Below are 288,358 nucleotides of genomic sequence, written 5' to 3' on the forward strand. Positions count from 1 at the left end.
ATTAGACCACCAAGGCGGGGAGGTGATTGGGACCGTCTCATTTTACAAAAAGAGACACAATGGATATATAGATTGGACACAGTATCCCCTAAGGGACTCAATGAACAAATGGATTTTTCCTGTTTCATTTGAAAACATGGTGGGTTTTTTTTGATTGTTACTTACCTGTACAATTGTCCATTTTTTCCATTTTTCGGTTGTAATATCTCTAAATGATTGCCCCTGTTCTTCTTTGTAGCCTTCATCATTGATCTCTCGATACATTTGCTTGTGTTTTGTAAACTAGATGTCACACATATGGATACATTAAGTATATACTTTTTCGTCCGTTCCGTGCTGCGATACACTTTTTGATACTTAGTAATGTTGTATTGTAAGCATACAAATACCTGGTGAATATATCCCTTGTCTTGCGGATTAGTCAGTATACATGTATAGCCCCCGATTGTATGATTCACCAAGTCTCGTTCATATGCCCCCATGACAAGTATTAGGAATGGTGGCAGGCTTTGATGTAATACCTCCGCTACTACAAGTCGGCTTACCTAATGGTTCCGTAATAAAGTCCCGCGCATGCGTGTGAAGTCATCTGTGATACAATCCTTGTTATTTGGAGTTGTATTTCTGATATATCTGGACTAAGTTTTTGCGCATGCGTGTGATGTCATCTCCTGTGTAAACATGTTGATGTGTAGTCCTCTATCAACACACATTGAGTGAATCACGATAATATCTGCATTATTATATGTGCACTGAATAAAGTATGATCACTCAAGAGCAGGACAATTGATACCAGATAACTGTCGGACAATTGATTACGGACAATGCCGCTGTGTAATATGGCAAGAGAAAAGTAGGGAGGTACCTGTCAATACGTAACCATTCATGGAGGGGGTGTATGCTCTATTAACATACGGAGTTACTGGTGTGTCATCATAGGCTGCGCCAGATTGGCTGAGCAGGATATCGGGGGGGCGTGGTTACTGACTTAAAAGACCGGCAGTAACAGGGCACTTCACCGCTGTCTGTGGAGCGGTCCTGCCAGCGGTCAGTGCATCGTACCGCCAGACACTTGCACTATCGTGTGGCTTATGCCACTTGTTTGCAACTATTTGACACACTATATACCCCTGAGGAGTCTCGCATGAGACGAAACGCGTAGGGTGTAGTTGCAGTAGTTATATGTATGTCTGGGAGTTTTGAACTGAATCCTCCATACCCAGTGGTGTAGTTTTTCCGCTATCCCTCCTTGTTGGTGTGGCGTTAGGCCAGTATCCTCAGGGAGGAAGTGGATACTCCCACTTTTTGCAGAATGAAATTGGGTTTTGGAGGCTGACACTATTTTGAATTCAGTTCCAATATACTCCGGACATACTTTGCATATTATAGGGAGGTAGGATTTCTTAGTAAAAGGGCTGAATAGGTGAATTAAAACTACATTTACTCGCCCATATCGGTCCTACCCCCCTAGGGGATGTGGCACAAAGGCTAGTGCACACCCATTAAGCATCTGGCGTTTCCACTGCCTGGTTTGCCGGAGATTTGTTTTTACCTTTTTTGTTGTTTTTTATCTGCAAAAAATAAAGGTGAAGTTTTATATTTATTTTTGGTACTTGTTTTTGGGATCACTCTCCCTTCAGTGAATTTTGTATAAAGAAAAGTACTTGATATTGAGAAGTCAGTGAATTTCCAACTGCTACCTGCTCTCACCCTCCCTTCTTTTGAAATACACTCTGTCCACATGTATTCACCATTCAACTGGCTATCAAATACTGACCGCTAGGACCTACCACAGTCTTCATCAACCACTTCAACACCTACCGAATACACTCCCTCTTCACCCATGATTCCACTATCATAATGGGTGAATTCAACATCCCCATTGACTCAAACTCCTTCCTCACCACTTCCTTTGTTCTCTCTGTGGTCCTCCTCTGCCACTCACATAGGGACACACACAATGGAACTCGTCTTCACCTGCTTTTGTTCCCTATCTAACTTCTCTCTCTTACATCGTGCTCTCTGGCCACAGCTACTAACATTCTCATCCCTCTCTTTTTTAACAGCACTTCAATCTGGAAACTAACTCCTACAGGAACCTTAACTGACGTCTGTGCACACTCTGACTCTCTTCCGCTCTCTTCGCTCCAGGACACAGATGTCAGCTCTCTATTCATTGGCCCCCTTCACACACATCAGAGCTCTACCGCTCAATAGGCAACCCTGTGTCAGAGACAAATACTCCCACAGTTCTTGTGCACATGATAACCACTTAACAGTTTTTTGAGTGTATGACTCACAAGTTGAGTGTAACATATCGGGCATTGAAATGGCATATCTCTGGAAAAATTGCTATTTACACCTTTTACTATCAGCTGAAGATTCATTTCTGGAAAATATATTAATATAACACTTAAGGGTTAACTATGCACCACTTTATAAATTCCTTCAGGTGTAGCTTTTAGAACGCAGATTTAGATTATTTGCGGTTTGGATACCATGGCACGTTTGCAGAGACCCTAAAATTGCCTCTACAGAATAAAATAATTTCTTGAGGAATTCCAATTTATTGGTACCTCTAGGGACCTGCAAAAAAATATAATGTCCAGAAAGTCCCTATAAATCAGTGATTCGCAAAGTGGTCCAGTTGGACCCCCAGGGGTCCACGGAAGACTTGATGGAACCATCATTAGATCTTATCTTCACATTTTTTTATGACGAGTTTTGGGAATATGGTAGAAATGTAGCAGCAGGTGGTCCATCGAAACCAGTAAAATTTTGAAAGTGTCTACAAGAAAAAAATGTTTGGGAACCTCTGCTCTAAATCTATACTACAGCCAAAAATTGCAGTGCTCCATCACTTCTGAGCCCTGCTGTGTGCCAAGAAAGCAGTTTATGCCCATGTATACAACTTTTTTCGTACCTGAGATATTCCACTTAAAACTCCCTGAGTGTGTGTCTCTGTATATTGTATAGATTTCACCCCCATGTTATTTTAATTCCTTAGAAATGCTGAAAGAGTTAAGAAAATTCCTAACAAGCTGTTATGAATTCTTTGAGCAGTGTACTTTTAAAAATGGGGTGATTTATGGGGTTTCTATTACAGAGGCCTTTCAAAGTTCCTTTTGAACTGAATTGGTCTCTTGAAAAATGGGTTTTGGAAATGTTCTTGAAAATTTGGAAAACTACTGTTTGAGTTGTAAGCCTTATAATATCTGAAAAAAAATTAGAGAGTGATTAAAGTTTGATGCCGTCCAGTAGCATAACTAAAGTCTTGTGGACCCCCGTGCAACCTTTTGTCCGGCGCTCCCTACCTCATCCCTATAACAAGTTCTTCATAGTGATGGTTACAGGTGCTAAGGAGTTAAATATACCTTAAAGTGTTTAGGATAATCTGTGGGTCTCTTTGGCTTATGGGCTAGATCGAAGCTGCAATCTCAATACTGATGTCAGTGCTTATGGGCCCCCTTCAGGCTCCTGGGCCCCAATGCGACCGCACCCTCTCAAGTTATGCCCCTGATGCCATAATAAAGTAGAGATACGGTAGATTATATTTATGAAATAATCTGGGTAGTTTGACTATCTATATGAAAGACATGCAATTTTCATCAAATTTCCTATTTTTTCATAATTAAACGCAAAACATATCAACCAAATTTACCACAGGATAAGTCATCAGTAGGTAATCTTTTGGGATCCAACACCTAGACTCCACACAGATCAGCTGTTCTGGCAGCTTCCAGGCACCAGAAGCTGGTACAGTGGATGGGAAACATTCATAGGCTGCTCGTATTCAAGTAATAAAAGTGGCACTGCAATTCCCTGGATTCACCATTATGTAGTACATGGAGCTACAGCATTTTTCCTATTACTTCAATAGCAGGAGCAGCCTACACACTCTCCCTGTCCACTACATCAACTTCCAGAGCCTGGAAACTGCTGGGGCAGGTTATTTGTTCAAAGTCCAGGTTTCAGACCCCAACAGATCACATACTGATGACCTATCCTGTGTTTCTACATAACTGCCTCTAAATCTGCACCAGTTTAATATACATGTGTAAACCCCTCGCAGGAGTTACTAATGGTTATTTGGCCATAAAAGTGCCTTACATGTTATGATTGTTAGTATATGTTGTCTATGTTCATACTGTATTCAGTTGTGAAATGTTTTCAAGCTATTGTTCTCTGGCATCACTTATCCTGGTGAGTTGAGGTCCCTATGATATTGAATTTAGCACCACATAGTATAGTGGGCAAATCTGTAGCTGGAACAGGAAATAGTCTGAGAGGAAGTAGTATTCTGAGAGAGGAAGTAACATTCTGTAAGCAGCCAGTCAGGGAAGAAGAAGTAAGTAGTAGTGTGGCAGTAGCCATTTTGTAATTTAGATGCCATGTGCTGTGAGGAAGTGTCACAGTAGCTGCAGGAAAGAAGAAGCAAGTAGTACTGTCCCTGTATATGTATGTCTTATTCCCATATGTACTCTGAAATTCCTGTGCAACAATGCCTATAACCTAAATCCTACATACAGTTGTGCTAGAAAGTTTACATACACCAGCAGATTTATTTTTTTTTTTGGGGGGGGGGGCTTTCAAAGAATATGAATTATAACACAAAAACTTTTCCCCACTAATGGTTAGTGGTTGGTTGAAGACATTTATTGTCAAACTTCTGTTTTCTCTTTTTAAATCATAATGACAACCAAAAACATCAAAATGACCCTGTTCAAAAGTTCACATACCCAGTTCTACCATACATTGCCCCCTCTAACATCAATGACAGCTTGAAGTCTTTTGTGGTACTTGTGGATGAGGCTCTTTATTTTCTCAGATGGTAAAGCTGCCCATTCTTCTTGGCAAAAAGTCTCCAGTTCCTGTAAATTCCTGGGCTGTCTTGCATGTCCTGCACGCTTGAGATCTCCCCAGAGTGGATCAATGATATTGAGGTCAGGAAACTGAGATGGCCACTCCAGAACCTTCACTTTCTTCTGCTGTAGCCAATGAATTGTTGACTTGGCCTTGTGTTTTGGATCATTGTCATGTTGGAACGTCCAAGTACATCCTTTACCTTGATCCAGAACTTTTGAGGCTTGGTTCTGTGCTGTTTGGCTTAAAGGTGAGATTCTTTGTGGTATTTGCACAGTAATGACTTTCTTCTGGCAACTCGACTGTGGAGCCCATTTTTCTTCAAGTGCAGCTTTATTATGCATCTTGCAACCACCACACCGATAGTTTTCAGAGAGTCCTGTATTTCAGCTGATGTTGTGTGGGGTTTTCTTTGCATCCCAAACAATTTTCCGGACAGTTGTGGCCGAAATTTTGGTTGGTCTACCTGACCGTGGTTTGGTTTTTACAGCGCCCCTGAGTTTCCATTTGTTAATCACAGTTTGAACACTGCTGACTGGCATTATCAATTCCTTGGATATCTTTTTGTATCCCTTTCCTGTTTTATACAGTTCAACTACTTTTTCCCAAGATCTGTGGAAAAATTCCTTTGCTTTCCCCATGTATCAAAATACAGAAACTTTTTAGCACAACTGTATTATGAATCATTTACAATTTTGAAATCTTCTGATGTGACTGAGGACATTTTGATGTACTTGAGGTGCCAAGGCCTAGGAAGTAGAGCTGAGTACTATTCGATACGGTAGTTTCGAATAGCGCGCTCCCATAGGAATGAATGGACACAGCTGGGGACGGCGTCCTGCTGCTTAACCCCCTGCATGCCGGCTGCTCCCATTCTCCTCCTATTCCTGTCATTTGAGAAGTTATTCCAAATGGGAAGACTATAGTAAGCCAGATAGAAGGGTACTAATGAGGAGGGTTTCTTGGGTGGGAACATATTAAGGTGTGGTCTTTCATTATACAACTTTGCAGATAATATACATAAAATAGTATCTCCTATATTTTCCATTTAATGAAAGAAAAGATAAAGTATATGACTTCCTAGAATTTATTTTTGTATAGACCATGCTGTTGAAGGAATATGATGTGCATGAATGTCAGGTACTCAAACTATGTAAAGAGTATACGACACTCTAGATGTCTTTAGGGCAGATGTGAATGTTGCAATTTCATTGGGAGCTTCCACATCCTGTTATAGATCTCATTTCACTTTATAAACTCTTATCAAATACCTGTAATGGCTCAATAAGGACATATATGTCAGCCTAAAACCCAGTTACTATGCATTTATTACCTGATATAGATCAAATTTAGAAGCTTTTAGGGCTGTTGTCTTCTTGGGAATTATGTGTTCAGTCTTCTCATTCACCATGGAAGTAAACAATGTTTTCAAATGCATCTGTAATATTAGATGGGGAGAACTGCATTGTAAACAATACTATGAGCGGCATATCTTTATTCTCCTTAGCTCATTACTTACCTATAATACCCTATAGACATTATACAACGTGTCAGTAACCTAATAGATAACATTGAGCGCACAGTTAATATCATTACACATCACTTGTACAATGTTTGCATCTTTGACCCTTTCTAGTAAGTGAGTCACTCTGAATCATTGTTTTTGTTAGAATTTTAGTCTGAAGACTGTCTCTGTAGTCTGTACGCTGTAGGAGTGTGCGTGCCGATTAAACAATAGATTTTTACAGAAATGGGTTACATTATTAAATAGTCGGGGTCCTGAACTGTAAAAACAGATATAAAAATCAGTTGTCTGTGCAGATCGTGGAGGGTAATGCCACACAACATGCTATGTTTTGGTTTTAACATCACCTTAAATAAGGAGCCTATATGTTTTTTTAGTGATGCAAATTTCTTAAGGTTCCTGGCTGGTGACGAATAGAGTAACATCTGGAATAAATGACTTGAATATTTATTAGTCATTCAGCACAGAAACACGTATGGCTTGACCAGAAACTATACAGAGTAATCTTTTTGGAAATCTAAATGGAGAAAAGTCTCACAAATCTTATACTTATCAGAATAACAAAGAAAAAATTGTCCAAGACAACTCATTAAACTCATGGGATGTGAGTGAGTGCATGACCCCATGTATTCTTGTATGTTTAAGTAATGAATACTGTGTGTATGGAAAATCGGTGTTGAAAACAAGAGTCATACATATGTAACAAGGGTATTTATATATGGTGGTATTATTTAAATTATTTTTCCATCAGAACTCATTTTTATCAATTTATTTAATGAAAACTAAAGAAAATGGATCACATTAGGTGGAGTTTCTGTGTTGGAAAGAAGAAAGAAATTTCATGGCTAGAACCTGAATCTCATATACTACTGAGCAAAACATGTATATCAAATTTGAAAAGTTCTAGATTAACAGAAAATGTTCAGAACAATGAAAAAACTTTATTAACAGCATCAAAATATTTAATATATATAGAAAACACAATTGGAATTATTGCAAGGTAAATATTAAAAAGTGTACTTCTATAAAAAATAAAAATGGAAATAGAAAAGACACCTAGACAAGAACTAACTTTTAAGGTCTTGTGCACACAACTCTAACTTTTATCCGCAATTGCAGATCTGCCATCACAGATAAGTTTGGACCCCTAATTTTCTATGGACCCATACACATGACTGCATTTTTTGCGGCTGTGTGTCCGTGCCGTATTCAAGGTTCCCAAATTATGAAGCATGTCCTCTGCTTGTCCGCATTTCCAGAACAGACAAGTACAGGAGATCAAGGATGAGATACTGACATGTTTTTTGCTGTGTGCATGTAGCCTAAGGGGTTCCTTTTTCTGCTTGCTTGGATATCTTTATGATCAAGGAATAGATTAGCAGTATCCTGACTGACACTCAGCCAATCTTCTATAGGCTAAAGCCTCACGTTGCAGAAACACAGCATTTTTTTGTTGCAAATTTTGGTGCATTTTTTTGGTCTTTTTGCTAGGGCTTATGGCCAACAGAACTTTTAAATAACCTAATAGGATCTCCCTGAGGCTTGACGTGGGAACTAGCTGGATGCTTCTAGTGTTTTTTTGTTTGTTTGTTTGTTTTTTAACTATTATGGGCTGTCCTGATCATTGTCATATATATCACAGGCAAGTCTGGTTCATTCATACGATATCCTAAACCAAACTTGTTGTGTTGGTGTTTTTTTAACATGGCACTCTTTTGAGCACATATATGTAATACCTGGGAAAGACCTAGAGCTCTTCTTGCAATAGTCTCTTGGCACTATATAGGGGATCCCTAAACAAGAGAACAAGAACAAGGGGCACAGCATGTTTTATATGCTTAGCTTAGATTGAACCATTTCTGTCTCTATCAAAGTTATATATTTGTTTAGTGTTATTTTACTTGCAATATAAATTTTCATTCAGAATTATTATATTCAGTATTTCTTAACATTGACTGTAAACTCATTACCTTTCATTATACTGTAGTTGGGATCACTGGAGAAGAATTTGCTTTTATACATTGTTTTTCTGATTGATTAAATTCAGCCCCAAAAATTTCAAAAGTCAAACATGTTGGTAGCAAGAGAATGTAGTCCACATGAAAAAGTCCATTCATTCCTTGGATTGTAGCGATTTTGCTCGATTTATCATGGATGTTGGTTAGTTTAAGACAAATGTTTCCATACGGTTCATTTAAAAGTTTGCTTGTAAAAAAGTGTAGAAGTATTTCACTTGCTATACTTCTTCTTTTCTCAGAGGGACAATAAAAATTGGGTTCTTTCTATCTCAGATATCAAGTCTATGCTAACTCTTTCCAGTGTTGCTAAGAGTTAAGAGCTCAGTTCTGTTTTCAAATCTCTTTTACACTTTAAGCTCTGTTCACAAGTCATTCAGGAGTTCTTAAATGTTTGTCGTAGGCCTGATGGACCTGATTACAAGGCAATGAGTTCTGTCAGGATTCACTGGAATGTGTTAAAAAAACACAATTACATAATTTTAGAAAAAAAGCTATGATGCTAATGTTAAGAGTAGATGAAAACAACAGTCCCGATTGAACTGGATTTCACTTGCTTGTATCTAAGCTTCATAACATTAAAGCACCCCACATGACCCCAGGATGCAGGACCAGGAGGCCGAAAGAGATGTTGAAGAGCCATTAACTGTTTATTATGTTGCTTGAGCTTGCACTAAAAATAATAACCTTAATCATCATAGAAATATTATTTAACAGTTTAAATAAACTAAATAAACCAAACATTACACAATATTTCTTCTTAACAATGAGTAATAGCAACTATAGCAAGCTTCTGTTTACAATACACAAAGAGCATTAAAGTACTTTTCTGGCTCTTAAAAGGGATTTCTAGAATAGGTCATCAATTAAAAATTGTTAGAGATTTAACACCCGGTCCTCCTACCGATCAGCTGTTTGAAGAGATTGTTCAGTGCATATCAAAGCACAGTACAGTATATTTGTACAGTAGTATACAGTAGTACCGCTGCTCAGCCCATTCGCTTAATGGGACGGAGATGTGACCAGTCATGTAACCAATGAATGTGGCATCACATGGCTTGAGAAATGAAAGCAGTTTTCAACCAGCTGATCCACAGGAGTCCCAGATATTGGACCCCACAAATCTTCAAATTATTTTGGAAGTCCCAGAAAACTCCTTTAAACATTTATTGCCACCAGCAGGGTAGACAATACACTTTTAATATGTTGAGGTCCCACCAATGGCTTAACCATATAGACAGTTCATCCTATTCAGTCCTGTTCAAGTGCCATGCCAAGCTTTCTCTTCCACAAGTAATTAACTTATTATTAGATTGAAACATATAAAGATGTCTACTGCTATGAAGTGCATTTTATATTTTTAACCATGTTCTATTTAAAGAATTGATTTTAACAAAAAAAGAATTCTGGAATCTCCCTAACTTACTCGCTAACACTACATGCTATATAAAGCTGCCGAAATGGTCAAGGTCAGATCTCAACTGATCAAACACTGATAGTCTAATGTTAATTTAAACCATATATGCTTAAGGTTAGGTTCACATATGAGTTAGAGTCTCCATCACAGTGTGCATTCAATATCGTCGGACGAAAACAAATGCTGCAGATCTGACGTTTTCATCCAACTGTTTCAGTTTCAAAAACAGACATTTGACGAATCCCATTATAGTCAATATAGTCTGTCCTCCTACTGACCAGAACGATGGACACATGGGCGCAGATGTGAACATAGCATAAGTTCAGAAAAAAATGAAACCCTTATCAAATTTTGACAGAAACAAATGTTTGTTTCAAATAACAAATAAGTTATAGTAAGTTATATTTTTTCTTTTTAATTTTTGTTTTGGACACTGGAAAGTTTACGTAAGTAACATTTAGGATTTCTTTTTCATTTTATTTCTTTTGCTACTAAACAGTAATTTTGATAACTTTGATCCTAAAACTATTGAATTAATTGGTATTCAAAGAAGACAATGATAGAAATAGTAATAATAATGAGATAATCTCACTCTATGAATATATTGGGCATATAGTTTGAGACTTAATACACTATCAGGCAGTTGAAAATGGAAAAGTAGGTAAGTCACTGAACAATTCCAAGGACATGAAGGGAGTAAGGAGGACATCCCATCAAACTTGATGTAATCACACAGGAGACCTGGAGGCCAGGGTCCAGCTCGATTGGAAACATACTTCCTGGTTTTGAATAAACAAATATTAACAAGCCTGGAACAAAAAGAAGTTAAAGATTGGAAAAAAAATAAAAACCTTCACACAGTAAACGTGTGTATTCTGGAGCAATATGAAATATCCTACCCTGGCTAGTGGCAGTTGAAATATGAGTTTTTCTTGAACCCCTTGGTTCTTGCCCACCGAAGTGTTTACTTACTTTCCAACTGATTTTCACTAATATTCCTAAGGTAGACAAAAAATCGGTGTGTCATCAAACCTTGCCCATACAATGTGTACTAAACACAATACACTGTATGGAGCGTTGATTTGATTTAGGATCCAACCCAATAGTTGCTGGAGTCAAGTCCTGGTTGAATGCAGAGATTAGACTGTAGTGTTGGGAAGACTTGAAGTGAGGCAGATGTATAGTTAGGCTATATGGTCCAGAAAATATGGTCTGTATACTGACAATATTTCCCAGACTGCACTCTGCCTGGAGACCCAGGTTCACTGTATCATAGTTATCTATGATGCTATGAGTTACTTACTGACTGCAAAATGATTGTCCCGTATAGTAATCATGATGGAACTGTAGTCACATGGTGAGGCAGAACTATAATACTGTGAGTCAGACTCTCCAGGCAAAGTGCAGTCTGGGAAATATGGTCAATATACGGATCATATTTTCCAGATTGTAATTACTAAATACATCTGGCTTAATGGTTTTGCATTTTGCCTAAAATAACCTTTAATTTATTTTCCAAACAAAACTGTGACCACTGACTTGCTAAGGTTCACAACCTACAAATTGGAGCAGATGTACTAATATATCTAAAAGTAAGTGAGTGCAAAGTTATACTAGAAAGTCTTAAAACTGAACTAGTTTTATCAAAGTGTCTAATGATGAATAGTGATAGAAAGGTGAAAAGATAAGAGGACATTGCAGGAAACACCTGACACCCATTTTCAGGTCATACACTTGGCCTTCTTGTTCAGCCTATATAGTCGGTGCCTGCAAGCTCTTCCTCCACATATTAAATACAGTACATATTGTCCATCTTTAAGGGATTCAAATCTATACATTTAGACACTAAATTTAGAATTGAAATTTCAATCTACTCTTAGAAATATGGCATACAATTTGGGCCCACTGGGACCAATGTATCCATTCTTATTTTTCCTTTGAATAGATCTGTCCAGATATGCGTGTCACAAAATGACAAGTGTTCTAAAACAACAAGATTTTGTAAGACTCCGTTGTACAGTAGAATTTGCTAGCATCTTGCAATATAACATTGAAAAGGTTTCATGAGATATTTAAAAGGAGTCTACCACCACAAAAATCTCTCTAAGGTTAAGTTCAGACAGAGATTTTTGGTCAGGATTTTGAGGCCATATCCGCCTCAAAACCCTGAACGAAAAGACAGCTCCCATTGAAATCAATGGGAGCCGCTTAGGAGTTTTTTTATGGGAGTCGTTTCTTTCGGCTCCTGGAAAAAAGAAGTGAGATGCTAATTCTTTCAGGCCATTTCACCTTGCGATTCAGCCTGAAGACACACCCTCCTCCGGACTAAGCCCATTCATTGGGCCTAATCCGGAGCTGGATGCCGGTGCAGTGGCTTTCTGTCGCGGCTACCTGGCTTTTGGACCGGAACCTGAGACGCACCCCTCTGACGGTTTTGGAAATGGCAGCATTTTCGCTGTGAATATTTTTCCACAATGTGTGGATGGGACTGTAAACAGCAGCGGCAACCAAACTGGCATTTACGCCACGTGTGGCTTCAGCCTTAAACCTCTTATATTTTGTTGCGGGGGCAGTTACTGACATAATGAACACATCTTCCTATATCAAAGGGCAGTCTCACCAGGACAACGTTACAATTCTATGCAAATGATGTATCTAAGGTGTGGTCAAGTTAAAGTAAGTGTGAACAAAGCTGTATCTCTTACACCTGTGCCAATGCATTCATTTTGTACTTGTTATATTTCTTTTTATAATGCTGACATATTTTAGTAGTAAAACATAAAATATATAGTACCATATCTGTAATGTAAGTGCAATAGCTAAACTTTGTCAAAATAAACTTTTTATGGATTTGTTTTTTTTTACAGCAAGTAAACTGTAAATTTAGCATAAATTAAAAAATGAATTATTACCATGTAACATTCCCTCTGTCATTTAAATCTTCCTAAGAGACTCATAAGCCACCATAAACTTTTTTTTTACAAGAACGCACAGCAGTGAAGCTATTTTATTGCCTGGCTTACAGAAAATATTAACTTCGAAATGAGGCTTCCTTTACGTATTGTATGTTCTAATATACAGTACTATTCAGTCTGTGGAGATTACGCTTTATGGTGATTTTATTGGTTCACCCTTAGAATGGCATCTGTGTCTCAAAGATATATGATCACATATGCTGAAAAGATCACACATAATTTATTAATGAATGATGGTTTATCGTGACATTTTCTTAACAAGGAGAGCTGAACGCTTTAGCACAAAATTAGAAACAACTGAGAAGCGAATAAAACATAATTCAAGTATTAAATTTCACATTTAAAGAAATAATTAATTTATATAATCTCTCAGTTGTTTTGTTATTAAAATAATACTAACATATGTATACTCTTTATTCATTACACATATTATTACATTGGTTTTGTAAATATTGTATACAAACTGCTTGTACTTATGATGCATGCATTCTTGATGCATGCATCAATGGTGCAGACCCAACCAGTCAGAGACAGGGACACAAAACTGTAGCAAAATAAATTTATTAGGAAAAAACAGCAACATAAATACACCTTCACATCAGGCACAAAATGAGCAAATAAATACAGCTTAACTTCAGGCAAAAGGAGTGAAAAAAAACCCCTGCTCATCTGAGCACTAACTGAACGAATAAGTACTAACTGTATGTGTGGCTTACTACCAGATATATATAAATCCACAAAAAGAGCACAGTATAGTTATTCCAGACTCACAGTGCCAGGACAGACCCAGGAACTTCCTCTCGCTCCCAGGATCTGCCTTGAAGTGCAGACTCTGCAGCCTTTTATGGCCCAGTAACAAGCCTCAGGACTCATACCTGGGGCTGAAACCTACTCCAGACCTGCCCTGGACCACAAACCTGGGGGAGATATATATGTTCAGAGGAAGTGTAAATGATTATGTAAAATTGATGTGTAATGCTATTGAAATATCCCCCTGGGATAAGTTATATAAGGATAAATATGTATTTTTATTTATGACTAAGGCCACACATAGTGGGCCATAGCGAATAAAAGTGATGGCGGTAATCTCGCTTTTCCCACAGTGCTTTTAACAGAAAGTTTAGAGAGGTTTCCTCTCTGGATTTTCTGCTTCCGTTATACCTTTTATACCTCATCATAGCGTATTTTATCACAATGTGTGAGTTTCGCTAGAATCCCATCCACTTAGCATAGACTTTTTTTCCCTCCACGTTTACACCACATGGGGCCCCGCATAAAGGTAATTTTTTTTTTTTTTTTTTTTTAGCATACATAGAATATCTCAACAAGCTTGAAAAACCCTTGACAGACTACAATCCCCAACAAAACCAGTGGATAGCCACTGAAAAATGTTAGAGAAAAAATGTTTTTTTTTTATTGTATTAAAAATGGCCCTGATTCATACAAACACTAAAATAATTTCAAAGTAGAAAGTTTATTTTAAACAAAGACAATGGTAAATGTTTCTAGAATATTACAGACATATCTGCAATAGTATAGAAAATAAATCAGGGTCTTCATTTGTCTGAGATATTTTTAGAGACAAATTGCTAACAGACGTGGAAAGGATCAGGACTGGTTGTAAACAGAAGAGGACAATGAGGACAAGGAGGATACAATTACCACATGACAAAGACCAGATCATGTACTAAGAGCTGATGGTAAATCTATCTTTCTCTAACTTCTTAACACTGAAATATGTTATAGAAACTGCTTCTTCACCAAAGCAAATATTATGTTCAGAAAATGAGCATGCAATGATATACCTACATTTCATATCTAAAAAGCCATTTTTGGCTACTGTAATACAAGTAAAATATGTTCACCCAGCTGCTGGAATGCTTGTGATCGGCATGTATGTTTCTCTTGCTCAAGTAGAGGAAAATCCTTTTTGTAAACATGTCCAATGAAAAGACATAGAATGGCCATTTCACATTAATACCTCCCCCATTGAATGCGGCAGATAAATGAGAGGCCATTGTACTGTTTAATGTGGAATTCTATGGCCTTCTTTTCAGGCTAGAATCCCAAGACTTTAATTATGTCATGTTTGCTGAAATGCCGACAGCAGAAATAAGACCAAACTTTATCTTGTATGTAGAACAAACAGAATTGATAGCTCAAATGTTCAGAATTTTATTAGTGCTAAAATTTTAGTTAAATAGAAGAGTTTTGCAGCAGTGGAATTATTGCTTGAGCAAAAATTCATATTTTCTTTATCTCTTGCTTAGATTTAGTGTTTTTTTTCCCCCCAGAATATGGACTGAAAAAAATACTCATATTTTGGCTTTCTAGTCTATTCCAATGACTATGCTGATTAGTACGGTCAGTGTACAGAAGGTAGTCAGGAAGTTTCTAGTGAGCGCTCCAAGGTGGAATTATCTTTCTTTAGCAGGCCAGGAAAAACCTAAGTTTGGACTATCTCATCCAGCAGAATTTCACAGATGTGCTATCTCAATTCTCAAACAGTATCACCGACATGAAAGGATTTAGACAACCATCTTGGTCGCAACAATAAAAAATATAAAAAATATTCTTTACTAATTTATTTAAAATAACAGTGTCCAGACACAAATTATTTAGCAAGAGTTCTGCAATGTTGTGTCACTGAGCCTACTGATATAAAACACTCAGAGTGATATTTTCCATGTTTGCATCTGGGCTGCCTCAGTCATAACTAGACAATTACTATTGTTGGTGTTAAATCAGTTTTATTTAAGTCACCAGTGTTTGATAGATCACAACTTTTAATTTGGATTGTTATAATATAATATTGATGGCAGTGTGTTTGCAACACTCCACCCAAGGCAGGCTGGACAGCATAAAGGTTCAATAGTCCATTCAATTATCTCTATCCTTATGCTGGCCACTACTAGGACCTGGACTACTCAGTGGTAGCCCTCTCAGTATTCAGGTATGCAGATCTGCTGCCCTGTAACAAGACACCCTATATATGGGCATACATGGAGGGAAAAAATATGTCTAATCCCCCTCAAAGATCCTCTAAGTTCCCTCAATGCATTTCCAATTCAGTTAAGGTTCATTAGGAGAGTAATGACAGATAAACAAGTAAAGCCTATAGATGCAGTTCCTGACACCTGGATGGGTAGGCGTTGGTACTTCAGGTGAGGATGCTAAGCCTCTCTTAGCTGCTCCTTATAGAATACTGATTATATCCGGGTTCTATCATGGTGGGTCTCCACACAGTATAATGTGCCTTCCACTCAGTAATGCCCTATGGTGTCTCCTCACAGAATAAAGTCCCATAGTGGCTGTCACTAAAGTCCAATGGCAGCCCCCACACAGTATAATGTCCCATACACTCCCTTCTAACTCCTTTTCCATTTGCTTTATGCAGTGTCATACAGGCTTCAGGCCAATTCCGGACTTTGGCCTGCGCTATCAAGGCCTAGCTCATGATGACTTGAACCATTGATTGTGCTCACTCATAGGCTTCAAGTCTAAAGTAACCTGTAGCTTATGAGGGAAATGGCAGGACAGGAGGAAGTAATAGACTCCCTTCATGACAATGATCTGTGCATATTAATGCTGATATAGTTGATTATAACGGTTGGATTATAGTATAAGCAATTATATTTTGCTTACAGTAACCTAGGCAATAATCCAAACTGCCCTTGACCACAACATCTAAGTGGTTAGCATGCACTATTACTGCTGTCATAAATTGCAGCCATTACTGGTAGCATCCACTTTATAATACATCTGACACCTGCACAGAGATGGGTGAGTATTTGAGCCCTGTCCCTTACCCAACAATAAAGATTAACTTGACACTTAATATAATAATAATAATAATTAAATATCAGGCTGATGTTAAATTTAATTTGTAATTATATGTCAAATATTGGGGAGGGGTTTATGACTTTATGCTATTATCTTTAGTGTAGTGGGTAAATGAAGAACATAATAAATTAACCTACTTTTTTGTACATTTTTTGTCATGTTTTACATATTATGGTTTAATACAAGACATAACAGAACAAAAAGTTTACATTAGTCTGTGCATATGGCAAGTACCTTACATTGATAATAAGCCACAATGGCTCTAAACGATACGCGGTCCCTGAAATAATTGTATTACTAGATTACTATTCATGTGGTTTTTCTCTTATTCTTTCTCTTTTGAGATTAATTGACCCTTGAGATATAATTGACTTGCTTGTTACACTTTCCTTTAGTAGAAATCTGTGGTTGATTTTTTTTAAAGGCATTTTCAGCCAAAGACTTCAAACTTAACTGGTCTATTGTCAATAAAGAATAGTCACTTGTCCTTGAAAATTTTCTATAGCGTTCTTCTGTAATGATTTCTTGACTGCTGTTAAAGAAATGATAATATCAGGATTATTTTTAAACCGACACATGCCATCTATTAGTACATCCAATATATTATGTTCTGTTTCTGGACATATGAAGAACTGTCTAAATAAATATTTTAATCTGATTTTATATTTTAGATCAAGAAACAAGATTTGATTTATTCAGGCTTGCATTTTTACTGAATGAGCCAATTTCTATACCTTGCCTTAAATCCAATGCCAATTTTAAATATCCTTTTCCAACAGGGATTTGACTCTAGTGCGTATGTAATGTGGTATGACCCAAACTTCACCACAGATGTCTTGCTGCTCTGGTAGTGAGTTCATAAAATAATGGCCAGGAATTTTAAGTCCAACTGACATTTCATTATTATAATAATTGCCTTTTCTTCATAAGGACTGAGCTTCTTATTTTACATAACCCTATGTGATGATTGACAGGGAGTATTCTGGGTGTGACCATCTTACCAAAGTTAAATGTTTTCACTCGTTTCTGCAACTTTTTTTTTTTTTTTTTTAACGTTTGAGACTAAAACAAAAAGCAGAAAATGACTCTTGCTTTTTTTGCTATTTTCAAATATTAATTCAGATTTTCATCCCTCAAAGGAGCACACACAAAAAAACACTGTGTAATTAAATATTTTTTTGTTATTCTATGTTCTGGTTTGGTTGTGTCAATGATGAGCAAGAAGAACAGTTCTACTTGGGACACTGTGCTTGTTTTAAGGTCGCAAGGAAATATCTATAAAATGGAAAATGTTCTGTAAATACAGGAAAAATCAATTTTCATTCCTTTGTCATGGATTTCACCTAACATTATACAGTCTTTTAATGTGTATCTAGTGTTTTATTAATTTATTTGACATCAGAATAGGTCCAAAAGTCTATGTTCATTGTGATTCATGATCAATTGGATAGCTGAGACCACTGCAATGGTGGTGGGATGTCACTGCTGCAGACCCATAAAAAAGAACATCTCAATGGTGAGAACCTCATTTGGAGCTGGAATCAGCAGCAGGGTGACACATAATTGTAGGTTTAAAAGGGTTGTCCCATCTCAAGGATCCTATCTATACTGCTAGCTTATGTGGATTTAAGACTTTTCCTAAATACACTGCTTCAGCAAAACTGCTTTGTTTGGCTACTATCTGAGATTATTCACTTCATTGTTTACACTACGTCTCCATAACCACAGACCTGGGGATGATCTTATCTCTCCGCCCAGGACAAGTGACATAGCTCACTGCTCTCAGGAGGGGAGGGGGAGCTGAGTGCTAGGAGCAAGCTTGTATTTCTGAGCTGTTTATCTCCAGTTATCAGGTCAGCTAATTGAATTTTGCTGATAAGGGTTGAGACAGAGTCTATTATCTCTGTATTGTAAACACAGACCTAAAACTGAGTTTATTGAAAGCTGACACTTGGTCCTGTAGCATGTAAATTTGGGATTCTCATCACCTATCAAATCCAGCTCTGCTACATCAGCTTCATATTGTGCATCTTCCAGTGTTACTGTGCTAATTTATTTACAACCATCCCTCATTACTGACTGCAAACACGTACTGCTATGAAGAGAGCTAGCAGATCTGGCTTTGTCTGGGAGACAGCAAGTGAAACCCCACCCACCAATTTACCGAGAAAACCAGGAAGTGCACACAGCCTGCTAATTGGTGAACAGACGAGTTAGGAATACCCTGCTTATTTTACATCATTTCTTGCACTTGGTCTTGTTTTAATAAAGGAAATGCTTTAAGATTAAGGCCCCAAGTCGCGGAAATGCAGTTTCTTTTATTGCAGATTTTGCTGTGGTTTTCGAGCCAAACCTAGGAGTGGCTACAAAAGGAATGGGAAATATATAAGAAGCTCTTATATTTGTATCATCTGCTCAATCCACTCCTGATTTTGGTTAAAAAAAAAAAACGCAACAAAATATGCAACAAAAAAAGCTGTGTTTCTGCAACGTGAGGCTTCAGCCTAAATGATAAAATTCTGTATACCTGTAGCTATTACTAGATGGAGCTCAGGCACTTACTGAAGGTGAATGTATTATTGGAGTGTACAAAGGGTAAGGTATTACCATCAATTTAGATTTGAACAGCTTGGGTAACGCTGAACAAACAAGTAATAAAACATAACTTTTATTATATCTCCCTATATTATAAAAATGAATTTCTGTCTGTCTGTCTGTCTGTCTGTCTGTCTGTCTGTCTGTCTGTGCTCTAATGCGAACCAAACGACTGGACCGATCTTCACCAAATTTGGTACAGAGATACTTCAGATATCCGGGAAGGTTTAAGACGAGACTCCAACTCGCTCGGACGTACCGTTGCTGAGATACAGCATTTCAAACACAGTGCCCCCCCTTAGCCAATACAAACCTGCAAGACTTTCACTCATATTCCAATTGCAATACACATGGTCACTCCACATGCACAATACAACACTGATATCCAAACTGAGATACACGCATCAGAGGATTAGATACACAGATCAGCACACAGTATCACACACCAGAGGATTAGATACACGGGTCTGCACACAGTCCCACAAATCAGAGAATTAAATACGCACTTCTGCACACAGTTCCACACACTGAAGGATTTGATACGTACATCTGCACACGGTTCCACATACCGAAGGATTAGATACAGGCGTCTACACACAGTTCCACACTCCAGAGAATTAGATACGCGCGACTGCACACATTTGTACACGCCATAGGATTAGATACACGCATCTGCACAGAGTACCACATGCCTTAGGATTAGATACACGTGTCTACACACAGTTCCACACTCCAGAGGATTAGATACGCGTGTCTGCACACAGTTGTACACGCCATAGGATTAGATACACGCGTCTTCACACAGTACCACATGCAGTAGGATTAGATACGTGCGTCTACACACAGTTCCACACGCCGAAGGATTAGATACGCGCCTCTTCACACAATACCACACAGGGAAAGATTAGATACGTGTGTGTGCACACAGTACCACACTTTGGAGGATTAGATACATGCCTCTGCACACAGTACCACAAGCCAGAGAATTAAATACGCGTCTCAGCACACAGTACCACATGGGGGAGGATTAGATATGCGCGTCTACACACAGTACCACATGCCATAGGATTATATACGCGTGTCTGCACACAGTACCACATGCTGGGGGATTGGATACATGCGTCTACACACAGTTCCACACACTGTAGGATTAGATACGCAGCGCTTCACACAATACCACACAGGGGAGGATTAGATACACGTGTCTTCACACAGTACCACATGGGGGAGGATTAGATACACGCGTCTACACACAGTTCCACACTCCAGAGGATTAGATACGCGCGTCTGCACACAGTTGTACATGCCATAGAATTAGATACACGCGTCTGCACACAGTACCACATGCAGTAGGATTAGATACGCGACTGTTCACACAGTACCACACAGGGGAGGATTAGATACATGTGTGCACACAGTATCACACTTTGGAGGATTAGATACATGCCTCTGCACACAGTACCACAAGCCAGAGCATTAGATACGCGTCTCAGCACACAGTATCACACGGGGGAGGATTAGATACGCGCCTCTTCACACAATACCACACAGGGGAGGATTAGATACGTGCATCTGAACACAGTACCACACGGGAGGATTAGATACAGGCCTCTGCATACAGTACCACATGCCAGAGAATTAGATACGCGTCTCAGCACACAGTTCCACATGGGGGAGGATTAGATACGCGCGTCTACACACAGTACCACATGCCATAGGATTATATACGCACGTCTGCACACAGTACCACATGCCGGGGGATTGGATACATGCTTCTACACACAGTTCCACACACTGTAGGATTAGATACGCACCTCTTCACACAATACCACACAGGGGAGGATTAGATACACGTGTCTTCACACAGTTGTACACGCCATAGGATTAGATACACGCGTCTGCACACAGTACCACATGCCGTAGGATTAGATACGCGCGTCTACACACAGTACCACATGGGGGAGGATTAGATACGCGCGTCTGCACACAGTACCACATGCCGTAGAATTAGATACGCGCGTCTACACACAGTTCCACACTCCAGAGGATTAGATACGCGCGTCTGCACACAGTTGTACACGCCATAGGATTAGATACACACGTCTGCACAGAGTACCACATGCCGTAGGATTAGATACACACATCTACACACAGTTCCACACTCCAGAGGATTAGATACACGCGTCTGCACACAGTTGTACACGCCATAGAATTAGATACACGCGTCTGCACACAGTACCACATGCAGTAGGATTAGATATGCGACTGTTCACACAGTACCACACAGGGGAGGATTAGATACGTGTGTGCACACAGTATCACACTTTGGAGGATTAGATACATGCCTCTGCACACAGTACCACAAGCCAGAGAATTAGATATGCGTCTCAGCACACAGTATCACACGGGGGAGGATTAGATACGCGCCTCTTCACACAATACCACACAGGGGAGGATTAGATACGTGCATCTGAACACAGTACCACACGGGAGGATTAGATACAGGCCTCTGCATACAGTACCACATGCCAGAGAATTAGATACGCGTCTCAGCACACAGTTCCACATGGGGGAGGATTAGATATGCGCATCTGCACATAGTACCACACGCCAGAGTCATTAGATACGCGCGTCTGCACACAGTTTCACTTACTGGAGGATTAGATACGCGCCTCTTCACACAATACCACATGGGGAGGATTAGATATGTGCATCTGCACAAAGTACCACACCAACAAGAATTAGACACTTGCATCTAAACACAGTACTACACGGGGAAGGATTAGATACAGCTTTACTCCAGGTATCCATAACAACTGATCACAGGTTTTTCACTGACATCCAAAATGAGATACACATAATCACAAGACGCTTATGGACATACACACAAACCACATACAAAATACACCAGTGCAAAATAGGACAATTCTTATAGGGCCAGTACACAAACATAAATTGTAATATACCCGTGCGAAGCCGGGTCCTCCCTCTAGTAAAAAATAAAAAACATGGGACTTGTCCATAAGGTGAATAAAAACTTAACATTCGGACAAAGATTCACTTGATACAGGATACCCGATCTTTCTCCTGTATTATTCTATGCAGGTATATAGTCACCCACCCCTAACCCTTTCTATTCCCAATTCAGGTATTCATGGGCTTATGCATAGACGGATTACGAAGGGTTAATTAGACTTTCACTGGGTTAACTCTTCCTGCTGATAGCCAAAGTTTCCTCCCTGTTAGTCTTAGAGGGCAGTGGTCCTTGACCTAATTAAATTGCACCCATTCACAGTGTATATTGAAGGGGTATAAGGGCTAGGGTAATAAATTCTGCTACACTGACTCCTCTGTGTCGTATAGTAGTCAGCTCATGATTCAGTGTCCCTGGGTCAGACTGTTTGAGATCCCCAGTCCCTGGTCAGTTACCCCTCCCCCCCGGCAGATGCAATGGTGTGCTTAGGTCAGGTCATGAACAGAGCCCTATAGTTTCATGGATGTTCAAATTCTCAACGCACATTTCGCTAACTGAATTAGCTCATCAGGAGAGATTATAGGTTGGGAGATAAATAGCACAATAAATAAAGATGTGCGGTTAAAACCGCATTTCCTGTGATCTTAGTGGTAGATCCCAGTACTCCAGCATGTCCGACCATGCATGCATCAATGGTGCAGACCCAACCAGTCAGAGACAGGGACACAAAACTGTAGCAAAATAGATTTATTATGAAAAAACAGCAAAATAAATAAACCTTCACATCAGGCACAAAATGAGCAAAATAAAACACAGCTTACCGTAACTTCAGGCAAAAGGAGTGAAAGAAAAAAAAACAACCCTGCTTGTCTGAGCACTAACTGAAAAAATAAGTACTAACTGTATGTGTTACTTACTACCAGACATATATAAAGCCACAAAAAGAGCACACTTATAGTCATTCCAGACTCACAGTGCCAGGACAGACCCAGGAACTTCCTCTCGCTCCCAGGATCTGCCCTGAAGTGCAGACTCTGCAGCCTTTTATGGCCCAGTAACAAGCCTCAGGACTCACACCTGGGGCTGAAACCTACTCCAGACCCGCCCTGGACCACACATAGGTCAGAAACGTTTCTGCAACGTGAGGCTTCAGCCTAAATGATAAAATTCTGTCTACCTGTAGCTATTATTAGATGGAGCTCAGGCACTTACTGAAGGTGAATGTATTATTGCAGTGGCGGATCCAGGGTTTGCGGGGCCCTGGGCAATTGACTTTGGCGGGGCCCTACTTACTGGGGGTCTCACACTTCTAACCTGTACTTCCCAACTGTTGAAGACTAGAAAGAGGGAGCGCACAGCGCGCCGCAGCAAATTAGGCCCCGCCTACTTTTATGTTGACTCCACCCATTCTCATTCAATTTTCATGTGATTCCACCCAGTATAATCCTCCTACAGTCACCCGTAAATTATATCTCCCCCCATTTTCATATACACCCTTTATCTGCCCACAGTTTCATTTCCCCCCGTCTCTGCCCCAGTGTCATGCCGTTCTCCCCCCTTCATCTGCCCGTGTCATGCCATTCCCCCCCTTCATCTGCCCCAGTGTCATGCCGTTCTCTCACTCCCTTCATTTGCCCCAGTGTCATGCCGTTCTCCCCCCTTCATCTGCCCCAGTGTCATGCCATTCTCCCCCCTTCATCTGCCCCAGTGTCATGCTGTTCTCTCCCCCTTCATTTGCCCCAGTGTCATGCTGTTCTCCCCCTCTTCATCTGCCCCAGTGTCATGCCATTCTCCCCCCTCCATCTGCCCCAGTGTCATGCTGTTCTCTCCCCCTCTATCTGTCCCAGTGCCATGCCGTTCTCCCACTCCATCTGCCCCAGTGTCATGCTGTTCTCTCCCCCTCTATCTGTCCCAGTGCCATGCCGTTCTCCCACTCCATCTGCCCCAGTGTCATGCTGTTCTCCCCCCCTTCATCTGCCCCAGTGTCATGCCATTCTCCCCCCTTCATCTGCCCCGGTGTCATGCCATTCTCCCCCTTCATCTGCCCCAGTGTCATGCTGTTCTCTCCCCCTCTATCTGTCCCAGTGCCATGCCGTTCTCCCACTCCATCTGCCCCAGTGTCATGCTGTTCTCTCCCCCTCTATCTGTCCCAGTGCCATGCCGTTCTCCCACTCCATCTGCCCCAGTGTCATGCTGTTCTCCCCCCCTCCATCTGCCCCAGTGTCATGCCGTTCTCCCCACTCCATCTGCCCCAGTGTCATGCTGTTCTCTCCCCCTCTTCATCTGCCCCAGTGTCATGCTGTTCTCCCCCTCCATCTGCCCCAGTGTCATGCTGTTCTTTCCCCCCTCCATCTACCCCAGTGTCATGCTGTTCTCTCCCCCTCTTCATCTGCCCCAGTGTCATGCCGTTCTCCCCCTCCATCTGCCCCAGTGTCATGCTGTTCTCGCCCCCTTCATCTGCCCCAGTGCCATGCCGTTCTCCCCCCTCCATCTGCCCCAGTGTCATGCTGTTCTCACACACACACACACACACACACACACACACTCACCATTCCTCATTCCCCCGCAGCTCTCTCCCTCATACACATATTTAGCCGCGATGTGATGACATCATCACATCGCGGCTACAAATGCCGGAGCTCAGCGTTAAAGCAGGAGCTGAGCTGTGACAGCTCCTGCTTTAAACGCCTATGTATTCAGCTCATCGGCGTCCTACCGCCGATGAGCCGAATACATAGGCGTTTAAAGCAGGAGCTGTCAGCTCCTGCTTTAACGCTGAGCTCAGTTGGAATCGGGACATGCCGACCGGGACCATTTTGTTAGGTCCCGGCCGCGCCGCGGGGCCCCGCTAAGCGCGGGGCCCCGGGCGGTTGCCCGGCTCGCCCGACCCTGGATCCACCCCTGTATTATTGCCTTTAATAGCTGCTGAATACATTTGTTTTAAGTAATTCTCCTTAGTAGTGAGCATTTTATGCCTCTCCATTTTTTACCTCTCCAGTTTTTATTTCAACCAAATGGAACATAAAGACTTGCTTAAAAAAAGTGATGATTTGGGGGCAAGATACTGTTGATTGTTGACTGATGAGTGTATATAATTCTTCTGTAAGATTACTTCTCTCTCCAGAGAATCCTGAAGAATATACAACTTCAGACCAAGATCTGATCACATGAAAGTGATCCAAAATGCATAAGCAAGTTCACATCCAAATTCATGAGAAAAAAGGTGTTAGGCTAAGGCCCCACATAGCGAGCAGCATTGCGTTTTTTGCTCAGCGCTTTTCTGTCCCTATATGGAAAATATAAACATTTCCGTAGGTATAATTGACATGCTGTGATTTACAAAAATGCAACGGTTTTAGAAATCACAACATTTTCATTGCACATATTTCTTCTGTAATCTGTGAATGGGATTGGCCAGAATCCCATCTTTTTTGCAGGTACTGTAAATTCTGCTGCTAAATTGCAGATTTTTTGCAACATGAGGTCCCAGCATTAGACGTATCTATTCTTGTATTTATGTCTGTATGCACAATAACTGTGTGCACTTGAAATTCTGAGGTGGCATAAGCTGGTGGACAATGACCGTGTTGGTTTGTAGCAATATTTTTTTTTCTTGTCTGCCAACTAAGGGCCCCTTCACACGGCGTAAGCGCGTTGCTCATTTAGACACATATACACGTGTCCGAGCGCGGCACTTCAAAACAGAGCCCATTGATTTCATATCGGCATATCGGCATATACGCGCGCTTCCCATTGATATCAATGGGCTCTGTTTTGAAGCGCCGCGCTCGGACACATGTATATGTGTCTAAATGAGCGGCGCGCTTACGCCGTGTGAAGCGGCCCTAAAATGAGAAAGTGTCAACATTGTTACCTGAAAATGTGAGTGCATTGTGTTATATAATACTTGTAGGAGAGGTAGGAAGCAGTGGATATAAGGGGGTAGTTTGGTGCCATGGGGCTTTTATAGGTCTATATATATGCATTTCATTTATTAAATCCTCATCATGTCTACATATAGAAACTATTATTAAAAGGTTACAATACATTTCTCAGATCCTCATTAGAACCAGTGCTTTACATATATCCTTTTAATGTGAACAAAATTGTGAAGCCAGAAACCCCAGACCCAGGCAGTCCAATGGTCATCAATACTTTCATGATGTATTGTACACTCACATTATGAGTGACCTCTTTAACAATCTCAGCAGTATGTTTGCTTCTCCATTCCTTATTTAGGAAGGTTGGAGCTATGCACACCATAGATATCCAATTCCAGTTTTGATGCCTTAATTAGTTTCTATGGGACATTGTATCATCATGTATCTTGTACTTCAAAGATCTTTGGAAATTTGTTTTATTTAGTGGTCTTCCGCTTTTTTGTCAGTAGATTGTGTATTCTATTTTTATATGCTTAAAAAGGGATTATTACATAAATAGTTTTTATCCTCTGTCTATAGGACAGAGGACAAATAGCTGATCAGTGGGAGTCTCATCTTTAAGATGGCCATCAATCCTGGGAATGGTCTCCCCTCCTTGTGAATTCAGCCTGATTGCAGCCAGACTGAAGGTGTGCCCATGCTGAACAGGACACATGTGGGCTACCATTCATATCAATGGGAGCTCTGACAGATGAGTCCCGTCCAACATGGTTACTACTACATTCAGCATGGCTGAAGTGAGGATGAATTCATTACAGGGGAAAACACCCCTCATTTTCATGGGGGTCTGAGCTGTCAGACACCCACCAATCAGCTATTTATCCTTTATACCACGGGTCCCAAATGACTATGAATAGCTTGGTACAGGAAATACCCAGTAAATGGGGACCTCTGTAGGCTACTAGGTGTCAACTGATGCTCCTATGTTGCGTGTTATATGCAGCAATATGCCCAGCATATGAGCATCGGCCAACACCTGGTAAGTGTCCATAGGACCCATTTTTGAGAGTGATCTGCTGGTGTAGGCTGTATTTGAAATGACCTGGTTACTAATGGAGTTCCTGGGACCTGTTCTTGCACACAGGATGTGTGCATTTTCCATTCATTCTGTTTCCAGACCTATGCTATGGTGCCACTGGGACTGGGCAGCAGAATAGAAGATGCATACATCCTGTGTGCAAGACCAGGTTCTGGGTGCTGCATTGGTAACTAAGTAAGTGTAATGTTATTGTAATTATATTAACAGTATGTGGGGGTTAGGGGGGACTATTAGTCCACCCTCACATTACATTATATTACCTGTGAGTGTGGGGGGCATTAACTCCAGGTCTCCACTGTACATTACAGCAGAGACCTGGTACAGTAGCTATGGCAGTCGGTTTGCAGCAGAGCAGCCACCATCTTAGAGGACCCAGCATCTACAATCACATGGCACATGGCAGGAAGGGGTTAAACTAACTAAGGAACCCATTGAAGTCAATGGGAGGCTTTTTTTTTCAGCGCTGAAATTCCACACCAAATTCCTCACCATTTTCCTCTGTGTGAATGGACCCTTTATTTTCCATCCCTTCAGCTCCCATGGCAGCTTTCACTTGTTGACCAGTCCCAGATGATTGGGGCAGATCTGCTGAATATCAGAATCTGACACTTATTTTTTAGCAAATACATTGAACACAACAGAAAGCAGATTCAGGGCAAAATTTGGCCCTGATTTTTTTGGCAGAATCTACCTCAAGATCAACGCCAAATTCCTGAGTGTGAACATACCTAAGGTATTATGTAGTCTTTTGTATACCTCTGTAGTACTAAGATTTGCTTCATCTTATTATCCTCTGTGTATGCTCAAAGTAAAATAACATACTGTAGCTTTGACCACACAAAAACATGGCTATACAAATGAGTCAATCACATTCTGGAATGTGCTAAAGCAGCCCAAAGTAGCCCATATTCTGTCTAGACTGCAGCAAAGTGGCATGCAAAAACAAAACAAAAAAAAAAACTGGAATGTTTCTAGGAACCAAATCAAGCAGTTAATATATAAAGCAACATGGTCATAAAGTTAAATAATATGACCATTGGAGAAACAGCCATGCTATAAGACTCCTCACGTTCCGAACATTCGAGACTGTCACGAACAACAGTCTAACTAAAAATATACAATTCTGCAAAAGCCTTCAAGCAAGACACCTGTTTCCAGGATCACATAAATGCCCACTCATGTGATCAGTATTATGATAGTGAATTTATCACTAGTGATTGTCTGAAAGTGTTGATATATGACAGATTGCTATGAAATATGCTGTTGTGTTATGTCAGGTAATATGGAACAGTAACAAATATAGGTTCTGCAAAAAAGTAAAGCAGAAGGAAACTAAATATATATAGTATGTCTACAATGTATAAAACAGTAAGATAGTAAGATTCATTTGCAAGCTTCAATCTATGGTGTACTAGTTTTTCCAGTGCTGCTAGAACAAAAGGAAAGGAAGGCAACATTAAGTATAGACTGTGGACAATGAAGGTTTTTTCTAGAGGGACTTAAAAATTAAATATAAATATTCCAGTCTTTTCCGCAGTGCTTTTAGGCTGCATCCCTCTACGTGGGGCCTTAGCTTTAGTGGTGCGGGAAAAACTGCGGCAAGAACGCATCGCGGTTCTTCCCACAGCACTTTAAACAAAGATTTCCTTCACAGACTTTCTGTAACAATTATATCTATGGGAAAGCCACCGGCGCTGGTTTTGGAAATCGCAGTGTGTCTGTGCTGAGGTTTTTACCACAAAGTGGGAATGGGATTCGCAAGAATCCCATCCACTTTGCAGTTACTGTATAATCCTGCAATTTTTCCCGCAGCGTTTCTGCCTTAGTCAAATCGTGGCGTTTCCAGCCTGTGGGGCCCAGGCCTAAAGGTATTTTCCATTAATCAATACTACACAATAATGTGAACAGGAAATAATGTACAAGCAAAAAAGGCACCATAAAGGTGAGTTCAAAATGCAAAAGAATCACTGTGTCAAAAGACAGAACCACCAAATAATAATAAAAATATGAAAATGTTTATTAGAGAATCATATATTAAAAACAACATACAATTCACGACCTATAACAGGGGAACCAATGCTTCCAAATAAAAAAAAAGGCATATGAAAGGTCCGGTACCAATGGCAATAAATACACAGAAAGGTGGGAGTATATATAACCATAATAAATAAGGCTGTTTCAGTGGCGTAACTACCGCTGTAGCAGCAGAGGCAGCTGCCACAGGGCCCGGGACATTAGGGGGCCCGGCGACAGCCACTACCGCTGCGCTTTTTTTTTTTTTTTAATAGGCTGTTACCGGCTGGAGTTACTCCAGCTGGTAACGGGCCCTATTTACTTACCAATCCTGGCAGGGCCGAGATCGGTAAGTGACACCGCGGGCCCACAAAAACTTTCATTATACTCGGGGGGTCTTTTCAGACCCCCGAGTATAATGATCGGAGGCCTGGGAGAGGTGAGAAACATAAAAACACTGTTACTTACCTCTCTACGATTCGGGCAGGCTTCAGGCCTAGTCGTCTGACGTCTCTGACAGCGGAGGACTGCAGCAGAGCCGGGAGATAGGTGAGTAACAGTGGGTTTTTATCCCACTGGGTCTCCGATTATTATACTCTGGGGTCTGAAAAGACCCCAGAGTATAATAATTGTTTATGGGTGTCCACAGTGGGGCATAATACTGTATGTAGGGGCCACTGAGGGACATAATACTGTGTGTAGGAGCCACTATGGCGGATAATAATGTGTGCAGGGGCCACTAAGGGACATAATACTGTTTGCAAGGGCCACTATGGGGGATAATACTGCGTGTAGGGGCCACTGAGAGACATAATACTGTGTGTAGGGGCAACTAAGGGACATAATACTGTGTGCAGGGGCCACTGAGGGATATAATACTGTGTGCAGGGGCCACTAAGGGATATAATACTGTGTGCAGGGGCCACTAAGGGATATAATACTGTGTGCAGGGGCCAGTAAGGGATATAATACTGTGTGCAGGGGCCACTATGGGGTATAATACTGTGTGCAGGGGCCACTATGGGGCATAATAGAGTGCACAGGAATGCGGAGGAGGCGGTCGGTTGAGGTCTTCGGTATTGGTCGGGGGGCCATGTCAAAAGTTTGCCACGGGGCCCCGCCATTCCTATTTACGCCACTGGGCTGTTTATTAATAATAATGGATCTCAAGTATAACCATAATAGTTAAAGCAGTTGTTAACAATAATAGAACTCAGATGCCATAAAGGAATCCACAATGATCAGCCATATGTAAATAAGTAGTTACAACCAACCCCTATTGATCAAAAAGATAATATATAGAAAATATGAAAAAAGAGGACCTACCAAATGCAAGCACATTACTTTTTACACAATTTATCATTAATTAGTCTCAAAACAGAAAAAAAAATCTAAAAAAAGGTATTACTAGATAATTAGAGATATTAAATATCTCCTACATGACAAAGAGTTGCGGACATTTCAGGATCTCACAAGTACATACTGCCTATCGCATAAAGAGTTTTACAAATATCTACAAGTATGAGATATTTTCAGACTCTCTCTTCTCTCAGACCATTTTTTCCCCTACCTTGGCTTACTCTCATTTTACTGCTGAGGTAGGGAAATCCAAAGGGATCTCATCATTTTACTCTGCATTGATCTGCATTAATGTTAAACCAGGGTATATCCTCGATGGGAAACTGATGTACAATGTAAATTTCAATTATTTGACTGGTATGCAGGGCACTCATTTGTTTCCAGAATTTCTAAAAGTGCTACTTATTGGGAAGCCGCACAAAAGATATTGCTGCAACTGTATAATATCATCTCTTAGTACTCCACTCTATGGCGGGAATGTGGCAAAACAGGCTGATATTTTCACATGTGGTGGGAGTGTCCTGTGGTACACATATTCTGTACGGCGGTATTTCTTTTTTTTTTTTTTTATCTCTGATATCATTTAAACCACATTAGTGTTAACAACCCACTTGGCTTTGCGTTTTGTAGGCCTGGAGGCTATTTAATTACCTTAGGGTAAGTTCAGACTGAGTTTTTTGGTCAGGATTTTGAGGCCGCCTCAAAATCCTGACTGTTTCTTCCGGCTCCCGGAAAAAAAAGCGAGATGCTCATTCTTCAGGCTGTTTCACCTCGCAATTCGACCTGAAGACACACCCTCCTCCTGGGCATAATCTGGAGCAGAGTGCAGTGCACCGTCTTTCAGTCGCAACTACTTGGCTTTTGGTCTGGAACCTGAGGTGGCCTCCACTTCAGGTTCTGGACCAAAAAATTCCATCTGAACTTACCCTAACAGAGGACTGGTAGTCAGTGTTGTACTGATTAGACTCGATTGCAAGATCCTGGAGAAGTACAAACCTTGTAACAATTAAAGGGGTTGTCCCATCTCAAAGATCCTATCTAACTGGTAGCTCGTGTAAACTGAAGAATTTTCATATAAATATATGAAATATATTGCTTTTGCAATGCTGCTTTATTTTCCTGCTATGTGAAATTATTCCATTTGTTCCAATTTATTTAAATTATTCCATTGTTTACACATTGTTTCCATAACGCTGGACCTGTGTGATTGGACAATTGACGTCACTCATGGCTCTCACTGTTACCTACAGCAGGACAATCAGTTCAGCTGCTTCTGTTATCTCTATATGTAAACACACAGATAACACTAAGTCATTCTCTAGAAGCAAGTTCATATTATCTGATCTACATTTATATTAGATTTCTAGTAATCATAAGTATTGTGATACTTTATAGTATCCTGTTCAGCAAACTGAGAGGGAATACAGCAAGTGAGAAGATGAGAAAGCAGGCAAAGTTGTTGAAACAAGGGGTTGGGAAAACCCCTTTAAAGAGGACCTTTCATCAGATTGGGCACAGGCAGTTCTATATACTGCTGGAAAGGTGACAGTGTGCTGAATTCAGCACACTGTCGGCTTTCCCTATCTGTGCCCCGGGTAAAGCGCTATCGGTCCCGGTACTGTAGTGCTTTAGAGTCAGAAGGGCGTTTCTGACACTTAGCCAAGGACGCCCTTCTGTCCAGCAGTGCCTATTGCGATGTACTGTGGAGCGGGGAGGAACGCCCCCTCCCTCTGCTCACACAGCTTGCCCATAGACGAGTATTATCAGGAGAGGGAGGGGGGGGGGAGTTCCTCGCCACTCCACAGTACAGCGCGATAGGCGCTGCTGGGCAGAAGGGCGTCCCTGGCTAAGTGTCAGAAATTATCTTCTGACTGTAAAGCGCTACGGTACCACAAAATAGCCCATCATGTGATCCATGCATGAGTGCTATCACAGAAATAGCATGCCCAGTGTGAACATTCCCCTACATCACATCAGATGATTCATGCGCCAAATGCCGTTCAAACACTCTGCATCTGAACATAACAGGCTGAGACCGCAAAGACCGGGTCATAACAATTACTGTCTGAACAGTATGGCATTTCAGTGTTTGTTCCTTTTTCCTTTGTTATACTAATTGTTGCAATACATGTGTTGTTACTTGAAAACTTTAATAAAAATTTAAATAAAAAAATAAAACGGGTATTTATAAATAGCCCAATGTGTTGCATAAAATGTCACAAATTGTTTTTTTGATAGTGAAACATCAAAGATATTTGGTCATTAAAGGGGTTGTCCAGGTTAAACTGAAAATTAACCCTTAACCTAAACTCACTCCCTTCACCTAACATCCCATTTACTTCAATTAAAAAAAATGATTATTGACCATATCCTGGGAGCGGTCATGTGAGAGACGGGGGGAGGGCTGGAGGGGCTAATAATGGGCGGGATCGCTAGGCTAAAGAGAGACAGGGGAGGGTGGGAGCGTCTAGGCTTAGTGAGACAAGAGGGTTGGGAGGGGCTAGACTTAGTGAGACAGGTCAGGGTTTTATAACAGAGTGAAAGAGGAGGACGAGGAGGTGGGGGCTGAGCGAGAGGGAGTTAGTGTAGCACTTACACAGGATGCAGCACAGCAGGAAGCTCACACCTATAAACAAATACAGAGGCTGCTACCAGCTGCCAGAGACACCCAGAAATCACTCCAAACACTGCTAAAGGTATGTGGGTGGACTTATTAACCTATCACTAGCACTAACAGACCTTTCTTAAAAAAAAAAAAAAAAAAGATTTTCTTCCTGGAAAACCCCTTTAGGTTAAGGCCCCACATGACAACGGGATGACCCGCATCTATAAAACGCTGCGGGAATAACTGTGGGGGGCGATGCATCGAGGTTCTTCCTACAGCGCTTTAAACAGAAAGTTTGCAGATTTTTCATCAGTGGACTTTCCGTTACAATTATATCTATGGAGAAACTGCCGGCGTTTCTGTAGATATAAGTGACATGCTACGATTTCCAAAATCGTGCCGGTTTTGGAAATGGCAGCCTGTTCGTGCTGAGGTTTTTACCGCATAGTGGGCACGGAATTCACTAGTATCCCATCCACTTTGCAGTTACTGTTTTACAATGTTTTTTTCCCGCGGTGTTTCCGCCACGGACAAATCGCAGCGTTTCTGACTAGTGGGGCCCTGGCATTAAGGCCCTTTCAGACATGGTTTTTAATGGTGACCAAAGACAATAGTCTAAGGGTTATGACACATGATGTACTGGATGCAACTTTAGCCACATCCAGTCCTTGGGCCGTCGATGCTTTCACTTCTTCACAAGTAAAACACTGATTCATTTCAGCTGGATATAGTAACTAGCCGCTCCGTTTTGCTGTTACCACATGGTCAGTAGCAATATAAAGCCGAAAGAGAACTGAAATCATTAGTGACAGAGGGACTGAATGCAGCTATAGCCACCTCCAAGTACATTGAGAGGCACAAACTTAAAATTGATGAAAACAGATGATTTTAATCAAAACAATTGTGGCTATTTGTGACTGATTTGTGACTAATTGTGACTGGTCAGGCAGAGGCCGCCTCAGGTTCCGATCCAAAAACCTGGTAGCCGCAATTGAAAGCCGGTGCACTGCACCGGCATCCAGCCGTGCACTTTGCTCCGGATTAGGCCCAATGAATGAGCCTAGTCTGGAGGAGGAAGTGTCTTCAGGCGGATGTCGAGAGGCGACTCGGCCTGAAGAATGAACATTTTGCTTCTTTTTCCGGGAGCCAGAAGACACGGCTCCCGGAAAAAAGACTTGAGACTTGATTTCAATGGGAGCCATCTTTTTGGTCAGGGCTTTGAGGCGGATATGGCCTCAAAACCCTGACCAAAAAACTCAGTGTGAACCTACCCTCACCTATACAGAAACTGAATAAGTTTAACATTTTTGCCTGATAGTTGGCAGCCCATTATTGATCTTTCTGCAAAGCAACATTCCCAAAATTATCCCAGAGAGAATGTATTTCCTTAAAATGTCACTGAATATGTGTGACCTGTTGGAACAAATATAATGGCTATTAAGGACTGAAATGTGTATGGATGTGTCAATGCAACAATCATTTACTGTGTGATCACTTGTTTCTTACTTGTCCAGTCATCAAACCTTTTCTGTCTAATGTGTATGGCAGGTTTGGTGAAGAAACTTCTTCCTTATTTTGCAATTAGAATAAATCTAATTGAGGACTCAAGGAACTAACAAGGAACAATATGTTTATAAAAAAAAAATGTTCAGTTATATAGTCTCTGTACACTTGGAATCACTAAAAAGTTTTATTCTTTCACTGCCCATACGTTACTGTTGGGTATTTTCTTATTATTATGTCTTTGTTTTTTTTACTATAATATCATAACTTTACACAGTCGCACAGGCAAAGGATTATTCATTTCCACATAATGACTTAAGGCTTGTGTCATTGAGTGTTTGATGCTGGGAGAGCGCTTGCCTCCTCTACAATGGGTGGGGACAGGCTGAAAAATCTTATCTGAATGAAAGTCTTCTGAAGTGAAGTCTAAATGATCAGATTTCAGATAAGATTGCTCTGCCTCTTCCTCTGGGATCCATAAAGCCCTGCAGTACCACAGCTGCCTTTAGGGGATGCTACTACTAAGCAAATATCCAATATATCTGTTACATGCAAATCCCTGGAACAACTGACATTGTAACCTACAAGCAACTGAGAACTTTTACCAGTGCTCAGCAAAGAAACCATTCTTATTATTGCAAAGGGAAAGGAGAGGAGGAGTCACCCAGCTCCAGCCAGAGTACTAAGAGGAGCTGCTGAGAGCACATCTTTTTACTGAATGGTGCTTTGCAGTCAGTCAACATCCCTGTGACATCTGCCAGGATCAACATGTGGGCAGCAAAACTCCTACTTCTTTCTCTACTCATCTTATATGCAGGTGAGTGCAGCTGTTTTATATTACTACTATGCTGAAAGCATTAGGTATCTTAACATGCTTTCTAATGTACTTAGAAATTGCACTATGTTTATGCCTTTTTTACATTATTTATGATATATATTGTTAATTTTAATAAATAGAAAAAAGAAATACAGATTTCCTCCCTTATAAACGGTTTTAATATTTATTGTGAGGTTTAAAACTGTATTTTGTATTTATACCCTCAGTGAAATATATGCCACCTATGTTCTTTTGCAATTATTATATGTCTGTTTTAGTAGTTTATTTGCACTTATTGTTGACAAGAAGGAGGCATTGCTACAATTTACATATATTTAGCATTTTATTTAAATATTTAATTATTTGGTCCAGATTCGAAAGCCATTTGAATATGCATTTCATTAAAAATCTAACCCCCGGATACAAAACATCTGGCTTGTTTGCCTATTCCATTTTATGCTCCTGTATACTGGCAATTTATAGTTGTATATACTACGCCAAACGAAACTTGGAGAAAAGTTGCATGAAATTAATCAGACCGAAAATTTGCCTCTGGCAAGAATATTTTTCCAATAATAAATCTGATGTTCACTTTATCATGGTGGTAGATCAAGGGAAGATTGATACCCTACTGACCTGTAGTAAATAGGGGTCATTTGCTAACTGGGTGAACTAGTGCAAATGAACTGTATTAGATTTATATCTCTGAATTCTTCCAATGCTATCGGTAGAATGATTCTTTTTAATAAATGTTGGACTCTTCGCTGTAAATAGTTCCAGTGTTGCAACTAAAGAAAAATGTGTCATATTACTAAGCCTTATGCATGTTTGAAATACCTATCTGGAGGCTATTTTCAAATCACTAGTGTGTATGGGATGACTATTAAGGCAGTACATGTAGGCTGCTCCCTATACATTAGCTGGGCTATGGAAATCAGATAGCATTTAATTGGCTGATAATGATGAAAAAGCTTTGGGAACAGAGGGGTTAAAAGTGTGAGCGCTTGTGGAACAGAAGCATTCTTAAGCTCAGCATTAACCACTTAATTTCCATCTTGAGTCTTCAGTATGATTTTTGACACGATCTGTATTTTTACAGTCTGTGGTTTTGAAAGGAGAATATTCCCGATATTGTATCTGAGGATCAGGAAGTGAATTGCAAATAGCAAATGCAAAATCATGTCATTTTCCTTCAATTGTTGTACCTAAATGAGAAACTAGTGCGAGGAAGATCTGAGGGTTGTTGCTTCGATTTAACTATGGATTTGCATTACAAAATATTTGCAGGCATTGTGTATTACAGTATTTTCAGTATATGCCACAGAATTTGCATGGCTGCAAACAGATGTAGCTAGTAGTTTAGTAGTGTATTGTATACTATTACAAACCATCATATACTTTTTATAGGCCTATATGACCTATATAATATGTGATATGTATATATCACATGTATATATAATCTCAATGTCTATAGAGTATTAGTGTAACACTAAAAGGTTTTCCAGGTAGGAACAATTTTCACATATGGCTCAGAAAAGATCAGTAGTGCTTTCTTTACCGAACACCCGCTGCTGCCATTCTGCCTTTCACTAGTTTAAGTCACCGAGGGAGCCAATGATTGGCTGAAGAAGCATTTACTGGGTGTCGAGAAGGACCAGGAAGAAGAGATCAGCAAGGGACCTGAGCAACATGGGAATGGCTTCTTAACCCTTTGTGATCCATACATATAAAATGTATCCCACTTGAATGTCCTTTTAATATCCATATCATATATGGCTTTAGTATTCATGATCATGACCAAAGTGAACTGGAATATGTAACTTTTTTTCATGCCTTAAAAGACAAATAGTAATATTTATTTAGTGTTATTACAGATATTAATCAGAGGTTCAAAAGATCTGATTGATATATATATATATATATATATATATATATATATATATATATATGTATATATATCAGGCTTACCTCATCACTCCCCTACAAGTCCTAAGTTCTGAATCCTAGTTATGATGTGTCCTAGGTCCGCAGTTTCCCTCTTTGCCACCTGGTCCCTCTTGATACACAAGGAATGACTGCTCAGGCAATGACGGTCTGCAGTGTTGACTAAGATGAAGAATCAGTGCTAGAAAGTAAGGACCAGACTGGTGGGCGAACTGAGAGAACTTTTTTTTAATAAAATTTTAAGTTTCATTTCATTTATTTATACCTATCCCAGACAACTTTTTTAATTACGTTATCTAATATCTGGTCATCTTGTCTCTGACCCATATGTACTGTGTCAATAGCCATAAGGATGCCTGGTGGTGTAACAAGTTGCCAAACCAGATGTTAACACAAGCAAGACAAAAATTATGACTCATAATTTTTGGAACATAATAAATGCCTGTAATGTTTTGTGGGATGTAATAATTGTCATCCGTCTAGAGGACATAAATTTCATATGCACATTTTCTTTGTTCCATTTTGAAATATCTGATGAAATGACAAAGGTATATTTTGTAAAATATGTAAGTGACTAATTTGGCTTTTACGTTTTAGCAGCTGGTTTTGACATTTAATGCAAATATCAGTAGTGGGGAGAAGATATAGAGGGGGTCACAGACTTTACCAAAAAAATCCAAGTCTCTAAAGTCTAATCTTTGTGACTACTGACTATGTGTAACTGTAATTCAATGTCATTAAAGGATAATTTGAGCAAGAGTGTTTATGTATACAGATAGCTTAGTCATGTCTATGAGTAACAGTCCGTGACATGTGAAATGGATTGCACCCTTGTAAATATAACAGGCTGAAAATGTCCTAACTGATCATCTCCATGGACTTCATTTCTTGAGGACTTTCAGGCTTACACTAGCAGATATGAATGTGTTTAAAGCCATATGCAGTGAATATGCATCGTACTTCTGAACATCAGACGTCCTGAGAGCTCCTTGTGAGTTTCACACAGTGTAGCTGAGGTTGGCACAGGACCAATGTGGCCTAGGCTTAGTGCAGTTGTATGTTGTTATCTGCGGAACATATGAATGTCAGTAATGCTATTTATAACATTTTGAGGTTTCAGAAATATGGCTTGAAGCTTGAAGAACAGAACATTCCCTAAAGAATTAGATCACTTGCTAATTCAATTAAATAATGAGAGAGCATATTTATTCATGTATAGGCATTCTGCCAATATGCAGCTATACATAGCAAAGATTTCTGCATGTTTGCTACTGCAGAAATATAATATACTCATCATCATAATCATCATTATTAGCACCGTTATTTAGTATTGTTAAAGGTGAACAGGCAACACTATAGTTTTTCAACTTATCTAATCTTATCAATATGAGAGACCCTGGAACATGGGGATTTCATGAAGATATACTGAGGGTTTTGTCCCATAAAATTGCCTTCTGTTGTTGGGAAGGATGACAAATTCCTAATCTGAATTTCAATATTTATTCTGATCTAGTTGTAGCTTGCAAAGATGACTATATGAGCAGTATGAGCATATTAAATTATCATGTTTAGGTCACTTTATTAACAGTATGAGCATATGTGCTAACAGGGTAAAGCGATCATAGGAAATTCTTAATGCTGGCTGTAGAAATATAATATAAAATAAATCTCCATCATTACTGCTAAATAATGCCAGAGTTTCAAATATTTGCCTTTCAGAACCCCAGGAAAGCCAAGTAGTTTAGTATTAGTATTATACTAATAGGACTACTGAATGCTAAATATAAGTCTCACTGCTTGCTCCTAAGTAACATAACAAATAATGCTGTAATAGGTACTGATGAGTACTAAATATACCTAAATAACTTTCACTCATAGATTTTTATTTGCTCAATAACATGCCAGATGTGCCTTTCAGGGTCCCATGAAAGTTTAGTAACATGCCATTGTAAGCTGTAATATAGACCACAAGTAAAATATACCTAAAAAAACCATCCCTGAATGCTTTATATTTTTGTCTTTCATGGTCCCAGGATAATTCTACAAAGCAATTCTGCAATGAGGTCTGCTGAGTATACAAAATAACTAAATAGAGACCCCTCCCCCCCACCAGCTCCATAATTGTTCTATAGTTTACCAGATATCATACAAGTTAGTGCTATCACACAGGCAGTCAAATCAAAATCTATCTCCACAAACCTTTCTAAGGTATAGCATAGCTAGATAGTTTTGCCTTTCAGCAATCTGGAAAAACTGTGTTTTTCAAAAATATGAAGAAAGTAAGAAACATTTAATTTCTGGTGTACATCATGCCTAGGAACTGCACTGTCCCATTACAATCCATAACACTCCATTATACAAACATAGTTAATGGGAACTAAATCCTCACCTCTATGCAATAAGACTTGCCTCTAGCCCCTTCATGTGATGTCCTGCTCATGCTGCTAGCCATTTTGTAGCCACTAATGGTGCAGCAGGGAGTCCGTATGTTGGGTTTTTAAAGCAATCCGCAGGTGTCCATTTGCAGCTTCTCTGCTGTGAAACCACAGACCCCCCTTAAACATTTAGAGTTGGAAAGTGCTAATGGTGGATGGGTTCTCACACATAGAGCTGTGCCACTCCTGTCTCAGGCACCTTGCCATTGCAACTACATTCCATTTCAGCCAAGTGTAACGGTTGGCTCCCACTGGTGATCGGAGGCAGCCACAATATAATTATGCCAGTGGGACTACTCAATCTCTGTGTGAGAAACCAGCACTACCAGTAGACGGTCCTTATTGTTGTGGAGAACTCTCTCACTAGTGCCATCTTGAACAGATAGCTCCCTGAGGCTGAGGCCCTATCGTGGAAACGCAGGTTTTTTCGTTGCAGATTTTGCTGCGGTTTTTTTGAGTCAAAGCCAAGAATTGTTCCAAAAGAAATGGGGAATATATATGAAGGTCTTATATTTCTACCTTCTGCTCATTCCACTCTTGGCTTTGGCTCAAAAAACCGCAGCAAAATCTCCCACAAATAAAGCTCTGTTTCCACAATGTGGGGCCTTAGCCTTAAAGGGGTTGTCCCATCTCAAGGATCCTATCTATACTGATAGCTTATGTGGATTTAAGACACTTCCTAAATACATTGCTTCAGCAAAACTGCTTTGTTTGGCTACTATCTGAGATTATTCACTTCATTGTTTACACAGCATTTCCATAACCACAGTCCTGGGATGATCTTATCTCTGTGGCTCCCTGCTCTCAGGGAAGGGATGGGGAGCTGAGTGCTCTCTGCTTGTATTTCTGTGCTTTTTATCTCTCCGCCCAGGACAAGTGACATAGCTCCCTGCTCTCATGAAGGGAGGGAGGGGGAGCTGAGTGCTCGGAGCAGCTTGTATTTCTGAGCTGTATATCTCCCAGTTATCAGGTTGGCTATTTGAATTTTGCTGATAAAAGCTGAGATAGGGAGTTAAGGCTTATTTTCGGAGTAGGTCTTATTTTCGGAGAAACATGGTATGAATAGTGGACAAAACATAAACTGTTGTAAAACTAATGATTCTTTATACTCAAAAAGGCTGCCCAGTTCAATCAAATGAATATTATTGTTTGTATAATGAAAAGTTCTACAAGTTTTCAATATACTTTCTACATCAATTTCTCATGGTTTTCTAGATCTCTGTTTGGTGTCATTCTTTGTTTATTTCAAGTGGATAAAAACCAGTCCATGGTCATGTGATGAGCAAACAGGTGCACGGCTCGGTACAGTTACAGCACAGTAATCAGACATCTGTCTTGTAGCATACTGTGCACCTGTGTGTCCAACACATGACAATGGACTGATTTTTTTAAAACCTTTTTTCCCTTTTTTTTTTTATTATTAGAATAGTAAATAGTTTCCTCCTTGGCATTTCTGCTTCCATTATACCTATAGAGAAACCACCAGCGTTTCAGTAGGTATAATTGGCATGCTGCAATTTCCAAAACTGCAATGGTTTTGGAAAAAACAGCGCATCCGCAGCACTTATTCTTCTGCAATGTGCAGATGAGATTCACTTTAAAGGGACTGTAAAATGTAGCTGTTTTTACCGCAGCATTTCCATCACGGTCAAACTATAGTGTTTATGCCACGTGTATTGAATGTATGACTTAAAGGGGTATTCCCATGACGCTTGTTCACTAACCTGCAGGCTGTTGTGCTCTCTTCACTTCCTGCTTCTCTCAGCACATAGGTGGGCGGGGTTTCATTTGCACGGGATTGGTTGTAAATGAATTACCACAGTGTGAAGCTGATGTGGCAGAGCTGGATTTGAGTCAGTTTGCATTACATACAGAGGTAACAGACTCCCTATCTCAGCCCTTATCAGCCAAATTCAATTAAACCGACTGATAAGAGCTCAGAAATCCCAGAGCTCAGAATCCCAGAACAACTCAGAGCTGCTTCCAGCCTCTCCCTCCCCCATGAGAGCAGGCAGCTACATCACTTGACAAATGAGCAGATAATCCCAAAGGCCATAGAAACGGAGTGTAAACAATGAAGTGAATAAATTAAGATAGCGGCCAAACAAAGCAGTTTTGCTGAAGCAATGTATTTAGGAAAAGTCTTAAATCCACATAAACTAGCAGAACAGATAGGTTCCTTGTGATGGGACAACCCCTTTAATTCTAACATAGGTGTTACAATTCCCTTTGTGATAGGGGTGTTTCCCTAAGCTATCTGCTACTGGCTGCATTGAATGGATAGTATGAGAAAGTATAGGTACACCTGCCCTATTGGTAATACTCATCAATTTAAACATAAAATTCGAGATGGGATAACAGAAAAATGACAATGCAATAATTCTAAAATAGATACTCTAGAAAAGTTATTTTGTAAAGGAACTGAATTATTAAAATAGATGCAAGTATTTACTACTAGATGTGTCAAGAGGGGTGACAGGTCCTCTTTTATTTAGCATATCTATGGTCTATGCTTTTACAGCTTTCTTTTATGGCTTCTTTATATACAGTGGTCATGTGACGCTGTAAGCACACCTCATATCTTTACATGTTACCATAGTGTCAAGCTATTTTCCCCTTCAAGCAATCTGTCATATGGAATCTGTCAGAGCACCCACATGGATGCACAGTATGGCCCCATCATTTAGGGAGCTTTGAAAAGGTCACATTCACGGGCCCTTATTTTGACATTTAACAAGTTTTTTCATGGCTGGAAAGACTTGTAAGGTTTGATGACAATAGACTGAAGTGCCACAAGTGAGCAATGTTTACACCTTTTTATCAGTTGAGTAATATTAACGAACCATTTAAAAGCAACATATTCGAGGAGAACAAAACCCACAACAGTCTGAACAAAATAGTTTGAAGAAAGTCTGCATAATGTCAGCATGCCCTAAATGTGTGTGATACTAACTTCTACAAGGTCTTAGAAAAACTTCTATTCTTTAAATAAATGAGATGCTCACTAAGTAATCATTCTAGAAATGTCTGTGTTTACAGCTCCAGTCTTAAAAGTTTAAAGCAGATTAAGGCTAAGGCCCCACATTGCAGAAATGCAGCTTTTTTGTTGCAGATTTTGTTGCATTTTTTTGAGCCAAAGTCAAGAATGACTACAAAAGAAATGAGAAATATATAGGAAGTTCTTATACTTCTACCTTTTTCTCAATCTACTCCTGGCTTTGGCTCAAAAAAACGCAGCAAAATCTGCAACAAAAAAAGCTGTGTTTCCGCAACGGTGGGCTTTAGCCTAAAAAAAAAAAGTTAACACACACACACATATGTGAACCTGTATAGCTACAAATGTGCGGCTACAAGTATAAAATGTAAATAAAGGCCTCAACTCTAGTGGTGTTTTTATTTTTCATATAGTAATACATCTTACAAAAATGTCATGTCATGCTCCTTAGTATGCCATAGATTGTTCTCTAAAAGCGCCTTTTATATTTCTATTCTGTCCAGGAAAGATATTTTTATTACATTAGTGGGGGTAAAAGATAAGAACACAGCTAGAAGTTTGTAAAGTAACACTAGTACAAAAAGTGGTGCATATAAGAATGAATTCCCCCCCTTTAACATTTGTCCAAATGTTTTATGATAGTGGTTACTGTTAAATATGAATTGGATATACAACCCTTTTATAAAGCAGGTGTAAAGATGTAAGATTTTTACTTATTTTGTAATTTTTATTGACTGACAAATTCTACTTCCTAATTCACTGTTTATTATTTTGTACAAGATTTATTATGGATTTCTCACAACTATACTACATTTATATATAATAGCTATGTTTTAATACATTTAAAGGGATTCTGTCCCCAGGGTGAAGCATAGTAAATCAGCAACACAGTTAACTTACATTCAGATGACCAGTGGTGAAAAGGTGCCATTTTCCCGAATCCCTCCTTCATTGCACTATATGGAGGTATCTTGGAAAACATACAAAAATAGAACATGACCTATATTTTGACTGTCTGTGAATATCACAGTCATGTGGATAGCTCTCATTAATGCGGCTGTGTGATGGCTGCTAAAAAAAAAAAAAAACGTTCATCACATGACCAATATTCACTCATGTAAAAGTGGATCATGCCATGTTTTTTGTTTCTTTTTTTAAAGTATTTTTTTTTTTATAAAAGCTGTGTGTCCACAGCATTGTTTCTGCATTGTGTGGACAAGATTAAGTGAATTTCATTTACTTTGTGGGTACTGTGTTTTTTCCTACTGCATTTCCACTACAGCCAATAACACTGCATTTCCACAACATGTAACCTCAGGCGCAAGCATTTTTCTGTACGGCACAATAAATCACTGCAGTCTTATTTCTTTGTATGCTGTGGTTATTCTACATTATGTCTTTACAACATTTCAGCCTTAGATGTAACTAGGAATGCTATAATTTATTGACAGAATTTTTGTTCAAAAAGGAATAACACAAGTCATATTAGACAGTGGTAAAGGTTGATATTTATTGATATAAATACCTGAAACCACTTGTCTGCACAAAAAGGATAGTTTTTCACTGGTATCGGTGTCTGTGCTTCATCAATGTATATTCTGCATATCTTATTTCTGTATGTCATTTGTTTTTCTCTTCTGTACTTCCTGGTTTCACTTTTTTGTTCAGTGTATCTTAGCAATGGTTCCTTTTTTTACCCTCTCATAGGCCCGGTTCACAGCTGTGTTCGGGTTTCCATTTGGGGGGTTTGCTTGGGGACTCCCTGAGTGGAAACCTAATCCGCTTAAAAAAACGGTTACCCGCAGAAACCTGTGAACCCCATGGACTACAATGGAGTCTGTGTGGTTTCTGCTCGGTTTCTGCCTGAACTAGGGCGAAAAATGCAGCAGTTTTCTCTCCGCCTTTTTCATGTGGAGAGGGGAATGGAATCCTCGAACATAGTACAAGTGCTGGTGTGAACCCAGTGTTAGGCTAGTTGCAGAGGACTGTGTGTATTTTGCGGTCAGCAAACTAGTAATTAGTCTTCAGTTTTTGCATACAGAGTGTCTTCAGTGTGTGTTCAGTGTTTCTTCAGCATCAGTGAAATAGGTCTGCAAAAATAGACAGAGTAGGATCCTAGTTTATATACCAAAAATATGTAAAATCCAGCACTATAAACACATTTGTATAAAACTTAACTTTTAATAGTCCATAATAGAAACCCAGCAATGCTGGTCCATCCAATAAGTAGCAAGGAGCAGAAAAAAAATCTTTTAAAATCTTTTGAAAACAAAAATACAAAAAATACGAAAAACGTTAGCGCTACATTCAGACAGGTGGATCCACCATACAAAACCACAGGAGATTTCTAATGATGTCCCTAGCTTGTCTGTGAAAATGGACGTCACACTGATGACATAGTGAGTACACCAGTGTGCCGTCCTAGGTTTTTAGTCTCCCATAGGCTTCTATGGGCGAGTCTGTTTCACAAAAACTGAACAGAATAGGACCTTTTCTATATCATACAGTACAATCTCACAGCTCGCACACTAAGGGTGCATTCACACTACGTATACTGAAGCTTATTCTGAACGTAAAACACGGCGTATAAAGCAGCTCCATTCATTTCTATGGGAGCCGGCATACGAGCGCTCCCCATAGAAATGAATGGGCTGCAACTTTCACGACAAGCAGTCCCATTGAAGTGAATGGGAAGTGCCGGCGTGTACGGCTCGGCATGAGCAGAGCTTGCCGTATACGCCGGCACTCCCCATTCACTTCAATGGGACTGCTCGTAGTGGAAGAAGCAGCCCATTCATTTCTATGGGGAGCGCTCATATGCCGACTCCCATAGAAATGAATGGAACTGCTTTATACGCCGCTTATTCTGAACGTGTTTTACGTTCAGAATAAGCTTCAGTATACTTAGTGTGAATGCACCCTAACATGGTTGCATATATGTGCCAATATAAATGAATGGGTCAGTGTGCTATTTGCGAAAACTCGGATAGCACACGGAACTCACCCACAGTCGTCTTCAAGAGGCCTTACACTTATATAAGTGAATCTGGAAAATGAACCAGAATTGGACAATGCACTTTGTTTTTTTGTTATGAGCATACAGTTAAAGTGCATGTGGGGCAAATTTATTAAGATTAACATATCATATGCCAGTCTTAATTAACAACAACACTGGCGCAGGGAGCAAGAGGTTTATGAAGAGGCTGTGGTCTCTTCATAAATCAGAGGTCTTGGTGCTAGAATGGAAATCTATGTAAGGCTAAGGCCCCACGGCGGTTCTTTCCGCAGCGCTTTCAACAGAAAGTTCGCTGAGTTTTCCTCCGCGAACTTTGTTACAATTATATCTATGGGAAAGCTACTGACGTTTCCGTAGATATAATTGACATGCTGCGATTTTCAAAACCGCAACGGTTTTGAAAATCGCAGCGTGTTCGCAGTGGGTATTTTTTCGCAAAGTGGGCATGGGATTCGTATGAATCCCATCCCTTTTGCTTGCACTGTAAAATGCTGCGATTTTTCCCACAGCATCTCCACTGCGAGCAAATCGCGGTCTTTACGTCCCGTGGGGCCCCGGCCTAAGGTAGAAACTGAAATTGATTTCTAACTCATGCAGGAAACTAATTAATTTTAGTAAATATGTTGCATAGTCAGTATTTACTGCACAGTAAATATGCCCCAAATTTACAGAAGATGGCACAGATCTTGGCTCGAGGCGCACAGTTGGCACAAGAAAGGACTTTGTGCCAAATGTGCACCTTGATATAATTCCTCCATGTCAGTTTTCCCAACATAGACAGTTTTCCCTGCACTGTACAATGCCGCGATTTTTCCCGCAGTGTCAATCGCTGCGTTTCCGGTCTGTGGGGCCCCAGCCTAAAGGTTTTTTATATGTCAATTTACAGTAGTATCATTTCATGGGCACCATTTTCCAGGTGAATAGAAATAAGAAAATAATGATAGATTTTCCCGACCTGTACTTACTTTGACAAAACATTGGCAAGAGTCAAATAACACAAATTTTGTCACATTACAAGATAGGAAAGGATGATTTTCAGTATTATGTGGTCACATCAAATAAAAAGTAAAGTATAATAATTAGAGATGAGCGAACACTAAAATGTTCGAGGTTCGAAATTCGATTCGAACAGCCGCTCAATGTTCGTGTGTTCGAACGGGTTTCGAACCCCATTATAGTCTATGGGGAACAGATACTCGTTAAGGGGGAAACCCAAATCCGTGTCTGGAGGGTCACCAAGTCCACTATGACACCCCAGGAAATGATGCCAACACCTCTGGAATGACACTGGGACAGCAGGGGAAGCATGTCTGGGGGCATCTAACACACCAAAGACCCTCTATTACCCCAACATCACAGCCTAACAACTACACACTTTACACACTCAATACCACCTCTCTGACAGTAGGAAAACACCTTGAAACATGTGTATTTGGCACTTGCAGTGAGGAGAGCTTGTCACCAGCAGTGAATTTGGCCCTTGTAGTAAGTTGAGGTTGGCACCAACATTTGTTTTGAAAATCAGGGTGGATTGAGCCTCTAACCAGCAGAGTTTGGGCAAATTCATGGTGGAGGGAGCCTCTAAAAACCCCAGTTTGGACCAATTCATGGTGGAGGGAGCCTCTAACCAGCCCAGTTTGGGCAAATTCATGGTGGAGGGAGCCTCTAAAAAACCCAGTTTGGACCAATTCATGGTGGAGGGAGCCTCTAACCAGCCCAGTTTGGGCAAATTCATGGTGGAGGGAGCCTCTAACCAGCCCAGTTTGGACCAATTAATGGTGGAGGGAGCCTCTAACCAGCCCAGTTTGGACCAATTAATGGTGGAGGGAGCCTCTAAAAAACCCAGTTTGGACCAATTCATGGTGGAGGGAGCCTCTAAACAGCCCAGTTTGGGCAAATTCATGGTGGAGGGAGCCTCTAAAAAACCCAGTTTGGACCAATTCATGGTGGAGGGAGCCTCTAACCAGCCCAGTTTGGACCAATTAATGGTGGAGGGAGCCTCTAAACAGCCAAGTTTGGACCAATTCATGGTGGAGGGAGCCTCTAAAAAACCCAGTTTGGACCAATTCATGGTGGAGGGAGCCTCTAAACAGCCCAGTTTGGGCAAATTCATGGTGGAGGGAGCCTCTAAAAAACCCAGTTTGGACCAATTCATGGTGGAGGGAGCCTCTAACCAGCCCAGTTGAGACCAATTAATGGTGGAGGGAGCCTCTAAACAGCCAAGTTTGGACCAATTCATGGTGGAGGGAGCCTCTAAAAACCCCAGTTTGGACCAATTCATGGTGGAGGGAGCCTCTAACCAGCCCAGTTTGGACCAATTAATGGTGGAGGGAGCCTCTAACCACCCCAGTTTGGACCAATTCATGGTGGAGGGAGCCTCTAACCAGCCCAGTTTGGGCAAATTCATGGTGGAGGGAGCCTCTAAACAGCCCAGTTTGGGCAAATTCATGGTGGAGGGAGCCTCTAACCAGCCCAGTTTGGACCAATTAATGGTGGAGGGAGCCTCTAACCAGCCCAGTTTGGACCAATTAATGGTGGAGGGAGCCTCTAACCACCCCAGTTTGGACCAATTCATGGTGGAGGGAGCCTCTAAACAGCCAAGTTTGGACCAATTCATGGTGGAGGGAGCCTCTAAAAACCCCAGTTTGGACCAATTCATGGTGGAGGGAGCCTCTAACCAGCCCAGTTTGGGCAAATTCATGGTGGAGGGAGCCTCTAAACAGCCCAGTTTGGGCAAATTCATGGTGGAGGGAGCCTCTAACCAGCCCAGTTTGGACCAATTAATGGTGGAGGGAGCCTCTAACCAGCCCAGTTTGGACCAATTAATGGTGGAGGGAGCCTCTAACCACCCCAGTTTGGACCAATTCATGGTGGAGGGAGCCTCTAAAAACCCCAGTTTGGACCAATTCATGGTGGAGGGAGCCTCTAACCAGCCCAGTTTGGGCAAATTCATGGTGGAGGGAGCCTCTAAACAGCCCAGTTTGGGCAAATTCATGGTGGAGGGAGCCTCTAACCAGCCCAGTTTGGACCAATTAATGGTGGAGGGAGCCTCTAACCAGCCCAGTTTGGACCAATTAATGGTGGAGGGAGCCTCTAACCACCCCAGTTTGGACCAATTCATGGTGGAGGGAGCCTCTAAACAGCCAAGTTTGGACCAATTCATGGTGGAGGGAGCCTCTAAAAACCCCAGTTTGGACCAATTCATGGTGGAGGGAGCCTCTAACCAGCCCAGTTTGGGCAAATTCATGGTGGAGGGAGCCTCTAAACAGCCCAGTTTGGGCAAATTCATGGTGGAGGGAGCCTCTAACCAGCCCAGTTTGGACCAATTAATGGTGGAGGGAGCCTCTAACCAGCCCAGTTTGGACCAATTAATGGTGGAGGGAGCCTCTAACCACCCCAGTTTGGACCAATTCATGGTGGAGGGAGCCTCTAAAAACCCCAGTTTGGACCAATTCATGGTGGAGGGAGCCTCTAACCAGCCCAGTTTGGGCAAATTCATGGTGGAGGGAGCCTCTAAACAGCCCAGTTTGGGCAAATTCATGGTGGAGGGAGCCTCTAACCAGCCCAGTTTGGACCAATTAATGGTGGAGGGAGCCTCTAACCAGCCCAGTTTGGACCAATTAATGGTGGAGGGAGCCTCTAACCACCCCAGTTTGGACCAATTCATGGTGGAGGGAGCCTCTAAACAGCCAAGTTTGGACCAATTCATGGTGGAGGGAGCCTCTAAAAACCCCAGTTTGGACCAATTCATGGTGGAGGGAGCCTCTAACCAGCCCAGTTTGGGCAAATTCATGGTGGAGGGAGCCTCTAAACAGCCCAGTTTGGGCAAATTCATGGTGGAGGGAGCCTCTAACCAGCCCAGTTTGGACCAATTAATGGTGGAGGGAGCCTCTAACCAGCCCAGTTTGGACCAATTAATGGTGGAGGGAGCCTCTAACCAGCCCAGTTTGGACCAATTCATGGTGGAGGGAGCCTCTAACCAGCCCAGTTTGGGCAAATTCATGGTGGAGGGAGCCTCTAAAAAACCCAGTTTGGACCAATTCATGGTGGAGGGAGCCTCTAACCAGCCCAGTTTGGGCAAATTCATGGTGGAGGGAGCCTCTAACCAGCCCAGTTTGGACCAATTAATGGTGGAGGGAGCCTCTAACCAGCCCAGTTTGGACCAATTAATGGTGGAGGGAGCCTCTAAAAAACCCAGTTTGGACCAATTCATGGTGGAGGGAGCCTCTAAACAGCCCAGTTTGGGCAAATTCATGGTGGAGGGAGCCTCTAAAAAACCCAGTTTGGACCAATTCATGGTGGAGGGAGCCTCTAACCAGCCCAGTTTGGACCAATTAATGGTGGAGGGAGCCTCTAAACAGCCAAGTTTGGACCAATTCATGGTGGAGGGAGCCTCTAAAAAACCCAGTTTGGACCAATTCATGGTGGAGGGAGCCTCTAAACAGCCCAGTTTGGGCAAATTCATGGTGGAGGGAGCCTCTAAAAAACCCAGTTTGGACCAATTCATGGTGGAGGGAGCCTCTAACCAGCCCAGTTTGGACCAATTAATGGTGGAGGGAGCCTCTAAACAGCCAAGTTTGGACCAATTCATGGTGGAGGGAGCCTCTAAAAACCCCAGTTTGGACCAATTCATGGTGGAGGGAGCCTCTAACCAGCCCAGTTTGGACCAATTAATGGTGGAGGGAGCCTCTAACCACCCCAGTTTGGACCAATTCATGGTGGAGGGAGCCTCTAACCAGCCCAGTTTGGGCAAATTCATGGTGGAGGGAGCCTCTAAACAGCCCAGTTTGGGCAAATTCATGGTGGAGGGAGCCTCTAACCAGCCCAGTTTGGACCAATTAATGGTGGAGGGAGCCTCTAACCAGCCCAGTTTGGACCAATTAATGGTGGAGGGAGCCTCTAACCACCCCAGTTTGGACCAATTCATGGTGGAGGGAGCCTCTAAACAGCCAAGTTTGGACCAATTCATGGTGGAGGGAGCCTCTAAAAACCCCAGTTTGGACCAATTCATGGTGGAGGGAGCCTCTAACCAGCCCAGTTTGGGCAAATTCATGGTGGAGGGAGCCTCTAAACAGCCCAGTTTGGGCAAATTCATGGTGGAGGGAGCCTCTAACCAGCCCAGTTTGGACCAATTAATGGTGGAGGGAGCCTCTAACCAGCCCAGTTTGGACCAATTAATGGTGGAGGGAGCCTCTAACCACCCCAGTTTGGACCAATTCATGGTGGAGGGAGCCTCTAAAAACCCCAGTTTGGACCAATTCATGGTGGAGGGAGCCTCTAACCAGCCCAGTTTGGGCAAATTCATGGTGGAGGGAGCCTCTAAACAGCCCAGTTTGGGCAAATTCATGGTGGAGGGAGCCTCTAACCAGCCCAGTTTGGACCAATTAATGGTGGAGGGAGCCTCTAACCAGCCCAGTTTGGACCAATTAATGGTGGAGGGAGCCTCTAACCACCCCAGTTTGGACCAATTCATGGTGGAGGGAGCCTCTAAAAACCCCAGTTTGGACCAATTCATGGTGGAGGGAGCCTCTAACCAGCCCAGTTTGGGCAAATTCATGGTGGAGGGAGCCTCTAAACAGCCCAGTTTGGGCAAATTCATGGTGGAGGGAGCCTCTAACCAGCCCAGTTTGGACCAATTAATGGTGGAGGGAGCCTCTAACCAGCCCAGTTTGGACCAATTAATGGTGGAGGGAGCCTCTAACCACCCCAGTTTGGACCAATTCATGGTGGAGGGAGCCTCTAAACAGCCAAGTTTGGACCAATTCATGGTGGAGGGAGCCTCTAAAAACCCCAGTTTGGACCAATTCATGGTGGAGGGAGCCTCTAACCAGCCCAGTTTGGGCAAATTCATGGTGGAGGGAGCCTCTAAACAGCCCAGTTTGGGCAAATTCATGGTGGAGGGAGCCTCTAACCAGCCCAGTTTGGACCAATTAATGGTGGAGGGAGCCTCTAACCAGCCCAGTTTGGACCAATTAATGGTGGAGGGAGCCTCTAACCACCCCAGTTTGGACCAATTCATGGTGGAGGGAGCCTCTAAAAACCCCAGTTTGGACCAATTCATGGTGGAGGGAGCCTCTAACCAGCCCAGTTTGGGCAAATTCATGGTGGAGGGAGCCTCTAAACAGCCCAGTTTGGGCAAATTCATGGTGGAGGGAGCCTCTAACCAGCCCAGTTTGGACCAATTAATGGTGGAGGGAGCCTCTAACCAGCCCAGTTTGGACCAATTAATGGTGGAGGGAGCCTCTAAAAACCCCAGTTTGGACCAATTCATGGTGGAGGGAGCCTCTAACCAGCCCAGTTTGGGCAAATTCATGGTGGAGGGAGCCTCTAAACAGCCCAGTTTGGGCAAATTCATGGTGGAGGGAGCCTCTAACCAGCCCAGTTTGGACCAATTAATGGTGGAGGGAGCCTCTAACCAGCCCAGTTTGGACCAATTAATGGTGGAGGGAGCCTCTAACCAGCCCAGTTTGGACCAATTAATGGTGGAGGGAGCCTCTAACCACCCCAGTTTGGACAAATTCATGGTGGAGGGAGCCTCTAAAAAACCCAGTTTGGACCAATTCATGGTGGAGGGAGCCTCTAAACAGCCCAGTTTGGGCAAATTCATGGTGGAGGGAGCCTCTAAACAGCCCAGTTTGGGCAAATTCATGGTGGAGGGAGCCTCTAACCAGCCCAGTTTGGACCAATTAATGGTGGAGGGAGCCTCTAACCAGCCCAGTTTGGACCAATTCATGGTGGAGGGAGCCTCTAAACAGCCCAGTTTGGGCAAATTCATGGTGGAAGGAGCCTCTAACCAGCAGAGTTGTGGGAAAGCAGGGTGGAGGGAGCCTCTAACCAGCAGAGTTGGTGGAAATCAGGGTGGAGGGAGCCTCTAACCAGCAGAGTTGGGGGAAATCATGTTGGAGGGAGCCTAGTATTAGCAGAATTGTGCAACGCTTATGGTGGATGAGTATGAGGATGCAGAGGAATTGGAGAGGTTGAGTACAGACATGGAGTTTCATGTTGGGGTGCTTTACACAGGTGGGCACAAAAATGAAGGCTCTATCCAGTGGTGGTTCATTTTTATCAAAGTGAGCCGGTCGGCACTCTCAGCTGACAGACGGGTGCGCTTGTCAGTGATGATGCCACCGGCTGCACTGAACACCCTCTCAGATAGGACGCTGGCGGCAGGACAGGACAGCACCTCCAAGGCATATAGGGCAAGTTCAAGCCACAGGTCCAACTTCGACACCCAATACGTGTAGGGCGCAGAGGGGTCGGAGAGGACAGGGCTGTGGTCGGAAAGGTATTCCCGCAACATGCGCCTATACTTCTCACGCCTGGTGACACTAGGACCCTCCGTGGCGGCACTTTGGCGAGGGGGTGCCATCAAGGTGTCCCAGACCTTAGACAGTGTGCCCCTCGTTTGTGTGGACCGGTGAGAACTTGGTTGCCTACTGGAGGAACTGCCCTCCCTGCCGCCACTGTCACATGCTGGAAACATCTCCATCATATTCTGCACCAATTGCCTGTGGCAAGCATTGATGCGATTGGCCCTCCCCTCTACCGGAATAAAAGACGAGATGTTGTTTTTATACCGGGGGTCAAGGATAGCAAAGATCCAGTACTGGTTGTCCTCCATGATTTTGACAATACGCTTGTCGGTTGTAAAGCACCCCAACATGAACTCAGCCATGTCTGCCACAGTGTTAGTTGGCATGACTCCTCTGGCCCCACCGGAAAGTTCAATCTCCATTTCCTCCTCATCCTCCATGTCTACCCATCCGCGCTGCAACAATGGGACGATTCGAAGTTGCCCGGAAGCCTCCTGTATCACCATCACATCATCGGACAACTCTTCTTCCTCCTCCTCCTCCTCCTCCTCCTCCTCCATTAAACGCAGTGAAGCGGACAGATGTGTGGACCTACTCTCCAGCTGTGACGGATTGGATGCTATCCCTAACTCCTCTGTGTGATCTGAGTTATCCCTGATGTCAATCAGGGATTCTCTCAGAACACACAAGAGCGGGATTGTAAGGCTCACCATCGCATCCTCAGAGCTCACCCTCCTTGTGGACTCCTCAAAGACCCGTAGGATGTCACAAAGGTCTCTCATCCATGGCCACTCATGGATGTGAAACTGAGGCAGCTGACTTTGTGGCACCCTAGGGTTTTGTAGCTGGTATTCCATCAAAGGTCTCTGCTGCTCAACCACTCTATTCAACATCTGAAACGTTGAGTTCCAGCGTGTGGGGACGTCGCACAAAAGCCGGTGTTGTGGCACATGCAGGCGTTGCTGGAGAGATTTTAAGCTAGCAGCGGCTACTGTCGACTTGCGAAAGTGGGCGCACATGCGCCGCACTTTCACCAGTAGCTCTGGAACATTGGGGTAGCTCTTTAGGAAACGTTGCACCACTAGGTTGAAGACGTGGGCCAGGCATGGAACATGTTGGAGTCCGGCAAGCTCCAGAGCTGCTACCAGGTTCCGGCCGTTATCACAAACGACCATGCCTGGGCCCAGGTGCAGCGGCTCAAACCATATTGCCGTCTCATCGAGGAGGGCATCCCTCACCTCGGAGGCAGTGTGCTGTCTGTCCCCCAAGCTGATCAGCTTCAGCACAGCCTGCTGACGTCTACCAACGCCAGTGCTGCAACGTTTCCAACTCGTAGCTGGGGTCAATCTAACAGCGGAGGAGGAGGCGGTGGCGGAGGAGGAGGCGGTGGCGGAGGAGGAGGCGGTAGAGGAGGAGGAGGAGGGGGGTGTTCTTCTCGTGTCCCTGCCAGGAATGTTAGGCGGGGAGACGAGGTACACCGGGCCAGTTTGGGAAGCAGTCCCAGCCTCAACTACATTCACCCAGTGTGCCGTCAGTGAAATGTAGCGTCCCTGTCCGCATGCACTTGTCCACGCGTCGGTGGTCAAGTGGACCTTTGTGCAAAGCGCGGAACTAAGGGCCCGCCTGATGTTGAGTGACACGTGCTGGTGCAAGGCGGGGACGGCACACCGGGAGAAGTAGTGACGGCTAGGGACGGCATAGCGAGGTGCCGCAGTTGCCATCAGGTCCAGGAAGGCGGGAGTTTCAACAAGCCGGAACGCCAACATCTCCTGGGCCAGCAGTTTAGCGATGTTGGCGTTCAAGGCTTGCGCGTGTGGGTGGTTAGCAGTGTATTTCTGCCGCCGCTCCAATGTCTGAGAGATGGTGGGTTGTTGTAAAGAAACGCCTGATGGTGCCTTTGATGGTGCAGGAGAAGGAGATAAGACAGGACCAGGGGAGGATGAGGTAGAAGTCAACAAAGTGGCGGAGGCAGATGAAGTGGTGTCCTGGCTCGTCCTCTGGAGTGCATCGCCAGCACAGTCAGCAGTGGCAGTGGCAGAGGCAGAGGCAGAGGCAGTGGCAGTGGCGTGAACGGCAGGCGGCCTTTGTCCTGCCGTTGCTGCCTGCCACTGATTCCAGTGCTTGGATTCCAAATGACGGCGCATTGAAGTGGTGGACAGGTTGCTCTTCTCAGAGCCCCTAATCAATTTCGAGAGGCAAATTGTGCAGACAACACTATATCTGTCCTCGGCGCATTCCTTGAAAAAACTCCACACCTTCGAGAAACGTGCCCTCGAGGTGGGAGTTTTTCGGGGCTGGGTACGAACTGGAACATCTTGGGAGATTCCGGGTGTGGCCTGGCTTCGCCTAAGCTGCTGACCTCTGCCTCTGCCTCTAGCTACCCTTTTTGGTGCTGCACCTGCCTCAACATCCACACTACTTTCCCCGCTTGACATCCCCCCTGTCCAGGTCGGGTCAGTGTCCTCATCATCCACCACTTCCTCTTCCAACTCCTGTCTCATCTCCTCCTCCCGCACAATGCGCCAGTCAACTGGATGCCCTGACGGCAACTGCGTCACATCATCGTCGATGAGGGTGGGTTGCTGGTCATCCACCACCAAATCGAACGGAGATGGAGGAGACTCTAGTGTTTGAGCATCTGGACACAGATGCTCCTCTGTTAGGTTCGTGGAATCGTGACGTGGAGAGGCAGGTTGAGGGACAATGAAAGGAGCGGAGAACAGCTCTGGGGAGCAGGGACAGTTTGGGTTATTGTTCTGTAAAGCTTCGGAATTTTGGGAGGAAGGAAGACAAGACTGTTGGGTAATAGGAGGAGAGGAGGCAGAGTCTGACTGGCTGCTGGACAATGTGCTGTAAGCGTTCTCTGACAGCCATTGCAAGACCTGTTCCTGGTTCTCGGGCCTACTAAGGTTTGTACCCTGCAGTTTAGTTAATGTGGCAAGCAACCCTGGCACTGTGGAGTGGCGCAATGCTTGCTGCCCCACAGGAGTAGGCACGGGACGCCCTGTGGCTTCACTGCTACCTTGCTCCCCAGAACCATTCCCCCGACCTCGCCCACGGCCTCGTCCACGTCCCTTTCCGGGAGCCTTGCGCATTTTGAATTCCTAGTTAGAAATTGGCACTGTATACCAGTAGTAAAAATTGTGGGTGCACGTAACCCCAATATATTCTTTGAATTCCCAGTCAGACACTGGCACTATATGGCAGTAGCAAGAAATGAGGGTATTTGTATTCCCAATATACTCTTTGAATTCCCAGTCAGACAATGGCACTGTATACCAGTAGTAAAAATTGTGGGTGCACGTAACCCCAATATATTCTTTGAATTCCCAGTCAGAAACTGGCACTATATGGCAGTAGCAAGAAATGAGGGTATTTGTATTCCCAATATATTCTTTGAATTCCCAGTCAGACAATGGCACTGTATACCAGTAGTAAAAATTGTGGGTGCACGTAACCCCAATATATTCTTTGAATTACCAGTCAGAAACTGGCACTATATGGCAGTAGCAAGAAATGAGGGTATTTATAACCCCAATATATTCTTTGAATTCCCAGTCAGACAATGGCACTGTATACCAGTAGTAAAAATTGTGGGTGCACGTAACCCCAATATATTCTTTGAATTCCCAGTCAGACACTGGCACTATATGGCAGTAGCAAGAAATGAGGGTATTTGTATTCCCAATATATTCTTTGAATTCCCAGTCAGACAATGGCACTGTATACCAGTAGTAAAAATTGTGGGTGCACGTAACCCCAATATATTCTTTGAATTCCCAGTCAGAAACTGGCACTATATGGCAGTAGCAAGAAATGAGGGTATTTGTATTCCCAATATATTCTTTGAATTCCCAGTCAGACAATGGCACTGTATACCAGTAGTAAAAATTGTGGGTGCACGTAACCCCAATATATTCTTTGAATTACCAGTCAGAAACTGGCACTATATGGCAGTAGCAAGAAATGAGGGTATTTATAACCCCAATATATTCTTTGAATTCCCAGTCAGACAATGGCACTGTATACCAGTAGTAAAAATTGTGGGTGCACGTAACCCCAATATATTCTTTGAATTACCAGTCAGAAACTGGCACTATATGGCAGTAGCAAGAAATGAGGGTATTTGTATTCCCAATATACTCTTTGAATTCCCAGTCAGACAATGGCACTGTATACCAGTAGTAAAAATTGTGGGTGCACGTAACCCCAATATATTCTTTGAATTCCAAGTCAGAAACTGGCACTATATGGCAGTAGCAAGAAATGAGGGTATTTGTATTCCCAATATATTCTTTGAATTCCCAGTCAGACAATGGCACTGTATACCAGTAGTAAAAATTGTGGGTGCACGTAACCCCAATATATTCTTTGAATTCCCAGTCAGACACTGGCACTATATGGCAGTAGCAAGAAATGAGGGTATTTGTATTCCCAATATATTCTTTGAATTCCCAGTCAGACAATGGCACTGTATACCAGTAGTAAAAATTGTGGGTGCACGTAACCCCAATATATTCTTTGAATTACCAGTCAGAAACTGGCACTATATGGCAGTAGCAAGAAATGAGGGTATTTATAACCCCAATATATTCTTTGAATTCCCAGTCAGACAATGGCACTGTATACCAGTAGTAAAAATTGTGGGTGCACGTAACCCCAATATATTCTTTGAATTCCCAGTCAGACACTGGCACTATATGGCAGTAGCAAGAAATGAGGGTATTTGTATTCCCAATATACTCTTTGAATTCCCAGTCAGACAATGGCACTGTATACCAGTAGTAAAAATTGTGGGTGCACGTAACCCCAATATATTCTTTGAATTACCAGTCAGAAACTGGCACTATATGGCAGTAGCAAGAAATGAGGGTATTTATAACCCCAATATATTCTTTGAATTCCCAGTCAGACAATGGCACTGTATACCAGTAGTAAAAATTGTGGGTGCACGTAACCCCAATATATTCTTTGAATTCCCAGTCAGACACTGGCACTATATGGCAGTAGCAAGAAATGAGGGTATTTGTATTCCCAATATACTCTTTGAATTCCCAGTCAGACAATGGCACTGTATACCAGTAGTAAAAATTGTGGGTGCACGTAACCCCAATATATTCTTTGAATTACCAGTCAGAAACTGGCACTATATGGCAGTAGCAAGAAATGAGGGTATTTATAACCCCAATATATTCTTTGAATTCCCAGTCAGACAATGGCACTGTATACCAGTAGTAAAAATTGTGGGTGCACGTAACCCCAATATATTCTTTGAATTCCCAGTCAGACACTGGCACTATATGGCAGTAGCAAGAAATGAGGGTATTTGTATTCCCAATATACTCTTTGAATTCCCAGTCAGACAATGGCACTGTATACCAGTAGTAAAAATTGTGGGTGCACGTAACCCCAATATATTCTTTGAATTACCAGTCAGAAACTGGCACTATATGGCAGTAGCAAGAAATGAGGGTATTTATAACCCCAATATATTCTTTGAATTCCCAGTCAGACAATGGCACTGTATACCAGTAGTAAAAATTGTGGGTGCACGTAACCCCAATATATTCTTTGAATTACCAGTCAGAAACTGGCACTATATGGCAGTAGCAAGAAATGAGGGTATTTATAACCCCAATATATTCTTTGAATTCCCAGTCAGACAATGGCACTGTATACCAGTAGTAAAAATTGTGGGTGCACGTAACCCCAATATATTCTTTGAATTACCAGTCAGAAACTGGCACTATATGGCAGTAGCAAGAAATGAGGGTATTTGTATTCCCAATATACTCTTTGAATTCCCAGTCAGACAATGGCACTGTATACCAGTAGTAAAAATTGTGGGTGCACGTAACCCCAATATATTCTTTGAATTCCCAGTCAGAAACTGGCACTATATGGCAGTAGCAAGAAATGAGGGTATTTGTATTCCCAATATATTCTTTGAATTCCCAGTCAGACAATGGCACTGTATACCAGTAGTAAAAATTGTGGGTGCACGTAACCCCAATATATTCTTTGAATTACCAGTCAGAAACTGGCACTGTATGGCAGTAGCAAGAAATGAGGGTATTTATAACCCCAATATATTCTTTGAATTCCCAGTCAGACAATGGCACTGTATACCAGTAGTAAAAATTGTGGGTGCACGTAACCCCAATATATTCTTTGAATTCCCAGTCAGACACTGGCACTATATGGCAGTAGCAAGAAATGAGGGTATTTGTATTCCCAATATATTCTTTGAATTCCCAGTCAGACAATGGCACTGTATACCAGTAGTAAAAATTGTGGGTGCACGTAACCCCAATATATTCTTTGAATTCCCAGTCAGAAACTGGCACTATATGGCAGTAGCAAGAAATGAGGGTATTTGTATTCCCAATATATTCTTTGAATTCCCAGTCAGACAATGGCACTGTATACCAGTAGTAAAAATTGTGGGTGCACGTAACCCCAATATATTCTTTGAATTACCAGTCAGAAACTGGCACTATATGGCAGTAGCAAGAAATGAGGGTATTTATAACCCCAATATATTCTTTGAATTCCCAGTCAGACAATGGCACTGTATACCAGTAGTAAAAATTGTGGGTGCACGTAACCCCAATATATTCTTTGAATTACCAGTCAGAAACTGGCACTATATGGCAGTAGCAAGAAATGAGGGTATTTGTATTCCCAATATACTCTTTGAATTCCCAGTCAGACAATGGCACTGTATACCAGTAGTAAAAATTGTGGGTGCACGTAACCCCAATATATTCTTTGAATTCCCAGTCAGAAACTGGCACTATATGGCAGTAGCAAGAAATGAGGGTATTTGTATTCCCAATATATTCTTTGAATTCCCAGTCAGACAATGGCACTGTATACCAGTAGTAAAAATTGTGGGTGCACGTAACCCCAATATATTCTTTGAATTACCAGTCAGAAACTGGCACTATATGGCAGTAGCAAGAAATGAGGGTATTTATAACCCCAATATATTCTTTGAATTCCCAGTCAGACAATGGCACTGTATACCAGTAGTAAAAATTGTGGGTGCACGTAACCCCAATATATTCTTTGAATTACCAGTCAGAAACTGGCACTATATGGCAGTAGCAAGAAATGAGGGTATTTGTATTCCCAATATACTCTTTGAATTCCCAGTCAGACAATGGCACTGTATACCAGTAGTAAAAATTGTGGGTGCACGTAACCCCAATATATTCTTTGAATTCCAAGTCAGAAACTGGCACTATATGGCAGTAGCAAGAAATGAGGGTATTTGTATTCCCAATATATTCTTTGAATTCCCAGTCAGACAATGGCACTGTATACCAGTAGTAAAAATTGTGGGTGCACGTAACCCCAATATATTCTTTGAATTACCAGTCAGACACTGGCACTATATGGCAGTAGCAAGAAATGAGGGTATTTGTATTCCCAATATATTCTTTGAATTCCCAGTCAGACAATGGCACTGTATACCAGTAGTAAAAATTGTGGGTGCACGTAACCCCAATATATTCTTTGAATTACCAGTCAGAAACTGGCACTATATGGCAGTAGCAAGAAATGAGGGTATTTGTATTCCCAATATATTCTTTGAATTCCCAGTCAGACAATGGCACTGTATACCAGTAGTAAAAATTGTGGGTGTATATAGCCCCAATTCTATTGCTAGGGGACTTGCAGGGTATTTCTGGGGTGAAGGTGGGGGGGCACACCGTTGGAACGGGTATCGGGGTATATATCGGGTATACGGGAATACACTGACAGTGTATTCCATTCAGGATCCTGGGAAAGCTGGGTTGCGGCGATTGAGCCCGTCAGTGCCACGTTACACTGACAAGCTTCTCCCTGGAATTTAGCTCTTACAAGAGCTGTTGGTTGTCTTCTCCTTCCTATCCTAGCCTGTCCCTGCCTACCCAGAATCTAAGCCCTAGCTAGCTGGACGGAAACCTCCGTCCTCGGTGAATTGCAAGCTCAGAATGACGCGAAGCTGGGCGTCGCTGTTCTTTTAAATTAGAGGTCACATGTTTTCGGCAGCCAATGGGTTTTGCCTACTTTTTTCAACGTCACCGGTGTCGTAGTTCCTGTCCCACCTACCCTGCGCTGTTATTGGAGCAAAAAAGGCGCCAGGGAAGGTGGGAGGGGAATCGAGTAATGGCGCACTTTACCACGCGGTGTTCGATTCGATTCGAACATGCCGAACAGCCTAATATCCGATCGAACATGAGTTCGATAGAACACTGTTCGCTCATCTCTAATAATAATGTGTCTGCAGGTCTCAGTGTTACAAAATAAATACAGGAAATTGACCAAAGCAGCAGTTCTGTGCGGAGCATGCATCATCCCGGACATAAAGATCATGGAGCAGTGAACTCAGAGCTGTTACTTAAGACTACTTGCTGATTGCTTCTGCTTTTAAATAAATAATTGTATTTGCCAAGCAGAGGAAATCATTTTGGCCTTGCCAGCAAGGAGCATGTAATAGTAATTGATTCGTAATACATTTCTGGAAAATAAATGTCAAGTCATTGCGGTAGCAAGAAGAAGTTCACTGGAAAAGACGATAATGAATGAATCATTTAGGTTAGTTTATTGACTTGTTTGCATTGTTGTTTGGTCACGATTGCAATGTTTCTGTTATTTTTTTTTTTATTATTGTTAATCTCTTCCTTCTGGAACTTTAGCTTTTTTGTCATGTTGGTTCCTGCATCCACCAGCTTACAAATCAAACTGAGTAAAAGAACTTGCCTAGAACATCCTATTTCTGGGATGTGGAGCATTACTCAACTTTTAGCAAAAATTCAAAAGTAAGGGTGACCAGCAAAAAGTCTACATCATCAATACTTCTTTAGAATAAGGCCCTTCTTAGCAAGCCACAGTCAAAAAAGCGTTGCAGAAAAAAAATGCAGCGGAATTGCATCACTTTTTTCTGCAACATTTTCACAAGAAAAGTCTGTGGACTTTCTGTTCCTATTAGACCTGTATGGAAAATGCCTGTATTTCCATAGGTATAATTGACAAGCTAGAATCCCGTCCAGGTAATGTAAAAAACAGCGTTTTTTGCTGCCGCGTTTACAACACACCAAAATGGTGCATTTGGGCTGCGGCCTTAAAGGAGATTTTCAGGTTAAAAGTATTGAAGCTATTGGTCCTATACTAAGGACCAGTGCTTTAGATTTAACTGCTAATTCTATAACCTTTATATTTTTTGCTTACTTGTATAGCGCCAACATATTGTGTGGTGCTTTACAGCTATGTCCTTAATTGTACAGCAAAAACTGTAAACTGAGCATTTGATCAGAGTTGCAGATCTTTACTTACAACCAAAGTGACACTTACCTGAATGGTCCCATTCTGGAGATTCTCTGCAGTGGTCATTGCTGTTGCCTTAGGGCCCCTTCACACGGAGGATACGCTGGCTGATTTTGAACGTGTAAACGTTCCGAATCAGCAGCGTTTAAAACAGGTCCCATTGCTTTCTATGGGAGCCGGCATACGTGTGCTCAACATAGAAATGAATGGACTGCTTTTTCCCATTCATTTCTATGGGGAGCGCGCGCTTATGCCGGCTCCCATAGAAAGCAATGGGACCTGTTTTAAACGCCGCTGTTTCGTAACGTTTACACGTTCAAAATCAGCCAGCGTGATATGCATGTATCACATTGAAAGCAATAGGTAAAAAAGCCTCCCATTGATTTCAATGGGTAGCGCGCGTATGCCGACGCCCATAGAAATCAATGGGATCTGTTTTAACGCCGCTCATTCTGAACGAGTTTACGTTCAGAATGAGCAGTGTGTTTACTCCTTGTGAAGGCTCCCTTTAAACTGCGCTTTTACTGCACTGCACTGTGAATGCATTGCCTCTTCTGACAATGGCTCCTGTCATGGGGTGGGGTATATATACAAAATATGAGCAGTCCATTCTTGAAGTTGACATGTTGGAAGTAGGTTACCATAAAGATCTCAATGATGACAAGGGCCAGATTGTGATGGATAGATGACTGTGTCAGAGCTTTTCCAGTTCATTCTTCTGAATACAATTGTTAGTACATACCAAAAGTTTCCATAGGAAAATAACCAGTGAACTGGCAATAGTTCAAGGCTAATTGATGCACATTATGCACATTATGCCAACAAGGAATTGTGATGGTCTGGATAATTGACAATAAGTCTTGGGTCCTGGCATTCATGTGGACTTCACACGGAGTAAATGCACGCTCATTTTGGCAAAATACATGTGTAAAGAATACACGTGTAAAAATAAGATTCCCATTGACTTCAATGACATTTTACACGTGTATTTTGACATTTTTTTTTTACACATTTTACACAAAATGTCATTGAAGTCAATGTGAGTTATTTTTACACGTGTATTTTTTACACGTGTATTTTGCCAAAATGAGTGCGTTTACTCCGTGTGAATGGATTCTTAGGCTGATCAGCTTATAAACTGTTTAGTATGCGGTTGTCTATTCAGCTCTTGAATGTTGTATCTGGTTGGCACATTGATTAGAACAGGGAACTTTGTTGCAGTAAGTTTATAGTGTGTCTTAAGTTACTAGTATTGTTCATAAAACTGTAACTCAGCCTAAATCTTTGTAACTCTGTCTCTATAAATGTTAATATGACCCGGGGCTGAGGACATGTTTGTATGTATCTGTTTGTTAGTACACACCTATATACAGTATATAAGCATTATATATAAGCATAACAAGCTGTAACTATAATTTATATTAATGGAAAAGTCCAGATATCATTTCACTAAAATAAGCCTTTCCATAAGAAAATCTGGAAAAAATGTCCAGTATTTTGTTTTATCATTAAATACCATGAAATAAAATATAGTAAATAAGTAAAGATACTGAGAAAAAAGCAAGTTCAATACAGTCAAGCAAGTTTGTTGTTTACATAGTAAATCTCAAATTTGTCAGATTTACTTTATTTACATAACAGAATCTATTCATTTATGCTAAGTATTCTTTACTATGTAAACCTTGGTAATCAATACAGTCACCCCAGCAAGTAAAATGCTGACCACAGACTAACTGGAATTCGAGAGATTACTTTCTGCTGAGTGTTTTTGTTTTTTGGTTATTTTAAACATTTCAAGGAAACTGAAAAGACAATAATGAATTTTGGAAAATGTTTTGATAGGTGATCTCTGAACTACAAAAAAAATCTGTAATGGTTCTTCTGGTAAGTGCAAATGATATTAAATATCAGTACATATCCCCATCACTTGCCATATCTGTCCTGCAACATGAAATATTACAGCTGTGCAGCAAGTTCCCATGTACTCTTGACTAAAAGCAGGATAAAACTGAAAGAAAAATATACATACTATACAACTGTCAGTGAAAAAATAACATGTAATAATATTCTTGTGGGCTGTGTCCAGTTGTGTCATTTTTATTACTTACTGTAAGGGAACATTATTGTTTAAATCCAGGAAAATACATTTAATTCTTTCTGAAGTTTTTGGGTGTATAAAATAAATTTCTATTTTTGTATAGGGTCAGGGGATAATCATACACATTAGGGAGAGCATGTGCCTACATAGGCGTCCGGAAACTTACAAGTCATTCCTGCTCCGCTAGGGATTCTGGGAAAAAAATATGCAAATCTATTTTCCAGGATGTAATTAGGAGAACAGTGCCCCTGTATGCTGCCCTCTAGGGGAAGCCCCCTTAACATCATGCATGAGTCAGTTAATAAGCCTACTGACATGATGAGGGGTTTATTGCCAAACTAGTATTTCTATTCCAAAAGGAACAAATTCCCAGCTATGGACAGCGCTGTTTAGGTCTTTTGGACCTCCTCAGCATAGCGCAAGGATACTAGTTTAGCAGAGTGAGAGACTATAGACCAGGGTCAGGGAATAATCATACACATTAGGGAGAGTGCATGCCTACAGAGATGGATCCCCTAGAATCCCATCTACTTTGCTATGATTGCGTTCTTTTCCGTGATGTTTATGTCATGTGGGGCCCTGGCCTAACAGTTTTTAATGACAAAGTCAGTCCAGTTTGAGAAAAATCTTTTCTTAGGTGATTTTTTTAGGCAAAAGCTTACTTTTTTTGTTAAATACATACAAACTACTGTTCTTACAGCAAAACAATGATTGCATCTGTGCTAATCTGAAAAGGTTTCTTTTATGCTCAACCAATAAACTGTGATACATCCCGCTAATCGGAAAAAAAAAAATGTGTATTAGGCTAAGGCCCTGCGTAGCGGGCGCAGCTCAAAAACTCTGCGGGAAAAAACACAGGAAACGCATCGTAGTTTTCCCCACAACTCTTTTAACAGAAATTCCACAGGGTTTCTACTTCCATTATACCTATAGGGAAACAACCAGTGTTTCAGTAGGTATAATCAACATTTTGCAATTCTGACAATGTCATATAGCATTTCCCCTGTGCAATGGATAGGTTTCACTAGAATCCCATCCGCTTTGCAGTGATTGTAAAGCGCAACAGTATTTGATGCAGTATTTACGCCATGGCCAAACCGTGGCGTTTACACCACGTGGTGACCTGGCCTTAAGCGTTCTTTTTGTTGCTCACAAAATAAATAGAAAAACTGCCATGTGTTTTTTTTTTTTAAAAAAAAAACAACAAAATGGTAGTTTTGGACTTTTTTCAAAGTAAAATACAAAAAGCAAGTGGCAGCGCAGTGTATGGTTAAACTTGGAGTTTGTATCCTCTTCTTACCATCTGTTTATCCATAGGCATACTTGTCAGTTTTACTTTGACATAACTTCTGTTGTGTTTGCCTTAGAGAACTAGAAATCGGATAGATAGGTTGCTAAGAACCCAGACAGTGTTATAAACTGTTTTAAGCTAATTTAAGCTGTGGCTTGATCTGAACTTGTTTGACCCGAAACGAATCTTGGTTTCCAAACCAACCGAAACAAAACTAACTTTTAGGTTTCACCTATCTCGACTGGTGACTTTTCATGCAACAGTAAGTCTTAAACAAGCTGAGCATCCTAAAAGCATTTGTGAAACTTTTTGTGACTTGCTGTCTCCTAACTATTTTAAAGCTATTTTAAATTTGCTGGTAAATTTTATTCACTGACATGTCACATACATGTGAGTCACAAATTGCTTGCAAAGTTACATGTGACCTACAACCTGGGACTAAAAATTCAGTAGTATTGAAATTTTTCTGACTGTCATCTAATTGTGGCGGGTCAACAACGTGACCCCATTGACAGTCATTCAATACTGAGCAGCATGACATGTCTCCAGGACGCCCTGGCTAATGCAGAATTGCTACATTATGTTTGCAAAGTTTAGAATGTTAAATATGAACCATGAAAAAAGACTTTCATCGCTGTTTCAAACATCACTATTTAAAACATGTAAAACTACGTCCTAATCCCAGTATATGAGTGAAATCCAGATATGACATTGGTGCACGCTCATAAGGGCACACATATGACAGTAATATATTGATGCTGAAGCCTGTCTCTCTAATGTTTGTTTTTACCTCCTACCTAAAGTACCTCCTTTGGAAGTCCCAGTCCTCCACACGACCAATCACAGATCTGCTTAGAATTTAGGGGGAGATAAAACATTTTTTTTTAGCAGTATTAATAAAAGCAAAGTTTGATTTCTTTATTTGTTTTCTTTATTTATTTATCCTTGACCCTATCATTTTTCTCTGCTCCTTGTATGAACCCTGATAGAGGCATAGACAGGAGTTGACCCCCTGTAACCTATCTACTCTACATTACTGTTTAGAATTTAGAGGGACAGATGTTGATTCAAATGTGTTGGATTTTAATAAGTAGTGAAAATTTTCCATATCAAACTCATCCAGCGTATCTGAATAGCAAACAACATGTTGTAGTACACAATGCAGTCCTCAGGGACTTGTGCCAGTTAGTTAACATATAAATAGTGTCAATTAATTTACAGTTTTGGGAGGTTTCCATTTCCACACATGCCCCTTGCAACTTTATTTACATGGCTGTCAGACACAGCATATGGAAGCTACACTTCCCAACTCTATTACATGAAGCCTAGAATGGAAGTATATGCTCAGCTGGTGAGTCTGACTGGTCTCTGAGGCCACACCAACACAATGGAGGATACAGGGAGCCTAAGAAGTACTCATATAGCTGATATATAGCAGACATTATCATCTGCCTACAATGAGGGTGAATGGTGGTTTTATCTCTTAGATATCAAAGATACTAACCACCACTGAGGACAAAACTGTTGAATAGAGACACACGATTGTGACTACCAGTTTTTTGACTTTCCAGATAAGCTGGAGATGACTATCCTCATTCAATCCAATCCATTCAATCCATGTAATGTAACATCCCTCCCACTGTATCCTAGGCAGATTTGTTATTGCAAGTGTAGAGGACTGGGACTTCCAGGAAATATAAATATATGAGAAAGACAGGGTTCAGCATGGTATTACAAGGGCCATCATACTTTTTGTACCCTGATGATATAGTATACATCTACAGAAACACATTGGGATGATACATTAGGGACAGTTAGCAACAACCACCCTCATGAGGGCACATCAGTTTTACAAGTTCTGTTAGGATTGACTTCAGGAATCTATACAATAGGTGCTCAAAGGTTTTTATTGGGGACTGAGAAAATGTGACTAAAGATAGGAAATGCTTCTTAAATAATAATAAAAAATAATAAACTTTATTTATATAGCGTCAACATATTCTGCAGCGCTGTACAATTTGTAGGGTTCAAATACAGACAGAAAGATGCATTACAAAGAAAGTTATTTCACACAATGGGACTGAGGGCCCTGCTCGCAAGAGCTTACAATCTATGAGGTAGAGGGGGTGACACAAGAGGTAGCAGGGGTGGCATTGCTTATGCAGAGGTCAGACACTTTTGAAATAGAGGTTACTGTCATTACAAACATAAAACTTTATGAGCCATCACTAGTCGTGTCCTTTAACATGTGGATGGAGCTTGGACCTATAAAGTTAGCCTGAAATGGCATCGTATCATGTGGGGAAATGTAGGAGCAGGGACAGAGGAGGGTTAAATTTTGGGGATTCTAATTATAGTACGGAAGGGTTTACATTAGAAATTGTGATAGGCCTGTCTGAAAAGATGTGTTTTTATTTTGTGTTTGAAGCTGTAGAAATTGGGAGTTAATCTGATTGTCCGGGGTAGAGCATTCCAGAGAAGTGGTGCAACTCTGGAGAAGTCCTGTATACAAGCGTGGGAGGTTCTGATAATAGAGGATGTAAGTATTAGATCATTGAGTGAACAGAGAGTACGGGTTGGGCGGTAGACAGAGATGAGGGAGGAAATGTATGGAGGTGCAGCATTATGGAGAGCCTTGCGGATGAGAGTGATAACTTTATATTTTATTCTATAATGAATAGGCAGCCAATGTAGTGACTGGCACAGACCAGAGGCATCGCTGTAGCGTCTAGCCTGATAGATGAGCCTGGCCGCTGCATTCAGAATAGATTGTAGAGGGGAGAATTTAGTGAGGGGAACACCGATTAGTAAGGAGTTACAGTTGTCAAGGCGAGAATGAATCAGAGAGACAATAAGTGTCTTTAATGTATCTCTGGTAAGGAAAGGACATATTCTGGAGATGTTTTTGAGGTGGAGGTGACATGAACGTGTGAGTGATTCAATATGAGGGGTGAAGGAAAGGTCTGCATCAAACATGACTCCGAGGCAGCGGGCCTGCTGCCTAGGAGTTATAGTAAGGCCTGAGACTACAATGGATATATCAGGGACAGATCTATTAGATGGTGGAAACAGTAGTAATTCAGTCTTAAAGAGATTTAGTTTCAGATAGAGGATATGATATTAGAGACAGCAGAGAGACAGTCACTGGTGTTCTGTATGAGTACAGGGGTGATGTCACGGGAAGATGTGTATAATTGTGTGATGTGTATAATTTGTGGTTGAAACATTTTTACCATTCCTCATATTTTAAACTCCCATTTTTTTAGTGTCGGATATTATTTGGTGACAATTTTTGTAATATACCTTATTACCCTATCTAAATTCCTTTTTATTATAAAGCATACTGTAACAGCCTCTTTAGCAACCCTATAACTGAGCTGTTAGAGAAAGTCTATACACAGTTACATTGTAGATGTGCAGAGCTGAAGTATTTACCAAAGTGTGGACAGTCACTTCAAATGGCTGTTTATTCAGTTTTATACTACCTAGATAAATGGTTCTGATATATAATATAAAAGTGCAAGTATATAGTGAGGTAATTATCAGTAAAGAGGTTTTCTGGGCAAAAGATTTTTTTTTTTTTTTTAAAAAATGGGTTAATAAGTGCACCCATTTACCTTTAGTGTGTTTTGAGTGATTTCTGGGTGTATCTGGTATCTCTCCTGATATCTTTTGCATTTGTTTACATGCTCAGTTTCCTGCTGCGTAACTTCCTCATTAACCCCTCTCATCTTATTCCTCCTCCGCCTCCTTCCTTACTCCCCTGTTCTTCCTCTCTCCCTCCTCTTTCTTTCCCTCCGTCCCATACACCTCCTCTTTATCTCTCTAGCTATTCCGGCCTTCCCTACATACTCAGCCTAACCCCCGACCCATATTATATACTTACCCTCCACACTTCTTTCTGTGCGATGGCCCCTCCTCCTCCTGTACTGATTGTCTTCTCCTGCAACGATGATCCACCTCTACTGTGTATGCCTACTGATCACTGGCATTAAAGGGGTATTCCCATGAACGTAACTATTTCCAAATTTGTAGATAATTAAAAGTTAAACATTTTTGCAAATATAAGTAATTAAACATTTTGCAGGGTTTTAAAGATTTTCTCTAAATATGTTGTGGTCATATTCTTGTGGTCTTGATCAGTTACCAGTGGATATGACCATGAATGCAGGAAATTTCTAAGGTCAGAAAATCCGCCATGATTTCCTTATTGTGGCCGGGATATAATCTCATACAAGTAGTGTTCCTGTCTCATAACCCAGCTACAATAAGAAAATCATAGCTGGGTTCCTGACAAGTCTCAAACCATAGAAAGTTTCTGCATTTGTGGTCGTATCCATTGGCAACTGATCAAGACAACAGACTGTCGCCACTAATATAATTAGAAAAAATCTTTAAAACTATGCAGAATTTTTAACTACTTATATTTGTAAAAATGTTTAACTTTTAATTATCTACAAATACACATGTGATTATGTACATGGGAATACCCCTTTAAGGCCCTCGGTCAAAGGTAACTGAGGCACCATTTTCTCGGTGGTGCATGAGCGCCGACACTTGGTGAAGAATCACCTGAAACAAGATCTGGGGCTGCCAATTTGTTGCCATGATAGCCAGGAGCATATTGAAGGCTCCCAGACTTGTCTGGCATTATTTTCTATCGCAGGCTGCTCTATGCGGGAAGAAGAATCAAAAGTGGAGAGCCTCCTTTTTTTCCCATTTTGCCTCTGATAGAAATTTTAATAAAAAGTGATCAAAACAATAGACATTCCTCAAAATGATATAACTAAAAAGTAACTTGCAAAAAAAGATGCTAGAATCCCATCCACTTTGCAGGGAATGTAAAACACTTTTTTTTCTGCGTGATTCTCTGTGCGCTTTGCCCGCATTGTTTACGCCAAGTGTGGCCCCTGGCCTAAAGTGTTTTTTCTCAGAATCTGCAAAGCAATATATTTAATAAAGATATCCCTGTAATGTGTAAAGTGGCGGCAGCTGAATATGCTTGGGAGGTGGTAGATTCCCATTAACTAAACTTTATGAATCAACTTCTATTTCTTTTAAGTAAATAGCATCTCATCTCCTCAACACTTCTAAAGCATGTATCTTGTGAATATTTTAGTGAAAATAAGGAAGTCATTAAAAATAGAAGCAAATGAGAAAAAAAGCCAATGCCTGGAACGTTTTCTTCTCTGTTGCTTCCTGCAGTGTCACACAATTATATGATTGCGGTCACTCTTCACACTGTATGTTCAGCATGATATACAAACCACATACTATTTTCTTTATCATATGTTTTTTCTAAAGCATTCTTGTCACTTTACACTAATAATTTTTCCTTATAATATTTATCGTACTAATATTCTGAAAGTTTGGATGTTTCGATGTTTATTTGGTTGTTTGTTCCTCAATCACGCAAAAAATGCTGAATGGATTTGAATGAAATTGGGCACGTAGATAGATTGTCACCTTGATTAACACATAGGCTACTTTTTATCCCAGTAAATTACATGGCTTCACGACTGTTATAAATTTATGTTCACATACTATATTACACTGCTCTTGCCAGGAGCTTATCTCAAGCTTCTGATAAAGTCAGGTCTGTTATCTCTCTATGTAAACACTCAGCTAACCCTCAGTCCATTCTGTACATGCTTTGCATATTATCTGATCTGCTCCAGGCAACATGTTGACACATGGGATGGGAAAACACCTTTAATCCAAATTGGCAGTTTACTACTTTTAAACATGCCGCAAAAAAGAATATCTAATTTGTTGCAAAATTCTAACACAATGACAGCTATGAATGTAGCCAGAAGTCAGAGAGTTCTCCTCATGCGGAGCTGAGGGGGATCATTGGAACCAACAACACGTTCATTGTATGGCATCCCAGCAAGCTGCTGAGATGCCGTAACAATCATGGGCACTGCATAAGGAATGAGTTTAGTGGCAGGTCAGCTTAACAGCTGCCAAAACGCCGGAGCATGCAGAGCATCAACACCAACAACATGCTAATTATATGGTGTCGCAGCGAGCTGCTGAGATGCTGGAACAATGACGGGCATAGTGAAAGGAATGAGTTTAGTGGCAGGGCAGCTTGATAGCTGCTGAAATGCTGGAGCAGGCGGATTATCGACGCCAACAACACAACACAACATTATATGGCGTCCCAGTGAGATGCTGAGATGCCAGAACAATCACAGGCAAGACATGAGTAACAAGTTCAGCAGCAGGACAGCTTAAGAGCTGCCAAAATGCTGGAGCAGGCGAACAATCGATGGCAGCAATTTGCTGAATATAGGCGGATTGTCAACGCCAACAATACGCAAACGAAATCGCGGGCAGAGACACACACACAAATGATATACAAAATACATGAGTGCAAAACTGGGCAATTCTTATAGGGCCACTACATAAATAAAAAATTAAATATACCCGTGCGAAGACAGATCCTCCTGCTAGTTAACTATAGTTCTTCTAATTTTGTTTCTGAATGGAATATAGTTATTAATGGAATTTTGATGTTTCAATACATGACCTATTCTAAATATTTATATTAAGGTCTTATTCACATGAAAAACAACAAAAGTGAATGAGTCCTTTTTTTTGACAGACAGAAAAAGCAATTTATTAAAAACAAATATGTTCTATATTTATTCATTTTGATGGCAGTTCCCATTGAAGTCAATAGGCCTGTTTTTAATGGCTGTCAAAATGGCTTTGCAACCTAGAGACAAGTGGGCTAAAAAAAATAAAAGACCAATGAAATTCATATTTTTTTATATGCTCCGTTAAAATGGATGCAAAACAGATGACAAATCAGCTGTCAAAAGTGGACTGATTTGCCTAGTTCTAATGACCAAGAAACAGACACGGTCAGGTAAATAAAGACTAAAACAATTGTCCACTTTGGCCAATATTTTTAGTAGAAGGGCCACCCCAAATAAAAAACCAAAACCTTTGTCAGAAAACCACACCGGAAAAAGAGGCTTTACATCATCAATACATAGGCAAGCTGCCCCCTCCAGGTTAAGAGAAGCTCATTGTCATCGCTACCTTCTCTAGCCAATACAATAAAGGTACTAGAGTGTCATTTTGGTTTGCACCTGTTTGTTACACATACATCAGTATGGAGAAGAGTAGTAGACTACATTATTTCATTCAGTGGTATATAGGAAAATTGTATATTCTTTTTGCAATGGGACCCTATCAGTAATGGGATCTGTCACAAGAAGACGTATGCAAATTAATTCTGCATTAATCGTATTCATTATTAACTTCTCCAAGGTTTCATATTTAGGTGAATCGAAAATTTGGGGGATTTGGCCAACACAAATTGCTCAAAATTCCATTTTCCAGATCAGAGGAATAGAGAGAACTTGGATCACCTTGATTTCAGGTGATAAAATGACAGGCTTTCCCATAATGCCTTGCAGGCAATTTTGGGAAATTTGCTTATCTCTAGTCACAGGCTTAAGGTGAACATATATCTCCCAGTTTGTACAGTGTGTTAAACAGGGGCCATAAACTTGATGTCATGAGAAGCCTTATTCTGCTAGTCTTCTTGTTATAATGCAATAATAATCTGTTGCAGTTATGTGTATGGTTAGTACATATTTGGAATGAGAATAGAAATAATCATTAACACCATATCTTCTAACTTATAAATACAATTTATAGTAAAAGTAATGATGTTCACATCTATATATTCTATATGAATGAATTGTTTAAATCAAGCTTTGTGATGAATAAAGGACAAGGACAATTAATGTATATTCTCCTACACTTGTGGCCATATTTCCACAGAGAGCAAGATAAGAAAGCGCAACAACCTGCATGATTATACAAAGACTTCTGACACCACTTTAATAAGAATCAACAAGGAGCTTAAGATGAAAACAAAAGTTTTCAACACCACAGAGAATTGTGCCAAAAGATGTAGTCGGAATAAAGGACTTGCCTTTACTTGCAAGTAAGTAGACAACTTATATTAATACAACTGCTATTTGATATTGATATTATATCGCACACTACTTTGTGTGGGAAATTCACAGAACTTCAAAGTATTACTCAGGAGATGCCAATTTTGTTGTATTCTTTTTCTGTTCATCTGCTAAACATATGTAGGCTTGGCTACAAACACACCAAGCTTGACTTTCATCAGTTGTCTGTTAAATGTAAAAAGTATGTGCAGTGTTCAGTAATGGTCCAACATTAATTCATAAAATTCCGTGCGTATTAATATACTGTAAATGGATATGCCGATGTCTCCACTCCACTGTCTGCAGTCATTTTCCTATCTATCTATCTATCTATCTATCTATCTATCTATCTATCTATCTGTCTATCTATCAGTCCGTCTATCTATCTAAAAATAGAAAGGTAGCAGCATGATATGAAACTCAGTCATCACCTGTACCAAAAATAGTGACATGCAGTTTCACACACACCGCGCTTCTACGGGTTTATGACGCAACAGAGTCCTGGCACCTCCCACAATGTGTGTGAAATGGCCCGTCGCTGTTTTTGGTACCAGTGATGCCTGTTTTAACTTTCTCACTCTATTGAGTGTTGTTGTTAAGGAGCGGTGCCAGCTATTTTCTTCTTTTTATATTCAATATGAAGACCAGTTGCTATCAGTCCTATCCTCAGGACCAGTGCATTTCTATACGTCTATCTACAGAAAATACAAAAAATAGGCAGTACTCCAAGCTTTAGAAAGGCTGAAGTTCTTCTACATACCGTACTTGATGAAATAGTAAGAAGCCCACCTGCCCCATTTTTATATATGCTGGCTATTTTTTGATAATGTGAATAGGCTTAGTGAAAAATCCTGTACTGGCGACCATAGTAATTGCACGTGGTTTAGATTATTCATAGTAGTAAGCCTAATTTACTCTTTAAAACTTTTTATAAACAACAACTCAATGGATCATGGCAGATGAGTAACCTGAAGCTCCTGGGCTTGTTGTTCTCATGTCTTCTTATATTGTAGCGAGGTCTTTGGGTCCCCCTTCTATCCAGGGCCTGGTAGTGATTTCTGCCCCTATATCAACACCACTGACTCATTATATTTTTAATAGTGAATTTTTTTTATGTTTTATAGTATTTATTGTGTGATAGTGATTATTTCCCTGTTCACATAATACTTTGTGATGACCCAGTAAACAATTTGCCTTTGTTACAATGTGTGCCTGAAGATCAATACAGTGAACAAAATAATATTTAAAATATCAGGTTCCATATTATCTATGTAAGACTTTGAACTGCTGTCAAAGTTTCAGAACTTTGGAATTTCTGTAGTGTGAAAGATTACTTTTAAGTAAAATTAGGATAGAAACCTAAGAACATAATGACCCAGACATACTGTATTTACTCTTGATTCCCATGGCTTACTGTATGGTGCATGTCATGACATTACTGTACTATATGTAGAAGCATGCATGTAGTTTCACTAAATTTGGCCCACTCAATATGATTGTATTGTGAAGTGTGTACTACTATATTGTACTGTATAATTATGCTGAATACTGGTGCATCAAACACAATCAAAGTCTTTGATAAACCAATGTGCCCTATACAGTTAACAATATAATGAGTCGGTCTACATTCTTTCATTATTGCCAACCTATTTGATTGAAGCACAAAAGACCGTGGTTTGCTAAAGTGGTATTAAAAGAAATCTATGTTTAATACTAATAAATGCATTATTCTCTCCAGGGCGTTTGCTTTTGATAAAACCATAAAGAGATGCCACTGGTTCTCTTTCAATAGCTTGTCAACAGGAATAAAGAAGAAACTAGATCATGCATTTGATCTTTTTGAAAAGAAAGGTAACTTTTATTCTTATGAAATACTTTATACATAAGAAATACTTAAAGAACTGCTGTTTATTGTTGTATGTGTGTGATTACTTACATTTATGGTGTCTGATTTTGGCTGATTTCAATATTTTAATATTGGTATTGAAAGTAGAATTGCACATTAAAGAAGCTTATGAAGTTTATTTAAATTATTACTTGATATTCATACTAAAATACCATGATAAAGTGGTAATATATTCATAGATTCACTATGCAGAATGCATTTGAGAAATATTTCCATATTTAATTGTTACATTATAATTCATAAAAATGCTTATATGTCTTGGATGTTAAATTATGAGGTTTCAGATCATGTGAAATGGAAATTAGTTTTTTTGAGCAGTAAATGCCCTAATTCTGTAAGAAACAATGGCATGCATACCATAAAGATGGACTGTGCTGCGGTTATGGCGCTCTTGAGAAAAAAGATGCCCCACCTTGGTTGCGTAATCCCTTTTGTTTATGGTGTGATAAAATACATCCCAAATTTATTGCCAAATGAAGTGCATGGAGAGGAGAACACATGACAAGCAACAGTATTCTGGCTTTGGTAATCCTAGCCAGTCCCAACTTTTCTGTGAATATCACGGCCTAGCTATATAGTCTTTTTTTGTGAATTCTTTGGGGATTATTGACTCCTATTTCACATGGTAGACTACTGTCTCTGTAGAAAATGAATGGGGTGTGGACACATATTTAATTTCTGGATGAAAAATGGATTACCAAATCCACATCTATTAACTTTATTTTCTGCAAAAAACCCTCTAAACAGATTATGTCCGTGACTGTATTATTGGAAAAGGCAGTAATTACAAGGGTTTACGGAATACAACAAAGAGCGGCTTTGCATGCCAGTCATGGAACTCAATGATTCCTCATGAACACAGGTAGGAATGAAATCACAACATATGTTTTACACTATTATGCTTAAAACTGATGCAAGTCCATTGTACTACTAAAACATCTGTAAAATATATGTCACTGAGGGGTAATTATCAGTCTGTCTTGAAGATTTCTGCCCCTACGAAACGTAATCGATGGTGTATCTTGTAATAAATCTACAATATCCGTATCTAGTTTCAATACATTCCAATAAGAGTGGAGTATGGATCTCACTTCTCTGTTTAGGTGGTCAAATGTCCCAATAATTCTAATTTGATTATTCACATTGTCCCTAGGGCGAGGATTAAGTAGGTCAGTTCGATTTTGTGTACGTGCATAATTGTAGGATTCAGTCAAAACCGATTCTGGGTAACCACGTGCTTTTAGTCGACTGGAAAGATCCCTTGAGGCATGTTGGAAGGAAGAAAATGAGGAACAATTACGTCTCATTCTCAAAAATTGTCCCTTAGGGATACCCCTCCGTAAAGGAAGGGGATGGTGACTATCCCACGAGAGGATGTTATGTGGGGGTCCACATGCCCAGCACAGTCAATTTGTGCTGGATCTTCTGCAGTTTATCTTGAAGCGTAATTATTTTACGTATGACGGCCGCTCCTTCCTCCAGACCGTCGGGACTGCGATGGGCAGTCCCGCTGCACCGACTTTTGCAAATTTATATCTGGGGTGGTGGGAGGAGCGGTACGTCTTTTCAGAGGAGATGGAAATGTGGACGTCAATGGTCCATATGTGGCTTAGATATATTGACGACATATTGATTTTTTGGTCGGGAACTGAGATACAGTTCAGGGAATTCGTCAATATGTTAAATAAAAATGATCTCAATCTCAAATTCACCGCTGATGTGAATAAACGCCAACTCACCTTTTTAGATCTGAAAATCACTATTGATGAGATGGGTGATGTGTCTACCGAAGTATATCGGAAAGAGACGGCCACTAATAACATCCTCTCGTGGGATAGTCACCATCCCCTTCCTTTACGGAGGGGTATCCCTAAGGGACAATTTTTGAGAATGAGACGTAATTGTTCCTCATTTTCTTCCTTCCAACATGCCTCAAGGGATCTTTCCAGTCGACTAAAAGCACGTGGTTACCCAGAATCGGTTTTGACTGAATCCTACAATTATGCACGTACACAAAATCGAACTGACCTACTTAATCCTCGCCCTAGGGACAATGTGAATAATCAAATTAGAATTATTGGGACATTTGACCACCTAAACAGAGAAGTGAGATCCATACTCCACTCTTATTGGAATGTATTGAAACTAGATACGGATATTGTAGATTTATTACAAGATACACCATCGATTACGTTTCGTAGGGGCAGAAATCTTCAAGACAGACTGATACATAGCCACATGACCCCATTACCTACAACTACTTGGCTCAACAAAAATGTGCCTAACGGGATGTTCAAATGTGGAAAATGTAAGGCGTGTGAATTTATTAAAATGGGCCCCAAATTCTCATGCGTATCCACCGGGAAAACATATGACATCCGCAGTTTTATCAACTGTTCCAGTGAGGGAGTGGTATATGTAGCAACATGTAGTTGCCCCAAGAATTATGTTGGTATGACATCACGACAACTACGTCGCCGTATTTTAGATCATATTGGCAATATTAGGCGTAACGAAGATAGACCGTTAAGCCGACATATTTGGGATCATCATGATGGTGATACTAAAGCTATTCACTTCCAAGGTATAGAAATTGTCAGACCAAATCCTAGAGGCGGTGATCTACACCAAAGGATATTACAAAAAGAGGCAACTTGGATATACAGGATGCAATCATTGAGCCCCAAGGGGTTAAATGAAAATATTGGGTACACTTGCTTTATATAGAGGAGTTGGGTTTGTGTAGCCCCTAAGGGTTAATGTTTTCCAGGCCCTTTTGTATAATTATCTTAGCAAATGGTAACTTTCTGACTATATGGCTATGGTATTGTAGGCTTTATATAATTTCCGTTTGGTAATGGCCTATGAATAGAATTCAGTTAGGGTGCTTATAGTATCCTTGCACCCTTTGCAGTTTTCCAGATTTCACAATATATATATAGCCATTGGTATGTCACACCTATACTTACCTGTACAATTGGGAGCAGTTCACACTGGTGTTCCCTGTTGCGAACCCTTAACACATTATATAATGTCATCTTTAGCAGCAAATTATGAGGGTTAAGCACTCATACAATGTAGCGATCTGTATATATCAATGTAGCGATCTGTGTATATCCTTGTGATAATACATCATTGCAAATATTGTCTTTACTTACCTTATGGTCAGTTTTACTCTACAGGATGCGGTTCTTTTTGGAATGTCATATGCATCAATGTACCATAGTAATGGTGAGACATTAAATGTCTGTCTATTAGATACAGCAGACAGCATTATACTTCATTTACCAGCGATGTTTAATTATGCCGGTGATCTATTTATGATCATGGCATTAGGGTTAATAGTATTCATGTATCGGACCCATGCATTCAGCCCCGGGCTCAGTATATGGGCGCGACCAATCACGGTGCGCCACGTCATGAGAGGCGTGACTGCATGGGCGGAGTTTTGGATTCATAATCCCGAGAGACGCCGCGGCCGGCGGCATACACCAGTACTCCGTCCTACCATACGGGACGGGGGAACTGCGGTTCTTACCGCACTACGATTAGTAGTATCGAGTACTTCACTCCCTCCTGATGATTTGACCCGTAATAGGGCTAATGAAACGCGTTGAGGGGAATATGCTGAGAGCAGGATATCAATTTTACTGCTAAACATTTTTCTGGCTAGGAGGCTAGGAATAGCCCAGCCGTATTTGTAAATAGGTCAGGGTGAACACTTTAGCCACTGACCATGCAAACTTAACCCCTGCTTTCATTTTGGGGTAGTTAGTGGTGACTCAGGGCTAGTGGAGGCATGTATCTTAAAGTGTGTCCTATAATGTATGGGCATACCTCTAATCTTTCTATCCCTGAGCACCATTAGTTAGTGTATTGGTGGATGATTTTAGAATCTTTTTTATACATCACCATTAAAAGCTATGTTTTAATTTTATTACTCCTTCAGTGACTGTAAAACATCTGTAAAAGTATTACATTGCATGTGTGGGAAAGGATATGAAATTTATATTTAGAACTATTTGATATAAAATATTTTAGATGAGCCCAAAACGTTTTGATATATTTTATAACCCAAGGCCAAATTCCTCTTTCAGCTAGTTCTGTTTACTTTGATACACTTGGTCGATAGACATCATGTAAACCAACTACTTTAAGAATAGCTTTAATTCTTCTACCTTTCATGTTTCACACGTCAGGTCTTGTCATTTCCCATGTCTTAAAAAAAAATAGCTCTGATTGAAAGGTCCTTTGTCTACATATAGATAGGCATACTGCTGATAAATTAGCTAACAACAATTACTTGGTGCTAATAAATGATGGTCATTGCATTAGAAAGTGCAAAGGTTCCATTAGTCCTACATGGGATATGACCTAAAGGTACTATCCTTCACAATAATTGTTAGTGCTACCCCCTCTGGAAATCACCTGCACAAAGTAAAACAAGAATGACTAGACTGTCAGGAGTATTGACAGTAAATTCTTTATGATGTGAAAGAGGATTATAGGAAAAAAAAAAAAAACAGCCTCCTGTCTAATTTTGTGTTGCTCCCCCTTGTGCTCTCAAAACAGCTCTAACCCCATTGAGACATAGACTTCAAAAGTCTTCTATAGATGTCCCATGGTATCTGGATCTAAAACTATAGCAGCAAAAGCATAAAGCCTTGTAAGTTGGGAGGTGGGACCTTGGACCAGACTTGTTTTTCCAGTGCATACCACCAATATTTAATTGGATTGAGATTTGAAGAATTTAAAGGCCATGGTACACATGGTATACATTGCCATGGTATATTTTATTTGCAGCACACTTTGATAGGGTCAGATGTGTCCTTCCTAACATTTTTTGGTGCGTGTCATTGTATTTAGATAATAAAAGATATTCCTTTGACTTGGTTTTAATGTCATGGTTGACCGTTGCACATATGATAGGCACATAGAGTATCTATATAAAAAGAGACATCATTTTTTATGGTTTGTTATAATCAGTGGTTAGAGAGTTGTACTGAATTATTGATGGCTATAGATATTTTAAAGAAAGGTCTATGTTGTTGACCTGACAATTAGCTTTCAATGTGCATTAGCAGATACAGCATGATGCCAGTCTAAGACGCTGTCCACATAGAGCTAATGCATGCTGCTTTGATTATTACTACTTACCCATCATGCTGTATAGACAGAGCTTCCAAAGGTCATCTTACAAATGAGGTAGCCGCACGCTATTTGGTTTATTAACCCCAAGAAGAAATATCATGATGTCATTAGTAAGACTTCATGTGCGGAGCAATTCTAAAAAGAAAGAATTAAACACTTGAACATTTGCTGCTTGTTAATGTGTGGGCTGAAATTCACAGAACTTCATCGCAACATCTGTTTTTAGGAAGGTGGTTTCCATGTTTATGTCAAGGAATGCATTGTGTAGTAATTTTGGGCTATTTTCTGCATTTTTTTTTACAAGCAAGGATTGTAGTAATGTTCTGTTTTATGTCATTTCCGATCTTGAGAATTGAGAAACGTAAACTTGAGTCAGCCCCTTTCTTTTAATGACTTATTTCCTCTTCATTCCTATTAATGTGTATAAGTAATTTTTAAAGAAACATTAAATATTTCGGCAACAATTATATTTTGCACCAGTACAATATGTTGCAGAACAAAGATCAAGGTTATTTGTTTTTTTTTTATAAGAACTGTAGCATATAGGGTATCTATTCTCATTGCTGGGATGCCTCAAAAATTGTAAGTTGTTATGGCATTGTAATATATTACTGCTCCAGATGGAAGAAACCCATCTCTTCCATATCACATATTATCACATATAGATAGCTATCCTGCTTATATTAAGCAAACATGATGTTGAATGCACTGTGTAACATGATGCAACAAACTTAAAATTTTAACACATTACATAAAAGTTTGCTGCGTGATGATATATAAAATGTTAAATACCAAGTTAAAGTTTGCTTCATTTGTAAAGTGTATGTCAATGTTCACTTCCATGACCCCTTTCTGGCAATTTCAGATACATACAGTATGGTATCCTAAGGTAGATACAGTAGATACAGTAGTAGTAGTAGTAGCAGTAATAGAAGAGTGCCTGTCAATCATTGTAACGGATAGGAGGGCAGTGTGATTCTTAGCATTGACAGTCAAAGGGAGACAACTCACAACTGACCCTCAGGTCTATGTAAAGCTGTTACCTGATAGAGAATACAATGACAATGACAAACATTTGTTAAGTGCTTTTCTCACTGAGACTCAGAGTTCAGGGATCATTGTGGAGTTAGTGGCTGCCATACAGGCGCTCATGCCCAATACCCACAAGGGTCAGTTTTTTGTAAGGGGAGTCAATTTACCTATCAGTACATAGGTACTACATTTTATAGCATACTGTTTGTTTGTTTTTTGAACTGTTATATAAATGTGTGACTTTATATATCTGCATAAAATCAATGCACTGTATAATGTACAGTATGTATAGATTATACAGTATGTTATACTTTATATATGGTTAAAAGATCTGCAACTTATCCCTAAAAAAACACAAGGAATCAAAGAGTAAAGTAGTTATAATAATAAATAAAACTTTATGTGTAATGGAATATGAGAGGCAAAAACAGAAAAACTGTGGCAGTCCATAACATGAAAATAAGCTTAGGTTAAAGAACATTGAAAGATAACTCAGCAAAATGAGAGATACAGAACTGTACAAGCAAACAGTCAATGCAAGGTATATAAACATGGCCACACAGCAAGGTTAATATCCTGCACAACACAGGCATCCATCCATAGACAGCGCTGTTTTGAAATTGTTACCTCATGTTTAATGGGTTAATACTTACATAATGTATCATTTAACCAGTTATAGTACGTGCTGAAGGGAGTGTCCTCTTCCAACCTTTTAAAAGGTATTTTTCATAGAACAGTGGGTAAACTACTGTTATTATAATACAGTAAGTTATCATGGTGCACAAAAAGAAGCAGATCTTTAAGAGGAATACATTTATTATAGTATTATGTTTTAGGAAAAAGGGAAAGATTGATCTTCTTAATATAAAAAAATATACCGCATCCAGAACTGTGGAAGTATTGTTCAGCTTTAAATTAAGCCAAATATAGTTGACAACGTTCATAAAGGGTTATATGACAAAAGACCAGTATACTGTATGCTTCATACATTTATCCCTGTATGTATTTAAGTGTATGTGTATTATTATATACAAGTACTAATCATTTACATACTTCCATTAAATACTACCACTACTACTCTTATTTCCTATATGCTAAACATTGCATTCTTATACTAATTTACTAGGTTTATGGCTGTTTGTTTACAAATTATTTACAAATTGTTTAGTGTCGAATTCCACTACAGAACTTTCCAATGTATACCATTAGCTTTTACCTATCAGAAGCATCTCATCTAATAATATACATTCAGCTGTCACAAGCCGGTGGGTAATTAGTGGTGTTTACAGTGTCAGCTGCTAATTAATATTGCTAATTTTGGGAGCAGTGATATGGCTAACGTTACCACTGGCATGGATGGTACATGTAGGGCACGGTATTACATGAAAAAAGGACATACTAAAATATCTTTACCATAGAAGTGCATGTTATAGTTTCTTACTAACGTTATAACACCACTTACTACAACGTCTGCTATAATGTCATTTTAAAACTAGCTTTTTGCATTCGAGCTATCAAAGTAAAGACCTCAATGAAAACTATTGTCGAAATCCTAAAGGAGAAGAAGGAGGACCTTGGTGTTTTACAAGAAATCCAAAAGTTCGTCATGAAGTCTGCAATATACCATCGTGTTCAGAAGGTAATATTTTAATAAATATTTGATATGTTGTACTGTTACGTATGTTCAAAGCCAAGTTAATAGGTTGCTTCTATATAAGAAGAGAGATCATACCCATAACCTTATTGAAGTTTACATGCCAAAATTTTCTGTACTAATTTTAGAAAATTACAGCTATAGATTATTTCATAGGGTTGGAAAAAAAGATTAGAAAATAATCTGTAATTTGATCTTATAAATTCTGTTAATAAAACATTTTAGTTATTGCTGTTTGTATAGTCACATATGTATTTATTTTTTCATCAGCTCTGCTGTATACACTATACGGATAAACATATTCATAGAACTACACATTATACCTACAGGAAGTTTAATGACATCCCATTCTAAATCCATAGGCATTAATATAGAGATGGTCTATACTTTGCAGCCAAAATGGTTTCTGCTCTTCTAGGAAGGCTTCCTAAAAGATTTTTGGAATGTGTCTGGCTTTTGCCCAGTTATCCAGAAGATTATTTGTGAGGTCAGATACACTTGTTGGGTGAGAGGTCCTGGATTGCAAACGCCATTCAAATTAATTTTAAAGGTGTTTGATGAGGTTGAGGTCATGACTCTGTGTGGGCCAGTCAACTTCTTTCACACCAACCTTGCTCAACGATGACTTTATGGACCGGACTTTATGATACAATTATGGTGGAATAAAAAACAGTCTTTCCCCAAAAATTAAAACAAAGATGAAGGCATACAATTTCCCAGATTGCCTTAGTATGCTGAGGCATGAAAATATCCTTTCATTGGAAATAAGGAGCACAAGCTGACCCTTGAAAAACATATAATGCAATCAGGAAGGTAATGTTCTCCTGGCATTCACCAGACCAAGACTCATCCATCACACTGCTAAATAGCGAAATGTGGCTCACCCGCTCCACAGAACAGTCGACTGCTCCAGAGTCAAGTCACCGCCTGTTTTACACCACTCTGTCCATCTCAGCATTTTGTTTGATGATGTAAGGCTTGCACACAGTTGCCTGGACATGGAAACCCTTTCCATGTAGCTCCTGGCACAGTTACTGACTCTTTTGGTGAATTTTGTGCTCTATGTGTCTCAGCACTTGACCTTACTGATTTAAGTTTTAGTCAAGACTACTTGTAAAGTTGCATTTTTATTTTTAGCTGCATTGATGTAATAAAATTCATTGCAAACGTGGATATACTGCTTAACAGCTCGGAAAACTTGAGGTACCAAAAACAGACAAAATAAGACCCATTAGTACTGCAAGTACTCAAAAGCAACTGTTTGAGAAACACAGCACAGTGTTTGTTTTATGGGAATTAAATGTCATGGTTTGGCTGTATTATTCTGTAAATCCAAACCAGGTGGCACAATGAAAACACAAAGGTTAAAGACATATGCTTTTTATGCCTTACAATATCAAAATAAAAATGTGATAAAAATTGATGTAATAGATTTAATGGCCGCATTTTCTGAAAGTAATCACGCTCGCAGTCTAAAGAGTTGTTTTTTCTATTTATATCATCATTTTATCTTTAGAACTGAGGTCTGTTAGGGAAATTGTTGGAAGATTTTCTGATATTTTTCCCTGCATTAAAATATAGCCCTTCCATTACAGGGCTTGCTGGATGCGGATTCACTGCTTTATGAGAGGCATTAACTTAAAGGCCACTTTATTTTCATAAAAGAATTTCTTTCTATTACTCCCAGAAATATTTATATAGGTTTCCACTAACCTGTTAAATAAAAAATGTTTTTGAAACTGTCATAATTTTCTTTAAGATTAACCAAGAATTGTTCCATAATATGTTAATCCAAAAATTCATAAAACCTTTTGTTATGTACTTCATGTATGTCAAAAGCAGGAACAATAGCCAACATTCATCTGCTTTCTATTGGAATATATGTTGCAAAAATGTACTGCTTTAGATTGTCAGAAACACTTGTTTTCTACCCCACAGAGGGGCAGTTTTTGTGAATTACCCAAATTGAGTCAGAATTAAGGAGAAGAAATATAATTTATCAGACTTATGCCGTGGTCTGTTTTTGTTGTTATTATTTCTGCAGTGTTATTATCCATTTCACATATTTTCAAGCAAACTTAATGATAATTGGCTAGTATTAAATACAAAAAGATCAAGATCATTATCGCTGAAAAGGTTTATTGCGCCATTGTAAATGGACAGTTGCAAAATTGGAAGTATACCGTAGATGTCACTCAAAGATTAATGTGCAGCTCCCCTGTGATCTGTTTCGAGGCAGCAATGGTTTTTTCAATATAGTTGTGTTATAGTTCTGTGTGTATATATAAAAATAATTATTAACACAAACAGAACCGCTAAACTGCAGAACACTGCAGCAAGGTCCACAAGCCCAGATGGGCAGCCGTATGCCTGAATATGAACCACCAGTTAAACTGCACTGGCAGTGATGTTGTGCGGCACCAATGTGAACAGGCTGCAAGAGACTCTCTCCAGTTAACTTCACTGGGAAAGCGTGCCTGTGTATAGCAGTTTGAGTGAAGCCTTGCAAGAAGCACCTGCTAATTACAGCAGAGGAACCAGGCCCTAGCATATGCTTCACTCTGCTACACAATCAAGACTTCCAGGGGTTAACTTTACTCCTGGTCAGTAACACAAATAACTTCTTAACCTGCTAGGAGCTGCAATGCAATTAGACAGTGAATAGGCTTTACTGATTCCCACTGGCGGAACCAAGGAATCCTAACTTGGTCCCTAGACAGCTCCTACCATTAACAGGAACCTAGCCCTAACCTCCTGTCTCAAGGTATTTCCAGTCAAAGTGTGAGCACCGGGTGGGCGTCGGCTCACACTATATAAAGGCTAGTCCCCGCCCACAGGAGCGGTGGCATGACGTCACAGATCATGCTCAGTATGGCCAAAATGGGACTTAGCCTCTGAACGGCCCCAAAATGTCTGAGCATACTCAGTGGGCCAGAAGCTGGACTTAGACTCCAGACACCTCACTGCACAATGCCGAGGGCGAGGTTTGTATTGGCCCACAGGTGGCGCTATGCGCTGGACGGGAAGCCTGCGGGACCCCATCCTAACAAGTTGCACCAGTGAAATAGACATCATTATTGGTGGAACAATCAGAAAAGGTAAATTCAACTAAACATTATTCACTTTTTACTCCAGGCCTTGCAGCCTTCCTTGCATTTCTAAGAGGAGCTACTAACAGGCAACAATACTGATACCTAACTACGGGGAACATTTTCCTAGCCATCAAGCTCAGTAGATCACTGCTTGTCAATTATGGCAGTGACCCCTGGTAAAGATATTGATTTTCCAATCATTTTTACTGTGGTGTGATAAATCTTAATGTGATAAAAAGCCATAAGAAGACGATGACCCCGCACATACATAGTTTGACTCAGACATCCCAAAATCCAGAAAAGTTTTCAATATTAGAATTTAGTTTAATTACGTTTAATTAAGTTCATGATCTACTTTCCTGTCCACATGACTCGTGCGGAGACTGTGTGAAAAGCACACAGACCCCATTATAGTCTATGGGGTCAGTGTGCTTCCACTGCACACCGCTTCTCAATGCGTTCAGTAATCTGTTCGTGGGGTCCGCATGCGGACCACCCGAATGGATTACCAACGCAGATGTGAACCAGGCCTGAGAGAGTATAAGTATATAGTCAGGAAGGCTGAGCTCTGATCTAATTATCAGCAATACCTGGAATAGAAGTTTGTAAAAAGCCTGTGTGGAACAGCCCATGATACAAGAAGTTTTGATATGTTCTAGAGTCGCTTTAACTAGCAAACTGTCTTTGGAAACATCATCTAAGATAGTAAGGAAGTGTGTTTATATATTGCACACCTTTGTACTAAATATCCCAAAACTGTAAAGCTGGGCTTGCCGCTCATAGCAGCCAATTACAGTACAGCTTTAATGTATTACCGGAGACGTTTATGGAATCTGAGCCGTGATTAGTTGCTATAAAAAGAGACCCCTTTTCTGTTTGATAAATGACTGACTCTTTTCAAGGGGTTTCCTCATGAATATGATGCATTTTGCTCTAATAACATATAGTCAAACATCTCTGCAGGGACATGAAAGATTACAATCCAAATGAATGGCTCCCCATGTAATGCATAGGCAAGCTGTGTCCACCAATTTCTACTTAGCACAGTAGCTCTCTGTTTTAGCTCATAGAGGAAGCGCCAAGAGTTTTCATTGTTTGAAAAACCCTTTTAAGTGTAAAGTTTTTTTGGTTGACACGGCAACTATGGTATATTGTACTTAGTAATAAATCATTGTTATATTGTTCTAAGCTTGTAAGTGCCCAAACTACACAAAAATAGCTTAGAAAATATATGCATAACCATGTGCTGCCAATTATCTCGAAGAAAAGAGTAAAAAGCAAATTCTTGAAATAGGATATTATTAACAAAACAAAGATGGATACTTTAGAGCCATTAAACTTGTTGTGCTTTTCCGTGTCTAATTCAACCCATGGAAATTAAATAAAGTCGTTTGACATTCTAAATACAAACCATAATACTGTATGATGCAAGTGCAATTCCTAATGGAGCATTTGCCGTTTCATTGCATTTAGAACCTTTTTTTCCTGATGAATTTAAAAAAGATTTTTTTTATTGTGTGGTAGAACTTTGCGCCCCTTGACAAGTTAAAGGGGTATTCCCATGACGCTTGTTCACTAACCTACATGCTGTTCACTTCCTGCTTTTCTTGGCATATAGGTGGGCGGGGTTTCACTTGCAAGGGATTGGTTGTAAATGAATTACCACAGTGTGAAGCTGATGTAGCAGAGCTGGATTTACAGTCCTATGAAAAAGTTTGGGCACCCCTATTAACCCCTTAAGGACCCGGCCATTTTTTGGTTTCGCATTTTCGTTTTTCCCTCCTCACATTTCAAGAGCCATAACTTTTTCATTTTTCAGTTCACAGAGTCACATGATGGCTTATTGTTTGCGGGAAAAATTGTACTTTGTAATGGCATCATTCAATATGCTGTGCAATGTACTGGGAAGCTGGAAAAAAATTCAGAATGAGGTGCAATTGGAGAAAAAATGCATTTGCGCCATTTTCTTATGGGTTTAATTTTTACAGCGTTCACTGTTTGGTACAAATGACATGTTACCTGTGTTCTACGTGTCAGTACGAACGCGGTGATACCAAATTTATATAGTATTTGAAATGTTTTGATACTTTTAAAAAAAATGATAAACTTTGCAAAATAGAAAAAAAAAATTGTGTCATCATGTTCTAACACCTGTAACTTTTTCATATTTTCATGTATGGAGCTGGTTGTGGTGTCTTTTTATGCGGGACAAGATGACGTTTCTATTGATACCATTTGGGGAAAGATCTGATGGTTTGATCACTTTTTATTCAATTTTTTATAGGAGGCAAAGTGTTGAAAAAAACGCTTTTTGGCGGTTTTTATTTTTTTTGCCGCTACGTCGTTCGCAGTACGGGATAAATGTTTTAATATTCTAATAGTTCAGGCATTTTGGAGCGCAGGGATACCTAATATGTTTATGTTTAATGTTCTTTAATTACTTTTATAGCTAATCTAGGGAAAGGGGGGTGATTTGAACTTTTATATTTTTTTTATTTTTTTAATACTTTTAAAAACTTTTTTTTTTCTTCTGTTACATTTATGATCAGACCCCTTAGGTACCTTGAAACCTAGGGAGTCTGATCGCTCATACTATTCACTGCAATACTACAGTACTGCAGTGAATAGCAGAATCCCAGCACTTCTATTAGACGATGCCTCTGGCATCGTCTAATAGATCTCATGCAGAGACAAGCCTGGAAGCCTTCAATAGGCTTCCGGCTGTCATAGCAACCGATCACCGCCCTCATGTGACGTTCAGGAGGGCGGCGATCGGCGAAACATGGCGGCGCCCATGCCGCCGGCGCCGTTTACACACTGCGGTCACGTTTGACCGCAGTGTGTAAAGGGTTAACAGCAGCGATCGGCTCGGGCACCGACCGCTGCTGTTATTGGCAGGTCCTGGCTGTATGATACAGCCGGCATCTGCCGTGTATGGAGCAAGCTCAGCGTGTGAGCTCGCTCCATACATCCCCATGCGACCCATGACGTACAGTTACGTCAAGGGTCGCTAAGGGGTTAATCTTAATCATTTTTAGTTCTAAATATTTTGGTATTTGCAACAGCCATTTCAGTTTGATATATCTAATAACTGATGGACACAGTAATATTTCAGGATTGAAATGAGGTTTATTGTACTAACAGAAAATGCGCAATATGCATTAAACCAAAATTTGACCGGTGCAAAAGTATGGGCACCTCAACAGAAAAGTGACATTAATATTTAGTAGATCCTCCTTTTGCAAAGATAACAGCCTCTAGTCGTTTCCTGTAGCTTTTAATCAGTTCCTGGATCCTGGATAAAGGTATTTTGGACAAACAATTCAAGTTCAGTTAAGTAAGATGGTCGCCGAGCATGGACAGCCCGCTTCAAATCATCCCACAGATGTTCAATGATATTCAGGTCTGGGGACTGGGATGGCCATTCCAGAACATTGTAATTGTTCCTCTGCATGAATGCCTGAGGATTTGGAGCGGTGTTTTGGATCATTGTCTTGCTGAAATATCCATCCCCGGCATAACTTCAACTTCGTCACTTATTCTTGAACATTATTCTCAAGAATCTGCTGATACTGAGTGGAATCCATGCGACTCTCAACTTTAACAAGATTCCCGATGCCGGCATTGGCCACACAGCCCCAAAGCATGATGGAACCTCCACCAAATTTTACAGTGGGTAGCATGTGTTTTTCTTGGAATGCTGTTTCTTTTTGGACGCCATGCATAACGCCTTTTTTTTTATAACCAAACAACTCAATTTTTGTTTCCAAAATGAAGCTGCCTTGTCCAAATGTGCTTTTTCATACCTCAGGCAACTCTATTTGTGGCGTACGTGCAGAAACGGCTTCTTTCTCATCACTCTCCCATACAGCTTCTATTTCTGCAAAGTGCGCTGTATAGTTGACCGATGCACAGTGACACCATCTGCAGCAAGATGATGCTGCAGCTCTTTGGAGGTGGTCTGTGGATTGTCCTTGACTGTTCTCACCATTCTTCTTCTCTGCCTTTCTGATATTTTTCTTGGCCTGCCACTTCTGGGCTTAACAAGAACTGTCCCTGTGGTCTTCCATTTCCTTACTATGTTCCTCACAGTGGAAACTGACAGGTTAAATCTCTGAGACAACTTTTTGTATCCTTCCCCTGAACAACTATGTTGAACAATCTTTGTTTTCAGATCATTTGAGAGTTGTTTTGAGTAGCCCATGATGCCACTCTTCAGAGGAGATTCAAATAGGAGATCAACTTGCAATTGGCCACCTTAAATACCTTTTCTTATGATTGGATACATCTGGCTATGAAGTTCAAAGCTCACTGAGGTTACAAAACCAATTTTGTGCTTCAGTAAGTCAGTAAAAAGTAGTTAGGGGAATTCAAATCAATAAAATGATAAGGGTGCCCATACTTTTGCACCGGTCAAATTTTGGTTTAATGCATATTGCACATTTTCTGTTAGTACAATAAACCTCATTTCAATCCTGAAATATTACTGTGTCCATCAGTTATTAGATATATCAAACTGAAATGGCTGTTGCAAACACCAAAATATTTAGAACAAAAAATGATTAAGATTAATAGGGGTGCCCAAACTTTTTCATAGGACTGTAAATCAGTTTGCATTACATACAGAGGCAACAGACTCCCTATCTCAGCTCTTATCAGCCAAATTCAATTAAACCGACTGATAAGAGCTCTGAGAAGCTATGCTACTTAAAAGACACAAACAGCTCAGAGCTTCTCCCAACCCCTCCCTCCTCCATGAGAGCAGGCAGTTACATCACTTGACAAATGAGCAGATAATCCCAAGGGCCATAGAAATGGAGTCTAAACAATGAAGTGAATAAATTAAGATGGCAGCCAAACAAAGCAGTTTTGAAAAAGCAATGCATTTAGGAAAAGTCTTAAATCCACATAAACTAGCAGTATAGATAGGATCCTTGTGATGGGACAACCCCTTTAAAGGCATTTATGCACCTATGTCCTTCTTTGTGATGTATTCAGGTAATTTTCTAATGTTATTTCACATGTTCTATGTTTTAGCATTAGTAACATTATAGTTTCTCAAATAATTCATGCAAATTTACTGTATTTATTAATATTTACTGACACTATTCATATATTATATCACCATTTCAGTGGAATGTGTGACCTGTAACGGTGAACACTACAGAGGGCCAATGGATTTTACAGAGACAGGAAAAGAATGTCAACGATGGGATTTGCAAAGGCCACATAAACACAAGTTTCGCCCTGAACGGTAAGGATTGCAGAGGAAATATTCAGTGTTGTGAAAATGCTTCTGCTTGTTGAATGATTTAGAAATGAAAGAAACATAGCTGTGTGTGAATCCATCAGCCTAAAGGTGCGAATGATCGGCATGGGCAGCGCACAGGGACACATGAATGTTATCAATGTGCCAGCCGTGCTTCTGTGGCCCCTTTCACTCAGTGAATAAGAACTGTGGAAGCTGGGCCTTAAAATTGGAAAGGATAGAACCTGTTCCATATTTTGTGGCCTAGAGTATCAGCCCGCACAAGTGACTGTATAATTCATGGTCATGCGTACGGGCCCATAGAAATGAACCAGACAGTGTGCTATCTGGGAAAAACCCAGCAAAACATAAAGCATGACATAGAATTATGGTAAATTAAAATGTTACCCATAGGTGCCACCCGGAGCTACCATTTGGTTCACGCTAAACCCATATCTCAATGGATATGACAAATATAAGAGTAACTGTCGTTTCACATTTTTTTGAATAATTCTGGTGAATAGAAGGAACTCTGAAACATATCTTATTAGAGGAAAATCTCCTCTTATCAGATCCCCTCTTGCCTGCTAAAATGCTCAATCCACTGCGAGAGAGAAGCAGAGAGACATAGATGTCCTGAAGTACATAACAGTAAGATAAACATCTCACCAGAGCTTAATTCACATCTATACTTTTCAGCACTGCTAAAACCTGCTGGAAAACTTCTAGAAATCTGATAAATATGCACTGTTACCTGTAGCTGTATGCAGTGGCATAATTAAAGTCTTGTAGGCCTTGGTGCAATCTTTTGTCGGGGCCCCCTACCTCATTCATACAGCAAATTCTTGATAGTGTTGGTTACGGATGCTAAAGAGTTAATCATCCTTAGTATGGTTAGGGTAATCTGTGGATCTCCTTGGCTTATGGGGCAGATGGAAGCTGCAATTTCAATTCTGATGCTAGTGCTCATGGGCGCCCCTAACTGCACCTTCTGCACCCCCTCAAGTTATGCCCCTCGCAGTATGCCTTAGTTCTCTCTCACTTGACTCCTCTTCCTCTTTTTCTCTCCACAAAATTCTGCATAGCCTTATTTGTCTTCATTTTGTATTCAGTGATGACAGATCTGGCAGCGAATTGATCAGTTTAGCAGGCAGGAGAGAGCTGATTGAAAGCCATGCAAAAGATTGAGTAAAAGTAATTAGCATCTCTTACTTAACCTGTTAAAAGTCATATTTAGCTTGGCTAAGTCTTTATTACAAAGTTTTTTTATTCACCAAACTTTTATTAAACTTTTATATTATGAAAAGCAAATGTAAATCACAATTACTTTTTAGACTCTACAAGACTGATCATTCTTGTCAAGCAAAGATATTGTCATCATTCATCTATTTTCTGTTATCTTGGACTGAATGTACAATGGTCTTAGCAATTTTGAGTGAACTAACAAAGATAGATCTTTGTTATTCAAGAACATTTGGGTCAAGGTATTGAATGCAGTCTAGTGTAGGTTTGATTTATAAAGGACTTTTATGTATTTAGCATTTTGTTTATATTATTAGATTTAGATATGTCAAAGTGAATCATGTGTATCTTATTTTAAATGTTGTAGCTCTTATTTTTTTGTTTTGAAATAAAATGTCTGTACAGGAGACCATATTGAAGGCTAACATGTTCTTACTCCATTGCCTTTATGGATAGTACAGCAAAGTTTTTCTGCTTTTTCCACTACATCTCTGGAAGACAGCTTTTTTTTCTCCTTTCCATTTAACTACACCATCTTAAAACAATAACTGTTTAACCAAAGATTACAATTTTGTGGTTGGACAATAAATTTTCATTTGCATGAAAATAGCTTTTTGAGTGCCTAGATTTTATTGCTTTATTGAGAGACAGGATACATTCTTAGGTTGGCCACCCTCATTAGATAGCTGCTTCATGAATACTTAATCCATTGATAGTTATCTCTTCCAAACCCCATGGTACCTGCATGCTCAACTTGGCCAAGTATGCTTCTATTCTTAATAGGAAACAAGTATTAAGCACAAATACATCGGGAAGCTTATATCCCAAAGAAAAAAAATGAGGCAGTTTTAATCCAATAGCTCAAATCTCGGCAGAAATTTGCTTTTGGGGAGGAGGTGTCGGGAAGTTCCCAGACACATTAAATCATTATTAATATGGCCACATATATATATATATATATATAGAGAGAGAGAGAGAGAGAGAGAGAGAGAGAGAGAGAGTGTCTAGGTTTCCAACATTTTTTGTGTGTCCTCTAGTGGTAATTGTGGATAACCAATACTATTGTACATTTATGAGTTTACTAGCTATGGTTATATTTAATTTTGATTAAAAATTGCAGAATGTAATTTGTAATTCTTTAGCTACGTATAAGATAGTTTTCCTGAGGCACTGGAGTTCTTCTAGTAAACAATATTCTAGTTTCCAGTCATAGTTATACCCTTCCTTAACAGCATAATCTAAAATGACTGCGACTAAACAGAAATGTCACTTTCTCTTCAATCAAGTGTCCATCATAGCACCTTGCGGATTGAATTTCATATCAATGTTAAATTCAATATCTACTTTAAACCATTTGTAGAATCCGACCAGGAAATATATCCATATTACAGAATCAATGTAGTTACTTTGAAGTGACAACAAGATTGATGTGTTATTGCTTGTGTCTAATGTTTATCAAAATCCATACACAGTATGTACAAACAACACAAACCTTGAAATGACTTGGCATTCGTCGAATGGGAGTTGAATACATTTATAAAATATCCAACTAGAAATAGAGGGAGTATTCAACATATGCTTTGAATTATGTAGATACATTAATTTTTGTGATAAATGACTTTTAGGCTGTTAAACTGTGAGTTATGTACAATAGATGGAAGCTAAGCATGATTTTAATTGTGGAAAGTTTTCAGACAGAAAACAGAAACTAATGTTTAAAAATACGTTGTAGAAACGTGATATTACTAAGACATAGACAATCAAATCAGTTCAAGCTACTGTAAGACAGTAATTCTGATGTCGTATTCTATAAGGTGATTGTAGGGAAAGTGACCATATTGAAGATATAGAGGAGAGAAGGCCAAACAGCAAAAAAACAAAACAAAACATACATTGGGGGTACACAGCAAAAGTGGTGTTGGTTGATGGTAATAAATGAGAATAACATGTAGTTTCTATAACAGTTCATTATTGTGAGGTCATCACTGGGCAGGCTTACACTGCCTTTGAATACTTGGTATGGGGTTAATGGAAGGTGGGACCATCTCCGCGTATATTTCTTACTATTTCAACAAGTGGATAACTTTCTGGTATCCATGTTTTTAATTTAAAGACATTTTTAGGTGGTACAGGGTGTTTGGATGGTCAACTCCTACTTCAAGTTTGCATGCACCTTTGGGTACTGTGGTCTCCTACCATAGTCCATGTGTAAATTTACTGATAGCTAAGGTGATTGGTTATAGTGTGTGTGACTATGCATGTCTTCGGTAAGAAAATTAGATTGTAAGCTTGAGTAGGAACAGGAACCAATTTAATTCATGATGAGCTCTGTACAGTACTCTGGAATATATAGGTACCATATAGGCAACAATAGATACATAATACATACATAAACATTTACTTGGGATTTCTGTCGCTTGACCTACCTAATCTCCATGACAAATGAATTATGAAGTTGTCATACGTGCGTAAAATGTTGCATTGTTTCTTTGAGGCGAACAATGCAATGGGCATAAATATATATGACAGTGAATTCGCCTTATTTTCTATTCATCCATAAAACTTTAATTTCCAAATGTTTTATTGGAGCCAGATGCAAACTTTTTGGTGAGTTAACACATACAAACTTACGAACACTATCCTCATCCATTTTATCCTTAATCCAACTTTGAGGGCATGACCAAGTACATAAAGGAGTGTCTAAGGGCAACTGGGATAATTTGTTAGAATAAAATAAAGCAGTACTGTAAAGGAAGCCTGGATATTTAATCATGTGCAGTAATAGCCAAGGGGACTGCATTGTGAGGCATTTCCCAGATGAATCATTTCTGCTTCATGGTTTCCTTTTAGATTTGATCATTATTCAAAGGGACAGATACATTTTTATAATCTATGAGCACTCGTAAGTCTCTTTTGCAGACTCCCTTTCAACAAAGAATTTAGCAATATAGTTATATCTGCTAAAAGATTAAAAGCTAAAGAATCTCACGTTGGATTTTGAAGCATAAACCTGACATCTGATATTAAACAGTGAACACTTACGCACAAGACATGGATCATCTTACCATGACTGAACCTGTTGTTGCTCTACACTGAACACAGAGATAATTGTCATTCGGACTGCTACAGACATATCTTGCTTAACCTGCTCACTTTACAACATACACCGGAGAAAAGAAGTGTTAGTAAGAGTTTGGCGTGCTCAGTATGGCCAGGAGCTACAGAATTTCCCAATCTTTTTACTGGGTGCTATGTAAAATCTATTTTTCCTGCGGCTGTGTGTGATTGTTTACATCTTTAGCTGATATTCAGCGTTTGGACCTATTATATTGGACCTATATATTATTATTATTATTTTATTTTTATCTATTTATTTTAACGTAAATCAGTTATTTAGTGCAGGATTACATTGTAATTTTAGCCTTCATTTAAGTTTATTGCAATTCATAGTTTTGTGTTATCACAGTTGTATAAAGCATCTGTGCATTTTGGGGGTTGTGCTCGATACACATTTCGGAAAACTTACAGCTGCATAGATTTTTATAGTTTTTCCAATCATTTAAAATAATGTTGTACAATAACAAGAAGCCAAAGCCTGGGGATCCACCTTGTAATAACAGGCTTGTTTTTATAAAGAAATTACATACTGCAAAACATTAATTTTCTAACTTGTAAGGTCTATGCAGCTGCAGGATTATAAGATTCTTTCTGCCATGATCAATTATACGAGTAGGAGGGATAGAAAAGCATTTGCTCTTTATTCACCTTATTCAGGGTTAAAAAATATCCAGTGGAATGAAGGACAAGAAGAAAAACATGAAATAAACTGATTTACAAAAATATTTTTTAAAATCGCATGTTATTATAGAAAGTCATTGCCATTTGTAAGAGATTTACTGTTGGGCTTTGAGTTCAGTAGTTCTTTCAACACCAGGAAGCATCTTAGTAGAGGTCCTGCCTTCTTTAAACATAAATGATCATGAAACACAAAGCCCCATTAGTTACCTCCTGTAGTTAGATTTCCTTTTTGTACCTTTAAGCTTCTGTCTGACAACTCAGACTCATCTGGAAATTATCAAACTGTGCAACTGGAATTAGTTCTTGTATCTCTAGAATACCTTTTTCATAGGATTTTTTGTTGTTGTTTTTACACAGCTTGTAAATTTTACCTGCGGAAAAACACTTTTTCCTTATAGATTTAGTAAGGAAGAAAACCACAGCAAAGATGCAATGAAAGACGCTATGGAAAATAAACATGATACGATTCCACTGTGTTTTTTCTACAATGTATGTTTTAGTTGAATTTCACATTGTGTGTCCTTAATAATAATAATAATAATAATAATAATACATTTTATTTATATAGCGCCAACATATTCCGCAGCACTGTACAATTTATAGGGTTCAGATACAGACATACATAACAAAGAACGTCATTTCACACAATGGGACTGAGGGCCCTGCTCAAAAGAGCTTACAATCCCTAGCCCTCTGCCTCTAGCCCTTAGCCATCTACATTGGTAATCCGTTCAGGGGAGTCCGCATGGGACCCCCCCCCCCCCCCTGAACAGGCTACCGAACACATTGGCAAGTAAAAGCACGCAGACCCCATAGACTATAATGGGGGTCTTGTGCTTTCTGCACTGTCTCCACATGGAACATGCATCCAGGAAAGTAGTTCACGATCTCCTTTCCTGTCTGCATGACTCGTGCAGACACCGTGCAGAAAGCACACAGACCCCAGTATAGTCTGTGGGGTCCATGTGCTTTTACTGCACACCGCTTGCCAATGCATTCGGTAGTTTGTTCAGGGGGGAAGTCCCCATGCAGACTTCCCCGAACGGATTACCAATGGAGATGTGAACAAGGCCTTAGCCTTAATCAAGGCTTCTCATATAGTAACACAATGCAGTTATGAAATGCCTTCTTTTTCTGATGAGTTCCTTCTTTAAAAAAAAAAAAAAAGCGTGAAAGATCAACTATACTTCAGTACATGAACAATGTGAGAAAAAGAAAGCAAAATATTGCTGATAAATTACATAATTGACAGCATTGAAATCACAATTAGCATGAAATGATTTGTGCACAATATGTATATTATAATTGCATCTTTTTACTAAATTAGGTACATGTCAGTAAATTATGACAAGGTATAAAAAAGCATACATAATAAATGACCGCCAAAGTCTTTAGAACTAGCTTTTATAAATGCTTCACATTGTGTTCTTGCTGATATATAATGTATACAGTGAGTATTGATATGTTGTGTAGCTTTGAATAGATATAGTAGAAATGGTCCAGAGGCCATCAATATGCATTTAGTTATTAATGATTACACCCATTAATCGATTAGCCAATTAACCAGATATTGAAATAAAGTTCTATTAGACAAAACGTAGAAGGGTAGTTTGTTTTCTATGTAGTTTTTCCTAATTATACTGAAATAACAATTAATACATGAGTTCCTCATCCATATACTTCAATATGATACTTTGAGTATTTATTGTCACAGTATGATTTCTAAACTTTCACTGGTGACTGCATGATACATTTCATCCTTATATTCTTCATTCAACTAATACTAATCTAGTATTTCAAATATGCCGTAAAATAATCTATCATGTGACATAAAAGTAACAATAAGGAATTCATACATTTCCCCTCTCTCATTATTAGAACATACTACAGTATTATCAGTCCAAGTCTTAGTACACAGTAGTAATACAATAAACAACATCTAGACAATAACAGCCAATGCAACCATTATATTCGGTATTAAAGATTGCTTATGTTCTGCTCTTGTCCACATTCCTTCCATGACAGTATTACACATACTGGAAAATGGCTTTTACACTGCATGCATGACCAGGTTCTTCAGAAGTTAGCTTTATGGATCTAATAATTCACTTTGGGCATTTATGAGTTAAGGAAAACTAGATAGCTTTGAAGTCCAGCTGGATTTCATTAAAGAGGAATTTAATACCTTAAGCAGTCTATCTATCTATCTATCTATCTATCTATCTATCTATCTATCTATCTATCTTTTATCTATCAATCATCTATCTATCTATCTATCTATCTATCTATCTATCTATCTATCATCTATCATCTATCTATCTATCTATCTATCTATCTATCTATCTATTATTTATCTATCAATCATCTATCTATCTATCTATCTATCTATCTATCTATCTATCTGCTATCTATTTATCTATCTATATATCTAATATTTATTTACTATCTATCTCCTATCTATCTATCTATCTATCTATCTATCTATCTATCTATCTATCTACTATCTATATATCTAATATTTACTATCTATCTATCTCATATCTATCTATCTATCTATCTATCTATCTATCTATCTATCTATCTATCATCTATCTATCTATCATCTATCTATCTATCTATCTAATATTTATTATCTACACTATGTGATCAAAAGTATCCGGACACCTGGCTGAAAATGACTTACAAGTTCGTGGCGCCCTCCATCGGTAATGCTGGAATTCAATATGGTGTTGGCCCACCCTTAGCCTTGATGACAGCTTCCACTCTCGCAGGCATACATTCAATCAGATGCTAGAAGGTTTCTTGGGGAATGGCAGCCCATTCTTCACGGAGTGCTGCACTGAGGAGAGGTATCGATGTAGGTCAAAAAAGGAATTAAGTATTTTCAGCTCACCCCTCTCAATGTCCTTAAGTCCTGTGTCGGTGTGCACGGAAGCTGGTGGACTCATCCGGCTGTAAGATATCCAAATATAGAAAGAAAATCCAGCACTTCCCGACGTCTTAAAAACTTCCAATCTTTATTTTCAATACATTAAAATTGAAACATGGCAACCATCATAGGGTGAAAAAAATATATGGCTACGCGTTTCGGGACACAACTGGTCCCTTCCTCATGGCATACTACAATAATATTCAAACTTCCCTTATAAAGACACCCAACCTTAGAAACTCCTCCCATAAGAACAATTAACCCTTAAATATATATACACATTCCTCTTGTAAACATTACATATAATATATATATTCCATTACAATATCATACACCATACAAATATATTATAATGATCAGCCATATTTCAACCATACTAGTGATTGACCATATGTTTTATATCCTTCCACTAAAGTCCTATACACATTATGCGATTCCTATCTCTTCTAGACATACCGTCATAGAACTCATCACTCAGAATTACATGAACGTAAATATCGTTAGTACTCCTCACATAATCACAATCAATCCAAAAATTCCATGAACTGTAAAACCCATTAGAATTTTTAATAAATGTTATTACCTTCATTATCCATATTGATATTCCCTCCGATCATGTGACCTCCCATAATACCTCATTCCGGGATCACCTGACTTCCCAAATTCCATCGCTTCTACTCACATATACAGCCCAACACCACTAGGTATGTATACCAGAAGTTCTTATAATCACCTGTTATATGGTCACATGACCGGACCAATATATTACATGACCGGACCAATACATCACACATTCCAATTCATCCCATTAACATGTCAAAGACTTCCATTCAATAATATTTCGTTTATATAACACTATTAATGTAAACCCTTTATATTTTTAAGACCATATAAACCAACCTATTCACGGGTAATTATTTTATTTACCTAATAAATATATGACAAATCCGAACGGACGTTTAGTCCCAGTGGAGATCTAGTACCAAGTGTCAAAATCCAAAAAGCTTCCCTTACTAATAATTTTTTCCTTCTATTACCACCTCGAATTAATTTGGGTATTTGTTCGATAGCATAAAATTTCAATGTGCTGGTATTTCCATTATGTTCCATTAAAAAGTGTCTAGATAAATTGGATATATTGTCTTCATTTTTTGTACTGTCTGTTATGTGTTCAGATATACGGGTTTTTATGTTCCTAATTGTACACCCCACATATGAGAGTCTGCAACTGGTACATTCCACCACATACACCACAAATTGACTATTACAATTCAGATGTTTTTTAATCCAATATGTTTTCTTTTGGTCTACACTTTTAAAACTATCCGTTTTTCTAACATATCTGCACATGTTACAGCGTTTCATACCGCAACAAAAAAATCCCCTTACATTAAGCCAAGTATTAGACGTTATCTCATTCTGAACATACAAACTAGGTGATAGTCTGTTACCCATAGAATTCCCCCTTCTAGCTACTACCTGGATCCCCTTATTGATAATCTCATTCGTTACTGGATCTTGTTGTAGAATCGGGAGATTTTTATAAAAAATTCTCTTAATTGCGGAAAACTGATTACTGTATGGAATTGAAAAAATTAATTTACCCTCACACTCCTTCCTCTCTTTTGTCCGTTTTTCCTGCAAAAGTGATTCACGTGTTTTTCCATTCACAATTTTGACTGCTCTTTGTAAGCTCCATTCAGGGTATTTTCTGCTACGCAGTCTATCCAAAGTCATTTCCAACTGAACCTTATATTCTGCATCAGAGGAACAAGCCCTTCTGGTACGTATCACCTCACCCACTGGGACTGATTTTATTGTATGGCTCGGGTGATGGCTGTCTGCCCTTAAAAGTGTATTACCCATTGTACTCTTTCTGAATAGACTGGTTTCTATTCTACTTGTATCCTTATTGCCTATTAGACATACGTCCAAAAATGAAATTTTATTAGAATCTTGTGAAAAAATAAATTTCAAATCCTATAGGTTTGAAATTTATTTTTTCACAAGATTCTAATAAAATTTCATTTTTGGACGTATGTCTAATAGGCAATAAGGATACAAGTAGAATAGAAACCAGTCTATTCAGAAAGAGTACAATGGGTAATACACTTTTAAGGGCAGACAGCCATCACCCGAGCCATACAATAAAATCAGTCCCAGTGGGTGAGGTGATACGTACCAGAAGGGCTTGTTCCTCTGATGCAGAATATAAGGTTCAGTTGGAAATGACTTTGGATAGACTGCGTAGCAGAAAATACCCTGAATGGAGCTTACAAAGAGCAGTCAAAATTGTGAATGGAAAAACACGTGAATCACTTTTGCAGGAAAAACGGACAAAAGAGAGGAAGGAGTGTGAGGGTAAATTAATTTTTTCAATTCCATACAGTAATCAGTTTTCCGCAATTAAGAGAATTTTTTATAAAAATCTCCCGATTCTACAACAAGATCCAGTAACGAATGAGATTATCAATAAGGGGATCCAGGTAGTAGCTAGAAGGGGGAATTCTATGGGTAACAGACTATCACCTAGTTTGTATGTTCAGAATGAGATGACGTCTAATACTTGGCTTAATGTAAGGGGATTTTTTTGTTGCGGTATGAAACGCTGTAACATGTGCAGATATGTTAGAAAAACGGATAGTTTTAAAAGTGTAGACCAAAAGAAAACATATTGGATTAAAAAACATCTGAATTGTAATAGTCAATTTGTGGTGTATGTGGTGGAATGTACCAGTTGCAGACTCTCATATGTGGGGTGTACAATTAGGAACATAAAAACCCGTATATCTGAACACATAACAGACAGTACAAAAAATGAAGACAATATATCCAATTTATCTAGACACTTTTTAATGGAACATAATGGAAATACCAGCACATTGAAATTTTATGCTATCGAACAAATACCCAAATTAATTCGAGGTGGTAATAGAAGGAAAAAATTATTAGTAAGGGAAGCTTTTTGGATTTTGACACTTGGTACTAGATCTCCACTGGGACTAAACGTCCGTTCGGATTTGTCATATATTTATTAGGTAAATAAAATAATTACCCGTGAATAGGTTGGTTTATATGGTCTTAAAAATATAAAGGGTTTACATTAATAGTGTTATATAAACGAAATATTATTGAATGGAAGTCTTTGACATGTTAATGGGATGAATTGGAATGTGTGATGTATTGGTCCGGTCATGTAATATATTGGTCCGGTCATGTGACCATATAACAGGTGATTATAAGAACTTCTGGTATACATACCTAGTGGTGTTGGGCTGTATATGTGAGTAGAAGCGATGGAATTTGGGAAGTCAGGTGATCCCGGAATGAGGTATTATGGGAGGTCACATGATCGGAGGGAATATCAATATGGATAATGAAGGTAATAACATTTATTAAAAATTCTAATGGGTTTTACAGTTCATGGAATTTTTGGATTGATTGTGATTATGTGAGGAGTACTAACGATATTTACGTTCATGTAATTCTGAGTGATGAGTTCTATGACGGTATGTCTAGAAGAGATAGGAATCGCATAATGTGTATAGGACTTTAGTGGAAGGATATAAAACATATGGTCAATCACTAGTATGGTTGAAATACGGCTGATCATTATAATATATTTGTATGGTGTATGATATTGTAATGGAATATATATATTATATGTAATGTTTACAAGAGGAATGTGTATATATATTTAAGGGTTAATTGTTCTTATGGGAGGAGTTTCTAAGGTTGGGTGTCTTTATAAGGGAAGTTTGAATATTATTGTAGTATGCCATGAGGAAGGGACCAGTTGTGTCCCGAAACGCGTAGCCATATATTTTTTTCACCCTATGATGGTTGCCATGTTTCAATTTTAATGTATTGAAAATAAAGATTGGAAGTTTTTAAGACGTCGGGAAGTGCTGGATTTTCTTTCTATATTTGGATATCGATGTAGGTCGGTGAGGCCTGGCACAAAGTCGGCGTTCAAAAACATCCCAAAGGTGTTCTATAGGATTCAAGTCAGGACTCTGTGCAGGCCAGTCCATTACAGAGATGTTATTGTTGTGTAACCACTCCGCCACAGGCCGTGCAGTATGAACAGATGCTCGATCGTGTTGAAAGATGCAATCGCCATCCCCGAACTGCTCTTCAACAGTGGGAGGGAAGAAGGTGTTTAAAACATCAATGTAAGCCTGTGCTGTGATAGTGCCACGCAAAACAACAAGGGGTGCAAGCCCCCTCCATTACCGATGGAGGGTGCCACAAACTTGTAAGTCATTTTCAGCCAGGTGTCTGGAAACATTTGATCACATAGTCTATCTATCTATCTATCGTTTATTTCCTATCTATCCAACCCTATTAGATTAACAATAGGGGGTCTTATGCAGATACTCTGCATCTCTTAGCCACAGGAGAGAGTGGTAACAAAGACAACCTGTCCCGTTTTCAACAACATTTCTCTATGATAGCACTGTAGGGAAATTGAACACTTATCACCTGGTTTTCTGTAAACTAGAGAAGTAGAATAGTCCAAAGTAGAGAATCGCTTTAAACCCCCCCCCCCTTCCGCAAGTAGTCCTTGTATTACTGTGCATTTGTTAAAGAATAGAGATGAGCGAATACTAAAATGTCCGAGGTTCGAAATCTGATTCGAACAGCCACACACTGTTCGGCTGTTCGAACGGATTTCGAACCCCATTATAGTCTATGGGGGGAAATGCTCGTTTCAGGGGTACGCAAAATTCGATAAAATTATACTTACCAAGTCCACGAGTGATGGTCGGGCTGGATTCCCCTTGAAGTCTTCTCCCGGCGCAGCACCCCCGCAGAGTTTTCCGGGTGGAATTCACTCTGCCTAGGCATCGGGGCCTAGGCAGAGCCGACTGCGCATGGGAGGGCATGCCCGCGCATGCGCAGTCGGCTCTGCCTAGGCCAGATGCCTAGGCAGAGTGAATTCCAGCCGGAAGACGCCGCAGGAACGCTGCACGGAGAAGACTTCTAAAGGTAAGAGAAGAACCAGCGTTGATTGGCAGAATGTATAGCATTCTGCCAATCAACGCTGGTTCTGCATCGAACCTTCAACTTCGAACAGCTAGTAGTGTTCGATCGAGTACGAGTATTTCGAATACCATAGTATTCGATCGAACACCTACTCGATCGAACACTACTCGCTCATCTCTATTAAAGAACAGTCTTCTAACCAAAGATCTACTGTAATCCATCTGTTCTTTATTTTTAAATAGTGGATGTTTAATATGTTACAGTTTTAACGGGAAAACCATTGTGATTTTTAAAGTGTTGCTCCATATGACATTGACCTTTGATTCCAATATTTTAATGCATGATTGGTATGATTTTAACAAGAAGAAAGATAATAAAAGGAATGATTTAAAAGAAATAATGACCTTAATCCTCCTAAAGCCCAAGTAACAAGCAGAACATCACAAATCTCATTACCAGTTGAAAGGATGGGCTTTCCTCCTGTTATCATCAGCTTCCCTAATGAGTTGAAATGCCATGCTGTGTTTATGAAACCCACACCTAATTGGGTGCTTTACGAATGAAAGGTGATCTGGCTCTGTCAGTCTGCTTGGATGACACATAAGTGTTCCTTTTTTTCTAAAACTGCCTTTCCAGATATCCTAACAAGGGTCTGAATGATAATTACTGCCGCAACCCTGATGGCAAGGCGAGACCATGGTGTTACACGCTTGACCCTGACACTCCATGGGAGTTCTGTGCAATTAAACCCTGTGGTGAGTAGTAACCAAATATATCCTACTGTGTGGCTTACTTTATCTTTATTAGCATACCAGACTGCCAATATATTGAACTACGCTGAGTTTAACGTTACCTGTAAATCTTGAACTCTAAACACATTCAATTGCAAACATCAGTTTCAATATTACTTTGCAGCCTTGACTAGAGATCTAACACATAACTTTACTACTGAATATTAAATATACTGTTTGAACAATAAATATAGACTTTGTGTATATTCCTATGCTCCAAAGATTTGCATTCTATGATCCATGACTGTACAGTTTACAAAAAATTTTGGTCAGAAATTTACAATGGTCCTGGTCTTTTACAAAGCATAGGGTGAAAAACTGCCAAAAAAGCTCTGTCCCTATAATTTATTTTTATTGTAGGCCATGGTCCTTTTGGAAATCAAGATGTTTCTTCATTTTTACAATAGATCACAAGATCTTGGAAATCAAGATGTTTCTTCATTTTTACAATAGATCACAAACATCCTCATGAGATATATCAACAAGGCAGGAACCTGCTCTCTAAGGGCTCGTTCACACGGGGAAAGAGGGGGCGGATTTTGATGCTGAATCCACCTCAGAAACTGCCCCCTCACAATAAAGGTCTATGTAGACCGCTAGCTTCCTTTTTTCCGTGAGTGGTATGTTCCCCCTCTTGGAAAAAAGAAGTGAGCTGCCCTTTCTTCAGGCAGATTCTGCGACTGATTAAGCCCCAGCGTCCACCTCACGACAGCACCCTCCGGGCTAGGCCCATTCATTTGGTCCTACTCCGGAGTGGGAAGCATGGCAGGCGTATTTTGGTCCTATTCTGACGCGGCTTCCCGCGTCAAAATCACGACCAAAATATGCCATCACTAGCCCCGTGTCGACACAGAATTATGGTCGCAGAATTTTATTATGTAATATTGTAAAATAACAGGAGAATCTTATACTCAAACATCGGTCTCTTAACATAAATAATGTAAATGGTGTAATCATTCATATATCATGACTGGGATTATATGAACATATGCTTTGATATATAGTCTACATGACTTTCTGTCATTTGTTTCATCAAATAAGTCAATGTGTGAGCAACTGCTGCATATTACAAAGTGTACCAGTCACTCTGCAGGAACTAGCACAGGCAGTACATTGATTTTAATAAAACTTGTGTAATATGTATGTTTTTCCTTATGGTCATTCTGGCCCCACTAGTCAAATACTATACCATAGTTATATAGAAATACATAAATAGTTATATTTATAGGATTTACAACTAGAAATACCTTGTCAAAGAGACGATAAACTTGACCACTTCTAATAACGTCTTCATAGACACAATAGAAATTTACTTTTAGAATCTACACGTAGTCAACAACGTCAAATTAATTGCTTGAAGATGTTGGCGTATCTCCTGGTCAAAATCTTGAATGTTCTATAATAAGACATTTATTGGACTATATTGTTTAAAGAATGGCACTTGACATGATATCCAGTAAATGAACACACTGTAAAGATGATCTGGCATCCCTTGGAATAAGATTGCCAAAACAAATATCGTAATACATCAGTAAATATAACGGATTACAATGTGAGCTTGTATAGCAGATGTTTAAGTCCTAGACATGGGAACAGCTGCCCATTAGTTTAAATGGTATAGTGGTTTCATTTTTATTTGTACTACAGATATGAGGTCTTATCTGTGACCTAGGAAAGAGACCGCTTCAGTCAAGATTTTGTCACCTCGGAGGTCAAAGATGACAGATTATCTTAATGTATTATGCTTTCCTATTTCATTACAGAATCAGAAAATAAGTGTTCAGTAAATACACAATCTGCTATATGCAATATACACGTGACTGAACCCATTACTAATGTTGTACAATTTCAGCACACAGTATCATCGACCCTACTAATATCACAACAGATTGTGTAAAGAGTCAAGGAGAAGGCTATCGAGGAACAGTGAGAACAACATACAATGGCATTGTCTGTCAGCGGTGGGATTCCCAGTCTCCACATCAACATAATTTTACTCCAGAAAACTACAAATGCAAGTAAGAAATATAGTTATAGAATTAATATATAGTTATTGTAAAAAGGCTGTGCAGCTTTTCCCCATGGTACTGTTAAGTAAGAATGTCGGTGTTTATGTAAGTATGTGGTATAAGGAGGTAACTGAATAGACAATACACTGTTGCAACCAGTCACAGACCTCAGAAGTATCTTTTTTTCTTTATGTAGATTGTGAGCCCCATATAGGGATCATGATGTACATTTTTTTCCCTATCAGTATGTCTTTTTTGTAGAAGGAGAGGAAACCCACGCAAACACGGGGAGAACATACAAACTCCTTGCAAATGTTGTTCCTGGCAGGATTTGAACCCAGGACTCCAGTGCTGCAAGGCTGCAGTGCTAACCACTGAGCCACCGTGTTGCCCCTAGACCACAGAAGTATCTTGACTTACAATATATTGTTTAAACCAGTGACTGTTTGCATCAGTCTCTATGACACCTACCTTCTGTAGCCTTGCAAATACATCCCGGCCCTTAGAACATAAGGGCAGTGTTCGAAGCGGTGACCAGGAGGCCAGGTAAGTATAGTGTCTTTTATTATTTTTAACTAGAGATGAGCGAACACTAAAATGTTCGAGGTTCGAAATTCGATTCGAACAGCCGCTCACTGTTCGAGTGTTCGAATGGGTTTCGAACCCCATTATAGTCTATGGGGAACATAAACTCGTTAAGGGGGAAACCCAAATTCGTGTCTGGAGGGTCACCAAGTCCACTATGACACCCCAGGAAATGATACCAACACCCTGGAATGACACTGGGACAGCAGGGGAAGCATGTCTGGGGGCATAAAAGTCACTTTATTTCATGGAAATCCCTGTCAGTTTGCGATTTTCGCAAGCTTACTTTTCCCCATAGAAATGCATTGGCCAGTGCTGATTGGCCAGAGTACGGAACTCGACCAATCAGCGCTGGCTCTGCTGGAGGAGGCGGAGTCTAAGATCGCTCCACACCAGTCTCCATTCAGGTCCGACCTTAGACTCCGCCTCCTCCGGCAGAGCCAGCGCTGATTGGCCGAAGGCTGGCCAATGCATTCCTATGCGAATGCAGACTTAGCAGTGCTGAGTCAGTTTTGCTCAACTACACATCTGATGCACACTCGGCACTGCTACATCAGATGTAGCAATCTGATGTAGCAGAGCCGAGGGTGCACTAGAACCCCTGTGCAAACTCAGTTCACGCTAATAGAATGCATTGGCCAGCGCTGATTGGCCAATGCATTCTATTAGCCCGATGAAGTAGAGCTGAATGTGTGTGCTAAGCACACACATTCAGCACTGCTTCATCACGCCAATACAATGCATTAGCCAGTGCTGATTGGCCAGAGTACGGAATTCGGCCAATCAGCGCTGGCTCTGCTGGAGGAGGCGGAGTCTAAGATTGCTCCACACCAGTCTCCATTCAGGTCCGACCTTAGACTCCGCCTCCTCCGGCAGAGCCAGCGCTGATTGGCCGAAGGCTGGCCAATGCATTCCTATGCGAATGCAGACTTAGCAGTGCTGAGTCAGTTTTGCTCAACTACACATCTGATGCACACTCGGCACTGCTACATCAGATGTAGCAATCTGATGTAGCAGAGCCGAGGGTGCACTAGAACCCCTGTGCAAACTCAGTTCACGCTAATAGAATGCATTGGCCAGCGCTGATTGGCCAATGCATTCTATTAGCCCGATGAAGTAGAGCTGAATGTGTGTGCTTAGCACACACATTCAGCTCTACTTCATCAGGCTAATAGAATACATTGGCCAATCAGCGCTGGCCAATGCATTCTATTAGCTTGATGAAGCAGAGTGTGCACAAGGGTTCAAGCGCACCCTCGGCTCTGATGTAGCAGAGCTGAGGGTGCACAAGGGTTCAAGTGCACCCTCGGCTCTCCTACATCAGAGCCGAGGGTGCGCTTGAACCCTTGTGCAGCCTCGGCTCTGCTACATCAGAGCCGAGGGTGCGCTTGAACCCTTGTGCACACTCTGCTTCATCAAGCTAATAGAATGCATTGGCCAGCGCTGATTGGCCAGAGTACGGAATTCGGCCAATCAGCGCTGGCCAATGCATCCCTATGGGAAAAAGTTTATCTCACAAAAATCACAATTACACACCCGATAGAGCCCCAAAAAGTTATTTTTAATAACATTCCCCCCTAAATAAAGGTTATCCCTAGCTATCCCTGCCTGTACAGCTATCCCTGTCTCATAGTCACAAAGTTCACATTCTCATATGACCCGGATTTGAAATCCACTATTCGTCTAAAATGGAGGTCACCTGATTTCGGCAGCCAATGACTTTTTCCAATTTTTTTCAATGCCCCCGGTGTCGTAGTTCCTGTCCCACCTCCCCTGCGCTGTTATTGGTGCAAAAAAGGCGCCAGGGAAGGTGGGAGGGGAATCGAATTTTGGCGCACTTTACCACGTGGTGTTCGATTCGATTCGAACATGGCGAACACCCTGATATCCGATCGAACATGTGTTCGATAGAACACTGTTCGCTCATCTCTATTTTTAACCACTTCCTATACTTGCCCTCTAATCAACACAGTAAGGCAGGGCAAACTTTTCAGATGGTTGTTGGCCAATAACCGACTTCCAGACAACTATCTATCCCAAAACTTCGTCTGATATATAAATACATGTTTATTTCAGCAAGTGTGCATGTCGTCTAAATGAGGTGAAGGGAAAAAAAACCCACATACGTTATTTTCTGGTTGTTGATTACCAATGAAGACACAAGTATCGGCCTTGTTGGAGTATAACTGTCAATGCTTCTCTTCACCTGACATTTACTGTTGATGGTCAACTGGATCCATCAAAACTGTCAGGTTTGGCCAACAAAAAATCTAATTTGTGTAGTCAATTTAATGAAGTTCTGTCACTAAAGATACTTATACCCTATTCATAGGGTGGGGATAAGTGTCAGATTGCTGTGGGCATAAACCCCTGCAATCAGGAAAACGGTAGAGAAGGCTCTTGCATCCTAAATTATGAATGAAGTTTAAAAAGAAAAAAAGTGGTGTTATCAATATATATATATATATATATATATATATATATATATATATATATAATTTTGATAAGTATGTCAACAACGTTTACTAGAAGATTGTTGCATTTGACTAGTAGACTCTTGGTCAGAGGCGTAACTAGCGGGGGAGGGGTGAAGAGGGGGCAATGAGGCCCAACCCGGGGCCACTATTAATACATCCTTTACTTCTAACTAGTTAAAATGTATCCTGCAACTTAACAGTCTTGTAAATCGCAAACCAATACAGGCCTGCGGTTTACAAGACACCAAGACCACAGACAGATGTCTGCTTCTCGGCACAGGCAGGCGGCATGACGTCATAAAATGGTGTCTCTTGTCTTGGGACACAGAAGGGGTGGTTAAGAGGGAGAATTATAACTATGAAGGAGGATTCATTAGGGGGCATAATGACAATGGGTGGTCATTTATACAAGGGGCATTATGAACATAAGGGGGGTCATTTATGTAAGGTATATTAGGGGCATTATGAATACAAGGGCCATTAGGTGGTACCATTTATATTAGGAGGCAGTATGAACATAAGGGGATAGTCATTAGGGTCATTAGGGGCAAAGTATTTATGTAAGGGGGAATCAGGGGCATAATATCAGGGGGCAATTAATTTAATTAAAGTGGCTCTTGGGCTTTATGAAGACTAAAGCCCTAGACAGCGGGCCGCAGCATAAAAGTGCTGAAGGAAAAAATGCGGCAGTAACATTGTGGTTTTACCTGCAGCATTTTTCACAGAAGGTCTGCAGAGGTTTCCTTTGTGGACTTTCTGTTTTCATTATATTTATAAGGAGACCACAAGCGTTTCCATAGGTATAATTGATGACTTTCTGTTTTCATTATACTTATAAGGAGACCACAAGCATTTCCATAGGTATAACTGACTTGACATACTGCATTTTCCAAAACTGCAATGTTTTTTGGAAACCGCAATGCATCCTCTGCACATATTCTCAACAATGTGTAGATGGGATTTGCTAGAATGCCGTGGTTTTTTCCTGTGGTGTTTTCACCGTGTGAAGCCCCAACTCCAGTTTACAATAAAACATGCACAGCGGATACACTGCGATTTCCAAAACAATTATACCTACAGAACTGCCAGTAGTTTCCTCTGCAAACTCTCTTTGTAAAGCACTGCTGGATGAACCACAATGTGGTGCTGCCACGTTTTTTCCTGCATCTCTTTTTAGCTGCAGGACGTTACATCACATAGGGCCTTACCCTTAAAGATTTTTCAGCCATTTTTATTGATGATCTATCTTCAGAGAAGATAATCTATAAGAGATAAGTGATTCCCCTCTGATCAGTTGAATGAAGGGGCCATGGCGTCAGTTTACATAACACGTTGTCTGTCTATTGTGACTGTGTGATGTAATTCCAGCCTTGTCACATAGACGTGTATAGGACAAGGCTGTAGTTACATTACATGGCCACTATGAAATGAATGACACTGTGTAAACAGAGAAGGGGTCACGGCGCTTACACAGGTACCACGGTTCACTCAAACAGCTGATTCTGGGGGTCCCAGGTAATGGACCCCACCAATTTTTTACATTTTTTTTAACCTTTTAATTGGAAAACAGTTGGGGCATTATTAATAAGGAACACTATTTATGAGGGTAAGCTATTCATTTAAAGATGTACTTGGGGGTATTATTCATTATGGGGGGTTACATTATATAATTTATAAGTGGGGAAGCAGCAGAATAGGCATACAGGTGAGGACAATGTGGGTCAGGTGCCTGGAAAATAAAGAGACAAAGATGTCTGTGCTGCAAACTTTACACTGACTAAATGAAGTGGTCATGGCCATCCAGATAAAAGACACGGGGAATGTGAATGATTAGTCAGAGACATCATTAGTAAGTCACTAAATGTTACTGCATTGTATTCACATAAATTGTCCACAGAGCCGATATAACCTACTATGTGCTCACCGTATACTGATAGTATCAATATAAGAACATGTCCAAGTGGGGGGCCCACTTGGACAAGTTCCCTTTCCCCATGTGCTGAACCTTTAGCTACACCTCTGCTTTTGGTAGAATAGTCCTCCAATGAGAAATCACCCAAATTAGGGAAAACAAAAATGAGCAATATTATCACAGTCAACTAAAGCTTTCTAAGTATGCCAGTGCTCGCTGCTGTTCAGCCAACCAAAGAAGGTGATGTTTCATTTGAAAATGCATCTGATAGTCACTAGTAACAAGTTATAGTACTGTTCAGTATACCTAATACCTTGCTATATAATTTCTATCTACCAGTGGACTGGTACACCTCAATGGGATTTGCTGACCTCATCTTTGACAAGTTAGACCTTATTAATTGTACCACCTTGTGTCGCATTCTGGCTTCTGTATACCGTTTTATTGTACTATACATTATACTTTGATGAATCTGGTTGATTTTGAGAATGTGACTAATAGACCATTGCAGATACTAGCAACAACAGCACATACTCCTTTATGTTTCCCATATCATACAACAGTTTACATTTTAGATTTATCCAGAGAATTATCTGATAAACTAAAGTTCTGGGGCCTGCCAAGCAATTTGACCCTGGGGGTATAAATAAGTAAAGGAGGCGATTAATTTGATCTGATGTAGTTAGAGGCTCATCCGCCCTGAAGCAACCTAAGGCAATGGCCCCAGACGGCTTCTCCTGACATAAATTAGGGGGTGTCATTTTTGTTTTAATTGCCTGTGTAGGCACTTTGTGGGGCCACAGAAAAATGGAATCACTTATTGTGTGGTGCCACAAAAATGAGGCATATACTGTGTAGGTTCAAAAAAAGGGTCTTTTACTATGTGGGACTACAAAAAGGGGGTCATACATTGTGTGTCCTCCAAATAGAAAAGAGGTAATATACTGTAAGGCATATACTGTAAAGGGACTGTAAAAAAGGGACCATATACTACATAGGGGGACAAAAAAGGGCCTCATGTACTGTGAGGGGTCCACAAAAAAAGGAATCATATACTGTCTGGTTGCCAACAAAAAGACTGCCATATACTGTGTGCAGCCAACGAAAGGAGCCATATTATTTGTTGGGGACCATTAAAGGGAGAAAATATAGTATAGGGGCGAGTAAAGGGGATGTTGTACTGTGTGGGGGCAAAATAAGGAGATTTTTTTGTGTGGTACATGGGTTATTGAAAATTTCAGCCAAATTATAAGATTCATTTTTATGTGATTAAAATAACAAATGATTTTCACGTAAAGCTGTATTTAGAATTTGTTCAGTAACGTTGCTTGAGCATGTTGCTCAAGATGGCTAAAAGTATTTATATCGCTTGCTGCATGTTTTTCTTAGAGAAATGCGTGATAGGAATCACTGTACACAGTTTTTACTGAGCACTTGCCTGAACTGAGGCCAAATGAAGCTGTATAGCTCTAATATAAGACTGAATCAAATAATACTTAGCACTAGATAGGAAAGGTAATAATCTAGATAAATGATTCTCCATTTCATATATGTCAGATGTTCTTACTTAGTATTCACCTTCTCAAGGTCTGTGACAATGGACCATCAAAATAATGGTCATGAGAATAGTCCCTATTTCCTGATAGGGAAATGCTCACTCACTGAGAACTTCCTGTGCTCGCTGGAGGCTAATTAGCAAATGAATAAAAATGGGCTCGTTCAAAAGCTACTGAGGCGATTTACATACAAAAGGTATGTGTGGAATATCATTTCTAAAGGCTATACAAGTATGTGCTTGGTTAAAAATGACTTTTCCCACTGATAGAGCCCCTTTGAGTAAACTTTTTTCTGTATGATTTATTTGTTCCTTCTACAGATATTTCTGCACTTTTATACTATTATGTATCTCCTCTAAACCATTAAAATGAACATGATGTGATGTGTCTGATGTGATAATGTGACACTACAAATAACACAATGATATATGCTGGATAATTACTGTAGAAATTGTGGCAAAAATTAATGAGGGTAAGATCGGGATTTGTGAATAAATATGAAAAGTTATATAGAACATAGTTTTATTTTAAGCTGCTTATTTACATAATTTTCTATTGCAACATAGCTGTTTATTTCTGAGCATAGAAACTGTGTAGTGTAGACTGTCAGATTTATATCCCATGGGAATAAACAGACATCATATATTCAGTACTGCTTAATGTTTAAAGTCAGTCACTTTTTATTTTTTTACCCCAAGTTTCATAAATCAGAGCTTTTATTACTTTAGTCTGGTGAATTACTCCAATATAACTTAATTATATGACTACAGAAAGTTTTATCCTTTGAATCAAATAAAGACATGATTTTATTATTAGTGTGCCTAAAACTGTGAATTTTTAATGTGCTTTGGCTGTGGAAGATATATTGCACAACATTGAGCAATATTGTATGTGGAACCAAAACCACATTTTAAACACATAAGATATGGTGACTTTATTGGTGGAAATCTAGAACAGAGGAGCTCATTGATGTTTAGGCTTGTTGATTATGTAGAAGAGTAAACCTCTCATGAAATAGTAAGCTTATCTACTATGACAGATGTGCACTGTGGTTATTTTATGGTTTTATACTATGAGGATCATTATATAAGCATCAGCTTGCTAGGCTTATGTCTATTTATTTTCAATGTTTTGCATGAATAATGTTGCTTTTCTAAAAAAACATTAGTTGCTTATTCCATGTTGAATTGAGAGGGGCATTTACAGATAGTAGCAAAGACCACATTAGAAGTGGTTTCATTTTACGGAGAGTTCATAACTAGAGATGAGCGAACACCCATAGAAATGAATGGAAGCACCTGGCACGTACACTTTGCCGGTGGCCGGTCGCCGTACCAGGTGCTTCCATTCATTTCTATGGGTGCGTGCTGTTCGGATCGGCTGATCCGAACAGTGTTCGCTCATCTCTATTCATAACACAAAAACAGCACAGAGTTCTATGTACAGTGTTACAAACACATTAGGATAAGGGTTGCTATTTATTCCTAGCTTCTGGTTCATTGTACAAATAGAATAACAGGTTAAACAATACAGATGTATCTGTCTAAAGACAACAACATATCCCAATGACTATAATGGAATCCATCAGGTGTCTGTTTTTGAAGTCACATCACCAGATGCAGGACATTTCATCCATGATTTTAGATGGACACTTCACCGGACAGATTCCAATGCAGATGTGAAAGTCTAAGTTTGAAATACTTTAAATACCATTAAATTATAAATGGCTCATAAATTGACTTTTGTCTTATGCCATTTTTGCTGCAGCAACAATACAGAGAAATAGGTTGAATAGAATAGTCTTTTTTTTCGAATTTCTATTTTACTTTGATGGAACTCTGCAAAAAAAATTATACTTTTACATGTGATAGCTTTTTATTATAGTGGATAAAGTTGCCTTGAAGTTGCTATATATGGGGACATTCAGAGTACACCCGACTTGAATTTTATGCACAGACAGTGCAGTCATGTGTTAGTGCTTTATGGATGAGGCTATTAAGTTGGGTGTTGAAGGTGTTTTCTAATAAATTTATAGCCTAACCTTTAGGATAGGTCATCAATTAAACAAAGTAACATAGTAACATAAATAGAGATGAGCGAACAGTGTTCTATCGAACTCATGTTCGATCAGATATTAGGCTGTTCGGCATGTTCGAATCGAATCGAACACCGCGTGGTAAAGTGCGCCATTACTCGATTCCCCTCCCACCTTCCCTGGCGCCTTTTTTGCTCCAATAACAGCGCAGGGTAGGTGGGACAGGAACTACGACACCGGTGACGTTGAAAAAAGTAGGCAAAACCCATTGGCTGCCGAAAACATGTGACCTCTAATTTAAAAGAACAGCGACGCCCAGCTTCGCGTCATTCTGAGCTTGCAATTCACCGGGGACGGAGGTTTCCGTCCAGTTAGCTAGGGGTTAGATTCTGGGTAGGCAGGGACAGGCTAGGATAGGAAGGAGAAGACAACCAACAGCTCTTATAAGAGCTAAATTCCAGGGAGAAGCTTGTCAGTCTAACGTGGCACTGACGGGCTCAATCGCCGCAACCCAGCTTTCCGCGGATCCTGAATGGAATACACTGACAGTGTATTCCCGTATACCTGATATATACCCCCGATACCCGTTCCAACGGTGTGCCCCCCCACCTTCACCCCAGAAATACCCTGCAAGTCCCCTAGCAATAGAATTGGGGCTATATACACCCACTATTTTTGCTACTGCCATATAGTGCCATTGTCTCACTGGGAATTCAAAGAATATATTGGGCTTACATATAACTTCAATTGCAGGGAGAAGCTTGTCAGTGTAACGTGGCACTGACGGGCTCAATCGCCGCAACCCAGCTTTCCCAGGATCCTGAATGGAACACACTGACAGTGTATTCCCGTATACCCCATATATACACCCCAAATCCCCGTTCCAACGGTGTGCCCCCCCACCTTCACCTCAGAAATACCCTGCAAGTCCCCTAGCAATAGAATTGGGGCTATATACACCCACTATTTTTGCTACTGGTATATAGTGCCATTGTCTGACTGGGAATTCAAAGAATATATTGGGGTTACGTGCACCCACAATTTTTGCTACTGGTATATAGTGCCATTGTCTGACTGGGAATTCAAAGAATATATTGGGGTTACGTGCACCCACAATTTTTGCTACTGGTATATAGTGCCATTGTCTCACTGGGAATTCAAAGAATATATGGGGGTTACGTGCACCCACAATTTTTGCTACTGCTATACAGTGCCATTGTCTCACTGGGAATTCAAAGAATATATTGGGGTTACGTGCACCCACAATTTTTGCTACTGGTAGATAGTGCCATTGTCTCACTGGGAATTCAAAGAATATATGGGGGTTATGTGCACCCACAATTTTTGCTACTGGTATATAGTGCCATTGTCTGACTGGGAATTCAAAGAATATATTGGGGTTACGTGCACCCACAATTTTTGCTACTGGTATATAGTGCCATTGTCTGACTGGGAATTCAAAGAATATATTGGGGTTACGTGCACCCACAATTTTTGCTACTGGTAGATAGTGCCATTGTCTCACTGGGAATTCAAAGAATATATTGGGGTTATGTGCACCCACAATTTTTGCTACTGCTATATAGTGCCAGTTTCTGACTGGTAATTCAAAGAATATATTGGGGTTACGTGCACCCACAATTTTTGCTACTGGTATATAGTGCCAGTTTCTGACTGGGAATTCAAAGAATATATGGGGGTTACGTGCACCCACAATTTTTGCTACTGCTATATAGTGCCATTGTCTCACTGGGAATTCAAAGAATATATGGGGGTTACGTGCACCCACAATTTTTGCTACTGGTATATAGTGCCATTGTCTCACTGAGAATTCAAAGAATATATGGGGGTTATGTGCACCCACAATTTTTGCTACTGGTATACAGTGCCATTGTCTCACTGGGAATTCAAAGAATATATTGGGGTTACGTGCACCCACAATTTTTGCTACTGCTATACAGTGCCATTGTCTCACTGGGAATTCAAAGAATATATTGGGGTTACGTGCACCCACAATTTGTGCTACTGGTAGATAGTGCCATTGTCTCACTGGGAATTCAAAGAATATATTGGGGTTACGTGCACCCACAATTTTTGCTACTTGTATATAGTGCCATTGTCTCACTGGGAATTCAAAGAATATATTGGGCTTACATATAACTTCAATTCCAGGGAGAAGCTTGTCAGTGTAACGTGGCACTGACGGGCTCAATCGCTGCAACCCAGCTTTCCCAGGATCCTGAATGGAACACACTGACAGTGTATTCCCGTATACCCCATATATACACCCCAAATCCCCGTTCCAACGGTGTGCCCCCCCACCTTCACCTCAGAAATACCCTGCAAGTCCCCTAGCAATAGAATTGGGGCTATATACACCCACTATTTTTGCTACTGGTATATAGTGCCATTGTCTGACTGGGAATTCAAAGAATATATTGGGGTTACGTGCACCCACAATTTTTGCTACTGGTATATAGTGCCATTGTCTCACTGGGAATTCAAAGAATATATTGGGGTTATGTGCACCCACAATTTTTGCTACTGGTATATAGTGCCATTGTCTGACTGGGAATTCAAAGAATATATGGGGGTTACGTGCACCCACAATTTTTGCTACTGCTATACAGTGCCATTGTCTCACTGGGAATTCAAAGAATATATTGGGGTTACGTGCACCCACAATTTTTGCTACTGGTATATAGTGCCATTGTCTGACTGGGAATTCAAAGAATATATGGGGGTTACGTGCACCCACAATTTTTGCTACTGCTATACAGTGCCATTGTCTCACTGGGAATTCAAAGAATATATTGGGGTTACGTGCACCCACAATTTTTGCTACTGCTATACAGTGCCATTGTCTCACTGGGAATTCAAAGAATATATTGGGGTTACGTGCACCCACAATTTTTGCTACTGGTAGATAGTGCCATTGTCTCACTGGGAATTCCACAAATAATTTGGGGATTCATTCACCCTACATCTCAGGCTCTTGCCATATTCACCCAGGTTGTCAGTGCTGCACCAGCTCGTTCCCAGACAGCTCGGCCCGAAAAACACGTTACCTATATAGAGGATTTGGACAATGAAGACAACATGTTCTAAATCTAATGTCTGCACCTTCTCCAGAATTAAAATAAAGGCAGCGTTTAACTTTCAAATAGCACTGCACAAAGGAAGAGCTTATCAGCTTGTCTCATGACATGCTACTGAAACGTGTCATTTGTGTATCTTAATGTAAATATAGTTGTATAAGCTTTTTGGGTTTTAGGCACTGCCAAGTTATTTATTACCACCCGCTCCCTTATAATGATGATGACGCCAAAGTCACTGTGGGTGTTCAGAGCTCACAGCTTTGGTTGACATTTGTCTTGCTCTCTGTCGGTACCAGCTGTCTTTTTGGATACCGTAAAGTTATGTTGACTTTATTAACAGCTATAGAAGCTTTAGCCAGGTTGTGACGGTGTGTAACCCTAACAACACTAAGTGGGATGCACATTAATAGTCAGTCTATGTACGCTAAACGTATCACTGAAGTGATTTTTTTCCCTCTCCCCTAATATAAGAAAGGAACAGACATTAGACCTAGACCAGGGTTCGAGGCTTGTAAAAATCCAGTATTATTTGTTCTTCATGATGTGAAATATGTGTTGAAAAGCAACCCAAGATGAAGTCAGCCATGTGTGCCAGTGTGTTACTTGGCATGCCTTTGCTGGCCCCAACTGTAAGGGTCACTCTCCATTTCCTCCATTTTCCACTCCCCTTCACACCATTTGTGGTGAAGCAATGGGATGCACTGAAGTGCACCCTCTAGCCTCGTGTGGGACAGGGACATCAGATGCCACTCCAACCCCCTCGTCTTCCTCCGCCAGCCAACGGTGCGAAGATGAGAGGAGTGTGCTCTGAATGTTTTCTGCCTAGCAGAGGCTAGTTCTCACTTACGAAAATGGCCCCACTTTGACCTGTATATCAGGCACAATGGTGTAGGTTTCAAAGAAACATGGCACCAACAAGTTGAAAAACGTGGGCCTTGCGTGGACCGTGTTTGAGTCTGGCAAGCTCCAGATCTGCTACCAGGTTCCAGCCATTATCACAGGCGCAAAAATGCCAGGCCCCAGGTGTAGCAGGGAAAAAAAAATGCCATCTCAGCCAGGATGGCATCCCTGACCTCGGAGGCACTGTGCTGTCTGTCCCCCAAGCTGATCAGTTTCAGCACGGCCTGCTGACATCTCCCCATGCCAGTGTTACAGTGTTTTCCGCTAGTAGCTGGGGTGGAGGTTGCAGCATCGTAGGGTTTCAGTCTACTCCTGCCATGAATTTTGGCCTGGGAGAGGAGATAGGCCACCCCAGTTTGCACCCGGGGAACAGACTCCACCACATTCACCCTGCCTGTCATTAAAGATAAGCACTGCAGCATCCCTGACCACAGGCGCTTTTCCATGTGTCGGTGGTCAAGTGGACCTTGCAGCAAAGCGCAGAGCTCTGGGCCCGACTGATGTTATGGGACACATGCAGGCGCAAGGCAGGGACAGCACACCAAGAGAAGTAGTAACGGCTAGGCCCAGCATAGGGAGGTGCCCCAGCTGCCATCTGCTGACGGAAGGCCTGGCTCTCCAGAAGCATAAACAAACACCAACATCTCCAGGGCCAGCAGTTTATCGATGAGGCTGTTAAAGGCTTGGGCATGGGGGTGGGTTGTGTTGTACTTCTGCCTGCAATGAAAAGCTTGGGAAATGTGGAGTGGCTGGGAAGAGGCGCATGATGGTGCAGGCCAAAAGGGCGCATGAGGGTGAACTCCCCAATGTGTCAGAGATAGGTGTGTAGGTGTCCTTGCATCATATACTTGCACCATATTTGGCTTTGGAAGTTAATTTTGTGCCAAAAAGTGGTTAAGACAGCGATCCCTCAGCTACTCCCGTTACACTGTCTAGTGAAATTACCATCTTTGGAAGTGGACCACCACTTGTAAGATCCCAAAGGAAGCAGGCAAGAGATGTGCAGTGCAGAAAAAAAGATGAGAAAATAAGTGTAGGCTGTAGAGCACAGAGGGATCGGAGAGGACAGAGCTGGTGTCGGCCAGGTATTCCCACAACATGCGCCTATACTTGTCCCTCCTGGTGACACTAGGCCCCTGAGTGGCAGTAATTTGTCCAGGGGGGCCATTAACGTGTTCCAGACCTAGGAATAAGTCTTCCAACAGGGTAGAGTTTTGCATGCCTTTGCTTCTACCCACTGTTTTTGCTGCTTAGCTTCCCTCCACATCTACACTGCTTTCACCCCTAAACATCACCCCAGTTTATGCCTTTGTTTCTACCCTGTTTTTTTTTGTTGAATTAGCTTCCCTCCACATCTACACTGCTTTAGCCCCTAAACATCACCCCAGTTTATGCCTTTGCTTCTACCCTGTTTTTTTTTTTGTTGAATTAGCTTCCCTCCACATCTACACTGCTTTAGCCCCTAAACATCACCCCAGTTTATGCCTTTGCTTCTACCCAGGTTTTTTCTTGATTTAGCTTCCCTCTACATCTACACTGCTTTAGCCCCTAGACATCACCCCTGTCCATGTGGGGTCGGTGGCCTCGTCATCCACCAACTCCTCTTCCAATTGCGCACTGGCCCCTTACTGCAAACCGCACATGACCACAGCTTGCCCTGATGGCAACTGTGTCTCATGATCCCCACTTAGGTCCAGACAAGTCGGTGGCGGGTCCAAAACCCCAAAATTGGAAGGAAATGGCGGATGCTGCAGTATTTCTAACACCTGTTCCTGGTGCTCGGGCCTGGTCTGTGTTGTACCCTGCACCCTGCTTAACGCAGCTGCCATATCCGAAGTTGTGCTGAGCGCATGCTAATGTTTCGTGTCCAGTGCAATGGATGGGATTTCACATAAGTCTGCCACCCATGGCCACTCATGGTTGAGCAACTGAGGGAGTTGACTTTGACGAACCCGAGGGTTTTGGAGTTGGAACTACATCAAAGGTCTGTGCTGCTCACACACTCTGCTCAACACATGATATGTTTAGTGCCAGCAGTGTGGAGACGTCGCACAACAGCCGTTGTTCCAGCAGGTACAGGCGTTGTAGGAGTGCATAGAGGCTAGCAGCGGCAACTATAGACTTTAAAAACTATCCGCACAAGCGCCACACTTTCACCAGTAGCTCAGGAACATTGGGGTACCTTTTTAAAATGATTAGCAGCAATGAGTTAAAAACGTGGCCCAGGCATGGAATATGTTGCAGGCTGCCAAGCTACAGAGCCAATCCCAGGTTACGGCCATTATCACACATGACAACATGCCTGGGCCCAGGTGCAGTGGCAAAAACCACATTGCCGTCTCATCGAGGATGGCATGACTCACTTTGTAGGCAGTGTGCTGTCTGGCCCCCAAGCTGATGAGCTTCAGCACGGCCCGCTGACGTCTCCCCACACCAGTGTTGCAGCGTTTCCAGCTCGTAGCTGGGGTCAATTTAACAGCGGAGGAGGGTGGTGTTTCAGCCCTCCTCCCAGGAATGTTGTGTGGAGAGACAAGTCAGGCCACCACATTTTGCGACCCAGTCCACGCCTCAACTACATTCAACCACTGTGCCCAAATTGAAAGGTAGCGTCCCTGTCCGCATGCACTTGTCCATTCGTAACTGGTCACATGGAACTTTAGGGCTAAGCGCTGAATTTAGGGACCGCCTCATGTTTGGGGGAAAGTGCTGGTGTGGACGGCACAGTGCAGTGGCGCAGTAGACACTCTGCCCAAAAAGGGCAGAGTGTCCCCCAGCCGGGATTCCAACATCTCCTGGGCCAGATTTCTTGTGATGAGGCCATTGAAGCCTTGGGCATGTGGGTGGGTTGCGCTGTACTTTAGCATGAAATGAAAGGCTTGGGAGATGGGGAGTTGCTGGGAAGAGGCGCATGATGGCGCGGGCAAAAGGAGAAATGGCAGGAAAAGGTGAGGATAAGGGTGAACTCCCCAAGGTGTCAGAGGCAGATGTGGAGGTGTCCTGGCTGCTGGTCTGGACTGCAGCGCCAGCCCTGTCAACAGTGGGAGAGGCAGTGACCGCCAGGCCAAACGACGATTATCCTGCGCTTGCTCTCACCCACTGAGCCCAGGGCTTGCCTTCCAAATGATGGCACCCGCAAGAGGTGGTAAGATTCCTCTCCGCAGATCTCCAACCCATCTTGGACTTGCAAATTGCACTAAATTTGTCATGTAACTGACATGTATATGATGAGTCTATCCATTGTCTGTTCATTTTGGTGAAAGTCAGCCTGTCAGCTGACAGACAGCTGTGCTTGTCAGTGATGATGCCACCGGCTGCTTGTACCCCCAGTTTTTGCTGCTTAGCTTGCCTCCACATCCACACTGCTTTTGCCCCTACACATCACCCCTATCCATGCCTGTGCCTCTAGCCATAAGTCTGCCACCCATGGAAACTCATGGTGCAGAAAGTGAGGGAGCTGACTCTGAGGAACCCTTGGGTTTTGTAGCTGGTACTCCATCAAAGGTCTCTGCTGCTCACACACCCTGCTGAACATACGGTATCTAGGGTTAGAGCGTGTGGTGACCTCGCACAACAGTAGGTGCTTCAGGCAGATGTAGGCCTTGCTGGAGTGTATTGCGGCTAGCTCCAGGTACTGTAGACTTGGGAAAGTGGGTGTCCAAGTGCCGCACTTTCACCCTTAGCTCAGCTAATTTGGGGTATGTTTTTAAAAATCATTGCACCACTACATTGAACACGTGGGCCAGGCATGGAACGTGTTGGAGGCTGGCAAGCTCCAGAGCCCTCCAACAAGACAAAAAAGCCTGGCCCCAGGGGCAGCGGGGATAAACAAATTGCCATCTCATCCAGGATGGCATCCCTGACCTCAGAGGCAGTGTGCTGTCCGTCTCCCAAGCTGATGAGCTTCAGCCCAGCCTGCTGATGTCTCCCCACACCAGTGTTGCAGCGTTTTCAGCTCGTAGCTGGGGTCAATCTAACAGCGGAGGAGGAGGAGGGTGGTGTTTCAGCCCTCCTCCCAGGAATGTTTTGTGGGGAGACAAGTCAGGAAAATTCTTGAAACGGGAGAGTTTGCATCTTTGCCCTTGCTGCCTATGGACATCCCTTTGCCTCTAGCCACCATTTTCCCTGCTTTGCTTGCCTCCACATCCACACTGCTTTTGCCCCTAGACATCACCCCAGTCCATGCCTTAGCTTGTACCCCCAGTTTTTCCTGCTTAGCTTGCCTCCACATCCACACTGCTTTTGCCCCTAGACATCACCCCAGTCCATGTCTTAGCTTGTACCCCCAGTTTTTCCTGCTTAGCTTGCCTCCACATCCACACTGCTTTTGCCCCTAGACATCACCCCAGTCCATGCCTTAGCTTGTACCCCCAGTTTTTCCTGCTTAGCTTGCCTCCACATCCACACTGCTTTTGCCCCTAGACATCATCCCTATCCATGCCTCTGCCCCTAGCCATAACTCTGCCACCCCTGGAAACTCATGGTGCAGAAACTTTGGGAGCTGACTTTGAGGAACCCTTGGGTTTTGTAGATGGAACTCCATCAAAGGTCTGTGCAGCTCACACACCCTGCTCAAGATATGGTATTGTATGGTTTCAGCGTGTGTGAATGACGGACAACAGCCTGTGTTTGGACAGATGTAGGCCTTGCTAGAGTGTTTTTAGGCTAGCAGCGACTCCTGTGCACTTGCAAAAGTGGGCGCACAAGCGCCGCATTTTCAACAGTAGCTTCGGTACATTTGGGTATGTTTTCAAAAAACTTTGCACCACTAGGTTAGACGTGGGCCAAACATGGAACGTGTTGGAGGCTGGCAAGCTCCAGAGCCGCTACCAGGTTCCAGCCATTATCACAGGCGTAAAAATGCCAGGCCCCAGGTGTAGCAGGGAAAAAAAAAATGCCATCTCAGCCAGGATGGCATCCCTGACCTCGGAGGCACTGTGCTGTCTGTCCCCCAAGCTGATGAGCTTCAGCACCGCCTGCTGACGTCTCCCCACACCAGTGTTTTAGCGTTTGCCGCTAGTAGCTGTGGTGGAGGTTGCAGCGTCGTAGGGTTTCAGTCTACTCCTGCCATGAATTTTGGCCTGGGAGAGGAGATAGGGTACCTCAGTTTGCACCCCGGGACCAGACTCCACCACATTCACCCTGCCTGTCCTTAAAGATAAGCAGCATCCCTGACCACAGGCGCTTGTCCAAGTGTCGGTGGTCAAGTGGACCTTGCAGCAAAGCGCGGAACTAAGGGCCCACCTGATGTTGAGTGACACGTGCTGGTGCAAGGCGGGGACGCCACACCGGAAGAAGTTGAGACGGCTAGGGACGGCATAGTGAGGTGCCACAGTTGCCATCAGGTCCGGGAAGGCGGGAGTTTCAACAAGCCGGAACGCCAACCTCTCCTGGGCCAGCAGTTTAGCAGTGTATTTCTGCCGGCGCTCCAATGTCTGAGAGATGGTGGGTTGTTGTAAAGAAGCGCCTGATGGTGCCTTTGATGGTGCAGGAGAAGGAGATAAGACAGAAACAGGGGAGGATGAGGGAGAAGTCAACAAAGTGGCGGAGGCAGATGAAGTGATGTCCTGGCTCGTCCTCTGGAGTGCATCGCCAGCACTGTGAGCAGAGGCAGTGGCATGAACGGCGGGCGACGTTTGTCCTGCCGTTGCTGCCTGCCACTGATTCCATTGCTTGGATTCCAAATGACGGTGCATTGAAGTGGTGGACAGGTTGCTCTTCTCAGGGCCCCTACTCGATTTCGAGAGGCAAATTGTGTAGATGACACTATATCTGTCCTCGGCGCATTCCTTGAAAAAACTCTACACCTTCAAGAAACGTGCCCTCGATGGGGGAGTTTTTCTGGGCTGGGTACAAAAGGGAACATCTTCGGACATTCCGGGTCTGGCCTGGCTTCGGCAAAGCAGCTGACCTCTGCCTCTGGACATGTCTCTGCCTCTAGCTACCCTTTTTGGTGCTGCACCTGCCTCAACATCCACACTACTTTCCCAGCTTGACATCCGCCTTGTCCAGGTGGGGTCGATGTCCTCGTCATCCACCACCTCCTCTTCCAACTCCTGTCTCGCCTCCTCCTCCTGCACAATGCGCATGTCAACTGGCTTCCCTGACAGCAACTGCGTCTCATCGTCGTCGATGAGGGTGGGTTGCTGGTCATCCGCCACCAAATCGACCGGAGATGGAATGGAGGAGACTCTATTGTTTGAGCATCTGGACACAGATACTCGTCTGTTAGGTCCGTGGAATCGCGAAATGGAGGGGCAGGTTGCGGTACAGTCAAAGGAAGGGAGAACAGCTCTGGGGAGCAGGGACAGTTGGGGTTATTGTTCTGGGAAGATTGGGAATTTTGGGTGGAAGGAGGACAAGACTGTTGGGTAAGAGGAGGTAGAGGCTGACTGGCTGGTGGACAATGTGCTTTAAGCGTTATCCGACAGCCATTGCAAGACCTGTTCCTGGTTCTCGGGCCTACTAATCTTTGTACCATTCAGCCTAGTTAATGTGGAACTTTTGTGCAAAGCGCAGAACTTAGGGCCCGCCTGATGTTAAGGGACACACGCTGGTACAAGGCTCAACTCACCCTAAGTGCCAAAAACACTGCTGGTGCAAGGCTCTACTCATGCCAAGGGCCTCAATCTCTGCTGGTAGCTCAGCTTAAGGTCCTGTAACTTTGTTTGGAAGGGCTCATGTTAAGGGCTAGAAAAGTGAATTTTGGAAGGTCTTACCACATCACACACACACACACACACACACACACACTCAAAATGACAGTTAAGGGTGAGGGCTTTTGGAATTCCCATTGCCTATTCCATTTGTGGTTGTCATGGGGAACGTGATTTAAAGGGGTGGTTGTTACTGTTTGTTGAGCTTAAATTGGGGTTTGTGTCCATCCATTTGGGGAGTAAAGAAGGTTTCCAGGTATTTTCCCACTTTGATAGAGGTTTTTTTGAATGTGGAAAGTGTGTAGTTGTTAGGCAGTGATGTTGGGGTAATAGAGGGTCTTTGGTGTGTTAGATGCCCCCAGACATGCTTCCCCTGCTGTCCCAGTGTCATTCCAGAGGTGTTGGCATCATTTCCTGGAGTGTCATAGTGGACTTGGTGACCCTCCAGACACGGATTTGGGTTTCCCCCTTAACGAGTATCTGTTCCCCATAGACTATAATGGGGTTCGAAACCCGTTCGAACACACGAACATTGAGCGGCTGTTCGAATCGAATTTCGAACCTCGAACATTTTAGTGTTCGCTCATCTCTAAACATAAACAATGAGGTTGGAAGAAGATAAAGGTCTTAGGATGATGATCTAGAGAAAGGCAGAAATTCCCATCAGGCTTATGCCAAAAAGTTTCTTTTTGACTCCTAATCCAGCAATCTCTATAAACACTAAGTCAACTTGTCATCATCAAAAATCTAAAACACAGAACTTCCAATATATTTTTCTTTCAGGAAGGGCTTTCAGGCACTTCTTGAAATTGAGCAGTGAATCCACCATCACAACATTTTGTAGTAGATAGGTCCATAGTCTCAATGCTCTTACTGTAAAGAATCCCTGTCTATGAATTTGGTGAAATGTTTTTCTCTCTAGGCAAAGGGGATGTCTAGTTGTCACTGTCACAGGCCTAGGAGTATAAAAGATAATTAGGAAGGTCTTTTTACTGTCCTTCATGTTTTTGTGCATTGTGATTAGATCTCCTCATAGCTGTGTTTCTTCTAAACTGAAAAACTCCAAATCTATTAATCTGTCCTGTACTTCAATCTATTCATTTCCCTACTTATATTGGCCATCCATTTATGCACTTTCTCTAGTTTGGCTATGTCCTTCTTGTACACAGGGGCCCAAAATTGTTCTTAATGGTCTCTGTGACCATACTAATGATTTGTACTGGGGCATCTATGCCTCTTTTCCTGAATCCCATAAACTAATTTGCTTTGTCAGCAGCCACCTAGCACTGATCACTAAGTAAGCTTACTAACCACCAAAATTCCCAAGTCTTTTTCAGTCATTTACTACTAACAGTAGTATAACCTAATACCACGTCCTACCATCGAGGACGGGGGAAGTGCAGTTTTCACTACAGTTCTTATCTTTCCTTAGAAAAACCTCCTGATGAGCTAGAATATTGGCTAGTGAAACGCGTAGAGGGGATTAGGCTATTCTCCACACAATAGTTCAAGGACTTAAAATACAATGACTTTTAGTCAGAGGTAAGATAAGACTGCTGCTTAGAGCTATCAAACTAAACTATTCAAATACCAGCCATACAATTGCTTTGGCATACCTCTGAGCACGAATTGGAGCTAATATTGCATATTACCTTTTGCTCCTTAAGTCTTACTGAACAAGTGGAATACTTACCTACATTTATTTTATCCTAATAGTTGGAAAGACATTAAGGAGAATATCACTTCATCTAAGAGATTTGAGTTATATCCACCTGATCTCTATATTATTCAGTGAATCTCCTTATATGAATATTTTATGCTAAAATGAGTACAATTTTTAATAAATTAGAATAAAGGTTATGTTTTATGTTTACTCCCTCAGTTATACAGTATATAAATACATAATCATATACTTTATTTGTCCAAACAAAATGCATAACCTTCCAGCCAGTCTCCTATGCTGGTGCTTGCCAGGCCTGGAGAGGAGTAGAATCTGATGAGGACAGGCATATTCAGCTTAAAGCTAGTAATAGAAGATCAGCATTAAAAAAAACTTGTGATTGAGTCATGTCTTCCTAGAAGTTACATGGGGGATGGTTCTGTATATTGTTTCTACTTTTACATTGTATTTTACATACAAGTCACACCCTACACCCCCGGCAACCCCTTTACCCAACTAATCGCTGCTCCTCATCCTTAACCTGTTTCTTCTCCATCACTGATGAAAAGCTCTCCTCCCTAATCTCTAAATCCCACTTCACCTCCTGCGTGCTTGACCTGATCCACTCATATCTCCTCCCCAAACTCACTGAAGTCATCATCCCTGCCCTAACCCATCTCTTCAACCTATCCCTAGCCACTGAATCCTTCCCTTCAGCCTTCAAACATGCACTGTCACTTCCATACCCAAAAAACTGTTCCTCGACCCGTCTTCTCCAGCCAACTATCGTCCCATCTCACTGCTCCCGTACGCCTCAAAACTGCTTGAGAAACACATCCACTCAGAACTATCTTCCTACCTCTCATCTAACCTGCTCTTTAACAGATTACAGTCAGGCTTCAGACACTGTCACTCCACTGAAACTGCTCTAACCAAAGTCACTAATGACCTTCTAACCGCCAAAGCCAAGCACCACTACTCTGTCCTCCTCCTCCTTGATCTCTCCTCTGCCTTTGATACAGTTGACCATTCCCTCTTACTAAAGACTCTCTCATCCCTTGGTATCACAGACCTGGCCTTTCCTGGATACCTCACCAACTGCACATTTAGCGTCTCCCACTCACACACCACCTCCTCACTACGCACTCTCTCCGTAGGAGTCCCCCAAGGCTCCGTCCTAGGACCCCTCCTGTTCTTCATCTACACCCTTAGCCTAGGCCAACTCATAGAATCTCACGGCTTTCAATACCACTGCTATGCTAACGACACTCAAATATATCTCTCTGGACCAGACATTACCTCTCTGCTGGCCAGAGTTCCAGATTGTTTAGTGGCTGTAGCCTCCTTTCTCTCCTCCCGCTTTCTCAATCTCAACATGAAAAAATTGAGTTAATCATCTTCGCCACACCCCACACGGTCCCCCCTACCTGACCCATCTATCAAAGTTAACGGAATCACTCTCACCCCTGTCCCTCAGGTCCAAAGTCTTGGGATAACTCTGGACTCTGTCCTATCCTTCAAATCGCATGTTCAAACCCTCAGCACTTCCTGCCGCCTCCAACTCAAGAACATCCACCGAATCAGCTCCTTCGTCACCTCTGAAACTAATAAGACGCTATTCCATGCCCTCATAATCTCCTGCTTAGATTATTGCAACACCCTTCTCCATGGACTCCCAGCAAGCACCCTCGCCCCCCCTCCAGTCCACCCTAAACAGCGCTGCTCGATTAATTCACCTCTCTTCCCCCGTTCTTCATAGGTGACCCCCTTTTGCCAGTCCCTTCTCTGGTTACCCTTTTCCCAGCGAATAGAATTCAAGCAACTAATGTTAGCATACAAAGCCATCCACAACCTGTCCCCTCCATATATCTCCAAACTAACCTCACGCTACCTGCCCATACGTAACCTCAAATTCTCCATAGACATCCTACTCCTCTCTACTCTCATCCACTCCTCACACAACCGTCTCCAAGATTTCTCTCGTGCATCGCCCATACTCTGGAACTCCTTACCAAGACACATTAGACTGACCCCCACAATCACAGGCTTCAAGAAGGCACTGAAGACTCAGCTATTCAAGAAGGCCTACAATCTCCAATAACACTACTGTCACCACATCCCCATCTGTACGGCCTTTCCCCTCACCTTCTGTCTCTATCCCTCTCCCCTCATAGATTGCAAGCCCTCGTGGGCAGGGCCCTCTACCCCACTGTGCCAGTCAGACATTGTTAGTATCATATCTGTATGTACATTTTGAGTACTGTATGTGAACTCTCAAATGTAAAGCACCATGTAATTAATGGTGCTATATAAATAAATAAATAAATAAATAAACAATCATATAATTTATCCAAATAACTTTTGGTTAGCTTTACTACAGAGTCAATTCTGTTATTACTATTTTTAGTAATATTGCTAATAGAGATGAGCGAACAGTGTTCTATCGAACTCATGTTCGATCGGATATTAGGCTGTTCGGCATGTTCGAATCGAATCGAACACCGCGTGGTAAAGTGCGCCATTACTCGATTCCCCTCCCACCTTCCCTGGCGCCTTTTTTGCTCCAATAACAGCGCAGGGTAGGTGGGACAGGAACTACGACACCGGTGACGTTGAAAAAAGTAGGCAAAACCCATTGGCTGCCGAAAACATGTGACCTCTAATTTAAAAGAACAGCGCCGCCCAGGTTCGCGTCATTCTGAGCTTGCAATTCACCGAGGACGGAGGTTTCCGTCCAGCTAGCTAGGGCTTAGATTCTGGGTAGGCAGGGACAGGCTAGGATAGGAAGGAGAAGACAACCAACAGCTCTTGTAAGAGCTAAATTCCAGGGAGAAGCTTGTCAGTGTAACGTGGCACTGACGGGCTCAATCGCCGCAACCCAGCTTTCCCAGGATCCTGAATGGAATACACTGTCAGTGTATTCCCGTATACCCGATATATACCCCGATACCCGTTCCAACGGTGTGCCCCCCCACCTTCACCCCAGAAATACCCTGCAAGTCCCCTAGCAATAGAATTGGGGCTATATACACCCACAATTTTTACTACTGGTATACAGTGCCATTGTCTGACTGGGAATTCAAAGAATATATTGGGAATACAAATACCCTCATTTCTTGCTACTGCCATATAGTGCCAGTTTCTGACTGGTAATTCAAAGAATATATTGGGGTTACGTGCACCCACAATTTTTACTACCGGTATACAGTGCCATTGTCTGACTGGGAATTCAAAGAATATATTGGGAATACAAATACCCTCATTTCTTGCTACTGCCATATAGTGCCAGTGTCTGACTGGGAATTCAAAGAATATATTGGGGTTACGTGCACCCACAATTTTTACTACTGGTATACAGTGCCATTGTCTGACTGGGAATTCAAAGAATATATTGGGAATACAAATACCCTCATTTCTTGCTACTGCCATATAGTGCCAGTGTCTGACTGGGAATTCAAAGAATATATTGGGGTTACGTGCACCCACAATTTTTACTACTGGTATACAGTGCCATTGTCTGACTGGGAATTCAAAGAATATATTGGGAATACAAATACCCTCATTTCTTGCTACTGCCATATAGTGCCAGTGTCTGACTGGGAATTCAAAGAATATATTGGGGTTACGTGCACCCACAATTTTTACTACTGGTATACAGTGCCATTGTCTGACTGGGAATTCAAAGAATATATTGGGAATACAAATACCCTCATTTCTTGCTACTGCCATATAGTGCCAGTGTCTGACTGGGAATTCAAAGAATATATTGGGGTTACGTGCACCCACAATTTTTACTACTGGTATACAGTGCCATTGTCTGACTGGGAATTCAAAGAATATATTGGGAATACAAATACCCTCATTTCTTGCTACTGCCATATAGTGCCAGTGTCTGACTGGTAATTCAAAGAATATATTGGGGTTACGTGCACCCACAATTTTTACTACTGGTATACAGTGCCATTGTCTGACTGGGAATTCAAAGAGTATATTGGGAATACAAATACCCTCATTTCTTGCTACTGCCATATAGTGCCAGTTTCTGACTGGTAATTCAAAGAATATATTGGGGTTACGTGCACCCACAATTTTTACTACTGGTATACAGTGCCATTGTCTGACTGGGAATTCAAAGAATATATTGGGAATACAAATACCCTCATTTCTTGCTACTGCCATATAGTGCCAGTGTCTGACTGGGAATTCAAAGAATATATTGGGGTTACGTGCACCCACAATTTTTACTACTGGTATACAGTGCCATTGTCTGACTGGGAATTCAAAGAGTATATTGGGAATACAAATACCCTCATTTCTTGCTACTGCCATATAGTGCCAGTTTCTGACTGGTAATTCAAAGAATATATTGGGGTTACGTGCACCCACAATTTTTACTACTGGTATACAGTGCCATTGTCTGACTGGGAATTCAAAGAGTATATTGGGAATACAAATACCCTCATTTCTTGCTACTGCCATATAGTGCCAGTTTCTGACTGGGAATTCAAAGAATATATTGGGGTTACGTGCACCCACAATTTTTACTACTGGTATACAGTGCCATTGTCTGACTGGGAATTCAAAGAATATATTGGGGTTATAAATACCCTCATTTCTTGCTACTGCCATATAGTGCCAGTTTCTGACTGGTAATTCAAAGAATATATTGGGGTTACGTGCACCCACAATTTTTACTACTGGTATACAGTGCCATTGTCTGACTGGGAATTCAAAGAATATATTGGGAATACAAATACCCTCATTTCTTGCTACTGCCATATAGTGCCAGTGTCTGACTGGGAATTCAAAGAATATATTGGGGTTACGTGCACCCACAATTTTTACTACTGGTATACAGTGCCATTGTCTGACTGGGAATTCAAAGAATATATTGGGAATACAAATACCCTCATTTCTTGCTACTGCCATATAGTGCCAGTGTCTGACTGGTAATTCAAAGAATATATTGGGGTTACGTGCACCCACAATTTTTACTACTGGTATACAGTGCCATTGTCTGACTGGGAATTCAAAGAATATATTGGGGTTATAAATACCCTCATTTCTTGCTACTGCCATATAGTGCCAGTTTCTGACTGGTAATTCAAAGAATATATTGGGGTTACGTGCACCCACAATTTTTACTACTGGTATACAGTGCCATTGTCTGACTGGGAATTCAAAGAATATATTGGGAATACAAATACCCTCATTTCTTGCTACTGCCATATAGTGCCAGTGTCTGACTGGGAATTCAAAGAATATATTGGGGTTACGTGCACCCACAATTTTTACTACTGGTATACAGTGCCATTGTCTGACTGGGAATTCAAAGAGTATATTGGGAATACAAATACCCTCATTTCTTGCTACTGCCATATAGTGCCAGTTTCTGACTGGTAATTCAAAGAATATATTGGGGTTACGTGCACCCACAATTTTTACTACTGGTATACAGTGCCATTGTCTGACTGGGAATTCAAAGAGTATATTGGGAATACAAATACCCTCATTTCTTGCTACTGCCATATAGTGCCAGTTTCTGACTGGGAATTCAAAGAATATATTGGGGTTACGTGCACCCACAATTTTTACTACTGGTATACAGTGCCATTGTCTGACTGGGAATTCAAAGAATATATTGGGGTTATAAATACCCTCATTTCTTGCTACTGCCATATAGTGCCAGTTTCTGACTGGTAATTCAAAGAATATATTGGGGTTACGTGCACCCACAATTTTTACTACTGGTATACAGTGCCATTGTCTGACTGGGAATTCAAAGAGTATATTGGGAATACAAATACCCTCATTTCTTGCTACTGCCATATAGTGCCAGTTTCTGACTGGTAATTCAAAGAATATATTGGGGTTACGTGCACCCACAATTTTTACTACTGGTATACAGTGCCATTGTCTGACTGGGAATTCAAAGAGTATATTGGGAATACAAATACCCTCATTTCTTGCTACTGCCATATAGTGCCAGTGTCTGACTAATAATTCAAAGAATATATTGGGGTTACGTGCACCCACAATTTTTACTACTGGTATACAGTGCCATTGTCTGACTGGGAATTCAAAGAATATATTGGGAATACAAATACCCTCATTTCTTGCTACTGCCATATAGTGCCAGTGTCTGACTGGGAATTCAAAGAATATATTGGGGTTACGTGCACCCACAATTTTTACTACTGGTATACAGTGCCATTGTCTGACTGGGAATTCAAAGAATATATTGTGGTTATAAATACCCTCATTTCTTGCTACTGCCATATAGTGCCAGTTTCTGACTGGTAATTCAAAGAATATATTGGGGTTACGTGCACCCACAATTTTTACTACTGGTATACAGTGCCATTGTCTGACTGGGAATTCAAAGAGTATATTGGGAATACAAATACCCTCATTTCTTGCTACTGCCATATAGTGCCAGTTTCTGACTGGTAATTCAAAGAATATATTGGGGTTACGTGCACCCACAATTTTTACTACTGGTATACAGTGCCATTGTCTGACTGGGAATTCAAAGAATATATTGGGAATACAAATACCCTCATTTCTTGCTACTGCCATATAGTGCCAGTGTCTGACTGGGAATTCAAAGAATATATTGGGGTTACGTGCACCCACAATTTTTACTACTGGTATACAGTGCCATTGTCTGACTGGGAATTCAAAGAGTATATTGGGAATACAAATACCCTCATTTCTTGCTACTGCCATATAGTGCCAGTTTCTGACTGGTAATTCAAAGAATATATTGGGGTTACGTGCACCCACAATTTTTACTACTGGTATACAGTGCCATTGTCTGACTGGGAATTCAAAGAGTATATTGGGAATACAAATACCCTCATTTCTTGCTACTGCCATATAGTGCCAGTTTCTGACTGGTAATTCAAAGAATATATTGGGGTTACGTGCACCCACAATTTTTACTACTGGTATACAGTGCCATTGTCTGACTGGGAATTCAAAGAGTATATTGGGAATACAAATACCCTCATTTCTTGCTACTGCCATATAGTGCCAGTGTCTGACTGGTAATTCAAAGAATATATTGGGGTTACGTGCACCCACAATTTTTACTACTGGTATACAGTGCCATTGTCTGACTGGGAATTCAAAGAATATATTGGGAATACAAATACCCTCATTTCTTGCTACTGCCATATAGTGCCAGTGTCTGACTGGGAATTCAAAGAATATATTGGGGTTACGTGCACCCACAATTTTTACTACTGGTATACAGTGCCATTGTCTGACTGGGAATTCAAAGAATATATTGGGGTTATAAATACCCTCATTTCTTGCTACTGCCATATAGTGCCAGTTTCTGACTGGTAATTCAAAGAATATATTGGGGTTACGTGCACCCACAATTTTTACTACTGGTATACAGTGCCATTGTCTGACTGGGAATTCAAAGAGTATATTGGGAATACAAATACCCTCATTTCTTGCTACTGCCATATAGTGCCAGTTTCTGACTGGTAATTCAAAGAATATATTGGGGTTACGTGCACCCACAATTTTTACTACTGGTATACAGTGCCATTGTCTGACTGGGAATTCAAAGAATATATTGGGAATACAAATACCCTCATTTCTTGCTACTGCCATATAGTGCCAGTGTCTGACTGGGAATTCAAAGAATATATTGGGGTTACGTGCACCCACAATTTTTACTACTGGTATACAGTGCCATTGTCTGACTGGGAATTCAAAGAGTATATTGGGAATACAAATACCCTCATTTCTTGCTACTGCCATATAGTGCCAGTTTCTGACTGGTAATTCAAAGAATATATTGGGGTTACGTGCACCCACAATTTTTACTACTGGTATACAGTGCCATTGTCTGACTGGGAATTCAAAGAGTATATTGGGAATACAAATACCCTCATTTCTTGCTACTGCCATATAGTGCCAGTTTCTGACTGGGAATTCAAAGAATATATTGGGGTTACGTGCACCCACAATTTTTACTACTGGTATACAGTGCCATTGTCTGACTGGGAATTCAAAGAATATATTGGGGTTATAAATACCCTCATTTCTTGCTACTGCCATATAGTGCCAGTTTCTGACTGGTAATTCAAAGAATATATTGGGGTTACGTGCACCCACAATTTTTACTACTGGTATACAGTGCCATTGTCTGACTGGGAATTCAAAGAGTATATTGGGAATACAAATACCCTCATTTCTTGCTACTGCCATATAGTGCCAGTTTCTGACTGGTAATTCAAAGAATATATTGGGGTTACGTGCACCCACAATTTTTACTACTGGTATACAGTGCCATTGTCTGACTGGGAATTCAAAGAGTATATTGGGAATACAAATACCCTCATTTCTTGCTACTGCCATATAGTGCCAGTTTCTGACTGGTAATTCAAAGAATATATTGGGGTTACGTGCACCCACAATTTTTACTACTGGTATACAGTGCCATTGTCTGACTGGGAATTCAAAGAGTATATTGGGAATACAAATACCCTCATTTCTTGCTACTGCCATATAGTGCCAGTTTCTGACTGGTAATTCAAAGAATATATTGGGGTTACGTGCACCCACAATTTTTACTACTGGTATACAGTGCCATTGTCTGACTGGGAATTCAAAGAATATATTGGGGTTATAAATACCCTCATTTCTTGCTACTGCCATATAGTGCCAGTTTCTGACTGGTAATTCAAAGAATATATTGGGGTTACGTGCACCCACAATTTTTACTACTGGTATACAGTGCCATTGTCTGACTGGGAATTCAAAGAGTATATTGGGAATACAAATACCCTCATTTCTTGCTACTGCCATATAGTGCCAGTTTCTGACTGGTAATTCAAAGAATATATTGGGGTTACGTGCACCCACAATTTTTACTACTGGTATACAGTGCCATTGTCTGACTGGGAATTCAAAGAATATATTGGGGTTATAAATACCCTCATTTCTTGCTACTGCCATATAGTGCCAGTTTCTGACTGGTAATTCAAAGAATATATTGGGGTTACGTGCACCCACAATTTTTACTACTGGTATACAGTGCCATTGTCTGACTGGGAATTCAAAGAGTATATTGGGAATACAAATACCCTCATTTCTTGCTACTGCCATATAGTGCCAGTGTCTGACTGGGAATTCAAAGAATATATTGGGGTTACGTGCACCCACAATTTTTACTACTGGTATACAGTGCCAATTTCTAACTAGGAATTCAAAATGCGCAAGGCTCCCGGAAAGGGACGTGGACGAGGCCGTGGGCGAGGTCGGGGGAATGGTTCTGGGGAGCAAGGTAGCAGTGAAGCCACAGGGCGTCCCGTGCCTACTCCTGTGGGGCAGCAAGCATTGCGCCACTCCACAGTGCCAGGGTTGCTTGCCACATTAACTAAACTGCAGGGTACAAACCTTAGTAGGCCCGAGAACCAGGAACAGGTCTTGCAATGGCTGTCAGAGAACGCTTACAGCACATTGTCCAGCAGCCAGTCAGACTCTGCCTCCTCTCCTCCTATTACCCAACAGTCTTGTCTTCCTTCCTCCCAAAATTCCGAAGCTTTACAGAACAATAACCCAAACTGTCCCTGCTCCCCAGAGCTGTTCTCCGCTCCTTTCATTGTCCCTCAACCTGCCTCTCCACGTCACGATTCCACGAACCTAACAGAGGAGCATCTGTGTCCAGATGCTCAAACACTAGAGTCTCCTCCATCTCCGTTCGATTTGGTGGTGGATGACCAGCAACCCACCCTCATCGACGATGATGTGACGCAGTTGCCGTCAGGGCATCCAGTTGACCGGCGCATTGTGCGGGAGGAGGAGATGAGACAGGAGTTGGAAGAGGAAGTGGTGGATGATGAGGACACTGACCCGACCTGGACAGGGGGGATGTCAAGCGGGGAAAGTAGTGTGGATGTTGAGGCAGGTGCAGCACCAAAAAGGGTAGCTAGAGGCAGAGGCAGAGGTCAGCAGCTTAGGCGAAGCCAGGCCACACCCGGAATCTCCCAAGATGTTCCAGTTCGTACCCAGCCCCGAAAAACTCCCACCTCGAGGGCACGTTTCTCGAAGGTGTGGAGTTTTTTCAAGGAATGCGCCGAGGACAGATATAGTGTTGTCTGCACAATTTGCCTCTCGAAATTGATTAGGGGCTCTGAGAAGAGCAACCTGTCCACCACTTCAATGCGCCGTCATTTGGAATCCAAGCACTGGAATCAGTGGCAGGCAGCAACGGCAGGACAAAGGCCGCCTGCCGTTCACGCCACTGCCACTGCCTCTGCCACTGCCTCTGCCTCTGCCACTGCCACTGCTGACTGTGCTGGCGATGCACTCCAGAGGACGAGCCAGGACACCACTTCATCTGCCTCCGCCACTTTGTTGACTTCTACCTCATCCTCCCCTGGTCCTGTCTTATCTCCTTCTCCTGCACCATCAAAGGCACCATCAGGCGTTTCTTTACAACAACCCACCATCTCTCAGACATTGGAGCGGCGGCAGAAATACACTGCTAACCACCCACACGCGCAAGCCTTGAACGCCAACATCGCTAAACTGCTGGCCCAGGAGATGTTGGCGTTCCGGCTTGTTGAAACTCCCGCCTTCCTGGACCTGATGGCAACTGCGGCACCTCGCTATGCCGTCCCTAGCCGTCACTACTTCTCCCGGTGTGCCGTCCCCGCCTTGCACCAGCACGTGTCACTCAACATCAGGCGGGCCCTTAGTTCCGCGCTTTGCACAAAGGTCCACTTGACCACCGACGCGTGGACAAGTGCATGCGGACAGGGACGCTACATTTCACTGACGGCACACTGGGTGAATGTAGTTGAGGCTGGGACTGCTTCCCAAACTGGCCCGGTGTACCTCGTCTCCCCGCCTAACATTCCTGGCAGGGACACGAGAAGAACACCCCCCTCCTCCTCCTCCTCTACCGCCTCCTCCTCCGCCACCGCCTCCTCCTCCGCCACCGCCTCCTCCTCCGCTGTTAGATTGACCCCAGCTACGAGTTGGAAACGTTGCAGCACTGGCGTTGGTAGACGTCAGCAGGCTGTGCTGAAGCTGATCAGCTTGGGGGACAGACAGCACACTGCCTCCGAGGTGAGGGATGCCCTCCTCGATGAGACGGCAATATGGTTTGAGCCGCTGCACCTGGGCCCAGGCATGGTCGTTTGTGATAACGGCCGGAACCTGGTAGCAGCTCTGGAGCTTGCCGGACTCCAACATGTTCCATGCCTGGCCCACGTCTTCAACCTAGTGGTGCAACGTTTCCTAAAGAGCTACCCCAATGTTCCAGAGCTACTGGTGAAAGTGCGGCGCATGTGCGCCCACTTTCGCAAGTCGACAGTAGCCGCTGCTAGCTTAAAATCTCTCCAGCAACGCCTGCATGTGCCACAACACCGGCTTTTGTGCGACGTCCCCACACGCTGGAACTCAACGTTTCAGATGTTGAATAGAGTGGTTGAGCAGCAGAGACCTTTGATGGAATACCAGCTACAAAACCCTAGGGTGCCACAAAGTCAGCTGCCTCAGTTTCACATCCATGAGTGGCCATGGATGAGAGACCTTTGTGACATCCTACGGGTCTTTGAGGAGTCCACAAGGAGGGTGAGCTCTGAGGATGCGATGGTGAGCCTTACAATCCCGCTCTTGTGTGTTCTGAGAGAATCCCTGATTGACATCAGGGATAACTCAGATCACACAGAGGAGTTAGGGATAGCATCCGATCCGTCACAGCTGGAGAGTAGGTCCACACATCTGTCCGCTTCACTGCGTTTAATGGAGGAGGAGGAGGAGGAGGAAGAAGAGTTGTCCGATGATGTGATGGTGATACAGGAGGCTTCCGGGCAACTTCGAATCGTCCCATTGTTGCAGCGCGGATGGGTAGACATGGAGGATGAGGAGGAAATGGAGATTGAACTTTCCGGTGGGGCCAGAGGAGTCATGCCAACTAACACTGTGGCAGACATGGCTGAGTTCATGTTGGGGTGCTTTACAACCGACAAGCGTATTGTCAAAATCATGGAGGACAACCAGTACTGGATCTTTGCTATCCTTGACCCCCGGTATAAAAACAACATCTCGTCTTTTATTCCGGTAGAGGGGAGGGCCAATCGCATCAATGCTTGCCACAGGCAATTGGTGCAGAATATGATGGAGATGTTTCCAGCATGTGACGTTGGCGGCAGGGAGGGCAGTTCCTCCAGTAGGCAACCAAGTTCTCACCGGTCCACACAAACGAGGGGCACACTGTCTAAGGTCTGGGACACCTTGATGGCACCCCCTCGCCAAAGTGCCGCCACGGAGGGTCCTAGTGTCACCAGGCGTGAGAAGTATAGGCGCATGTTGCGGGAATACCTTTCCGACCACAGCCCTGTCCTCTCCGACCCCTCTGCGCCCTACACGTATTGGGTGTCGAAGTTGGACCTGTGGCTTGAACTTGCCCTATATGCCTTGGAGGTGCTGTCCTGTCCTGCCGCCAGCGTCCTATCTGAGAGGGTGTTCAGTGCAGCCGGTGGCATCATCACTGACAAGCGCACCCGTCTGTCAGCTGAGAGTGCCGACCGGCTCACTTTGATAAAAATGAACCACCACTGGGTAGAGCCGTCATTTTTGTGCCCACCTGTGTAAAGCACCCCAACATGAAACTCCATGTCTGTACTCAACCTCTCCAATTCCTCCGCATCCTCATACTCATCCACCATAAGCGTTGCACAATTCTGCTAATACTAGGCTCCCTCCACCCTGATTTCCACCAACTCTGCTGGTTAGAGGCTCCCTCCACCATGAATTTGCCCAAACTGGGCTGTTTAGAGGCTCCCTCCACCATGAATTGGTCCAAACTGGGCTGTTTAGAGGCTCCCTCCACCATGAATTGGTCCAAACTGGGCTGTTTAGAGGCTCCCTCCACCATGAATTTGCCCAAACTGGGCTGTTTAGAGGCTCCCTCCACCATGAATTGGTCCAAACTGGGTTTTTTAGAGGCTCCCTCCACCATTAATTGGTCCAAACTGGGCTGGTTAGAGGCTCCCTCCACCATGAATTTGCCCAAACTGGGCTGTTTAGAGGCTCCCTCCACCATGAATTTGCCCAAACTGGGCTGGTTAGAGGCTCCCTCCACCATGAATTGGTCCAAACGGGTTTTTAGAGGCTCCCTTCACCATGAATTGGTCCAAACTTGGCTGTTTAGAGGCTCCCTCCACCATGAATTGGTCCAAACTTGGCTGTTTAGAGGCTCCCTCCACCATGAATTGGTCCAAACTGGGTTTTTTAGAGGCTCCCTCCACCATGAATTTGCCCAAACTGGGCTGTTTAGAGGCTCCCTCCACCATGAATTTGCCCAAACTGGGCTGGTTAGAGGCTCCCTCCACCATGAATTGGTCCAAACTGGGGTTTTTAGAGGCTCCCTCCACCATGAATTGGTCCAAACTTGGCTGTTTAGAGGCTCCCTCCACCATGAATTGGTCCAAACTGGGGTGGTTAGAGGCTCCCTCCACCATTAATTGGTCCAAACTGGGCTGGTTAGAGGCTCCCTCCACCATTAATTGGTCCAAACTGGGCTGGTTAGAGGCTCCCTCCACCATGAATTTGCCCAAACTGGGCTGGTTAGAGGCTCCCTCCACCATGAATTGGTCCAAACTGGGGTGGTTAGAGGCTCCCTCCACCATTAATTGGTCCAAACTGGGCTGGTTAGAGGCTCCCTCCACCATTAATTGGTCCAAACTGGGCTGGTTAGAGGCTCCCTCCACCATTAATTGGTCCAAACTGGGCTGGTTAGAGGCTCCCTCCACCATGAATTTGCCCAAACTGGGCTGTTTAGAGGCTCCCTCCACCATGAATTTGCCCAAACTGGGCTGGTTAGAGGCTCCCTCCACCATGAATTGGTCCAAACGGGTTTTTAGAGGCTCCCTTCACCATGAATTGGTCCAAACTTGGCTGTTTAGAGGCTCCCTCCACCATGAATTGGTCCAAACTTGGCTGTTTAGAGGCTCCCTCCACCATGAATTGGTCCAAACTGGGGTTTTTAGAGGCTCCCTCCACCATGAATTTGCCCAAACTGGGCTGTTTAGAGGCTCCCTCCACCATGAATTTGCCCAAACTGGGCTGGTTAGAGGCTCCCTCCACCATGAATTGGTCCAAACTGGGGTTTTTAGAGGCTCCCTCCACCATGAATTGGTCCAAACTTGGCTGTTTAGAGGCTCCCTCCACCATGAATTGGTCCAAACTGGGGTGGTTAGAGGCTCCCTCCACCATTAATTGGTCCAAACTGGGCTGGTTAGAGGCTCCCTCCACCATTAATTGGTCCAAACTGGGCTGGTTAGAGGCTCCCTCCACCATGAATTTGCCCAAACTGGGCTGTTTAGAGGCTCCCTCCACCATGAATTTGCCCAAACTGGGCTGTTTAGAGGCTCCCTCCACCATGAATTGGTCCAAACTGGGTTTTTTAGAGGCTCCCTCCACCATGAATTGGTCCAAACTGGGCTGGTTAGAGGCTCCCTCCACCATGAATTGGTCCAAACTGGGGTGGTTAGAGGCTCCCTCCACCATTAATTGGTCCAAACTGGGCTGGTTAGAGGCTCCCTCCACCATTAATTGGTCCAAACTGGGCTGGTTAGAGGCTCCCTCCACCATGAATTTGCCCAAACTGGGCTGTTTAGAGGCTCCCTCCACCATGAATTTGCCCAAACTGGGCTGGTTAGAGGCTCCCTCCACCATGAATTGGTCCAAACTGGGGTTTTTAGAGGCTCCCTCCACCATGAATTGGTTCAAACTTGGCTGTTTAGAGGCTCCCTCCACCATGAATTGGTCCAAACTGGGGTGGTTAGAGGCTCCCTCCACCATTAATTGGTCCAAACTGGGATGGTTAGAGGCTCCCTCCACCATTAATTGGTCCAAACTGGGCTGGTTAGAGGCTCCCTCCACCATGAATTTGCCCAAACTGGGCTGGTTAGAGGCTCCCTCCACCATGAATTGGTCCAAACTGGGGTGGTTAGAGGCTCCCTCCACCATTAATTGGTCCAAACTGGGCTGGTTAGAGGCTCCCTCCACCATTAATTGGTCCAAACTGGGCTGGTTAGAGGCTCCCTCCACCATTAATTGGTCCAAACTGGGCTGGTTAGAGGCTCCCTCCACCATGAATTTGCCCAAACTGGGCTGTTTAGAGGCTCCCTCCACCATGAATTTGCCCAAACTGGGCTGGTTAGAGGCTCCCTCCACCATGAATTTGCCCAAACTGGGCTGGTTAGAGGCTCCCTCCACCATGAATTGGTCCAAACTGGGGTTTTTAGAGGCTCCCTCCACCATGAATTGGTCCAAACTTGGCTGTTTAGAGGCTCCCTCCACCATGAATTGGTCCAAACTGGGGTGGTTAGAGGCTCCCTCCACCATTAATTGGTCCAAACTGGGCTGGTTAGAGGCTCCCTCCACCATTAATTGGTCCAAACTGGGCTGGTTAGAGGCTCCCTCCACCATGAATTTGCCCAAACTGGGCTGTTTAGAGGCTCCCTCCACCATGAATTTGCCCAAACTGGGCTGTTTAGAGGCTCCCTCCACCATGAATTGGTCCAAACTGGGTTTTTTAGAGGCTCCCTCCACCATGAATTGGTCCAAACTGGGCTGGTTAGAGGCTCCCTCCACCATGAATTGGTCCAAACTGGGGTGGTTAGAGGCTCCCTCCACCATTAATTGGTCCAAACTGGGCTGGTTAGAGGCTCCCTCCACCATTAATTGGTCCAAACTGGGCTGGTTAGAGGCTCCCTCCACCATGAATTTGCCCAAACTGGGCTGTTTAGAGGCTCCCTCCACCATGAATTTGCCCAAACTGGGCTGGTTAGAGGCTCCCTCCACCATGAATTGGTCCAAACTGGGGTTTTTAGAGGCTCCCTCCACCATGAATTGGTCCAAACTTGGCTGTTTAGAGGCTCCCTCCACCATGAATTGGTCCAAACTGGGGTGGTTAGAGGCTCCCTCCACCATTAATTGGTCCAAACTGGGCTGGTTAGAGGCTCCCTCCACCATTAATTGGTCCAAACTGGGCTGGTTAGAGGCTCCCTCCACCATGAATTTGCCCAAACTGGGCTGGTTAGAGGCTCCCTCCACCATGAATTGGTCCAAACTGGGGTGGTTAGAGGCTCCCTCCACCATTAATTGGTCCAAACTGGGCTGGTTAGAGGCTCCCTCCACCATTAATTGGTCCAAACTGGGCTGGTTAGAGGCTCCCTCCACCATGAATTGGTCCAAACTGGGGTTTTTAGAGGCTCCCTCCACCATGAATTGGTCCAAACTTGGCTGTTTAGAGGCTCCCTCCACCATGAATTGGTCCAAACTGGGGTGGTTAGAGGCTCCCTCCACCATTAATTGGTCCAAACTGGGCTGGTTAGAGGCTCCTTCCACCATGAATTTGCCCAAACTGGGCTGTTTAGAGGCTCCCTCCACCATGAATTTGCCCAAACTGGGCTGGTTAGAGGCTCCCTCCACCATGAATTGGTCCAAACTGGGGTTTTTAGAGGCTCCCTCCACCATGAATTGGTCCAAACTTGGCTGTTTAGAGGCTCCCTCCATCATTAATTGGTCCAAACTGGGCTGGTTAGAGGCTCCCTCCACCATGAATTGGTCCAAACTGGGTTTTTTAGAGGCTCCCTCCACCATGAATTTGCCCAAACTGGGCTGTTTAGAGGCTCCCTCCACCATGAATTGGTCCAAACTGGGGTGGTTAGAGGCTCCCTCCACCATTAATTGGTCCAAACTGGGCTGGTTAGAGGCTCCCTCCACCATTAATTGGTCCAAACTGGGCTGGTTAGAGGCTCCCTCCACCATGAATTTGCCCAAACTGGGCTGGTTAGAGGCTCCCTCCACCATGAATTGGTCCAAACTGGGTTTTTTAGAGGCTCCCTCCACCATGAATTTGCCCAAACTGGGCTGGTTAGAGGCTCCCTCCACCATGAATTGGTCCAAACTGGGGTTTTTAGAGGCTCCCTCCACCATGAATTTGCCCAAACTCTGCTGGTTAGAGGCTCAATCCACCCTGATTTTCAAAACAAATGTTGGTGCCAACCTCAACTTACTACAAGGGCCAAATTCACTGCTGGTGACAAGCTCTCCTCACTGCAAGTGCCAAATACACATGTTTCAAGGTGTTTTCCTACTGTCAGAGAGGTGGTATTGAGTGTGTAAAGTGTGTAGTTGTTAGGCTGTGATGTTGGGGTAATAGAGGGTCTTTGGTGTGTTAGATGCCCCCAGACATGCTTCCCCTGCTGTCCCAGTGTCATTCCAGAGGTGTTGGCATCATTTCCTGGGGTGTCATAGTGGACTTGGTGACCCTCCAGACACGGATTTGGGTTTCCCCCTTAACGAGTATCTGTTCCCCATAGACTATAATGGGGTTCGAAACCCGTTCGAACACACGAACATTGAGCGGCTGTTCGAATCGAATTTCGAACCTCGAACATTTTAGTGTTCGCTCATCTCTAATTGCTAATACTAATGCCACACTTACTTTAAGATTTTAATTAATCATTAATTTATTCATCTAATTATCAAGATATCTTTAAGAAACTACTGTACATAGAAGGTTCTCATAATGAATGATGGATTCAGAACAGTCGGCATGGCAATCATAAAAAAAGTTAAACTTCTGCCAAAATTGGAACAATATGAAACATATTTCTCACGTTTTAATATTCTTATGTTGGGCCAAAATGCAGCTCATTGCTTCAAGAAGAATTTTGCTCATGTATATCATTTTTGCCTCAGTGGAGTTCATACTTTAACTTTTTACCTCTAGAAATTGGTTATTTTGATGAGAAGCAAAGTATTATGTGAGTTTAATACGTGCCTGGACAGAACTTTGGAAAAGAAATTGAATCAAAAGAAAGCCAAGTGCAACTATGATCTACAGTCCTATGAAAAAGTTTGGGCACCCCTATTAATTTTAATCATTTTTAGTTCTAAATATTTTGGTGTTTGCAGCAGCCATTTCAGTTTGATATACTGATACTAATAACTGATGGACACAGTAATATTTCAGGATTGAAATGAGGTTTATTGTACTAACAGAAAATGTGCAATATGCATTAAACCAAAATTTGACCGGTGCAAAAGTATGGGCACCTCAACAGAAAAGTGACATTAATATTTAGTAGATCCTCCTTTTGCAGAGATAACAGCCTCTAGTCGCTTCCTGTAGCTTTTAATCAGTTCCTGGATCCTGGATGAAGGTATTTTGGACCATTCCTCTTTACAAAACAATTCAAGTTCAGTTAAGTTTGATGGTCACCGAGCATGGACAGCCCGCTCTCAAATGATCTGAAAACAAAGATTGTTCAACATAGTTGTTCATGGGCAGAATACAAAAAGTTGTCTCAGAGATTTAACCTGTCAGTTTCCAGTGTGAGGAACATAGTAAGGAAATGGAAGACCACAGGGACAGTTCTTGTTAAGCCCAGAAGTGGCAGGCCAAGAAAAATATCAGAAAGGCAGAGAAGAAGAATGGTGAGAAGAGTCAAGGACAATCCACAGACACCTCCAAAGAGCTGCAGCATCATCTTGCTGCAGATGGTGTCACTGTGCATCAGTCAACAATACAGCGCACTTTGCACAAGGAGAAGCTGTATGGGAGATTGATGAGAAAGAAGCTGTTTCTGCAAGCACGCCACAAACAGAGTCGCATTAGGTATGTAAAAGCACATTTGGACAAGCCTGTGGACTGTTGAAACAAAGACTGAGTTGTTTGGTCATACAAAAAGGCGTTATGCATGGCGTCCAAAAAAAAAACAGCATTCCAAGAAAAACACTTGCTACCCACTGTAAAATTTGGTGGAAGTTCCATCATGCTTTGGGGCTGTGTGGCCAATGCCGGCACCAGGAATCTTGTTAAAGTTGAGGGTTGCATGGATTCCACTCAGTATCAGCAGATTCTTGAGAATAATGTTCAAGAATCAGTGACAAAGTTGAAGTTACGCCGGGGATGGATATTTCAGCAAGACAATGATCCAAAACACCGCTCCAAATCGACTCAGGCATTCATGCAGAGGAACAATTACAATGTTCTGGAATGGCCATCCCAGTCCCCAGACCTGAATATCATTGAACATCTGTGGGATGATTTGAAGCGGGCTGTCCATGCTCGGCGACCATCAAACTTAACTGAACTTGAATTGTTTTGTAAAGAGGAATGGTCCAAAATCCCTTCATCCAGGATCCAGGAACTGATTGAAAGCTACAGGAAGCATTTCATTTAGGTTGTTGATTGGTTGTTTAACTTACCATTAATATTATACCGACATATGTTCCGTATATATTATTATTAATTGCTTATTGGATGCATGTCTCGTATATTTGTGGTTACCCCCCCCCTTCCCCCTTCTCCTACCTATATGTAACCCCTCCCTTCCCCTTTACCCCTTCCCACCCTTTGTATTTTGTGAAAAATTTGTAAAATGACTCAATAAAAAACTTTGAATTAAAAAAAAAAAAAGCTACAGGAAGCGACTAGAGGCTGTTATCTTTGCAAAAGGAGGATCTACTAAATATTAATGTCACTTTTCTGTTGAGGTGCCCATACTTTTGCACTGGTCAAATTTTGGTTTAATGCATATTGCACATTTTCTGTTAGTACAATAAACCTCATTTCAATCCAGAAATATTACTGTGTCCATCAGTTATTAGATATATCAAACTGAAATGGCTGCTGCAAACACCAAAATATTTAGAACTAAAAATGATTAAGATTAATAGGGGTGCCCAAACTTTTTCATAGGACTGTATCTATCTATCTATCTATCTATCTATCTATCTATCTATCTATCTGTCTGTCTGTCTGTCTGTCTGTCTGTCTGTCTGTCTGTCTGTCTGTCAGTCTATCTATCTATCTACCTATTTATGAGCAATCAAGTCATTAGTTTTGACTTCTTGTGATGAACTTGCCATCATAACACAACCATTAGTTTCTATGACAGAGACATGACAAGCTTAGTGACAATTTTTTTTATGATCAAAAAATGTAACCTGGGATTCTAAGAACATGCCCTAATTATTTATATGTAGACTTCTGGTATCACCAACTGTAAGACAAGAATCAAATCTGGAAAGTAAATCACAACATCACTACTGCAGAAATACAGTATGTCGAATGAGTTCAATGTATGTTATTGAAAGTAAACATTGTGGGGGAAGGGCAGTAGTTGGAGCAAAGAACAAGACAATTAACAGAATAAAAAAATTGACCATATTCAGGCATATGTTAGATCACAAGTATGCTTTAGTATTCAAGTCATTAATCATATTAAAAGTGATTGTAAAGAATGAGAGAGGACTGGATGGTGTGCACTGATGTAGCTGGATTTTATATTAAGCACTTTAAACATGACTAAGGAGTTAGAGAATGCAGACTTCAAGGAGAATGGCTTGCACTTATTAGCAGTATTTATTTTATTACCATGTGCATCACTGATACAGTGAAATATAAATTTGCTCTTGTATACATAGATAGTAGACTGTTGAGTTGCTGCAGAAAACTGCAAATTACCCTGGAAAATGCTTTGCTGATAAAATACATCACATTGTATGTTAGCTCTTCAATAATGAAGTGATTCTAAATCCAAAATAGGTGAAAGTTTGTTGACAGAGATCTGTGAAAGATGATTATGATACCTACATAGGATAGATTATTACATATATACAATATATATATATATATATATATATATATATATATATATATATATATATATATACACACACACACAATGCTCAATCAATTTAACATGCTGTTGTGCAAACGGAATAGACAACAGATGGAAATTATTGGCAATTATCGAGACACACTCATTAAAGGAAGGTTCTACAGGTGGGGACCACAGACCACATCTCTGTACTAATGCTCTCTGGCTGATGTTTTGGCCTCTTTTGAATATTGGTTGAGCTTTCACACTAGTGGTAGCATGAGACGTACTCTACAACCCACATAAGTGGCTCAGGAAGTGCAGCTCATCCAGGATGGCACATCAATGTGAGCTGTGGCAAGAAGGTTTTCTGTGTCTGTTAGCGTAGTGTCCAGAGGCTGGAGGCACTACCAGGAGACAGGCTAGTACACAGGAGATGTGGAAGGGGCCGTAGGAAGGCAACAACCCAGCAGCAGGACCACTACCTCCACCTTTGGGAAGGAGGAACAGGAGGAGCACTCACAGAGCCCTGCAAAATGACCTCCAGAAAGCTACAAATGTGCATGTGTATGCACAGTTAGAAACCGACTCCATGAGGATGGTATGAGGGCCTGACGTCCACAGATGGAGGTTGTGCTCACAGCCTAACACCGTGCAGGACGCTTGGAATTTGCCACTAAACACTAGGATTGGCAAATTTGCCACTGGCGCCCTGTGCTCTTCACAGATGAAAGCAGGTTCACACTGAGCACATGTGACGGATGTAACAGATTCTGGAGACGCCGTGGAGAGCGATCTGCTGCCTGCAAAATCCTTCAGCATGACTGGTTTGGCAGTGGGTTAGTAATGGTGTGGGCAGCTTTTCTTTGGAGGACCGCACAGCCCTAGATTTTCAGTGGAACATTTGGTGCACATGATCAAATACACTACATTAGGTGTGTTACAGGTGAATGTAAATGGGATTTTAAATCTATGAAAATCTACTGAAAAAGCTATATGTTGGAGAGACCGGACAGAAACTCAGAATGAGAATCAATTCCCATCGCCATACAATTAAACAACAGAGAATAGACCTTCCCGTGCCAAAACATTTCTGCCAGGAAGATCATAATATCACCAGTGACATGAAAATTTTGATTTTAAGAGGGAACTTTAAATCAAGAAAACAGCGACTGATTTATGAGTACAAGTGCATGACACTATTCAAATCTCTAGATAGTGGTTTGAACACATTACGTGGATTTATGTCTTTTTATACAAATCTTTGAACTAAGACAGCCATAAAGATAAAGACTCTGGGAACTAGGGATTGATTATTTGTTTTTATATGTATATAGTAATAAGCCTCTTCCCACCTCCCTCCTGAAATCCTATCCCTGTATCCAGTTATAAATATATACACTCACCGGCCACTTTATTAGGTACACCATGCTAGTAACGGGTTGGACCCCCTTTTGCCTTCAGAACTGCCTCAATTCTTCGTGGCATAGATTCAACAAGGTGCTGGAAGCATTCCTCAGAGATTTTGGTCCATATTGACATGATGGCATCACACAGTTGCCGCAGATTTGTCGGCTGCACATCCATGATGCGAATCTCCCGTTCCACCACATCCCAAAGATGCTCTATTGGATTGAGATCTGGTGACTGTGGAGGCCATTGGAGTACAGTGAACTCATTGTCATGTTCAAGAAACCAGTCTGAGATGATTCCAGCTTTATGACATGGCGCATTATCCTGCTGAAAGTAGCCATCAGATGTTGGGTACGTTGTGGTCATAAAGGGATGGACATGGTCAGCAACAATACTCAGGTAGGCTTTGGCGTTGCAACGATGCTCAATTGGTACCAAGAGGCCCAAAGAGTGCCAAGAAAATATTCCCCACACCATGACACCACCACCACCAGCCTGAACCGTTGATACAAGGCAGGATGGATCCATGCTTTCATGTTGTTGACGCCAAATTCTGACCCTACCATCCGAATGTCGCAGCAGAAATCGAGACTCATCAGACCAGGCAACGTTTTTCCAATCTTCAATTGTCCAATTTCGATGAGCTTGTGCAAATTGTAGCCTCAGTTTCCTGTTCTTAGCTGAAAGGAGTGGCACCCGGTGTGGTCTTCTGCTGCTGTAGCCCATCTGCCTCAAAGTTCGACGTACTGTGCGTTCAGAGATGCTCTTCTGGCTACCTTGGTTGTAACGGGTGGCTATTTGAGTCACTGTTGCCTTTCTATCAGCTCAAACCAGTCTGGCCATTCTCCTCTGACCTCTGGCATCAACAACGCATTTCCGCCCACAGAACTGCCGCTCACTGGATGTTTTTTCTTTTTCGGACCATTCTCTGTAAACCCTAGAGATGGTTGTGCGTGAAAATCCCAGTAGATCAGCAGTTTCTGAAATACTCAGACCAGCCCTTCTGGCACCAACAACCATGCCACGTTCAAAGGCACTCAAATCACCTTTCTTCCCCATACTGATGCTCGGTTTGAACTGCAGGAGATTGTCTTGACCATGTCTACATGCCTAAATGCACTGAGTTGCCGCCATGTGATTGGCTGATTAGAAATTAAGTGTTAACGAGCAGTTGGACAGGTGTACCTAATAAAGTGGCCGGTGAGTGTATATGCAGCCTGCAGAAAGTGTTTTTAGATATATCTGAAGAAGGAGCTCAGAGGAAGCTTTGAAACGTCATATTCTGTCATCATTATGAGTTAGCCATTAAAAAAGGTATCACCTACTGAAGACTTGCAAGTTTTTTGTTTTTTATATTTCTACTAGGGAATGTGAGAACTGGTTGCAATTTTTGATTACAAGAAGAAAAAGATGTTTCCACCACCAGGAGCAAAACAGGGACAATGCAGTTACATGCTAAGAATGTGCATAACTAATCATATGCGAAATAGCTGTGAGTCAAATTTATGTATGATATAGCCAAGAGGATTATTTATAAAATGATAGCAGTTTCACATTCAAAACTGTAGTGGTGGTGACATATGGAGCATGAAAGTCAAAAGTTAAAATGTTGTTCGATTTTTGATCATCAATGAAGACATCCAATTTAGCTCCAGCATAGTCAGTTTAGCAGAGGGATGAGGAGGAGAAAGAGAGAGAAAGAGAGAAAGAGAGAGAGAGAGAGAGAGGGAGAGAGAGAGAGAGAGAGAGAGAGAGAGAGCATTTTTACAAAATGAGGGTGAATATCCTTACAAGTAACAAGATTCTCCAGCATGAGACATCAGAATTGCTTAGTGGCTGCCCATACAAAATTCAAATGTATGCCCAATCATCAAATTGGTTTCTTGCCCAAAATATTGTGACCATGTATTTAATGTATTTATTAAAGATAAATATACCTTGCTCAGGAAAATAATGCATTTCTGTTCATTACATCTCTTCTAGGGATCTAAGTGAAAATTACTGTCGAAATCCTGATGGATCAGAGTACCCATGGTGTTTCACGACAGATCCAAATGTTCGTATTGGTCACTGTTCAGAAATACCAAAATGTGAAGCATCAAATCATCACGGTAACGTTTAACTATAACTTTGTGTCACGTAAAATATATCTGCTTTATGTTCATTTAGGGTTGAAAAGCTAAAATGTTTCACAACAGGAGCAATATTAATGGAAGTTTTCCAACTCACAGCCCAAGGGTCATGTGTGACCCAAGATGGCTATGAGTGTGCACCAAGGATAATTGTAAACTTAAAACATATTGTGGAAGATTTATTATGTCCTGTATGCCAGTTTAATAAACAGTCACAACACATTTTGCACATATGCAGTTTTTGCACAAAAACATTGTGACTTCTTTTTTTTTTTTTGCATTATCCTCATTTCCACCAGAATCAGATGTATATGATGAAATCTACGCCAGCTATGAGCTGGTATAAATTTCTCTCCATGTGCACCCTGTGCTGGTGATGGGGCAAAGGATTATAAAGACTGGCATTAATAACAGCAGTCTTCATGAATCTAACTCTATGAATTTTTTGTGACTATGTTTCATAAGGTCACATAAGATAATTATATGTACAATTTGTATACACATGCATGACTTCAGATTTATGGCAGTGTGCAGCTTCCGTTAAGTGTGCTCATCAGCTTTAGTTAGTGTTTTTAATGTGAGGTCCGAGACAACGCTTCTTTTTCCAATATGGCTCAGAGACACCAAAGGTTTAGAAACTCTTGGTCTAGACTAAAGGTTTATTTCAAATTAAATATTAGGTCATTGAGAATGGTTTTATACATCTTTATGATATTTTATATAAACTACCTTCGCTTTTTGACCTGCTTTCAGTTTAACAATTGTTTCATATAAAATAAAAACCCAACCCATACAAAATGCATGTACAATAAATTAAAAGCCAGTAAAAAAAATATATTTTTCGGCTCCAAGATCTCAGAAGCTAGTCTTAGCTGGAGGCTTGAGTCTGATGAGTGTGAGAGGTCACCATAAATATGACAAGCATGAGATCTGCATGTGTGACTGTGATGCATTAGACTATGTGAAGTGATTTACTGCCCTGAAAACAATAGAAGGAAGTAATATATTTGTTTTTATCTGATCAGTTTTGTAGAACTTTAGTAGAAGGTAAAACCTGAGATAACTAGATAATAAATAACTAGTATATACTATAACTGGTCAATGGATAGCCATCTTTAGGAACCTTCATTTATCCCCAGTGATACTGTTCAGAGAAATAAAAAGAGGTTTCTGTGGTACATTATAATTTTAGCCCCCTATGTCTAGGTGTTTATGTAGGTCTCAGAAATTTGGCCTGCTTTGATCATTAAAGCCTCGTTCACGTCAGCATTTGTATTCCATCCGGAGGTGTCTGCATGAGGACCCCGCAAACAGAATACCAAATGCAACTGCAAGTAGTGTGCCAGTGAAAGCACACGGACCCCATAGACTATAATGGAGTCCGTGTGCTTGCCGCCAGATCTATGCAGGGATCCTGCGGACAGAAAAGTAGTTTACAATCTACTTTCCTGCCCGCATGATTCGTGCGGGCAGCGTATTGCAAGCACACGGACCCCATTATAGTCTACGGGGTCTGTGTGCTTTCGATGCACAGCGCTTGCAGTTGCGTTCAGTATTCCATTCAGGGGGTCCTCATGCGGACTCCCCGAACGGAATACTGAACGCAGATGTGAACGAAGGGTAAGACTTCACATATCCTAACTATGTGTGTTTCCTATATTTGTAGAGATTATTTGCACATACTACTATTACAGCAAACTGTAGGTGCTATTGCGGTGGATGTGAAGTCTTTAAAGATGTCAGCTGCTCTGAAGCAGAGAAGACTCCATAGCTACCGGGTCTTCAATGCACTGTGCCTTGGAGAACTAGATCTAATACTGATGATCGGAGTTCATTCTAGTCGCAGGCAGTGTATTTGCTTACACTCCCCCAAAGTCAAAAAAATGGCCCGCAATAGCGGAGTAGCGAAAGTCCCATAGACTGCAATACAAGAATCATACTAAACATCCTTATGTCCAAAAAGGACTAATGTACAAACATCTTAAAATATTTATCCCATCTGGCAAATGCTGTAGCGGAAAAAAAAATCAAAAGAGCCAAACCACAGCTTTTTTCAACATTTCACCTCCCATTAAAATTTTAACAAAAAGTGATCAAAACATCAGATATTTCCCAAAATGGTATAATTAAAAAGTACATCTGGTCCTCACAAAAAAAGATGCCTTATGCATCCCTGTTCACAGAAGTATAAAAAAGTTATGGGAGTAAAAATATGGCAACTCAAAAAAAAAAAAAAATTATTTTTAAAAGTTTTGAAATTTAAGGGGTATTGCCATCCCAAGGGTCTTATCTATACTGATAGCTTATGTAAATTGAAGACTTTTCCTAAATATTTTGCTTTAGAATTCTGCTTTGTTCTCCTGATATGTGACCTTATTCCTCCCATTGTTTACACTGTGTTGCTATAACCATGGACCTATAGGAGAAGTGATGTCACTTGCTCACTGCTCTTGCTGGCTGGAAAATCGTTCCGCTAATTGCAGTTTGCTGATAGAGCCAAATCTGCTATCTCTCTATGTAAACACACAGATAACACTGAGTCAATTCTGTACAAGCATATGCATATTATCTGATCTGCATAAGAAGTGTGTGTCCTGTTCAGCAAGAGGGAGGAAGGGGGAGGGGGAGAAATACAGGAAGTGAGAAGAGCAGGCTGCAGGCAAAGCTGCTGAAACACTGAGATGGGAAAACCCAATTAAGGGGTTAAATGTAAAAAGAATTTTTGTATAAATTTGTTATTCCTAGAATTGTACTGATCCATGGAATACCAGTGAACACTGAAACAAAACCCGTAAGAAAGTTGCACAAACACAGTTTTTTTCCAATTCCACCCCATTCAGAACTTCTTTCCAACTTTCCTAGTACATTGTGTAGAATATTAAATAGTATCATTACAAAGTACAATTTGTCCAGCAAACTTTAAGCTCTCACATGGCTCTGTTAATGGTAAAATAACAAAATTATGGGGTTTGGAAGGTGGGGAGTCAAACATAATCAAAAAGTGCCTGCGACAGCAAGAGGTTAAAAACTAAACACACTTTCTTGGGAAAGGGAAAAATAGCGCATTTTCATGAAAAATTAGATTTTCATTAAAAAAAACTCCTATGAGGTTGATCTTTGGCTTTTTGCAGCAGATTTGTAGCTTAAACAGTCTTGCTTTGGCTTGATGATTAGTCCCTTTCAATGGGCCTAGTCCACATTTGGCTATACTCTGCGGTTTCTGCCTTGATCGAGCCTTAAAAATTGTTATGTCAGTTTCTATGTCCGCAATGTGGATTTTCAGCATTTATACAATGGTGCAGATTTTTTGAAATGGGAGGCAGACTAAAAATATTTTTTGCTGCATATTCCATGCCGACGTATAAGTATAAAATCAGCAGTATGAACACGCTCTTATACTGTATATAGAGAATTTAGTGCTATGTGTTATCATTATACATGCTTTGTTAACTGTGATTACTTTCTAAATCAAGGTAATGCAGAAATAATGCTATTATCCACAATGATAAACTCAGCCTTCAAATGCATTGTCAAACCTCACAAATATATAAATGTAATCAGACTTTTGCATAATGGAGTAATGCAAAACTCAGAGTTGTAAAAATAACTTGAAGATGAGAATGATCTGGATAGAAGTATTCAGCTCCTTGAATATTTTGTTAAGGACAGGTAGCATTTTTTTAAGTGAATATGAGTATATCTGATGAGAGAGATGCGTCAGCACTGACAACAAAGGACAGTGGAAGGGTATCAGAGGGAAAAAGAGAAGAGGTGAGGAAAGGTTGATCAATGGGACGCAGTGATACATTTATCACAAGCAAATTAGTTAAGTTTGATGATTAGACAGGATGAGCTATTGGTTACTTGATTTACTGACAGCTGGTACTGGTATTCTGGATGCTACATTACCTACACAAACAATATCAGAATTATCTATCGAATTAAAAATTAGTTAAAAGTTGGATTTGGTTAGTGTTAGGACTAATAAATCCTTCACTTTTTTAGATTAATGGGGTATCGCTTCCATTATTCTGTGGTTTTGCTTTTGCCCTAAGGGTAAGTTCACACTGGATTTTTTGGGACAGATTTCGACGCAGAATCCGCATCAGAATCCGGCTCCAAAAAAACGCCTCCTATTGACTTCAATGGGAGCCATTCACTTATTTCTTCTGCTAGTGGTTTTCTGCCAGTTGTGGAAAAAAGAAGCAACCTGCCCCTTCTTGCCACGGATTCCGCGGTGGAATCCGCCACTGCGTTCGCGGCCCGAACACTCCCTCCTGACTAGGCCCATTAATTTGGGCCTAATCTGGAGCGGAATGTCGCAGCTGGATGCCGATACTCTGCATCGGCATCCAGTCGTAGCTAGCCGTTTTTTGGACCGGATTCTGAAGCAGCTTCCACGTCAAAATCCGTTCCAAAAATCCCTGTGTGAACTTACCCTAAATATGATATTGGTAGTCACATCATATGCAGTTTTGTAATTTACATTTATTTGCTTTTTCAGGCAGTAACAATAGACTGAGAGCAGGAAATCATCACTATAACTATAAATGGATGACTGATCAGCCATTCAATATAGATTAGAATGTTACTTGTAGATAATAATGTTACATCACTCATGTAAAAGATGCAAAGAGGGAGCATATCCTTCTATTGTGGCTCAGCCACCCTTCACTTTGTGCTCTTCAGTATGGTGTTTTCCTCCAGTACTCCCACAATCTGATCTCCGTTAAAGGTCCAAAAGACCTAAACATTACCTGTTGCTGAATTGCTAATAAAATTGGAGTGTTCACTTTCACATGATCAGTATGTTGGAATTTATTTATTTTAAACATACAATACATGGAGCAGGTAGATGACAGCTACTGTACTGTTTGTAGCTCTCTAGGACATAGAGAGGAGTTGTAGTTACAGATACCTCCATACTTTATGATGCGTATATATGGTTATGTTCACATGTTGGAAATTTGTTGCAGATATTTCTGGTCCCTTCCTCTGAAAGGGGCTTGTACAGATCTATGCACATACTGTAAAACATTTTATTAATAAATGCTACGGAGAAGTATTCCTAAGCCAATTATTATATAAATTAGTGGCAGTGATATTACTCTACAGTACACAGCAAATTCTAAGTACTTTCAATATTACTTTTCAACACTTGACAGAACTCCTACAAGATTTTCCTAAAGATTCTTCTTCCTGTATTCACATATCAAACGTGTTGTAAACAAATCAGTACAGAAGAAGATTTTTCTTTTCCAGATGGCTTTTCTTTTTTTTTTTTTCATTTTAATAAAAAGGACTTTAATCCATTTGTGTATTTATTCAGCCTTTTGGTCTTGGTTTTCAATCAGAGACTTGTTTGGTTTGAGTTGTAAAGCTTCTATTCTTTTCATTTGTGTAAAGTAGAAACCACTGGAGCAGCTGCTACTCAGAGACTTTGCTGTTTGCCTTTGGGTGGGATTTTGGTGTCTGCTTTTGTTTTTTCCTGATTTTTTTAGCTTTAATATATATTTGGTATTTTCAGAGTGTTACTATGGCAATGGCATCACCTACAAAGGGACCATATCTAGAACACGATTCAGACTTACGTGTACCATGTGGGAGAAAAATATGGTCGATGTGCGAAGGTATGCAAATTTAAAAAAAATTTTTATTCATTATTAAAAATTATTTTTCACTAAACTGGTCCTTTTTGCTATATTGTAGACATACATTCCGAGAGCCAGATGTTTCTATACTTGAAAAAAATTACTGCAGAAATCCTGACAATGACGCTCATGGACCCTGGTGTTATACTGATAATCCTCTAATACCCTGGGACTATTGTCAGATTTCTAGATGTAAGTATTGTACTCAGCAAGATAATAATATATGATCAGTTCTGAATTATTGTAAAATTACTTTTATGGAGCATTGCTATACATAATTGTAGTGCTTGTATACGGGATGCAGAAGTGTTGTAGCTCATGGAATATTTATTGTCTGTTTTTAACCATTAGAGTACATAAAACCCTATAATTATAATTCATAACATTTTAACAGGATGAAAATTCTAATGTACAGAGACTAGGTAAATGCAGACTACTTAGTTCTCTACGTCAGCCATGGTATAGCACAATTTCTGAAGTGACACCCATTTATACATAAAAAGAATAGTATAGCAAAGAAGACAAGTGATATACAAAAGGACTATCAAGAAGAGGCAGGGAGTAATGGCTGAAGCTGTAAATAGTTGGAGTACTTTTTAGATAAGGAGTGTGAAAGTAATTTTGTCCTCTGATCTGGTCCAGGTCAGAGTGACATAAATCCATGTTGTCCATTCATTTCAGCTGTGAGGATGTGAAAGGTTTTCATGTAGTTCTACTCCCAGACCCTCCTATCTGTATGAGATTTGAAGGAACCTTTTATTATTAAGACTTTCATATTTGTCTCAACCAATGTTTTATCTACTTACCTAACTATTTGCACCTCCTTGGCTGTCGTAGTTTTAGAGCCTGGTGACCCTGCTGCTACTCTGTAATTTTGTTACTTTTGTACTCCTATACATCGATTTCTCTATTGTATAACACATGTGGTATCCTCTTATTTGGCTTTTCAGAATATTTAGGGCATTGAGTTCTCAACAGGAGTGCCTTGGAAACTTACCATGGGGGTTGCTTTTGTACCATGTTAGCCAGTGGGTATGAAACATAAAAAAACAAAAAACTTGAGAGTCTTCAGTAGTTGATACCTTTTTTTTAATGGCTAACTAATAATGATGACAGATTACAAGCTTTCGGGATCTCAAAATATAATATATATAATATAATAAATAAAATATAATATAATAATATAATAATAAAATATAATCTCAAATATACCCAAGGAAGGGATCTGAGACATCCCGAAAGCTTGTAATCTGTCATCATTATTAGTTAGTGTGGGGAATCGCTCAGGTAGATGCTTGTAGCAGTGCAGGAAACAGGGACACAGACACTGGATTACACACAAGTTCAGGCTTTATTCACATGTAACGCATACACTGCTTTTGCAAAGCCACAGAATAAACAAAACAAAATCCTTCTTGGCTGAGAAAACTAACTTAAATGTAAGGAAACTTTTCCCTGACTATACAGACTGGCTACCAGTCTCCCACCTTGGCAATAACAACGGGTGGCACAGTACCTGCTTTGGCGTTCCGGTCTGGACAGGTCAGCTCTGTCAGTGTGGTGCCACCCTGCTAGTCCTCACACTCAGACTGTTATTAGGGCCTGATTAGTCAGCTGACCTCCCTGGTGTGAATCTTTACCATACACCCTTTAGCTGCCTGGCTGGGACATGCCTGTCTTCCCACACCACACCCTTCACTCTCTCATATTAGCCATTAAAAAAGGTATCAACTACCGAAGACTCAAGTTTTTTTTTTTTTTTTTTTATATTTCAAGAGGCTGCATCAGCCTGGTTAGGAAGAAGACTACATACATGCCTTCATGCAGCATTATCTGCTTTAGATATTTTTTGTCTTTAAAGGTTAAAAAGCCTCCCGTTGATTTCAATGTGTAGCGCCCGTAAGCCGGCACACATTGAAGTGAATGGGATCTGTTTTGAGTGCTCACACTCTGTTACGTGCATACGTGTCTGAATGCCTGGCGCGTTACTCTGTGGGAATGGAGCCTGATTCTCACCAGCAGTAGTGTGATGAACCCCTTAGAAAATACCTCTTTTTTTAATGTCCTCATCAGAGAAAAGAGTTTCATAGATTTTCTCTCGTTCTGAAGAACATACAATCCAAAAAGGAGCAAATGGTTTACATCTTAAAGTGCAAGAGTGACTGCGGCCAGTTCATCTCTCTTGGGCTATCCCTCAGCTAAGACTTCCAGCAGTCATTTGTGGGGAAGTCAGCAAGCTGTAAATATTCAATTGCCATGCAGTGTCACCACAAGAGAAATGACTCACTGTATAATGCTCATTATGTGCTAGGTTCTTCAGAACGAAGTACAATAACTCAAGTCAAAAAATGAATAATTGCTCACCACAATGCATACAATCCAAAGAGGAGCAAATGGAATGGTAACACTAATAAAACATAACCTTTAATAAACTGGTTAAAATAGATAAATACATAAAAAATCCCGCATAAGACAAACAACAAGTCCACCTCAATCACCACATATATGGACACGGCGGTCCCAAAAGAGAGTAAATTAAACCAATTGTGGACTCACCTACTAGTAGTGGATGACTTGGGACTTCTGAAAAAAGTCCAGGGAAACCCAGGAAAAAGAGAATGTCTCCGTCCTGATAGAACTAGTAAAAGTGCATGAGACAGTAAAGGAGGATATCCCTAGATTAAAAGAACAGGAAGGGAGCTATGCACCCCTAATGCCTGACACGGGCTCACCCCCCTAGGGTGTCCCTATTAAGGCCCTCCTGAACAGAATATATACATATGAAAAGTTGCGCTGAAAAGAGTTAAATGCAACTCAGAATGACATACCCTGGGTATGTCATTCTGGCATTAGGGGTGCATAGCTCCCTTCCTGTTCTTTTAGTCTAGGGATATCCTCCTTTACTGTCTCATGCACTTTTACTAGTTCTATCAGGACGGAGACATTCTCTTTTTCCTGGGTTTCCCTGGACTTTTTTCAGAAGTCCCAAGTCATCCACTACTAGTAGGTGAGTCCACAATTGGTTTAATTTACTCTCTTTTGGGACCGCCATGTCCATATATGTGGTGATTGAGGTGGACTTGTTGTTTGTCTTATGCGGGATTTTTTATGTATTTATCTATTTTAACCAGTTTATTAAAGGTTATGTTTTATTAGTGTTACCATTCCATTTGCTCCTCTTTGGATTGTATGCATTGTGGTGAGCTATTATTCATTTTTTGACTTGAGTTATTGTACTTCGTTCTGAAGAACCTAGCACATAATGAGCATTATACAGTGAGTCATTTCTTTTGTGGTGACACTGCATGGCAATTGAATATTTACAGCTTGCTGACTTCCCCACAAATGACTGCTGGAAGTCTTAGCTGAGGGATAGCCCAAGAGAGATGAACTGGCCGCAGTCACTCTTGCACTTTAAGATGTAAACTTGAGTAGAGCGAAGTGAAAACAATTCAAATATGGTTGGGTTTATAGCAGTTAGGGCTTGGTAGATGTTACAGGCCAACTTTTAGATCTTCTTGACATATTTAATGTTGGGGCAGAGTTTGATGGAATGTGATAATTAATTCCAGAAATAGGGTGTGAGGAGGACAATGCGCAGATTTTTACATTTGAATTCTGTGAAATAAACATAGAAAATGTTGTCTCCTCTTAGTTTGCTGTGTTGTGTCAGAAGATGGCACAGGTATAAGAAGGACTAAAGAACTGGAGGTTCCTCCTCTGCAATGCTACAAAAAATATGGTACTCCATGGCCACCTAAACTGCTTATAACAAAAAATAATGGTGCCCAAACATGTTAGGTTCCTACACAATTACAATTTTGGCATTTTTCTGGCATTTTTCAGAGTGGCCATATGAACAAGATTTATAGTCAAATTGTGTACCGTGTAACAGTCATGATAATAATGAGTGGTGCTAACATCAGTCATAGAAAGCCCCTTTCACATCATGTTTTTCAAGTCATTTTACCTGATCAGTTTAACGGATCCGTTATTTTAATCAAAAAACTGATGCAAACTGATGTCAATTCATGCATCAAAATAACTGATCTGTTAATGGATGTGCATCCGTTGCTAAAAAAAAAAAAAAAAAATCAGTTTTTTATGTTTACCTCTGCAATCCCCCACATGTGTTTCTGCTAATACCATTAGGGGTAGAATATGTGCTACCCCTGATGGGTGAAGCACATGAGGGGGTAGTAGAGTAACTTTCCCCCAAGCACTACAAGTCACAGCACAATTTTTTTTTGTTATATGTGCTGTAACTTGGAGTGCATGGGGACCACTCTTCTGCCACCCCCCACATGTGCTTCGCTTTAGGGGTAGCACATGTTGGGGGCAGCCATTAGGGATTGATTGCCGCGCCCAACATATGCTACCCCAGGTCCCAGCATGAGTGATCCTGCCATTTGTAACCCCTATCAGAGAAATGGCTGCTGCCCCTCCTCCACCTCTCACCACTCATGTCCTGGCTCCTGAATGTCTCCAGCACCATCCCAGTCCTATCTTCTCCTCTCCGCCACCTGTGCCGCCCCTCTTCCAGGGGTGGCACTCATGTTGGGGAGGAGAAGATAGGAATGAGATAGCACTGGAGACATACATGATCTGGGACACTTGAGTAGTGGGGGAAGGGGGGGGGGGGACAACAGTCATTTCTCTAATGGGGTTACAAATGGCAGGATAACTCATTCTGAGAACAGGGAAGGGTGGGGCAGCCATTTCAATTAGGAGGTGGTTGGGGAGGAAGGGATTTGGGTTTAACTTATGGAGAGTTCCAGTTCTCCATCATACAGGACCCTCCTGCGTGGTTTCAGCATGGAAAAAAGGTGTGACATTGAGGCTAATGTGAGAGGGTTCCCTCTTCAGTGGATGAAAGGACAAGCCATAACGGAATGCTTAAGCACCCAGTTTACATCTGCATTTAGGCCATTCCATTTCCCTCTCCACATGAAAAATGTGCAAGCAGCACTTTTCTCTCCACATTTTTCATGCAGTAACTGAGCTGAAAGCACACAGACCCCATTATAGTCTATGGGCTCCATGGGTATCCTGAGGTAACTGCTTTTTTATTCAGATTAGGTTGCCATTCGGAACAAACACCCATGCGTAGATGTGAACTGGGCCTAACTCAATGGTTCCCAAGTAGTCCTGCAACATAATTCTAGCAATCAGTAGATGAAAAAGTGACATTCTTGGTGTATTCTAGCTAAAAACAAAATATTCCTTACAATTTTTGACATTAGTCTTAGTCAAGATTTTGATAATCTCTCCAGTTCTAGAAAGATCCATATTTGTGTACCGTGTTTGTCAACTGCGAACAGAGCTTGCTTATTCCCCTGAAGGCATTTACATTGCTGAGATAATGCACAACTTATGGGCAAATGCACAGCAACTTATGGGCAAAATACTTTTATAATAAGAAAAAGGATTCAGAGTCATGATAAGGTTCAATGCATAGCGAAATTTATATGACAAAATGTTGTCAGATACCAAATTACAGGAAAATTAACATTTTTGTAGCATTTTTTTTTAAATGTTCTACAATCCTATTAATATTATAAATGTGAAAGTTTGTGGGTTTGTGAGTTTGGATGTTCGGATGTTTGTTCCTCAATCACGGAAAAACCGCTCCACCGATTTGGCTGAAATTTTCCACAAACATAGTTAATACACCCGATTGCGCAATAGGCTACTTTTTGTCACAATAGCGCACATACGTTTGTGCCAGGACCCCCACAAAACCCAAACTCACACCACCATCTCTGCAATCTCACACACTTTGAACCATAGCAAGCCACAAAATTCATATTGCCCTCTTCAGCCTCGCCCCTAACCCCACACAATCACATATACATATACTTTACCACTTTGCCCCTCACCTTAACGATACTCCAGGAGGCTCTCTTTAACGCTCTGGAGCAGCCATGTTTGCCGACCCCCACCGCTCTGACAATCCGCAACACCGCCCACCCATGTCAATACCCCTAGGTGGTCTAATAAATGCAAAAAAAAAAGTTTACAAAAAGTAAAACAAATATAAAAAAAATAAATAAAAAGGATTAAAAATTCAAATCACCCCCCTTTCCCTAGAACACATATAAAAGTAGTTAAATACCGTGAAACACATACATGTTAGGTATCCCCGCGTCCGAAATCGCCCGCTCTACAAAGATATACAAATATTTTTCCTGTTTGGTAAACGCCGTAGCGGGAAAAATGGTTAAAAGTGCCAAACCGCCGTTTTTTCACTGTTTTGCTTCTGATAAAAAATTGAATAAAAAGTGATCAAAGCAATAACATTTCCCGAAAATGGTAGAACTACAAAGTACACCCGGTCCCGCAAAAAAAGACGCCCTATACATCCCCGTACACGCACGTATAAAAAAGTTACGGCTGTCAGAATATGGCGACTTTTCAAAAAATAATTTTTTAACACAGTTTGGGATTTTTTTAAGGGGTCAAAATGTAAATAAAACTATATAAATTTGGTATCCCTGGAGTCGTAATGAAACACAGAATACAGGGGACATGTCATTTAGGTTGCACAGTGAACGCCGTAAAACCAAAGCCCGTAAGAAAGTCGCAGAACTGCATTTTTTCTTCAAATCCACCCCATTCAGAATTTTTTCCCTGCTTCCCAGTACATTATATAGAATAAACAATGGTGGCATCATGAAGAAAAATTTGTCCCAGGAAAAATTAAGACCTCATATGGCTCTGGGAGCGGAGAAATAAAAAAGTTATGGGGTTTAGAAGGAGGGGAGTCAAAAACGAAAATCAAAAAATGCCAGCGGCGGGAAAGGGTTAACTTCAAATACTTCTGTCCCAAAGTCACTATGTAAAGTTTCTCACAACACCGTATAGCAGCTCAAATACAAATTAACTTCAACACAAAAGTCTCATGTATTCTCTGAATTATAGCAACAACAAGATACAAAGTTACATTTCATATCCCATACCTTATACACAGTACAAAAACCTTACCCACGCCTGTATATACCCACTTCTACAATCACCACAGACGAAGTCGCGGGTAACAGCTAGTGAGATAATACTGGAAGGAACCTATAGTATTAAAGAAAGCCAACAAAAGAAATTTAGTGAATACTGCACAGTTGTAAAGAATTATTTAACGTCTTGCTTTCTTACATTATTTGTGAAGTGGGCATGCTCACATGTGTATCACGAGATAATTACCTTTTCAAGACACTACTGTCTCATAATATTGTATCAAAGTCTGATATTTTATATGTATCTTTGTACTGCCACTCAGTGGTTGCGTTGTGAACTGCAGCCTTTCCAGTGTTTAGTTATAATGTTGCTGAACTGGTTTCACTGGTTTGAATAAAACGATGGACGTATCTGCATTTTGATCTATGACAATTTATAGATAAAGGCTCAGAACCTAAAGCTACTTTGCTGAAAGAATCAAATAGGCTAAATTCACTTCTGAATTCTGGCAGGTATGGTGTTGTCATAAAAGTCACCAAACAGAAATGGTACCTGCCTGATGAGAGACACGTATCTGGTTATCTAGACTCACACAAGTACACCACCACTGATAGCACTGCATGCTCTCAGCAATGCCACTGAAGCTGCAAATGGCTGGCACCTATGTCTGTTCTCTGCAGTCAGCTCCCCCCTAGGCACTTGACCTCTAGTGTCTGGTAATAACAATAATAAAATGCATTTCTTTTCCAGGTGAAGGAGACACAAGCAGCATATTGGCAAATATAGAGAGTAAGTATGGTTGCTTTCTTGAGAGTTTACTTCTTCAATACTATGCATTATGGTTATTATTAGAATTTTTGATGTCAGTACAATTATCAAAGTTTGTATTCTGATTGCCAGAATTTTAGTCAAAAAGGAAACTTTTTTTTGCCTTCCTCTGAATCAACAATGCGGGGTAATATGCTGAACTAAATGATGAAACTTTACAAACTCTTGTACTATGTAACATGAATCTAAAGTAGAGATCAGCGAACACTAAAATGTTCGGGGTTCGAAATCCGATTTGAACAGCCACACACTGTTCGACTGTTCAAACGGATTTTGAACCCCATTATAGTCTATGGCGGGAAATGCTCGTTTCAGGGGTATGCAACATTCGATCAAATTCTACTTACCAAATCCATGAGTGAGGGTCGGGCTGGATTCTTCTCCCTGCGCAGTGTCCCCGCGTCCTCTTCCGGCCTTGAATTCACTCTGCTAGGCATCGGGCCTAGGCAGAGCCGACTGCGCATGCCCGCGCCCGCGAGTGAATGCAGAGCCGGAAGACGACGCAGGGACGCTGCGCAGGGAGAAGACTTCTAAAGGTAAGAGAAGAACCAGCATTGATTGGCCGACTGTATAGCATTCTGCCAATCAACGCTGGTTCTGTATCGAATCTTAACTTTGAACAGCTAGTAGTATTCGATCGAGTACGAGTATTTCGAATACCGTAGTATTCGATCGAACACCTACTCGATCGAGTACTACTCGCTCATCTCTAATCTAAAGTTCTAAAATGTGTTTTTACAATTAGATGAATGAAAATAATTCATTGGCGCTGTTGACAGTATAATTCCGTTCTGCTTTTAGATCCAGGTTCATGCGCATCAACAAAGAAAGTAAGAGTTGTAAATGGAAGTCCTGCACAAGACAAGAATGGGTGGATGGTCAGTCTTAGACATAGGTAAATTTTCATCCTTTATACTATATAATGGGAGAATTGCTAGAGATTATCTCCTTGACAATCCCACATAAAAAGGTGTTGTTATCAATATACCTATGTCAGTATCTATGTCAGTTAGTCTTTCTAAAAATTACAGCTATTCAACCCAGAAGAAATCTAGATAATTGTAAAAGGTGAACTACATAGAAAACATCTTCATAAAGAATGTTAAAATAAATATCGGATATCATTTAAAGAATGTAAAATAGCATGTTGGAATTTCATAGTAATATGATACAGCAGTTCTAAGATATAGATATTTTGTGATATGTCATTTGAGTTTTAAACCTCTAGCTATACTACAATAATGTGTATACATATGGCATTATCTTTCAACGCAGATATTAGTGTAACCCCCCTGTAATAGATTATTCAATTTAAAAGACCTGGATAATGATTTATCAAGTTAGCAATGTGGATTCATTTTAAAAAAAAATCATGTAAGTCACGCAGAAAACTTAAAAGAAAGGAGACTGTGTTTTTGCCTGCTAAGGAGATTATTGATTCTGCAAAGCTAGAAAGTATCTTCCTGATGTCTGTCATATTGGTGGGAAGAAAAATTCTCGGCTCTGTAGACTGTCCAAGGTGCAACTAACTACAGTATGTAATTGTCTGGGAATCTTAAACCTGGTCATATCTACAGAATGTCAAATCTTTTAAAAAAGCATCATTATAATACACTGTGAATTATGATCCTGGTGAAACAAAGATGCAATGTGAATCTTCAGGACCCATTGCATAATAACATTGGCAACTACAAGGTTAACGGGTACAGCAGCACCCATGGGGCCCAAATTAGGTGTAGTAGAAAATAGGAAAAATATCCCTCATCTAAACCTGAATAAAATGAATTGCTTTGTTTAGGAGAATTCAATCCAAATAGAAAGGAGTAGGAGAGCACACTAGTTGTGGGTGTGCATCTTGATTTATTTACTATTATTTCAGTGCTCAGAGAACATATTCAGTGATCAGTGTTTATGTTTAATGCCAATGCAAAGTTTCAGGTAGACACCCTTATACCCTTCATCAGGCTTAAATACATAATACAGTTCCATTTTGGGCAACTGGTACTGGAGCTGTTTTAGGGAGGGGGGTTCACCATAATCAATGGTCTGGGGAAACTGAAGGGGGGAACTACCACCATTACTTTCCAGTTCCCTCAGGCATGTGCACTAATGACTTAAGGAAAAAAAACAGGACTGCTCCAGTATCAATCCCCACCATGGAACTGCAATCTATGCCTGATGCCAGAAATATTTAATTGCAATTGAATACGTCCACAAACAAAGCACTGACAATGTGAAAAGCTAAAGTTTATATGAAGGCCATGTTTAATGAGATACTACTAAATAAATCAAGAAGTCAACCCACAATTGGTGTGCTGTTCTACTCCTATCTACTTGGCTTGTATAAGATAAAGATAAGATCATAGTCCCATCAGGTGGAAATTCAGTCTGTTACAGCAGCATGGATAGTACAGTAGTACATTGCAAGAAAGAACACATACAAGCTCATAGCAGATAGAAAATATACTAGGAGGCATAGCAATTAAAAAGAAAAAAAAAACTTCAGGATCATTTTGGGTAAGTAGTCTTAAGCGTACACTTTATCACACGCAACACTTAGGAGAGTGTTGTCTGGGCTATTAGATTTATTTTTTTCTAGAAACCTCTTGTTCATACTGATGCATTATAATAAGGGTTGAGTGATCAGGATCAGAAAAGATCGGTTCTGACCCTGCCTAAAAAAGATAGTGAACGGAATTATGATCCTGATCGCTCAACTTACCTGCACAAATCTGCTGCCGCTGCTGCTCCCCGTCCTTTTCGCTCCTCTTCTCTCTAATTCACATGTCTTCAGAGTGCCATGCATGCCCCCACCTCCCTAGGCTAGTATTATAGATGCTGGGGAGAAGGCAGGGCTTGTGGCTTAGGAGAGTGTGAGTGGGTACTGAGAGGGGAGACGTGAGTGATGCACTCACATCTCCCCACCCTGTACCCGCCCACACTCTCCTAAGTCACAAGCCCCGGACATGCACGGCGCTCTGAAGACATGTGAATGAGAGAGAAGAGGAGCATGAAGATCGGGGAGCGGCAGCGGCAGCAGATCTGTGCAGGTAAGCGGACACCAGGGGGGACTAAGTAACCGCCGGATTTTTTTTTAATCACTACACAGTGTGGAGTCCAAAAATTAAAGCGTTCAATTTTTGGACTCCATGCTGTGTAGTGAATAGGATCGTTTTTAAAATCTGATCTTTGATCATTAAAAAAAATCCCATTGACTTGCATTAGGATCTGAATTGGGATCGGGTTCAAATGGAAAATGATTGGAAATCGGATTTTAAAAATGATCCTGAAATCTCAAGATTGGCTCAACCCTAATTATAATCTTTTCACATAAAGCACAGGCTTAACAGGGGCAGAAGGTCTGCAGTGAAAAACTCTGTGAAAATACAATGAAAAATGCTACAGAAAAATATGATACATTTCCGCTGCATATTTTTTTCCTGCAGTGTTTTTTGCTGTGTCTCACTATGTGGGACTTTAGCCTTAAACCTCGCTGCAAAGCTATGACAACATAAATAGAAAGTTGGTGAAATTGTACCTTACAGAACTACAATGGTAAATTAGTGTGCTTTATCCCAGTACTGTGACATCAATGTGTGCCTGATTCCTGTTATAGGGATCTTTATCGTGCTGTAACTAAGTGAGAACTTGAGAATGCGTGTATGATGCATATCTAAAATTAAAAGATGTCTACATTTTTTTCTTACTTTCTTACTACACTGCAGAAGGTGATAATTTTCATACACACATAATAGAAATATATATATGAACGCAATATACAATGTGCCTTTATAAAGTAGAAAAGGCTTTGTATTTGTGCAAACATTAGGGTGCCTTATTCCATTCTTATCACAATTTCTAAATGTCTACTATACTATGTACATAATTGTGCTCAGCATGAAGCCTCTTTGTTCACATAAGGCACATCCTTTGTAGCTGCCTTTTGTAATACAAGTATGCAATGTACTTAACAGAATAAACCAACGTTATTATAACTCATGGCATGTCCTGACATGTAAAATAGTAGGCTTGCCTCCCCCTTTTTCAAACTCCTGATTTTATAGCCTTCACCCTCCTCTGAGCATATAAAACAAATACACCAGCGATTGTATTAATGTTGGCTATATGTGTAGGCAGCGGCTACATTTGTAGAATATTGGCAAGTGAGTTCACTGACTAATACATACTTTGCTTTGAGCCATTAAAGATTAGAACAGGGCATAAGTGAATCAGATTTGCTTAGTTCTACCAGATGTTTCATCCCTCTGTTGAAAAAAACAGACCTACAGGAAACAAAAAAAGGCAAAGAAACAAGAAAAAACAAACAAGCATTTATATTATCCTGCTGTCTTTCCCTTGCAATAAAGATCAGCCGTAAATTAGTCTGGGATTTATCCAGTCCGGCTCTCTGAAGTTTTAGACATCTGTGTGATTTGGATTAACTGTGTAAAGCTAACCCCTTGCCTTTAATTGCTGCCCTTTTGGATTGTAGTACTGGAGTAAGAGTAACAAATCTCGTGTTAGCCAGAGGTGAATTCAAGCAAAATGCTTTGGTGATCACATAGCATTTACATTCTTGGATCGTATCCATGACATGTCACATAAATGATAACCTCTCCAACACTCCCATATTTTAAATGTCAAATATATCCTGAAAAATAGGCACGCAACTCCTCTCCTTTGTAGGCTCATAGTTCACATTTTAACTTGATCCTTTATTGTATTTTACAGGAACGGATATAAATGTGGAGGGTCTCTTGTAAATGAGAAATGGGTTCTTACAGCAAGCCAGTGTTTTCTCTCAGGGTAAATATGCAAAGTTTTTCAATGGATACAAATTCAAAGAAAGTATTCCATACAAGTACAGTATTACATATGTAACTCACAACTATTCAACCACTTTCCCTCAGTGAATAGTTAAGAATAGGCAGGTATCGGTAACAATTTTCTAAATTTGACCTTGTATTTTGTAGACCACCTTGATATATAATGCTAAATAATACCGTAAAGCACAATAATTCTTTATTGAGTTATTGATAATATATATATATGTGTGTGTGTGTGTCTATATGTATACATATTTATGAGAGGTGGTTGGTTTGTTTTAGGAATTTTCTGACTATTTTTGAACTTCTGTTAATGGAGCCATAAACTTTTCATACTAATACTCACCTTTCTTCGGTCTCTTGATTCCAGTAGTGGCAGCTCTGTTTGTATGTATACAGGTTCCCGGGCTATTTGTACCAGGTGACTGCTATAGCTAATTACAGACCTGTATTGAGATTGTACAAATGGGGGCATTCACACGATGTAACGCGGCGTTGATTCTGACACGATAACTCATGTCAGAGTCAGCGCTGCAAAACAGAATCCAATGGGTTCCGTTTAGCAGTTAAAAAGCCTCCCATTGATTTCAATGTGTTACGCGCGCTAAACAGAACCCATTGAAGTCAATGGGATTCTGTTTTGCAGCGCTGATTCTGACACGATTTGTATAAAGATGAACAGAGCTGCTACCCTGGGGAGAGGAGAGTATTGGTTTATGTTTATGGCTCCACTAACAGCGCTATTAAATAATATAAATATGAATTGGCCAATCTTTTTCAAACTAAATAGAGATACATATTAATTTTTCTAAACTGTTTGACAGTAGTTTTTTATTCTGTTTTTCAGTACATGAATATTGAGCCACTTTTGCCTGAGCTGCTATAAACAACATTAATGCTGGGACCCAAAAATTGCTGCAGCAAAAAGGGATTTCAAACACTGTTGTGGTTGCAGTATGTAAATTATACTCATGGAAACATTGATGTTTTCGATATAGGTATAATTGAAGCAGAAAGTCCACAGAGGAAAACTCTGTATACTTTCTGAGAAAAGTGTTGCAGGAAAAACTGGGATGCGTTTCTGCCGTGGCTTTTCCTGCTTCACTTTTTGGCTGCAGCTTGCAACGTAGGTCCTTAGCCTAAAGAGGTTATCTTAGCTAAAAATATTAATGAACTATCCTAAAGGTAGTTTAGCAACATTAGATCAGTCTTTCAGCTATTGAGAATGGGGGTGGCAGGTGTCAGACCTTCGCAGATAAAATATTATCTTATTTTTAGGATTGGTCATCAATATTTTTAGACGAGGAAACCACTTTCAGAAATATGCTTTAAAGCAATCCCATAAATGTTTTACTTTACAGCAATCCTATGAAGTGTGTGAGTTTCCTAGGTATGCTCTATGATCAGTATTGTGAAGGGAGTGGGGATAGATAAGCTGTGATAGTTGAATCTTCTCAGTGATGAGATGACTGCTGAAAATGTACATAATAATTCATAATAGCTCATACTTACAGATGTATTCTTGATTATTTTAAATAGAGACGTCGACCTAAAAGACTATGAAGCATGGCTTGGCATCCACAATATCTACAGCAGGACACAGAGAAATAAACAAGTTTTTAATATTTCTCAGCTGGTACATGGGCCAAAGGGATCAAATCTTGTGCTTTTAAAACTCTCTCGGTAGGTTAGTTGGCGTTTCTCTTTTACAATTTCCACTCTTAGCTTTCCAAGGTTCATAAAGTTGCCATGGAATCTATATGCACTTTTTTCTTGTGATCCCTCCTGTAACATAGTTGTATTCTTATTAAAAAGTTCCAACGAAAAGATACAAAGCATAACTTTATTATGTCTACATGTAGGGAACATGTGTTTTTCATAACAGGTCCCAGCAAGCTGTAGGTTCTTAAATGTATAGTGACTCACCTCATATCCTAATAGCATTGATCTGCATTCTGCTGCATATAACCACTTCATCTGCCAAGGATGTGACTTAGCCATAGAGAATGTATTATTCAGTCACATGGAATGTTTGGCAATGACACAGAGGGGACCATTTTTGACAAAGGAGGAAGAAGAATATTCCTTGCTCTGAATATAATAATATAATTTATATATATATATATATATATATATATATATAGATAGATAGATAGATAGATAGATAGATAGATAGATAGATAGATAGATAGATAGATAGATATACACACACACACACATTCACATATTGCATTATATCACATCAAAGAGAGCAGAGCATGGTGCTTTTGGGGGGAGGCACACCATATTCTCATACAAAAATACCATATATTTGAACTTAATCCTGACCTAAAGGCTTTGTGTGAATCCACCTGTATTGAGCTTTTCAAGGCAAAGCAAATGTTTTACTGCCTGGAAACTAGATTTGTTTAAAATAGAACATGTGGTATGTAACTGTATAAAAACAGATTCAATACATCAAATAGCAACAAAGCACACAAAAGATAACAAAAAATCATTGCTGACAAAAAACCCATAAACACTTTTTTTTTGTTTTAGAGTGAAATTGTTTGTTTATATTTTGTAAAGTTTTATTTAGACTGTTTTAATTTTACTTATAGATTGACGGCTTAGAGCCTTTGTGGGTGTTTATGCACAGACATTAAGTCAATCATCATACCCTATACCATTACATAGTTTGCAAAATTAGTTGTATCAGTTTCAAATTAACAGAATTTTTTATTATTTCAACAGATCAGCAGTACTTAATGAGTATGTAGCTTTAATCAAATTGCCAAATTATGGATGTACAATTCCGGAGAAAACAGTATGTGCTGTGTATGGATGGGGACACACAGGAAGTAAGTGATTTTTGTATATTGAGTAATTTTTCTAATATTATTATAAAATTCATTATTTTATATCATACTTTTAGCAATGTCGGTCAATAGCTTTTCTTGAATATTAGGAGTTGAGATAGCTTAATAATCTAATGACCAGTGTCAGTATTTGGCCTTTGCCTCCTGTGTAGTTTCTCTTACACAGTGCTGGGGAACAGGAGGGACATGATGCCTCAATATATTTAAAGGGGTGTCCAGAACCTGAAGGTAATTGATACTGATGATCTATCCATAGGATAGGTTATCAGCATTTTATTATTGAGGGTCCGACACTTGTGCCCTGTCCTGATCAGGTATTTTTGTTGCTAATTTTTTGCTATTTCCACTCGAATTCGCACCATTCTACTCCATGTGAATGCACCCTGAGGGTCCGTGCACAAGGAGTAAACGCAGGCTGATTTTTGCAAAATACACGTGTAAAGAATAAACTTGTAAAAATCAGACTCCCATTGACTTCAATTACATTTTTTACACGTGTAAAAAATGTGCCCAGAAACGCGCAAAAAAACCCGCACTTTTTTTGCTAGTTTTTTTACACGTCATTTTCCAAATGTCATTGAAGTCAATGGGATTCTGATTTTTACACATGTATTCTTTACATGTGTATTTTGCCAAAATCAGCGTGCGTTTACTCCGTGTGCATGGGCCCTTAACTTGGATTTTTTAAGCCAAAGCAGAGGTGGATTTAGCAGAAGGGAGAAATAGAAGTGCTACCTTCATATTTCCCACTCCTTTTGAAGTCACTTTTTGCTCTATATCAAAAATCCACAGCCTTTCTGCACGTGTGATCTTAGCCTTAGTGAGAGGTGGCACAAAAGCTGAAAGTTTTTCTAACCTTTAGCTAAGGCCACATATTGTGGTAAAAGCTGCTCTTTTTAATGCAGATTTTGCTGTGGATTTTGAGCCAAAGCTAGGAATGGATTCTGCAGAATGTAGAAATAATTTTCTTTTGAAACCACTGTTGGCTGAGAAATACACAGCAAAATCTGCAACAAAAAAGCATCCTTTCTGCAATGTGTGGCCTCAGACTTTATCAGATGTCTAAAACCAGGTTCACTCCTGTGTTGGATTTTCCATAGGATTCCATTTAAAATTGTCAAAGAGAAGAGTCCAGCATCAACTTCTCTCTCCTCTGGTTTCAGTATAAAATGGTGGAAACCCAACTGACTCCCAACAGACCCCATTATAGTCTATGGGGTTTGCGGGTAACTACTCTTTTAGTGGGTGGGCTCTCTGTCTTTTTGGGTCCTCATGTGGAACACTAGTGTGCACCTAGAGTAAACTATAAAATGAAAAATGGCAGAAATAATTTGTACAGATTACATATTGTGTTAACATATAGTTGTTATTTTCTAGCAAACAATTACGACGGCCAGCTTCATTATGGGAATATGGTTATTGTAGGAAATGAAAAATGCAACGAGTACCACAAGGGGAGGATTACAGTCAATGAATCTGAAATTTGTGCTATTAATGAAACTGCCAACGTTGCACCCTGTGAGGTAAGGCAATGAACAATATTCATTTAGTAAAATCAGTTGTATTTGATCATCCCTGATGTTCCAGCACAAGCAGATGTTTTTATTTTTGTTCAATATTAACATTTTTACTCTATAATCATAATAAATGCTAAATGTCTATAAATCAGAAACTGGAAGACAAAATAATTTGTGAGGTAAAATAAAAAATTTTTGAAGCTTTGAAGATGTAGAAGAACTGCATATCTTCTCCAGGGATGAAAAATGCTATTAGAATGGAATAATGAATGCAAACAAGGTTAGAGGATTCTCACAGAAAATGTTAGCCAGTAAAACCAGTTCTAAAATTACCAGTATAACAGTATGAAAATCTTATTCTATCATTTTTAAGATAAAAAGAACATTTTCCTACAAAGAAATAAAGTAGAATAGTGGAAAACCAAATATAACAAAATGGCTTGGGACATGACTTTATTGACCATCACTTTTCACAGATTTCCAGGAAGATCATTTAGTATCAGCAAAATGAAGTTTCCAGGAACCTTGAAAGAAATTATTGAGAGAATATCTGAAATTAGAAAATGCAGCAGTGACATATAGATCAGATTGAAGAATCTATTTGCTTTAGTGAGGTCTGCTGATACTAGCTTATTGTTTAGCCCCGCTCATCAAATCAAATCAAAAAAGCTTTATTGGCACGTCCGAATAGGTATTTGGCATTGCCAAAGCTAGTAAAGTGGGCGGTGTGTGTGTGTGGGGGGGAAGTTGGATTCGGGTGGGTGAGTGGTGGTGGTGGTGGGGAGTTGGATTCAGGTGGGTGAGTGGTGGGTATAGGTGGTGGGGGGGTGGTTTGGGTTATAACAGTCCATGGAGTTTCATCTTCCTCTTCGTTGGTGACCGCTATATGGGGAGGTGGGGGTGGGGTGGATAAATATAACAGTCCATGGAGTCTCATCTTCCTCTTCGTTGGTGACTGCTATATGGGGAGGTGGGGGTGGGGTGGGGCGGGTGTATTGGGATAAATATAACAGTCCGTGGAGTCTCATCTTCCTCTTCGTTGGTGACCGTTATATGGGGAGGTGGGGTGGGGCGGTTGGTTTGGGGTATAACAGTCCGTGGAGTCTCATCTTCCTCTTTGTTGGTGGCCGCTATATGGGGAGGTGGGGGTGGGGTGGGGAGATTATCATCAAGGAGATTACATTTAGTTGCACATGTACATTTTAACTGAAACCTTTTTGAAAGAATAGTAGATATGAAAGGGCTCCTATTAAAGGCTTAGCTTTTATCAACGGGTGGGTGGGATTCAGTGTCCGGTTTCCCCCACATTAATGTTGTACTTATATTAATATTCTTCCCAGGGCTGGTGATACCCACCAAGCAACCTAATCTATTGCATGGGAACCCATAGATAAGGGAGGGCCCATACAAACCATCAGTCACACTGAGGCTGAGTGCACACAGGGATTTTTTTTTGGTCTGGAAACTGAGGCAGAGGTACAAATGGCTCCCAGAAAAAAAGAACTGACTGGCTACTGTTGATTTCAATGGGAATCATCTTTTTGGTCAGGATTTTCGGGCGGATACGGCGAACTCAGCCTCAGGGGGTTAGTATATTGTGTGGGGATAGTAAGGGGGCAGTATACTATATGTAGAGACAATAAGGGGGAGTTTACTATGTGCAAGTGAGAATATTTAGGGCTCTGCCTGACATATCTTTGCTTGAGGCTCCAAAAATGTCAACTACACCACTGATTCCTCCTAAATTCCCTTGATGTTCCTCATATATTAATATTTACCCCAAGGACCTTTAATGCCCTCCACATTATTCCCTCAATGTTCACTGATATCCCCTATATTATTTCCACAATTTCTGCTGAAGTCCCCATATTATTCCTCTCAATGTACGCTGATGCCCCCTATATTATTATTTTTATATTAATATTATTAATTATTATTATTGTTATTATTATTATATGTATAAAACAAAGTCACCTGTCCTCAGTGTCACGGAGTTCGCTGCAGTCCATTCGGACTTGTTCTGTGCCTTGGTCCCAGGAAGCCCTCAGCACCACATGACAGCTGAGACTACTCAGTGACTTCAGCAGTTGCTGGAGAGGGACCATTGACATACGTGAGTAACATCATCAGTCTTCACATGAGATTGTTGAGGCCGCTGATTGGCCATAACAATGTGGTTACATGCGGCACAGGAAAGATGCATGACTGAAAGGACTGAGGTGGCAGATATCAAAAACCCTGTGTGGGGAACCGCTCAGGTAAATGCTTGGTAGCAGTGCAGGAAATAGGGACACAGACTGGATTGCACTCAAGTTTGCTATTTATTCACTTGCAAGTGCATAAACAGTTACAAAGGCACTGATGCACATGACACTGTTGGAGCCTCACTTGCGCTTGTTTCTCTCTCTTTCTCTGCTTCAAGTGAAATGGAGGGGTCTTTTCTCTTTCCCCTCAGATATGATGAATTAGTCTCTCCAAGTCTGCTCCCAGATCAAGAAGAGGATTCTTTTCACCCAACTCCTTCTCACAGCTCTGCCATTGCAGTCTTCTCTTCCTTCTCCCTCTGTCAGGCTCCAATCACCTGCTAGGTTATTCAAAGTGAACATTTTGTAAATAAAGTTCAAATGAATGGGTTTGAAAAGTGTCCAGCCGTGAGCGCCGGTGAGCGTTTTGTGCTCTCCGCGACAAAACCGTTTTTTTTTTTTAACCGTACACATAGTCAGACATGCAGGACTGTTTTTTTTTTTTAAATGTAGATTGTGAGCCCCAAACAGAGCTCACAATGCACATTTTTCCCTATCAGTATGTCTTTGGAATATGGGATGGAAATCCATGCAAACACAGGGAGAACATACAAACTCCTTACAGATGGTTTTCTGTCCTTGGCGGGATTTGAACACCAGGACTCCCGCGCTGCAAGGCTGCAGTGCTAACCACTGAGCCACCGTGTGGCCCCTGACATGCAGGACTTTGTGTCCAGTTTAAAAGAAACGGTTTCGCCGCAGAGTGCACAAATCACTCACCCGTGCTCACGGCCAGACATGGTCTTACAGATTTGCATCCTCTGCCTGCAGAAGACGGACACCTGAGAAAGGAGACCAGATGCTGGTGTGAACCCAGCGTCAGTCTGACACTGGCTATGTGGAACAGAAGTCAGCCTCTGTGCAAACCTATAAGAGTCACATTGATGCTGTAAGATTTGGATTGTGTGTATGGGGGGGGTATCACATAATATACAGTACTGTAAAAGTAGTTATCTGTACTAATGTTTACAAATAACTCCGGGATAAAATCTATCTATATGTATGTGCCACATATATAACAGCTGCAGCACTGAAAGCTGCATATCCCATATATTACACACTCAGTGAGGAGGACAATAATGATTTGAGTGCCACTGTAATGTCTGTATGCAGATGCTTTCAGGGAAGGTGGATATTATATCAAAATATGAAATTAAAAACCTATCCTAGTCTTCTGGCTAATCCATACATAGCAGGAAGTGTTCTGCAGAGTCGCAGTGTCATTAATACCTACATAAATGCTGGTGGTTTCTGTATAAGTATAATGGAAGCAGAAAGTCCATAGAGTTTTCTTCTCTGTGAAAAGCAATGCAGCAACAGTGATGCGTTTCCGCCATGATTTTTCCCACAGAGATTTATGGCAGTAGATCACTATGTGGGGCCTTAGCCTGAAATAATACTGTAGTCCTTCTTTAGTCATTTGGCTAATAAAGTCAATAAAGATATTATCCTGTATGTGAACAATGAATAATAATTCATTATATGATGTTATATATAAGCAATAGGACAGTAAATATATGAAAGAAAAGATAATGTTATATAAAATGAATATAATGAATGAATATGAATATAAAGCTTGTCATATTTATTTCTACCATTTTTCTGTTTTCTCTTTCTTTAGCGTGATTATGGAGGCCCTCTTGTCTGTTCGGAGAATAGGATTGATTTCGTACAAGGTGTGATCATACCAGGACGTGGTTGTGCTGCCCAAAACCGACCGGTCATTTTTGTTAGAGTGGCTTTTTATGCAAAGTGGATACATAAAATTATCCTAACCTACAAATCTCCATAGACTATATTATTATCACTATGATAACAGTAATTATGATCCTCTAAACATTTACTTGATAATCAAGTTGTACTTGTTGTTTTATATAATTAATTTATTGTCATTTTCTCTTATTGCTGAGATGTTTGGTTGATGTGGTAATACATTTCCTGAGTATACTTGAACAACTTTTATATGGAAAATAGGAAGGTGTAGTTACATAGACTATTATGCTGCTCTGCTGGATAGATTTATTTAATAACTGCATATGTAACACTAGATGTCTTTCTATTATTTATTTTTGAACAAGTAACAGGCACATATATTAGTAGTCATATACACAAAGTAAAACACAAGGCACTTCATCAGCTATCAAGGTAATAGGAACTTGCATGGTGCAATTCTGAGATCCCCTTTATCTACTTGGAATATTTGGGCTATAGTTTTCTCTCTATTTTTTCTGCACATCAATGCTATTTTGCATCTGATCCGTTTTTGAAGTGGTGAGCATCTTCTATGTTATTCCACAGACTCACAGTTCTTATGGTGTAGCTACCTTGTCTCTTGTAGAGATTAACCTTTTTTCCAAACTGAGGGAGTGTCCCATGGTGCTTTGGTGCGCATTTTATGATTGAGCCACTTATATATTTATACATTTTAATTATGTGACTCCTTAGATGCCTCATTTCAAAATTAAATCATTTTAACCTATCCTCATTACGAAAATCCTTCAATGCCCCTTATCAGTTTCTAGCTCTATAACATCTTTAATATTACACCCCTATCCTTTAAGTCTATAGCATTTTTTCTACATGTAATATCCTACTGGCCTTAGGAGCAGTTGATTAACGTCTATTGCATGCTTTTTAATCCATCAAATGATCTACAAATATACTCAGGTCCTTCTCCACCAGTGACTTTGCCACCTTTACTCCCCATGGGACATATTATATATTGCATGAAGATTATTATTTACCTAAATTCATAACTTTACTTCTATCCACATTGAAACTCATTGGTATATGGATGCCTAAGCACTCAGCCTGCCCAAATTGGCTTGAATCAATGCACATCTTCCATAGAGTGCTCTATACTATCTAGCTTGGTATCATGCAAAAATGGAAACAGCATTATTAAAGGGATTCTACCATTAAAACCTTTTTTTTTTTTGGATAAGACGTCAGAATAGCCTTTAGAAAGGCTATTCGTCTCTTACCTTTAGACGTGGTCTCCTCTACGCCGTTCCTTAGAACTACCGTTTTTTACCGATATGCAAATGAGTTCTCTCACAGCGATAGGGGAAACAGTGAAGAATGCCTATGTAAAGTCCAAGAATACTATTTACACAGCTTCCCCCTTGTCTAAATCAAATCCATATTTGTTCTGAACACCCTTTGCATTCAAAACAACATCAATTCTTCTACAAACACTTGCACATAGTTTTTGAAGGAACTTGGCAGAGAAGTTGTTTGGGGGGACTCTGGGGGACTTATCACTTCCAGGACTCCTTCACCAAAGTGTGCTCACTCCAAATATTAATTTGATTTAAATTTCCCTTTTGTTTATTCACTTAATTTTGTTACCTGGTGGAAATAAGATACTAATACTTCTATTTTTAAGGCATTTTTACTTTGTACATTTTTCTACACCTGCCAAAATCTACCATCACCTATGTAATATCAAGGGAAGTCCATCTACCAAAACTGTTCCTACTCAAGCAGAGGCTAAAAACTGTAATTCACACCTAAAGGGTGTTGCACTAAGATTCTAAAGGAGAGTTGAAACACTTGCAGCTGTCTTTAGTTAAATATGGCAATGTTGGGCCCATCCCATGTACTCTTGCAGGCTCATGTGCATATCCATTAAAAATACTTCCTATGTATTGCTTTATTAGTTTGTTGCAACAAAGTTGTGTTTCTACTCTTATTAAATTACATGGACTATTGGTTTAGGTGGCATTTTTGACCTGACAGACTCAATTACCAGCAGATCCTTTAAGGCTTGCCAGGTGTTGACTGCCTTGATCAGATTTACTTTTATAGCATACTTCACAGATGCTCCATTTGGATGCCAGGCCAACATCTTGAATGCTTTGACATGTTCTTCAAACCATTCCATTCCAATGTTTAGGTATGTAGCATGAGTCGTACTCTGACCAATCTGATCATGATGGCCCAATATAAACTTAGCTATCAATTGTAAAGTCTGGGAAAAACCTTTTTAACATAAACTGTGTCAGGTGCCATATGTACAGAGCTATGTTCCCCATCTGTACTATCTGATCATTAAATGATAAGTACAGGGTGAAGCCACAGGATTATAATGGAATATATATTGGATACAAGTTTTTAAAGTATTAAAATTGTACAGTTATTAAGACCTTTTTCACACCATAGTGAACACTACAAACTTTTTTTTAGAACTCCGCTCTTAAAGCTCAACCCTTCACTATAGAAAATGTATTTCAGAACAAAATAGTTTAACCTGAATGGAATAAATGACAGGCTAAATGAAAAACAAATTTGTCACAAAAACTGTTATGTTTCTACATGATCTACTTGATCTCACTCAAATCCTTAAATTGTCTATAAAATCCACAGTGAGAATTCAAACGTATACCAATTTGCCTTTCTGAAAGATTAAAGGGTTTCCACATGTTTAAGATCTTATCTAATAGCTGTCGGAGTTGAGAAACACATTGCTTCAGTGCCTGTGCTCAGTAGTTCCTTGGATTCTTTCTGTTCTCCTAGCAATGCTAGATGATATATGAAATTCAGCTTTACTGATATAAAGTGGGATTGGAGAAGTCCCAGTAGTCAGACTCACACAATTCCCTTATCTTTTTACATTTACCTAAGCAAATTGACCTCATACACTGCCCATGATGAGGACATAGGTGTCTTTGTTCTTACATTGGTTGGACCCAATGCAGCAATTGTAAAGCATGTTAAACTAGCTTTTACCCGCGACTTCGTCTGCGGAACCTTGACTGTGTGCGTGACGCACCTGGCTGGGAACGCAGGCTTATTCCTTTTTGTTGTGTCCGCAGGGGGGCCTTCCTACCTGCAAGGGTCCATGGATTCTCTGTGCGAACCTTGCGGCCCTCTTAAAGTGTTTACCGCCTTTCCTTACTGGTGCCTGCTGGCCCCCTTTCTCCCTACCCGCTTCCCCTAGTGGTCACTCCTTGCAGCTGCCTCGTGCCCCTTTGCGACCTAGGAACGTGGCAACTTCCCCCCTTAACGGCATGGTGGGAAGCTGTGTAAGGAAGGCAAAGGATTAGAATGCTTCCCACTGTTGAGCAGCAGGGGGTGTGATAAGGAATGCAAAACATTCCTCAAAGCATTGCAATGCAGTTGCATTGTAATACATTGCATTACTCCTGCTACTGAACAATGTAAAGCTGTGTAAGGAATGCAAAGCATTGTAATCCTTTGCATTACTTTACACAGCTTCCCAGTGTTGAGCAGCAGGAGGTGTGATGAGGAATGCAAAACATTCCTCAAAGCATTGCAATGTAGTAGCATTGTAATACATTGCATTACTCCTCACACCTCCTGCCACTCAAGACTGGGAAGCTGTGTAAGGAATGCCAAGCATTGTAATCCTTTGCATTCCTTTATCCCAGCAGCATCGGGGAGTGTGTCGGCCTGCAGAGGCAGTGAAGTGTGAGAAGGATACTGCGGAGCTGTGAGGGGAGAAGTGCGTAGCCGCTGACGGAATGGCGACTTTACCAGTCTCCTTGCCCTGGAGGGCCTGTGGAAGGGCGGGTAGGCAGTGTCCTGGGCCCGAACGGATGGTGGAGACTCAGGAAGTCCTGTGTTAGCCGTGGAGAGCTGGGGAGGTGCGGGAAGGCTCCCACCGGCGTTGAGCAGTGGTGTGTCGGCCTGCAGAAGATTTTGTGCGTGTGTCCACAAAATGGTGGCGTGCAGAAAGACGTTGTATAGAGGGGGAAGCTGCGCATGCGCGTGTAGTGGGCGGAGTCGGGGAGCGTAAGATGGCTGATCCACAGCCTTGAAGAGGTTTCCCCCTGGACAGAGATGAAGGTGAGGGGTATTGGGTGAGGGTATATTGACATGTTGTATTGTGGGGTTAGGGGCTAGGCTTGAGAGGCCAATAGGGAGTGTGTGGCTTGTGTGAGTGGTCAAAAATGTGTGGGATTGTAGAGCTCATGCTGTGAGTTTGGGGTTTGGGGGTGTCCTGGGCAAAATGTGTATGTGTGAGTGGAACGAAAAGTAGCCTATCGTTCAATCCTGCCTAAAAACTATGTTTTGTGAAAATTTCACGCAAATCGGTTAAGGCATTTTTGCGTGATTGAGGAACAAACATCCAAACATCCAAACACACAAACACACAAACATCCAAACACACATACTTTCACCTTTATAATATTATTAAGATAGATATGCCAGTGAAAGGTACTATAGCAAGTAGCAAGTCTAGATCACAGCTGTCATGATTCTATTTCTTTGGTTATCCAAATCAGTTTCTAATGGTGGCAAGTAAACAAAGTTGTGGTTATAAAATCTGGAGTTACGGGGGCCAAGAATGTAGTGCCAAGTCTTGGGTCCTGTACTACCTAGGCAACATTGAACCAGTTTATCATTTAAAAAGAAGTCAAACCTGTGGGTGACCATGAGGCAGTATTCCATTTTACCGAAAAATAAAGTCAGCAGAATCTTCATTAAGTTGTGGAAAGAGTTCTGTAGCATTTCAATCTATAATTGTGTTTCCTTAGCAAAAGAAATTGCCATAAACCTTTTTCTGTGTGAAAACAGAAAACATGTTCACTTTAAAGAATTTCACTCATGCTCTATAGTTTCAAGTAGGTTCTCTAATCCCATATTGTGACAGATACCTTTACCTTTAGGATGAATGTTGTTTTACACTAAACGCGGTAAGAAGCTTTTGTCCTCTATGTTTTCTAACATCACATCACTAAATTCTACATGCTTTTCTTTGTTACCTGTACAAAGTGCCTGTACCAGTTGCAGTTATGATTAAACATCACCTTAACACGTCATACAGCTGTATGAGAAATTGCAAGCTCTCAGCAGGCAAAATGAGCGGACTTGCATGGATTAGACAGAAAACTCTTGAATTCTTCTAACAGTTTCCTTTGAAGTACCAACTATAAATGCTCTTTGGCTACACCACATTTCCAGATTCAGTCTTGCTGAATTGCAGAATGCAAAACTTGTGTTGCGAGGTTGCCATCCTGCTAATGATTAAGGCCAGGAGCTATTTGTGCACTGGAAGACTGAGGCCCCATTTTATGGAAATGCAGCTTTTTTATGCAAATGTTTGAGTTTTTACAATGCCCAGGAGTCTGAGAGTTCTGATCCATCAGCAAGAGAGTACTCAAAGGTAACTCTAAGGGTAAAGTTGATCTCAATGCTTCTGAATGTGCTAGATTCTTTTACGTTAAACTTGTCTCCATTTTGCTGGATTGTGATCTTCAGATTATCATGTGAAGCTAGTGTTTTCATTATATTAATACCCATAACTTCCATAAATTTCTCATTGTTTTCCTCCTCCTGTCAATATTCCAGTTTCTTTTGGTGGTATGGTGTTGACTGATGGTGAACTCTAAGATGCAGAGAATGTTCAAACTGCAGGGTTTTTTTTAGCCAAAGCCAGGAGTGGATTGAGCAGAAGGGAGGAGTATAAATACTTCCTATATATTTCGCCTCCATGTTGTATTTATTCATGGTTTTGGCTCAGAAAAAAAAAAAGAAAAATCTGCAACAAAAAAGCTGCGTTTACACAATGTGGGGCCTCACTCGAAGAGGCATCTAGCAGTTATGTGAACTCTATTCCCCACCCTTTCAAGTGGTAAGAGTTTTTTTGTGGGAGGCTCATAGTTGCAGAGATGTAGTGATTTCACACTGAGTCCATTTTTTTTAAACGCCCTTGAATTGTGTATGTAAAAAAAAAAAATCTTGTCTAATGTTGAATGCCATTGTACTGTTCATTGATTTCATTGACTAAATTTGGTTCAAGATATGGTGAATCATTATTCATTATTTCTAATTCATCTTTCTTTGAATTGTACAGTATAGCGCAAATCCAAAATATCTGCAAAGACATAGATATAAAACATAATTCTGGGTGACTGCAGCCACCACTAGAGGAGCTTTCAGTATGCTATATGCAGTATATTCAACTCAATAATAATAATAAAATGAAAAAAAAAAAAAAAAAAAAGAAAAGCAAAAAACAAAAACATTTTAAAGCTTCATATGCTTCTTTCAGGTTGTAGTAATTCCACCATATTTTCTCCTCCTGGTTGCTCAAGCAGCCAGAACATTATATTTTAGAGTTGTGTCTATGCAGAGAGATTTGGAGCTATCTATCAAAAATTTGGAGTTCCGACTGCTATAAAGTTAGTCTTCAAAGCACTGTAAGTTATGGAAACCCTTTAACAACAAATCCTGTATAACATAGTTATGGTTGTACAGAGTCCTGCTGCAAGACACCATTATTGTATATAATGTTTATCAAAGAAAGTATGCTTTTTTGAAAGTATGCACTGTACACTGTATTAAGTTGCCACAAAAAAATATTTATAAAACAAGACATAAAAAAATAGTAATTTCAAGTGAACCCAAGAGCATAATACTAAGGTCATTGGAAATTAATTATACAAATATATGTATGTGCTTAATCTGGCAGCATTTATTAAACCGCATATAGCATACATAGTAGCAATATTAAACTATATCATGAAAATGCTACTTACAACATATGCAGAATATTGTCAGTCTATTTTATATTAAAACTAAGTTTAGTTCAGTAATTAACTTCTTGGCAGTATTATGTATATAGCCAAAAATAGCTGAATATTTAGTGTGACTTCTCCTGCTATGCAAGAGAGTGTCAGCTGTTGGTAGATACCATTCTGTGTAGTGATAATATTGTTGTATGCAAAAAATGTATATACTCTTTCTTGAAAAATGTTAAAAAAAAAAAAAAAAAGTTTTATGTCATATAGACAGTGCAAAAGTATACATTGTAAGGTAATTCTTCTGAAGCCATTACACCAAAAGGAGAATTGCAGTACATTTATTGGGCAATTGTACATTATGTTTTGATGCCATCACATGAAAAGTTTAGATATATGATACAAATCACTGCCAAAGAATCCATGGCAATTCCATGAAAATTCGAAGAACTTCAGGCCCAATTAATAAAGCTGGGCATAACTTATATTTCATTGGCATAACTACATGGATGTTGGGTGTCTTGTTAAAGGGAGTCTGTCAGCATGAACATCAGCTAGAAACTAAACACATAGTACTGTAGGTTAGTTCATACAGATTACAATGGTACCTTTTTTACTGTGATCTGATGCTCCCTCGCAGTGGTGGAGCTACGGGCATAGCAGCTACTATGGGTCCAGTGACCGTAGAGGGCTTGTGCCACCAGCCCCACACAACTGCTTTCATTTTCTCCTCTTTCACACTGGTCAAAGTTACACCCACCCTGCCTACTGGTAGTTGTAAGGCCGAGTCACTTACAGCAGAAGCAGGAATCAGTGCCACTTTGCCTTGATGGAGACTTGTGGATTATATGGGTTGGAGAGTGTATGACTTGCAATGTTTGATCTCCAGGAAAGTTGGTGGACAGTGGTATTGACTTCTGACTGCTGTGTGTGTGTGTGCGTAATGTGGTATATGTATTGACTGATTTCCTGGGAGGGAGAGTGGTATCAAATTCTGACAGCTGGGCAGGACGATAATGTGGTATGTGCAATATCTGATTTCTGACCCTGGGGAAACCAGGGGACATTGGGTGTAGAGTGGTATTATATGTGAAGTTCTGACTGCCCCAGGATGGCTGTGTGGTAAATGCAACATCTGATTTCTGTGCTAGGAGAAGGGTTAGAGGGGAGAGTGGTATTATATATTACATGAATTACTTCTAATTGCCACAAGGTAGGAGCAAGAATGTGGCATTTGTGACATCTGATGTCTAGGGAGGGGGCAGTGGTGTCTAATATCAGGGGGATTGCTGCCATGGGGTGGGGGGAGTGATGCATAACTTCTCATTGCTATGTGGTAATGGAGTAGTGATGTGTAATTTCTAATTGCTGCAGGTTGGGGTGGCGCCCGGTCAAAATTTTGCTATAGGGCTCAGTTTTTCTAAATATGCCCCTGTTCCATCGTACCCCGGGCACTTAACTCTGAGAGAATACCCCAAGCAGCACTTGGGACTCATCTGCATATGTATAAAAAAAATAATGGGTTTCTCAGAGCTGGAACATACCGTCAAAATAAAAAGGTACCATTTTAATTTGTGTCAACTGCCCTACAGTACTATATGTTTACTGAGTAACTAATCTTCTTGCTGAGAGTCCCTTTAAAAAACACTATGTTCAAATTGCCTTACGTGTCACATATTCTTTGTACAGTAGGTCTGAGGAATTAATTAATAAAACAGTAATGACTAAACTTATCATTATATTCCTGTGGATGTTATATGTTTGTACCAATGGTACCAATATTTTACAGTGTTAACATTTTGATAATTCTTTTTATTTTATTTTTTCATATCATGAATAGTTAAGACATCTTATTAGACCATTGAATGAAACAAAGTTTTTTTATTCATTGATATTTCTGTGGTAAGATTTTTAACATGTAAATGGTGTAAAAATGTACAATCTCAGAATATTTGTAATAATAATATTTGTATTTTTGTAATCTTTATCTTTTGCATTTTAATAAAATATTTTAATAGAAAAGTTGTGTTTTGAATATTATTACCAATTTGTGAACTTTTTATTTTGGTCTCTGTTTACAGTAAAAAAAAATGCATGAAAGGTTACAGGGTCTGTCCAGTTTAAGTAATACCAACTTATTTTGTTGGTTTGTCTCAGTTGGTTGCATAAGGGCCTGTTCACACGCAGTAAACGCACGTGTATTTTGGCAAAATACACAGTAAAAAATACACATGTAAAAACAAGACTCCCATTGATTTAAATGACATTTTACATGTGTATTTTGACGTTTAGTTTGACGTGTTTTTTTTTTTTTTACACGTGTAAAAAAATGTCATTGAAGTCAATGGGAGTCTCATTTTTACACTTGTAATTTTTACACGTGTATTTTGCCAAAATACACGCGCATTTACGCCGTATGAAGGGGCCCTTAAGATCACACTTTTGAAAGCCTTTATAATTACTTTTGTAGCAAGCACAGCAATTATGTTAATTTTTTCTTTAGCATTTTAGCACAGAAAGCAGCACACATTAGCAGTGGTGTAACTAAAGTCTTATGGGCCCCGATACAGTGAGTGAGCAGCACAGCGTTCAGCTTGTAAACAGCTGATCTGCAGGGGTCCTAACAGTTTAAGAGATCAGTGAGGGTCCAACACCCGGGATCCCTGCTGATCAGCTGTTTGAAGGGACCATGGTGCTTTTGTGAGCACCTTGACTGCTTCACTATTTACTATATATTGCTTCACTGTTGAACCATTACAACCTATAATAACATTGAAAGGCTAATATAAAATAGATAGTGTACAATGTAAGCAGTGAAGGGGCCCCGTACAGTATAATATGATCTGAAGATCCCCGCCCTACTGTCTAATGCTGCGCAGTGGCCCCACACAGTATAATAAGCTCCCCACAGTGCCCCCACACAGTATAAAATGCAACCAAGAGCACCCGTCCTCCCTTCTCTGAGTATACCATGCTCTGGAAGCTCAAACTACTTCATACGAAAATTGATGGCTTCAGCTCATTGTTGTTTTATCTTTGTCGAAGCTTTAAGACTGTTCACAGCACCCAAAAAAGCATGGTCTTTGTCTTTGGGTTAGTACTCTATAATCTGTGCCTAACTAACTTTGGGGAAGGGAGGGTGTTAGATAATATAGGCCTCCTAAGTTACACTCCCGACCATTACTTTCTCTTCCAAGACTTGTAAGAATATTAGCATTAAGGCATATGCGATATATATATATATATATATATATATATATATATATATATAATAATTTAGTATTATATGCTATACAATAGCATTGTGAAGTACATTGAATTTATTAACTATTCATCCTCCTAATGCTCTGTATTTCTTAGATATTTATTAGCAAAACAAATATATATTTTTCCTAGCTTTGTCTACCTCTAGCCAACGTTGCTGTGTTTGTGTTGAGCCAGTCCTGGTAACACTGGCACACCTCTTACATGCTGTTTCTTTTTAGTTCTTAAGAAGAATGGTTTGAATTATGTTTTTATTTGTGCATTCTCTGAAGAATTTATTTGTCTGAGGTCTCAGATGCTAAATATCATACAATTAGAATTGTTATTGAATTATGGATTTATGGGCAATGTAACAAAAGTGGTGTGGAGGGATTCATACATATTTATGCTCATTTCCTGTACTTGATTTAATACCCTAATGAGTATGAAAGCAATCTCATACAGAACACATAGTCTGCATCCTAAACATCCCTAATAACAACAGTGTAAGCTGCAGACTTTCATGGCATTCATTTAGTAGTTCCTAGTTTAGCCCTGCTCCAAGTCTGCATTCCACAGCATGGAACATTATAATTTTCAATGGAATTTTACAGGAAAAAAAAAATCTACACCAAATGTAGTGGCGTATTTATTTATTTATTTATTTTTTTAATGTGCTAATTTACTTATGACTGTTGAGAGACGCCTGTGACTGATATGTGCTCTCTGCATTTTGCTATTATTTTTACTTTTAAGTATGTTGATAAGCCTTTATCTCTGTCTAAGGTGCTGTTAACATTGGTTTTTTAAAGTTTTGGGTAAGAGTTTGATACTGCAGGTAATAGATGAAGTAAATAATGCATATGCGGTAGATATGCTAAACACTTCAATTACTTCAATAAACTAGTGCACCTTTCATAATCAACGGAAGATGCCTAAAGTAAATGCATACCTTTGCAATTCATAACTCGGCCATATTAAGGAAGTCATGCCTGGGTTTCTAGCAAGTGCCTGATTATAGAATGTTCCTGCATTGAAACCATGCCTGTAACTACCTAACTTCTGTCAGTGTACAGGGGAATATGTGGTGCTGACTAGAGTTGAGTGAACCCGTCGAAGTTTGGCTGAATTTTGTCCAAAAATTTTGGGTACCCTAACTTGACCCGAATCCAAACCCCAGTGAAATCAATGGGGACACAAGCTGACCAAAAAATGGCTGTAAAATGGCGATAGTAAAGGGCAGAGGGCTGCAACAAAATGGGATAGGGAAAGTACTTAAAATAATAACATAAAATAAAATACTAGGCATGCCTGTGATGTATGTAAGTTTAAATCTGGTTGATTGGCTGTTCAGCAATCAATCATCTAGCTTTAACCCTTTAGAACAATCATGGTGTCTATCATACACCTTTCAATCTTTGTTCCCCCATAATTCCACCTTCCAGTATCTGATCAGAAGCACCACTCATATACCTTACAACCAACAGAAACAAAAAGTGTTGTGTTGATTTGATGGATATTTGTTCAGTGCTTTGTTAGTTATAATGATATGAAGACCTGCCGGTGCCTCAAAGACACACGATAGTACGTGTGTAACTTTTTAAAAATGATTATGGACATGCTGCATAACTAATTAACTCATTTAATTAATTAATTATTGCGTTTCCACTTGTAGATTAGAAACTCTTGAACTCTGCGCCATAACGAATATACAACCTGGTCCTTCTTGGCCTAAACCAGCCAGAAATGACTTTTTATTAAATTTTTGCTTTTTATAATGCAAAGCCAAAGCACATTAAATTGTAAGGTTTCTATATGAATGTAGGAAGTCTAAGAGCAAAATAGAGAATGTTTTAAAAAATTCAAAAAAGGGGGACAATAGAACCCATAGACACCTTGATAGTACGTATGTGAGAAATCCTGACAATACTATCTAAGGGTTAAGGATGAGAGGGAGCCAAACCCAAACTCCAGTGCTGAAGTTTGGATTCGGTTACCTGAACCCACAATGTTTGGCATGGACCCGAGCTGTGTCTATAGGAGTAAATGGTGAAATAGACCTCCTCTCCTCACATGACTAGCTGTTTCAGTTGTAGAGTCAGATTGATGGTCACGTGACACAGCTGTGGACAAAAAAAAAAAAGAGTGGATAACTCAAATACAAATACAGCCATCACTTTGGAAGGGGAGTTATCACATGGCATCCTTGGGGTGGTAGGATATTACATAGATCAGAACCACACAGTCACCTGTAGTTGACTGTAATTCACAACACACCATGTATGGATTTATTGCAAGCTTGTTTGCTGAGAAGAACACTACAGCCCTGCTGCCACCACATCAAAAACCTAATCTAAAATCTCTGCCATGAGCACAAAGTCTTTCAATTAATACAAGAGCATTCACCTACTTAATGCATCTGTAAAAAATTGAAGCAAAAATGCTTTGATAGTCATTGAAAAAATCTAGAAGTTAATCAAAACAACATGATCATGTTGTCTAATAGCTGAACGGACATTCACATTAAGAGAAGTATAATCCATGCATGGAAAATAAGTCATATATATAGTGAATTTAATCTAATATATGACATTATGCATATCATCAACAAATACATACAGTATAACAAGATCAGTTGCTATGGAGAACACTGGTTTTTCTCAGAATTTGTTTCTATAAATGGCTTGGTTAGCACACTAATATTCTGTATAGTAAGGATACATTTCCTCAAACATTATTAATATTTGCTGCTGTCATCTGTCACAGGATGCAACAAGCATTAACAGTAGCAGAGTACCATTGACTTTAATGTATACAAAATGATGGACGCTGTCTTCCTGTCATGTTTGTTTATTTTTCTAATGGAAGCAAAACTCTTCTGGCCCTGGCATCAACAAACATGATGTCACTTCCACAGTAGAAGAAAGCAGCCATGTTTTCGAAGTCCTGCACAATCTCTTTAATTACAAGAACTTACTATTTATTATTATCAGCTTCTACACATTTCTGTTACCTAGAAACATCATCCTATAAGGGCTACTTAAACCATAGGGCAAACAGTACATCTGCACTGGCCCCTATGGTAGTGGGGGCTTCCTCAGCCAACACAGACTGAGTGGGGCAGTCCGGCACTTTGGGCGCTATCCCGCCTTTCTCCTCACCAAAATTGTCCGTGCAGTGTTGGCTCTGCCTATGTCATTGTTGCTTGGTTGTCATCCCCTGCACAAGACAAGTAGGTCCAAGTTTAGTCTGGTAGTCATTGCACAGTCTTCTCTATGCTCTGTAACACTTGAGAGTGCTGTACTGATTGGTGTTTGGATCAGCGAGTTTGAGGATGATACTTTACACTTGCAGTCTGTCTGGTTCTATAATTGGAACCAGCAACCAGCCCCAGGTCACTCTTCCTCCTCCCTCCTCTCCACTTTTTACAAGTATATATTTGCATTATGGGGACTGACTTTACTATTCCAGCCTCTATAGCTACCTGGAAAAACTACCTTTCTTTCAGTGGAAGTCCCCACTACACTGTGATATCCCGTGTCAGCAGCCTCAGTGCTCATGTGTGTAGAGGACTTCCACCATAAGAACACCGGAGCGGCAGAACCAAACTGCAGTGGGAGACATCGGAGCAGAAGGGACAGGCGAGTAGGGGTTTTTAGTCACCTTTCCCAGCCTCATATTAAAAAAGTGGTTATCCTGGACAATCCCTTTAATTAAATTAATTGCCCCTTATAGTATTCCCCTGACATAAATACCCTAATAAATTCCCTAATGACCCTTTATATAATAGCATTAGCAAACCAGCTTCCCGCTAAGACCCCATGTGCGGACCGGGACAATAAAATGCAGCGCTTTTCACAGAAAGTCTGTAGAGGTTACCAATACTGATTTTCTGCTTCCATTATATCTATTTGGAAATCTCTGGCATTTCCATAAGTATTGTTGGTATTCTGCAATTTAAAAAACCGCAATGCTTTTGGAAATCTCAACATTTCCACTGCACATATTTTTATGCATTGTGTGGATGGGATTCACTAGAATCCCATCCGCTTTGCAGTGACTGTGAAACACAGCGTAAGACCCCAGGCTCAGAGTTTGTGCATACTGTATGGCCCACACATGCTTTTGCAATATTAATATGAATTTTTAAAGCTCACTAAGTAGCCTTCCAATAAGGATGAAAAAATGGGGGCAGAGGACATGCAGATAGCTAAGCAAATCCAGTCATTCAGGAAGATGTTCAATCACCGTGTAAGAGTAAATCCTCCATATAATGTCATAGAAAATGTACTATATATACACTGTCATGGAGCCATTTCAAAAACTCATATCTTCTCTGCAAGTGTTAATGCAAATAATCAAAAAAGTAACCTCTTGTACAATCTGCATCCAGTTAATATTACAGACTAGTGTACCAGACCTGAACTTTTCTCATGAAACATGGGCTTTGTCCTAACATGTGATTCAGTGAAAATAGTTGTTTGAAAGATTTACTGCTCCAAGGAATTCTAAAGTTGCTCAAAAAGATCCAGATGTCCAATTACCTTTCAAGGAAAAAAAAGGTGAATGTAGCTAATGTTCTTCAGTTAGCAGACTCTAAACACCTTACAAATGTATTTTTTTATCCCTGTTCACACATAGCAGATTTGTTGCAGACAATTCTGCAACTGAAAATCAGACCCTCAAAAGCTTCTACATTATGTGCTCATGTAAATCCATAGAAAACAAGCACACTTATATAAAGTATAGACACACTGAGAAATCTAAATGAAATCAATATTTGGTGTGACCCCCTTCCCCTTTGCTTTCAAAACAGCAGCAATTCTTCTAGGTGAACCCACAGTTATTGAAAACTCTATTTGGAAATAACCACAGATCTGTGTATGTAGGTTTGCTCAATCCCTTCTGTCTTTTCATGTAATCCAAGACAGACTTGACGATGTTTAGATCAGGGCTCTGTGGGGGTGTCATATTATCACTTCCGGTACATTTACGGGGTTATCACATCAAATATTGATTCAATTTGGATTTTTCTTTTGTTCATTCACTCCATTTTGATAATGAAGACATAAAATATTATTAAATAGCATTTCTATTTTTTAAGCCGTAATGTGTTTGTGTATATATATATATATATATATATATATATATATATATATATATATATATAATTACAATGTCTAAGGCCAAATTGCAGTTTAGAAAAATCAGTCATTTATGACAGAGCTGATGTAAACTATGGTGAATCTAGTGGGGTTTGGTAGGGTAAGTTCACACGTGAGTTTTTTGGACTGGAATTTGAGGCGGAGGCTGCCTCAGATTACAGTCCAAAAAACGGCTAGCCATGACCTGATGTCGGTGCAGTGCACCGGCATCCAATTACGGGATTCCTCTCCAAATGAATGGGCCTAGTCGGGAGGGAGGTGTTGTGAGAAGGAAACCACCTGAAGAAAGGGCAGGTTGCTTCTTTTTGAGCGGCTCCCATGACTGGTTCCCATTGATTTCAATGGGAGGCGGTTTTTTGAACCAGATTCTGACTCAGATTCCTCGTCAAAATCCGGCCAAAAGAACCCTGTGTGAACTTACCCGAACATGACTTCTTTATATGATTTGTATGCTAGTAGTAGTAGTAGTCGTAGTAGTAGGGTGGGCCCCAGGGGCGTAACTACCGTGGTAGCAGCAGTAGCAGCTGCCACAGGGCCCGGGCCATTAGGGGGCCCGGTGACAGCCGCTACCGCTGCGTTTTTTTTTTTTTTAAAGTCCGTTACGGGCCCTATTCACTTGCCAATCCTGGCTGGGCTGGGATCGGCAAGTGACACCGCGGGGCCCCCACAGATCCTTTTTATGGATAAATCTCCTCTAAAGAGGGCTAGATATGTCATATGTAGGAACTTTTTATTAAGAATTTGATCAATTAAGAAGCACAATATATCAGGGGTGAACCTGCCCTCTTCGCCGCCTGAGGTGGACGACAGAAAGCCGCCCTCCCGGGAGGAGGGGGCAGAGCGGAGGGGACGTGGTGGCGCGAAGGGGCGGGGCGAAGCGGCGTTCGCAGGCAGAGAACAGGCAGGGAGAGGACCTGCTCTCTGTCTGAGCGTGAGGGGAGGCTGCTGGAGCAGCGCTGCTCCAGCAGCCTCCCCAATCCACAGCTCGGTGCTAAGCCAGTCCAGGACAGCTTGTCCTGGACTGGCTTAGGTAAGTAAAAATGCCGCCCTCCCGGGGGCCCTGGCATAGCGCCGCCTGAAGCAGTCGCTTCAGGTCGCCTCATGGGAGGTGCGGCGCTGGCACCAGGGAAATATGTTGTGTTTTTCAGCAAATCAACCTGTTTTTAACTAAATCATAAGGGAAGTGTATTGGGGAGGTCCCCAAACATGAACCTAGCCTAGCATGTTCTGCAGCACTGTACAGGGTTTACCAACATTCAGGTATTCTTACTTCCTATCTCAGACAAGCTAGAATACCCAGAGGATACAGAAAGAACTTGATATTTATTTATTATATTTTAAATGAGATTTTACTTTATTGAAGACACCCCAGTCTGCCACCACCAGGAGGATGAATACTGTAGTTGTATAGTACCTTCCAACATGCCTCTTGAAATAATATTTCTTGTATGTATTATTTGTGTACTGCTTCAAAAAATGTCTTTGATGTCAAGTACTGTATTTAACTTGGCCCAGGTTGTTTCACTAAGTATAGTCTTTAGATCAGCAATGTTTGTTAAATGTACTTTTTTTGTTTGTTAAGCATAGTTGAATTAAGAATTGAGATATTATAATATTCTGTGACTTTGCCTGCCATCTAGTGTCCAAACAAAAGATTGCACAGATGAATAGATATCTTTTTGATTTACCTTTGGGGAAAAAATCTATTTGTTTTATTAACACGTTTCTATTATCCATGCTGATGTAACACACTGAATCTCCCCATGGTGGGCTATTGAAGGATTATCTTATTTTATATTCCACAGTGCTTTACAGACATTGACAGTCCTTGTCCCATATACGGCTCACAATCCACATTTCCTATCAGTATGTCTTTTGAGAGTGGGAGGAAACCCATGCAAACATAGGGGAAACATACAAACTCCTTGCAGATGTTGTCCTTGGCAGGATTCAAATCCAGGACTCCAGCACTGCAAGGCTGCTAACCACTGAGCCACCGTGCTGCCTAATTTTGTTACAAAGTCATTACAGCTGCAGTGATGCTAAATGTTTGGACATCCCTCCTTTCAAACTTTTAAATTAAAATCACTGTTTATTGAAAAATGGGTTTTTGGTTTATTTCTTCCTTTGCAGACATTGAGTTTAATTTATTAATAACAGTATTGCCATAATGGTTGCTCTTTTCAACCACTCAGAGCTCGACTTATTACTCTTAGGGTGAAGTCTAAGATGCACTATATTAATTGCTCCTATAATGCTTTGGAATATTCCAATGCATGATTACCGGTCAATAATAAAATCTTACTTATGCCCTAAATGGCATATGGTCCTGACATGGCTCTTGGCTGCCATGCTAACCCACCAAGTCCCTGCTATCACATCAAGAATCCTTCTGTGTGATTCAATTTCACAGTTGCTGTTGACAAAGGCATCTAAGCAGTCACACAACCAGGTCTATAGTTATGTACTATACTGGGCCATTCAATGACTGTAATATAAGGGCCCGTTCACACGGGCACAGAGGGGGCGGATTATGGCGCGGAATCCACTTCATAATCCACCCCCTCACAATGGTGGTCTATGGAGACCGCTAGCGTTCTTTTTTCTGCTAGCGGCATGTTACCGCTAGCGGAAAAAAGAAGTTAGATGCCCTTTCTTCAGGCGGATTCTGCCGTTCGTTGAGCTACGGCGTTCACCTCATAGCAGCAACCTTCAGAGTCGGCCTATTCATTTGAGCCTTCTTCAGAGTGAAAAGCCGTGACAGGCGGATTTTGGCCCGAGCGTGACGCGGCTACCCGCGTCACTCTAGATGCAAAAATTCGCCCTTCCACTCCCTGTGTGAACGGGGCCTTACAGATCATCCTTGCCCATCCTTACTTTTTTGTGTGATGTGAGATGACCAATGCATCATTTCACAATGTTCAAAGAGTAAATCAGATGGCACTGCTAATTCTTCTAAATATTGTAGTCCATTCTCTATGTGTTGGTCTACAGACGAGAGAATATATGTGTGTCTTGAAGTTTGAGGTGCTCAACATCCAAAATTTAGCAACCGAAAATGTCTTTCAATGGAGAAAAAAGCAAGGAGGGCACTCACCATTAGTTGAATACTTCTAAAACATCATCCTTTATTGATGCACATTCATTAAAAACTATTTTCAGGAAGGGAGAAGTTGCATATTAGGCGTGGAGGCAACAGCCGTTTCGCGCTTATAGAAGCGCTTTCTCAAGCCCTGGATGCATAATGAATGTGCATCAATAAAGGATGATGTTTTACAAGTATTCAACTAATGGTGAGTGCCCTCCTTGCTTTTTTCTCCGTTGAAAGACATCATTTCACAATACTATGCTACAAGATATTGTAGAAGGTCCAGCTCACTTGGTGAGCTGTTCACACAGGCAGTAGGTTTCAACTCCAAGGGTGTTTTATTCAGTTGCTTCAGCACAAAACGCTGTGCAAACAAAACAAAAGAAAATCTAAGCCTGTCTGGCTCTAGCTATACACCAGCATACCTCACTAACCTAGTGCAGGTCAAAAAACATGTCACCAAATGTAGCAGCAAAACTGTGCAAACCATCCAAGGAGTGCTTTCTCTGCCACAGGCTGCAAACCTGGCAGCCCTCCTTTTACCAGGCTTCCTTCCCCAGTAATGACCATGAGGAAGCCTCACCTGAGAGCACCCGGGACTAGGGAAAAACCTCAAGTAGACTAGAGGTGTGGACTGGAAGACTCTCACTACCAACCTGTCCTCCAGTCCTGGAAATCCAGCCCACATAACTTAAATAAAGAGCCATAGCAGACTACATTCTGCTAAAACATGTATCCTTCTGGATTTCCATTATCCTGTCTGGATGAGGAAACCAGGTGAGATATACACTCCATCCACCACTTTACTATATACTTTACCACAATATCTATTCTATATTTCTTCATTTGTAGCCACTTAATTGTTGTGGTATGTACTGCAAACAGTTTTACTATGTTGAAATGTTTGTATTGAATATTTTTATGACCATTTTGAGTCCTTTAGCAAATTTGAGCTAAGATATGTGTGGACACTTCTGTATGTCTTATTTGAATAAGAACACTGCATCTACAACTACAGTACTTTGTAACTACATAGCCAAATAAAAGAAGTAAAAGTAATAGAGTGCATACACTGGAGTAAACGCAATCTTCTGCACCACTGAAGACCCACTTTGATGAGATTAGCCCATTTTGCTAGTCTGCCTATGTTTTTGGTCTTTTCCAAAAGTGGACAGGGCTTGGCACTGGGCCACTACCCACGCCATATTCATAATTACAAAACAAAAGTAGTATAAATAGCGGCACAAGGGCGCAGTCTCATATTGAATTAAGCGCTTCCTGCGCTGGTGCAGGGAACATCAAGACTAAAAGTCATTGACCAAAATTGCTTTTTGTATGCCTAGGAATATTTGTATGCCTAGTGCTGCTTTGCCCTACAGTTTTTTTTTTCCGCTTCCAGGTTTTTTTTTCCACTATGATGCTCTTGTCCTTTGCAGAAATTTAGGAACCAGGAGTATATGGAAGCTTGAGAGACCCCAGCCTTAGGGCCCCTTCACATGGCTGATACGCTGGCTGCTTTAGAACGTGTAAACGTTCCGTAGCAGCGGCGTCTAAAGCAGTTCCCATTGTTTTCTATGGGAGCCGGCATACGTGCGCTCCCCATAGAAATGAATGGAAAAAGCAGCCCATTCATTTCTATGGCGAGCGCGCGTCTGCCGGCTCCCATAGAAAACAATGCGATCTGCTTTAGACGCCGCTGCTATGGAACGTTTACACGTTCTAAAGCAGCCAGCGTATCAGCCATGTGAAGGGGCCCTTATAGTCACATTGTAGGACTAGTTGCCATCACACCTGCTTCATGCTCTCAAGTTTGCATGTTTTGTTATTTCTTAACATCAGTTTTTATTTTCTCATGAAGATCATTTGTTTAGCTAATACAAGACGTGCCCAACCACTTAAAAATGTTGCAAAGTCGTCATAGTCATACAATATGTGTTGTTACAAGTGCAGTCAGCCATAGAGTGGAAAGTTTACTAATAAGGTAAGCTTATTATAAGGGTGTGTTTGCTCTTTTTCTATACTACTATTGTATTTGAAATGACTGAATGCACTTGAATGCGACTCACTTTTTATTACAGAATTCAGTGGTAATCAATGGTTTATTTTCAGAACTGAGATGCCCAGTGCTTTAACCTCCAAGGAACTTGGCTAGGCTTCAACTTATTCAACATAAAGTACTGTGCCGTTGTAACCAAACCTTAATTACATAGTAATTATAGTACAAGAGAATACATTCACATGTGTGTATATTTGCCTTCCCAGAATGTTTTCAGAATAACTCATTGAATTTTAATGCATGTTAAATAAGAAAAAACCTCAGAGTACATAAGGTTGCTGTATGTTGTTATATGTATTGTGAATATATTTATTCCTATCCATTAACATAAACACACAGAGTTTGTGCACACAATAGACTGAGTGATGATATGGAGAAGAACAGCTTATTAAGTGGAGAACGAAACAGATATCCTTAAAAAGATATTGTTAGAAATTTTCTAAATTTTAAATTAATATTTTAGTAAAATTTATAAGTCATAAAGTTTCTTATATTTACATGTACTTATATTTACATTTCATATTCATGTGGACTCCCCGGGATGGAATCCAAATGCAGATGTGAACAGGGCATAAGGCTCTATGTATGCCTCCTAGCTGTGTATTGAGGCCGCTTGATGTGTATTGGGTCTACTACAGAAGATTTTGAGGTATGCCACTTATGGTGAGGGAGTGGTGGATTTAAGTGCATTTAGGGAGAGCGTGTGCCATCTGTTAGGACATACAGGCCCTGTCTTTTTTTTCTCCCTCCCCCCCCTCCCCTTTCCAATATACCCACCCTAGCATATTTCATCTTATTATATGCTACGCAGTTCCTTTGGGTGGGTATGCATGTCTTCAGGCAAGCATATATGTTTAGTTGCCGTCTGTTGCTGACAGTATTTTGTCAGTGTAAATTGTAAGCAAAAAGCCCCATATTTTAGTAGGTGCTAGGACACTAGTTTTTTTTTATCAAGAGATTCTAATAAAATGATGATGTATTATTTCTATTTGTTTCCAATTTGTGGCCTTCTGTGAAAAAATCTTTGATTTGGAGACTGGAATAAATTTATTATTCCTACAGTGAAGTGTAGTGTGGATTTAGCTGACCGTGTAGTGCTGTTTGGGATCCTTAACAGCCCCATAGCCCAGTGGTGTTAGGGATTTTAGTTGGGGGGGGTAGGAGTGCATTGGTCACTTTAGGTATCACACCTGTGTTCTGAGGCCTTCCTGCACCTAACTGCCCACAGCTTTAGTATTAGTAGTGAGTTGCTATAGACAACTTTTTACCTTGAAATAAGTATACGTTATGTTTTATGTTGCTTTTTCCCAGGGACATCTACGGTGATGTTAAAATTAACTTACCCTTAATATTATAGACTGTTCTTGTCTTTGTCACTAGGCAAACTTACAAAATCAACGAGGGGTGAAATAATTATTTCCTTCATTGTAAAAGAATATCACAAATACATTACTGTTGCTATAGAACCCATAGTAACAGTGCTAAATAAAGCTCTCATGTGAAATTTGTTCATTTAGTCCCTGAAGATGCCCTGTATTCAACATAAACATATCTTGCTTTACATTGTTGTGGCTTTTTTGCTGTTGGCTTTCTCAATATATTTGTATGTAAAGGCCGATGTTACAAGACATAGATGAATAGGTCCAGAAATTTGGTGGATCTTTCTTGTATATGTAACCCCCCTCACAGGAATTACTAATGGTTATTTGGCCATAAGAGTACCTTACATGTTATGATTGTTAGTATATGTTGTCATGTTCATACTGTATACAGTTGTGAAATGTTTTCAAGCTATTGTTCTCTAGTATCACTTGTTCTGGTGAGTTGTAGTCTCCATAAAGTTAAATATAGCACCACTTAGTATAGTGAGTGGATCTGGAACAGGAAATAGTCGTAGTATAGAGAGAGGAAGTAGTATTCTGTAAGCAGCCAGGGAAAAGAAGCAAGTAGTAGTGTGGCAGCAGCCATCTTGTGTTTCAGACACTGTGTGCTGTGAAGAAGTGCCACAGCAGCAGCAGGGCAGAGAAGCTGTGACAGTGTCCTGCATCACTATCAATAAGAGGACAGGATTATACCAGGCTAAGCAGAGCTACAACCCTGGCAGCCTGCACCTACCTCTTCAAGTTAACTGAAATCTTCAGGGGCCAGAATTTGGACCTGCAGATATTTAAGACTTTCTGCTAATGCATGGGGAGGTTTCAGCCAGCTACAAGCCACTTTACCACAGCTCACTGCTACAGGACAGGTAAACCAGCAGATGCCTGTTACAATAAAGCAGTGAGTACATCAAATGATCCTGGCCTGGACTTTGCCTTTCTTGCAGCTAAGCCCTGGGCTCCAGCTCCTAGTTGGAGAGGAGTACTGACACCAACTCGCCTCATCTCCTTACTCCAACTAGCGTCACATCTAACTGACTACTTATTACCCAGTGCGCCTCTCCTGGGAATTCTGGTGCCTATAAGGTCACCGTGACATTCCAGCCTCCTGGGGTGGTCGCAGATATCATATGTAACAATAGACCCAATTGGTGCTTATCCAGAACACATTACCAATAAACTTGAACCAAAAGGCTATCAATGGTGTACTCTCTTCCAAATTCTCACTGAAGCATCTTTTCCTCCCACCAGCCCAGGAAGAGATTGGCATATGTGGACACACAAGGGATTCCCATCACCACTCCCTATGAGCTGGTAGATGTACTTGCAATCATAGGTAAAGTAATTGAGTTCCGGGATGTAGTGCGGTTGCTTGACCACAAATTGCTTGTGTATCTGAAAATGTGTACTGCTTTTTGGAAAAAAAAATGCCATATGCCCTAGATGGTTTTGTATTGAGCTTTAGAGCACGTCTACATCAAGACTTGCCAACCTATATCCATGCTTATAATACACCCATTTAAGGACATCCATTGTAAGGCTTCAGGATAAGATCTTACATACTAGCTAGTGTTCTGAGTTAGGCTTTTAATGCCAGGCACGATTGGATGTCTTTTCAAGAGAGTGGTGCCTTCAATGATTTTAGATAAAATAGAATATTGCAATGTGATGATTGCAGATGATTTTGTGGGAGCCTGTCAAGTCACAGGTGATTATAACCATTTGATATTTTTACTCATCTCCCCTGGACCTCCACTTACTACACAAACAGATGTGTCGCACGCAATATACATGGAAGTGTGGTAGCATACAGTACTCAGCCCAACAAAAAAGTGGACAGAGATAGACAGCTGTCCAAATGGATTCTATATGTCCATTGACAGATTTTTATAAATAAAACAGCTATAAAAACATAATGTGAATGCTCCCTAACAATTATGCATGTATTCATGTACATTATGGTCACCACAATGAGTTTTACTGACTTGGACTTACAGTATGTCCCTGTAGACAACTATAATAATAATCATTCTAAAACCTACATTCCAAATCACATATAGTGAAATCACATTTGCAAGATTACATTTGCTTAAACTTTGCTTCAATAGGAGGTGCAAAGTTTAATGGTTATAATCCAAGGTTCTAGTCTCTCAGTGCATGAAAGCATGGTTGAAAACATTTTACCTAATCCACACCCTCAACTTGTGTTTACCATGTTTTCTGCCAATTTTACCCACCTATTACATAGGGCCACTTGTAAATTTTTTCCAATTCCTAATTCACCCTTGTATACAGCCCCAGGCAAGAGGGTAAAACAATAGGAACACAGGAACGCAAATAAAGTTTATGTACTACATATTTTTGAGTATCATAAAGTTGCAACATAAAATATAAAAAGCAAGTTTAGGAAATAGTCCGGTGTATTGACCTGAGAAGTATCGTTGATGCAAGTGCAACAAACTGTGACGTGAGTCACATTGTAGAGATATTCACAGGGATTGTGGCAAGTAAATTAAAAGTCAAACAATAATTGAGAAGTCACACATGCTTAGTGATATTACAGCAAGCAATGTCTTTACAACTAGAAATATTACTCATGATCATCATTTCATTATAAAGCAATGTAAATACCAGTAATCTTTTTCGGCATTCATAACCCACTAGGCATCATAGCAACCAAACTTTGCATGTAATGAAACGCCAATCTGTAACCTCAAAAATGTATGAGTTGTCTTAGTCAGAATATTTCCAAACATCACTAAATAATCCTTGTAAACACATTGATGTGAACTAGTTTTCTGCTTTCTTGGCTACGTCATTAGGTACAAAAGTATGCAAGAATTAATATTAATCTATCACACCATGGAGGAGATCTATCACATGGTTTGTGAAAAAAAAATGATAGAATTTTTGTCATATTTCATCTATAATAAATATTAATTATATACATCATCATCAATCTGGTTTCTCACTGCCCACTGTTCCACTCGCCATCTCCGTTGGATTGTGATGTTTCTTCATCAGACCATGGCCAGTATCATTGCTCCAGATCTGTTATCTTTTCCTCAGGCCTTGATACTGTCCCTGATACTGAACTCCTTGGGACAAAAAAAATGTAAAAGAATATTTACAAAAAATACAAATAACATAAAATACACACTTGATATCGCTGTGTCTGCAAGAATTTTTTTATTAAAAGTAAAACCTTATTTAATCTACAAGGTGAAGGTGGTAAAAAAAAAATGGAAAAAATGACAGACGCAATGGTGTGACGGTTTTGGAAACAGCATTTCCGCTGCGCATATTTTCCTACAATGTGTAGATGGAATTCACTAGACGTTTACGCAACGTGGAACCCTGGCCTAACAGTTTTTTGATTGTTTGTCTCTGCTGACAAGCTGGGCACAATGAACTGACAAATCTCTGGAAAAATTGTAGTATTAGAACCTCAAACACATGACCATGTGAATTGTCTTTGTCCTGATCATGTGTTTTTGCCCACTGACCCATTAATTTTTATGTCTCCATATACATGACCATGTATGGGGCTGTGAGCCTGGGGCAAAATTCAGGACAGGTATTAATTTCTTGAAAATACATTAATGTAATACTGAAGGGCTAAAAATACTTGCTACATCCCTTGATAAACTCCTTGAGGGGTGTAGTTTTAAAATGAGGTCACCTCTTGTGGAATTTCACTTTACTGACCTGTTCAGTGCTCTGCAAAAGCAACATGTATTAAATATATTCTCCAGGATGTAATTAGGAGAACAGTGCACTCTGTACGCCACCCTCTAGAGGGCAGCCTCCTTAACATCATGTATGACTCAGTTATAAAGTCTAATTAATCATGATGTGGATTTAATTGCCAAATTAGTATTTCTATTCCAAAAGGAACAGATTCCCAGCTATGGACAGCGCTGTTTCAGTCTATTGGGCCATCCTCAGTATAGCGTAGGGATACTGATTTAGCAGAGTGAGAGACTATAGACCAGGGTCAGGGGATAATCTTACACATTAGGGAGAGTGTGTGCCTACATAGGCAGTACAGAGACTTACAAGTCATTCCTGCTCCGCTAGGGATTATGGGTAAAAAATATGCAAATCTATTCTCCAGGATGTAATTAGGAGAACATTGCACTCTGTATGCCGCCCTCTAGAGGGCAGCATCCTTAACATCATGCATGACTTAGTTATAAAGTCTAATTAATCATGATGTTCCAAAAACTAGTCAATCTAAACCTACACTCCAAAGGCTAAAAAGTACAGTACTCCATCCCTTCTAAGTTATTTTGGGTGCCCAAACAGCAGTTTATACCCATATATATATAACTTTTTTGAACCTGGGATAACCTGCTTGAAATTTTAGGAGCACTTGTCTCTTTTGACACAAAGTGAACACAACATATAGGGCACTGACAAGGAGTATTTAGTTAAAAATATTAATTTTCACTCTTTTGCACATTTATGTTTGGGAAATACTCTTTGGTTTATAATGCTCACTATTCCCCTTTATGAATTATTTGCGATTTGTAGTTCCAAAAATGAGGTTATATTTTGGGGGTCAATATTTATTTATTTTATTTAATTTTATTTCTGAGCCTCTGCAATTGTTCACCAATGCAGTGTAATAATCAAAGTAGGTCTCAAATGAACATGGTGCTCCTTCACTCCTGAATCGTTATATAGGGTGCTTCTAAATTGGGAAATAGAGCGTAATGACTGGAGACCTGACTTTTCACAATGCTACAAGCTGGGCATGACATATCAGGCACTGAAATAACATATATCCTGGGAAATGTTTATTTGTATTTAGCACCATCTGCTGTTTTTTTTTAAAAGCATCTCTTTAAAGAGGACCTTTCACCACTTTTGGGCACAGGCAGTTCTATATACTGCCAGAAAGCTGACAGTGCGCTGAATTCAGCGCACTGTCGGCTTTCCCGATCTGTGCCCGGTGTGAAGAGCTTACGGCCCGGTACCGTAGCTCTTCTATGGTCAGAAGGGCGTTTCTGACCATTAGCCAGGAACGTCCTTCTGCCTCGCGGCGCCAATCGCGCTGTGCTGTGGAGCGGGGACACAGCTTGTCCGTAGACTAGCATTATCAGGAGCGGGAGGGGGCGTTCCTCCCGGCTCCACAGCACAGCGCGATTGGCGCCGCAAGGCAGAAGGACGTTCCTGGCTAATGGTCAGAAACGCCCTTCTGACTGTAAAGCGCTACGGTACCGGGACCGATAGCGCTTTACACCGGGCACAGATCGGGAAAGCCGACAGTGCGCTGAATTCAGCGCACTGTCAGCTTTCTGGCAGTATATAACACTGCCTGTGCCCAGATATGGTGAAAGGTCCTCTTTAAAAATGATCACTATACTGTCAATAAACGTTTTTGAGTCTTGAGGTTTCCAAAATGAGGTCATTTCTTGGTATTTTCCATTGGACTGGCACTTTCGGGGCTCTGCAAATGTGTCATGGCAAGTGAACCCTCCAAAACCTTAATGGTGATGCTTGGCTTCGATGCCCTGAGGGTTCCCAAACAGCAGTTTTCATTCACCTGCAGATTATTTCCATATCCAGTTTTGAGAAAAATAGAGCATGTCCTATAAGGTGTTTTTAGGCCATATCCTTAATGTGTTAATCTCTATCCACATGTAGTGTTCTATAACTTGCTGTAGACAATCCATTCAGACATTTTCCCTTTGTACTTTAGGACACTCATTTTTCTGTTATCTAAAATTACTAATACTTTATAGACTATTATTTTATATACATCAACTTCTGTAGTTTGTTTCCGCCTTCTCTTTATGCTAACTTCATGCTTCTTACCATGAAGGAAGCACCGCACCTAGAGAAACATAGCAACGTCAGAGTAAACAAGTATGAGCCAAGTGTACACATTTTCTTATTGGGCTCTTTTAATAATCATGTGCATGTCACACTTATATGTTTACTTTAGATCAGTGTGAAAAGAGCAGCAGTGTGTTACACAAAGAGTGAGGAAGACACAGCAATTCCCATTAAGACTTTTTGGTTCATATTTATTGCATATGCCAGACCTTCTCTACTTTAAATGATGGTTTTAAAAGAAATTACATCAACTCTTTTCATATTTGCAGGTAAGTAAGAATCTGTGAAAATGTGTCTTAAATTTATTGATCATATAGATTTTGTAGGTTCCTAACATTGGCATGCTTCTAGCAAACTTTGGCTATCCAAAAATCTTAGGATAGATTTTATTTTCTATGTTATTTGGAATAGAAAAATCAGTAGTGACTATCGATGACCATCAGCTTCCCAGTGTGATGCTTATGCCAAACAATTTCCAATGACTTTGAAGACAGTAGCCAGAGGCATAACCTGGAGCTCCTTGGCCATGTGTCATTTACAATATCGGTGCAATATACAGTAAAAGAGTTTTTTGGCACCAAGGCCCAGATGTGACTGCTATTTCTATACCCCCTGACAATGAAGTTATGTCCAAGCATGCTTGGTTTTTTAGGTGTTGTGTGTAGTTTGCGTACCCTTTAACACCTAGTTTTTTGCTTTAACTTGGACACTTAGATCATTTCTAAATTTACATTTATGTGGGACAATTCAACAAGTTTACTTGAAATAAAGATAAATGTGCATTTAGATTGTAGAATTTATTTAAATGTATTGAAGAGTTCCACACTTTTTTGTTTGTTTAAATATCCTAGTAAGTTAAGTGTTGAAAGTACCAGCATGACTTGGATGGAAATAATTAATTCTTCTAAGATCATTGAACAGGGAAGGTGACAGAACTGGAGTTGAACTTAAAGGGTCACCAGCTTTAGGACCACCAAAGCGTGAACATTTATTCCAACTTTTTCTAATGTTTGCACAAAATATTTCAGCATTGTATTCCCTAACTGCATCCATAGCAATCAGTTGTTTTTTTGTTTTTTGTTTTTTGTTTCACCTCCACCATGTATTTTTATGTAATTAGGCTATAGTGAAATTTTATGTTCACATTTGCAGGGATTTCTCAAGTAATTGCATTGAACTTCGATAAAGAATCTCCATTACGATTACCTGAAGGCAAAACTGAAAATCAAGAAATTGCTAAGGCTATAGGATCTGGTAGAACTTACCGTATAGTCAACTCAGTGCCTTTTAACATTGACCCAAGTAAGAATGTATTTTATTTCATTTTTACCTACCCATTAATAGCTGTTTCCATTGTAATGGATATTGAACAGTCTTGAGCAATCAGAAAATAATGTATGGGGGGATTCAGAAGCTCTGGTTTCTTTCCCAAAAGCAGTCTTTATTGCAGCAGACAAGCTTAAAGGTACAGGTAGTGCTGCTCAGCAGCTCAGCATGTAAAATACAAACAAATGAATATAAAGACCTACACCTCTCCGGCGGCTTACTAAACGAGTTATTCCCTCACTAACCAGGGGGATCAGCCTACTGCTGACCTCCTAACAAACAAGGTTCACAAGTAAACAAGGGGTACATATACCCGGCCCTTTAACAGCATCCATTTTTGGCAGAGCTTTCCCAGACTGGTTGAGTGTGTGTTTCAGTCTCTCTCCTCTCTCTTTCTCTAACCAGCACACCTGTGCTACTTACAAAGCCCTGCTGGTCGGTTCCCAAGACTGGAATGGATTGCCCTGCAGGACTGACCTGAACTTTACTCCAGTCCGGGACCTACAAGCTAAACGCCTGTACATACTGCAACAGTCTTGGGGAAAAATAGCGGTTCTCCCACACTATACCTCTCTCCACTTCACAATAGATAGAATGTTTTCTGTATCATTTTTATTTTACAATGTATCATGTAATTGCATAATTTAGTTACATGCAAAATGGTTGCTTAAATATGTATATATCACATTTAATTTTCTGATTATGGGGATAACGTCTATCCTTAGGGAGAGACCACCTTCTCAGGTGTGTGGAGACTTATACAGACATAGTTGCTCCACTGCAAAGGAACATGGGAAGAATATGCAAATCTGTCTCCCAAGATGTAAACAGGGAGACAGTGCCTCTGTGATGCTACCCTCTATAGCAAGCACCCTGAACAACATGCCCGACTTCCCAGAAGTCTTCACTGCATGATGCGAGGTTATAACCAAATCAATATCTCAGCTACGGACGGCATCGTTTCTGTCTCTTTGGACTTCATCAGCGCAGTCTAGAGAGAATTGATTTGGTTTAAGTGAGAGGCTGAGAGACCAGATTATGGGGATAACGTCTATCCTTAGGGAGAGACCACCTTCTCAGGTGTGTGAAGACTTATACAGCCATAGTTGCTCCAGTGCAAAGAAACATGGGAAGAATATGCAAATCTATCTCCCAAGATGTAAACAGGGAGACAGTGCCTCTGTTATGCTGCCCTCTATAGCAAGCACCCTGAACAACATGCCCGACGATTACGCCTGCTGCATGGCATAAAAAAAAAATATTTCAAACTTGGGAGTGTGCAAATCTTTAAATTCCATTTGTGACAAGATTTTTTTTACAAGTATTGTTTTTATGCTGCCCTTGCCACTTTGTAAATGAAGGTATAGCTGAGGAATACTAGATACTGATTATTGGCCTGGCAGATTGACCAGTTTTCTGACATAAATGATCATTGAAATTTACAGGTTTTCACTTCAGCAAAAAACTGGTCAATGGAGCTACAACAGTAGTGTGTAGACAGGCACATTATTGCAGCACTGTAACAGAATAACTGAAGTAATTGAGTAGCTAGAGCGTCAAGGGATTTATTAGGCTTTAATAAATATTTTATCACAATGTTCGGTATATATATATATATATAGTCATAAGCCTATAAGTGTGCTTCACCTTATATGTAGATTTTTGGATGTCTACATTTCTTTATTTCTGCTAATTGTTTTTTAGTTAGTGGAATCATTACAGCTGCTAAGGATTTTGATTTTGAAGATGGCACACCTAACAGATATGTTATTAGTGTCACATCCTCAAATGGACTGTTAAGTACAGACTCAGGTGACATTACTGTGATTATTGAAAATGTTAATGAGCCGCCAGTGTGCGATTCAGATTTTCGGGAAAAAAGAGGTAAGTGTTTAAGTATTTCTACTTCTAACTTGCTTTCTTGAAAGAACACTGTAGATGTTATATTCCTGAACTGTAAATTCTAAGAATACTAGAAGGTATTACAAAGTTTTGCATGAATTACGTGAATGCTTTCATAGTGTGCAATGGGTTTTCCAAGTGATTTCTGACCTTCCTAATAATTTATTGTTGCAACAGGTTTTTTTTCTTAAAGGGATTCTCCAGTTTCAGACAAATATTGTGAGACAAATCTTGTTTGTATAATGAAAAGTCATACAATTTCCCAGTATACACTGTATGGGCTAGTTCACATGGGGCAAGAGGGGGCAGATTATGGCGCTGAATCCACGTCATAATCCGCCCCTTCACAATGGAGGTCTATGTAGACCACCAGGCTATTTTTTTCCGTGAGCGGCATGTTGCCCCTCACGGAAAAAAGAAACGAGCTGTTCCTTCTTGAGGCAGACTCCGTGTCTGATTCAGCCCTGGCGTCTGCCTCGCAGCAGCTTCCCGCGTCACTCTCGGGGCCAAAATCTGCCAATACGCTCCCTGTGTGAACGGGACCTATCAATTCCTCACTGGTTTCTAGATCTCTGCTTGCTGTCATTCGTTCTGCTCTCTTTACAGGTGCATGGCTGTTTGCCAGGCAGATATCTTATTACTGTTTGCTGACTATAACAAGTTGTGCACCTGTGTGTCTATCACATAACCATGGACTGCTATTTATTCACTGGTAGCAAGCAAAATGAATGTCAGTAAGCAGAAATTAGAGAACTGTGAGCAATTTAAAGTTTATTGTAAAATTGTATAATTTTTCATTAACATTTGTCTCAATATTTATCTGAAATTGAACAATCCATTTAAAAAACACTGGTCCCTCAAGTTACAATATTTATTCTGTGATGAGCATTGTAACTTATGATCATAATGCTATGTAAAACTAATAATTTGTTACAAAGACCGTAACATTTCACCAAAAACATGTCCATTTCAAAAGACTGAAGAAAAAGCATTGTATAATTAAAATGTTTTTTCCACAAAAGCAAGTTATTCCCTAATTATAGTCCCTCATTCTCTATGGATAGGCAATAATTTTCTTTAGATGACCCCTTTGCAATATCCATCATTAGGGGTAGTTCACACGGAGTAAACTGGCGTGTAATTTTACACATGTAAAATAAGACTCCCATTGACTTCAATGAAAAAAAACACGCCAAAATACACGTGTAAAATGTCATTGAAGTCAATGGGAGTCTTATTTTACATGTGTAAAATTACACGCCAAAATACATGCCAGTTTACTCCGTGTGAACTACCCCTAATAGTACAGCAAATAGTATAGAGCTGAGTGGCTGCCATGGCCACAGGGATTCTGCCTTATAACACAGCAGAGACCTGGTCGTAATGCCCGTGTTCAGTGCATTAACCCTTTGATATTGACCTCCAAACATAAAAAATGCCTTAACTGTGGTGGTCCCAAAGCTTCCATCACTTCTTCAGCTATACAGTGCTCGTGACCTGTATTAACTACATATCAATTGAATCTTGTTTGCCACAGGCCTCAATAGGTAAATAGTGATTTCTTCATAGACTGCAATACAGTAGTAATCGATGGGATAAGCGATCTAAAGACCGTAGATTCAAGCTCCCTTGAACTGGGCCATAAAATAACATTTTAAGAAATATATAAGTAAAATTCTAAATATGTAACAATTCAAATCTTCCTCCTTTTCCGAGATCTCAAATAAATATAAACAAACAAAGTATGCATCCCCAAATTCCTGAGCTATAAACATATGAAAATAAAAACAAAATGGCCAAATAGTCGTTTTTTTTTGCCATTTTACCTCCCATAAAAAATTAAATAAAAGCAATCAAAGCTACCAACATTTGCTATAATGTTCTAATTAAAAAGTACATCTGCCCCCCCCCCCCATATAAGAGGCCTTATGCAGCTCCATATACAGCAAAATAAAAAAGGTACGGGTATCAGAATATGGAGACTTCATGAATTTTTTTTGTTGTCACAGTTTTGGATTTTTGTTAAGGTTGTGGGGAATCACTCAGGTAGATGCTTGTAGCAGTGCAGGAAACAGGGACACAGACACTGGATTGCACACAAGTTCAGGCTTTATTCACATGTAATGCATACACTGCTTTTGCAAAGCCACAGGATAAACAAAACAAATCCTTCTCGGCTGAGAAAACTAACTTAAACGTAAGGAAACCTTTTCCCTGACTATACAGGAGACTGGCTACCAGTCTCCCACCTTGGCAACAACAATGGGTGGCACAGTACCTGCTTTGGAGGTCAGGTCTGGACAGTTCAGCTCTGTCACTGTGGTGCCACACCGCTAGTCTTCACACTCAGACTGTTATTAGGGCCTGATTAGTCAGCGGACCTCCCTGGTGTGAATCTTTACCATACACTCCTTAGGTGCCTGGCTGGAATATACCTGTTTTCCCAGACCACACCCTTCACTCTCTCACAAGGTGTTGACAAAAACTATGTACATTTTGTATTACCATAATCCTAATAACATGCACAATACAAGTATTAATCTCTGATTCTACCACATTCTGAAAATGTTTCCATCATCCCAGTACATTGTATGAAATACACTGATCAAAAAATAAAAGGAACACTCAAATAACACATCCTAGATCTGAATGAATGAAATATTCTCATTGAATACTTTCTTCTATATAAAGTTGAATGTGATGACAACAAAATCACACAAAAATCATCAATGTAAATCAAATTTATTAACCAATGGAGGCCTGGATTTGGAGTCACCCCCAAAATTAAAGTGGAAAAGCATACTACAGACTGATCCAACTTTGATGTGATGTCATTAAAACATGCCAATATGAGGCTCAGTAGTGTGTGTGGCCTCCACGTTCCTGTATGACCTCCTTACAATGCCTGGATATGCTCCTGATGAGGTTGCGGATGGTCTCCTGAGGGATCTTCTCCTAGACCTGGACTAAAGCATCTGCCAACTCCGGGACAGTCTGTGGTGAAACGTGACATGCTGAAGGCACTATCAGGAGACAGGCCAGTACACCAGGAGATGTGGAGGGGGCTGTAGGAAAAGCCATCAAACAGCTCTGTGAACAGAAAAATATAAAAATTATGGCTGGTGGAAAGTGGGAAATAAAAAATATTTAATCAAAAAGTGGCTGCAGCTTGAAGGGCAATATAACTATAGCAGATCCTTATATCTTAAAGTCATAAAGAACTCCTAGGAGCTCAAAATCACTTTCTATTGTGGTAACGGGCTTTTCAGAGTCCTGAACCATATACATAGTGAACCCAAAAAATAACATGGTGTCCAGCTCATCCTTGCACAGGCAAAGAGAAGTACAGAACATGTCACTCTGAATAATGCTGCAGAGTGTCACTAATAGAGAGCCAGTCAGTACATGTACTGTACATACTTTAGTTTGCTGTAAATCAGCTTTTTCAAGAAAAAGCAGACGCTTTATGTCAGTCACAAATTAAAGACCATGAATCATTTATTTCTGGAAGCAAGGTGTGCATTACATGCACATAAAATATAAGAGGATTGCAAATCTGACAGATAAAGGTCCTGCCTAAATTGTGATATCAGGGCACTGTGCAACTTGTGATTTTTCTGAATATTTATAAAAGATATTTGAGTAAAATTGCTTATTTTTCTCTTATCTAGTAAGTAGATCGATTGATGAAAATTTCCCAATGTATACATCTATATATAGTGTGCCAGCAAAAGATCCTGATGGAGACAGCATGGTGGTAAAATTTACTTTATGGATTCACTGGACTAGTGGACAACTTAAAGGGGTATTCCCATCTCAAGGACCCAATCTATACTAGTCTCTCTATATTATAAAAATGAATTCTTGTCTGTCTGTCTGTTCTCTAATGTGAACAAATGACTGGACCGATCTTCACCAAATTTGGTACAGAGATACTTCAGATATCCGGGAAGGTTTAAGACAAGACTCCAACTCGCTCGGACGTACCGTTGCTGAGATACAGCATTCCAAACACAGTGCCCCCCCCCCTTAGCCAATACAAACCTGCAAGACTTTCACTCATATTCCAAATGCAATACACACGGTCACTCCACATGCACAATACAACACTGATATCCAAACTGAGATACATGCATCAGAGGATTAGATACACAGATCAGCACACAGTATCACACGCCAGAGGATTAGATACACGGGTCTGCACACAGTCCCACACACCAGAGGATTAAATATGCACTTCTGCACACAGTTCCACACACTGAAGGATTTGATACGTGCGTCTGCACATGGTTCCACATGCCGAAGGATTAGATACAGGCGTTTACACACAGTTCCACACTCCAGAGGATTAGATACGCACGTCTGCACACATTTGTACACACCATAGGATTAGATACATGCGTCTGAACAGAGTACCACATGCCGTAGGATTAGATACACGCGTCTACACACAGTTCCACACTCCAGAGGATTAGATACGCGCATCTGCACACAGTTGTACACGCCATAGGATTAGATACACGCATCTTCACACAGTACCACATGCAGTAGGATTAGATACGTGCGTCTACACACAGTTCCACACGCCGAAGGATTAGATACACGCCTCTTCACACAATACCACACAGGGAAAGATTAGATACGTGTGTGTGCACACAGTACCGCACTTTGGAGGATTAGATACATTCCTCTGCACACAGTACCACAAGCCAGAGAATTAGATATGCGTCTCAGCACACAGTATCACACGGGGGAGGATTAGATACGCGCGTCTGCACACAGTACCACACGGGGGAGGATTAGATACACGCGTCTACAGACAGTACCACATACCATAGGATTAGATACGCGCGTCTGCACACAGTACCAGATGCCGGGGGATTGGATACGCGTGTCTACACACAGTTGCACACGCCATAGGATTAGATACGTGCCTCTTCACACAATACCACACAGGCAGTGGCGTAACTAGGAATGGCGGGGCCCCGTGGTGAACTTTTGACATGGGGCCCCCCCTACACCAAAGATCTCGACCGAGTCCCTCCTACGCATTCCTGCGTGCTCTATTATGACCAATAGTGGACCCTGCACACAGTATTATGTCCCTTAGAGGCCCCTGCACACAGTATTATACCCAATAGTGGCCACTGCACACAGTATTATGCCCCTTAGTGACCCCTACAGGACTAAATACTGTCACGTCACCGCTGACCACTATACCAGGACAACTGTGGATAAAAAAAATCTGGTCATATGCATTACAATTTAGTAACTCCATGTGCCTTATATTAATAGAAGTTAATCCCATCATGTCCCTCACATTAACCCTTGTGTGCCTCACCATAAGAGTTACTGATATGTGAGAGACATGGAGGTAATAATAAAGTATCTTCATTACTATTACCCCCATATGTCTCACATATCAGTAACTCTTATGGTGAGGCACACAGGGGTTAATGTGAGGGACATGATAGGGTTAACTGCTATTAATATGAGGCACATGGAGTTACTAAAACAAAAGTAATCACCCCAAATGCCTGATATTAATAAATATAGTAAGCCCAGTACCATGTTTCCCCGAAAATAAGACATCCCCCAAAAATAAGGCATGGGGGGAGGTTTTGTTAAATTGCCTAATATAAGGCACCGCCGAAAATAAGACATCCCCAAAAACACTGCAGCCGGCAGAACACTGTGCACGATGTTCCATGTGCACAGGTATGCCGGCTGCTGCCTCTGCTGTGATACCACTGTTCCTGCTGCTGTAAGATGAGCTGGGAAAGCATTGTATGCTGCGGGGAGTCCACTCTCCCAGCTCATCCCACAGCAGCCGGAACAGTGGTATCACAGCAGAGGAGGCAGCCAGCTTTCCTGTGCACACGGAGCAGCCGGCTGCAATGCCTACTAAGTGAGGCTCTCCGGCACAACCGCCGGAAGCCTCGCTAATCTCTGCTAAGCCCCGCCAACCACTTACACCACCGTGACCAACAGCAGCACCAGCGTTGCTATGAACATGGGGAAGGTAACTAGCATACCTCCCCACCACCACCACCACCTCTTGCACCACCTACAACCGGCAGTCATGCTGGCACTCCGTTAAGGAAGCGCCGGCATGACTGCCAATTGTCCCCTGCTCCAGCCGCTCCATAAGACATCCCCTGAAAATAAGACAGGTCATATATTTCAGAAGAGAATTTAATATAAGACACTGTCTTATTTTCGGGGAAACAGGGTATGTACCTGTGTATCTTTAGTTTCATTTTCCTGGAGCAGCTTCTTCTTCCTCTCCTCTTGAGTGCAGGACGGCAGGAGCTCGGCAGGGATAAGCCCCGCCTCCTGGGCTCTCCTCAGCCCTCTCATTGATGGGCAGAGGACAAGCAGAGAAAGGAAGGGGGGAGAGAGGGGGAACGTCCTGAAGTGCTGAGAGGAGCCAGACCTGCAGCTCCTATGTGTCAGCCGTTGCTGCAGCTTCGGGGCCCCCTGTTGGTGGAAAGTATTCCACCAACAGGGGGCTCTGATCATTATACTCGGGGGTCCGAAAAGACCTCCGAGTATAATGATAGCAGCGGTAGCAGCTGTCACCGGGCCCCTAATGTCCCGGGCCCTGTGGCAGCTGCCTCTGCTGCTATGGTGGTAGTTTTTGCCACTGCACACAGGGGAGGATTAGATACACGTGTCTTCACACAGTTGTACACGCCATAGGATTAGATACGTGCGTCTACACACAGTACCACATGCCGTAGGATTAGATACACGTGTCTGCACACAGTACCACATGCCGTAGGATTAGATACGCGTGTCAACACACAGTTCCACACCCCGGAGGATTAGATACGCGCGTCTGCACACATTTGTACACGCCATAGGATTAGATACACACATCTGCACAGAGTACCACATGCCGTAGGATTAGATACATGCATCTACACACAGTTCCACACTCCAAAGGAATAGATACGCGCGTCTGCACACAGTTGTACACGCCATAGGATTAGATACACGCGTCTGCACACAGTACCACATGCGGTAGGATTAGATACGTGCGTCTACATATAGTTCCACACGACAAAGGATTAGACACGCGCCTCTTCACACAATACCACACAGGGAAGGATTAGATACGTGTGTGTGCACACAGTATCACACTTTGGAGGATTAGATACATGCCTCTGCACACAGTACCATAAGCCAGAGAATTAGATACGCGTCTCAGCACACAGTATCACACAGGGGAGGATTAGATACGCGCGTCTACACACAGTACCACACGCCAGAGGATTAGATAAGCGCGTCTGCACACAGTACCAAATTCTGTAGGATTAGATACGCGTGTCTGCACACAGTACCACATGCCGTAGGATTAGATACCCACGTCTACACACAGTTCCACATGTTGTAGGATTAGATACACGCCTCTTCACACAATACCACACAGGGGAGGATTAAATACGTGCATCTGCATACAGTACCACATGACGGAGGGTTAGATGTGCGCGTCTGCACACAGTTACACATGCTGAAGGATTAGATACGTGTGTCTGCTCTAAGTGCCACACGGGGGAGGATTAGATACGCACATCTGCACACAGTTCAACACGCTGGAGGATTAGATACGCATGTCTTCACATAGTACCACCGCCAGAGGATTAGATACGCGTTTCAACACACAGTATCACACGGGGAAGGATTAGATATGCGCATCTGCACACAGTACCACACGCCAAAGGATTAGAAACGCACGTCTGCACACTGTACCACATGCCGTAGTATTAGATACGTGCGTCTGCACACAGTTTCACACGCCGGAGGATTAGATACGCGCGTCTGCACACAGTACCATACGCCAGTGGATTGGATACATGCGTCTGCACACAATACCACATGCCAGAGGATTGGATACGTGCATCTGCACACAGTTCCACACACCAGAGGATTAGATAAGCAGGTCTGCACACAGTACCACATGCCGTAGGATTAGATACGTGCATCTGCTTACAGATCCACACACCAGAGGAATAAATACACGCATCTTCACACAGTTGTACACGCCATAGGATTAGATACACACGTCTCAATACAGTACCACATGCTGTAGGATTAGATACACGCGTCTACACACAGTTCCACACACCGTAGGATTAGATACGCGCCTCTTCACACAATGCCACACAGGGGAGGATTAGATACGTGCATCTGAACACAGTACCACACTTTGGAAGATTAGATACAGGCCTCTGCACACAGTACCACATGCCAGAGAATTAGATACGCGTCTCAGCACACAGTTCCACATGGGGGAGGATTAGATACGCGCATCTGCACACAGCACTACACGCCAGAGTATTAGATACGCGCATCTGCACACAGTACCACACGCCAGAGTCATTAGATACGCGCGTCTGCACACAGTTTCACTTACTGGAGGATTAGATACGCGCCTCTTCACACAATACCACACGGGGAGGATTATATATGTGCATCTGCACAAAGTACCACACCAACAAGGATTGGATACTTGCATCTAAACACAGTACTACACAGGGAAGGATTAGATACAGCTTTACTCCAGGTATCCATAACAACTAATCACGGGTTTTTCACTGACATTCAAAATGAGATACATATAATCACATGACGCTTATGGACATACACACACACACAACATACAAAATACATCAGTGCAAAATTTGACATTTCTTATGGGGCCACTACACAAACATAAAATGTAATATACCCGTGCAAAGCCGGGTCCTCCCTCTAGTATCTTATATACAGTAAATTGAAGTTTTCCTATATATATTGCTTTAGCAATGCTTCTTTGTTTTCCTGCTATGTGAGATTATCCCACCCATTGTTTACACACATTTCCATAGAGCCAGACCTGTGTGACAAGACAGATGATGTCACTCACTGCCCTCACTGTTATCTACAGCTCTGCTGTCAGCTAATTGTAGTTTGCTGATAGCACACTGTCTGTTATCTCTCTATGTAAACACACAGATAACACTGAGTATGTTTAGTAACATGCATATTATTTGATCAGCATTTATATTACATTTCTAAAATCATAATAACTATTGTGAAACTTCATAGTGTACTTTTCAGTAAACTGGGGGAGGTGGCTTTTACTGTTTGATACGGAATATAAGAAGTGAGAAGAAAAGACAGCAGGCAAAGCTGCTGAAACAGATGGAAAAACCCCTTTAAGTATACTGTCTACATATATATAATAGTTTAGCCTTATAAAAATCCTTGTTGGCTTTGTGGTTTGCTCCTTATATTGAATTAACCTTTGAAAATCAAGAACACTAATTGACAATAATGACACTAATTGAAATCAAAAACAAGAAATGATATTAATAACTTTTCAGTCTTCTGCATTTTACCAGTGTATGGTGTTGGTGCTATAAACCCTTATTAAAATATTGCCTGCAGCTATGGTCCTTTATGACTCAATTTCAAATTTACTAAATTGATGGAGGATGGGATTTGCAATTTTTGTATTTATCACAATAGAAATTCAATAGAAAACTAGTACAGTACATTGCCTAAAATCATCATTGCAGAATAAACAGTCCAGTGTACACTTCTGAAATTACATAATGGACAAATCTGATGTAAACTATTTAACTGATCTTTTTTTTTAATTTCTTATTGTCAACAAAATACTCTGTCTTTACTCACAGTACACTATTCAGGCTCAAGCATCAGGACCTACTCCCAATGGATTCTTTTTTGATGTGGATAAAAACATTGGATTTGTATTCCGAAATGCATCAGAACCTCTGGATTTTGATGCTGGATATGAGGTGAAGTTTATTTATTTATTCATGACACTGTATGTCCACATATATAAAAAAATTTGTCTTACAATGTAAAAAAAGAAAAAAAGAAAAAAAGAAAAAAGGATAATAGAATTAATATCCAAATATAAAGATTAGTTCATGCTATTTATATTGAGAGAGTCTTTAGAGATCACTGCTGTCTCTAATGCTAGGTTCACACCAGCGTTCGGGTTGCTGTAGGAAAGTATATTTAAATGTAATCTTGAGAGGTATTAGGGATAGAGATACTATCATCTTCTTGACTCTCTACCTAAAACTCTGCATTTTATTAATGCTCAGAATATTTGATGACATACTATTATATTACATATTATTGCTGCTTTTATAATAAGTTATTTGTATGGCACATGATATTATATATTTACATTGCATGCATTCAATTTTAGCATCAAAGGCACATGGTAAAGTACATTTTATAAACAGTCAAATAACCAAGAAGCCTCCATTCACATCTGCATTTGGGGAGTCTGCTTGGGAAACCCCCAAATGGAAACCTATATGTATGAAAAAGGAGTTACCTAAGGAAACCACACAGGGCCCATAGACTATAAAACTGAAATACAGTATTCCCCAAAAATGACCTGCATTAGCCAATAGAAGCCTCTAAGTCTTTCACTCATATTCCAACTGCCATACACACAGTCAAATGTCCCTTATCAGCCAATAGAAGCTTGCACGTGCTTAGTCTGCACATGAACACAGCTTTACTCCAGGTTTCTATAACAACCGATTGCAGGTTTTGCATTGATATCCAAACTGAGATACACATGATCACATTACGCTTATGGGCCAATGTAAATGTGCAGGTTCTTAAGTCTTGACATACACACAGCTTTACACCAGTTTTTTTTTCCATAGCCACACTCCTGCAACAAAACACATGGCTGCTGCTCGAGCTAATAAAGACTCTCACCAGACCCATACCTCTCCCCAATCAGTGCAAAACTGGTAAATTCTTATGGGGCCATTATACATACAAAAAATGAAATCTACTTGTGCGAAGCTGGGCCCTTCTGCTAGTTACATATTATGTTCAGTAAATCTGACAATGAAACTACAATATCATTGTTACTTGTATCTGACAAATATTGACATTCTTCATATTTAAATTACATATTTATTATTCTCCTAACGATTATCTTTTTTCCCCCCCATAAGGAGTTTAGGCTCTTACTGTCAGCAACAGACCCATATGGACTTTCCTGTGAAGGAGGGCTTGTTATTTATATTAAAGATTTAAATGATGAGCCTCCAATATTTGTGTAAGTTTACTTGGGTGGGATAAGGCTCAGCTAATTCAGTATTTGTCAGTATGTGTCATTTAAAGGTCAGGTTGTTTTTTTTCCACCATAAACTGGCCTATTGTGGAGGATGAAATAATTTCCTGTCCATTGTTGCCCCATGTAATCTTTCTGCTGTAACAAAGTGATGTCCTAAGTGTTTGAAAGTATAAAAAGTGAATTAACTGAAGTAGTCACAGTGGGTGGAGGGCAGCTTCAGTCTAGTCACACTGTCCTCTTACTAATCGCACCTCCTGGGTATGAGTGGCATCTCCCTAGTGATGGCAGGGAATGAGGGGACCATGAGGAACATGTTACTCAATCCTAAAGTTATATTTTGCTATATCTGTACATCCAATATGGAACATTTAAGACAATAATTATTTAATAAGGTTAGATCTAAAATAAAAAAAACACACAGAATGTGCACTGGTAACAAAGTACAAATGTCTTGAAGATACAAATACAAATGGCAAGGTATTATCAATATAGACACAAATATATTAGTACACACACATAATATGAAGTATTACCTGAGAAACCATGAAGGTTCAATACAGAGCAATGTAAGCATATACTGTACTTGGGTATATACAGTAATTGGAATCAATATGATACTTTCATGCCCCTAAGTATGGAAAAACAATAAACTATCCATTAATTACAGTAAATAGGAAAGATGGAGACCAAGTTACTTCTAAAACCCTTTCACTGATAGTCAGAAAGCCAAAGACATTAGACATAAACTATAAGGTCTGAGTTGGATGCCACTCCTTATTCCTTTTACATTGCTGTTTTCTTAATGCCTTTGGATAGTGATAAAACTAATAATTTACACTGTTGCTACATTATTTTTGTTTCCTCTATAGCAAGATTGAAAATGACACAATTTATGTACCTGAAAATACACTTATTGGATCCATCATAGAAGTTTTTGAAGCAAAAGATAGAGACGCTGGAAGTACAATCAACTATGGCTTTCTAGGGACAACATCCTTGTTTGAAATAGACCAAGGTATTTTTTACTTTTATTAGTAAAAATTAAATCAAAATAAAAAAAAACTGTCAAAATACTCATAAAGTGAAAAAGTAATATCTATAACACATATATAGCAATATGTAAACCCAAATGGGATTTTAAACATCCGCCTTCCAACACAATTGATTGCTATATGCATTCTCTTACAGTTTCTGGTGCATTAAGTTTCCTTCATCCACTGGATTATGACAACCCTGATAACCCCCCAGCATATTCTTTAATAATTTCTGCTACTGATGGCGTTCATACAGATAGCTATTACATTCATGTTGTTATAGAGGATGTGGATGAGCCACCTGAATGTGATCCAGCCTTTTCTACAGGGACAGGTATGGACCTTTTGTCATTTTAGGTTTATGGATCAGCTGAAAGTGAATCTCACTATTTATTTCTATTTAAATAGGATGCCCTATCTACCTAGACTTTCCCCCCTTTTTGAAATTTAGCTCCCCATAGTATGTAGGTATGAGTTCAATAAATCCCCACAATTTTGGAGAACTGCTAGCATCTGAACATTAGAGATGAGCAAACAGTAAAATGTTTGAGGTTCGATATTTGTTTCGAGTAGCCCCTCAATATTCGACTACTCAAATCAAATATCGAACCCTATTATAGTCTATGGGGGGAAAATGCTCGTTTCAGGGGAAGGCAACGTTCGATCAAATTATACTTACCAAGTCCACGAGTGAGGGTCGGGCTGGATCCTCCATGCTGTCTTCTCCTTGCAGCGTCCCCGCGGCGTCTTCCGGCTCTTCATTAACTCTGCCAGGCATCAGGCCTGAGCAGAGCCGACTGCGCATGCCCGCACTACAAGTGGACATGCGCAGTCGGCTCTGCCCAGGCCCGATGCCTGGCAGAGTGAATGAAGAGCCGGAAGACACTGCAGGAAAGCTGCACGGAGAAGACTTCTAAAGGTAGGAGAAGAACCAGCGTTGATTGGCCGACTGTATAGCATTCGGCCAATCAATGTTGGTTCTGCATCGAACTTTTACATTCGAACAGCAAGTGGTACTCGATCGAGTACGAGTATTTTGAATACCATAGTATTAGATCGAATACCTACTTGATCGAGTACTACTCACTCATCTCTAAACATTACCCCTTCAGAACTGTATTACATAGCATACTTCAGTTCTCCAGAGCAATATTTTTACTGGGTATTGGTTCTCTGCTCTGGGATCTCACAGATCCCATCTTATATGGTAAGTGAGTTTGGATGAAGACAAAGGTCCATCGAGTTCAACCAATATACCTGCAGTGTTAATCCAGAGGAAGGCAATAAACCCCATGAGTCTGATGCCAATTGCCCCACGTCAGGGGAAGAAATTCCTTCCATCTCCGGCAATCAATATAAAACCCTGTTACAAGTTGTCTTTACCAAAAAAAATCTAAAACCTGTAACCTGTTATATGTTTCTGTTCAAGAAAGGTGTCCAGGCCCTTTGTGACAATCTCAGCCTATATTGCTGGTAAAATGTTCTCTTGGACAAAATAAACAAAAGCAGATAGTGTGGTATGTCATTTCCTAGTATAAATCAATAAATGAAGGGAAGAGAAAAGAAAAATGACTAAAACATATCTTTTAATACAAATGATTAAAACTGAATCAAAATCCAAATGATAGGTGATGTAGTGCCCTATTAAAATGACTACGGCCTCAAATTGAATATATCTATGATGCTATAGGTAATGGGAAGGTGACATATTAGAGAATCCCATGCCTACCGATGTAATTCTCAACCTCCTGCTGTCTCACAGATTCTGGCAATGTGGTGGGAATAATAGCATAATTAAGTAGGAAACTCTCATATCATATACTGTATAGGTTTCTTCTCATGTAAACCATCAACTAACCACAGTGACCCTGGTTGCAGTATGTGCTTGGGATTTTGATCCAGTCTTATTATATTGTATTAAAAGTTATGTTTTAGTTGTTTTTCTTTATATTCCCTTCATTTATTGAAATGCTCTCTCCTCTAGACGTAGAAGATGTCCCCTTGTTACTGCATTTGTACGTTGTGATTAGATCTCCCTGTAGTAATTTTTTTTCCAAACTCAATAACCCAAATTTGTTAATCTGTCTCTGTATTCCAATTCATCTATTCTTCTAATTTTCTTGGTTGCCTTTCTCTGTGCTGTCTCTGATTCAGTTTTGTCCTTTTTGTATACTGAGGTCCAAAATTGCGTGCAATGTATGACCATTATAGGAATTTGTATAGAGGCATAACTATATATATTTGTGCCTATGCCTTTTTTGATACGTCATAATTTATTTAACTTGGCTGCAGCTACCTGGCACAGGTCACTAAAGGTAAGCCTACTGGCCACCAAAATCCTCAGGGACACCACTCCTCACAGTAGTGTCTATTGCGCTGTACTGTGAGAGTGGGTGTTCCTTACCGCCCAGTATTCGTCCATAGTACCCCATAGCATCATCGCTGGGTGGTAAGGAATGCCTCCTCTGACAGTACAGCGCAATAGACACTACTGTGAGGCACCGATGGCTCTTCAGCAGGGGCACAGAATGGAAAAGCTTATGGTGCACTGAATTTAGCGCACTGTCGGCTTTCTAGTGGTGTATTACACCGCATGTGCCCGAGGACGTGAAAGGTCCTCTTTAAGTACATAACCTCAGAGCAAAGGGAAGGAAGAAGGTAAAAAAGAGCAATGGAAAATTAAATAAAATATAACCTTTATTATTTTACTAAAAAGCCTAATTGTCCATAGAAATTAATATAAGAAAAAAAAGCGATGAATGACTCCATTGGGTGAGAAGCCCCCTTATCCTCACTTCTGATGGATAAAAGATTCATTAATTTTGTGCTCCACCATATGTTATGCTTATTCAGAATACAGATCACAGCAAAGCAGAGCTATAGCTCTGCACTTACCAATGGCTCTGTCACCAATGTCACCGTCCTTAGATGGTCGCAATGCCCCACATTCTCATAAAGGATCGCAATATTTCAGGTCTGAAGTCACTTTGGTGTCTACCAGAAACCTCTGACAAACTTAGGCTTCTGAATAATAAGGCATCTTCCTGCAATGCCGTATAGCGGCAAAGGCCGAATAGCCTGGGCAATAGCGGCAATCATTGAATATGTGGGGATTGCTTCCCTTTGTCCTGCAGTTACATGTTTCTTTTAAATGGTGTGCATTGCAGTGGTTAGACAAATATTATTTACTTGGGGAAACCCTATTGAATAGCGGTGTCGGAGTAGTAATATATGTGGTAGTATTAAGTAACATAATCATACATATTATTTCTTCAACCAAAATGAATAACCTTATGTATTAAGTACATTAATACTTAAGGTACTTAATATGTAATATGTACATTAAGTACATAATAATACATATTATTTATTCAACCAAAATGCATAACCTTTTTCTTTAAATTATACTTCTTTTGCCTAGTCTCTCCTAGTCATTCTTTCAACTTTGTTAGATGCCCCTTGTAATATTCTCCTATTCTATTCATTTTTGATTACGTTACAGAATTTAGTATCATGTGCAAAATAGAAACCCTTCTCTGTAAACCATCTGCCAGGTCATTAATAAACATATTAAAAAGGGGACCCAATACAGACTCCTGTGGCACGCCACTGGTGACTGTGACCCAGTCTAGGTATTTCCCATTAATAAGCTCCCTCATCGCCGCCTCCATCTTAATGGATATATAGCTCCATCATATATAGTATATAGCTCCATCATAATCCACAGTGGTTTTCAGACATTGTCAGTCACTGTCCCATATAGGGCTCACAATCTTCCCTATCATTATGTCTTTGGAATGTGGGAGGCACACAAGAAGAACATACAAACTCCTTGCAGATGTTGTCCTTTGAAGGATTCAAACACTGGACTCCAGTTCTTCAAGGCTGTAGTGCTAACAACTAAGCCACGCGCTGCCCATTTTTATAATGTCATTTTGGGGAGCATAATGCTTTTTGAAAGCTTTTTAGAATTTTTTGGGGGGTCCAGTACGGCATAAAAACATGAACTTTGACATTGTTTTGATTTTTTAATGCCATTGAACATGCAGGTAACTTTGTATTTGTATTGCTTGAGTCATTATGGATGCAAGCATACTCAATATGTGTATGCAACACAGTGCACTACCTATGTCATATTCTCACAGGCAATTTATTAGGCTGTACCTTTGTACTGTCCTGGGGGCCTTCATTAGGCATCAGACCCCTGTGATCTTGTTCGTAGTAGTGCCGATTCCTACAGGAGGAAGCATTCTCTCTCCAAAACACTTTAGATGCCATGGTTGCCATTGACACCATCTAATCTCCTTCACATATAGTATAAAAACACCATCTAATCTCCTTCACATATAGTATAAAAACAAAGATCAGACAGTACAGAAAAACTAACTAATACAAATGCTAGCAGTAAGATGTTTGCATACCAGAGCGTATTTATGATTTTTTTTTTTTTTTTTTAGAAAACTGAAATATCTACTTCATATTTTATAATATTAATTATTTTTTTCTCTAACAGGCATCACATTATCTGTTCCTGAAACATTCCCTATATTGACAAAACTTTACACTGTTCTCGCTAAAGATCCAGATAGAGGAGATGATGTTACAGTATGTTTTTTAATCTTGTTTTAAATATCTTGTTAAAAGAAAAAAGGAGGTATCACATTTGTGATTAGAGACAGGAAAACTGGTTCACAACTATCAAATGTGTCCCTAAACAAACTTTTGTGATTTGTTTTGGGCGAAGCGATAAAATGGCCACTGCCACGTGAAACATTGGGAAGAAGCACAAGAGGACATACAAAAAAAATGCATTACTACAGAAAATATGGATAGATATATGAGAGGATGATAGTATAGGAAGATTTAGACAGACGGATTATATAAAGAGATCATAGTGACAATCTTTACCTGTGGAAACCTGCAGATCCTATAAACTATAATGGAGTCCCTTTCTCTCCTCATTTTCCAAGTGGAGTGGAGGGCAGACTCCTCGAACAGTCACAAAGCGCTAGTGTGACCATAGCTTTAACCAAGTGATTTATCAAATGTACCTTCATGTGTGTAGCCATACTAGGAAATACATTTTTTTTATAATTTGATAATTCGATTTTATTATTGATATTAAAATATACAGAATCATATTTCTGACACATAATAACTGTTTCTTTATTACATAATTTCTTTGCTTAGTTTGAAGTCAGTCATTCTTCCCTTCAGTCGGAAGTCTTTTTTGTATTGAATCCTGATTCTGGCATTATCTCTACAACTGCTAAGCATTTGGATTATGAATCAGACCCAAAGGTATGATAATGCTTCCATGTCAATATACTGTATATTTGTGCTAATTACTAACAGTTTTGTTTTTTTTAATTTGTTTGTTTTTATTGGAAGAATAACAATAACAGAAGTAACAAAATATATACAGAACATTCAATATAATAGCAGACTGTGATGAAAGCAGTGTAGAAATGAACAAGAAGCAAAGTGTGGAAAAGAGAATGAAGATGTGTACCATAACACAGTACATACAAATTGTATCAGAGTGTGAAATACAATATAAACAGAAATGTCTACTACAGAACTGTAAATAATGCAATGGGAAATAAGGAAGCATTAAACATCAGCATTAAACACTCCCTACAAGTAAAGTGCACTCTTGGATATTGCAGATATTCAGAGAAGTTCCGAATACAATTCTGATGGTGAAAGTCAGATTTTTAAATCAGCTTCCCATCTTAGGCTGTACCCCGGTTTCGCATCAGAAGTCCTGCATACAAGTGCAGAATAAAAGGGTTTGGTCTCCTTAGATTTCTCTGTCTCATCTATGAAGTGGGGAAAAAACCAAAAGGGGGAAAAAAGGAGTTGAGAGATCATCTAAGAATATCTGTTAACTGCAAATACTTATAAAAGTCTTTATGCAGAAGGTAGTATGTATTAAAAAAGGTCCTGGAAGGTTCTTATATTACCACCGTGCAGTAAATATTTGATATGTGTGACCCTGTCGACCCAGTTACACACTGAGAGTGAGGGCTGAAGCGAGACGATACTGTAGTGGTACGGCCGTTAGAGACTTGGACTTTGCCATTACTCCTAAGTTAAAAGGACATTGCAGACCTAGAGGCTTGTATTGTGACTAATGGCCGCCTTAGCTTGAGAGGTGGTTGTGAGACATGAGAGAAATTAGTGGCATGCCCTCTGCTTTTTTCTCTATAGCAACCGGCCTCAGCGGTGCGTGTTAGTAGCGAATTAATCTTTACACTGTCCAGGCGTTCAACAGTAAACATCTATTTATTCAGGAACGAGGTTAATTTGTATTCAGTAGCTTAGTATCTGAGCTTCTTGTCTGTGAGCTCCATGTGCTCTGCTCTGTGCTGCAGTTATATAATAACAGAAACAGGAACTTTCTACATTGCTACTCTGGCCCCTTCTCTTTAACAGAGCTTTATTAACAACATAACACTATCCCTAGAGACAGAAGCTTATGCAGTAATACACAGATGTGTGGAGTAGTAATATTTCTTGATATCTGTGACACCCATACCAGCATCCCTACGCAATCTGGTCATAGTCGAAAACAGATTCTAGGCTTACGCCTATTCCATATAAAATTAGTGAGTATGCCTTTCAGTATGAGGACGGAGCAGAATAGCAACTGTTCCAAATACATAAAATATGTCTGTCAGCACTAACATCTTCACTACAGCTATTTGGACTGCCCAGGAGGTGATCTAGTTATTACATTTATCTAATAGAGTAGAAACTCTAGTGAGAAGAAGGATGTAATTATGAAAAAATTATGGCGAACTAGGGCTAGTCAAGGAGATGCCTAAGAAAGGTGAGAGGCCATCTTGTCCCTGGCATGGAAAAGTAGAGGAGAAAAAGGGCCCTGGTGTTGCTGTCCACTCTAACATTGAGTATTTGAGATATGGTGGCATTAATTTATTGTAAGACACCACTCCAATTTGAAAATGTGGAAGCTGTGCGTATGTATGTGTCAGTGTGAATAAGGCCTTACTCTTCCATATGTTTAGACTAAAGGAGGAATTTGTATTTTATTAGTCATGATATTTTTTCCAAATTTATAGAAATTTGTGATCTCAATCAATGTAAGGAATGTAAAGCCAGATGCAATGTCCTGTACAGGCCTTATCACAATCAGTCTCCAAAATGAAAATGATGAGGAACCTGTTTATCAGTAAGTATAACTGTTTCTATAACAGTTGCTGTATATGCAAAAATATAATATTAATCACAATGCTCATTAGCTTGGGCCAGACAATGGTGTTCTAATATTAAATTACCTGTTTTTGTATTAACCCTTTGCCAACATCCGCCATAATATTATGGCAGATGTCAGGTCTCTAAACATAGCAGCCACCATAGCTGCCATGCTCCGTTGTATTATACAACAGAGACTCAGCACAAATGGCCGTGATAAGAGCCCAAACTTATCACAGGAGCCACTATTTTAGTTGAACTCACTGTCCAACATGATGACATCCATTGCCTGGGCATCTGGGAGCGTATTTGATACAATTTTAATGTAAGCTGTGCTAGGCAACCTCAATTAGAACTTTTTTTTTTTTTTTTTTAAATGTAGATTGTCAGTCCCACATAGAGCTCTCAATGTACATTGTTCCCTATCAGTATGTCTTTGGAATATGGGATGGAAATCCATGCAAACACGGGGAGAACATACAAACTCCTTGCAGATGTTTTTTTGCCCTTGGCGGGATTTGAACACCAGGACTCCAGCGCTGCAAGGCTGCAGTGCTAACCACTGAGCCACCGTGTGGCCCCTACCTCAATTAGAACTTTATTAATTTTTCAATACATTTACAATTTACTGCTAGGAGTCAAGGGAGAATGAATTCTTCCTATAGATTTTCCATTTCTTATGAAGCCAGTAACAACTCTTAGCTTTCACTTTTAAAAAATACAGCAAAAAAAAAAAAAAAAAGAAAAAATGCAGCAAAAGCGGGCCAGCTGGTTTTTGCTGTGTTGGGGTCTGCTGCTAAATTTCCACTAAGGACACCCCACAGTGGGACCATCCCATGTGCTCATAGCCTAAATTAATTTCAGAACAAAGTGGCATACTTTAAAAAATGCAAGTGGGATTTTGGTCTTAGAAAATACTTGAATACTTATAAATCTTACAAATTGAATACAGCGAGTCTAATGTTATATATTCTTATGAATTTGTAAATACAAGAACAAATAATGCATTTATTCTTTATTATTATAGAAATTTGCCAAATAAAACTATTGACTTCCCTGAAAATCTTCCACCTGGAACAGTTGTTTTTAAACTACAAGCAACTGACCGTGATATTGGAGACACTGTACACTATGAATTTTTTACAGTTTACCCTGGGCTATTCATAGATGAGGGTAAGGTAAAGAATTAATGGCATAACAAACAATAACAATCATAAGAAATATGTTGGCCCATTTTGACTGAGGCCTAGGGTGAAATTAGTGATAATTAGAGATGAGCGAACAGTAAAATGTTCGGGATTCGATATTCGTTACGAATAGCATCTCAATATTCGACTATTCGAATGAATATAGAACTCCATTATAGTCTATGGGAGAAAATGCTTCGCTAAAGGGGATCCCACTATTCGACTCAGGAGAGTCCCCAAGTCCACTAAGACACCCCAGGAAATGATGCCAACACCCTGGAAAGCAACTGGGACAGCAGGGGAAGCATGTCTGGGGGCATCAAGTACCTTTATTATGTCGGGATCCCCTGTCAGCTTGCGATATGCCAGAGCTGACTTTTTCCCATAGGAATGCATTGACCAGCGTTGATTGGCCTAATGCCCGTACACTGGCCAATCAACACTGGTCAATGCATTTCTATAGCGAGATATAGCAGAGCCCGTACGATTAGCCCAGCTACTCCGGACACCGGAGATGAAAGAGCTCTGCACTACACCCAACCATCCCTCCAGCTACTCCTCCTGTCACACACATCTCTGGTGTAACAGAACTCAGCACACACTCAGCTCTGCTACATCTATACACTCTGTTGTAGAGATGTAGTAGAGCTGAGTGTGTGCTCAGCTTTGCTACATACGAGATGTGTGTGACAGGAGGAGTAGATGGAGGGATGGTTGGATGTAGCAGTGCTGGCCGATGTTAGCAGTCCAGTTGAGTTGAGTTGAGTGTGCAGTATTAAGTGGGCGATGAAGCAGAGCTGAGATTTTAAAGACGATCCTATACACTACACAGAATGTAGTCCAAAAATTGTTGGACCCCACACTGTGTAGTGATTAACCCCCTCCCTCCCCAGTGTCCACTTACCTGCAGCTCTTTGCTCTTGGTCCAGTTCAGTCCATGGTCCTGGTTTCAGAGTGCCCTGCCCCCCTCTCCCAACTATTATTATGTTTTAACACCTTATTCATGGGGGGAAAAAATAATTTTCTCTTTCTCTATGTCTCTTAGTATTAAATGAATTAATATGCCATTGCCTGTATAATATGATAATTTAGATTGTGTAATTATTATTATTATTATTATTATTATTATTATTATTACAGATTCTGGAGAAATAAAAATAGCCTATTTATTGGATTATGAAAATCCATATATTATTCATGAACAGCGACTAGTTGTCCATGCATTTGATAATGACAGAGTTCATATATCAGTAGCAGAACTGACCGTAAGACTTATTGATGTTAATGATAATTATCCACAATGTGACAATTACCCCAACATGTAAGTACAAAAATAAAATCCATTTTGGCTAATGATAATATATTTGATCTGACATTGCTCTGATATGATATATATTTGGTTTGAACTATTTAACTTAAGACTTTGACGATCCCATCCCCACAGTATGGAAAAATATGCGTTGTAGACGCATATCGCTTCTCGGCCTTTTGGCTAAGATCAAGTGTAGTATCTGTTCTTACCAGAAGTAGTTAGTAGGCGAAACTGCTGGAGAGCACGGTCTGGGACCGGCCACAGCAGGAGTAGGCCGAAAGCTATGGAGATCTGAACGGAGAACCACTTGAGGCGTTGTCGATGGGGGACGTGGTTAGTACGCCGGCTCCGCCAGTGGAGGTGATGGCACCACTGCAGGGGGCCGGCAGAACGCCACAGACGCTGTCGACACGACCACCAAGGGGGACAGGACGCTCCCTTGGGGATCTTACCATGGGTCGGTGAAGCGCTCGAAGGTCTCTGGTGTCGTGCCCTGGGGGTTGAGTGGCCCCCAGGGTGCCTTAAGTCACTGGGCGTGGGAAACCCACTGATTTGGGCACTATTGCGTGGCACTAGATCACACCTCTTGAGCACCCCACTCCTTAATGCCTGGTTTACCAGCATTGGAGTAATTTTTATAGATCCGGCGGTAAACCGGGCTCTGAAAGGGCACTTTACCACTTATTAAGTGTTTTTCTCACGTTTTTTATTTTCACTCTGTCACCTTTTTGTGTGTCGATGAAGGGATGCTGTACCCTTTTGGGACGCTTCCTGACGGTGTCTGGGGATGAGGCCTGTAATGGGTCTCTCCCCTCTTTCAGCTGACCTGTCCTGGGGAACCAGGGCAGGCGCAGACTTCTTGCCTGAGCCAAGGAGTATCTCTGGTGGTGGCAGCCCGGAGAGAAACTTGGCGACTGGTAATCCTGAGTACCCTTGGTGGTGCCAGCCCGAGGGGAAAACGGATGTGTTGGGTAGGGCCACCCTGCTCCGGTAGATGGCCCTTTCGGATACTCGACCCCACTCGGTCACCTTTTGGTCCTTGTGAGGAAGAGTTTGAGTCAGGAACCTCTCTCCCCTTTAGGGGAAGGGTGCGTTTTTTTGGCGAGCATCCTGGGCACGTTTTTTTTAGTGTGGCACCCACACTTTTTTCGTGCACTTGGTGTTTTTGATTTGGCACAGACGGAGACCTTCGATAAAAAAAAAAAAAATATGCGTTGTAGACATGCTGTGATTTGCAAAACCATTGAGGTTTTGGAAATCGCAGCATATCAATTCCAACAGAAACGGTGGTTTTCATATAGGAAACCTTTGTGGACAGTCTGTGAAAAGCGCTGCTATGTGTGGTCTTAGCATTACTCAAGTGCTAGATCTGCCATTGCTCTTTAGGTGAAACACCTGCAAAGATATTGTCATATTTTCTTTGAGGCTAAGGCCCCCAGTGAACCGCAGCATAAAAGCACTGCTGAAAAGACTGCGGCAGAAACTTATGGTGGTTTATTCCACAGTGCTTATCAGATAAAGTTACCAGAATTTTTTTCTATAGACTTTCTGTCCTTACTCTGTCGGTATGTACAATTAACATGCTGCGATTTACAAAAAACACAAGGTTTTTGAAAGAGCAGCATTTCCACTGCTTATACTTTTCTGCAATGTATGGATGGGATTAGCTAATAATTTGGAAAGTTATTCAACTTTTATATATTCTTCATGCTGTGAAATATTGGACAAAGAAAACGGAATCAAATTACCAGATTCAGATGTCTCGTCCCCTTGTCATAAAAAAAATGATTTTTGCAACAATAACAAACAAATACACTAAATATAAGATTACCTGAGACTCGAGGGCTTTCAGTCCACAAAGGAATGGAGAAAGGAACAGCAGTTAAGGGTAATAGTTACTTCTATAGTTGTGTGGTGTTTCATTGACCAGTCACATTGCAGTGATTCAGTAGCCACATTGTATAACTCATAGACTGTCTAGAAATTCTCCTTCTGTTAATGGTTCAAAAGCTTAAAAGGTTAAATAACTAAGTTTCCAGTTTCCACCAATATATCAACTCCAACTAACCCATTAAAATTAAATTCTTTATAATGTTATCAACATGATTGTGTTTAATTCCTAAATTATAGAGTCATGCCATTCAATTACTGAGTCCTCTTAACTTGATGGTTGTTGTCGCCATGGTATCAATGACCCTACGGCCTGTCATAAATGCTTATTTTATTTAGTATTATGTACTTGACTATGTCATTGCTTTTTACTAGGATTGAAGTGGCTGAAACAACAGCAATTAACACCACATTGCTGCAAATCATATGCGTGGATAAGGACTTAGAGAAACCAAACAACGTTCTGAACTATCGACTGAAACCTCTTGATGAGTTTTCAACAAAGAAATTCACCCTCACAGGAAATACAATTATAGTGAGTTCTAATTATGATAATATATAATATCCTTAATAAACTTATCCTTAATGTGACATATCAAATGGGGATATATTCTGACTCTGGATCTGTGGCACTCTGAGTCTGTCTCCCATAGTTTTCAATGGGAGACAGAGATCACAGCAGGAAACTGAAAATATTGATCTTGCCACAAATTCTGCAGCTTATTCAGCTGTGGATTCTGCAGCATGATACTCCTGCTCAGTAGGCCCATTCATTGGCATTCTGTTGCGGCTATACCACGGCTGAATTTGACAGTGGAAAATGAAGAGTAATTTCCCCCCATGTGAACATAACCTAACACATTTTGGATTGTAGCCCTTGAGCAAAAATGGAGTAAAAGTATGATCACACACAACTTTTTTTTTTTTTTTTTTTTTTAAACTGTAGTTTATGTGACAATTTTTCCTGCTTTTTTTTTTTTTTTTGAGCCAAGTCAGGAGGTAGATTTGAAATGAATGAAAATATAGAGGAAATACTTATCCTTTTCCTTACAGCTAGACAGGCTACTGAGAAAAGCCATTGGCAGTGCCAAGTTCATTTTTGAAGAGTACATGATGGCTAAAATTTATGCCAGCAAGGTGCTGGCATAGATTTTAGCAGGAGCACATGAACTCTGAGAGGGTGTACCTAACTCAAGGCGGAGCATGTGCCTCTTACCGGTGCAGGTGACATCATACCATACAATAGGCTGGTCTTCATGAATCCCTCAGTTTGTGTGAAACTATCCATAAAGCTGGAGCAACATAGGATGATTGATGAATTTCCATCAGAGTGCAAAAAAACACCCCAAATTGTGTGGGATTTCTTGCTGCCACTCGCCCACATGAAACATTGTTAGTCTCTTGAAGGTTTTCAATCTTTGTAATGTAAATGTCTTCCTCCAGTGGGCTGTAGTTGCAGCTGTAAAGGACCTGGGTAGGTACTAACTGGGAGATATTGATAGACTACTCCAAATGTGCCAAATGTGAGGTCAGGGGTTGGAACATGTGCTTTATCTGTGGTCAAATGACATAGATGGAACATGGAGAATATCCATGCACCACCAATGCCTCCATAGTCCCTTTCGTTACTTTCAGGGAGGACAAGCTGGAAAACACAGTAGCAAAAAAGTCAATGGTACCGCACACTCTAGAATTATATGTGGTGCTAGCGAAAAAAGGTCCTTCGACCCAAATATACTAGTGAAAATAGATTTTGCTGCACACACTGTTTTGTGATCAAAGGAATATAGAGATTTATTTTACAATATAGTTAACGCCTTTTGACACAATGCAAAATATTGGCATAGAAAGACAGGCTAGATCAATTGGATATGACGTTTCGGTCCTTAGACCTTCATCAGACGCGATCTAGTGTGGTAGCAGGATCAGTATAAGTGTCAAGGCAGGAAAACACAGGCATTAGAACCTGTCCATAGTTTTACCCTAGGCCCAGAGCCCCGTGCACATCCCTGTGATAGTACATGGGAGTGAATATACTAGCATACAGACAAATCACATGTGCATGTGCATGAAGCCTAAGGCATTTAAAAGCAGGAACAGTTTTTCTTTGTATGAATCAACAGTATTTTACTGGTAACAGCAATCCAAATGCTTAGAACAACGGTATAAACTCCCACTTTGTCTTTTCTGCTACAGAGAGGTTCTCGCTTAGAAATAGTTAGTCCTTAAACTTGAACTTAATTCTTTATAGACAGACTCTGGTGTTGAATACTTTAACTAGGTGTATACTCTAACTTGACTGAACAGCTGCCTCATAATTTGTCTTGGTCACTAGGTTAAATTCTGGGTTTATTTCCTACATCAGCATTCTTCCTTTGGTCTACTCTAAGAGAAGCAACCCATATGAGTGGGATGGTTCAATAGTCTGGGGTTGTACTACTATCCCTAGTCCCTAAACCCCTTTAAACTCTTAATGACCAGTCTGACTATGTCCTCCACGGACAATTTCCTCTCCTTTGCAGACGATACAGAACCATGACCCAAGTCAATACCTAGTTAGTTAAATCTCCCAACAAGACCACCATACCCACACGTGCTGCCCACGCAATTAGCTTATACAATTGATCTTGTAAATCTTCAGTTATCTTGGGGGAAAAGTCTATAAATTATGCAAAAAAGTATTTTATCAGTGGTTACATCCTTTGCAATCCCACCCACAAGGATTCCACTTCCTCACAATCTTCAACCACATTTGCTTCTTTCACATTCACTTTTATGTCACCTCTAACATACATACACACTCTAACTCCCTCCATTTCATGTCTCAGCCACACCAAATACATCAATCAATGAGTAAAATTGCATAAATGATATCCAGCTCACCCTTTCATAGTCACCATCTCCCTGGGATGCACGGACACAGGTGGACCTTGACTGGTTTGTAAGAACTTTCAGACGAAAAACGTGAAGACCCAGCATTCACCAGGCGATAATTAGTAAAACTGAACTTTTATTCTTGATCCATAAAAACAATTGTCACATCCATAGGGAATAGTTTGCTTCCAAGCTTTTGGGCATTTATAAATATATATTTCGACCTGTCATCCAAATTCACGTATTCATTTTCAGAATTGTGAATTATTGAAGTTGTATGGCCGTATTTATCTATTTTGTTTTGTTATAACATATGGACCTCCCTAACAACATTTCTTATTTTCCCACCACAATTAACTTTTCCTCCCACCACTACAGCCTATCTCCTCTGTAACCTATTTACAAATGTAATATCTTCTGGGACCTTACCCAATGTTCATAGTTTAAATACCACCCCTGCTAGAATGCTGTCTCCCAACACAACAGACCCTCATCCATTCAGGTGCAATTATCTGTTGAAAATGACTTGTAACCCACTGAAAAATCAGCCCAGTGCTCTAGGAACCCAAACCCTTCTTTCACCAAGACGAACCATTTAGATCCCTACTATGGTAGCCAGCCCCCATAGCACAGGCAATTAATTACCTGTGAGATCGAGGAAGAGGGAAGGATGGAGCAATCCAGGGGTTAGAACCAGGCTGACACCCCTGGGTCCATCATCAAGAACCCCCCTAGTTGAATTATGGTAATTTTAACTCCCTAAACAACCACTTCAACTCCTGCTTTTCACTCAGAAGATAGTTTAGTAAGCAAGCCCTGTGCGTCCTTGGCTTCCAATTAAATCTTCACAACAACCCCTCCCATCAATTAGTTAAAAAGCAAAGGACAAAAAGATTTTATATTGCTACAATAGCTTTAACAGAAACTGCAATCTGTCTGCACAAGACTTACTGTAGTTAAGCAAGCAGACCATCATGATGCTATAATATATACATATGAATATATGTGATATTGGATATGTATTGATACTATGATATTAACAAGTAGTATGAATCATTGATTGAATAGTTTTAAACTATTTAGACCACCAAACAAGGACAATATTTTATCACACTTTCTTATTGTTTTTTTTTATTCAACAGTGTGGGCCAGAATCTTTAGATTATGATAACTTGGAATTTGCTGGCATGCAGTTTAGGCACTTACTTCTCATTGAGGTTTTTGACTCTGGGACACCTGCTCTTACAAGTAAGGGACTTTTTAAAATCAATTTTAGTATACCAGCATAACATTTTTCAAATAAATATGTATAAATATATGGCCTATAAAGAAAAATGTTAATATGGTTCAGATGTGGACTCATATGCTCATAACCATCTTTCAATTTTCCTAGGTACAGTTACTGTAATTGTAAGAGTAACACGTGTCAATGAATATGATCCAAAGCCATTACTAAATGTGTTTAACGTACTTGAAGATAGTCCAATAGATACGCTGGTTGGAACAACCAAATTTACAGACATCGATTGGCCATTCAATAACATCAAGTTTTCATTTGCTGGTGGTGATTATGGCAATCCTCCAAAGTTCTACGTAGAGCCAGACACAGGTGGTACACTTTATTGTGAGCAATACTATTTTACAGTAAGAAATCTATTGTTGAATCTAATTTAAAGGATATGATTAAATCCAATCTCGTTCACTTTGCTGAGACTGCAAAACACAACTTGTTTATGAGCTGTGTCCGCAATTGTAAAAAAATCGTGTTTCCGCAATATGTGGGCTTAACTTAAATTCTTATCCACACAACAGAGAAAAATGGACATGCAACAGCAATTTTGCTAATAGCCATCACATAGTCATTTTTAAAACAACAAGAATGAATGACTATATTCACATGTCGGGGTTTTTTTTGTATTTTTTTTTTCTTAAGATAAAACACAATCTGTTAAAAAAAACTGATGTGATCTATATTTGTCCATTTTAACAGTGACGGAGCTTCCACATGCCAAGATGGACAATAAAAACTTACACATGTGGACAAAATTGTTGGTACCCCTCTTTTCATGAAAGAAAAACCCACAATGGTCACAGAAATAACTTGAATCTAAAAAAAGGAATAATATATAAAAATTCCACGAAAATAAACAAATGAAAGTCAGACATTTCTTTTCAACCATGCTTCAACAGAGTTAAAAAAATAAATAAATAAAACTCATGAAACAGGCCTGGACAGAAATGACGGTTCTGTTAACTTAATATTTAGTTGCACAACCTTTTGAAGCAATCACTGCAATCAAACGATTCCTGTAACTGTCTATGAGACTTCTGCACCTCTCAGCAGGTATTTTGGCCCACTCCTCATGAGCAAACTGCTCCAGTTGTCTCAGGTTTGAAGGGTACCTTTTCCAGACGGCATGTTTCAGCTCCTTCCAAAGATGGTCAATAGGATTTAGGTCAGGGCTCATAGAAGGCCACTTCAGAATAGTACAATGTTTTCCTTTTAGCCATTCTTGGGTGTTTTTAGCTGGGTGTTTTGGGTCATTATCCTGTTGCAAGACCCATGAGCTGCGACTGAGACCAAGCTTTCTCCTACTGGGCAGTACATTTCTCTCTAGAATCACTTGGTAATCTTGAGATTTCATTGTGCCCTGCACAGATTCAAGACACCCTATGCCAGATGCAGCAAAACAGCCCCAGAACATAACAGAGTCTCCTCCATGTTTCACAGTAGGGGCAGTGTTCTTTTCAAGATACACTTCATTTTTCCATCTGTGAATATAGAGCTGATGTGCCTTGCCAAAAAGTTCAGTTTTTGTCTCATCTCTCCATAGGACATTCTTCCAGAAGCTTTGTAGCTTGTCAACATGTAGTTTTACTACTATTACTTTTGTCAGATTCAAGTTCTTTCTGTGACCATTGTGGGTTTTTCTTTCATTAAATGAGGGGTACCAACATATCCACACATCTAAGGTATGTCCTTTAAAAATGGATCAGTGGATTGGGTAATAGTCAAAACACTAATGACATTCTGTAATGTGTTGATGAGATTAACCAAAATCTCACTTTGCTGGTAGTGTAAAATATAGCACATGTTTCCAGTGGATTTCTGCATCAGCCCAAAATGCTGCGTTTCACCAACTTGGGGCAACTCAGGTTTTAAATGCTGTATGAAAGTCAAAACCAGGTGTGGATCATAAAGAGAGAGAGCATAGAAAGAATAGATGGTACTTCTTTTTATTCAATCCACGTCTGGTTTAATTTAAAAAAAATTACTGCATAAAACCTGAAAACATATACACACCGCAAATGGTCTAGAATTGACTCTTTCAACCTTATTAAGCCTTAGGGAGCCTTCACACAGAGTATACGCTCCGCTCATTCTGAACATAAAACACGTTCAGAATTAGCACGTAAAAACCAGCTCCCATTGACTTGAATGGGTGTCGGCATACGTGCGCTCCCCATTGAAATCCATGGGAGGCTTTTTTCCCTATTGCTTTCAATGTGATACACGTATCACATTGAAAGCAATAGGGAAAAAAGCCTCCCATTGATTTCTTTTTGTTTAATCATATTTTATTAGGTTTTACATTTTCAGTATGTACATATACAGAATATCCAAATAAAAGGGAATATCTGGTTCACTGAATATACAAACAAGTACAGCAAGTCATATACATATTAAACAGAGTATATGAGACAAAGTAATACAGCCATATTTAAGTTGGAGATAACCATATAATAAGATATAATGAGGTATATGAGGGCAATCGAAATAATAAGACGAATAATCGCACTTTAGGCTCCATATCATGAAACACAGTAGGCAGTTAAGCAGTAACTTTGCAACTCTATACTAGGCAGAAAAGGGAAGCATTGGTAGGGTAAGTTGGGGGGGGGGGGGTAAAGATTGAGCTTCTATGCGCAGGCTATACCTTATCTAGGGTACGTTGGAAAAGCCTCCCATTGATTTCAATGGGGAGCGCTCGTATGCCAGCACCCATTCAAGTCAATGGGAGCTGGTTTTTACGCACTCATTTTGAATGTGTTTTACGTTCAGAATGAGCGGAGCGTATACTCCGTGTGAAGGTTCCCTTAAAGATATTATTACAGACTGTAGAATTGATGACCTATCCTTTAGAATACACCATCAATATCAAATCTATAAGGGTTTGACTTGTGGCACCTGAAAATCAGTTGATTAAAGGGCACAGTGCTTGTCTCCCGCATTTTAATGGGATGAAGCTATATTGGGCTGTAATACTAGGCACAGCCACTACTAAAAATCTCTTCAATGTCTGACCTTCAAGATACCTGATAATCAGTTAATTGAAGGGATATGATGTTGAAACATGAGGCAAACATTCAGTCAGGGCCAATAGGGAGCTGAAAGTGGCCCTGGAAAATGGAAAAAAATGTAAAATTGGCCCCATTTTATAGGAGGGCTCAGTGCAAGTAGGCAGAGTCAATACAAGTCAATGCCAGCACAAGTAGTTGTAATGGACAATAGCAATGGGCAATAATGACGGTCACTAGTGATAGTTTGAGCTCCCCTTAGCTACACCCCAGCACAAGGGTTACATGGTATAGTTACATGGTATACTCAAAACTTGCCAAAAAAAATCTGGCACACTTTTAGATTCTACATTAGGCAATGGAAGTCTGATTGCTAGAAAGATATGGGTTGCTCATCGATGCTGAGTGTTTGGGTCCTTTTGATTTCCTCAGGGAGCTGAGTAAAGGTTGCCAGATGTCTTGGCTTTTGTGGCCATAAATGCCATATTGTCTTTGAAACACATTCTGTGAAATGAGACTTTAGTAACTGACCCTTCAATAACCAGATTGTAGCTTTTTAAAGAATATTTGGTTTGATGTTCTATTCATTAAACTAGGCAAGTAACTTTGTGTAACAAGGAACGGAATATATTTCTGGTATCCTTGTTCATATAACTAACCTTTTGTTTACTTTAAGAATAAAATATTTTTTTATATACTTTTTAATCATCTCAAACTAAAAGTAAAATAAATTAAATTAATTGTAATGTACTAGGAATTATCAAAGTTCGAGATACACTGGATTTTGAAAAGAAAAATGAATATTCAATAACAGTACAGGCAATTGATCTCAACAATGATATTGAAGCGGATCCCCTAAAACAGAGAAAGAACTTGGACCCTGTCACCATTAATATCATTGTAAGTATACTATAAAGACCAAGCGAAAATATGTTTAAACACGTAAATTTATTTATTTTTATTTTTTGTTTGCTTTAGTTGCAGCCATCTGTTCTGTGGCATGTTATTTGCTCTAGTTGCAGTGTTCTGTTCTGTAGCATATTCGCTCTAGTTGCAGTGTTCTGCTCCGTGGCGTGTTGTTCGCTTTGGTTGCAGCGTTCTTTTCTGTCGCATGTTCACTCTAGTTGCAGCGTTCTGTTCTGTAGCGTGTTTGCTTTAGTTGCAGCGTTCTTTTCTATGGCACGTTGTTTGCTCTAGTTGCAGCATTCTGTTCTGTAGCATGTTATTTGCTCTAGTTGCAGTGTTCTGTTCTGTAGCATGTTCGCTCTAGTTGCAGTGTTCTGTTCTGTGGTGTATTGTTCGCTTTGCAGCGTTCTGTTCTGTAGCGTGTTTGCTTTAGTTGCAGTGTTCTGTTCTTTGGCATGTTCGCTCTAGTGGCAGCGTTCTGTTCTGTAGTATGTTTGCTTTAGTTGCAGCATTCTGTTCTGTGGCATGTTGTTCGCTCTAGTTGCAGCGTTCTGTTCTGTAGCGTTTGCTTTAATTGCAGCATTCTGTTCTGTGGCATCTTGTTCGCTCTAGTTGCAGCTTTCTATTCTGTGGCATGTTGTTCACTCTAGTTGCAGCGTTCTGTTCTGTAGCATGTTCGCTCTAGTTGCCGCGTTCTGTTCTGTGGCATATTGTTCGCTTTAGTTGCAGTGTTATGTTCTGTAGCATGTTCACTCTAGTTGCAGTGTTCTGTGGCATGTTGTTCGCTCTAGTTGCAGCTTTATGTTCTGTAGCGTGTTCGCTCTAGTTGCAGCATTCTGTTCTTTAGCATGTTCGCTCTCATTGCAGCATTCTCTTCTGTGGCATGTTGTTTGCTCTAGTTGCAGCATTCTGTTCTGTAGCGTGTTCGCTCTAGTTATAGGGTTCTGTTCTGTGGCTTGTTGTTCGCTCTAGTTGCAGCATTCTGTTCTGTAGTGTGTTCGCTCTAGTTATAGCGTTCTGTTCTGTGGCGTGTTGATCGCTCTAGTTGCAGCATTTACTTACTCTGAAAATTTCTTCCACAGAATGTGAATGATGAGCCTCCTGTTTGTTCTCCTGCCTATTATGAAAAAATTATTTACTCTACACAGAAAACACCTGTACTAAAACTACAATGTTCAGATAAAGACTCACCTGATGATCAACTTACTTATTCTATAATATCAGGTATGATAATAGTGTTACGTTCATAATCATTAGCAGTGGCTTCAGCTGTTCATCTGCATGCCTCTAATGCTATAGAATAGGTATACAAAGGTGAATTTGTTGCATTCTGTAGATACAATATCATGACTTGATCCCTCAGCCTCTGTCTGTATTGCTTTATAGGATAGAATAACCCTGTACACAGGAAAACTGACAGAGCCTGTAGTGGACTAACATATATTGCTTGTAAAACTTTATTCCACATACATATACTGGATCTGAGCACTGTTGTATGGGCTCTATGTGTGGTGTGTATGTCTGCTATGTATATTGTATACTACAGGGCCCTGAAATGTGTGTGCCCTTTTAAATATAGTGTTCCTTAACAACAATATCATGATGCTGTATAATGGGTAATTAATGCCTTCAAAATAGATTTTACACTGAGTTTATTGACAGTCAGACTGTGTGCCTGAAAAATGTTTAATAAATCTAGTGCAAACTCACCTAAAGATGAAATTGGCTGGATAAATCTCCCAATTTCCTCAACAATGAATGTTTTGGTTTTCTGGTTGAGGACAACATTGTCTTTTGTTGGTGGCTGGAGCTAAATCTACAGAGACATAATTTGCCATTATTGTACAACATGACAGTGAGCTCTATTGGATGGTTTGGACAGGATCAAAAACCATGCAGAATACAGTAGGTGCTCCAGTGTAACCAGATAGAGTTGAAGACCTCCACAGTATCTTTCATGCGGGCAATCAATTCAGACCTCATGGGGGAAAGCGCATTCCTGCAGTGACAGACAATTCGAGTCTTTGCCGCAGTATATAAGTAGAGGACCCGCCTAGATGTGTTCTTGTCCAGATGTCTGGGAGGTAAATTGTGAAAGTAAGTCATAGGATCCAGCAGGAACCCCTGCACAAAGAGGGCTTCAGTAAGGAGTTGCACCTCTGCCCAAAAAGTACAGATGATAGGGCAATCCAAGATATGTCACACCGTACCCAATGAGGTCTGATAATTCCAACCCAAAGAGGGGATAGTGGGGTTGAGAGTGTGTAGTAATGCTGGTGTGTGATACCAATGCCAAAAGGATTTTGTACTGGGTTTCTTCAAACATGACGCAGGACGAAGATTTAGCAGCTCGGGACCATATGATCTGACACTGTCCAGGTGAGACCTATCTACTTTGAGCTTCTGCCCATCTAGTCATTTACTTATGGTTTTAGGGGGCACATCCCTCAGGGGAAAACAGGACCCTATATATGCTGGTTATAAGCCCCTTAGTCTCTAATAGCATACCAAGGATAAAAAATAGAATCAAATTATTACACTTGGATGTCTTGGCATGCTATCAAAGAAATTATTCATGTGTGTCTAAGGAACGTTATGCCATAACAGTTGGCAGCTACCTCTGCAATTGTTAACCAATGACATTCCAGATGTGTTTGATATGAGACAAGTCCAGAGAAACTACAGGCTACGATAGCAGACTTAGACTATGCAGGCTGCTCACAGTAGCCAAATAAAAATGTGGCCCTTTGGAAAAATGGCTTCTGGCACACTGTAGAAATGGCCATACCGTTTGTTCAACAACCAAATTTGAGGAGCTCCACAAACTGTTGATGTATCAGAAATGAAGACTATGCAATCCGACACCATAAATCCTAGTCTGGTGTGATGTTCCATTGTGAAGGCCTTTTTATGATGTTGCCCACATAGTCTTCAGGCCAATCTCCAGCTCTCATTGCATCTGAGACTAATGTGGGACCCGTTGATAAACAGGATAGCCTCCATTGCCATTGCAATTGCTGCAATCATAATAGCTTTTGATAGCAGTGGAGTTAGATCAGTGCTACATCTGCATAGCCCAAGCCACTGAGTCTGGAATGAAAGTTAGACAGGTTTTGTAAAATGCTTTTGAATACAAATATTGCTATATCAGAGGAATACTGAAGTCATCCTAGAAGAACTCCTACTGGTATTCTACTTTATCATCCTAGCCACCAAGGGAATGGATTGCTAATCTTCCTACATAGAGAAGCTCTATTAACATTGGGTTAATACTGAATAAGGACTTCAGGAAAGAACTCACATTACAGAAAAGCAGCCTTTTATGTTACAGATTTTGTTGTGGCTTTTTGGGCCAAAGCTAGGAGTAGATTGAGCAGAAGGGAGAAGCAAAACTGTAGGAAAACCTGCAACAAAAATAGCAGCTTTTTCACAATGTGGGGTCTTAGCCTAATTGAGGCTTTATCTATGATATGCCATCCTATTGTTTTTGGATGTATTACTGTCCTCAGTGGGCTGAATGAATTTTAATACATACCAATTGTGAGTGGTTTTTATCCTTCCTTAGTTAAAAATGTTCAGTTGGTGCATTTGATAAAGTTTTGTACCAATACCATTGACTGAAATATTTATTTTTATTTTTTTTTTACTCATTTCTGCAGATAATAAAGCTAACCGATTTGTTCTTCAGAGGCTTGATGAAGGTCCTCCATCTATAGTACCAACTCAAAACTTCCAATATAATATTTTTGAGGGCATTCAGGATCCAACAGTTTTCCAACTGCTTATTGAAGTTACTGATGAACACGAAGGAAACAAAGCTCTTCAGCTATCTACAACTGCTACTGTAATAATACATGTGGTTCCCTGGACTACTACTATTCCAACTACAACTCTAAAACACACAACTGTGCAAGTAAGGCTTTTTTTTTTTTAATATTTTTAACTCAAAAGTTTTATTGAATTTTCAATAGATTACAAACAGTAAATGAATAGACAGATATGGCAACAAGTAAGAAAAATACATACCAGAGTGTGTGAACACGGTGAGGCAATATAGCAAAGGTCAACTACTACAGCACAACTAAAGATTGGCAAAGAAAAAATCAAACCAAATCATTACAGATCAATATGACAAAGTAGGAGGTAGCGGGAGGGAAAGAGGGGTGTGTGTTAGTACAGGGGAAGGACGAGAGAGATGAGGAATAATGGAATAGCATAGAAGAGAATGAAAGCTAGGGAATGAGAAAAAAAGAAAAGAAAGAGAAGATGTAGGTAAAGATAAGATAGAGATGAGGATAAAGAGGAAGATGAGGCTAAGGACAAGCTTAAAGATGACGAGGAGGAGAATAAGTCCAAGAAATTTCTCATGGTCAAGTGGAATAGTGAAGTCAAGGCGACCAGACTTTTACAAAGCGATCATGTGATTTTCCGGACCAACTCAGGAGCTCCTTAAACCTCGCTAGTTGGTTAACATTCTCCTTCCAACGGGCAATTGAGGGTGCTTCCGTTTGCAACCAGAATAGAGGAATCAATGTCTTTGTGGCGGCCAGCAAGTGCTATATGAAAGAATGACATGAGGGTTTGTAATCATCTGTTGGTTTAGACAGGAACAGAACCAATGGAGTGATTTGGAAGTCAGGAAATCCTAGAGACCTGATCGAATTTTGGATGCCATTCCAATAAGGCCTAATGAATGGGCATGACCACCATATATGAAGATATGTGTCTGTGGAGTATAGGTGTTTCCGGAAAAGCCATTCTGGAGTTCTGTATCAGTGAGACAGAAGCTTATAATGGTTCTCCTGTAACCTTATACATCTGGAGAAACCAAGAAAATTCTTAAGGATAGAGTTTATGTCCATGGTGGAAAGGTAAACTTGCAGATCCTCCTCTCAATAAGATATAAAAACAGGTTTGTGATAGGATATTGGGTCAAGGAAGCGGTGCAGAAGTCGAGCTGTTTTCCATAGCATACTTGTTTTAGAACGAAGCAATTTCTCAAATTCTGTCAGCTGGACTCTGAGTGTATTTATTTTGTAAAGTATCCAAGAGAGCTTCAGAGTATGGCTTCAATTGGGAGAATTCCTGCTGGTGTAGTAATCTCTCATAGAGTAATAGAGTTGAGTTTGGACCATAAGGAGTCATATGGAATATCAGTCACTTCTAACACATCTGATATCAGGCCGACTGGAAGCAGAGGGGATGGACACGGAGCTAGCATCGCGCTTAATTCAGACCAAATAGACATAGGGCCTGTGAGTACGCAGCAAGGTGGAGGCGCAGTTGAGGAGGAGGACTTCCTCTGGTGGGCAGTTTTCAGGAGCCAAAGGTAGGTTAAGGCTGGGTTCTCATGGGGTTTTTTGGACCGGATTTTGATGTAGGAATATGCCTCAAAATCTGGTCCAAAAAACGCCTCCTGTGACTAGTCACGGCATTCTGACAGTCGCGGCATTCCGCTCCGCATTAGGTCCAAATCAATGGGCCTAGTCGGGAGGGAGTGTCACAACGCGGATGCCCGCAGCTGATTCAGCCGTGGAATCCGCGGCAAGAAAGGGCAGGTTGCTTCTTTTTTCCACAAATGGGAAGAAACAGCTCGTGGAAAAAGGAAGTGAAGTCAATGGGAGGAACTTTTTTGGACTGGAGTCTGAGGAGGATTCCATGTCAGAATACAGTCTAAAAAACCCTGTGTGAACCCAGCCTAAGAAGTCTTTAGACATGGATTTGTGAAGCAGACGGGCTGGTAGTAGAGACTTGAGTAGAGCCACAAGATCTGCCCACCAAGCTAGTTCGAATGCAAGTAAGGCTGTTTTATTCATTAATCAATACAAAGCCATATTTTGTTTTCACAAGGTGGCAGTAGATATATCAAAGAGGTTAAAAATTATCTATAACCTATTGCATAAACCCTTAATAAAAGGCCACATTTGCATTTTTAGAAAAAGTTAAACTATGAAACGGTCAAATGCTAAATATTTAGACTTAATTTATTGCAGCATAATAGAAATTGTACCCACATTGGTTGTATTCCACAACAGGCAACTGACCCCCTGGTTGCACCAGCAGGTGTAGTTGTACCTAAAGTGCACCTATATTCCAGCAGATAACTATGAGTCCATGGAATTTTGTCCTAATAAGTTAGAGCTGTGGAAGAATCTGTCCCAGTTTACCATGGGAGTTTTATCTTGTCCAGACATAATGGTCCAGAGGGCATTCATTACAGTTTGTGACATTGTAACACCTAGAAGGACAATTCTCCACAGCTAGTATGGAAAAAAAATGACTTTCTTCATAATTAATCAGGCATTGATCCATGAGGATAGTCACATACCTCTGCTGCCACCACCTCCATGTTCTGTTTACTGTACATCATCTCTTGTGGCTCAATCCATCAAATTATTCCATTTTGCACAGCCACTCATGTTGCAACAGCTACCACCACTGCCATCACTCAGTTAGACATGTCCTGCAACTTGGTCCATCATTTTATCCCTTGCCATACTGCAACTCATGTTGCCAAAGCTATCACCACTCCACCAAATATGTCCATATTCCACTATATTACGCTTTTGGTGCCACAATGCTGGCATAAAAAAAAAAAAAAAAAAAAAAAGTTTCACATATGCTCCCATGAAGGAGTAATTTTTGGTAGCTTTCGTTTTTGTTTTTTTGTTTGTTTGTAACGGACGAAAAATTACGGACGTAAAAATACAGGCGTATTTTACTATAGAACTCAATGGAAACGTCTTTTTACGGCCGTAAAAATAAGCACAAAAAACGCCTCACGTTACTCTGTGTGAATGGACCCTTACACTGGAGTCGCTGCAGACTTACCTCTTATAAGGTCATGACAGACACTCCCTACCACAGCTCCACTACTGCAGGTAAGTATATAAAAACACTTCTTTATAAACTCATGTTGTTGTGAACATTTCCTTAGTTTTGGTACCTTGTTGCCAGATGCTAAGACCAGAAAGAGTAGAAAACTAGAGCATTAGGTGGCCAACCTAATGAGGAAAGAAACAAATAAGAAGTGGTAATAGAACCTTTGCACAGAGGTTTTATCAGACCTGGGGACCTCCTGTACCACATCTAAGGTTACAAAGAGGAGATCAGTTGTAAACCTAAAGCAAAATATTTTACCCAAAATGAAAGGAATCTTGACAGGTTTGCTCCTCTTTTGTGACTGTATAGTGGTAGATACCATCTCTACAGAACATTTAGATGACTGTAGTAATAACTTACAAGTGATGTCCCTGAATGTAATTGTTCACATTTCTCACATCTTCAGCTGTGACTTGTCTCTGTAAATTTAGCAACACAGACCTCTTTGACTCCTCACTTTTTCATAAACACACATTGTTCTCTTTCACGTAAACTCTTCACCTTGCTTCAACCACTGATTATAAAATATATGATCACCCCACACACACACACACACACACACACACACACACACACACACACACACACACACACACGTATGAATAATACTCCAGAGTGCATCTTTAAATTAATAATGTCCTTGAGTAACCACCTATACAGTGCCACTTATTAATAATGCCCTATGGGTTTACTAATTTAGGCTAAGGCCCCACATAGAGAGCCGCAGCCTAATAGCCCTGTGAGAAAAATAAGGGTGGAAACACATTGTGGTTTTTACCTGCATCAAGTTTTGTTATTTTTTTTTTTCACATGCCCCCCCCCAAATTTTTTTTTTTATAAAAACTAAACAAAAGATATGTACCCTAAAATGGTGCCAAATGAACGTACAACTCATCACGCAGTGAGCCCTTACTTAACTATTTTGACAGAAACATTAAAAAATTATAGGGGCCACACAGTGGCTCAGTGGTTAGCACTGCAGCCTTGCAGCGCTGGAGTCCTGGTGTTCAAATCCCGGCAAGGGCAAAAAACCATCTGCAAGGAGTTTGTTTGTTCTCCCCGTGTTTGCATGGATTTCCATCCCATATTCCAAAGACATACTGATAGGGAAAAATGTACATTGTGAGCTCCATGTGGGGTTCACAATCTACATTAAAAAACAAAAAAAAAAAAAATGAATTTTAGAAGACGGAGAAGGAAAATAAGATATATTATAAACTACCCTGCGTCCTTAAAGGGGTATCTGTGCTCTAAAAACTTGGAAACTTTATATTCCTAGATAGCCAATAACCTCTTCTTTAATATTTGTCACAAATGACAAGTGTGTTAAACATAACATAAGTCATGTAAAGATTATGGAAGTAAGACAGGACTTGTTTCAATCAGTGTTACAGCTCCACCTGGTGTTCATAACAGGATGAGCAACATTAAATCATTGGCAGCACTGTATTAACACAACACTCTATTCTGAATATAGAAATAAAAGTACAATATTAAAAAAAAAGGAATTCTCTATATTTAGTTAGTTATTGACTTGCTGTAATAATTGTGCTGTTCTCCTGAATATAATTGGAAAAATGACTGACCTCAATAACTCCAGTAGGTCTCTTCCTCAGGGTCATTATATACATATACAGTATCAAATTAGCATAAAATACCATGTGTAATACTAAGGGTTCGTTCACATCTGTGTCCCGGCCTCCAATGTGAAGGTTTCCATTTCCTGCACGAAACTGGTCAGGAGACAGAAACCTGCAGGCATTTTTCAAACCCATTCATTTGAATGGGTTTGAAAAGTGTCCAGCTGTGAGCATTTTATGCTCTCCGCGGCAAAACCGTTTTTTTTTAACCGGACACAGAGACGGACCTGCAGGACTTTGTGTCTGGTTTAAAAAAAAAAAACTGTTTTGCAGCGGAGAGCATAAAACGCTCACTGTCGCTCACGGCCGGACTCGGTCTGACAGGTTTCCGTCTTCTGCATTCAGAAGACAGAAACCTCAGAATGGAGACCGAACGCTGGTGTGAACCCAGTGTGACATACAGTGTAAAAGATTTATTAAGACTAACATAGGTTTAACTGATCCTAGTGGAATCTCGTCTACATTAAAGGGGTTTTCCCATGATGCTTGTTCACTAACCTGCAGGCTGTTGTGCTCTCTTCACTTCCTGATTCTCTCGACACATAGGTGGGCGGGGTTTCACTTGCACGGGATTCGTTGTAAATGAATTACCACAGTGTGAAGCTGATGTAGCAGAGCTGGATTTGAGTCCGTTTGAAATTACATACAGAGGTAACGAACTCCCTATCTCAGCTCTTATCAACCAAATTCAATTAAACCGACTGATAAGAGCTCAGAAATCCCGGAGCTCTCTGAGAAGCTCTGCTACTTAAAAGACACAAAAAGCTCAGAGCTGCTCCCAGCCCCTCCCTCTCCCCCTGAGAGCAGGCAGCTACATCACTTGACAAATGAGCAGATAATCCCAAGAGCCATAGAAACGGAGTGTAAACAATGAAGTGAATAAATTAAGATAGCGGCCAAACAAAGCAGTTTTGATAACCCAATGCATTTAGGAAAAGTCTTAAATCCACATAAACTAGCAGTATAGATATGATCCTTATGATGGGACAACCCCTTTAAGGCTAAGGCCCCAAGGGCAGTATCCACAGCACTACAGCGCTGCGGGAAGAACCACTGCGTGAAAGCATTGTAGTTCTTTCCGCAGCGCCTTTAAGAGAAAGTTCACAGAGTTTTCCTCTGTGGACTTTCTCTTAACATTATATCAACGGGAAAGCCACTGGCATTTCTGTAGATATAATTGACATGCTGCGATTTGCAAAGCTGCAACGGCATTGCAAATCGCAGTGGGTCTGCGCTGCGATCTTTCCCGCAAAGTGGGGATGGGATTTGCATGAATCCCATCCACTTTGCCTGCACTGTACAATGCCGCGATTTTTCCCGCAGCGTCTCCGTGGCGTTTCTGGTCTGTGGGGCCCCGGCCTAAAGGGGTTTTCTGAGCTTGGAGTCATTTTTGATACTAATGGCTTATTCTCAGGGTAAGCCATTAGTACCAGATCAATGGGGTTTCAACACCTAGATCCTGCACTGATCAGCTGATAGTCACGGGAGCCTATAGAAATTTTCAGAAGCAAAAGTCCATCCACTGTGTAACGGCCATGACAGAGTACAGTAGCTCAGTCTTCAGTCAGGTGAAAAGGAGTAGAGTTGCCATTTTAAGCCACTGTATAGGTTTGAACATTGATGACTTCCTGGAACAGCTGACACCCACTAATCTGCTGCTCCAGTCCTCAGCATAGATCACCAGAATGACAAATGGCCATCAGCCATGAAAACCCCTTAAAGATCCATTCTGTTAATTTCCATTGGTGCCTAATAGCCAAATTAGCAGAGTCTGATCTGTTCTTTACTAGTAGTGTGCTCAAACCAAATCAGTGACAGAATTGGTTGCTATGACCTACAACATATGTAAAAATCACTACAGTCAGTACCAAAGATAGAAAACAAGAGGTGAAATGGGGGGGGGGGGGGGATTAAACAAAGGCAGATACAGTAACAGAGTCATATAGCCTAGGGTCAGAAATGGAGATGCAGAGAAGTCTGGTATGTTGCACAGCAGCAGATTATTCTGGGGGGGTTGTCAGATGAGCTAGGCATTGGAAACAGCGATGCAGCAGAATGAGGTTTAGTAGTGACAACATACAAGAGTTTTGGATGGCAGTAACAGAGCAGAGTAAGGTATGCTGTACTGGAGCAATGATCCATTAGAAAGGTCAGACAAGCCGGGTGAATGAGAAGTCAAAACAATGCAGCACTACAAGGAATAAGGGAGCCTAGATAGTGTAATGCACTATAACTAGTACATAAAATAGAAGTAAAAGATCCAGCAATCCAAATCTTAAAAAGTTAAAACTTAACCTTTATTTTCATCTTGTACGGAGTAACAAGGACCTCAATAAAATAGATCAAAGACATACCTTAGTACATGGGAAGGAGTGTAACATCTGACGCGTTTCAGGGACTACGTCCCCTTAGTCATAGCTTGATCTACAGTAGTGCTGCACTGTTTTGACTTCTCATTCACCTAGCTTGTCTGACTTTTCTACTGTGAACATACCCTCAGGCTAGGGCCCCACGTTGCGGAAAAGCAGCATTTTTTGGCTACTGCAGAAATGAGTCTTATAGTACCAGCAAAGTGAATATTTTGGCTAATCTTAGTCTTAGAGTACTGCCTCTACTTATTTTTTTTTTGTTTCATAATTGTAAATATGAATTTCTACAAATAAAATATTAAAATGTACCTTACTTCTAGGCGACTACAGCTGTGCTTGTCCGAACTTCATACTTTTGGCGTCCAGATAATTGGTTTCCAGCTGTAATTACAATTACAGCCATGCTTTTCCTCTTGTGCTTGTATGCAATGGCATGGGGAATCCTGAAAGAGTAAGAACTAACTTAATATGTATTTTCACAATTGTGTCTGTTATGGTTATAATGCTAGGTTCACACCAGCGTTCAGGGATGGTCTTCCAAAAATGGTGGTCTTTTAGACCTATGCACCCTATATACATACACATACATTTAATATGGAATAGAAAGCACATACAAATTCATAATTTCCTTAAAGTTTATCTAGTTTAAGTCACCAAGATTAGATTTGCAAGGGCAGTATCAGACTGAAGGATCTAGGACCCACCACAGGAACTTGTAATGCAGTCACAGCACACAGGGTTGCCATCACGAATTTCAATGTTCCACAGTTCCCTCCACAGTATAAAATACTCCCATGAGCTCCCACAGTGGCCCAGCATGGTATATAATTCTTCACACAGTAGAATATGTTCCCCAGAGCCCCCAAACAGTATAATGCCCCACAGTGGTCTCTCACAGTGTAATATGGATCCAAGAGCTTACCACCACCATAGTGTAATGCTCCACAGTGGCCCCATCACAGTATAATATGCACCCAAGAACCTGCCACCACCACCGTATAATGCTCCACAGTGGCCCCACACAGTATAATATACTACCAGCAGCCCACAGAACATATGATCCTCAGAGCCCCCACAAAGTATAATACACTCCCCACAGTGCCCCCCAGTATAGCTCCACAGTGGCCTCACACAATATAATAGGCTCCTCAGAGGTCTCGCCCAGTATAAGGCTCCATAGTTGCCCCACATTGTATAATGTGCTCCCCAAAGCCCCCACACCATATAATAGGCTCCCCACAGTGACCCTACACAATATGCTCCCTAGAACCTACCCTGCACTCAGCATAATTATCCTACCCCTCCCCCACAGTATAATGCTCCGCAGTAGTCCCACACAATGTAATTTACTCCCCACAATGCCCTTAAAGTATAATGCTCCACAATAGCCTCACACAGTATAATAGGCTCCCCACAGTGCCCACCAGTATAATGCTTCACAGTTGCCTGACACAATATAATATGCTCCTCAGAGTCTCTTCCCAGTATATATGCTCTACAGTGGCCCCACACAGTATAATATGCTCCTCAGAGTCTCTTCCCAGTATATATCCTCTACAGTGGCCCCACACAGTATAATATGCTCCTCAGAGTCTCTTCCCAGTATATATCCTCTACAGTGGCCCCACACAGTATAATATGCTCCTCAGAGTCTCTTCCCAGTATATATGCTCTACAGTGGCCCCACACTGTATAACGTGCTCCCCAGAGCCCCCATACCATATATTAGGCTTCCCACAGTGCCCCCTAGTAAAATACTGCAAACTGACCCCACAAAGTAAAATATGTTCTCTACAGTGATCCCACACAGTATAATAGACTCCCCACAAACAGTTTAATATCCTTCCAGCAGCTCCACAAAACATATGATACTCTGAGCCCCCACACAGTACAATACTACACAGTGGCCCCACACACTATAATAAGCTGCCCACAGTGCCCTCCAAGTATAATGCTAGACAGTGGCCCCACACAGTGTAGGCTCCCCACAGTGCCTTCCTCCATTATAATGGTCTACAATTCTCTCCCCCACCCTTTTATTTTGGATGTTGGTTACTTATATTTTTTTACCTTACTTGCTGTTATATAGATGTACTATCTTTCGATTTTTCCCTACTTCCTTAAGTTTTGTATGCTTTCCTTTGCATTTTTGCATTGCTTCTGTGACTCTTCATGTTTGCTTACTATTTTGTATTTTTTTTTATATTTTTCAATAAATACCTTTGTAGCATACAATACTCTACAATGTCTGCGCAAAATATATTATACTCCCTAGTAGCTCCACAAACTACAATGAGCTCCCTAGAAACACTTAATGATATGTGAGGTATGGAGGGAACAGAAAAATTGCCACCTCATATAGATCAAAAGAGCAGATTATTATCTGTTTCCCCTGATCTAGGGTGATAAATTTACTCTAAGCTTCATAAAATAAAGTAAAACATACATAATAAAACAAACCTTCTTGCTTACATGTTCCTTAACGTCTGTTAATACTGCATATTTCTTTTTTACAGTGTCCCAAAATATTCAAAATTCTTTCCTATGTGTCAAAATAATCAACAACCTAAACCTCCTCTTAACCTTCCGAGTAAGAATCCAAACAATAGGTAAGTACATATTCATGTGTGGCAGGTAGTCTGCATTCTCAAATGTAGTTTTTAATGCAGGTGTTTTAGCCAAAACAAGGAGCAAGTGTATAAGTTTTAAAAACTTACACAAAAACTGTGTTCCTCTGAATCTCCCCCCTACTACAGATATTAAGATAAATAAGGATCAGGCAGTTATATTTTATTCTGCTCATCCTGCTGAGAACATATGCATGCATGGACTAGCTGAACACTTACCTGTATGAGGAATTGAAGATAGTAAACCTTAAGGTCCTCATATACTTTAAAGAAAAGTTGAACCCAATGCTTGAGATGATGTGGAGGTTACAATGAATTAGTTTGGACCAACCAAGTCAACAGGTCTACAACTCTCAGCAGATCCTGAGAATCTGAGACTACTGGGGGTTGTAGTTGTCAGAGGATCAGGGAAGCGTAAGGGGCTGTTCAAATGGGGGAAAATTAAGAGCAATTGAGATGGATTTTGGCCACAAATTCTTCTTCATTGTTTGACTCTCCGGTTCCCTGCGATAGAAAAATGAAGCAAAGCTTAACCTGCTCATCAGCCCTTTACTGGCTCATATATGTTTTAAAACCCCATGCAGTAAGGACTTCCTTTATTGGCCCCCAGAGAACAAGTACCCCCCATACAGTAAATTTAGGTCGTTACGTGCTAGATTACTCCAGCAGGTAATGGACAGGCACTTCACTTACCCATCCTCTGCCTATGGCCTTCTCTGTTTCACCTTCAGTCTACAAGGGACCCAGTGTGTTGCACATCACATTCTGACATAATGACAATATGCAGTACATTGGGTCCCCGGGAGACGGAAGAGGAAGTGTAGAAGGGTGCTGTTGGCAGGAGCAGAGATTGGTAAGTATTTCAGCCAGTAACAGCAATTAAAAAAGTAGGAAGGGAAACACTGAGAGTGGGGAAACACTGGGAGTGGGATTCACTGGTATCCTGGAGGGCCAGGACAAACCTGAGAAGGATTGTATATTTTACTGAGGGAATTCTTTTGCTATGCCTGGATATAAATCTGGCTTATGCTACGCTCTCCACTGAACACTTACCGTATTTTTCGGACTATAAGACGCACTTTTTTCCCCAAAAATTTTGGGGGAAAAGAAGGGTGCGTCTTATAGTCCGAATGTGGCGCCTGGCACCCGCCGTAATAGAGAGGCGGATGCCGGCAAGAGATAGACGCCATCACAGGTGCCGGGGCCTGAGACATCGCTGCGCTCCTCTGCCCTGCATGAAGCTAGCAGCGGGAGGAGTGATGCTATTCCGCTCCTACGTGCCCCCGCCGCTGGCTTCATGCAGGGCAGAGGAGCGCAGCGATGTCTCAGGCCCCGGCACCTGTGATGGCGTCTATCCCATGCTGACATCCGCCTCTCTAGTACAGCGGATGCCGGGTCAGTATCGGCGGCCCCTTCTCCCCCGGGGCCGGTCCCCACCGGCCCCGTACCTGTGAAGTTGCAGGCCGGCTCCTGCGCGGCGATATCGCAGGAGCCGACCTGTTCGGGTGACAGCCGGGAGTCTAATGAGGCTCCCAGGCCTGTCACTGCTATATTACTATTGCGGCTGGGTCTATGACCAGCCGTAATACTAATAGACAGAATGTCCCATAGACGGCAATACAGTTGTATTGCCGTCTATGGGACTTGCAATCAAGTGACCGCAGGTTCAAGCCCCCGGGGGGGGGGGGGAATAAAATAGTTAAAAAAAAAGCTTTTTTTTTTTTTTTAAATATATAATAAAAATATGAAATAAATAAAAGTTCTAAATCACCTCCTGTCCCTAGAATATATATATATAAAAGTGGAAAATCATATATCATAAACCACCGGGTTTTTTTTCAATACAAGGTGATCTAAGCAATAGATAGTCCCCAAAATGGTATAACTAAAAAGTACTTCTGGCCCCGCAAAAAAAAAAACACTCTATGTGTCCCCGTACAGCTGCAGGGTCACCTGTCAATGTGGCCTTGCAGCTGTTGCAAAACTACAACTCCCATATATTAAATATTTTACCATTTTTTGCTTCAAATTTTTTTTTCCCTATTTTCCTCCTCTAAAACCTAGGTGCGTCTTATAGTCCAGTGCGTCTTATAGTCCGAAAAATACGGTACATGCTCTGCCATGCTAAGGTAAATGTGCCTAGTGGAGATGGCTGGAATTGCTTTTGGTTGAATAAAAGTTTAGTTGACAGCTACTTCAGGCCATATGGCCATACTTACTGGAGCCAGAGATCTGTTATCTTTTACATGTGTCTATTAAGGCATGTTCAGTTTTTTATTTTTTATTTTGCAGGCTGTTTTTTATATGGATAGAACCCATCTCAAAAAATGTTTTTTCATTCATTTCAATGGCAGTCAGTAGCAAGTTTTTTTTTCCTTTAGCTGATTTTCACCTAGAGGGGAAAAAAAGCAACACAACCCATCTTCAGGTGGATTGCGCCTTGAAAAAACCATTGAAATAAATGGGAAGCTGAAAAAACGTGATTTTTCTTTTTACACTGTTTTTGACGTGGTTTATGGAAAATCCACATCAAAAACCGCAAGTGTTTTTTAAAAGAAAGTTTCCAGATCTATAGGCAAAAACTGCGACAAAAACGCATCATGTAAACTTCTAAAAATGATTTGCTAATTCCCCTAGCATAGTCTGCTGTCATATGTTCACAGTTCATAGTTTTGACATCTATGTTGCAACCTCTTATTGCTTCAGTCTTCTCCAGGATCATGGGATAGTAATAAAAAGGGTGCAGACCAGTCTTTGTTGCTTCAAGTATTTTTTATGCAAAGAAATCTTTAGTTTCAGATATGCTTTATCCTTAGTTGTCAGCTAAAATGCAACCAGTCAATTTATATTTATTTATTGAATTTATTGTTTTGTAGAGAGGTTAGGTGTGAGCCGTCTAGTTCACTTATCTTTACCAAGGGAGTCTAGATGTGAATTATAGAAATAACCCCAATATTTTATTCCCAATTAACATACACTACTGTATCCATTGCTTCCCTTTCTCTAGCATAAACTATCAAGGAATAAATAATAATTCACAGTTAAATGAAAATCAAAACTTTCTGCCACAATACGCCACTGTAAGTATTACTGCTATATTTTTACGCATAATGTACTTTGTAAAATAAAGACTTTATAATGCAAACTGAGGCTAGATTCACACTTGCAGATCCATCAGGGAACTAAATCACAGACAAACTGTCCACTAAAACCGTGGTTACCCGTGGACACCTGCAGACCCCCTAGATTATAAAGGGGTACACTGGGTGTCCATCGAGTTTCTGCCATTTTTATACTGAAACTGGTAGAGAGTTGCACAGATTTTTGTTGCATTCTGTGGCAGACTATGAAGCAGATGTGAACCTAGCCTGAGACCTTGGCCTATTACACATCATATGAACAAATTTTATAGTCACAACAACTAGACCCTGTGTGTTTTACTGAAGCAAAATTAGATCAATATACTGTAATCCTATTAATATTATAAATGTGAAAGTTTGTGAGTTTGTGGGTTTGTGGGTTTGTGTGTTTGGATGTTTGCATGTTCGGATGTTTGTTCCTCAATCACGGAAAAACCGCTCGACCGATTTGGCTGAAATTTTCCACAAACATAGTTAATACACCCGATTAAACAATAGGCTACTTTTCGTCACAATAGCGCACATACATTTGTGCCAGGACCCCCACAAAACCCAAACTCACACCACCATCTCTGCAATCTCACACACTTTGGACCATAGCAAGCCCCAAAATTCATATTGCCCTCTACAGCCTCGCCCCTAACCCCACACAATCTCATATACATATACTTTACCACTTTGCCCCTCACCTTAACGATACTCCAGGAGGCTCTCTTTAACGCTCCGGAGCAGCCATGTTTGCTGACCCCACCGCTCTGACAATCCGGGACACCGCCCACCCATGTCAATACCCCTAGGAGGTCTAATAAATGCAAAAAAAAAAGTTTAAAAAAAGTAAAAAAAAATATAAAAGAAAATAAAAAGGATTAAAAATTCAAATCACCCCCCTTTCCCTAGAACACATATAAAAGTAGTTACAAACTGTGAAACACATACATGTTAGGTATCCCCACGTCCGAAATCGCCCGCTCTACAAAGCTATACAAATATTTTTCCTGTTTGGTAAACGCCGTAGCGGGAAAAATGGTCAAAAGTGCCAAACTGCCATTTTTTCACAGTTTTGATTCTGATAAAAATTTGAATAAAAAGTGATCAAAGCAATAACAATTCCCGAAAATGGTAGAACTACAAAGTACACCCGGTCCCACAAAAAAAGACGCCCTATACATCCCCGTACACGCACGTATAAAAAAGTTACGGCTGTCGGAATATGGCGACTTTTCAAAAAATAATATTTTAACACAGTTTTGGATTTTTTTAAGGGGTCAAAATGTAAATAAAACCATATAAATTTGGTATCCCCGGCATCGTAACGAAACACAGAATACAGGGGACATGTCATTTTGGTTGCACAGTGAACGCCGTAAAACCAAAGCCCGTAAGAAAGTCGCAGAAATGCAATTTTTCTTCAAATCCACCCCATTCTGAATTTTGTCCCTGCTTCCCAGTACATTATACAGAATAAATAATGGTGGCATCATGAAGGAAAATTTGTCCCAGGAAAAATTAAGACCTCATATGGCTCTGGGAGTGGCGAAATAAAAAAGTTATGGGGTTTAGAAGGAGGGGAGTCAAAAACGAAAATCAAAAAATGCCATCGGCGGGAAAGGGTTAACTTCAAATACCTCTGTCCCAAAGTCACTATGTAAAGATTCTCACAACACCATATAGCAGCTCAAATACAAATTAACTTCAACACAAAAGTCTCACGTATTCTCAGAATTACAGCAACAACAAGATACAAAGTTACATTTCATATCCCATACCTTATACACACTACGAAAACCTTACCCGCGCCTGTATATACCCACTGCTACAATCACCGCAGACGAAGTCGCGGGTACCAGCTAGTGTACTATAAACGTCAAATTTCCTTTGAAAGAACTGCATAGGATCAGATTATTATGTCAAGGTCCCATGGATTAAGGGTTCATTCACACAGAGTAATGTGCCGCGTGATGTGGCACGTATATGGCGTGCGAGACTTTGAGCGCCGTAAAAGCTCCTATTGATTTCAATGGAAGCGTGGATTGTATACGCCGCGTTATTTTGCGGCCGTGATTTTGCGGCTGCAAAATCACGGCCGCAAAATAACGCGCCGTATACGATCTAGGCTCCCATTGAACCAAACCCCTGCTTACCCACATCAGACTATGGCTACACAGTTTTATGTGAAATGTCATGCTGGCATAGTCACCACTGACAGGCAGCGGTTTGGCCATGTTTAGTAGGCGGACGGTGTGCTCTTACCCTTTATCTGATTAAGCTTTCTTTACTTTATGCAGGCTCCAAATTTCTTTGATGGGCGTGCTGTTGACCCAGGTAAGTAAATTGATTATTATATTTTATTAAATATCTTACAAAATTTGTTCTAATGTAGAAGCAAATTACAAAGTGATCCACGTCTAGTTTGAAAGAGGTTATTTAGAGGGAATCTGTCCCAAGAAAAGTATAGTGCACAAATGAGAATCAGGATTACAGAGAGTGGGTCTGAACCAGTCAAATATGCTAATTGATCTTATTTACATAATATGTACTCCATTTCTTACTTTTTTATGTATAGTGACTGGAAACCACTTCCTGTTCAACAGTAACACAGGAGAAACACAATGGGTTAACTGACAACCTGGGAGGCCAAATATCCAGAGAATTACCTGCATACTGTCAAATTCAGCCTTTTCCATACATCGTTTATTTTCTGTTGATTTTGAGGACATATCATACTTAAGTATAGAGTTCCTGTTTCTATCATTACACTAAGTAATTTTGTGTATGTTCCACTTTCTTTTTATAGAGCTGTTTGTGTGTGTGCACATGAGGTTTATTGTACCTTATAAACAATATGCACCTGGTATAAGCCATGCCATTGTACTATGTATTACAAGAAATAATTACGTCTTGGATTATTCTAGTACTAGATTGTTTCTCTTTTTATAAATAAAATCTTAGTCTTACTGAAGCTTGCAAACATTTTTTTTTATTGTATACTAGCATAGACAATACATGTAAGCTGTCTAAACCATTGGTTTAAAGAGATGAGTTGTGAGGATCTATAATAAGACACCCACAAAATTTTATGATCCAATACTGTACACCCTTATGCATCTGATTTTATATGGAGCTATACAAAGGGTTTTTTTTGTACAGATTCAGGTAGAATCTGTGTGAAAGAATTACAGCCATCTGCGCCTATTAGTTACCCAGTGCTGTTCCCTGACAAAGATTGAGGGGTATGTAGTGACCATGTTATGAAACCTATTAGTGTTTGTCTGCTACAAACATGTCAGAAGAACAAAGCAAGACAAGTACAGTGAACCTTAATACTAGACCCGCCCCAAAGTCCCTACCGGCTTGTCTCAGCTAACCTAAGCGGTAGACAACTGGGCGACGGTCCCTTATGTCACAGGTGCAAACACAAAATGCAGATGAGACAAACAAAGGAGAACAGGTAGGAAAATGGTAAATGGTCTCAACAGTCAGGCAGCAGGAACAAGAACTGGAAAAATATACAAGTCTGCAGAAAGCAGAGGTAAGGAAAAACAAGATCAGAGAAACAGGAAAAAAATGCTAGCATGCTCCAAAGAGACTAATAGCAAGCTCTAAGATGCAAGTTAGAAAACTATATATGGCTGGGGCCCCACAGGCTGGAAGCGCCGCAATTTGCCCATGGCAAAAACATCATGGGAAAAATTGCAGCGTTTTAAAGTATCTACAAAGTATCTACTCTGAGTGCATACACTCAGCAGATTGGTATTGTTGCTTGGCAGAATCTAAGTATACAAGTCATGATGACGTTACTGGGATTAAGTTAAGGCCGGCTGAGGATCCCTAAACACCCCCGGTAGTAGCATGTTTGAAACCAATTCCATACAATATTGTGATTATAGTAAAATCCTTGACAAGCTGTTAATCACAACACAACCACTGGGTTACGACAGACACATATAGGACAGACACCCTTGTGACAACATATCAAAAAAATCATCTTCTAAAAGCTAGTTTCAGAAAGTGACAAAAGCAGCGTAAAAATGCCATTGACACAGAATTTCTGTTTAAAAAGTTGCAAAGCCAAATCAATTAAAGCCACATAGGCCTTCTTGCCTTTACCTGCACTAATCTGTAGGAGTCTAGAAGAGAAGTCAATGGCCCAAACTTATTATCGCTGACTTTTCTTCTAACTTTTTTTTGCCAATAATAAGTGATGTAAAGTGAATACTACATTTTGACCAATGAGCACACCTAACCTCCTGTCAGACAGACAGGCGCAGCAGATACAGAACACTTAAAAAAAAAAAAAAAAACTTTCAAAGAACTGAACAGTGGAATCTGTTATTGGATTACAACACTCCTCACCTAAAACTATTTTAATATGTTTTCCTGAATGCTTAGGGAAAAGATGGGCCTGTAAATTAAGAAATGTAAAGAAAGGGATTCTCTTGATCATCTCAGTCAGTGAACTTTATTTTCTAGTTTGAGATATTTTAAGGGGTTGTCCAGGATTGCAAAATTTTTGATACTGATGAACTATCCACAAGATACGATTGGTTGGAGTCTGACGACTGAACCAACTGAACTAATGCAGCCACCATATAGCAAGTTTATGGCTGGAAGCAACCCAGCTCCTATTCAAGTAAATGGGAGAAGGGCTGCAGTGTATGGAGCTCTGTAAACTGTTTGGAGCTCCAGTCTGTACAATGTAGTGGTGGTGATTGGTGCTGCAGTCTCACTCCCATTTACTTGAACAAGAGCAAGGCTGCTTCTGGCCGTATACTTGGTATTTCCGGAGGTTGCATCAGCTATTTGGTTCAGGTTTTGGTTGTTGGATCCAACCAATCTGATATTAATGACCTATCTTGTTCATAGATTATCAGTATATAATTTTTTTTATATTTATTTATTTATATGCGGTTTGCATGTTCAGCAATCCACAGACAACTGTGTAATACCAATTTCCTAATATTTTGAGATTAAAATAAATGCTGAATAAATTTACCTATCCACCACCTACCAATGCTATTCTGATGCTTACCAGATCCCTGTTGGTCTCTACTTCCTGATCCTTTAGACACAAAGAAAATCACTAAAAGTGGTAATTCTGTAAGCTGAGTGTCACTTTCATTTTTTTAAATCATTCTGCATATATTAATCTTTCTGCGTTCGCCCATGGCTCTGTGACTAAACACTCTATACTTGGAGCAACACGGGCAGCCATTTTCCCTGCTGGCAGATTATTTAGATAGTGAAAAATATAAGGAAAAAGAAATGTCCTTTTCATTTTACAGATAATAAAAAACTACATTAGTTAGCTTTCTACCACTAGGTGGCTCTGTAATGTTTTGTTACAGGCTGCTGTATCCCACTTCACCCGTTTGATGCAATAATGTGCTCTCAATAAATGCAGTTTGTATGCATTTTAGTTGTGCAGTAGTCAAAATCATGGAGATTAAAAAAGGGGTCCCTATTAAGAAGGACCCCCCCCCCCCCATTTAGCTGGCCACGAGAGGACTGACAATAAGTCCAAACACTGGATATAAAGCATGTATGGAGGTGAACAGCTAATGAACTGAAATGTGAAATGTGAAATGTCAAATGAAAATCCCCTCCTAACAAAAGGGTGTTGAATTCATGGAAATAAAGGCATGATTCAACATGCAGATAGTAACACAAAAACCACTGAGATGTTGCTAATGATGATAGATACAGCTAGATAACCAGCACTTACGATAAATGATGGAACTATAACAACCAGCCATATGGACACAGACTCAATGTGTTTCCCTTGCTATAGTATAAGTTCATCAGGAGTCATCATACTTATGAGAGGGGAACAAAAGACGATACCCTAATGCCTATACTGTACGTGTAAAAAGTGCAGGTACTTAAAAAAGTCTATCATTGACTCCAGCTACTTTAAACCTCTCCCATAGTGCTGTTAGACACTGTTAACATAAAAACCATACCTTTCTTAAGTTTTAGAGCCCCAGGGATGTATAGGAAAGCCCTTTTATTCTTTATTCAAATTAGGATCTTGGCGCACTGGGGGAGTTTTCTTCTATTACTGAACACTGCTACATCATCACTAAACAGTGTGAGGATCAAATCACCCCATTCAGAGGGAGGAGCAGCATGCAGGATGGGTGTGTTTAGTGATGATGCAGCAGTGCTCAGTAAAAGAGAAAAAACTCCGCCTGTGCTCCAAGATCCTCATTTGAATAAAGAATTAAAGGGCTTTTTCTACGCATGCCTGTGGTTCTGAAACATAAGAAAGGTATAGTCTTCATTCAGTTAACAGCATCTACAGCACCATGGGTAGCACAATAAAGTAGTTGGGGCAGTGATAGACTCCCTTTAATAGCAGACACCGGACTCTAGTTATGCTCAGCCTTATAGGGCCGAGCAGCATGATGCCCCGCTTCTCTCCCATAGAGTAATTAAGAACAGGCCAATCAAAAGATTAGGTCCTGGCCATGGCTAGGATGCACAGGGAGGGGTCACAGCACATGTTTGTACAATATTGACAAACAGCCTGACAGCTGTCTATGCTGGAAAAAGCATGTGTAAGGTAAGGAAAGACACCTTATGAGGCCAGCCACATAATAGATCAGTAGCAGTGATGGCATCACCACATTAACTATATATACAGAATGTCCATGTGATTTTGCAATTAGAGATACAGAATAAACATTTTCATTTGTAAGCAGATCATTGCAGGTCTAGATTTCTATGCAATGTAGTATTTTGACCAGCAGGTGGCAATGAAGCTATATAATAAAAAAAAATTACATATATTCACACACAGAAACTCATACATTGCGTACCCATACACTATGCACACATAATCCCTTCCTTCAAAAAGACATTAGAAGTGATCTTAATTAAATTAAAGCTTTCAATTGTTAGACTCCATGTTGTGTAGTGAATAGGATCGTTTTTAAAATCCGATCTCTGATTAGTAAAAAGTCCCATTTACTTGCATTGGGATCGAGATCGGGTTCGAATGAAAAATGATCGGAAATCGGATTTCAAAATTGATCCTGAAAAGTCAAGATCGGCTCAACCCTAGTTGGGAGTCAAAGTGAATTTTTGCCGAAATGCGCTTTCCTGGTCTTCACCCTTTAACCACTGTATAGAATATGGACTTTGCTGCAAGGAGCCTACCAGGTCATTTACTCTTGGAGTGATCCACTCAACAGACAGGTCAGTGACTATGGTGTAGTGCACCAAGGGATAAGGCAAAAGCAGAGTGTGAATATAGTTAAATGTCAAGGCTGGCAGCACTGGTACAATTGTCATGAGCAGGCTGGGTTAGCAACAGGTAATCGTATTGGTATTATAACTCAGTAGAGATGGAAGGAGGTCAGGAACACAAGCCATGGTTAACACATAGTAAATCATGTAGAAGAACTACAAAGTTTTGGTCAGGCAGGTTGTGACTAGTGAAGCAGACTTAGGCTAAGTTCACACAGAGTTTTTTGGTAAGGGTTTTGGCAGAAATTCGCCTCCAAACCCTGAACCAAAAATCGCCTCACCATTCAAAGTATACAAAACACTTCTGAGTCTTTTCCGCTAGCATTTTTTGCCGCTAGCGGCAAAAAAAAAAAAAAAAGGGCGAGATGTTCATACTTTTTTGAAGCCTGAGCATTTTCCGGCTCACGGCTTCAATGCAAGTTAATGTGAGCCGGAAATTTGAAATATTGTAAATCTTGGCAAATTTTCATGGAAAAAAAAGTGTTATATTCAGGTTAGTCTGACTTACCCAACTGCACTGCTGGTTTTATATTCTTCACCTTAGTGACAGACTCCCTTTAAGTTGTATTAATAAAAAGAAAATTTTAAACTTCTAGAGAATCTCATCCAACCATTGCAGAAAAATTATGCACAGCGGAAATGCTGTGATTTCCAGAACCTTTGCATTTCTTCCAAATTGCAGAATGTCAATCATACCTACAGAAACAGTGGCAGTTTTCTTATAAGCATAATTAAAAAAGAAAGTCTGCAAAGAAAAAGTGCTTTTTGCTGCGGCCTACTATGTGGAACCTTAGTTTTATTGTGCATTTGTACATAAACTAGCCTTGAGGATTCATTATTCAGTATCTGAAACCTCTGATTCCAAATCTAGAAGAAGACACTGTGAATGTCTCTGTTGCAAGGTGTTTTTCAATTATTTATTCAATGATCGGTTTTGTGGTGTTCAGTTGTTTCCAATTCTAGGACATCCTTTCCATGAACTGGTACCCAGAACTGAACTACATATTCCAGATTTGACCAAGTCCAAATATTACATTACAGAATACCATATAAAGTTATCACCCTCATCCACAAGGCTCTCCATAATGCTGCACCTCTCTACATTTCCTCCCTCATCTCTGTTTATCGCCCAACCCGTGCTCTCCGCTCACTCAATGACCTAACACTTACATCCTCTATTATCAGAACCTCCCACGCTCGTATACAAGACTTCTCCCGAGTTGCACCACTTCTCTGGAATGCTCTACCCCAGACAATCAGATAAACTCCCAATTTCTACAGCTTCAAGCACAAACTAAAGACACAACTTTTCAGACAGGCCGATCATAATTCCTAATGTAAACCCTTCCATACCATAATTAGAATCCCTAAAATGAACCCTCCTCTGTTCATGCTCCCACATTACCCCCCAAGATATGATGTTGTTTCAGGCTAACTTTATATATCCAGGCACCATCTGCATGTTAAAGGACACCACTAGTGACGGCTCATAAAGTTTTATGTTTGTGTAATGACAGTAACCTCTATTACAACATTATCTGAATACTGCATAAGCAATGCCACCCCTGCTACCTCTTGTGTCACCCCCTCTACCTCATACATTGTAAGCTCTTGCGAGTAGAGCCCTCAGTCCCATTGTGTGAAGTGACTATTTCTTTATAATGTATTTTTTTTGTCTGTACTTTAACCCTACAAATTGTACAGTGCTGTGGAATATGTTGGTGCTTTATAAGTAAAATGTATTACTGTGTTTCCCCGAAAGTAGGTCACCCCCCGAAAGTAAGGCATGGGGGGGTTGTTGAATTGCCTAATATAAGGAACCCCCCGAAAAAAAGGCATTCCCAAAAATCATTGCACTGCCTCTGCTGTTGTATCCACTGTCCCTGCAGCTGAGGATGAGCTGGGAGATGCCCACTGTGCATATGCTGCGGGGAGTTCACTCTCCCAGCTCATCCAAGAGGCAGAGGCAGCAGCCGGCTTTCCTGTGCACACGGAGTACAATGCAATGCCAGTAAAGTGAGGCTCTCCGGCGCAACCGCCGGAAGCCTCGCTGAGCCCCGCCCACCGCTGCCACTGCTGGAACGAACAGGAGCACCAGCGCTGCTACGAAGATGGGAAAGGTAAGTGCTCGTTCACATCTGCGCCCAGGAGTCTGTTTTGCAAGTTTCCTTTCCTGCACAAAACAGGGCAGGAGACTGAAACCTGCTGGCATTTTTCACACCCATTCATTTGAATGGGCTTGAAAAGTCTCTGGCCGTGTGCGCCGGTGATCGTTTTATGCACTCTGTGGCGAAACTGTTATTTTTTAAAACCGGACACAGAGTCAGACATGCAGTACACTGTGTCCAGTTTTAAAAAAAAACGGTTTTGCCACGGAGCGCATAAAATGCTCACCGGCACTCACTGCCAGACTTGCCATGACAGGTTTCTGTTTTCTGCATGCAGAAGATGGAAACCTGAAAAAGGGAGATCGAACCCTGGTGTGAACCCAGCATAAGTAGGATACTATTCAGGTGCTGCTATTAGTTTGTAAAAAGACCCCCCCCCCCCCCCCGTTTTTGTTACTTTGGTAATCGATATGTAAATGAGCTTGATCGTGCACGGTGGGCATTCCGTGCACCCCTTAGCGTCATAGCTTCTGGACGCCCACCGTTGCCTCCAAGCCCTCCTCCTTTTGCTTATTCACGGCAGTTTCTATTGTTAGCTATTGAAAGCACGCGCGTGTGTAGTAGCACTCCTCCGGCGTGCTACTGCGCATGTTCCAGCTTGCAATGTTCTCTATAGGAAAATGGCACTGGAGCTACTGCTACTGCGCACGCGCGTGCTTTCAATAGAAACTGCCGTGAATAAGCAGGAAGAGGAGGGGCTTGGAAGCAGCAGTGGGATTCCACAAGCCATGACACTAAGGGGTGCACGCAACGCCCACCGTGCACGATCAAGCTCATTTACATATCGATTACCAAGGTAATTAACAAAAACAGGGGAGTCTTTTTACAAACTAATAGCAGTACCTGAATAGCCTTTTTAAAGGATATTCAGGAATCTCTTTAGCTCATAACCTGTAAATCTGCTGTAAATCCCTTTTAACTGGCAAGCTTTTTGCAATACTATTTCTTTTCTACTTATTAAAAAAGAAATCAAAGTTTTGTTAAAATAGAGATCGCACTTCTAATTTTCTGTTTACAAAGTAGACATATTGGACCGGCTGGACGGGTTCTGCTTCTGTGCATTTTCTTACAGATCTGGGTATCATTAGACTACTTTATTCCTTCTGTTTCTCAGCCAATTGATGTGACTGATGCCCTAGCATGTTGTATGGTGGTACAAGGTGGCGAATGTTACACACCCAGGCAGGCAGGCACTGAATGGAGGTGGCTGTATGTCGTTATGTACTTCTATGCAAGGTTATAGAAACTGATCTTACCATTCTGGAGATAGCTGTGAATACCAAAGATGTGACCTACATACTGTATATTAGGGCACTTTCGCAAAACCAAGTTTAAAGCATGGGCTATGTGTTGGCTGGATTTACCTGCTTGCACCTTATCCTGGGAGAGGGATCCCAAGCAATACAGTTATCTATGCTTCTAGGAGTCCCTGTCTCCCAGCGTCATGCTGTCCTGTATTCGCTGAGAGGCAAGGACTCCTAATAACATAGATAACTATACAGCTAGGAGTTCCTCTACCGGCATAAACTGCAGGTCAGTAAATGTGGCCAACACATGGACTGAGTTTCACGTCACCGTTAGACATTTATGACATATCTTCTGGCTATGCGATAAAATAGCAGTACTCTTTTAAAACTTCCCCTTTATACTTCCATTGTTCTGACACTTCACCTTCTGCACTAGCTCCTGCACATTTACATTGTCTATGTAGTACTATCTGCCATGTACAAGTAGAAGAATATCTGCAAGGAGGTTTTTTCTTTCACGAGCAAACTGTATTACTGTAGAGTAAGTGTGTATGTGTGTCACATTTTGCACGTCAGAGTGAAAAAGATGTGTAACAATTATTGTCATCTATGCCAGTAAACTGACTTTTTATTGTTGTTTTTTATGTCTATTGTCCGTTGTCATACTGCAGCGAATTACCAGATTCAAGTTAACAATGGCGACATCTGTATGTTTTTAAGCTTCACTAAACAGTTTTGAAATGTATCTACAAAAAGTGTGTGACTTACAAAAGGCAATGTCAGCAATGTGCCAAACTGCAACAAATTTTGGAGCACAAAATTTGTCTAGACTACCAGTACATGTCCCACAGTCCTTCCTCTGCATTGGTTGGAACAGTGCACATTTCTTTGTAGTTGCAGAACAACTAACCTGGTCAGCACTCAGAGTGCAGTCCCCCAGCCATATTTCCCCTCCTGCAGGTCGCCTATCAGAGATGATCATTCACAGTGAAAGGGATACATAGACACTGGAGATACCAGAGACTTTGCTGCAGTGTCCCTTACATGTTGACAGTTATGGATACAGAACATTTGGTGATAGTAATAATAAGCTGTTCTCTGAGCCCCCAGAAAAAGACACAACTAGATGGGGAATCTGATGCCGCTTTTCTAGAACCTGTGTCATCTCTGTCTCACCACATATTAGCCAGACTGTATAGGCAGCTCTCTGAGCAGCAAGCCAATTTTACAGGCCTATGATGGTTGGTTACCAGTACATATGTATACAGCGCCGCACCTCCCATGAGGCGACCTGAAGCGACCGCTTCAGGCGGCGCTATGCCAGGGCCCCAGGGAGGGCGGCATTTTTGCTTACCTAAGCCAGTCCAGGACAAGCTGTCCTGGACTGGCTTAGCGTCACCGTCGCCGAGCGGTATATTAGGGAGGCCCTGTGGACGCAGCGCTGCTCCAGTGGCCTCCCCTCACGCTCAGGCAGAGAGCAGGTCCTCTCCCTGCCTGCTAACGCCGCTCCGCCATGCCCCCTTTGCTCCGCCCACTCCCGGGCGGGGCGGCTTTCTGTCGTCTGCCTCGGGAGGCAAAAAAGGTAGATTCATCCTTGTATGTATATATTGGTTCTATGGCAAGCTAAAAATAATGAAAATATGATAACATATGCAAACTATCAAAACTGCCTTTAAGTGTGGCAGTCACACTCCGCACATCTGGCTTAAGATATATCTCTTCGGTTTTCCAGATTGCTAACATTTGCTAGTTGAATATTTCATGATGAATAACACCAAGTAATTGCTCTATATTACAGCGTGACTGCAGCTAGGAGATGTACTATGGTTTCTACATACAGGTAGAGGAAACCAATGCAAACATGTGCCGATTTATCATACCTTGTACAACAGTTTTCTGGAAACATAAAAAAGCCACGAGTTTTGTTTCTTTTGAGCAGAAATTGTGATTTGTTCATTTTGAACCATGTCCACTAAATTTACACTCATGTGAGCAGTAGGCTATGCCTTTGAGAACTGGGGCCCTTTTATTTTAGAAGTGAAACTTTATAGCTCTTATGCTTGGTTCACATCTATGTTGGTATTCCATCCGGGGGAGTCCACATGGGGACTTTCCGAACGGAATACCAAACGCAAATGCAAGTGCTGTGCAGTAAGAGCACACAGACCCCTTTGACTATATTGGGGTCTGTGTGCTTGCCGCGCGCTGCCTGCACAAATCATGCGGACAGGAAAGTAGATTGTGAACTACTTTCCTGTCCACATGATCCCTGCAGACATCTGCTGGCAAGCACACAGACCCCATTATAGTCTATGGGGTCCATGTGCTTTCACTGGCACACTGCTTGCAGTTGCATTCAGTATTTCGTTCAGGGGGGTCCTCATGCAGACTCCCCCAGACGGAATACCAATGTAGATGTGAACGGGGCTTTACTAATATTTAGCAGATTGGTGACATCCCACAGGCAAGTTAGGAAGCCCTATTTGTCTGTTCCTATAACTTGGCCATCAAAACAGAAAACCCGTGGGGATTTTTGTGAGTTTACTTTTTAAAATATTTTTAAACATTTTTTTTTTTTTACTTTCACGGCTATGGAGTTTAAATACTCATATAATACAGTGCAATACATACGTATTATATTGTATTATGAATAGAGTGGTTTTCCAAGCCGCTTTCTTTTTCTCAGGCAGTGACATCATGTCCATTGGCCACATGGCAATGCTATAACAGTCTGACAGGTAGTTACAGATATACCACAAAACACCCAGTGTCAAGTTAAACTTTGCTGAAGCCTGACCTATTTCTATTTTTATCCTTCATTTTGAGTGTGTTTGATGCCTTATCCCAACCGCTGAGCACCTGTGCCATGTAATCATTATACAATGGAAGGGCTTCAACAGGGCTGACAGCACAATAAATAAGAACACTTGTTTATGACAAACAGGCCAAATTCCATGTAAGTGTTTATCTGAAATATTGCAGCAAATGAAATACATATTGTTTGATTTTTATGGAAAAATGACATTTACTGCTATTAGTATCAGATGCTTTAGTAAAGTATTGGCCGCTGTGTGCATAGCATTCCTCCGCATAGCACAGGTGGGTGTGGTTTTATTTGCAGATTCACTCTTGCCAGTTATTACTAAGAAGTCCCAAGTGCCATTGCTACAAAAGGTTATTGTGATATAAACATTTTATTATCGCAATTAAATATACTTTATTATCTCACAATCCTGAGGAGGTATTATCCTATGGACTAAATAATAATGTTCTTGATTATGTTCAGAAATATAGGATATAAATCTATTTCATGGAGGATGCATCTGCATAGTACAAGGTGCATATCTTCTTATATTTAGCTTGACAGCTTAGTAGATTTTGACCCTGTGCTTTGACCCTAGTTTATGCACAGATATCAACATTATGTGCCTCTAATAAGTGAAATATCACATTTTAGGAAATAAATTCATACCTACCATGAAAAAAAACTTAGGAATGCATTTTTTTCTGTTGGTGAAGATAACAGAATCTGAACAATTCCACAAAACAAAAATCAAGCGGGCCCACACCTTGCAAATTAAGGACTGGAACCAAATGGTGTTCGGGGTGTTCAAGGCGCACAAAAGATGCAATCCCTTCATCAGATCTATTTAAAACAATGAAAACACTATATATATATATATATATATATATATATATATATATATATATATATATACACACACACACACACACTGTCTACCAATAAGTATTTGGACACCCAATAAAGTCCGGCGGAGGTGGAGTTATGGTCTTTGGGTGTTTCTCCTGGTATGGACTGTGCATGGAAAACTCAATGCCGACACCTATTGCACTATGTTAGATACCAGTGTGCTTCCTACCTTATGGCGGTTCTATGGGTTGGACCAATGTTACTTCCAGGATGACAACGCCAGCTGTCATGTAGCGAGGTCTACCATGGCTTGGTACAGTGACAATCAGGTTAACCGACTGGACTGGCCTGCCCAGACTTGACCCCATCAAGCATCTGTGGGACAAGTTGGATCGCCAAACTAAGGCTGAGGCCCCACATTGCAGAAACTAAACTTTTTTTGTTGCAGATTTTGCTGCAGTTTTCTGAGCCAAAACCAGGAGTGGATTAAGCAGAAGGTAGAAGTATAAGAACTTCCTATATATATTTCACATTGTAGCCCTTCTTGGCTTTGCCTCAAAAAATGCAGCAAAATCTGCAACAAAAAAAGCTGCATTTCCGCAACGTGGGGTCTCAGCCTAGGGCTGGTCTTACACGGCTGTAATGTAAGTCCGCAATTGGTCCGCAATTGAGGGTTTTTCAATTGCGGACCATTTGCGGACACATTGTATTTAGTGCGGCCTCTTACACCACCGGATATTCACGGCACTGAATTCACGGCACTGCAAGAACTCGCACATAGAACTCTATGGGTGAGTGCGGCAGGACATGGGTGTCTGTGGTGTCTATGTTGCTGATCAGCAACTAGTGTTGATGATCAGCAACTTGCAGATTGTAAAATCAATACAGTCGTGTAAGACCAGCCTAAGGGGTGCAGCAGCCGACTAAAAATCGGTGAAAGAACTTACCTGTCTTCTCCAAGCCGAATGGAATAAAATACCACTAGCTGTCATACAAGGGCTTGTGGAAAGCATGCCACAGAGGGTTGAGGCTGTAATTGCTGCTCGAGCCGTTCGGACCACAGGTGTCCAAATACTTATTGGTAGACAGTGTATGTAAAGTAAAAATAAAACAAAAGATACACAATGCTTAATTAAAAACAGAATACAAAAGAACTAGAGTATTACTCTCCACATGTCTACATTTTCTTACTTATTAATAGCCCAATTTTGATGAAGTGGTTGCACCTTTTGTACACCTTGAACAACCCAAAACGCGTAATCCAATAAAATTCAAAGTACTTATACCATTTGGTTCCAGTCCTGGATTTGCAAGGAGTGCACCCCTTGGTTTTTGTTTTCAGATTCTGCTATTTTCATCTACTATTTATGGCTTGGTCTATTTTGACAGCCGGTGTAATTTGGCATATCCGCTACTTAATTGACATCACCCTCTCCGCACGAGGAGAAGAATGGATATCCCAGGACTTGGAGGAAAGATCGGAGTTCCACTGAGATTTATAGCTGGGGTTCCGAATGGAAGCACATCCTTTCTGCATTTTTTCGTCACTGTCACACAAATTTTTTTTGTAGGATATTCTATTTCCAAATACAGTTATTTTGTACTTATAATACTAGGATTCACCACTAACAACAACAAATTCTTTCAATACTTAGGCTAAGGCCCCACGTTTTATCCATCGTTTTACAGTGCCAGCAAAGTGAATGAGATTCTGGTTAATCCCATCCACACAGTGTGTGGAAAAAACACTGCAGAAAAGCTGCAGTTCCCAAAAATGAAGAGTGTCAATTGAAGAAAAAAGTGCAAAGAAAAATCTCACAAAAACACAATGAAAAATGCAGATAAAAATGGGGCAGGATAAACATTTTTTTATGTCATTGAGTTCCGTAGTGATGTGATCGAGTTCCGTGGTGATGTCATCAAATTCCATGGTGATGTCACCGAGTTCCGTGGTGAGGTCATCAAGTTCCGTGGTGATGTCATTGAACTCTGTGGTGATGTCATCGAGTTCCGAGTTCCGTGTTGATGTCATCGGGTTCCATGGTGATGTCATCGAGTTCCGTTGTTATGTCATTGAGTTCCGTGGTGATGTCATTGAGTTCCGAGTTCCGTGATGATGCCATCGAGGTCCGTGGTGATATCATAGAATTCCATAATGATGTCATTGAGTTCCGTGGTGATGTTATTGAGTTACGTGGTGATGTCTTCGAGTTCCGTGGTGATGACATCAAATTCCTTGGTGATGTCATCTAATCCTGTGGTGATGTCATCGAATTCCATAATGAAGTCATCGAGTTCCATTCCGTGGTGATGTCATCGAGTTCCTTGGTGATGTCATCAAATTCCATATAAAGTCATCAAATTCTATGGTGATGTCATCAAATTCCGTGATGATACCCTCAAGTTCCGAGTTCTGTGGTGATGTGATCGAGTTTCGTGGTGATGTGATTAAATGTCATAGTTACGTAGTGATGTCATTAACTTCCGTTGTAATGTCACTGAGTTCTGTGATGATGTTGAGTTCTGTAGTGATGTAATAGAATTCCATAATGATGTCATCGAGTGCCATGGTGATGTCATTGAGTTTTGTGGTGATGTCATTTAGTTCCATGATGATGTCATAGAATTCTGAGTTCTGTGGTGATATCATCAAGTTCCGTTATGATGTCATCGAGTTCCGTGGTGATGTCATTGAGTTCATAGTGATGTCATTGAGTTCAATTGGGATGCCATCGTGTTCCATGGTGATAACATCGAGTTCTATAGTGATGACCTCAAGTTCCATAGTGATGTCGAATTCCATTGTAATGCCATCAAGTTCAATTGGGATGTCATTGTGATCCATGGGTGATGTTATTGAGTTCCATAGTGTTGTCGTCAAGTTCTGTGGTTATGTCATCAGGTTCCGTGCTGATGTCCTCGCGTTCCATGGTGATGTCATTGAGTTCCATGGTGATGTCATCGAGTTCCATGTTTGGTGGTTATGTCATGGAGTTTTGAGTTCCATGGTGATGACATCACGTTCCGTTATGATGTCATCGAGCTCCATGTTGATGTCATCGAATTCCGTAGTAATGTAATTGAATTTCTTTGTGAAATCATCAAGTTCCATGGTGATGTCATCGAGTTTCGTACTAATTTCATTGAGTTCATTACTGATGTCATCGAGTTTCGTGGTGATGTCTTTGAGTTATGTGGTGGTGTCATTGAGTTACATTATAATGTCATTGAGTTCTATTGTGATGTTGAGATTGTGAATTTTATTGTGATTGTGAATTGTGAATTTGAATTGTATTGTGAATTTGATTATTATGAATTGGATTGCGATTTGGATTGTGAATTGGACTGTGAATTGGTGATGAAATTAACAAGAAAGATAAAACCTCTTGGGGATTAGTCTCCATAATTATCTCCAAGGATTCAGTCTCTTGGTTAACTGAGTTCAGTGGGGATCCATCAACTGTTTCCATCTGAATTGGTGAAAGTCTCCCCTTGATTTTCACTCCATGCTTATTAGCAAAAAGCGTTGTCCATAAAGTTTCCATTTACTCTAGAATCCACATTGGCATAGGTGGATATCAACTGGGCCCTGGTATGAAACTTGATGGAATTGAAGCAATGAGAGTGTGAATTGGATTGTGGATGTGATTTTGGATTGTGACAGGACCAGGTTTGCATGTCAGCATTAGCATTTTAAACTATTCACTGAGCAATGGGTATCCAGTGAAGGAAATGCTTAATGAGGTGAGAGGCTGATTAACAATGAGGAGAAATGTGAATTGAGGATGGATTGGAGGGGAACAAGAGCATTTGCTTGGAGGCAACAGAAAAAGATATTTCAGTAGTCTAATTGGGAGATAAAGATGGTATGGACTAACAATTTTGTAGTTTCAGGGTATGGAAAGATTTTACTTAATGAATGTTTTTGATTTGGAGCCACAGGAAGTGTTTAGAGCTTGGATTGAGTCTTGAAGAACTAGGCAGAATTAAAGATTACCCCAAGGCAACAGGCTTGCGGTACTAGGGTAAGTGTGGCTCCATTAATATCCAAAATATTATTAATATTTATTTATATTTATTATTTTGATAGGTCAGGTAGGGAAAAAATATGAACTCCAATTAAACCTTATCAGGTTTCGGAAAGCTGGAGGAGAAAAAGAAAGCAATAGGTGTCCCATAACATAGGTACACCCAAAGAGAGAGGACAAAGTGAGGAATCAGTGTGTAAGCTGGAGATAGATGTATGGTTGGTGAGGTATGAAGAGGTCCAGGAAAAGGACAAGTCTGTGATGTCAAGGGATGAGAAAATTTGTAATAAGAGGATAGTCAACTGTGCCAAATATAGAGGAAAAGCTTAGAAGGAGAACGGAATAGTGTTTGGCTTTAGCAGTTAGATCATTTTTTGACTTTGGTTAGGGTGGTTTCTGTGAAGTGATAGGGTCCGAAGCCATAATGTAGTCTGTCAAAGAGTGAGTTAAATGAGAAATGGGAGGATAGTTCAAGGTGGACATGTTGTTCAAGAAATTTTGAAGCAAAGAGGAGCAGTGAGATGGGTTTATAGTTGGCTGTAAAGGACAGGTTGAGGGATGTTTTTTAAGGATAGGCGTGACAGTACTCTAATTAAAGGGAGAAGGGAAACTACCACAGACCGCTAGAGATAGGTTGAAGAGATGGGTTAGTGCAAGACTAAAGACCTGAGATCTATTTACATCTGTTTTTTTTTGTTTTGTTTTGTTTTGTTCTTTAAAATGAAAGCATCGTAAATAGAGATGAGCGAACACTAAAATGTTCGAGGTTCGAAATTCGATTCGAACAGCCGCTCACTGTTCGAGTGTTCGAATGGGTTTCGAACCCCATTATAGTCTATGGGGAACATATACTCGTTAAGGGGGAAACCCAAATTCGTGTCTGGAGGGTCACCAAGTCCACTATGACACCCCAGGAAATGATACCAACACCCTGGAATGACACTGGGACAGCAGGGGAAGCATGTCTGGGGGCATAAAAGTCACTTTATTTCATGGAAATCCCTGTCAGTTTGCGATTTTCGCAAGCTAACTTTTCCCCATAGAAATGCATTGGCCAGTGCTGATTGGCCAGAGTATGGAACTCGACCAATCAGCGCTGGCTCTGCTGGAGGAGGCGGAGTCTAAGATCGCTCCACACCAGTCTCCATTCAGGTCCGACCTTAGACTCCGCCTCCTCCGGCAGAGCCAGCGCTGATTGGCCGAAGGCTGGCCAATGCATTCCTATGCGAATGCAGACTTAGCAGTGCTGAGTCAGTTTTGCTCAACTACACATCTGATGCACACTCGGCACTGCTACATCAGATGTAGCAATCTGATGTAGCAGAGCCGAGGGTGCACTAGAACCCCTGTGCAAACTCAGTTCACGCTAATAGAATGCATTGGCCAGCGCTGATTGGCCAATGCATTCTATTAGCCCGATGAAGTAGAGCTGAATGTGTGTGCTAAGCACACACATTCAGCACTGCTTCATCAAGCCAATACAATGCATTAGCCAGTGCTGATTGGCCAGAGTACGGAATTCGGCCAATCAGCGCTGGCCAATGCATTCTATTAGCCCGATGAAGTAGAGCTGAATGTGTGTGCTAAGCACACACATTCAGCACTGCTTCATCAAGCCAATACAATGCATTAGCCAGTGCTGATTGGCCAGAGTACGGAATTCGGCCAATCAGCGCTGGCTCTGCTGGAGGAGGCGGAGTCTAAGATCGCTCCACACCAGTCTCCATTCAGGTCCGACCTTAGACTCCGCCTCCTCCGGCAGAGCCAGCGCTGATTGGCCGAAGGCTGGCCAATGCATTCCTATGCGAATGCAGACTTAGCAGTGCTGAGTCAGTTTTGCTCAACTACACATCTGATGCACACTCGGCACTGCTACATCAGATGTAGCAATCTGATGTAGCAGAGCCGAGGGTGCACTAGAACCCCTGTGCAAACTCAGTTCACGCTAATAGAATGCATTGGCCAGCGCTGATTGGCCAATGCATTCTATTAGCCCGATGAAGTAGAGCTGAATGTGTGTGCTAAGCACACACATTCAGCACTGCTTCATCAAGCCAATACAATGCATTAGCCAGTGCTGATTGGCCAGAGTACGGAATTCGGCCAATCAGCGCTGGCTCTGCTGGAGGAGGCGGAGTCTAAGGTCGGACCTGAATGGAGACTGGTGTGGAGCGATCTTAGACTCCGCCTCCTCCAGCAGAGCCAGCGCTGATTGGCCGAATTCCGTACTCTGGCCAATCAGCACTGGCTAATGCATTGTATTGGCGTGATGAAGCAGTGCTGAATGTGTGTGCTTAGCACACACATTCAGCTCTACTTCATCGGGCTAATAGAATGCATTGGCCAGCGCTGATTGGCCGAATTCCGTACTCTGGCCAATCAGTGCTGGCCAATGCATTCTATTAGCTTGATGAAGCAGAGTGTGCACAAGGGTTCAAGCGCACCCTCGGCTCTGATGTAGCAGAGCCGAGGCTGCACAAGGGTTCAAGCGCACCCTCGGCTCTGATGTAGGAGAGCCGAGGGTGCACTTGAACCCTTGTGCACCCTCAGCTCTGCTACATCAGAGCCGAGGGTGCGCTTGAACCCTTGTGCACACTCTGCTTCATCAAGCTAATAGAATGCATTGGCCAGCGCTGATTGGCCAATGTATTCTATTAGCCTGATGAAGTAGAGCTGAATGTGTGTGCTAAGCACACACATTCAGCTCTACTTCATCGGGCTAATAGAATGCATTGGCCAGCGCTGATTGGCCAGAGTACGGAACTCGACCAATCAGCGCTGGCTCTGCTGGAGGAGGCGGAGTCTAAGATCGCTCCACACCAGTCTCCATTCAGGTCCGACCTTAGACTCCGCCTCCTCCGGCAGAGCCAGCGCTGATTGGCCGAATTCCGTACTCTGGCCAATCAGCACTGGCTAATGCATTGTATTGGCGTGATGAAGCAGTGCTGAATGTGTGTGCTTAGCACACACATTCAGCTCTACTTCATCGGGCTAATAGAATGCATTGGCCAATCAGCGCTGGCCAATGCATTCTATTAGCGTGAACTGAGTTTGCACAGGGGTTCTAGTGCACCCTCGGCTCTGCTACATCAGATTGCTACATCTGATGTAGCAGTGCCGAGTGTGCATCAGATGTGTAGTTGAGCAAAACTGACTCAGCACTGCTAAGTCTCTGCATTCGCATAGGAATGCATTGGCCAGCCTTCGGCCAATCAGCGCTGGCTCTGCCGGAGGAGGCGGAGTCTAAGGTCGGACCTGAATGGAGACTGGTGTGGAGCGATCTTAGACTCCGCCTCCTCCAGCAGAGCCAGCGCTGATTGGTCGAGTTCCGTACTCTGGCCAATGCATTCTATTAGCCCGATGAAGTAGAGCTGAATGTGTGTGCTTAGCACACACATTCAGCTCTACTTCATCAGGCTAATAGAATACATTGGCCAATCAGCGCTGGCCAATGCATTCTATTAGCTTGATGAAGCAGAGTGTGCACAAGGGTTCAAGCGCACCCTCGGCTCTGATGTAGGAGAGCCGAGGGTGCGCTTGAACCCTTGTGCAGCCTCGGCTCTGCTACATCAGAGTCGAGGGTGCGCTTGAACCCTTGTGCACACTCTGCTTCATCAAGCTAATAGAATGCATTGGCCAGCACTGATTGGCCAGAGTACGGAATTCGGCCAATCAGCGCTGGCCAATGCATCCCTATGGGAAAAAGTTTATCTCACAAAAATCACAATTACACACCCGATAGAGCCCCAAAAAGTTATTTTTAATAACATTCCCCCCTAAATAAAGGTTATCCCTAGCTATCCCTGCCTGTACAGCTATCCCTGTCTCATAGTCACAAAGTTCACATTCTCATATGACCCGGATTTGAAATCCACTATTCGTCTAAAATGGAGGTCACCTGATTTCGGCAGCCAATGACTTTTTCCAATTTTTTTCAATGCCCCCAGTGTCGTAGTTCCTGTCCCACCTCCCCTGCGCTGTTATTGGTGCAAAAAAGGCGCCAGGGAAGGTGGGAGGGGAATCGAATTTTGGCGCACTTTACCACGTGGTGTTCGATTCGATTCGAACATGGCGAACACCCTGATATCCGATCGAACATGTGTTCGATAGAACACTGTTCGCTCATCTCTAATCGTAAAGTATTGTAAAAAGGCAATGTTACTACACCCTTATATGTTCAGAATAAGTATCCTTTAGCCTAATAAGCCATTACAGTGGTTTAGGAGATTAAATGGTGAAAGATTGTCTCTGCTTAGTACAGATTGCAGAGAAAATGGTTTCATTTACCCCATATCTTAAGAATACCAAAGGTATTTGTTACCCAGCAGTCCAATTTTTGATTACTTTGTACTTGGAATAAGTGGTAATGATGCACTGAACAGAAGAAAGTTTGTTATTAAACAAACATGTTATTTTCAGGCTACTTTATCGATAACAGTCCTGCCTCAAAACCACATGCACAAGAAAGAAAATACACTGGGACAATTCCCAAATTGATAGAAAGCCATGTGAATATGGCTTTTATTTCCATTAATCATTAGTGTCATGCAGATAAATGTGTCTACTTGTCATTCCTGCTGTGCATTCTCTTCTTAATTTATACCATTTCAGACCACCACTGCGTCTGGTATACACTAAGCATCCTTCCCGCTCAGAATCATCTGTATTCAGCAGACTCTTGCCTTTCTAGCGTGCGTTTTTTGGCATGTTTTTTACACATGTAAAAAAATGGTATTGAAGTCAATGGGAGTTTGATTTTTACACGTGTATTTTTTACACATGTATTTTGCCATAATCAGCTCGTGTTTACTCCGTGTGAACGGCCCCTACCTCCAAAAGCAACCAGTCCTAGGGTGAATGAGTTCCAACAATCATGGCTACTAGAGCTTGTTACAGCTGTGATACTAAAAAATTCTGCCTCAGTGGCAAAAATACACAAAAATTAGCTACATCAACCATTTAGACATGTACAGACCTTTGAGAAACTGGGCCTTGTAGTCCTACATTTAATATGGTGGGACTAGCTGCCTCTAGACTTGGTCTGTAGGTCATATGTGGAAATTCAGCAGCAGAATGCAAATAAAGCTGCATTAATTATTTAGATACATACAGACCATTGAGAAGCTGGGCCCTATAGTCAGGATCGGACTGGCCCACTGAATACCAGTGAATTCCCAGGTAGGCTCTGTGCCTTTAGGGGGCCCTACTGGACCTCCATTGCTTTTTATAATCGGCAGTGGAGGTCTGTTAACAAACCCTATTCACTTACCTCTATCCGTTGCTGCTCATTGCCTCTCCTTTTCAGCTTCCAGGGCCCCCTGTGACTCTGTGGGTGTCCATCCCGGGGCTTTCATTGATACCACTGGGGAACACAATTTTTGTTGACTTAGATCTGACACTTGTTTCAGACTTACTTTTTAGCTCTTGGTTCCAAAAATGACCCCCGTTTTTCTCTAGCACATCAAGTTTTTAAGATACAGGATACCCTCCATTTTTCGTGAAAATCTTACAAAATATACACTTACATGACAATTAAGCAGAAATTAATCTGAATATACTAGAGTTATTTTCTATCTAGACCAGGGGTGGGCAATTTTCCCATGGGGCCACATTAGAAATTGGAATAGTTTCAGAGGGCCGGACTAATATACTTTAGGCTTCCCGCACACGACCGTGAAAACAGATCCATGTGCGAGGCCTGCTATGTTCTATTCTGTGGTAGTGGACTAGAACAGGACACAGGATGTCTGGAGCGCAGGGCACAAAGCCTGCCCATTGCTCCATCACTATCACATTCCCCATTGCAGCCCCCCTACACACACAGTACAACATTGCAGCCCCCCTACACACACAGTGCTACATTGCAGCCCCACTACACACACAGTGCAACATTGCAGCCCCCACTACACACACAGTGCTACATTGCAGCCCCACTACACACAGTATACAGCCTATCGCACCCCCGCCCGCACAGTATAGTAACCATGGCGCTCCCCACAGCCCGACACTGAGTACTCACCTCTCAGCGTCTTCTCCCAGTCAGCAGGAACAGTTATGACGTCACCACGCGCGCGGGGGACGGGTGCACAACCTCCCACCACCTTGTCGCATGCGTTACCAAATAGCCTAGCGTGGTCACATCAAGATACGCTGTAGAGAAAAAACTTGATGTGATAGAAGAAAAGTAACTGCTGATTTGAGTTCAGCATGTCAATTTCAGTATTTAACAGCTGTGTACTCTCTGTTCTTTACACTAGATCGGCACCTCCAGGATACCAATCTAGTTAAAATGTATCCTACTGATGTGTTATCTTGTAAACTGCAAGCCACTTCAGGCTTGTGGTGTACAATATGCCAAGAGTAGAGACAAGATGCATACCTCCCAACTTTCAAAGGATAGAAAGAGGGACAAAATGTGCATGCTGTGGCAAATTTAGCTCCAGCGACTTCTACTTTGACTCTGCTCATAGTCATCTATTTTTCTATGTGCCTCCACACAGTTTAATGCTCCTACAGTCACCCTAACATTTCATTCCCCCACATTATAATGTTCCACTCCAATTGTCCCAGAATATTAAGTTCCTGTCCTCGTGCCCCAGTTTAAAATGGGGGAAATTAGAGGGGAACATTAAACTGGGGCAGCTGGAGGGGGACATTAAACTATGGGGCAGCAACATTGATTCTGCCCATTATGTCAGTAAGTTGCCCTTATTACAGGTTCTAGCCCCACCCCCGACAAAACCATACAAATTAAAAATTACTGTAACGGAAAGTAAAAACTATTTTAACCCCTTCCTGCCGCGGTCATTTTAAAATTTTCGTTTTTCGTTTTTGACTCCCCTCCTTCCAAACCCCACAACTTTTTATTTTTCTGCTCTCAGAGCCATATATCTTAATGTTTGTGGGACAAATTGTTCTTCATGAAACTACCATTAATTATTCTGTATAATGTACTGAGAAGCTGGAAAAAAATTCAGAATGGGGTGGATTTCTAAAAAAAAAATATATATATATATATATATATATATGCATCTGTGCAACTTTCTTATGGGCTTCGTTTTTACTGTAATCAGCAAAATTTACTTGTCATCTGTATTCTATGTTTCGGTACAATTCTGAGGATATCAAATTTATATAGTTTTAATTAAATTTTAACCCCATAACAAAATTCCAAAACTGTACCCCAATTTATTTTTTATTTTTCTAAAAGTTGCCATATTCTGACACCCGTAACTTTTTTATACTTCTGCATACGGGAATGTATAGGGCATCTTATTTTACAGGATCAGGTGTACTTTTTAGTTACACCTTTTTGGGGAAATGCTATTGCTTTGATCACTTTTTATTAAATTTTTTATCAGAGGTAAAACAGTGAAAAAATGGCAGTTTGGCACTTTTGACTTTTTTTCCCGCTACGGCATTTACCATACGGAAAAAATATTTTTATAGATTTGTAGAGCGGGCGGTTTCAGACACAGGGATACCTAATGTGTAGGTGTTTCACAGTATTTAAGTACTTTTATATGTGTTCTAGGGAATGGGGGGTGATTTGAACTTTTTTTTTTTAACTTTTTTAAAAAAATTTATTATGTATTTATTAGGCCCCTTAGGGGGCATTGCAAAAAAAAACCCAGTAATTATTTTGCAGGCTATATAGAGTAGCCTGTAATAGAATTCATTGAATGACAGGCCGAGGAGCCTTCAGAAGGCTCCCGGCTGTCATAGCAATGGGATCCCGGCCCCAGGAAAATGGTGTCTCCCACACCCTACCGGGAAATTTGCGCCTCAGTCAACTTTGACCAAAGTGCCAGAAGGGTCAATGCCTACGATCGATGCAGGCACTGATTGTGGGCATTAACACTGGGTGTCTGCTGTATAAAACAGCGAGCGGCTGCCATGTTGAAAAACCCGGCATCTGCTGTACTAGTACAGCGGATGTCAGGAAGGGGTTAAGCCTGGGCCACACATGGCATAATCTCTGTGATTTGCCCGAACTTTTCTGTTTCGCAATATGTTAGGCTATGAAATTAGACAGTGTTTGTATAATAGACTGCTTTGCAGACATACAGTTTATCGTGCTATGGCACTGTAAATGTGGCACAACATGGTAACTATGCTATCAGGAGCAGGACAACTGTTGTAACACACTGCCACAGCCCCCTCTAATGGCATAGGGGAGTGGAACCTTTTTTAGTTATATACCAGTACAATAACATTGAAAAAAATTCCATTTGTTTAGCAAATAAAGTAATATAATAATAGTATTGGGGAAAAATACAATGTACATTTTTTACAATTAACCTTAGTAAATGTAAGTCTCAAAACCTTAAATCATATATTGTGTGAATGACGTAAAACAAAGTTTAGTTTTACATTTGTATAGATATAATTCAATGACACATGTGTAAGGTACAAATTACAACAAAGCTTCAAATCGCTACATAGAACAAAAAATAAAAATATTATGGCGGCAGGAATACAAAGAGAAAAAAATCAAATATTGCATCAATACAAATAGGCCATCCTCAATAAAGATTCTGTAGACATCCGCACAGATGTGAACCTAGCCTTAAATAGCACCAATTATTATTATTTTCCAATACAATTGATGAGATTGGCTGCATTATTATTATTATTATTATTATTATCAAGATTATTATTGCTCTTGACATTATAATTTTATCAGTAAATGCTAAATGAACAAGGATATTTTTTCATAGAAATTAAAATAATAATGTAGACTAATCAAAAAGAGTGGACAAAAACATTTTAGCTTATCCTACAATATATTTTCGACAGGAAACAAATTTAACTATATGCGTGACCTACTCAATTTAACAACATTAGGTCAAATGGTGAAGGTAGTAATTTTTACTATAGAGGTTAACAAGCAGATGGAGAAAACTAGTGTATGGGGGCACAGCCTACAAATCTGTGGCTAGTGAAATAAATTAGTCATTTAAACCAACAGACAAGACATCCTCAAGACATGAATCAAATTGATGTGTTTTCCTATTCCTACAGAAGCAACAACATGCATCATTCTCACAAGTGTATGTCAACTGTATTATTGGGTAATTACTACAAGATGCGACAACTAATTGAGCATGAATTTTACACATCATCTCAAAACAACTGTTGTACCACTGCTACTGTATCTTAATAGACACCTTCACTGGTATGATAGTATTGTATTGATACATTAAGTATTAACTTACCATACCATTGTAAGTCAAATATTCAGTAAACTCCAATCCAATCAGGAATATTTAGACTAGACCAGATATCATAAAAGGGCATTCATCTTGGCCACTACCAGAGGTCAACACAAAAGTCACTATTGTCAACACTAAGAAGTGAGAGAACAGACATCAGGCTCCACAGAGATATTCTGCACATTGTTATCTTAATGACTTTGTAGATTGTCCATGGATGCCAAGGAATGGAATTTATTTAGACTCCTAAGAAGACCTTTCAAGTAACATAGTTACTTGTCTAATAATTCTGGAGAATCTTTCTTGATGTTTTGTGTCGTTACTCTATTATTTTTCCAAGAATAATTTTAATCAGTTGGTAAATGTGTATTACCAATTGGGGTATGTGTTTACACAATCTAACACTGCCCAATCTGTGCTGCCAATGTCAGGGACGTGTTCTTTACAAGGCTCCTGGCTGTCATAGTAACTGGGCGCTGGCACCGATGCTTGCTACGGCTACCGGCAATCCCCAGGAAAATGACGGCGTCTACGCGCTGCTGGTAAAATGGCTCCTCAGTCAGCTTTGACCGAGAAGCCATAGGGGTTATTACCCGCAATCAGTGCAGGTACGGATCACAGGAATTAGTGCTGGGTCTCTGCTGTATAAAACAGCAGCGACTCGGCGGATATGGCGACCACCCAACTCCCAAGCGGCCGCCATATTTAAACACCAAGCATCTGCCGTATTAGTGCGGCAGATGTCGGGGAGGGGTTAAAGAAAGAGTTTTAGGGTATGCCAGTATTTGTAAGATTGCTTGGACCACAGCATTACCTGGTAAACAGGAATATTGATTAATGTCTAGTTAACTGAGATTGACCATAGTGTTTCATAAGGGGCAAAATAAGTTATTTCAGGTAAGTAAAGCAATGGAATAGGTTTCATTCAGTGCCTCACATTTTAACATTTTGATGATGGATATATACCCCTTTAGTATCTTTTCTGGGAGGTAAGGTAAGAGCAGTGAATACTAAAACTTTTATATAACTATGTATCAATCTTCTCAGCTGTTCTTGCTCTATAATATGTTTTCTGCAGATTAGACTTTAAAGTGACAGATTCCCTTTACCTCCTCTCACTGAAAACACCCCACTTTCAAGACCCAATATTATCCTCAACCCTGGTGATTTTGACCTCAGTTTAGGAAAACAACATGGCCTATTTTTCTCATTTATCATCTAAACTGGAAAAATACCTGTTCTGCTGTTCAATTACAACCTCAGTTGGCCCAGACCACACAGCTTTAGGATTTAATATTTAGGTCACCCACAGTGTTAACCAGCAAAGACTTAGCTGGAAACTGTAATGGACTTCTCTTAAAAACAAAAGATAGGGGAAAATAAACAAAGAGTTAACACTTGTAGCATACAAATTAACCTCTTAAATTCTGTGAAAACATTAAGGTCAGTTACTTAGATTGGAAGAAATCATGCTCAAGTCATAGGATTGCCGGTGAAACAAAAGTTAACAATACATGGCTGGACTGACTCTGCAGTATTTCATAGTATATATAATCTGCAATATTTCACATGTACTGAGGATTTTTTATGATTTTTAGACTTTTACAATTGATCAATACATGTTTTGTTACCATAAGTAATGATGCACCAGTGTTAAGGCTATCACTTGCACTACATTATTCAATGTAGTCAAACGTTTTGCTGGCCTGTTCCACCATCTGTAGCCGCCCGCCGCCATCTTGGGTGTGCCGCCGCCTCCCGACTAAAACCAGCTGCCAGCTGACACCTGCTCCGGAGGCACCATGCAGGCCTGTTGGCTCGCCTCCGCCTACAAGGACATCCGGCTGAGCGAGCTATATCTTCCCAACCTATCAGCTGTCCGGGATCGGAACAGCATCCCCGGCGCTCCAGCTCGGCAGCCATTTTGGCTGAAGGCTATTCAGGTACCGTAAATGTTATATTAAACTACCCCCCCTCCCCCGTTTTAAAATAATACCCTAAAAAAGAATGTGATAAACTTACCAAACGTGTACGCTGGGCGGGCATTCAGGGTCCGCCGTCTTCTTCATCCACGCCTCCTCTTCC

At 40.8% G+C, this 288,358-nt stretch overlaps 2 protein-coding genes and 1 pseudogene across 2 annotated transcripts; all 3 read left to right on the forward strand.

Moving 5' to 3' along the window:
* Positions 1-35,413: 35,413 nt before the first annotated feature.
* Positions 35,414-179,515, forward strand: HGF (hepatocyte growth factor). Its single transcript, XM_075274052.1, has 18 exons — positions 35,414-35,484; positions 73,695-73,860; positions 75,609-75,721; positions 76,524-76,638; positions 83,456-83,598; positions 91,839-91,959; positions 105,548-105,666; positions 107,555-107,720; positions 152,641-152,768; positions 158,317-158,419; positions 158,499-158,632; positions 166,142-166,180; positions 167,021-167,114; positions 170,951-171,025; positions 172,585-172,728; positions 173,779-173,885; positions 175,281-175,426; positions 179,345-179,515. The coding sequence occupies exons 1-18, from the start codon at positions 35,436-35,438 to the stop codon at positions 179,513-179,515; spliced, it is 2,133 nt and encodes a 710-aa protein (XP_075130153.1). The 5' UTR covers positions 35,414-35,435.
* Positions 179,516-207,080: 27,565 nt separating this feature from the next.
* LOC142204947 (cadherin-related family member 4-like) lies at positions 207,081-261,337 on the forward strand. Its single transcript, XM_075276280.1, is given in 25 exon segments — positions 207,081-207,131; positions 207,133-207,253; positions 208,137-208,286; positions 210,015-210,198; positions 213,888-213,969; positions 219,899-220,021; positions 221,216-221,319; positions 222,207-222,352; positions 222,526-222,705; positions 226,885-226,976; positions 227,562-227,672; positions 229,457-229,566; positions 230,617-230,762; positions 231,917-232,097; positions 234,354-234,513; positions 237,995-238,100; positions 238,246-238,461; positions 241,906-242,051; positions 243,140-243,281; positions 245,717-245,970; positions 253,269-253,399; positions 255,465-255,557; positions 258,583-258,655; positions 261,001-261,037; positions 261,279-261,337. Coding segments are annotated over 25 exon segments (3,198 nt in total).
* LOC142205634 (U2 spliceosomal RNA) lies at positions 232,249-232,397 on the forward strand (annotated as a pseudogene).
* Positions 261,338-288,358: the final 27,021 nt, after the last annotated feature.

The sequence above is a fragment of the Leptodactylus fuscus genome, chromosome 5, assembly GCF_031893055.1.
Source record: "Leptodactylus fuscus isolate aLepFus1 chromosome 5, aLepFus1.hap2, whole genome shotgun sequence".
Classification (NCBI taxonomy): Eukaryota; Metazoa; Chordata; class Amphibia; order Anura; family Leptodactylidae; genus Leptodactylus; species Leptodactylus fuscus.

Bases quoted from the DNA above. Each gene is read 5' to 3' on its own strand.
- HGF (XM_075274052.1), top strand. From the start codon at position 35,436: ATGTGGGCAGCAAAACTCCTACTTCTTTCTCTACTCATCTTATATGCA. The intron at 166,181-167,020 runs GTAAGTATGGTT...TTCTGCTTTTAG, and splicing joins CATATTGGCAAATATAGAGA to ATCCAGGTTCATGCGCATCA. The intron at 167,115-170,950 runs GTAAATTTTCAT...TGTATTTTACAG, and splicing joins ATGGTCAGTCTTAGACATAG to GAACGGATATAAATGTGGAG.